Source organism: Aethina tumida, chromosome 5 (assembly GCF_024364675.1).
Source record: "Aethina tumida isolate Nest 87 chromosome 5, icAetTumi1.1, whole genome shotgun sequence".
Taxonomy (NCBI): domain Eukaryota; kingdom Metazoa; phylum Arthropoda; class Insecta; order Coleoptera; family Nitidulidae; genus Aethina; species Aethina tumida.
Window position 1 is genome coordinate 22,740,410 of NC_065439.1, and position 288,358 is coordinate 23,028,767.

The 288,358-nt window shown below is 31.3% G+C and overlaps 17 protein-coding genes and 7 non-coding genes across 39 annotated transcripts; 11 read left to right on the forward strand and 13 right to left on the reverse strand.

The window, feature by feature from the left end:
* Nucleotides 1–643: 643 nt before the first annotated feature.
* On the reverse strand, nucleotides 644–44,403 carry LOC109600502 (uncharacterized). Of its 6 annotated transcripts, XM_049967870.1 has the most exons (21): nucleotides 44,251–44,403; nucleotides 43,474–44,004; nucleotides 42,405–42,683; nucleotides 41,629–42,332; nucleotides 41,333–41,529; nucleotides 40,844–41,273; nucleotides 40,493–40,756; nucleotides 39,942–40,441; nucleotides 39,811–39,889; nucleotides 39,640–39,750; nucleotides 38,821–39,042; nucleotides 38,704–38,765; nucleotides 37,312–37,457; nucleotides 18,185–18,446; nucleotides 18,020–18,123; nucleotides 9,866–10,143; nucleotides 8,519–8,689; nucleotides 3,295–3,442; nucleotides 2,099–2,401; nucleotides 1,736–2,032; nucleotides 644–1,193 (listed from the first exon to the last, which is right to left on the reverse strand). In XM_049967870.1, the coding sequence occupies exons 1-20, from the start codon at nucleotides 44,288–44,290 to the stop codon at nucleotides 1,854–1,856; spliced, it is 5,010 nt and encodes a 1,669-aa protein (XP_049823827.1). In that variant the 5' UTR covers nucleotides 44,291–44,403; the 3' UTR covers nucleotides 644–1,193; nucleotides 1,736–1,853. The 6 variants fall into 6 exon arrangements, with proteins under 6 accessions (XP_049823827.1, XP_049823823.1, XP_049823824.1 ...); XM_049967866.1 differs by having other exon boundaries at nucleotides 41,629–42,683; XM_049967867.1 differs by having other exon boundaries at nucleotides 41,629–42,683; nucleotides 43,474–44,021; nucleotides 44,251–44,371.
* Trnaa-agc (transfer RNA alanine (anticodon AGC)) lies at nucleotides 32,193–32,265 on the forward strand. Its single transcript has one exon. It is a non-coding gene; the product is annotated as a tRNA-Ala (tRNA).
* On the forward strand, nucleotides 32,528–32,600 carry Trnaa-agc (transfer RNA alanine (anticodon AGC)). Its single transcript has one exon. It is a non-coding gene; the product is annotated as a tRNA-Ala (tRNA).
* Trnaa-agc (transfer RNA alanine (anticodon AGC)) lies at nucleotides 33,965–34,037 on the reverse strand. The gene has a single exon. It is a non-coding gene; the product is annotated as a tRNA-Ala (tRNA).
* Nucleotides 35,317–35,389, reverse strand: Trnaa-agc (transfer RNA alanine (anticodon AGC)). Its single transcript has one exon. It is a non-coding gene; the product is annotated as a tRNA-Ala (tRNA).
* On the reverse strand, nucleotides 42,767–42,839 carry Trnaa-agc (transfer RNA alanine (anticodon AGC)). Its single transcript has one exon. It is a non-coding gene; the product is annotated as a tRNA-Ala (tRNA).
* On the reverse strand, nucleotides 42,918–42,990 carry Trnaa-agc (transfer RNA alanine (anticodon AGC)). Its single transcript has one exon. It is a non-coding gene; the product is annotated as a tRNA-Ala (tRNA).
* Nucleotides 44,338–46,763, forward strand: LOC109600507 (uncharacterized WD repeat-containing protein alr2800). The gene is made up of 7 exons (XM_020016670.2): nucleotides 44,338–44,698; nucleotides 45,441–45,658; nucleotides 45,720–45,909; nucleotides 45,961–46,162; nucleotides 46,215–46,316; nucleotides 46,365–46,457; nucleotides 46,510–46,763. The coding sequence occupies exons 1-7, from the start codon at nucleotides 44,478–44,480 to the stop codon at nucleotides 46,678–46,680; spliced, it is 1,197 nt and encodes a 398-aa protein (XP_019872229.1). The 5' UTR covers nucleotides 44,338–44,477; the 3' UTR covers nucleotides 46,681–46,763.
* LOC109600505 (protein phosphatase Slingshot) lies at nucleotides 46,754–134,653 on the reverse strand. 5 transcript variants are annotated; one of them, XM_049967873.1, is made up of 9 exons: nucleotides 134,498–134,653; nucleotides 122,150–122,202; nucleotides 76,174–76,375; nucleotides 63,818–63,993; nucleotides 61,332–61,397; nucleotides 51,227–51,691; nucleotides 50,743–51,169; nucleotides 49,627–50,686; nucleotides 46,754–49,568 (listed from the first exon to the last, which is right to left on the reverse strand). In XM_049967873.1, exons 1-9 carry the CDS (start codon nucleotides 134,549–134,551, stop codon nucleotides 48,616–48,618), a joined length of 3,456 nt encoding a protein of 1,151 aa, XP_049823830.1. In that variant the 5' UTR covers nucleotides 134,552–134,653; the 3' UTR covers nucleotides 46,754–48,615. The 5 variants fall into 5 exon arrangements, with proteins under 5 accessions (XP_049823830.1, XP_049823829.1, XP_019872224.1 ...); XM_049967872.1 differs by lacking the exon at nucleotides 134,498–134,653 and adding an exon at nucleotides 133,642–134,030; XM_020016665.2 differs by lacking the exons at nucleotides 122,150–122,202; nucleotides 134,498–134,653 and adding an exon at nucleotides 81,560–81,796.
* Nucleotides 134,654–134,811: 158 nt separating this feature from the next.
* LOC109594495 (ribosome maturation protein SBDS) lies at nucleotides 134,812–135,697 on the forward strand. Its single transcript, XM_020009718.2, has 2 exons — nucleotides 134,812–134,970; nucleotides 135,033–135,697. Exons 1-2 carry the CDS (start codon nucleotides 134,840–134,842, stop codon nucleotides 135,658–135,660), a joined length of 759 nt encoding a protein of 252 aa, XP_019865277.1. The 5' UTR covers nucleotides 134,812–134,839; the 3' UTR covers nucleotides 135,661–135,697.
* Nucleotides 135,698–135,749: 52 nt separating this feature from the next.
* LOC109594493 (corrinoid adenosyltransferase MMAB-like) lies at nucleotides 135,750–137,046 on the reverse strand. The gene is made up of 5 exons (XM_020009716.2): nucleotides 136,894–137,046; nucleotides 136,675–136,833; nucleotides 136,414–136,624; nucleotides 136,134–136,360; nucleotides 135,750–135,986 (listed from the first exon to the last, which is right to left on the reverse strand). Exons 1-5 carry the CDS (start codon nucleotides 136,959–136,961, stop codon nucleotides 135,962–135,964), a joined length of 690 nt encoding a protein of 229 aa, XP_019865275.1. The 5' UTR covers nucleotides 136,962–137,046; the 3' UTR covers nucleotides 135,750–135,961.
* A 356-nt stretch (nucleotides 137,047–137,402) lies between these two features.
* On the forward strand, nucleotides 137,403–139,670 carry LOC109594488 (LYR motif-containing protein 9). 2 transcript variants are annotated; one of them, XM_020009709.2, is made up of 4 exons: nucleotides 137,565–137,612; nucleotides 137,664–137,756; nucleotides 137,816–138,801; nucleotides 138,852–139,670. In XM_020009709.2, the coding sequence occupies exons 3-4, from the start codon at nucleotides 137,836–137,838 to the stop codon at nucleotides 139,653–139,655; spliced, it is 1,770 nt and encodes a 589-aa protein (XP_019865268.2). In that variant the 5' UTR covers nucleotides 137,565–137,612; nucleotides 137,664–137,756; nucleotides 137,816–137,835; the 3' UTR covers nucleotides 139,656–139,670. The 2 variants fall into 2 exon arrangements, with proteins under 2 accessions (XP_049823160.1, XP_019865268.2); XM_049967203.1 differs by lacking the exon at nucleotides 138,852–139,670 and having other exon boundaries at nucleotides 137,403–137,612; nucleotides 137,816–137,979.
* A 668-nt stretch (nucleotides 139,671–140,338) lies between these two features.
* Nucleotides 140,339–142,062, reverse strand: LOC109594500 (60S ribosomal protein L23a). The gene is made up of 4 exons (XM_020009719.2): nucleotides 141,904–142,062; nucleotides 141,409–141,582; nucleotides 140,963–141,228; nucleotides 140,339–140,788 (listed from the first exon to the last, which is right to left on the reverse strand). The coding sequence occupies exons 1-4, from the start codon at nucleotides 141,938–141,940 to the stop codon at nucleotides 140,399–140,401; spliced, it is 867 nt and encodes a 288-aa protein (XP_019865278.1). The 5' UTR covers nucleotides 141,941–142,062; the 3' UTR covers nucleotides 140,339–140,398.
* Nucleotides 142,063–142,134: 72 nt separating this feature from the next.
* On the forward strand, nucleotides 142,135–144,340 carry LOC109594502 (ras-related protein Rab-36). Its single transcript, XM_020009725.2, has 6 exons — nucleotides 142,135–142,469; nucleotides 142,531–142,632; nucleotides 143,504–143,568; nucleotides 143,732–143,865; nucleotides 143,919–144,126; nucleotides 144,182–144,340. Exons 1-6 carry the CDS (start codon nucleotides 142,243–142,245, stop codon nucleotides 144,247–144,249), a joined length of 804 nt encoding a protein of 267 aa, XP_019865284.2. The 5' UTR covers nucleotides 142,135–142,242; the 3' UTR covers nucleotides 144,250–144,340.
* Nucleotides 144,341–144,516: 176 nt separating this feature from the next.
* On the forward strand, nucleotides 144,517–157,603 carry LOC109594501 (NADPH--cytochrome P450 reductase). Of its 4 annotated transcripts, none has more exons than XM_020009723.2 (8): nucleotides 144,517–144,678; nucleotides 152,440–152,627; nucleotides 152,979–153,171; nucleotides 153,762–153,911; nucleotides 155,495–155,619; nucleotides 155,674–155,862; nucleotides 155,922–156,986; nucleotides 157,043–157,603. In XM_020009723.2, exons 2-8 carry the CDS (start codon nucleotides 152,452–152,454, stop codon nucleotides 157,185–157,187), a joined length of 2,043 nt encoding a protein of 680 aa, XP_019865282.1. In that variant the 5' UTR covers nucleotides 144,517–144,678; nucleotides 152,440–152,451; the 3' UTR covers nucleotides 157,188–157,603. The 4 variants fall into 4 exon arrangements, with proteins under 4 accessions (XP_019865282.1, XP_019865281.1, XP_019865279.1 ...); XM_020009722.2 differs by lacking the exon at nucleotides 144,517–144,678 and adding an exon at nucleotides 149,962–150,093; XM_020009720.2 differs by lacking the exon at nucleotides 144,517–144,678 and adding an exon at nucleotides 151,554–151,711.
* A 176-nt stretch (nucleotides 157,604–157,779) lies between these two features.
* On the reverse strand, nucleotides 157,780–160,247 carry LOC109594503 (stress-induced-phosphoprotein 1). Its single transcript, XM_020009726.2, has 4 exons — nucleotides 160,092–160,247; nucleotides 159,682–160,014; nucleotides 158,462–159,233; nucleotides 157,780–158,403 (listed from the first exon to the last, which is right to left on the reverse strand). Exons 1-4 carry the CDS (start codon nucleotides 160,098–160,100, stop codon nucleotides 157,871–157,873), a joined length of 1,647 nt encoding a protein of 548 aa, XP_019865285.2. The 5' UTR covers nucleotides 160,101–160,247; the 3' UTR covers nucleotides 157,780–157,870.
* Nucleotides 160,248–160,519: 272 nt separating this feature from the next.
* Nucleotides 160,520–165,842, forward strand: LOC109594453 (uncharacterized). 3 transcript variants are annotated; one of them, XM_049967731.1, is made up of 10 exons: nucleotides 160,520–160,603; nucleotides 160,721–162,396; nucleotides 162,451–163,158; nucleotides 163,270–164,040; nucleotides 164,122–164,297; nucleotides 164,349–164,520; nucleotides 164,571–165,127; nucleotides 165,199–165,340; nucleotides 165,395–165,543; nucleotides 165,607–165,842. In XM_049967731.1, the coding sequence occupies exons 2-10, from the start codon at nucleotides 160,731–160,733 to the stop codon at nucleotides 165,676–165,678; spliced, it is 4,413 nt and encodes a 1,470-aa protein (XP_049823688.1). In that variant the 5' UTR covers nucleotides 160,520–160,603; nucleotides 160,721–160,730; the 3' UTR covers nucleotides 165,679–165,842. The 3 variants fall into 3 exon arrangements, 2 of the variants coding, with proteins under 2 accessions (XP_049823688.1, XP_049823687.1); XM_049967730.1 differs by lacking the exon at nucleotides 160,520–160,603 and having other exon boundaries at nucleotides 160,673–162,396; XR_007548143.1 differs by lacking the exons at nucleotides 160,520–160,603; nucleotides 165,607–165,842 and having other exon boundaries at nucleotides 160,673–162,396; nucleotides 165,183–165,340; nucleotides 165,395–165,535.
* Nucleotides 165,843–171,407: 5,565 nt separating this feature from the next.
* LOC109594484 (vacuolar protein sorting-associated protein 51 homolog) lies at nucleotides 171,408–174,329 on the reverse strand. Its single transcript, XM_020009706.2, has 10 exons — nucleotides 174,126–174,329; nucleotides 173,939–174,073; nucleotides 173,666–173,887; nucleotides 173,205–173,614; nucleotides 172,955–173,152; nucleotides 172,443–172,893; nucleotides 172,243–172,389; nucleotides 172,004–172,185; nucleotides 171,663–171,953; nucleotides 171,408–171,609 (listed from the first exon to the last, which is right to left on the reverse strand). Exons 1-10 carry the CDS (start codon nucleotides 174,204–174,206, stop codon nucleotides 171,501–171,503), a joined length of 2,226 nt encoding a protein of 741 aa, XP_019865265.1. The 5' UTR covers nucleotides 174,207–174,329; the 3' UTR covers nucleotides 171,408–171,500.
* Nucleotides 174,330–174,416: 87 nt separating this feature from the next.
* Nucleotides 174,417–178,527, forward strand: LOC109594514 (DNA-directed RNA polymerase II subunit RPB2). Its single transcript, XM_020009735.2, has 8 exons — nucleotides 174,417–174,509; nucleotides 174,571–175,648; nucleotides 175,737–175,856; nucleotides 175,912–176,413; nucleotides 176,470–176,928; nucleotides 176,985–177,446; nucleotides 177,505–177,723; nucleotides 177,781–178,527. Exons 1-8 carry the CDS (start codon nucleotides 174,491–174,493, stop codon nucleotides 178,447–178,449), a joined length of 3,528 nt encoding a protein of 1,175 aa, XP_019865294.1. The 5' UTR covers nucleotides 174,417–174,490; the 3' UTR covers nucleotides 178,450–178,527.
* Nucleotides 178,528–178,794: 267 nt separating this feature from the next.
* On the reverse strand, nucleotides 178,795–180,435 carry LOC109594469 (myosin regulatory light chain 2). The gene is made up of 3 exons (XM_020009688.2): nucleotides 180,278–180,435; nucleotides 179,292–179,728; nucleotides 178,795–179,229 (listed from the first exon to the last, which is right to left on the reverse strand). Exons 1-3 carry the CDS (start codon nucleotides 180,278–180,280, stop codon nucleotides 179,061–179,063), a joined length of 609 nt encoding a protein of 202 aa, XP_019865247.1. The 5' UTR covers nucleotides 180,281–180,435; the 3' UTR covers nucleotides 178,795–179,060.
* Nucleotides 180,436–183,700: 3,265 nt separating this feature from the next.
* Nucleotides 183,701–189,230, forward strand: LOC109594474 (uncharacterized). Its single transcript, XM_020009696.2, has 13 exons — nucleotides 183,701–183,914; nucleotides 184,774–185,680; nucleotides 185,734–186,002; nucleotides 186,052–186,226; nucleotides 186,286–186,622; nucleotides 186,678–186,940; nucleotides 186,994–187,423; nucleotides 187,484–187,606; nucleotides 187,658–187,744; nucleotides 187,798–187,932; nucleotides 187,989–188,263; nucleotides 188,319–188,602; nucleotides 189,052–189,230. The coding sequence occupies exons 1-13, from the start codon at nucleotides 183,869–183,871 to the stop codon at nucleotides 189,162–189,164; spliced, it is 3,444 nt and encodes a 1,147-aa protein (XP_019865255.2). The 5' UTR covers nucleotides 183,701–183,868; the 3' UTR covers nucleotides 189,165–189,230.
* Trnal-uaa (transfer RNA leucine (anticodon UAA)) lies at nucleotides 188,848–188,931 on the forward strand. Its single transcript has one exon. It is a non-coding gene; the product is annotated as a tRNA-Leu (tRNA).
* A 41-nt stretch (nucleotides 189,231–189,271) lies between the features above and the next one.
* LOC109594454 (pyridoxal phosphate homeostasis protein-like) lies at nucleotides 189,272–190,291 on the reverse strand. Its single transcript, XM_020009673.2, has 4 exons — nucleotides 190,187–190,291; nucleotides 189,777–190,134; nucleotides 189,476–189,717; nucleotides 189,272–189,415 (listed from the first exon to the last, which is right to left on the reverse strand). The coding sequence occupies exons 1-4, from the start codon at nucleotides 190,262–190,264 to the stop codon at nucleotides 189,347–189,349; spliced, it is 747 nt and encodes a 248-aa protein (XP_019865232.2). The 5' UTR covers nucleotides 190,265–190,291; the 3' UTR covers nucleotides 189,272–189,346.
* Nucleotides 190,292–190,904: 613 nt separating this feature from the next.
* LOC109594494 (pyridoxal phosphate homeostasis protein) lies at nucleotides 190,905–192,025 on the reverse strand. The gene is made up of 4 exons (XM_020009717.2): nucleotides 191,870–192,025; nucleotides 191,460–191,817; nucleotides 191,159–191,400; nucleotides 190,905–191,102 (listed from the first exon to the last, which is right to left on the reverse strand). Exons 1-4 carry the CDS (start codon nucleotides 191,957–191,959, stop codon nucleotides 191,034–191,036), a joined length of 759 nt encoding a protein of 252 aa, XP_019865276.1. The 5' UTR covers nucleotides 191,960–192,025; the 3' UTR covers nucleotides 190,905–191,033.
* Nucleotides 192,026–288,358: the final 96,333 nt, after the last annotated feature.

Below are 288,358 nucleotides of genomic sequence, written 5' to 3' on the forward strand. Positions count from 1 at the left end.
TTTAAACATTCGTTTTATGTCCAAATAGAGTTAGATTTTAACTTTATGTTCCTTTTTTTAATTATCACTCGTCGTGTTCACTCGTGCTATTAAATTAAATTATTTATTTCATACGGGTTACAGATGATCGTAAGTGATGATGACGCTGGAAGCTCCCGCAAAATTCCTCGTATAATTTCCAGATGGAATTAAGTTAGTTAACGGTATAGGCTGTATTCAAAATTCGCGTGTCTGTAATGTCCACTTTAAAAGAGACGATATATATGCGAATAAAATAATCTGCATTTAACATATTTTCCTATCTAACAGACCTTTTAACCTCATCGCGGACATACAAAGACAGTCGTTTCGCACACGGGCCCAGTTTTTTCGCATTCGACAATAGATTCTTATATAAACAATGCGTACCGTTAGATATGAAAGTTCGCGACGCCAAACATACATTCGGCCAGACGGGTTTATTTCTTTTATTGTGAATAAATGATGACCTCTAAGAAATTATATTGCAGTGAATTCAGTTCAGATAAGGCTTAATTCGTTTAATAAACCCAGTTTCTTGAATATAAAGATGTAATGATTAGGGACGAGACTTACCTTATTATATTTTTAATGTTTCGTGGGGAATTTAAAATAAAATACAATATTTGAACACAATTCATAATATATTTATTTATATACTTTATATATACAATAAATTCCTGAGCAAATAATTGCAGTTTTAACAATGATATTATTTAGTTAAAAATAAAATGTATAATACCTAAGTCAAAAATATACAAGTAAAACATTGCCAAGAACAATAATCAATGGCACAAGTGTAAAAAATAAGTAAATTAAGTACATATACTATATACTAAAATTGAAGCCCAAAGGGACCAAAGGTTATGCTAGAACGTCGTTAAATAAGTCCGGTATATATAAAAAAGTTAATTTGTCATAATTGTATACAAAAATGGCACAGTTGGTTTTTCCAAACTGCCGAGGGGAATAGACGGCACACAACCTGTTCACATATTTTTTTTTGTTGGTCTATATACTACTAATAGATAAAAATATATATTAAAATTGTGATGATTCAAACTTAAAAAGTTCGCTAAGGTAGTTTTAGTAGGTAATCATTACAAACTATAACAATTAAATTTGTGTTAGTTTTAAGTAAGTCTTGCCAAACAGTCAACAGCCTCGTCGGGAACCTGCAAAAACAAATGGTCATATATTTTTTCCATTTCAACGGCTCGTTTTGAAAATCAATAAGCAATCTGATTTCGCTTGTTAATTATCATAGTTGATTGATCCGATCCTAATTAGATCAGCCAGCAATAACCAAACATTGCTTCGTTAACAATAATTTAGCAATAAATAATAATCCGTCAGTTGTTCAGCCAAGTGTGAAACAGAACCTAACCTGCCTTAACACATTAATTATTAGGTAATATTAAACATGGTCCGATCAACAATATTTACATAATGTTTGTGGAGTGAAAGGCGGGCCGAGATCATCGAAAAGATTCATCAGATTAGGGAAATCAATATCGTCCGGTCAATCAAGTCACGCAGATTTTTATCTTTAGTTTCGACAACAATCCAATAGCATTTGACGGTATCATTAATTCTTCCCTTCTTCCATTTAATTAAGGGGTCACAATCGAGATACGAAAGCTTACAACAATACAGCTCGGAGTACATTTATTTTTATTAAATTTTGACATACACATTTCAAATATAAAGCACTTACCATTGTTACGTTGAAGGTGCGGCCAGCGACTGGCTGGTCCGCGTCCGCCCGACAAAACGGACGGACGGAGTGCGTGTTATAGGTGCTGGGCGCGCGCCCCCGTCGACGACCACCCCCCTCATCCGCCCAGCAAGCCGGCCCAATGGACAAAATCGGGCAGCTCCCGGACCGGGACGTCGCGAGCGTGCGCCTTCACGCGCAGATTCCGGTCGTCGGTGAGCAGGACGACCTCGCGTGACAGCTGGCGGGGCGCCGTCGCCCCGCTTTCGGCGCCCTCGACGTGTTGGCTACCGTCACCTGGCAATTCAATCGGGCATGTTTTAGTAAAGACGTTCGCCGTTTTGCGTTGATGGTGGTACAAACCTTCTCCGGTGGGCTGTTCCCTGTGATTTCGACACAAAGCCAGACAGGTGGCTAGGATTTTGTCGTCGTTGGTGAGGCCGCCGTCAAGTGTTGAATCGTCTTCGGTGGTGAAGGCCACGGAGGCCAGAATGGCTCCCTTCGTTGTCACGCACTTGACGCTTTGATGGCGGTTCTTTAGGAAGTCCAACGCTTTGCGTGCGGCTTCCGCCACTTTCAACACGTGCTGCGGGTCGGCGGGGCTCTTGCGGGTCGTTGGCATTGGGGATTTGCCACCCTTGGACAGACCCTCCAATTCGCTAAGAACTGGAATAAACGATTAATGCAGTAATTGTATGTTTGGAGAAGATGTCAAATTTTTCTGAGAAGCAGCAGTTTGGTCAACATTGTAAAATCGGGAATAACATGTGCACAGTTAATTTTCAATTAAGTGTTTTATCTTTGCACTTTACGACCGTGTAATTGTAACCTAGGAACCGCCTGCATCTCGGCCAAGACAATAGGCACTAATAAATTTTGAAACAAATTATTCACATTAAGCATGTGCAAAAGGACATTGACTTCTAGCAATGACATTGTTTATGACAATTAAGAATGTACCAAAATGTCTTAAATAATATAAGTTTGTGTTTAATAATAAAAAATGTAGTAAATAAGCTCCCTCTAGCAGGATTTATGTGGTCATTTTCTTTCGGTTCTTGACGAAATAAAAGCTTGCTTATATTGTCGATAAATTCTAATTCACAAAACGCACCCGTAAACGTTGATCGTTAATTTTAAGTTATTAGATCTCTCCCATGAAACCAAAAGATATATTTGCAGAAGACACCGAGGGAAATGTCCTCTCCTCGTCGCTATGGGGCATAATTTGTTTTACGATTTTCATTTTGGCGCCTAATGAGCAAGAAAATTTCAGCGAAATGTTTCCTTACAACTTACAATTATTCCATCAATTAAAAGACCTGAGTAAAGTTAAGGGTTGTTAATTGGATAACGGAACATTCATGAAATATCCTTCAGTGTAAATAATTTAAATAGTGCAATATGGTAATTCAGTTTAATGTGTGAACACAGGCGTACATATTTGTTTTAGTGATTTGTTCGACCACACCTTGTTCTCACAGTAAGTGACATTCCAGTCATTAGTGAACAAAAGATTTCGTGTAACTTTTGAAGTTAATTTTGGAGTTTGTACTCACCAACTATGGGCACCATGAGTGAGTAAGAATGTGACGAGGCAATAACTGAAATCATCGTCAGGTGATCCACGAAACAATTAGTGTCTGGGACCAGATATTTAGGTCGCACCTCCACGTGGACGCTGACCACAGATTGGCTTAAGATTTTCTGAAACAAAAATATAAATATTACTGCGTAACAAGCAACAAAAATACATACACCACTGAAAGCTTCATCATTTTGACGCTACTTCCTAATTAAGTTTCTACAACTTTTTAAATGACGCGTTTACATGTTTAAGAGAGGAAACCGAATGGGCGGATGTCAGTATATGAAATGGATTCAAGCGGAACTGCACTGGCCGTTTCTCCAGGAAATAAAAAAGCCGAGTGTGTTCATTATGAAATCCTCTAGATAATGACGCATTCAATTAAAAGTTATCCCGGCGAAGTTGGCATATAAAATTAAAAACAAGAAAACAAAATCAGTAACGAGCGCACGGTTAAAATAATAATCGCGCAATTAATCCGGCGAGTAAAAGGCGCAAAGATCACGGAGCTCGCGTGTAACGGTACCGATGCAGTGGAGCTGCCAAACGACGACACTCCGTCATCCCGTTTTATTTCTGGTCGCGGGACGCATGCCGCGCTCTATTCCGCGGTTTTCTTATGCGCCAATCCAGGTGAATTACGAGCGACGACCAATCATTTACATCACAATGCATGGGTCATTTAGGGCGCCGCACCATCTTGTCATGTCAGGAGGCCGTTAAAACGTTTAAAGCGACCACAAAGCGATTATTGTCGCATGGGGAGCACCGTTTCGTGTGCTAACAGATGTCGGGCTTAAGTGAACAGGAATGCGGACACTCCCACACACCTCGCTTCTCAAATGGGAATCGTTTCCATCCTGGAATGTGTCTCTTTGAAAACGATTTGACGAAAACCTTTTTACAAATGTGACTTATAACGCCAATAAATTTCATTGTGTGCACTCTTGATTTATCTGAACCTAGAAACACACTCTGATCTGTGGCATGCAAACAAGTGTTTCACATAATACCCTGAGAACATGTGTGGGTGTCGGCATATCACATAGCTCTTTGCATTTTTTCGAAGCAACTTGGCCGCGTACATTCAATGCACCCATTGTTTATCTCCTGAGAGAAACAATTATCGTCTGGATGCCCGTTGGCCCATACGAATTGTGCGTCACTGGGTTACAGCTGTAACTGTAAACCGGCTCGGGTCGATTACATATGCAAAAGGCGACGAAAAATTTACAAGCGCACACTATTACAACAATGCTTAATTTATTTTTGTTTCGTGACTTTTTGTAAAATTTTCAATAAATTGTATTGATGTACATAATGGGGTGGAGGAGGCAGTCAATTTATTTCGTTACGTGGCTGAGCTATTTATTATGCAACATGCTGAAATTTGTTATAGTTATATTGATTTTACATTTAGAACTGACAATTTTAAGCTGTGTTGCCTTGCATAATCGTGAAATATTTCACAACCCAGACTGTATAAATGATGAGGCTTTTGTTACAGTCTGGCATTTTGCATTATTTATGTGATTAAATAGATTCTAATATTATAATTTAATGTCAACGTTGGGGTAGTAAATTTATACTAGTAATAGGTAATGCAGTGACATTTCCTGCATAATTTGTTGTTCGCTGATATTTTTGGTAAGTATGTTTAAGAATATGCTATTAAAAGTTAACTATGTCAGATAGAATTTGCCCAAGGAAACATAACGTATCCAACCATCCTGCCTTACTATTTATCGCGAAGTTAATTGCTGAAACATCACTTGCAGCCTTTTAAATTATAACCCATAATTTACAAATAGACAAATTGACGTAATGCTTGTTATTAAATATTAAATAAATGCTAGGAATATCCATAAAAGGTAAGCATCTACCAGAAGACGGCCTATAAAATTTCTTATGGGTTTCAAATTGACACTTTTACCCAACCATTTCCTGTGCCGCAGCACTGTTTAGGCATTTTAAAGACGGCTTCGTTAACGGTTATAACATATTAATTGATTTTAATCATCATAAAACTGCCATCCGAATTTTACGAGAAAATATAGGCGACTACCACAGCCCCGATATTAATGCATACGAACGAGAATTCTCACGAGTTGCCCCTTAGCCGAATCCGCAGTCTCTATGGGAATTGGGTTAGTACAATGGATGTGCCACTCTTAAAACACGGCCGTTGAGAATATGTGCCTCTCCGTCGCGAAAAAACGCCACACCCAGCAACGCTAATGCGAAATATCATTTCGTGTTGCCGTGATTATCTTTTGCCAATGGTTATTGCCGTCCAATAAAACAACACTGACTATTATTGATACAGAAGACTTTATTTTCTGATTATAAACTATCTCTCTAGGGTATTATAGTGTGGTACCATTGGTGCCATATTCGAAGCCTAAAAATCGTACTCTTCGGCCATAAATTGGATACGCAGGAGATACCTGTAATTTTTACAAATTAGTTACTCGCCTCAAATTGTTATGTAAGCCACACGCGGGCTTTTAGCTCAGTTTTTTGGGTCAGCCTGCATAAGAGTTCAAGGTCTGCGTGTGATTGCCGTTGTGTGTGTTTCGGCTTCGAAATTCCTATTATTTCTTCTAATTACACGCCGCATTATCCACCGTACCGGTTGACTTTGATTAACAAACGGCCTTTAGGTACGCAATCGTTGTTTATTTATCCGAATGTATCGCAAAAAAACGATGCGATGATGAAAACGGTCACCGTTATACTCATTATGGGGGACCATCACGATGACATGACTTTTTGACCACCACTACATCTACGTTTTGAGTTTATGTGTTTACGAAATGCATGTGTAATTAACCCACACGACAATAAATGATGCACAGATTGTGGGATTGGATCTGCATTAGTTTTCCCTTTTGTTTCATTTTTACTAATATCCTTGTTCTAACGGAGTAGCAACATTCTCACAATGAATGGAATTAACCCTAAATTACAATAATTAATAGACAATGGACCAACTAATCAGTAATTAGTCGTTAGAAAACCCGTACGAAGTAGTGTTATCTTTGCTTGTTAGGTAAATGGAAATGTGCTAATGTTGGTCATCTTAAATACCATAAAATTGAAAAGAGCTAATACCGTCGTTTTTGTTAAATAGATTTTCACACTCAGTTACTTCACAATCTTTCGAAGACATCAGAAAATCCCATAAAAAATGGTGGGCTAATAATATTGAGCAAAATGTGATGAACTTTACAGCCGATCGCACATCAGAATCTCGACGATACACATCGAGCCCCGGGGTTATTAATGACTAGAATTTTTTTTCGCACAACCCGCCCATCGTGAACCTGACTCGCAGCGGCAAGTGTCCGTGGCCATCGTCGTCGATTTGTGTCACACGAGGAAGTATCGCACACATACACACACACACACACACACACATACACGTTCCACCTCCCACGCTTTCCCACGGCCCTGTGCCTCCGACACACCGTCGCTCTTGGCGACCCGCGACACCCAGATGCCCGCTCCTGCTTCGAATTTGGATTAATGCAACGTGGTGTTTTAATGGGGACTTGGCGGATTCAATATTGACGGCAACAAACCACTTACCATGAAAAGAAACGAAACTCGATCGCGTAGCCGACCGATAAGAGCAAACCAGTGTAAGCGCCCATTGATAATAAAAATTTAACCAGAAGCGATAAATTGAAAGACACAAATCCTATTAACAATTAGCCGGCAATTGTTTTGCCTAACGGTACCCGAAGAATCGACAATCGACGACCGTCTCGAGAAGTCCCATTTTTAGTCGTTCCACATACCGACGTTCGATGCTGAATGGGCCCTAATTAAGTCAGGATCACCTGTGTCCGCATATTGGTTCGATGACAGGTCGTGCGTGTTAATCCCAGGCCGCACAATCGCGCCCGACACACAACACCCGTGTGCCGATAGCGTCCAACAATCCTATAACCTGACCTTAACCCGAAAACATCTGAATCATGAATTTGACCGAGGGGGACGGTGTGGATCCGAAACGGAGTCGGATCGCAAAACGATCACGATCGGGGGTATCCAGGCGAAAGGCCGGGGGTCCGCGCCGACACGACCGACAAGCAACAGCGTCGATTCTGTGTTATTGTGCATTTGGAACCACGACTTTAATGGAACACAAAGCGTGTCGGTTGGTGCCCGATCTCGACGGTGTTCGTTTTCCAGGACAGATGGAAATGAGCCAATGGGGCCGATCATTTTTTTCCTTGCTCCGACTTGCCTTCGCAAATTGGAACTTCACGAGTGTAACGGGTCTATCACCGCGGTCCGTGCACATATTCGACGGAGTTGTCCAATTGAAAGAAACATTTTCTTGTGAGATACTTCATTTGTGCCCGTTCAACGTGTCGGAAAGTCGGAAAATGTGACTTTGTTTGCGTTGTCTCTTTCTTCAGGTGAATGTTTAAAATGACTTCTTGCAACGTTATTCAAATGATTAGCCAATATTATTGCTCGTACAAAGTATAATGTTTGTATGGTAATCAGCAGGACGCAAATATCACAATTAACGGTAATCAAAACATTACATAATGGGAGAAATCCAGTTTCCAGTTTAGAATCTGGTTGGGATGCAAGGGTCAAGGGAATCAAATAGTTTCGATTTTTTCGATCATCTACCGTTGGCCGTTTGCGCAGCGCAATTTTTAGCGATCGAAGCGTTCGCTACATTGTATACAAATTCCCGGAGAACCGTAAAACGACCGTTTGAAGAGGATTTAAATAAACGAAACGAACGTGCGAAAGCAATAAATAGACGAATGTTGGGAGCGACCGGCTCCTGTGACCACTGGCGAAGAAGAGGGCGTTTATATTATGTTGTAAATTTTACGGAGAATAATTGCACGCAAAACGGCTATAAGAAGTTTTATCGCGGGCAAAAATCGCGTTCATTACCGTAGGATGTGATAACACACACGCCTGATTTTCACACATACATTAAGCCACCGATGCTCGTCGGTGCTGCCGCTTGCTGCCGCTTCCAACAGCGACCCAACCAGGAAGAGGCCACAGCTTAAACATTTGTGCACACTTAAAACCTAATTAGTTAAACCGTGGGTGCGCGATCTTAATTAATGAAAATGCATATCCGCGTCATCAAACTATAATCTCTTCTAAAATCACCGTTTCGTTATATCTAAAGACGAATTTTTCGTGCCTACCTTAACTCTCTGCAGATGGGCGTCTTGTCTTCTGTTTTTCCTTTCCAATTCCACTTTTCTGCTGAGCAAATGTCTGATTTCGGGACCGGCGTCCGAGGAAATGTCTTCACTTAAGTCCTCCTCTTCTTCTTCACCACTGACACTCTCTAATAAAACGTCGTTGCGTGGATCCTGAAAAGAAAACAATGCTTATGAAATTACACATACAATTTCGGGATCGTATATCTTGATTTATACCGTATAATTCTTCATAACCGGGGTATAAATTTTGAATGTGCACCGAGCCCACATAATGCAATGTCGTAATCCATGGGAATTCGTATATTCCCAGTCACATTAAATTTTAATAATACCGAGCTTCAGGCTTTCAAGTTAATATTTAGGACCTACGGACTCGATATGCTGTGGAGACCATACGTAACATAATGGTCATTATTAGTAATTTTTTAAACTGTAAAATTTTTAGATAATAACTCTTTTATTTAATGTAAACTATTAAAGTAATATTAACTTTGTATTGTTGTTTTATACAGTATTATAAAAACTATACTTTAGATTATTCTTTTATAAATATTACATATAGGAATTTTAATTTTGAAAAGGTTTTTCTGTGTTATTTAACAATTTGTATAACATCCTTTTGTTTTATAATTTTCACCCATCTCCCTGACATAGACTCAACTATTTTCCAAATATCTAGTCTATATGCCTTCAAACTTCTTGAATTACTGTTATTAGTCCATTTAAATCTGTAAAACTTTTGTGTAGAATTTGGTTACAAAGGATTGTTGTTTTCTGTAGAGTCTGGAGATTGCAACGAGGAAGACAAAACATCGATGCTTTAGTCAGAATTAAATTAATTTGATCAATTGCATAGTAGAGAGAACAAACACAGAGACAACAGCTTATATTTTTAATATATTTTAATAAGTTGCTATAATTATGGTCACTACTGTATTGCATGCAATTAATAATCATTTTATTACTACTCAAAGTTTGAATAATAAACTATTTTAATTACAATAATTTATGTATTAATTTACTAGTTTTAATGTTTTTGTGAGTGTAAGAATTAAAAGCAGGACAAAGTAATTTTGAACTCTTGAAACATATTCTTAAAATAATATTTTTTTAACAATATTTTACTATTTTCCCTTTTATTCTAATTTATTTATTTATCATTTAATATACCTTTTGTTTATTAAAAATTATATTGTTGGATAGAGATATAAAAATATATATTAACAGATATTTAATTACTTATGAAACGTTTTTACTTATAAAATATACTATAAACTTATGTACCACACAATATAATATTTTTAAGCGAATTAAAAATTCCCTTACCAATTCCGGTGGGCTAGGGGGTGAGTCTCTGCTGTTGTTCGTGCAAACCACCGACACGTACTCCCTGAAACCGTCCTCGATCTCCAGTTTCAGGACGGGAGGTTCCAAGCCACATACAAACTCGGTGCCGAAGAACAGCAACTTCTCGACCCTAAGACTAAATTGAGCAAGTTCGATGTCCAGGTCCTTGGACGCGTAGGATGGTGTCGTGTCCTTGTACGTTAGGGGTGTGAAACCGCATAAAACGGCGTCCTCCGGCAGCTTCACTAATTCATATCCTGGAAGCAAAATAAATTTATTATCGCTACATTGGACACCTGTCGAAAAATTCATTATTAACAAATTGATGTGTTGTTTCCGGTGCGTGTACGTGCGCCAATACCACTCTGATCGCTGTCAATCACACATCACAATGCGCCAATTACGCAGTCAATATGAGAAAACAAAAAGCTGAAAAATGCCGTACTAAAGTGTGATTACATGAAAATATGTAAATTACAAGATACCCAATGTGTGCAGCAATTTTTTAACGTTCACGCCTTGATTATGTTTTCAAACAGTCGGTTTTCTCTCTAGCAAACGCGCATCGCTGTCAATTCTGATTTCATAATTGACTTAATCGCAGGTCGATTTGAGGTAGCGGGCATCATTTATAAATTATGATGTAACCTCACGTGTTGTGGATTATGTCGATGCACGAATATGTGCTCTATGCACAAAAGTAAACGGTGCCATCCAACAGGGTGGTCTTTCAATAATTGAGCACGGAGCAACTGCGGATTCCTGACATTAGAGTAACTGAACATTTTTAGTTCAAAAATTGGTAAAATTGATGGCATGGCCATAGTCTCAAAATATTTTATTTTTTTAATCTGTATTTCTAAATTTATTTGTGTTTTAATGGACAATAAATAATATTGTTGTTGTCTAAACAATAATTTAACACAATAATACTATGCTTTAGATGGAAATAACAGGCTATTTGTAAGAAATACTGCCAGCAATTATTAAGATATTCGAGTATCAAAGATGAAATTTTTGGTACTACCTTACATGCTCTTCGCAAAGAACCGTTAAAATCAATGACAATTACCGTAAGGACAAACCCGATATTAATGCACTGGATTCTCGTATCTCAACAGGAAAGGGGAATCAATCAATTACGTTAATAAATATTAATTGGTATGGCCGATAATTTTGAGGTGATTTATATTTCTTGCTTCGAAAATGATGTCGCATGTCTCGGTGAAAAACAAGAATTTAATCAGATAATTATACCCAACCATTGGGATATTGTGGTCTGGATTTTATTGTGCACCTACTTTACAAACAATTATTATTAAATAATTTCTACAGAGATAACTTTCGCTTTTCCAAATCTGCAGTTTCATTTACAAAAGATTAAAAATAAAGCTCAAAATTATGTAATTAACACATATGTAACATAATAGATCAGAAAGTGTAATTTCATATCTATTTGTGATCAATCAGCGGGATAATTCTTGCAGATTTTAAATAAATTAAAATTAACTGATTATAAAAAATTACGTTTCATAACAAATAACACCATTAATTTGGTATTGTGTGTTGGTAAATCGGTCACAAATGCAATGTTCTAGAATACTTAAATTGCCAAACATGTGTGTAACCAGTTAATTACAATAATATTGTAAGCAGAAGTCAGTTTCACAATTAATTGACTTTTGGATTATTCAAATATGTCTGCAATTTAAACAAAACATCTTCATTATCCATAATCGGTTATTAGTGGTTTTTTATAATGATCAGCACCTTTTATTAATCATTATAATTCTCCACAACCAGTTGATGGTACGACTTACTAATTATACATTAACTGAATAATTAAACCGAAAAGAATTGTAACGATTCACTCGTTTTCAAAAATCATTAAGTACGCCGTAATGGCGTTTAATTGTTGTAATAAATTGTGTGCTGCATTAAATGCAAGTCGATTTTTTACCGCGTGGACCAACTGTACATAATGCGTGGATTGGGCAAGGGAACCTATTAAACAGTTTTGATTTATTACAGATACCGGACCGCTACTGGATGCTGATTATGCAGTCAATTGTGCGCCGAGATTGCCTGCACCAGAAAAAAATATACAGTCAATTAAACGGGTAATGCCTCCGAAATAAAAGAAGTCGGTTCATTAAACGAATGTTCACTTTTTCATTTCTTGTTAATATTGCGTTCAATCAACACTACGTTGTGTTTATTGGCGTCCAGACGTAAATTAAGGTTTTAGGGGATGTACAAGTATTAACGAGAATTATTTAATCAATTAGGTAATGGGTCAATTAAGGGCAATTGTGAATATTCGTCGTTGAGATAAACACAAACAATTTTTTGTCGATGTTGTTGTTGTTGTTGCTGCTGAAAGCTTGATCATCGTCGTGGTAATTTGGAAAAAAAGGCACATACAAAATTGCACCCCGCCGATAATTCCACAACAGGTTGTTGCATGGGAATTCGTAGGAAACGGTGTTGTTTTTGTCGAGCGAGTTCAATCAAAAATGCAATTTGCACAGCACAGGCGAGATCGGGTCGAGCAGATGAGTAGGAGAGAACTGCTGACCGCACAAAGCGTTTTCGAGAAAATTATAGTTACGTGATACCGCGCATTTTTCCCATTCGGCCTCCGAACCGGCCACCAGTAGTAATTATACGGCGAAGGTGTTTTCTGCGAATCACAACGATAATTATAATTGATATCCATTCACGGCTGTTACACCAAATAATTTTTCACCGACACTTTTCCACAGGTTGGTGGCACAAACGGATTTTACCGGGAAGTCATACCGTGCATAATGACACCGTATTTGTAAATAATTCTGAATTATTAAAAAAATTGAAAATAATTAATACTTGTGGTATTTAATAAACCTGCGCATCCACCATTTATGACACACTGTATGAGGCATCATTATTCAGTTTAATAAAATTTTCAACATACACTATCGTTCATCTACAGAGCAACAAATTAAAAAACAATTTTATTAAAATAACAATTCTTTTTAATTTAAATTAATTTTATAATTATTAAGTGTCTAAGCTCTTCATACCTCCCTCTACATACGTGTATCTTTATTTACATAGTTTTTATATAACTTTTTATATCAAAAAGGGTTCATAAGTAAAGCAACCAAGCAAAAGATAAACGGCATAAAGGATCATTTCGTTTTCGTGACACTCCAGAGAATCATATTCTTCCATTTGCCAAAAATAACACGAGTTTAAAGTGTCACACATGTCTAGGTTAGTTAAAAATGGTTCCCTTCTAAAGGAGTAAGTATAATGTCTTGGCCAGCATAATGTCCAAACCTCAATTCAATTGAAAACTTTTGGGATGAAATTGATGGTTAATAAATACATAACGAAACAAACAATTATATTGTCGTATTGTTGTTATCAAACATACTACATAAGTGACAATATGACTATAGTTTATAGTATGCCCACAACTACTAATAACTAATATAAAAGAATTTATTTTGAAAAATTACGAGATTTTTTTAAACTTATAAAATCCGTAACAAATTTTGGAGCAGTGTACTTTGATTCACTTTGTTTAAAAATGTACAGGTCCGTTAGGTAAATTAATGCAGTCAAAAATAACGACACGCACTCGTGCGTAAAACATGTTTAAGGGAATTAAACTTGAAGCTAGAAAATTCGTCTAACCGACCGCCAAATATACTCGCATTAAAATCATATTAAAATCTAATTGGTCCTACGAAATTACAAGATCGTCAAGAAAACAAAAAATTATTTTTTGCCCATAATTATTAAACAAAATTAACAATAGTTAGAAATACAACCAAAACTAAATTAAAAATAAAATAAATATACAAGCTTTAACTTAAATATATTAAAATCTAAATTCTTTATTGGATATACAGTAGTGGTCATTATTATAGGAACTTTAAAATGTTTGGTCATAATTATTTTATTTAATGTAAACTTAATTTAATATTAATTCAGTGTAAGTATAAAGTATAAAACTTCTTATGTTTTAGTTTTGTTTCTGTAGAATGTTTAAACATAAGCAGAACCATAATTTTTTTATTTTAAATTTACCCCACCGTTCTGTGGTTGAGTGTATTATAAACAAGACAATCCACTAACTATATTCTCACAGTCCTTGAATTAATTTCAGCAAATTCTATTTCCCCCAGATTGGCTTTAATTTTAGTTGATGATAAGATTGGATCGTTTTTTGACATTTGAATTATCCAGTTATCGATTTTCTTTCAAGTTTTTTGAACTCATACAATTTTTTTTTCGTAACTAAGAGTTTCTCTAAATTTTTTATTAATACGGGAAACTATTGACTTATTTAGCCATAAATTCTTAGCTATCTTTTCTTGTTTCTCTCGATCTTGGTAATTATATTTTTTTAGTTTCACTTCGACAAATGATTAAATAATTATAAAACACAAAACATCTCTATGAAATAATCGATTTAAATTCACAAAGAGCAATGAAAGACCATAAATTAAAGTTTCTAAAATTATGTCCTTTGAAAAATAAAAAAGTACGAATAAAATTAGATTAACCAGTCACACAGTAGACACAACAATAACACAAAAAACAATATACATTATAAGGTCCTTACATCCAGCACAAGTAGATAGTACAACTCATTATTAATATATTTTAACAGTTGTTATGATTTTGAGCACATTATGGCTGTATAATTTTTATATTTGAAGTACCAACATTAGCAGAAAATTGTATATTTAATTAACAATAAAGTCATTAATTTTTTATTAAAATTTGCTTTAATAATTAATTATTAATGTAAATTGTTATAACAAAACTACAGTCACACATATTCGCAAACGTTATCCTAGTAACAATTAGGCCAAACAAGAAACGGATCATTGTTTGGCACATTAAACACCTGTTAGCAAGTTTGAAAAAAACATCGATACATAATAAAACAAAGCTCCTATAATCAATATTATCGTGATATTGTTTTTTTTTGCGCGTCACCGCTGGAAGTCCGAAATTTTTAATACTTATAATATGGTAATTTTGGGAGCGGGCTTTTGTGCACACCGCCCGATATCCGAAATTGATAATTTGTCGATGCCCCGCTATTATGACAGTAAGTTGATTTCGAGAAATCAATCACGGCATCGCCGTAAAAAAAAGAGCTGGAATCCATCACGTATCGCTTCTTAAATAAATAATAAGCGGAAAACACCACAGGTTCATAACAATATTAAATGCTAAACAGTCGTAATCTTATAAGTTGTGGGCGACAAACGGTACATCCGACTGAGTATTGAAGTGCGGGCATTATTAATAAACTATATTAATTTATCGACGATCTCACAATCGCAAATAATTTTAAGTTGTAAAGGAGTGATGTCGTAAATTCGCAAATCTTTATTAGCATAATATCTTGCTCCTAGCTGTTTAGCAATGAGTGCTGATAACTATGAAGACGTATGAACATTATGCAAATGATTGAAAAGTTAATTCGTATTAAAACAATCGATATTAATGTCATCCATAAATTTATTTACAAAAAAAACAACGCTTAAGTGTTTAGTCTTAAAAACACTCACTTGATGGCTCATAAAAATATTGTTGATGTGCGAGAGAACGCGTTTTACGTTTTTAAAGCTGTCGTCGTGCATCTTGTCGAAATGGCTAATTTCAGTTAATTATTCCTCAGATCCAATCCATCAATCATCGTGTTTCGACATCGACACGCGTGTTCGATCTAGTTGCAATTGATGCCATTACACGATTTAATGTGGCATGCACCTTCAACATAGCCGAAAAAAGAAATCAATTCAACGGACAACAAAAAAATTGGTGGACGCGGACGAATTTAGGAATTAATTACGCCATGCTAATGATCCATTTGGAGTTTTGCGCCGCAGATCGGGCAACTGTGTTTTTTCCCCGACGGGCATGTTATTTAACTAACTGTACAGTTATTGACTTCGATCCGGATAGATCTTCACATCATTATTTCGATGCACCTCCACGGCGGTAATTACCCATTTGTTTGTGTATTACGCCGCTAGTGCCCCCAAACAGGCTGACCCACTTCCATCAAAAGGTCAACTATGTCGCCAACGTATCATTTTTTTTTTTTCGAACGAAAATAATTTTATTCTAATTGTAAGTTAATTTTATGGTATTCTTCCACGGTAGAAGACCTGCGATGGGCGATGTCAATGTTCTTGTGAAAAAACGCAAAAACGACGTACTATTGAAATTTCGTTCCTCCACGTTATTTATAATACGAACTGCAAAAACAATAAAAGGTGTTAACCGTGAATAATTATTGTCAACTGTATAATTTCGCTTTTTACTGCCACAGTTAAATTACTAGTCGGCGTACCGTATCGGTTCAGATGTGCAAATGTTCTTTATTAGACAGCAAAAATATAGATATTACATTTTTTCCGAGAATTCGCAGGTTAACGTACTTTGATGAATCAATCACATTACCCAGTAACAATAATAAAATAACTTTAAGCATTTAACATTTGGGGGTTTAGTACGACGTTTTAATTGAATTAAAAAAGAAGGAGCACCGTGAATTTTACGGCGTTAAGGAACTGAGATCGTGCAGCTGATGCAGAAATCAATTCCTGCATTATAACAGCTTAAACGTCGGGGAGTCGTGTAATCAGTAATGCCATAAATCAACGGTCCCCGGCCGTATAACATATTTATATGAGTTACCTCTAGTCTAATTTATTTATATTTGCATTATGGGGACTCATAAACATAAAACTGCCTCATTAATATTTATTGTACGTGTAAAGTGCAATACAATCATAATCGTTGCAGGAAAAAATCATGTATGCAAGACTATAGAGATATGCATTTCGTTTCTAATTGCTATTAACAACAATATGTGTTTTATTGTTAATATAATCGTGATTTAAACCATTCGTATGCACAATCGCATTTCCGTACAATTTCTTCATGATTTCTATTCATCGTACTCGTATGCTGAAGTCATTATTATTATTACACATTACAATTACAATTCCGTAAAAGTAATTGCTTTTTATATTTTACTTCTAAATTTCTTAATTATTTTACCATGTAAAGTTATTAATTGCCACTTACAGTAGTGGTCATAATGTTGATACTATCTATAACGTTTGATTTTTTGGTTACTGTTCAATTAGTCAGTTTAATTTTATTTATTAAGAATACTTTTTTACTTTTTAGTGGACAAATTTATAATAATTTTTTATATTTTAGTCTTTTTTGCTATATGTGAATTTAAATCGATTACTTACTTTTTTTGCTTATTATAAATATTTATTTATTGGTCGAAGTGAAACTGTAAGAAACATTATAATTCAGCGTTATTAAGACTGAGAGAAACGTAAAGAGATGACTAAATAAGTCAATCATTTCCCGTGTTATTAAAAAATTTATGGAGAGGACCTTCCTATTAAAATTAAGGACTCATCTTTGGAGAGCATTTTTAAAGGTCAGTATCAATTTTTCAGTGTCAGAAGTTAAAGAAAATAGATAGATTTTCTTGGCCCACCCTAACGGACATGCTTCTTCTTAAGCTAATTTATGAAGAGGATATATATTACACGAGAATTTGCATCCATATATTGAAGAAACGATGGTCTTAATAAATGTATTTCAACATGAAAACGATCCCAAACACTAATCCAAAATTGTCACAAATTGTTAAAAAACCAAAGCATCAATGTTTTGATTTGCCCGTATCAATCTTGAGACATCAACGGAATAGAAAACTTGGAGAATTATATTTATAAACTAATTCGACATAGAAATGTTATAAATTTAGATGATGGCCCAAAATTATAAAACAAAAATCATATTATACATAATGTCAAATAAGACAGATTAAAAGATTAAAAATTCCTTTCAAAATTAATGTCTCTATATTTAGGTCCATTTCAATTAAAAAAAAATATATGTAATATTACAATAGTAAATTAATATTATTTTAAAAATACACATTAAATCAAAGACTAAATATACAACATTTTAAAAAGTTCCTGTAATAATGACCAACTACTGTATTTACTAATAAATGTATTGTTATTTGATAACCAAGTTGGAATAAAAAATTTTTGAAAATTGTTTAAATTTGACAGAACTTACCTTCTCGCTCTTCAGTGAGCAACATAAGCTCGGGGTTGGTGTCTTTAATTTGCTCAAACTGGTTCATCAGTTTGGCCAGTTTGTCCCAGCAATCGCCCATCGTCCTGCCACAAAAACAAAATAAATAAAGAAAACATCAAAAATAATTTGCGGCAATTATCTTACCCGACTTTAAAGTCTTGGGTCGACGGTGGAGGATTCCAGACAATCATATGGCTCAACATCCAGTCGCACCAGATCTTGATGGCCGGCAGCAGCGTGTTGACGTCTTGCGAAATGAGATGAATTTGACTGGCATTTGTCGACATGTGTTCGTCTATCAGGAAAACGCAACGTTCCAATATCAGATTGAACATCTGCAGTGACACGACCAAAGCCCTCTCCTGCAGTTCGGACCTGTAGCCCGCCTGGTTCTGGAGCTGGGGATCTGTAATGATTTATTAAAGCAATTAAAAACGGACAATTAGACGGGGCGGGTTCTTAATTGATTTTTCCTGATGCACTTTCGTAATGTCCGTTCCCTTTCAAACACATTCTCAGGGCCATTAAACCGAAAACCGCGAACACAAACATTATAACAGTACAACAGTGTTGCGGCTTATTATTTTCTACTGGTCGGCAGTGCATCTGACCAATTCGATAAACACTGGATGTAAACCGCAGCTCTATGTGATATCGCCCGCGGCTCATGCTACCGAAAAGTTATTACTTTTACTAAATTACCAAAAATTATTTCGCAATTAAATAAATGTCGATTTTTTCGGTAACTGTAAATCGTTGATGTTAATTTCCTGACCAATGCAACAGCTCAAGTCCTCCGTGAACGTGTACGTGTCGGGAATCTTAGAGCCTGGGTACTTTGTGAGAAATGCGTACGACTTATGTTGCAAGACAATTCATGGAAAGTAAAAGGGTACTGTGCAAGTGTCATTGCCAATTACTGGTACTGTTCTATTTCCTGTTGTCTGAAAGGAAGACTTGCGTTTCATAATGGCGTGTGAGTAAGCAACGAGCACAATTACTTCGTATTCCTCTTAAATAAGAACGACGTATGGCATTTACCATTAATTATCTTTATATATTGTGCGTTAATAATAATAATTTATGTTGTCTACTTGAATATGGATGAGTAATAAAATCACTAATTAAATTTCATCAATTTGTTTTTGCCGTTTTCTCATTCCCTCGCACGGAATATTTAAGACTGTATCGTTTTATGGAATAAATCCGTTACATAAATCATTTATTTATACGCGGAGGTGCATGGTGCATTATACTCGATCACGTTAAAAGTAAACATGGAAACCGAATACCTGTTCAACTGAAAGCAAAATTTATTTTGCCATTTAACACAAGACACTGAACGGAATCAAATATCCGTCTTGCATCTTGTTAAAAGAACAAATTGTGGACCAGTTTATTTAGAAGTTGAAGAGACAGCCCAATTTAAAGTTGCTCAACCATAAATCATGGTGTTGTGAGCACGATGCCAGAGAACATAATATCCTCGATGTACAAGTTGCACCGTGACAAGACAAAATATATGTTTGCACAACTAAAGTGATTTTTTACCCTGCTGAACAACGTATAATTTAAAATGAACAGATGGTAATATTTCAGGCGCGGTATAAGGAATCACTTGGTAATAGAACAAGTTTTCATCTTTTTCCCCGCTTGCTGTGGAAAATTTGCCTTAAATTTAATCGCACACAAAAAAGTAATCAAAAAGTGATTAATCCAACGATGAACATTTGTTTCTGTCGGTGGTGTCTAACTAATCAATCAATTTATATGCTTAAGTTAACGCATCGATGAACCGATATCGCAAGTCGAAATCTTAATTTGACTAAAGCTTATTAATTTTTTTCAATAAATATCAGCTACTGTGCGGCCAATTAACATACAAGCAACTATGTTGCTGATTTTTATCTGCCTGAAATTAGTAAAATTACGTTTATTAAACCGACCAAGCATTAATATGAATATGCCGCATAACGTACTTAAGTTTAAATATATTTAATGATGTGAAAACTATTTAATACTGATTAAAAACAAAAATTCCAAAGTAAGTAGGACGTTGGACATCAAGAACGACACCATTAGAGGCGTTCATTTAAATATCTAATACAAACGTGCATTTAATTCTTGCTTTTATTGTGGCAAAGCAGTCAACACCTAATTAAAATATATTAACGTTTTTTTTTTTTAAAAAATTCACACAACGTTTTAACCCAATAATCTTAATCCCCCTCTTAATTATTAAGAATTTTTTGTTTAGCATATCTGAACTATTAACGGTTTTGACGAATTATTTATATTAATATCTGTACTGCCTGTAAAAAAACGCAACACCCAGAACGCATATTTTTATAAAATTTGGTATACCTATTGAAATAATAAATGAATAAAATTTGAAGTCAATTGGAAAACGTATTGACGGATTTTTGTTTTCTTTTCTTCATTTCAAACAAGTGTTCCGGACCAAAGCTACAACAGAGCCACAAGCCCTTCGTCATAGATTATTGGCCACAAGAAACAGGATGAGTTCAATGGGGATTATATATAAGATCTTTTGGTCTACGGAGTTATCACCTTTTTTGGTCTTACCTCTAAGAGCAAGATAATGTCCGTTCACATATTGCCAGGAATATATTAAACTTCTGAGTCTTAATCAAAGAGGAAGTTCGACTCATTATAAACTTCTGATACTTTATGTTTTAAGATATTTGTTTCATATATTTAATTAATTATTATTTTCTTGTAGGTTAATATTTTTGAAACATAAATTGGAACAAATTAATTATATCTAGATGTTGCATTTTTTTGCTCAACGACAACGCAACATAAATATTACTAGCAACCCAACCACACTGTTCCCGTAATAAAATCCACGCGTTCTCACGTTCTTTTACACCTTAACCACCTTTGTTTTCTTAGAATTTTAGCAAAAATATTAAATATGCAAATATTGCCCATCGTCTGCAGACATTTTTGTAATTATTAGGAATTCTTCGTTTTATTAGATAACTGTCGTCGATTGTAACAGTACCTTTAGGATCCTGCAAATATTACACTGACCCGTATAAAACTCGTTTCGGGTATTGTTATTGTATTTATTCGTTTGTCTGGATACTTTAAATTCAGGCGTCTCTATTTTCCCACTGACAATTCTAATTTTGTCCAATTGCCAAATGTGGTGTATAGTCGACGAACGACATGGGTAGAACAATGGGGAGTTAATCGTGTGCAAGACTATTTATTTACCAGTCAAGAAATAACCAGATGCTTTTCATTAAGACCTCAGTAATTATTTCCGAGAATCCATTAGGATAGTCATTCTATTTCTTATTTTCAGCGGGACATTCTAAACGGAATTAATTTAAGCTCTGCAATAAAACAGATCTTACATCTGTGCGAATGCAAAAATTTTACTTATGAGAGCCCGTTTAGGCAATTTATATTCCATAAATAATCTGTTTATCATTTTTGTTCCATTCATTAACTAAATTGTTGAAAGCACAGAATTGCATCTTAAAGATAATTAAAGATATTTAAATAAATATTACATTGGCTCTGGATAACCTGGTTAGTTTTAATTATGTTTAAGTAGACAGACGGAGATAAAACTGAGTAATATTTACTTTAAAATCGTATTAGTGACAGACTTGTATTATAATTGACAATTAACAACGTTATTTAATTTGTAATAAATACAAATGGCGAGGAAGTGGATTTCACTTACAACCACCATATCTCGGTAACAAGTTTATAATTGAGAGCGTACTATCGTTACGAAGCCGCTTTTTGTCAACATCAATTAACGAACCCGTTGTTCTACCTAATTAATTTTTATACAAACTGTGTTATTAGTTCAGTTATTCGATAATTGAAGATTTTTACGAAATAAACGAATCGATTTACTGTTAACATGTTTAATCGCACACAGAAATCAGCTTCAATTAACGATTGTCATCTATGATTAGACTTGCGACAGTGATTAATTAAGGCAACATCTAGAAAAAGGAAATGACTGAAATAATAAAATATAAAACAGTGAAGTGCATCTCGTGCAGCGGTATCTACTCGAATCAAACAATTTTCCGAGATACGCCGTGTAAATTTGAGCAAACACTTGAATTCAGTCGATGGCTCATCGACACACACACACACACACACACACACACATAGAAGACATCGACATAAAGTGAACGAGAGAGGAGAAGAGGTAACTGAACTCGTATCCTCGTACCCCGAACAGTTCTTACATATGCACAGATTCGCCTGGCAAACAACCGTGATATTGCTGTTTTCTGTCTTAATATAATGTTGCACGTTCCACAGTCAGCGTTAAGAGCCTTTTTCTATGTACTTTCCGCGATGCGAAATGGCACTTTTGTGGATTACTTGCTACAACGGCCCCCCCGACCGTGCACAATATGTCGGTCGCAACACCCAGATGAGGGTAAATTGCGTTATGGCCGCTTATCATTACGGCGAATTCCTGCGGCCGACCGTGGAATTCACCATTCGGATGCGGTACCTTTATTTCTGGAAGGACCCGTGCAAGAAGAAAAACATCGTCAACCGATGACATTGACCCGCGTCCGCCCGATGAGCTGCCAAGGCGATGGACTGGAACGTTCATTGTTGGCGTTGCGGGGGGAAATCTGGGAGCAAGAACCACTAAAAACGCACTGTAGATGGTGGCTCAAAGGATACTCCTAGAATTATGTCGAAGTCCAATTTAGTGATGAAATAAATGAAAAGAAAACCAAGAAATCCAAGTAATTCTGGACTTGCTAACAGATTTAAAAGTGTTTAAGTAGAAAATCCGACAAGAAACTTCGAAACTACAATTTGTTGTTCATATCCTCAGGTAAAGTGAAGGGATGAAAGAATAATTAAGAAGAAAAAATGTCTGAATAATTATTCTCCACGGTGTGGCTTGGTGGTGTGGCGTGAGGTGCGCCTCTTCGGTTGTGTTTTTGCGTCGGTCGCGAGCGAGCCGGCTCGCTACCAGCGAGGGGAGGCGGCACACAAATAGCATAATGAGAGCAATGTGTAGAAACGACCTCGTAAAGGTACCTAACGAAGAGATCGGCCAATGTTCGGCCTTGGAACAGCCTTCAGCCAGCGGCGCCTCATTAGGGGGCGATGCCGAATGGACGGACGGACGGACGGGTGGGCAAAACGACGACAGCAAATACACACACACATATACGTACGTTCGGCGTTGCACACCGTTTTTAATCGATGCAAATTGAAGACGTTCAGGGAACTTGTACCATTCGCGATGGTTCTCTATTTTTACTGGTCCAGTCGGTTTCGTTTACGGAGATCGGTCGTGCTGTTAATTAGCCCGACCAACACATTCCAATTTAGCATTTTAAAAGATGATAGAAAAGGCTGGAACTTTACAACTCCACTGAATTATTATTAATCGGAATTGTTGAGGGAATTAACAAGCAAAAAATCGACGTGACTCGACGGAATGAAATATTTTTAATGCCCACTAAAAGAACGATTCTTTTCCTCGCCAAGAAGTATGCTAATACGAAAGAATTATTATTTTGTTTATCGTCCGTTCGAGGTGGATATCTCGAATCCATTCCATCGGCCGTTCTTGTTTTTGTTTCGTTTGGTACGCTCCAATTTATAAACGGATGTGATTCGACGCAGTAGATTTGCAAGAAACGGCAGCCCGTAATTGTCTACCACTATAATCACTATCAAAGTGTCGGGGAGGTAATTTGCTGTAATTTGCGGCAATTTTTTCGAACGCGACGTGTTTCTGCTTTCATTTCTTCGAAAAGGCACCACTTAATATGCGCACTCATTTCGCTTGACAAAAATTCCCGGGAAAAAAACCATCTGAAAGATCTGCTGGTGCTGTTGGATGGGCAACTTATTTTTTGTTCGTTTTAGGCATTAATCATATCTGGAGACACAAACGTATGACTTGAAAATTAAATCACATGACGTCCATATGTTGGTACAGTTATTGGAGTTAGTTAAGAAGGTTAACGTTCCTCACACATTTTCCATGTACTGTACTCGTGTTAAATTTTTCATCGTGAACACGTTACGGCTTTGAAAAGGACGGAGCCACTTGATTATTTAAATGAGGTGTTCCGAAAACCTTCGAAAACGTTTAACCCAAAGCCTAAATTGTTTGTCATGGGCATCAAGATAATCGTCCGAAATTCTAAGTCATTAAAACTTAATGAAAGCCAGGTAGCCGCCCCGAGCAAAAAAACCACCCCATGGACAAATAAAAAGACAAGAGGCGACCCATTTGTTTACATGCCGTTTTGAAAACAGACCAATTTCGAGGGAACGGGACGTTCGACATCTGACTGGTAATGGTTGTTGTTGATTTGGAAGTAACGCTGGAAAGATCGCGGCGACCACAACACCTCGCCGGGTGTGTTAACCTCAATCGGACAACCTTGACAAGGTTACGTGCGGACATACACCGTCGTTTCGTACCCCACCTTCCCCCCTGGGAGATGGTCACGCGGCGTCGGAGCCACTCGGTGGTACCGCGACGCTCTTACGTCACCTTGTCGGTGTTGTTGTCGAGGAAACTGCGGCGCAGAGTTGGCCGCGATGAAGAACGAACGTTTCTTTTTTTATTTCGCGGAATATTATGAGAATGTGACGGGTCCCAGACGTTCGACTTTGTGGAAAGAATTCCAGATCGACCGCAAAAAATTAAACCCTGCGGATGATGTTCAATTATCCGACGGCCTTGACGCGGTCAGCGAGGATTGTCTCCGCCTCTGCATGAAATTTTCGACTGGAGTCTTCTATTTGCCTCGGCTTTTTTTGCCTCCCTGTACTGTTATCTCCGTACAACGGACTCGGACACAAGTCGCATCGACTAGAAACCGCATTTTTTCACATTCACAAATTAAATCCGAACAAGTTTGAGAAGTGACATCAGTCCGGTAATCGTGAGCCGAGACCTTCTTCTTTATTCCGAAGTGCGTTTTAGTTTTAATTCACCGTTGACGATTCGTCACATCGTGGCCGTTTATGCAGATAAAAAAATCAATTTAGTTACGGCACGCAATAGATAATTAATCATCGGATGCATGGTGGGACACTACGGACGAATTTACTGTTACATATCGACCGCATCCACACAAACATATGCCCAGATGGCGGCGGCACAAAACGATTTTTGTTGGATTACAGATGGGATTAATTCAATTTTCGGTTTGCACATACACAAAACGAAATTCCTGATGGATGAAATTGGATGGGATTTCAGCTATGATGCATATTGTCGGAGCAACCGAAAACTCACAAATAATAATCAACTTCGAGTGAGATTGAGAGTGATTTCAATAGAAATTTTGATCAGCCAAATTCTAATACTTGGTACATAAATATTCATCTCTAAAATAACACAAAATTGAGTTTGGACTGTTTTATAAAAAATAAACTATCAAATTTGTTTCAATGACGGATCGAATGGTGCTTGACTGGTGTGTCAAGCCGTCTGCCTCATCAACAATACAATTTAAATTCGTCCACGAATGTGGCAACAGCATAAAATCCGAGGACATTCTTACGGCAAATCTGAACTGTACTTCTTATCGTTATCGCTTGTGTCGTCTACAACAGAAGCACATTTCCTAGTTAAAGACACCTGTCGACAATAATATGTTTTACGATTTTTGTCGGTGTTGTAATTGTAACCATGTCATAAAATACAACTGTTTTCCGTATAAAATGGCCGAATAAAACGATGATAAGTAATTAATTGTTGGGTTGATAGTTTTTTAAAAGAACGGCGTCGACTAAGCGGCTTGAATAATTGGCGAATGCGCCGGTAAACAATAATATTAAGTACCGCCATTACAACACTATCGTAAACGTGCAAAATTTCTGCACGACTACACAAAGGAACCAAATGCGGATGTAAACGTCCGTCTTCGCCTCAACAAATTATTACTCAGCCCATTGGCAAATTAACGTCCACTAAACATTAACAGAATAAATGCAGGCACGAACTATAAAATGTCTTAAGTATACTAGGTATTCACTGGTTAAAGTTAAATATCAATTTGCAGTAAAACTTATCTTATTACACGTCAATTTATTTATGACAGTCGAATAACAGTTACCTGCTCATTTCTGTGAGTAGTACCTATTATGAGGATTAGAATATTTGTAACTGGTACCGTAAGAAAGTAATTTTTTTTTTTAGTTCTATATACGAATTGTGTTTGTGTTAATTTGAGTCAAGAATTTAACCCAGATTCTCGCCTCGCTTATTAATTACTGTTTTGCATGGCACTTGAAAAGGATAAACGTTTAATTATACCCAAGGCGACAGCCAGAGGTACTAGGTGAACTCCGGACGCTATCGACGAACGCGAGCAACAAAAACAGACCGAAGACAAATAAACGAGAACGCAATCGGTTTCCCGTGTAAAAATTATAATAATTCTAAATATAGACCGGTGAGTAAGGTCAGTTCGTATCAATCACTCAATGATCTACTTAAATATTCTAAAAATAAAATTAGCATTCGTACGTAATGTATGCATGAGATCAATTTAACGGGCGACCAGTTTTGCACATAGGCTGTCGAGCGGTTTCCGAATCCGGACGACGAACGATGATACGTTTTATCACCGCAACCCAAGGAACCCATCCGGACGGATCGACTGAGGGAAATTTATTTACCTCGAAAATCGAACGTCCCAAAGGTCGTCGTCAGAATCGTGAAGTTTCACGTTTAAAGTTTAGCAACCGGCGACGGTATGCCACTGTAAAGCATCTACCGTAGTCCGACCGGTTTATGCAAATGTCTCGGGCACCGAGTATTTTATTTGCGTCCCATGGCGTCGAGGGTCACGCAACGCGCAGGTTTTTTCGCCTGCCCACTACACACGTAGGAAACTTAGGGAAAATGAACGTTTCTAAATTCGATTACCGGCTAGAAAGTTTTCAAAGTCTCGCCATAGGACTTGAAATATGAAATTTATGAATCATTCCATCGAGGTCCAATAATATCATTTCACTGTTTATCACAATATTATTTTTTATGTTTCATTCAAAAAATAAATTATATGTTAATGCATTAGAATTTTTGATATTTATGGCATTTTAATTCATGATTTGTTTAAGGAGATTAAGTAAATTCATAGAAATTCTCTTAAACGATGCATATATGGCATATACAGTAGTGGTACGAGAAACTTAAAATTAAACAAGATATTTCATAAATGATTTTCAATATTCTATACTTTTAACAGTGAGAATATAAATTCTACTAAGAATAGTAGAATTTATATTTTTTTATTGAATATTTTACTTACAGTTAGAAGAAAGAAATATTACAGTTAAGACTATCCGGATCTAGATATTGATGAGATAGCTAGAAACTTAAAATACTCCCAAAAATATGAAACAACATACTAAAAACACAATTAGAAAACGTCCTAACAAAAAAATCCTTTCACAAACAAATAAATTTCTTAATTGGGTTATATGTCAGTATGTCTGTCTAGTGAAACAATTAGAGATTGACTGAATCAAATTTTAGCAGTAACCAAAAAAGAATATTCGAACAAGTTTAGTGTTTGAACAAAAATATATAAATTCCTCCAAAATTTTAAGCGAAGAGTACTTTGAAATGAATCAAATTTCGAGAATAGAATCAGATGATAAACAATACGTCTTCCAACAAATGTTTGGACCCTAGATACAGTACTACAAACACTTTGAAACAGGGAGAAGGAAACGTTATGGTTTGAGGTACCTTATACTATAAAAATATCATGAAAGATATAATTGAATCATTCGCCAATTATAATTTATCAGTTACATGACGTATCATAACAATGATACGTCCAAAGTTGTTCAAAATTGGTTATATATAGATAGATAGATAATCCTGTTGAGAATTGTTTTAGAAATTCAAAAATGTAAAAATATACAGGGTATTCCATTCAAAAATTTGAAAATGAAACCATTTTCATTGAAACCGGAAGTGACCGAAAAGTTAAAAATATACGACAATCATCCTTTCTCCATATCATTTACCTATACCAGATCTCATTTTGACATACCGAGTGTACTACAAGTTATGCTTTGTCTAATGGATTCATTGACACCCGATATTTTTTAAAAGTTTGCTATTTCTGTGACGTCAAATTGATCATTTATTTTGTTTAATATTTAATTTAAGAAGAAATTATTTTAATTTAGGTACTAAATTGTATTTAGTTTTTGAAGGTTTTTCCTAATTAACATTAAATAGTAATGTGTGTTATTTCTCTGGTTTCTATTGTATAATGAAAAATATGTTTAATATGTGTAACTAAAGAAAGAAAATCTCGACCAAAATTTTTTTGACAAACGGCACTTGTAGTATAAGTTATTCTTTAAAAAACATTGAAGACAGGAAAGGAATATAATATTAATTCATGTCGTGATACTAATTCTATTTTATACTGTCATGTCACATTTTTAGATACGATCACCATTTTTCTAACAAAAATTACAGAGGATTATGAAAACAGAGTTCCTTCGCTCCGCCCCTGTGCAGATAAGGTCCTCCGTACGCGCGGGTATCTAAAATTATCGTATCTCCGGGTGAGCGCACAAGAAGAGGACAAACCTGCACGAAGAAAGAGTGGGCCGAAGTGAGGACGTATAAATAGAATCGCGGAAAGAAATGGACGAACGGATTCTATTTATAAAATACACACCGGACGGGGACGATTAACGCGGAATAAGAAGCCAGAAGGGTGAAACACATTCCACGGCATCGTCAAATGGAGTGTTGTTAGTTTAATTCGTATCATCCGTGCGTTTAAATGAGCAGTTATCACCTTCTGCATGCGTAACGCAAATGCGGGGTGTTTAATTGCCGTTGCCCCGGAATACGGAGAGCAAAACGTCGACGGTAATTATTGTCCGTCCCAGACGTTGATGAAACGATGAAACGGAGGACCCGGCGTGAGCGAGAGCGTGAGCGAGACCGCTAATTACCCTGCGAAACGTTGCCGGGGTTGAATCGCGGGCCCGTAAAAATTAAGGTCAACGCGGTGCATTGTGGTAAGGCTGCTAGAGACGACGGAATTATTACAACCCGAGAGGAGTGTCCGGCACAAGAGGCATCATTTTCTAATAACAGCATTGCAGTTTCGCAAGGGAATTTAATGAGCCGGTCATTACGTCTATTTCGACGTTTCCAAGCCGGCTTCAAATTGCAGCTTAATTCCGATACCAGTCGCTGAAATGATATTTTCTTGAATCTATACCGTATTTTATGTACAGTCTGCCTCCCACCAACTCAGTTGATTGTGCCTCGAGAACCCGCAATTGTTGGCTGATAAAACTCGGGGTCCTTAAGGCCACTCCCAGCATTGCAGATCGGATGAAGACAACACACGAAACCCGAATAAAAATTAACGAGTCGATTGTTGCGGCGCACCGCCCCCCCGAAAAGTGGTCCCATTCGAAAATCCCTCGCCTCTCGATTAATTTTTCGGCTACGGAACAATACAATTGAAATATTTCAGTTGCGATAAAATCGAAGCCATTGTGCCCCGATAGCCGGCCGCCCGATTAAATTTAATAACGTCCTCACGACTCGGCCGGCTCGGCGCTTAATTACAAGCTGCGTTTCGTTCACGTACCGGACCCTCTTCAATTTAGCCGCAGACACTGTGGGACTGCTCACTTTGTCGGGGTGATTGAGATGTTGGTTGGAGGTGTACTTGTGATTTACGCAAAAAGATGGTATTATGTTGTTTCGTAAGGATGGAAGAACAAGAGCAATTCAAACAAGCATTTTCACGGTTACGAACGCTCAAAGGAAAGAGGGAGGGCCGCAGTCTTTATTGTACGCTACCAATTAAACATGGTAAATTGTGCTGCCGTACTTTATTTATTGGTACATAAACCGTAGTAATAAAAATGAGTCCGTAGAAACGACTGAATTCCAAATCACAATAAACTTATGTTCAAAAAGTTAAAGATTGAATGAAAATTTAAAATGACTTTAATTGTACTTGTTTGTGGAGAGTGACTATTTTTTTTATTTTTTGTGAAATTGGAACCATAGAAAAAAAGTGCATTTCTTCAATTGAATATTACTTCCTATAATGTTTATTGTTCTATCTACTGTGTAACTGGTCAATCTAATTTTATTTTTTAAAAAGACTTCGTACTTTTTTTAAGCAGGATTCATATGTAAAGCAACCAAACCCCCATATATTCAATTTAGTTGATTTTATAGTTTATATCTGTGTCCGATATCATTTATCGATATAAATTAAACAACAAATTGTAGAAAAGTTGGTCTCTGTAGTAGAAAATCAGCAAAGAATCCCTTCATTTCGGCAAAAAATAGAGCAGCGAGACTACTAGAGAACATGTGAACTGGACAGATGGGCAATGGAAAACAATTTCTTTCCCATGAAAGTCGGCTCCAATTATTCAAATCTGATGGCATATAATGGATGAGAAGACCAATTAATATACCATTAATTAACCCCAAATATACTAAACCTACTGTGAAGCATGATGGAGGAGGCTTATGGTTTAGGGATCTTTTTCTACGTTTGGCAAGGGTCCGCTGATTAAGATGGACGGTATAATGGATCATTTCGTTTATCGTGACATTCTCCGACATCCGAAAATAATACGAGTTTAAGGTAGACCTTAAATACCTGTAATGTCTTGGCCAGCACAAAGCCCAAACCCCAATTCAATTGAAAACCTTTGAGATGCAATTGATCGGAAAATCCATGCAAATAGACTGTCAAATTTGATTGAACTCTACGAAGAAGTTCAAAATCGGTGAAAAGAAATACAAACGATTATATTGAACAGCTACAGAAATCAATTAAAAAAGGCGTTTAGAAGTTATCCATTAGGATATGCTACTAGATACCAAATAAAGGAAGGCTAAATGTGCCTATTGTTTTATTTTATAAAATTTTTAATATTTTTAAACACCTAATTAAACCCTTCAATAAACAATTATACTGCTGTACTGTTGTTCACAAATATATTTCATAACAATAAGACAAATGAAAGTTTTAAGTTCTATATGATGTGAACTTAATAAGTATCTTTCAACATGAAATCGATTCCAAACACAATACACACACGACTTATTTCTGATACATCATGAAGAACAAAAATTGTCGAATAATATTTGAGGCAATGGAAAGACCAGATTTTTGCAAGTTAACGCTACGTGCAATTTTTTTGCAAACGGCCAAAGAATAGAAAATAATCAGTCCTAATCTGCATAATCTATTTAAGAGAGTCGATAATGAAGCACAATGGAAAAAGTGATGGCTCGCGTTCCCGCTGCTCTTTTATATTCAAACGGCCTGGTATCTAGAAAACAGAACAAGGGAAAAAAATCGCGAGGAATTATTAGCACATATAAATTTTTTGCTTCACGGGGTTCGTGTGTATGTGTTGAGTGTATGCGGTTTAATTAAAGTTACATAATGATAAAAAAAATAGTTGAACGAGTTCATTGTTAAAGGTCGTCCACATCCGTGGAACAACAAAAGGTTCAATGTGCCTTTTATATATTTTATGTCTGACATTAAAATAATTAGAGGTGCTCATTTACGATGTTGTGTCTATAGAGCGCAATCTTATTGGGCTGCTCGTTTCAGCAGCACAATCGGCCTCAGGAATCGATAGATAACTAGAAACTGATAGCGCACAAGGATGCGTTCATATTTTCCGTTTTCAACCGCTTATTTTATCGAAATCGTCCGTAAACAAGATTTTATGGAACTGCATCGCAGTTTTATTAATTTCCAGTCGGACGGGTATTTAATTAATTTTGCAGTCCGGCTAATTTAATTTGGTTGCATTCGTACTTCCGTCATTAATACTGGAACTGTCGTATTAAGAAATTGTACAGTTACACAAGCCCATTTCAGATGCCGAAAACGATTTTAAATTTTGATAAGTCCCGTTGGGCCATTGCACTTCGTTAATTCAATAATTGATGTCCAGGAAATGTTCAGTATTTTTTATTGCCAGCAAGCATTTCAAGTTGTTAAGGCTGAGTGTTTTTTTTTTGTGTGGTAAAATCAGTTACGACTGCTCATTTTGATGTTTGTTTTCAAAGTATATGAACTGGATTTTTAATAGTCTTACTAGATTACATATCGGGGGCGTAGCTCAGATGGTAGAGCGCTCGCTTAGCATGCGAGAGGTACCGGGATCGATACCCGGCGCCTCCACAATTTTTTTAAAAATCTAAACTATAACCGACGTGGTTTTGTTTTAATCGCCTTAGAATATCAAATTAAATCTGATGATTATACAACTCAGAATATGCTAATTGTCAACTTTAAGGTGTGTCAGCAATTACAGTTTCGTAAGGAGCAATGACAAACATTTATTTCACTTGATATTGAAACGAGGTGGACAATTCATTGAACCAGTTTAAAATCTAGATCACTTTTCGGTCGATTTTTTTACCTTCAACTTTCTTGAGTATCAGGGGGCGTAGCTCAGATGGTAGAGCGCTCGCTTAGCATGCGAGAGGTACCGGGATCGATACCCGGCGCCTCCACTTCTTTTTTAAAATTTGAAAAAATCCACAATAAAAATGACTTTTGAACATATAATTAGTTAGGACGATCATAACATATTTTATACATAGTTTTGGTCATCTTTCTTAGCAATCATTCAGAATGATAACCCGGCGCCTCCACTGTTTTTTGTAATGCATTCAATGATTAATTAATATTTTACAATGTAAAAGTACTGTCAATTATTCATCACATACTTAACAAGAAATTTAACAATCAAAATCTAAAACCACCAGAATTATTACCGGCTAGACAAATCACTTTTAATTTGAGACGCCTTTAATAAACCAATAACTGATTATGGAAAACACACATTGTTGAATCATGGGAAACCCATTTCAGTTAAAATCGCAGGACATTGTTACCCGGAAATGTTCCTAGGAACACAATTAAAATTAAACAATATATAATTAGGAGACAGCAATCAAATTTTAACTTGCCATAGCGAACTGGCGTCTCTTAATTACATATTGTTCGAGTACAGTTCGCAAAAAGTTCCCTTACCGACACCCGTGGTAATTTGTTTCATTAAAAATGTTTAGAATAATTTTTTTTTCCTTCCCAACAATTAATTTACTGGTGGCTCTGACACGTCGAAACGACCCACACTCATCATTAAAAGGAATTGCGCATCATTAATCTACGACATTTCATCTAATACCCGTTACCAGAAGTCACCAGGAATTTTTTTGTACTATCGGTCGTAAAAGTTAATTTTGCTGTAAACAGTAAACTTTGGCTCAGAAACTGATGATCATTCACCATTTCTTGAACACAAAGTTTAGTACATTCAGTAGTGGTCATAATTATTAAAATATATTAAAAATATGAGCTCTAATACTTTAGTTGAATGTCAGTAGCTATAATGTTTATTGTCCTTTCTCTTATTGTTGTGAGATAAAAATCTACAGATAAAATATTTAAAGAAACTGGCCAAGTGGTCGCTACAAAAATTGACAAAAGTTGCTATAATAATAATGAAAATATAAAATAAATTGTAAAATAATGTATTTTATTTTGTTTATTAAAATAAGGTATTCACCGTTCATACATATGACCAAATTCAGCATGGTCATTTCGTTGTAACGGAAGCACTCCATATAACCCGGGGTTACCTCTTCATTAAGCAAAAAAGGCACGATTCCGCTTTATGGTTATCTAATCACAACAAATCGTCGACAGTATTTCGTTCAGGTTCTCGGATCTTATCGTCTCGACATTTGCAAACAATGCATGTAGTGGGTTCTTCAACCTATAAAGTAAACTTGGTTCGGACGTTTCCGTGAATTTTTGCCATTCAAATTAGGTGCAACAAAAATATGGGGGATGGTAAAACAAAAAAAATTGGAGGCGCCGGGTATCGATCCCGGTACCTCTCGCATGCTAAGCGAGCGCTCTACCATCTGAGCTACGCCCCCCGATACTGAAGAAAATTGCAGGTAAAAAAATCGACCGAAAAGTGATCTAGATTTTAAACTGGTTCAATGAATTGTTAGCCTCGTTTCAATGTCAAGTGAAATGTCTATCAATGAACCGTGGTAAACTGTATTTTCTGACACACCTTAAAGTTGCAAAATTTGCATAATTTGAATTTTATAATCATTAGAGTGACTCTGCAGTTAAAACGGCGATTAAAACGGAACGTATGATATTTAATGCAAATATCTATAATATAATAAGTAAAATAAAAGATGCATTATTACATTCAAGCGTCACATTCCTTAAAGTTTTTGATAATTAGACTTTTTAAAAAAGTTTAGAGGCACTTTTTTATTTTAATGATGTACTAATATTGACTCCTTAATCAAAATAGGTGGCTTTACAGACAATTTAGTTAAACCATCAAACTGTCCAAAAAGTTTGTTAAAAAAAATTAATACAGTCGAATAATAACTCGAACCATGATTTGCCACACAAAACATCAAGTATCAAGACTTAGACAGGTTATAAATGTGTATTTATCATATAAGTATGATTTAAGTTAGATATTACAAATATGTAATACATAATGCAATCAATATTGTCATTATTATGTATTATATTATGTAAAGCATTTATTTTAACACGAAAAGGTCAGTTACTTTTTTTACGAATTCCAGAATAGGTTTGTGAATATTTTCATACATACGTTTTCTCACACGAAACATAGTAGCGATATATAAACATTACCAATGTAAGGGTTGTCTAAGAAATTTAATTAGGAAAACCCTGAGTAAAACCATTTAGAATTTAAGATATTGTAATCATGTACAAAGTAAATTGTAGGAATTTCCGGAATTATTCTAATCCACCAATAATTCGTCTTAGAATTGCCGACAGAAAATGCCGTTCGGCCATAAGACAGGTATCATCAGAAAGGAAAAACCACGAGGAGTTTACCTGAGGCAGAAAAAATTCGACGTATCAAATGTTGTGCCAAATATTCAGTTCGAGTCAAAATATTCGAAAAACTGAAATTCGAGTTATCAAGTAAAAATTACACATAACATAATTTTCATCCTGGACGGCTTTGCCAACGAATTTGCTTCGAGTTATTGAAGTTCGACTCAACTTAAAAACTAGTGGGTTTACATATAGATGTCCAAAAATATACAGAATGTTCCATTGAAAATAACCGACAAATCAATACCTTTTTTACCAATGTCCAAAAACTTTTATTGAATAAATTTCTCTTTAAAAATTAAGTAAATAAAAATGTGGAGGCGCCGGGTATCGATCCCGGTACCTCTCGCATGCTAAGCGAGCGCTCTACCATCTGAGCTACGCCCCCCGTTATAAATCGAAAAATAATTGAAAAATTCGGCGAGTACACAATCTTATTACATAATTTTCTTGAATCTAAAATAATGCTAATAAGTTAACTAACCACTAACTAGGGGCACACAAAATAATATTCAATAAATATACAGAATAATTGTACCGCACATTAATTAAAATATATTTATGAACGTATTTAAATAATGGAATGGCCAGTAACCTGACCGCGGAAACGCCTTTTGACAGCTCGTACATGCATTATATCACCATTTTAATTTGACACTTGCCGTTGTTACTTGGTGAAGAGAAGTTCCACACAAAATGTTGCATAAGAGAACAAATCATCAACCTAATAATTAGTTAGTGAATAAGAATTATGACTGTGTTGATGGCTACCACCACATCCAGGTAATATAACAGAAGCCGCAACAGTTTTTAAGAAATTTAAGTATTATTGTATTGGTTAATAATTCACATCCATATCTCGTTCGAAAATGACGAAGAGTGAAAAATCAAACTTCATGTCGCCCCGGATTATACCTAAAAATTTTGGAGGATCATGTATGTAGCCACTGGACGACAAAATTTTCTGCTTGTAAGATTATACCAAATAAATCACGTGGGCAATTTGTTTGTCTCTCCAAAGACTCTAATTCAATTCGGTGTGTGCCGAAGGCACAGTTCTATCAATTTAAAACGCCTTGGTGTATATTTTACTCGTCCGTATGAAAAGAATTTTTCGATAAAAATACGAGCCAGATTTATAAGCGTAAAGTTACCATATTTAGGATGAATTATTGATCAATTATGAAATTCCCCAGTCATTGAAAGTTACTGTTGAAAGCGCCATCGAAAAAATGCGTTATTAGCTGCGGCCAATTTGCATACTTATAAACTGCGCACACCTCGGAGGCTCGGAATAATATTGCCGGCGATGAATGTAAATAATATGGAAAATTAATTATAACGCGACTATTTCAATTAAATTAGATTATAAAACGTAATTGATGTGCCCACGTTAATTATTATAATTTACTGCAACGGGCGACGCGCACATTCTCATCACTTTCATGAGTGTGTTTAACGTTGAAAGTGGTCTTCAAGAGTATCATGTAATTTAAAACTTAAATAAACCCGATACGTTAATACGTATTTAAACTTTTGTCAAGTTCTTTATATGAAATAAATAAGCCATTATTACTTTGTAATACGCATTCTTTTAAGTTGGACAGTATCTAAAATTTGCTTATAAAATTAAAAAATCCAAATTTTTATTCAGATTTTAAACGTGTTCTTCTCTGGAGAATATTCCCAGTTCAGAGAATTAGTTGTAGGCCCAAAAATTGGAAACAGTTGCCGAGAGGCAATTAATTCGCCTCATAAAATGGTAAGATTACCGCTGAAGTTATTGGCGATTATGAGCAGACATTTCCCACTTAGAGCGTCGTAAAGGCAAACTGGTCGCCTGTTAAATCGGCATATTAAGGGCTGCTGCGTACTTGATCGCCTGCTTTTAAACGTCCCTAATGTATGATGGAAGAGAATTCATATAATTTGCCAATATACCAGCGGTTATAAGTAACATTTACAATCTCTGAAATTTTACGAGGAACATTTCGGCAAATTTCTGGTGCACGATAAGTTTTTTTAATCAAAAACAAAATTACTGCTAATTAAGTTTAGGGACGCGGGAAATAAAACGGCAAATGGCCTATAAACAAAACAAAAAAGTGACAACTGACGCGTTTACCGCTCACATAAACAGACCCCGGAAGAAAACTGATTGTCCGGTTCAGTGATTAAACAATGGGCCACTCTGAATGATGAAATGGACTGAAAAACGCGGCAACTCAGTCGGAAGATTAATGTTGTTTTTAGAGTAGATTACGTTTAACTGATTAGAACGAGAGTAATAGAGTAATTAGAAAAACTCACCTTTAAGTTGTGTGCTTTCAATTGCGTACATGTTCAAAGCAAGAAGCTGCAACAGCCTGTTTGAGGGCATTGGGACGGGAGTGTGCTGCAAAAGCGCACGGAACTCTTTGAGCATTTGCAGGGCTGCTTCATGAAAAGTCTCCATTCTGAAACAGTACATAGGTTTAATAAATAATTAAGTCGCAGGATCAAACACATAATTTGCTCCAGTTCCCATAAAATTTTACACACGTACCGTTAGTCGAAACTATTGCTGATTTGCTTTATAAAACGTATGGCAATATTAATATTTTTATTAATGTAATGGCAACAGGAACGGTAGCATTTGTAATAAAACAACAACAACAACAGAACAGCGATATGAGCGGAACGTCTTAACCCACATACGATTCTCACACGACATTTGACCCATAGACAATGGATGTGCACAAAAACCGTCATCTTACCGCCGCAATAAACCATACCGAATCGAATTCGCGGCTATTCATATTAGGTCATGACTCACAGCTAATGGGCGCCTGAACTTAACATTTTCTCCGTTTCAATTTTACTGTGGCGCAGACTTGGACTGTGTAATTCTTTTCTAAATTACAGTGTCGTTGTTCATGTTGGCAAGGAATTGCAGATATAAAGGCCAGTAGGGTTACAGCACTCCCAGCTGTAAAAAGTTCGTAGCCGCAGGCCTAATAAGTTCCGCAGCCTTTAATCAAATTCAATTGCGCAGCTTAAATTTGAGTTAATGTGGTATGATCGTGCAGAACCATAATCAATCTGCGTAATGACATGCCCATTGGTGTGAATAAATATGCAAAAGTTGCGGAAATTTTAAGTGAACATCAATAATTTGAAGATGATGGTCTAGCAATTATTTTATTTACAACCTGTACAAACGAAGAACAGTATTTTCCACCTATGGCGCAACAACAAACTTTACTGCGTTTTGCAATGACTAAAGTCTCCATTAGTTGTAGGTTTTATCCGTTCGATGTTAGATTGATTCATCTGACTCGACGTAAAGACAGATTCCGTATGCTCATTTAGGATAATTAAATAGCCACTCGATGGACAATTATTCACGATTGCATTATATTTAAATTGATTGCTACGTTTAGCAAGAGCGCAAGAAGTGCTTGGGCTAATTTAACAACCATCGACCATCGCATTTGAATGACGTCAATGCTGCAAAAACCGTTGAAACAAAAAGATCGCTTAGATGCGTGGGATTGCAATACTTAAAAGCTTTTATGTGTCTTGTCTAAGAACGATAGCGAATATGCAATAAGCAAAAAGAAAATTATCTTCCTAATGTTTTGTGAAAATACACCAAACAAAACATGGTCACGCTACATAAAATATAATTTAGAATAGTCTAGTAAAGAAATTTTTACTTACCCAGTTTTTGTGATCAGTTTTCCTAATACATGCAGATATGTTATGACGAATCGCTTGTTTAACTGCAAATAACAACGTGTTGTATAATTTGTCAAGCTTTTGATAATAGTCAGTTACCTCAATTTGGCTGAGAGAAGCAAGATCTTCTTCTTCCGAATCTTTTGCGCCTTGTAGTTCTTGGGTGGTCCTGTGCACTCTTTTACCACCATCTGGCCTTATCCACGTCTCTTTTCTTAACGAACCGGACACGGTCGTTGTTTCTTCCGACTCCTTTTGCTTCATTTGTTGCCGGACTCTTTCCAAACGTTCTTCTAGACGTTTTTTCTCTCCTTGTTCATACTGCAGGCATTAAAATAGAACAAACATTTGTATAATTTATTAAAATGATAACATTTAAATAGGGAACAAGCTTATTGTTATCTCTTCCTTTGTAAAAACTCATATCTAACAAGCATTATCGTAAACACTATTTTTAAAAGAAAATTAATCATAAAATACTTTTTTTACAACTATCGTGAAATTTTTATTTTTAAATTACATTAGTCTACATCCACAGGCATGGTAACTAAAAAAAACTACTCAGTCTTAAATATATACAGCACAATAAATGCTAATGGGGTACATGCTCACAACAAAAAATTGGTATAATGTATTGTGAAACATGTTACAACATGCATATACGTACGCATATTTGATGTAGATACTGTTTTATTTTAATAAGCAGCATTGAAATGTGAATATACTTTAAATATTTATGTGTGAATATCCTGTACAAAGTGGTATGATATAGCAAAAAATATGTGATGCAAATATGTTAATATTTTTTAAGCATATAAAAATATAATCTTTTAACATAATGAAATATATTTTTAAATAAATCTTGCCACTTTGTAATACGAAGCGTGAAGTAACATCAAATAAAACAAATTCTCTCACCTTTTTTCTAATCTCATAAAACAGGACCTCCAAATTTTCTTTAGCTGAGGGCACTGGATTCGACGACATTAAACTCCTCATATAAAAATACACCGCGTCTAATTTTCGTCTCTGTAATTGTTTTGTTATTATTTTTAATTAATCGTAATGAATTTGACAAAAACGACTTACCGAATATACAGCTAACAAAGCCAGTTGGTTATATGGCTTCCCGTTTTTCGGATTGATTTCGTGAGATTTAATGTACCATCTGCAAAACACATATATTATATCATTGAAAATAAGTGTCTTGAAATACGTACTGTCTACATTTTCCATAGTTGGCTGTTTCGTTAACTTGCTCCCTATATCGTCCTAAATCGCCAAGAAATATGAAAATTTTTTGGGCGGAATTTAACGCCAAACCAACATATCCAAGACTTTTCTTCTGTTCTTGGTTGACACCCAAATAATTGGATAACTGGAATTTGTTGGACTCTTGTAGTAGTTCAATTAAACCTTCAAAGTATTTGTTGCCTTCTTCGATTAGGTACAAAAGGAACCCTTTGTAATGCTCCTTGTTGTTAGGATCGTCGGCAACAGCTTTTCTGGTTACCTCAATAATGTTATAGTACAGTATTTTCCAGAGGTGTTGTTCCACATTCTCTGTTTCACAAAACTTGAGATCTTTACAAAGTAAGAAGCTTAAAGCATCTTTTAGGAACTGTCTCAGTCTCTCTACAGCATCCCATTCTATCAAAACATGACCTTTGTTGATTATCATTTGAAGTTCTAAGTCTGCGTGTTTAATATCTCGAATCACCTAATAACAATCACATTTTAAGAATATTATTTTTCATTTAGTTAACCTTACCTCTGGATAATGGCAAGACTTATGTTCACTACGATTCTCATCATACCAGTTTGGTCGAACGTTACCCAACTGATCAGTAGTCACCATTTGAGGCGGAGCTACTTCACTATTTTCGGAAAAGCCAGGAACTGCCACCCTTGTGCTCTGTGACTTGACAATAATTGGTTTACTGGGGTTGTTGTGATCGAACAGACTTTTTTGATGCTGAAGTTTTCTATTCTCCGGGTATTTGGGCTTTTCCGTGACCGGTGATGGTAGAATAACCTTTAAATTCAACGATTCAATTGAGCAAAACTAAAACTATAAACAATTCTAAAGAGCACTTAATTTAAAAAAAGCTTTAATACTTACTGGCTTTGGAGCATCCTGTTTCTGAGGCAACACAATGACTCCCGCTTTCCTGAAGTCAAGACGCATTTCTTCCCGCTCGAAAGAACCCGTGCTTCTCGCCTCGTCCTTCGCAGATGTCCCTTCATGAGGTCCCATCTCCCTTTCGGAGTTCCTCCTCATCTCCTCACGCCAATTTCCGGTCGAAGAACCTCCCCGATCTCGGCTGGTTTCAGGGCTGAGGGCTTTCGAACCACGTCTTGGGAATCGTTCGTGACTGTGTTCCCGATGATCCTTTGAACTGCGCCGATTTCGCGGTGCACGTGATCCTTCGTGAGGTATTTTAAACATGTCACCGGGTCGACTGTCCACGCTGTTTATGGAGTCGTTGCGTTGACGGAACGTGCGTCCGCCACTTCGATCTCTGTCGCCGCCTCTATGTCTGCTGCCACTCCTGAATTCAATTCAGTGATATTGTCGGTGTGCTGAGCTATAATAGTTTTAATAGTTTACCTGTGTTTGCTTCTTTTGCCGTTTCTACGTTTTGACTTTTTATCAGGAGGAGGAGAAATTGTAGAGACTGGAATGCTGGGTGGCATTGATTTAGTGCTGATCTCCATTAGGCTTGCCATTGAGGAACTTCTTGTTAGAGCATCGCTCAATCCCTCTTGTTCTAATCGGTCGTTCAATTCGACTTCTTCACTCCAATCCTTCATGCATTATTGGAAAATTAGTAAACATTAAACGTAATTTGATAAAAGCGCAAAAAATTTTAGGTTTTAAGAAATTATCAAAAAAGTATGACTTACCAGTGTTGATGTAATAGGTCCCAGAGGAATCAGAATGGGTTTTATTTCTTCTGATGATTCGGGACTCACGGGCGATAACAGAGAATCCATATTGTCATTAAACTTCGATGAGCTTCTGATATTTTCTTCATAATTTCTATTGTTGGGATATGAATATGTGTCGTCTCTACTATCCCTTCTCATATCTTGATTTCGGATAGTGTCACCTTTGCAATCGTCTCTCCTATTGTAGGTTCTTCTGTCGGGTTTTCTGGATTTGTCGAAGTTTCTGTTGCCAGGTTCTCTTCTGTCTCGTCTGTTGTCTGGGTTTCTCCGGTCGTGATTTCTCCTGTCTTGATCTCTTCTGTTGTCCCTTTTAGAGTCATAATCCCATCTTTCTTCTGATGATCTACTCCAATCAGGTTTGAGTCGTTCCGATATTCCTGTATTACGTTTCCTATCGTCGTAATTGTAGTTTCTATCCGAATAACTTCTATAATCGTCGTTTCTGTGGTAATTGACAGGAGTTTGAGGCCTGCTATTGTCTCTTCTGTTAGGTGGAGGAGTGGGAGGTCTTGAATTACAAGGGCTTCTCGTATTATCTGGTGTAATTGATCTGTACATGTCGCCAGGATGATTGAGGTGTGAATCTTGATGTCGTGCCCTACCCCTTCCTCTGTTTGGCAAGGTGTGATAACCAGAATTGGTCTGATTTGGGTGTCCCCCTGACATTGAATAATTATTCATTGGATGATAACTGGGATTCTTTAAATAATTATTGCCATGACTTGAACTACCTTGAAATGTTAAGCTGGTACCATCCCAGTTCTCTTCTACTGGTGGCGTTTGACTGTTTTGTTTTTCTTCCAGGAACTTCTTTTGGAATCTGGGGGGCAAGTTTGAGATGTTATTTTTCGTATGTCTCTTGTCCATTTCCATGCCGATTGTGCTGTGTCGACGACCACTTGGTGGTTTTGATTGCAATTTCTCGTTCTTGTTTCGAGGGTTTGGTGGTAAAGTAGGATCGACACTTCTAGTGTCCCTTTGGCGAGGCCAAGGGCCCCCGTTAGATATGCCTGTAAGACCCAATAAAAGAACGCAATGAAGATTGGCATGTATTAATTTTGGTTTCATTCTACAAAAACAAGTCAAAAAAGTTTGGAGGCGCCGGGTATCGATCCCGGTACCTCTCGCATGCTAAGCGAGCGCTCTACCATCTGAGCTACGCCCCCTGATACACGTAAACAAAATAGTGAAAGTCCGGTAACTATTTTAAAATCTTAAATTGAAATTTAAGAAAAAATTAGATTTGGAGGCGCCGGGTATCGATCCCGGTACCTCTCGCATGCTAAGCGAGCGCTCTACCATCTGAGCTACGCCCCCTGATACTAAGAAAATTGACAGTGAAAAAATCGACCGAAATGTGATCTAGATTTAGAACTGGTTTACATGAATACAGAGTATTGTTTCAATGACAAATAGGACAATAGACATTAGTTTATTATTTAATATTTAACAAACAAAAACTATTTTTTTTTATGATTATATACTACAATGTCATCATACCCATAATTCATCATACTCACAAACACATTAATGACAAAATAAAAAGCAACTCAATTTATTATAAAAATATTATTTAGATATAAATTCAATATAACTTGAATCTTAAGTACTAATTACATACAAACTTCCCATTTGTACTAATGTTACAGTGTTCGCTTTACTCTAACAGATAAGTAATGAACTTGATGATAACTGGAAATTGATACCCAGTTTAATCTGGTAATTCCCCTGATTATAAATTTCTAATATTTATAAATTTATTATTTAAAAATTTATTGTATATATATTTAAAAAACTCACCTCTTGGTTCAGATCCTTGCCTAACTTGCCTGTTGATGTTGCCAGGCTTGTCTCTCCACTCATCTTGATTATCAAAATTCTCCTTCCTTCTATTAGAATACCTCTTGGACCTGTGATTCCCAAACCGATCATAAGCCTCACTCTGGTTCTGTGTATTCCTATCAGATTCTTGTGCTGCCATTTCTCTGCTCTCTCTGGCTTGAGCAACTGGCTTGGGCACATACAATGGTTGTTCAGGTTTTTTTGATTTTTTTGGTGTGTCTTTGTTAAGACTCATGTCACCAAATCTAGAGGAGCACTGATCCATCTCATTAACTTTGTCCCTCAGTGATGAACCTTCACTTCTCTCTCTCAATTCGTCGTTAGAAGCATAAGATTTGGAGGAGTAATGCCTTGAGTTGATTATAATATTTGATTCTAGTTCTTGGTCTTCAGTGCCTATGTTTGACTTTCTCAATGGTCCACTACCTGGTCTGTAAAGTGCCTGTTGTGGTTTCCCGCGGTTCATACTCCTCCTTTGAACAGTTGAGTCTAAAATGGACGGCAGTCTGTCAGTAAAGAAACATAATATGAAGAACTAATTACTGTATTTGTTTATAAACATTGATCCCAACACCTTGAATTTTGTAGGTTATGTCGATAAATGTGCTTTGGCGTTTAATGATATGATATGAATTTCATGGCTAAAACGGTAATGCGCGCAATACAGCTTTGGTTAAAAATAAAAAATATTTGATATAAAATATGAAATCGTTGCAAATAGATGGTTACACCTACCAGAACTTAGCTCTTTTTTATGTTCATTGGTGTCCGCCATGACATTATTGTAACTTTTTGAAAGAAAATAAAATGTAAAACAAAAATTTCTAGTGAAATGTCACATTGAACGATTGTAAACTACGAAATTAAAATTATAAGTGACCGTTTTCAAGATTACGTATTGGCACGACGGATTCTGAAATTCGTATTCCGGACAGCGGGAAATTCGAATACACCGTGATACAATGAAACCCCAAGAAATCAGTCCCAAATTGATTATTAGACAATCTGCTGCGGGTCCGATGACACTTGAACCGAAAACAATCAACAAAGCTAAAAGTGAAACTATGGAAGTACCCCCAGATATGGCCAAGACAGATAATATGGAAGAGGCTGCACCGCCTAAATCCAAGGAAAAAGAAATGGTTTTGCACATTGATGGCAAACTCATTTGTCTCTCTCAAATGTAAGTGGTATTATATATACTTAAATGTTAAGGATTTGGAGAGATAGTTTTATGTTTTATTTCCGTTCTTATTGCAGTCTTTCTCAATCAAATATTAAGGATACATGTTGAAACTTGATAAAATATTCCACCGGTTAGTGATAAAATCATCAATGTGATAGACTAAACATTTACCAGTCATTTTATTTATATGGTATCTGAACAAATGGGACATTGCACTCATATTTATGAGTCTGTGTAATATGGGTTGCAGATATGTACTCAATAAGAACAAAGAATAATTTATTCTAATCAAGAATAAATCTTATAGTCAAAGAATAGAATACTATTCTTATAACATAAATTAACAGGACTTATAATAGTATTATCTCACAATTGATACTTACTTCAAGTATGATATACATAGTATTTGTATGATTATTAATTATTTAATATGTACTTTGTACATACCTTTACTATAATTCACTTTATAAATATACAAATTGAGTTGCTTTATATGATTATTTAAAGTATACACCTTGTGTGAAATTTTGAAAAATTAAAAAAAATTAATTAGTAGTTTTAGATAGCCTTCACTTTCAAAAGTAACATACTAAAATTTGAAATGAATTTCTCAAATAATTTTTGAGTTACAACCTTCTAAAGAGTAACCGTTTAAGATGAAATAAATTCAATTAATTGGTAATGTTGATCAGTTTAAAGTAGAATAAAAGCTACTAACACGTATATTTAATTTCTATAGAATAGCTCAAAGAGAAGTGTTATGTGTTTGCTACTCGGAAGATTTCGAATACCTTGCGGGGGGTTACACCGACGGTGTAATAAGAATGTTCCGTTCAGATAACGCCGAACTCGTCAAAAAACTGGAAGATACGGACGTAATAAGAGCGCCCACAACAAGTATGAGGCACAGACCCCTGTCAAAAAATTATCCCATTATGAATACGATAACCAGCACATGTAATTGTAACTTAAATCGTTGTTAGTTCAATTGTTTAAAACAAGTTATTACTTTAGATAGATACAAATGGTTGTGTAAAATGTTGGAACTACAATACCGAGCAATGTATTTATACAATAAGGGAAAAGAGACAAACCTTTGGCATCACTTATCACCCAAGACTTCCGAAATTTATGACTTATGGAGACGATGCGAATATCTTCATGTACGATGAAGAAACTAGAATTCAAGAAAGGATCTTAACCAGAAGGTGACTCTTTATTTCTCTTGAATAAATTTACGAAACATCTCTTCATTTTAGTGACAGTCCAGCCTTACACGATGGCCATACGTCTCGTGTCTATGCTGGTTGTTTTAATCCGAGGTCAAATCACGAATTTTGTTCGGGAGGTTGGGATAATGTGGTGCATTTTTGGGATCTCCGCCAACCCCACGCTTTGAGGCACCTTTCAGGTATTCACATATGCGGCGAAGGCATAGATATCAATCAAAAGGGAACTGAAGTAAACTGTGTAATATTTAAATTGGTATATGTTGTACCGCATTCGTTTTCAGCTTGTAACATGCGCCTTTCAAAAAGAGAAAAGCATGCAGCTTTGGGATTATCCTACGGGTAAACTAATTATTACACTGGAGCCAGATCTTAACAACAGCAAAGTATGAATATACTCTGTTTTAATTAAGTTTAAAATAACTCCATTTTAGTTATATTGTGGAAAATTTGTGGGAAGAGATTGGTTTATTACTGGAGGGGCTGATCCCGCCCTATTACGAATTTTGGATACACAATCATATACTGTGAGTTGCGATTTAATAACTGAACTCATTTAATAAATCATTTCCTAAGCAGTCCAGAGCAGTGATAACAAACCTACCAACGGCAGTGTATGCAGTGGATCTTGGTCCTGCCATAAAACTTAAACGTAATCCACTGGAACGACAAGTAAAACAAGATCTCTTTGGTTTTCCCAGATTTGCCGTTGCAGCAGGGAAGGGCCTTTACCAATTTGAGCCGATTTAATTTTTGAATGTTTTAACACCTTTTGGTACTTTGTATATTTTTTGAAGATTTTGTAATGGGAGTGAAATGACAGTTTCAAACAATCGTTTCTTTATTATTTCTTAAACATAGGAGAACAGTTTTCCATTTAAGCAAATACATCATAATTTACATCTATTGTACAAAAATTACTATCACACAAATACACACAAAAGCAAAAAGACAGCATGTTAACGTAATTGTATGTACTATTCTAACATGATCTTATAAAAAGACTATCCAAGAGTCTGCATACATTGTACAAGTAACGTACACGATTGCAAACATGTATATAAATAGACTGAATCTTTAGGGAATAAGAAACAATTTTCATAACACAACAATTAAAAATATAAAAGAAACAAAAAGTAAGCATAAACATTTGATTTTCTCTCGCACTATTTACTTAAACGTATTATACTTTTGCCTTAGTTAACTCGAATGAGATCGGTGGGTTAAGCATTATATGAAAATTGGTTCTTAAATAACGTCAACTCTTTTATGAGTGTCTTGGGCTGCAGTAACTGTTTTTTCATTCCTCAACGACACACAGACTAGATTTAGTAACAGCCGAATCTATTCAATTAAGATTTACGCGACTTGCTTCGACAGAAAGACCGTGATGGAAGCCGAAGTCAATTCCAACGATTTTATTTGTATTGATTTTTGTATTGCATTGATATACTTCGTTAGAACTGACTTTGAAGTGATGGTTTGTTGACATGTTGAAAAAGGAGACATAGGTTGAACAAATAATCTCTCCAGCACACATTTTATAGATTATTGTTTTTATGGTCCACAGATCAACATTTGGCAGTAGGAGCAAGATACTATGAACCAAGTATACTTGACATGTGTTAACTCTAATTTAAGTTACTAATTGTAAGATACCACTGCACATTTTTGCTGGTGATTGAAAATATTTACATGTCAAGTAATTTGCTCAGGCTAATTTTGTATAATGAAACTCTAAGTTGTCATTAAAAACTGGCTGTTTTTAATAAGAAATTAGAGTTATTTGGAGATACCATGAACCAATATACGAAATGGAAAATTTATAACTCGTAACAAGATCAAAAAATACATTTTGCGTATGTACAAAAGCCGAATTTAACTTTATTCTTAAATTTACTTTGCACTATTTCTCAGTTTAGGCATGAAGCCAATCCTTCATATTTACACACATCAGCAACAGAGAGATTCTATACACTTCTAAATATATCTAACTTCCATAATAGTATTACATTTCTTTTATTGGCTTTTATTAAATTTTGTGCAATTTTAACAAATTTGTTCAATCATAAAAATGTAATACTAATACGAAATACTTGTCATTTTTTCAACAGTTATTATTTAATTTATGAGCATTCATATAATAGAGCAGTTTATTTGATTTTTGTGTCACATATGTATTTTTATATAAAACAATAAATAAAAGATGAAAATGAAATATTTCTAAAAATGTTATTAACGAAAAGATTGACTGAAGTTAAATTATTACTAAATTAAAAAAACTTATCCTCTGTAGTTTACTCCAGTCAAATCAAAAGGTGTGTTATGAAAGTTATAGGGAAAATAATTTTATTATTGTCAGATCTGAGTGGAGTAAAATAATAAAAAATACGTATGCGGGACAAGGCCAATAAGTGTAGATTTCCTCTAATATAAATTAACGCAATAGCGTTAGTTAGGTAACTTGGAATTAGACAAATGAGTTAAAATCATGCACTGTAGTTAATAATGGTTTATTAATGTATTTAATTTTATTTTGGTAATGTCGTATAGAAAAAAAAATAGGCAGCACAATTAATATTTGTAATTATTTAATGTCACTTTACAAACGTAAGAGGAGGTCTAACTCATGGACTTGCGCCGTTTAGTATAAGGAAGTCACAGCCTTAGAATGTAATTTGAGCATTACATGGTGTTGTAAACGGGATTGTTGTGTCTGGGTTTGATGCTTAGTCGGGCTAATGGATGGCTTTTGCCGTACTGTTGTTGCTTCTTTGCTGCAGCGCTAGCTATCACAGTCGCCGCCACCACGTACTTGGGAGAAGCATTCCTTACGGCGGGAATCGGTGGCCTTTTGTATTCACCGTCGTTGATGGCTTTGTTCAAGTTGGATATAAGCGGTGTTTTGCTCTGCGCACTCCTTTCGCCACCTATATCGGTGCATGAGTAACGAGCGTTTCGATTCTGGCTGCCGAACACTTTTCCTTTTTGTCGAAGATTCACCGTTGGCTCCTCTTTATTCTCGAAGTAGCCAATCAGGTGTTTAAAATTTAAATCTTCATCCGACCTTTCTTTCGCATCCTTGGTCTGGATCACAGGACTTGTTGGTAAACTATTCACGCGGTTCTTTGTTTTCACGGAATCGCTGATCACCGTCGTCGTGTCGGCATTCCCGACGCTGTTCACATCGATGTTTGTGCTCGATTTTGCTTCGAATTCTTTCTTCAAGTTGCGCACTTTTCCTGACGAATTTTCTAGAAGATCGTCACTTTTTCGCGTTTGAATTTTCGCGTCTTTGTGCAGGTTTTCCAGGAATGTTCGATGCTGTCTGACGGAAGAGCACTGGGCCGTGCTGACCACAGAACTGGACGCGTCCCTCGACATTTTTCCCATGCCGGACACGTTGGACGCGGATCGCGACAACGAACATTCCTGAGATACGAGTTCCATGGAGGACGGTTCGGGCGCACTGATTGACAGTCGGCTATTGTCCGTGTGCTGTAGTTGCTGCTTGTTGTGCTCGTCGCTGCCGCTTGGTATGTCGATCTTATCGGATATGGCACTGGAAACAGTCCGGTCTTCACAGGTGTTTGATACGAACACCGGGTTAATGGCTTCCGCCGGAGCTCTTTCCTTATCTGAAACAACCATTTGAATTATTTTTTGGTCTTTTATACGGGTCTGAATCCAATTTACCTCTATCATTAACGTGATGCGTGCGATTCCTCATGTCATAGGAGCCCCAGCTACTGTTACGCGAAAGATGCGTTCTGGTATCGCCCGAGCCCCACGAGCTCTGCCTGCTGAGCACGTCGGAATTTTCGCTCTGATAACTCAACACCACGGCGCTGTCGTACGAACCCCAGGAGTTTTGACGCGACGGACACTCTCTGACACCGGCGGCCGACAGTTCCGGCACCGAAGACGGTAACACGGACATTGACATTCGCTGTTGACGTTTCTCCTCCCGTTCGAACGCCCTATCCACTTGGTTTGAAAAGACGTCTCCATCTCGACGCAGGCCGGCGGCTTTGTGCCGTATGACGGTCTGCTGTTCAGGAACTTTGTTAATACTACTACTATCGCTTAAGGTCACAGCACTTGTCCATAACGTTGTACCGTTCTGACTACTTTCACACACACTATCACAGGCGTCACTTGTACTGTCACTGGGGCTCTTATTGTCTTCTGGCAGCGGGGTGCATCCCTCCCCCGGGTCCCACGTCTCCTTTATCGCTGACACTCCCTTCAACTGGACGTTGGGCTCGTTACAACCGTTTGTGTCCGTTTGCTGGTTACCGTTCTTCGACAGATTCAATATCAGCTTCTTTTTGACGTCCGATCGTTTGTCCATGGCGTGAACCCGCTCTCGGACCGACGCCGTCATTTGGCTCTGATCATGATGGCCGGGTAAATGAACTATTTGGTTCGGGGAAACGCTATAGGATTCCCCGTTATCACAGGGCATTAACACGTGACGCGGGAAGGCACCGTTCGACACCTTCCCATCAGTCTGTTGGCTCTTAACCGACTCCTTCGATGAGGATTTCTGGCTGAGATTTTCTAGAGATAAGAAAACTGGAGATGACTTTGTGCCACGCAACAGCTCGTCTGTGGCGAGGTTATCTGGTGACCAGGACTTGGGCCTCTCTCCGAACTGTTTCAGATCCTCGCCCGTTGTCTGCATGTTGAATGACTTCGACAGTGCCTCGACGGAAACGGTCGGTTCGGTTCCTAGCACAGCTTGAGGAGAGATCTAAATATAAATAGTAATTAGTTAAATGTTAATTCATAGAAAAAATCAAAAGTTACCTTGTCAGTCTTAGTGCAAACTGCGGGCGACTTCAAATTGGTCTCCGACTTAGAGCGCAGCAGCTTCTCTTTGTTCTTCATGGCATCTAGCATGCCCTGATACGTCTCCAACTGTATCAAGAAGCTGCTGTTGGGCTTAATGCAGGTACGCTTCTCCTTCACGTGCTCAAACGCCTTGCCGAAGTCCCAATTGTAAGCCTTCATGGCGTAAGCAATCACCACAGACGCCGACCGACTGACGCCCATCTTGCAGTGCACCAACACCTTGGAACCGTTCTCCTTTGCTTTGGTGATGTACTTATAGGTGTCGTCCCAATGCTTAAGCAAGTCAGTTTTTTCGTCGTCGTAGACTCGAACGTTTAAGTAGTCGAATGTGCCCGGGAAAAAGTTGTCAATTTCCCTGGTCACGTTCAAAATGTGGCCAACCCTGCAAGGGAAAACGAGCGTAAATGATTGAACGGCGATCACCGTTTAGTAAACTTACCCATTCTTTTGCAATTCCTCGTAATTGGAAGCGTTCCACTCAGATCCGAGATAGACATGATCAAAAATCTCCGTGGGTGCATCCATCTGTCCCAAAATGACCAACATTTCCTGATCGATGAAGCTCTTGTACTCCCCGAGATCCATATCCAACTCTTCCTCAAGTCGCGTACGGATCACCTTGCTGGTCACTTCATCGAGATCCACCGACATCATGATCTCCTTGAGCGTGGTCCTGATGTAGCTTTCGGTCTCTTCGCGAGCCGTTGGTTTGGTCCGGATGGAGTCGGGCGAGGGCGGCCGCTTCGATTCGAGATTGTCCATGGCGTGCCACTCGTTGAGGCAGGAACGGTCCGACTCTATGCGCCGCTCGTAGTAGTCGGCCCAACCGTGCGTCATGCCGCCCTGAAAGTAGTTCTGCTCGCGCGCTTTGGCGCTCACTTTGTGCAACGTTTGCAATGCGGACCTAGAAGCAAATGGTCAATATTAATAAGATTTCATGTGTGCCACACAAAGTAAAACATGGAAAAGGCAAAAACTTTGAACTATAACTGATTGGAAGAAGGTAATTATAGATAAACAATCTGCAATGGAATTTTATATTTTTAAATTTACCATATGAACATAAAAAACCTTTTTCATAAATGTTTAAAAATGAAATAAGGTGTATTTATGTTATGTACTCGTTTAGTATTTACTTGTTACCGGTTTTTAGTAAATAAAAGTAGCTGACATTTAGATAATAATTTCTAGGTGTAGCATTCGCATAATGTCATTCTGTAAATATCCATGTGATCACTCATTGAATAGATTTTAGACAATTAAAAAAGTTGTAAATTACATATTCAGTTGTATAATTTACACGTTGTTTCTGTCGTGGTTGTATTGATGGTGTAATTACTTGACAATTACGTTACCTTCAGCGGTGAGAGGTATTTGACTTTTTATCAAAACTTGTTGTGATATCTAATATAATGGATTTTCTCAGACTAATACTAATTACATATTTCTAAATATTAACAATAATTTTGTGAATGAAACTAATTATACCAGAAGTTTACAGTCACACAGGATTCTATTTGTTGAAATGATTAACGTTAATACGATTATTTGGAATCGATAATACACTTTAATTTTGCACTTAATAAGACACATTAATAATGCAGCAGACATCAATAAACCACAGAAGAATACAAAGCGGTTTCTAATCGCTGGACAATGTTCATAAATATGAATTAAACCCATTAAGTGCTGTTAGGCTTGTAACAATGGCACAATTGCCATTTTAGATTGAGGATTATTCTACAACGTTGCAGAAATCCAAAGGTGAGTCTTTGAAGATTAACTTTCATTAACACATGATATGAGACAAGCTGGCTAGTATACTTAAGTCATATTTACTGAAAAAAAAATCGGATTTGCTCACTCCAAGGTTAACGAGATCACCTTATTTATTTATTTATAAACCACTCTTTGTATTATTATATTACGATCTACGAACAAAGTCAGTTTTATTGGCTATAATATATTAAAAAATTAAAAAGCAAAATAAATTTTTATAAACTAGTTTTGGGGATGGCCACACTTTTAAGATTAAGATTAATATAAAACTAAGTATTACTTCATTATTAAACTATTTATTGCACTACACAGATTTATAATGATCCGAAAGATTTCACCTTTTACATATACCATATTTAGAAGAAACCCAAGGTTGAACTGACAACCAATGTATTTCCTAAAAGTCTAAACTACTCATAATATACGTTAAAGAATTTATATAAAAAAACAGTGATGTAACGCTTTGAGCAGGGTTCAACTGGGCATTTTGGGGGAATGGTTTATCTCAGTTCTCATTTGAATATCTAATTGTGCAGAACTACATATGGATTGAGTTGGTGTTTCTCCATTTGGGTTATGCCGGGAATGCTTTAATTGATTTGTGTGGTAATTAAACCGGTGTGATCACGGCTATTTATTTCAATTTGTTACTCGATTTGTTAATCTAAAATTGAATAAAAAGTTTATTTCTATTAGGGTGGATCACCATTAAATGAGAACAGTCCCGTTCTAAGGAGATAAACAGAAACTAATGAACTTCCTACACAACTTTCATAATGTCAAATTGTTTTTTATCGGATTGTTGAAGAAAAAGTTGGGAAAGTGAAAATGATGAATTATGAAGATGAAGTCATCGGTATTCCGGATGCCATATTTTAATGATAGAGTGGTTTCTTATACATAAAAAATAAAATTTATATTTAATTTAAGGACTAGACGATTTGAAAACAATAATAATGATTATGTCTAGTCCAAATATTTTGATTGTGTTACTACCAAGCATTCCCAGAAAATGAAGACTACCCAATAATAAGCAATGATGACGCTTCAAAAAAAGTTCTCATTGTTCTTGGGAGGTACCTTTCAGTATCCCAAAAGGTAGAATGTCGTATGATACTGCATTTTCTGTTAACAACCATTATCACTTGGAAATCAGTTCAACAACCAGAGAACGGACACAAGTAAATTAGTAGTAGATAATCCCAAGCACTAGCACTGTTTTTCCGCACGTCGAAAAACACAATACAGTGACAGTCGGATTCACTGCAGCAACTCTAAGTAACCGATCGCAGCCAGTCGATTGGACCGAGGAGCATTAGAAGACATAATCGTCGTCGTCGAACTAATCGAATCGATGGTTCAAGAGAGACTGGCGAGCGCGTGGTTCCGCACACAGTCATTGAAGGTGCCGAACATGGCCATAGAGCCGGGCACCGAGCGCAAATATCGTGGTACGACCTCCTCGCAACACCAACACACGGTCCGCGGCCGGGCCGGTTAGCCGCGCTCCTAACCATATAAAATCTGTACCGATAAATCGGCGGTACGTTTGTGGATGTGGCCGCTACCAATTAGGACTGGCTGGTTTCTCAAAGGCTTTCACGGACGTGGATCTCGGGGGATTGGAAGAAATGTTGGCAGGTTCACCGTCAGACGCAGGAAGTACTCGGTTTATAAGAGGACACCTTGGAACTGTAATTGCTGTACGGTACCACAGTCGAAATAATAAGATGGATACTTCAAATCCAATTTCAAGCTTCTTACATCAACAGCTTGTTGTTGCTATTGAAGTTGTTTTCACAATGACGAGCCATACTAAATCAGATATGTTGGTTTTATTAATAACAAGTGTCGATTGAAGGAAACGACACAATACCATAAGAACAGACAATGAAGACACGAGTATATGTAGATATGTCTGTCATAATAGGAACCAACTATTCAAAACAAATCCACTAGACGTTTAGGAATGATAACATTGATGTTGTTCTCCATACAGAAACGTATTTTTAGGAAAATCTCCGCCACGCCACTGATTTACAATTAATAAAACCATATTACCGCGATCGTGTTGTTACAATTAATAAAAATTTGACTGTATTTCTACGAAACATAACTTTCAATTTTACAATAACTTACACCCACAACATCATTATTATTTGAAATAATTTATGTGGGAGGCGGCATAAATCCTGTCTCCCTTTAAAATAAGTCCATGTTTACGGTATTATTTTGCAAAATCCCATTATGATTTAACACAACATACTTTTAGATCCATTTTAGTTGGTATTTTCTTCGTGAGTCACAGGCCGCAATTTATTACCAATTCGAGAAAGTCATTGAACTAAATTATTAACCATAAACGCACCAACTATTCTAAATTCACACAAAAACAAACAATTATTTATTAATCTAATTAAAGATTTACTTTTACCTATTGGCACAAATGTGTTGTTAAACCTGTTCGTTCAATTATTTCTTTAGTAGGTCGCGAAGCACATTTCTGAATGACCAACATAGAATTTGCCCAACAGATTAAATACTTCCTCGAGTGGTTTCGGACCTGTTTCAAGTGCGTCTGCCGCTATGGTAAAAAGCACTTGGCTATACATTTGCTTAAACAATTTGAAATGCAATGTTTGAAGTGTTGCGCAATGCTCGCGAACGCATACGCCAGATGTGCTCTTATGGTTTGCATAATCCGTATGGGTTTTGACACCGATTAATGGGAGTACACCCCGTGAATGCGATATCTTTCACAATTTTTACGTCCCATTCGTACGCCTCCCGTTTTGGGTTTTGTTTTGCACGCAGAAAACTGTTATTTGAACTTGTCTCAAGGACGTGATTTGTGTATTTTTTATTTAATAAAGTGGTTGCGTTTTAGCTATTTAATTCCGATGGGATTGAAGTGGAAGTTGAATTAGAGTTGGACGTTTCGAGTGGGAAGCTTATTCTAACGATTACGGAAAGATTGTCAACATCAAAGACGGCGAACCGATGAGTTCAATATGGAATAACTACGTTTGATATCTGGTTTTCTTTAAACAAATCTAACGTTATATCGTACGTGGGTCGCACATTGTAGATAACTGCTTAAGGATATTTAAGATTTTAATTACCGTTTCGTGTATCTGACCATATCATTGGCGATATAATTATCTGTTTGTTAAAAAGGAATGACAATTGTGTTATAAAAACTGTTTGTTTACGTTTGCCTGGATTGGAGCTTAAGTATTTTATATTTCTTTCAATACGTATGTGTTCAGTAGTGGTTATTATTATAACAACTTGTTGAGGTATATTAAAAATATCGGCTTGTACTACTTGAATTGGTGCCAGTACCCAAAGTTTTTCTACAATTCACTTTATTCTTTAAAACATTACGTACTTTTTGTTTTACAATGACAAAATTAGATAAACACTTTGTTACACAATGCTTGCATTCTTCTGGCGTAGGTTCTCTTAGACTGATTTATGTACAACATATATTGAAGAAATGATGCTTTTAATAAATGTGCTCCAATATAAAAACGACCCTGAACAAAAATTCAAAATTTCCAGACATCAATCCTATAGAAAATATGAGGATCACGTTTATAATCAAATTCGATATAAAAATGTTACAAATTAAATTTAAAAAATTATTAAAATCAGTACTCATTGAGATTCGAATACGAATATCTTCTAAATGGGTGAAGTAATCCATTAACCATAAGAGACTTTTTTGTAGAGCGTTTAATTTTCTACTCATCTTTGGAGAGCATTTTTAAAGGATTTTTTCAGATTGTATGCATTTTATAGAATAAGAATATAAGCTTTTATTATACTGTATAGCAAATACAATAAAAAATTATTATTACTTTAAAAGTTCACATTAAATTAAAGGCATTTTAAAACCTTGCTATAATAAACGACCACCACTGTAGGTGCCGTCTCGACGGACTATAAACGCGTCTAATTACCGTTTGGACAATCAGGTCAACCAGTTTATCTGTTTTGGTCGCGCTTCCCATGTTTAGCAATACACCAATCACCCACTTTATCATTTTGCTATCGCGTCGACTAGAAAGTGTCTACTGAAAAAAATTAAGAGGCGCGAGATGAATAGATCTCGTCTAATAAGTAACAGGTGTGTAAGCAAGTGAAGATCAAAAATGTAAATCAGATTCAAGGATGGGTCTTTTATACTACTAATTTATACTTAACATTAATATTTTAGTAATTGAGTTATTAACCATACCAGAATATATATGACTCACATTCGACCCACATAAAATAAGTTTGTACTGCATTTTAGTGTCGTAATGGTCGCATCAAAATATCGGACAAAATAAAGAATATAATAGCTTGGTATGAAATAACAAATGAGAGGAGTAATTATAGTATTCCAAAAATTATTAAATCGTATAATATACAGGTATATTTTTTTATTAATAAATATGCAAAGTTTGATAACACAGAAGAAGAGGTACGTCCAAACTCGACTTCCCTCCGCTGCTGCAAACCAACGGAACGGCGACACTGTTAATTGGCGGACGAGACGAGAAAAACGTTCCCGATAATTGCGTTTCTGGAAGCCGCGACGGCGTGGGATAAACCGTTTTTTCTGGCAACAGGCGCCGGTCCTTTCCGTGCAGGTTGTTTGGTTCTATTAATTTTTTTCCTCGCACAAATTCCAACTTGACAATTTCAAGGTTCTGTTATACAAACAGTACCACCGTTCTAGTATTATTTTAAGATTGGAATTCGTAAATGTAGGATAAACCAGTTGATCCATATAAATTTAATGTTTGGCCCACTAATTAAAGTTGTTTATGTTTGGGGTTCAAATAATGATATTTGCTGGTTTGTAAAAAATTAATTGGCAGAAATTGATATGATTATTAATGAGATTCATGAACACCTTGATCGACGGTGCGAGGAAGGCGAAATGTGCGGTAGCAGGACGAGATCCATATTTGGATGACAGTTTGCCGTACTCGGTACCACTCGATGCGGTACCCTCCTCCGCTACGAAGCAACGGAATAGGAACCTGTAGCACGGTTAATTGGCGGATAAGAAAAAATATTGCGATAATTGCGCCACTGGAGGTCGACTTGTCGTGGGACAGATCATTGACAGATGATGGTACATGAATTTTGAAAGATTTGTTAATGAAGAAAACAAAATACCACTGATTAAATCAAAGTGAACGTAGTAATTCTGTTGATGGGAGGTAACATTAACAATAAATTGCATCCAAGAAGAGACTTACTCTCGTTTTAAGTACAAACAACATACACACCATCGAAGGTTAATTTAATTAAACTGTCTTAATTGAAAATCCACATGTTCTGCATCCGATTAATTTCGCTTTCAACACGCCCTGATAACGTACCGCCGCATTTGTGAGAGCATGCTGATTGAGAAACGAGTTCTGTTAAGTCTGGACTCGGTAGACGGTCCATATCGGGAGATAGAGCCGTTGTTCTCACGGCCCGTTGCAAAAAAATCTTTCGGCGGACATAGGGGGCGCAGGCACGCAACCAGATAACTAGATAACCGATGGGCGCATGCCTCCTAAACTTGCATCGTTCACCCCTGGACATTTGCATAATTCCGCCAAATAATTGCATAATTCATTGTACGCTCTTCTAAAAATGGTTGGAGTTCAACTGTAAACAAACTCATAACAATTGACGGGAGGATTTCCCCGCCAGACGTCGGGTACCCTTAAATGGTCGCGGCTGACGTCTCGGCGTCTTTTTATAGACGCCCGAAACGCGTCGCCGTCATTCAGCGTCGTTCGGCCGCTTTATAAGCCGTTGTCGTTGCGCGTCGCTCTATTATTAGAACAGCGCGTGTTGAAGGTTGCTCATCGGGAAAAACGGCTTCCGTAAATTGACGGAGTCCGCGAGGAATGTTTGAATGTTTTCACGGGGAGATGTCACGCAAATTCCAATTGGTCTTAAAATATCTCAATTTTGTTGTAGTGATTCTTCGTCAACAAATTGCAAATTGGTACTGATGCCTTATTGATTTTGATCATGTTTGATCAATAACTTCCTTTCACCCCTTTTCCAAAACGACTTTTCGAGCAAATAAAGGCATGCAAACAAACTGAATGTAGGTTATTAGCCAGACATAAATAAAATGGGATTAAGACATCTAGTCGTACGGTCAGGACTTTAAGCGGCACACGTCCTAGACAACAAACATCATATACGAACGAACGAACGACACAAACACCGACATGACCATGTCTGGTGAGGAGGCATAACCTTCTCGACACCAAAAAAAGATCGGTATTGCGCCTTTGCGTTTCTCCTAATAAGCCCACCGCGATCGACGAGACTGGGGCATTGAAATCTTGCGGAAACGCAATGAAATCAACCGTCGACACAGCATTTTTCCTCGCACCCAAAACGGGGGGCAAGTACCGTGAAATTTTTGTGAAATTTTTGTTTTTCGATTTGTGAATCGTCGTCTGAATGAAATCGAAGGAGAGACCGTACGAAGGTTGTTCGCCATATAAGGACGAGATCGGTCTGGAAACAATCGCCACGTTAACGGTACAACCGTAAAGGATGCGCATAATAAACGCGACGATTCGTTTCAATTCCGTTGCACTGCGGCTAAAAACGACCAGTCTGAATGATTTAACTCAATGAAATGCGCTGAGAAAGAAAACTGTACGCCTTAATGAAATAATTCATCTCAATTTTTTAGTGCTTATTATTTTAATTTTTGTTTTAATGACAATGTTATACGTATATGGTATAATTAATACTATTATTTGATTATAATACGCGCATCCGCCATTTTTCAAAAGTACGTTGAAGAAATTTATTTAACATAACTATTTATAAAAATATATTCCACAGAAAAATTTATATTATACCAATATAAAAAAATAAATCAATTATAAGATAAAAAATAAACTATTTTATTCTATATTCCATATACTAAATTATTATCACAAAATTTATAATCGTCTATACTCCATTCAAATCAGGTATGGAGTAACTAACTAAATTTAGACAGGGGACCATTCAGTCGTAAAGAGGATGGTGCCATTCCGTTTACAAATTTATCTAAATTATTAATATTATTTATTTAAAAGTACAGTTATAATACCAATTATAATTTTCATTTCAATAATATAACATTATTGAATTTAAAAGAGTATTTTTTAATATTTTTAGCAAATTTGAAAGTAACAAATATTTACAAAGATCATCAATTAAGCTAGACGTCGTATCGGGTTTTTTTCCAAATTTTGCATGCAGTATTTAATTAAATAGAACGTTGTTTTTAACTTTTTAATAAGACACCATTTTTATTGAATCAAATTGTCATAATTGTATATTTGAAACTAAATATTATATTTGAAAAATAAATAATTATAATATAAAAAACAAATTTTATTTTATTCTATATTATACATACTACCTTATTATTACAAAAGTAATAACTAGCTATAGTCTATTCAAACCAGGTACGGAGTAACTAATCATATTCTATTGCATAAGCACGTGATCGTAGATATCTGATGGGTAACATTTTTAACAGACGTTATTACTGTTAATTATTTATAGTACTGTAGAAATCAATTATAATGTTCATTTTTATATTAAACTATTGAGTCTAGAAGATTATTTTGTAACATTTGACTAAAAATTTTATTTGGAATTTTTTACTTTTAAATCCGGACATTTCGACAATTACGTGTCCTGTGCGAGAATATTGTTTACTTCACTCCGTACCTTGTATGAATACACTATAACAAATTTGATAGAAACAAAAATTTACAAAGGTGATACAGTAAGCTAGATGTCATATCAGGTATTAAATATGGTGTCAAATGAGACACTATTTATATTGAATTATTGAATTGTCATAATATTTTTAAATATTTTATTTAGAATGCCTATTTTGAGTAAACAATACTTAACAGTGCTTAAATAGATAAAATTTTCTGTTTCAATTAGTATAAAAATATATAATAAAATACATAAAATACGATAAACATAGAAAATCGATTATATTATTCTTAATACTTGACCAAAAAATACTTTTAGATATTATTTATCGCAAACCCTTAATATTGAATAAAATTATCATAAATTAGATGAACAATTGGTAAATGGTATCTCTATATTACACAAACATTTTATATTATGATGGGGAAAGTTTAATTAAGTAATTGTCTTTTTTAATGAGTAAATTATATTATAAAAGATTAAATAAAACATATTAAACATAAAAATCCGACTATTTTAATGTTATTTACTAATTTATATTTTATATATATTAAAAAGTAAATTATTATATTATATTCATCAAATTTATTGGAAAATTTATAACTATCTATTTAGTAAATTTGTTGTTAAAAGGTCGAATTAATTGAAATATATCATTCTACAATCCCAAATTAAATAAACTGAACTCAAAAAAGATATTTCTAAGATTTTCCGACTAGACAAGATAAACAAAAATATTTTATTAAGGAAACTAAAAGACAAAAAGTAACGAGGTTTATTTACTTAAGTTAATTTTTTTGTGACTGTCGAATATTTTTATAAACATAATTTAATGTGTAATTTTGACTATTTTGCCTAGTGAAGCTTTTATAAAATAGAAACTAGGAGCAATTTTTTGAAGCAAGAAAGTATCCATTAATTTAAACCACAACAATTGAACAAACCAAAATGAAAATTAAATGAAGAATTCCACAACAGGTTGTGTTCAAAATAAATAAATAAATAAATGGACTACTTACCACATCGCTTGTACGGATACTGGTTTGAATATGTGGTGGCGATCTCCGACTGTGACGCTGAAGCCCCTGCGAACAGAAAAAATAAACTAAAATCAGCCCCCGTTTTAACATTGAGACCGGCAAAATCGCACCGGTGCCGGACAAGGTGACGGGTTACCCGCGAAAAATCAATTGGCGCTGAGGCCAGACTGTATGGCGGCCGTGTGCGTACGGCGCGCGGCCTTGCCGCTAGTTTTTCGATATTTCGAATTCGAACCCGGTTTTGGATTGGCCAATTTGGTGGAATGTCGAAAGTGTGGGTGGGGGGTAAGTCACGGTTTCGGATCGGTTAAATGTTAAGGCTATGGGAAAGGAAGATGATGTTTCGAACGGTCGCCGGTGGAACAAGGTAATAATTATTGTCGTCAATTTTACATAAAACGCTTTTCAGTTGATGCATAATTAAGGTTTAGCATTTTCTATGTTCAAATGTAATTTTGGTGAAGGTTTTTGACATTTTGTTGCGTAAACAAATAATAATTGACGAAATATTTGATCTGGATTTACACTACAAAGACCTTTGAAAGAGAAAAAAAGTAAACAACGTCGCACTTGAAGTAACGCATCTTTTGCGCAACTAACATTTACGGGTGCAATGGCAATAAACATTAGTTTTAATTGTTCTTTGGGCGGAACAATAACAAAGTACCATCGGATTGTCGGTATGTAGAACGTGACTGATTTATGACGTTCAAAACGATTAATCAATCGCGACATTTGTACTAGATGCTGTTCGTTGACACTGGTTAAGTTTTTCGTGCGTCGTAGACCGATATTGTAAACAGACCGATGATATACACCAGTACTGATAAGTACCATAATTTACCACACAACTTCCATCCAAGTAGACTATACTTTTCAGTAAACAGTACGGTAGCGTACGGCTTTAGATTAAGGTTGAAGAAAACATGTGTCTAACACCTGGTAAAAAGTCTACAAGGAATTTAAAACATATGGGTGAATGGTGTTTTGTATGAATATTCAAAACAATAAATATTACATGTAAAACTTATTGTTACAATAAGTTTTTACAATGGTACCATATATGTTTGACCTTAATTTTTATACTCATTATACATCCTTCTTTTGAGTAATTGCGAATTATATTTCAGAGCTTGTGCAAGAAAGCACGTGAAAGCCGCAGCAATTTATTGGTTCATATATTTAATCTTGAAAAGTATAATTACGTCCTATACAACATTTTTAATTAATAAAATAACAACCAATAAAAATTACTATTTGCAAAGTAAAAACAATGGAAAGTTTATATTTTATTCATTTGTAGGTTTTAATTGCAGATTTGCAAATCATAAAACTACGAAGTTACTGTCGGAAATTCATATTTGTAAATTTATAACTAATTTATATGGAGGTTTAATATTTATTTTGTTATTAAAATTATTAAAACGTGTATCAAAGTATAATGTGATTTATTATTGTGCATAAAAATTATGACAAGTGTAAAATAGGAACAATAGAAAGTATATTTTATTCACTTGCATTTTTAATTAATACATCTAAAATTGTAAAATAATAGCTTTGTATGTAAATTAGTTAACCATTATCATTTTTCACTACAAAATCGAATTTAAAACGAATGAAGTTTTAACTCAAACATCAAAATTTAATGAAAAAAATTAACAATAATAAGATAAACGATTATATAATTAAAAATTATAATTTTAAAAATTGATGGATAATGTATTACTTAGTTTTTTTCGGTTTTTATGCCTTTAGCAATTTAAAGACGTATGACTTTTAATCCAGTAACTTCGTGAGCTTTAGGATTCAAAATTGCTGTGAAGTGTGTGTACATCAGTTCCGGGCCAATGATTGAAAATACATTTGAAATAAATAAATGTTTAGAGGCAGTGATGTGCCTTTTGGATATCGGAATAAAAGGAGTTAAGCCAACGAGCTACCTCGAAAGAGGGTCGATCATCTCTAAGAAGCCCAACAAGAAGAGGAAGGTGAATTATATGGACCTGGAATAGCTGATATTTATCTATTGATAAAAATGAAATCAATCATTTTATCTTTAAAGGCCTTTTTGTCGAAACTATGTTTGTCAAATTTGCTGCAATCATAACACGAATACAAATCATCCGATCCTATCTTCAAACTTTGACATCTGATATCTTCTAAATGGTAAGAGTTGTAAAAAAATTGTAAGATACCTTTTTTGTTTTGGATACCTTTTGGATTTTGCCCTATGGCACTCAATAAAAAAATGAAAATCTGATATGAGGAAGCCCTTCCTAGTCAAATTAAGAGCTCATCTTTGGGGAGCATTTTTTAAAGGTATCTAGGAACCAATTTTTCAGTGTTTTGATATTATATTTGTGACAATATGCCATTGGTATTTTGATTTTAGAAATAATTCAAATTATCCTCTCCAAAAGTGTATTTGATTTGATTTATACGAAAATAAAAGTTGAAAGTCTTACCCATCTCCATCCAGTGTGATCCTGGTGTTGGCCAAAACCCTGAGCACCAGACCCACCGTGGTCTTTTCGTTGCAATCGATGCCCAACAGACATGACTCTTCGCCCCGACTCTCCGACCTCGACACCACCACCAGATACCTGGTCCTGGAGGGATGCACGCTCTCCAGTTTAACAGCCTGCAATTAAAAAAGAAATTATTTGAATTGTGTACCCTCGATCGGTTCAAAAGGAAAACGTCTTCGCCTCGTTATTCCGTGCCAACGAACACAATGGCGCAAATTATCTATTTCAAGAAAACCATTGTGACGAACGCGGCGACGAGACGAGAAACGTATTCCGGGTAATGGTTGCCTTCCGTTGAAAATGCAAATTAGTAATAAAAATGAGAGTGACATCCATGAGGCTCATTAAATATGCATGCACCATTACCATAATGCGCCATTGTGAACGGTCGCAATATATGTGTTATATGGAAATCGGTAATAATTGGTTAATAGTAAAAGTGGTCGACAACAACGTTGCTCCGAGAAATAATTACGGTTCGTTCAACCTGACGACGCCAGTGTACGAAATCGATCTGTATTGGTTTGTGCGGTAAACAAATATTGATTTGTATTCAACGCAAACGGTGGGCGACAGGATATCCTAAATTGGACTAACAGATTGAATCAACAAGTATTTTCTTTGGATGTTTCGGATGGGAAACCGACAAACACCACATTTTCCAGTCAAAATTTCGATGTTGCAATCCCATTAACTAAGATATATATGTGTCTATTAATTGGATTATTTATCAATCATTATTTAATTTAACGTTAACACTTTGTTAATACCTTTTTCGTATAATTTTGGTCCATCTTCGTGACACAGACTCGACCTTTTCCGATTATAAGACAAGTTCCTTCAAACTTCTTGAATTGCTATGAAATTTGTAAAATTTGTATGTCGAATTCGCTTCTAAAACATGATCTCCCATGTTTTCTATAAGGTTGATGTCTGGAAATTGGGACGTGAACGGAGGGTCACAGGATATCTTAAATTGGACCAACAAATTGAACATGTTTTGGATGTTTCGAATGGAAAAGCGACAAACACCACATTCTTCAATCAAAATTTCGATGTTGGAATCTTGTTGACCAATATATGCGTCTATTAATTAGGTTTTTTCCCAATAATAACGAACGCAATTTACGTGTAACCCAGATTCTGGCCGATTATGGGAAACCGCAGATTTAAAATTGAGTTTAACGGTGCGTGTTTTGCAACGCACAACTCGAATCATTACGACAGAACGCAGTAAAAGTATCTCGTTAAGACACATAATTCGGCATCAATAAAAACACGAGGTGCTTACGAACAATCATCTCCGAAACTGGTTAAGTTTTAATCCCATTTGACAATGTCGAAATGTTACGTTGAACAGTTAGGTTTAAACTGTTCAATGACATTTTTAGATTGTAACATCTGGGAAGTAACTGATTTAAATACCTATTTCAATAAATAAAGCCATTAGGCAGACATTTCTATTATGGGACATTCTTTTATAATTATTAGTGTCGGTTATTTGGTTAATATCCGTTTTATAGAATTCAATTAATGCTAAGTAGTTACAGAAAATGGGCTTGTTCTGTACCATTAAACGATTGGTCATAAAAATGGTTATGGGTACTTTCACAAGTGTTGATGTATTAATGGGTAAAACACGAAAAAAAAGTCATGCAAGTACCGTACCCTCCTTGTGTGTTTTTACCGGCATTAAACCAACAATTTGCATGTTAACTTAACACCGGCACACATGAAGTGGGTCATCCTTTGTTCGAGGATGCATTCGCAGATAATTCCGTTGGCCAATCAATGACGAGGTGTGAAAATGGCAAGCCCGGAGATTTATTGCAGCCGTCATTATTTTATAAATTCGAATGGTACCATCCGTTAGGCTCGAACCCGTTGACGAAGTGTGACACACTAATTGATTGATTAACACACGGTAGTGCATTGTGTCTTGAAACGAAAGGATTTTGAATTATCAACGGCTAACCTTGCGGTGCAGCAGACCGTTCAGCCGGTGAAAACAAGCCAAGACGTCAGCACGATAAATCAACCCCCGCGAACGGTTTTCATTAAAACTCCATTAACATTTGACGTCACCTTTCCCCTTCGGTTGAAAGTATTCGTGCGCCTTTTCGCAACCCGTGTTAATCTAACGTTTCATACTTTAATTACAACCTGTTACCTGTCTCGTAATAAGATAGCCCTGACATTACTACACAACCATAATATTAGCTCGCACCGATAAGAATCTCGAGTTCGCAGCGTGGATTTACAAATAATTACACAATGAACCATTTAAAGGTTTTGTATCTGTGTCCTGCAGACAGACAATTAGCGAGTTACGTTTGTTGTGACATTACTCTGAAGATCAGGTTGTGCTGCAGTGTACAACGTAGGCTAATTGATCATCACTTTTAAAACACGATGGGTCGTTTCGGATGCTCGGCGTGTAAATATGGTACCTACACTATTGTCACGTTCGTCATATCGACATTAATATGCAGAACTGGAGACCGTCGTGCGTTATCAGTGAAAGTGTTGGCCATGCAGCCGTTGAACACGTGAAGATATGTTTCCCCTAGTCAGGTAGTTGATTGTGATCCAAAGAATATTTTTACATACTTTTTTTTAGTGGAAAACACGTAAACTAATTTACAGCCCGGGAACGTATCAACAAGAGAATCAACTAAAAAAAATATTACCTGGAAGACCCCCTGTACCCTCATTTTTTGTTTCAAATTCAATTAACGACAAATCACAACCTGTTCTTTGATAACCACTCCTTTAAACTAAATCAAATTATTAAATTGAGATGGCAGTGAAGGTATACAGTAGTACCACTATTGTGGTAACTTTTTAAAATGTTTGTAACCATTCTTATTTAATGTTAATTAATTTACAAAATGTTACATACATTTTTCTGTATTAAGATGGACATTTTATTTTGAAAGGGATATTTAATTATTAAATTTACTCATTAGGTTGGACACTGAAAGATAAGTTTCGCACTTAGTTTTAATAGGAAGGTTCTTCTCATCTTAGTTTCTCATTTTTTCTTCAGTTTCATACGGCAAAATCCATATCTCGTCATTACTTGATCGTACAGAAAATTTTTATTTACATTTTTTGTAGATGATTGAACGCTCTATCTATCTATCTTACAATTTTTCCATAACTCATACCGATTAGAATATATTGGAGGTCAAAATTTGAAGAATTTAATAAAAATTTCTTTTTCAGTTCTAAATTTTATAATTCATAGATATATAAATTTTATAAAATGCCCTAATATACATCTTTATAGGAAATGAAAAGCTCTATAAAAAAGATCTCCTGGTTTATCGATTACTTTAACCATTTAAACGATATTTGCATTTAAAATTCCAATGCGTACTGATTTTAATAGTTTTTTAGTAAATATTTTAAATTAATTCACTTAAATTCACTTTTTTGGTAACGCTGAATTATAATTTTTCACACAGTTTCACTTCGGCCAATGATTAAATTCACAGAGAGCAATAAAAGACCATAAAGTAAAAAGTTGTTACAATTTTGTCTATTGAGAAATAAAAAAGTACACAATTTTTTAAAGAATAAAATTAGATTGACCTGTTGCAGAGTACACATCAGTAACATTATCATAAATTCAGTACAGTTCAATTAAACGGTCCCTTCTGGTCATGTGTTTATATTTCGATGAAACTGGAATTTTTGGAATAATCCAAAGTTTTCTAATTTCTTATTCGATTATCTAAAACCACACAGTTCTGTGACGTCCAAGTTCTCATCATGTTTGGGGCTTTTCCGTTCGGCCGAAACCCGGACGTAAAAGCAACGATATAAATTACGGAAAACCTGTAGAAATGCTATTATCAAGGTGTGCTTGTGCATTATAATGATCGGCTGCGGGATGAATGGAAAGTTGTTTCAGATATTTTATTGTGACAGATAGTGTCTGCTTATGCATGCGCATAAATTTAGACAAAACAAAACGAATAATGTAGTATGCAAATGGAGACGTTCGAATGGCGCATTAAGGTTATGCCGCTCTCATACGTCCCAACACTATAATTTAATTTTATGACCGACCAAAGAGGAAACCGTGTTAAATAACCGACATTGTAATCGGTTATCAGCAATTAAAACTGTAGTAAAACTTGGTGGCGAAGATGAGATTTCTCATTGTAATCATTGGTGGTTTACGTAAGGTGGGTTGTAGGAAGCAGTGGACTCTTAATTTTAATTTAAGCGAAAGTGCATTTGATGGCCTGCAGACGACATAAATCACAAGTCAACCAAATTGATTTTTAATGTTCCCAGTTTTGGTCACATATGTGGATGATGGGTGTAATGAGTTTCTAATAGTTTTTTGTCCCAGTTACCCAGTAAGCCAGTTATTAAAGTGATACCTGAGGTTAGGCATTAAAATAAAATGGTTTTCTTTGAACCACGTTACAACAGTAATGGATGGCGTGAAACAAAAGTGCGGAAGGTATTACGTAGCACTTATTATATTATAGTTACCTTGATTGCGATAACAATAAAGAATTGTAAAAGACATGAGAGAGGATTATGGAAATAATTCCTGCAACAAATACAGGTTGTCGTGAGCCTTGCGATCCAACAACCATGTAATAATTTCATTTTATTACAATAGTGTTATAATTATTACGACACGAAAAGGAAAACGTTCGCTGTTTAACATCGAAAATTGCCACGTTTTTCTAACAACCGTATCTAAAAACGTCAGTCTCAAGGTTCCATCGGTACCAGTCTGGTTTTCGACAACCTCTTGCATAGCGATAAATTGCATTACTTCCAAAACAAATACAGCAAATTCTTTAGCCGGTGATGTCATTAGCTTTAACTGAAGATTATGCACGCCCATGGCCGATACGTAACATTTAATTAACCGACCGGCTGTTCACTCCGTCTCGCTTTTCCGTCGTCGATGATTTAAGATAGAAATTGAGACCTTTACCGGGCTCAAATGTCAGGGGTGCGAGTGTGAGAGAATCCAGGTCGTTGCTGCTCATCCTCGCCAAATGGAAACGCTAAAAATTTATTTCTGACATGGCTGATTTATTTGTTCGACATTTAATGAAATCGATACTTCGCGTATTGCAATTGCAAAATTATACTTGGGTTTGGTTACAGAAAAAGTTATATGTGCAGTAACCAGTTAGTCTACGGTAGTTTTATTTTTTTTCTATGTTCTAACGTTTTATATGGCGTAATTATCGTTTAATTGTTTGCTATTTATCATCGGACCAACCTATACTCGATTAAATAAATTATTATAATTAAATTTTTATAAAAAGTTGGTGATTTATTATCTTTCAGACAATCATATAGTTATGATAATTAGCCTTTATTAGAAAGATGTGTTTATTATAATATGCGCTTTTTAATTTTTAAAACGTGACATGCAAAATTTAAATTAGCTTATTCTGTGTTCATCGTTGGAAATAAATATATTAAATTAATTATATGCAAATGCATTTTTCACCTTATAATTTCTATTAAGCAATATAAAAATTAGCATTCACTGCAAATATCTAATCACGAACATGACCGTAAAATTTCAATAATGAAGTTAAGTTAAGTGAATTTTAATTATTCGAATGAACGAAATGATGATTAATTAAAAATATCCATTAACGCAAAACGTACATAAAAGAGGTTAATTGATTAGATAAGACTGATAATACTAATGCACACATCTCCCATTGATTAGGAGAAAACAAATTAACTGTAGGTTTTTATATACGTTTCCCCATACGATTGGTAAATTATTGACATTTTTTTTACAACAAGTAAAGCTGTTAAATCCGCACTTTCTAACTGGTAAAATTAACATATCCATAATCGAGGATGAGGTTAACACTTTAATTATGGATTATGCGAAATTAAAGTCCACATTTATTTATAGTCAATCCATCATTATGTCATAATTAGATTTTCACGTTGTAAACTAAATGCAATATTATCGATATTAAATAAAAAAGGATAGATATGAAAATACCGTATAACTTTTTTAATTTAAACACGATTTTAATGAATAATATCTCAAAGAATATCATGAAAACTAACTCCAGTTACTAACTTACATTTATGTATAAATAAGTAGTGTCATTAATTAACTTAATGTAACAGACAAAATTGAACTTGTGCGTTATGAGAATTAATGTAGAAAGACACTATGCATTTGATATTCAGAGATATGTTTGACATCTTAATTGAGAGACTTCATATTGAAAGATGTCAAATTGGATCTATTTGTTTTTTCTTCATAAAAAATTAGCTGTTTTTCCTGATTGTTAAAATATATAACGAAAACATTTATAAAGTACTTTATTTAAATATTATTCATTAATATTAGAACAACAAAAGTTGCGACCCACACTGGACAATTATTAATTATGTCATTATTAACTGTAATATATTAAAATAATTGGTACATCATGAATGTTGAACAAAAAACATAATGTGTGATAAAACTATAATTATTTGCATATTGGTTTTTAATAGTTAACATTAAACTGCCAATTTAAATGAAATTAAAATTATGTAATTAGCAATAAATATAAACATCTGTCATTTCATCCAAATTAGATCAGACGATTTTTGGCAGTTTCTGGTACTTTTTTACTACTACTTTTAACTTTACTTAATATGCAATTTTAACAATTTTATCAATTAATAAAAGTTATGTTAGTATTTCTTTTAATGATTTTTTGGTACATTTTTATGATTTATTACGTTGTAAATTATTGATTATTTTTTACAACATATAAAGCTGTTAGATCTACACTTTCTATCTGGTCAAATTAACACTTCTATAATTGAGGATAAAGTTAATATATTAATTTGAGATTATATGATCATAAAGTTCAATATACCCATATTTGTTTACAATTAATCTATAATTATGTCATAATTAGGTTTCAACGTTATAAACTAATTGCAAAAACATTAATAATTTTAATTAAAATTAAAAACATAATGTGTGAGATAAAAATCACAATACTCATATACAATATGATTGAAATATCTCTATAATATTACTAATATTATTTAGAAATTATGTCTTCTGAATATCTAAATGAATAATGTGATAAATATGTGAGAATTTCAGTTACTGACTGATAAATGAAGAATATCATTAATTAACAGATAAAATTGAACTTATGCCTCGCATTGGTACTACGAATTTAACTAATTATGAGGATTATTACGTTAAGACACTATTTATTTGATATTCTGAGATATATTTGACATCTTATTTCCTCGTTTACGTGACATATTAATAAAAATATTCCATATTGAAATATGCCAAATTGGAGACGTACCTATTTCTTTTATAAAATATATACCGATTTTTTTTTATTTTATTAAAATAGATATGCCAGTCAATTCCGAAAATAATCTTGGGCATGCATAAAGTTTTATATTATCTAGTTTTTAAGATAGAATTAGGAAATAAAGAAAAGTTATGGGCCATATTGTATTTTTATTAATTGTATGATATTAGGTCTAAATATTATATATTTATAAATCAAGTTGAAAATCATGGATATTCAACAAAGAACAGAAAATGACTTAAAAATATAATTAACAACATATTGGCAATTTGTAAGCAACATTAAGCAACAATTAATTCAATTAATTTGCTACAGAAAATTTAGTATATTTTTTATAATTTATCTTGTTGTTTAATTATTTAATTTTAATTCAAAAATCAATTATTTTTTTTTTTTTGAATAAATAATAATAATTAGTCTAAATAACAGAATAATAAACTTTTACTATTTTTCATATTATTTTAATTAATTTACCTCAGAAAATTTTATATATATATATATATATATATATATATTTATTATGTTGTTTAACAAGCCAATTTTTTTATTTTTAGAGAATTTTAATATAATATGTTTATAAACCAAGTTGAAAATTATAAATATTGAATAAAGAACAAGATTTGATATAAAATATAATTAACAACAAATTGGCACTTTTTAGCCAACATTAAACTGGCAATTTAGGACCAACTAAAATTATATAACAACCCAATAAATATACGAACATCTGTCATTTCGTCCGAATTAGGCACGGCGATTTGATACTTTGCATAGTGATTATCGAACCCAAAGCCGCATCAGTTACTTTCATTTAATTCGCCATATTCGGAAACAATTACACCGTTTATTCCGCTCACCCATCAAACGCCCGAAGATGCTGCTGCGTACGATTTTGAGTAAATTAACGTTGTTAAAAGGTGAGGCCGGAAACGTTTCGACCCATATAACAACAACTAATCGAACGAAATTAGTGGTTCCACTGCTACCTGTTTCATCTGCACGAAATAACAAAAATGGCAACCACTATTAGGAGTGCATTTTTTATATTTGGGCATACTGGCAAATGACAGCACCAAATGTTCTTATCTTCTTCATCTCAACATGTGCAAATCCCGGTGTGATCGGCCTTTATTTCAGACCGCATGCAGCATTTCGCAGTAAAATCGAAAGTGAAAACGTCTCGACCGAGCGATTCCTGTGTTTTTCTTTTTTCTCTCGTTTTTTGCAATGCGTAACAGGCATAAATCAGTGCGACCGTGTGTGTGTGTACGCGCCACAACCGGACCAGTTGTGTCGTTCGGCCATTTATCACTTTTTATGTTGCGCGAATGCCTTAATCAGACTGGCAAAAGACAGTTACGAATTGCCCCTTTCACTGTCATTAGAAATTCAATTTAATTGCAAGCGAACGCGAGTGACCGTGCAAAATGCACACCCGGACGACGCTCACGGGTCCAGAGCGGCGGCACCCCGCGGGAAAAATCGACGCGATACGGAAATTCACTTTTTGCGTAACGTTATGCAAGTACGTCCCGAGAGTAAAACAAAAATCGTTGTTTATAGGCGGAAACGGGCCGATTGATTTTGCTAATTCAATCTGTGTCGTTATTAATTATTAGTTGGACTGGAAACTCTTACTTTCGACGTTTATCGTTTCGTGTATGGAGTTGTTTTATAAATTGATTTGGGTTTTGTTTTTTAATCCAATTTTAAACGTTACAAACACATATAATCAAATTCTCTTTGTGTGAAATAATGTGGTTATGAAATTAGGATTGGGTTATGAATTTGGGATTATGTGAACATAAGTATTGAAGTTCAATATATCCATATTTGTTTATAATTAATCCATAATTATGTCATAATTAGGTTCCAACGTTATAAACTAATTGCAAAAACATATTAATAATTTTAATTAAAATTAAAAACATAATGTGTGAGATAAAAATGACAATACTCATATACAATGTGACTGAAATATCCCCATAACATTACTAATATTATTTAGAAATTATGTCTTCTGAACATCTAAATGAATAATGTGATAAATATTTGAGAATTTCAGTTACTGACTGATAAATGGAGAATATCATTAATGATCCCAGTGTAACAGATAAAATTGGACTTATGCCTCGTGTTGGTACTAAGACTGGAACTAATTATGAGGATTATTACGTTAAGACACTATTTATTTGAAATTCTGTGATATATTTGACATATTACTTCCTCGTTTACGTGACTTATTAATAAAAATATTCCATATTGAAAAATGCCAAATTGGATGACGTACCTATCTTTTTTTCGTATTATATAATATATTATAAATTGATTTGGGTTTTGTTTTTTAATATAATTTTAAACGTTACAAATACATATATTCAAATTCTCTTTGTGTGAAATAATGTGGTTATGAACAAATTGATTTTCCTCAGATTAAGCTACAATATTTCATTTGGGAGTTTTTATTGTAAAATTGTTGCAAAAATTATCTCATCAGAACAGAATAAATTATATTAAAAAATTTAATTGAATAAAAATTTATAAAATTATTAATATGTAATTTAATAATTTCATTTTATTGTGTAATCGTATTATTTTAAATAAAAACCATTTTGTACTAATTTTTAAATAATTTGTTAAGGAAATATTAAAATTAGAACGTTGTGGTTTATTTAAAGAATTTTCACAAAAGTTTTTATAATAGTAAATTGTTGCTATTTTTAACAACTTCTTTATGGTTTATTTTGTACTCAATTTAGACAATTTTACAATAAAACCATCAGTTTAGTTGCACTGTTAGTGGATTAGTAAATGTTTATTATTTTTCCTATTTGTATTTAACTAAATATAGAATATTTATTTATTTTGTCATATTTTGACTATTGTTTAAACTCTTAAAAATTTGATACGTTTAAATTATTATTTTCTAATTAAAAGACTTATCAACCAATAATTTTTCCATATTTTTTAACAACATTCTAATTAAAAATATCAAATTTGTACACAATTTAAATATGTTTTTTTTTTTTAATGTTTCAAATTATTAGACCCATATAATTTTATATTTATATATTATATAATACATATTTTAAGAAAGTAATAAATTTTTAATTACTTTTTAAATATTATTTATTGTTGTTTTTGATTTTATTATATTTATTACCATTTAGATTGAGAAGATAAACTTAAAAAAGATAAAATGAATGGTGTTATTTATAAAAAAAACTCTTTAACCTTGTTTATTTAAAATACCACACTTTACTTACACATATAAACATAGGATGCGAAGTAATTTTCCAAAAAATCTAAATTTAAATTTAATGTTGAATGCAGATAAAAATTCTTTTGGGATTGCTAAATTAAGTTCAACGCACTATTGTAAAAACACTCCGCAAAGTGGATGCATGAAAAACAAAATATCAATAAGTGAGTTTCCATAATATTATTAATACCTTGACCTTCGGACTTTCCAATATGGTAGAAATTGCGCAAATAATCGAAAACCACTTTTTTATTTTTACATTCTGGTTAATTTCCAACGTCAGTGTGTCGAAAAATACATCTATAAATTATTCCTCTCAGTATGTCGTTTTTTTAAATGTTTAAGGATATGCGCGAAATAAACTTAAACGAAAACAAAAAAGTAAACAATATTGCTCATCGATAATCAGAAACGTGACCGCTCGGAGATGTAATCTTGCCCATGCAATAAATTGTGACATTTAAAAATCACCAATCGCATTTTTATCTTGCAACAGCCTTGCACAACGCAACACATTTCGAATTGAACGCAAAACAATAAACGGTAATAGACCAACAAGCCAAGACAAAAATTGACCAAACTCTGCGGTCCATTAACTGCGAAAACCACAACAGACAAAAAAACACGACGCATGATTCGGCCGCAGTGAATTTTAAAAACCATAAATTTCGCGTCGCAAACTGAACTTTCCATTTACAGAGGGGACACGACAACGCTCGCGAATTATCAATTTAATTATGCGCATTGTTCGGGTCCATGTGGGTCACTCACACCGGTTATTTATTTATTTGTTTTTTGTGCTCTTTTACGTCCATCGCCGTTGACTCACCGCCCGGATTCGGAGTACACACGCCCGCGGGCGCAAATTTCACCGAGTTTTTTTTTTCTCTGCGAGACCAGTCGACTACCGATCCTGAAATTCTTGTCTCCCCCTCCCCACGATACTTATGGTCAGGTTTTTCAGGCGAAATGTGAATTCAGCAAAACTCGCATTTGTTATTAATATTTTGAAATAACAGATTACGAATAAATTTGACCATAATTCAGGGTGTTGACCACTGGATTAAAGTAAAATGACGAAATCACTTTCATTTAATCAGGGACGTCGATTACTGCTTTATAACGTTTGATTAATTCGTCAATTTATTTTGATAAATTACAACAGACGCGGGTTTGAAGGTCCCACATATAAAAACGTTGAGTTTAATGTGGTGGTCGACCGAAACTTCACACAAAATAAGTCAGAGTATCAGAACAATTAATTATATTATGCTTATAATAATTTTATATCTTAACAGAATAAGATAAAAAATAATTAACAGACACACCCATCAAATATAGACAAATTAAGTGTGAGAACGTCCCAATAGTAACACATTTAGATCATAGAAAACTATCAATTAACTTGGCCCAGGTACTAAGATAAACATCATCACTTCATTCTGAACAGTAAAAAACCCAGCTCTTTATCTCGAAACTGTCAGCCCATTACGTCATGGTAAACCCAACAATTGAATCTAACGTCCCCCTAAAAAATGTTTCCAACACCACAATCTGTACCCGTGTTCATATATACACGTTCAGACGTTTTATCAAGTAGGAAGTGTGATTGTGGCTTGTGTAGTGTCAGGGTCACACAAGCCAAAACAGCTCATCATCATCGTCACATAAAAACTCACCATTTTGAGCGTTTCCTGCGGTTCAAGGAGGTAGAACATGGACTGTAGGTGCTTCTGGATGTTGCTGCTGGTACCGGTTGTGCTGTTCGTTTGGCCGAAGCGGCTGCCGTTGATGTTGACCCCATTCGGGGCCTTTTGGGCCTCCGACGCGTCGGGAAGCACCAACGCGGTGCCCTTGCCCGCGAAGTAACATTCGCTGAGGCTGAAACGGAAAACGGTTAACGATTATTTATAGCCGACTGGTAAAGTGTCATAAATAAATGATACAAAAAGGCGGTTAATTAAACAGTTTTAAGTGAATTTGGACAAGTACCAAAATTTATTTGTACACGTATTAGCGGGGGAACACTTTAAAACGTTAATTTTTAATAACACTGCAAAAATAGCGACTTGGTTAATGTCTTAAAATACGTTTTTTTACCAAACTCTTAACCATCTCTTCTTGTGTCTCTCGGTCTTGGTCACGCTGAATTATATATTTTCTTACAAACCCGCTTCAACCAATGAGTAAATTTACAGAGTATATTAAAATTAATTAAATTAAATTAATGAACTTAGTTACTGATTGACTGACGCGTGCCTGCCCATGAACTTGTTTAATCAAGATTATTTTTTAACAGATTAAATTTCTGGTTTTTATTCATACATTGTGCCAAATAAAACATATTTATCTAATATTGCTCACTGGATTAATTGACCATTAAAAGCAATAATAAATTTAACACACCTTAATTTTTTTAAATTTAAAATTGTAAATAATTCTTCAGTAAATATAAAAATCATAAATCCGGTTATGGTGCTGTCCAAATATATGACAATAAAAAGATAATTTATAATAAACCAATCGTACCAAAAACGTGGCCATTTATTTAATTGACCTACTTTTTATATTTACATCGATATCTGTCGCGTATCGACCAGTCAAATTGATTTCCATACATGGCAAACCGATAATTTTCATCCAATTAAGAAAATATTAATAATGTATTAATAATTTCGTTTAATTTACATGTTAATTAGATCGCTTTTCGACCGGACTTATTTGGGGTGCGGGTCAACCGAACGGTTGATTTCTCATTATTGGAACACACCTTTAAACGACAAACGAAAAAAAGAGCACACCGCCATATTAAGAGAAATATCAAATTTCATCTGGTTCAATCACTGCGATGAAGGTATAAAATGTGTCTCCCGAGTGTAAATTAAAATTGTGTGTGTGTGGCTGAGAGATGAATTCAACCTTCATCAGCAATCATCTCGCTGATATAAATTTCATCAGTGTCGTCCACATTGCGTGCATCGAATTATTCAAATTAATATTGACACACGACCAGCCCGTTCTACGTCAGCTGTTCATTTAACGTTCCTTGGCGGCCGATGTTCAAAATAAAACGACGCGTCCGTCGAATTTCGAAATTACGCTTGGAAAAGTGGTTTATTATCAACAAATATACAAGGCTGTCTGCGATGTGTTTAAGCAAAGCTTTAAGTTCTCGGTAGTTTTCTCACGCACAAAAATAACTTCATGTCCTAAAACGGTGGTAAAAAATAACATTGGCGCGTTGACAAAGCTCGTACATAAATATACGCCTTAAATTTTGGTAGACAACATTTATGTTGAGCAAATAGGCTGTTCCAAAAAACTAACGCATCACCTGTAAGTGTTTCTTTTTAAGTACATTGTTCGTAGTAACTTTGAAACACCCTCATATATGACTAGGAGACCAGGTACTGCTCGACGCCCATCTTTAGCCGTTGATCAACCCTGAGCCCGGCTAAATTGTGCTAGAGAGCACCTCAATAGGGTAGAAACGGATTGGGAAATAGTTCTGTCTACAGACGAATCTAGATTTCGATTGAACACATGCGATAAACACTTTCGGTGTGTCTGATGGCCAAATGAAAGATATGCTCAATCTAACTTCATATATACCATCTTATTTGGTGGGGGCTCAATTGTGGTATGGGGAGGCATTTCTTAAAAAGGTACGTACCGACTTAGTGGCAATAAATTATGGGAAAATTAATGCTGAGCGTTAAATTTTGATCCTTCTAGAAGAATATGTCGGTCCAAATTTTTTACTAATGCAGGATAATGTTGTCCGAAATTATCTTGCTAACGTTGGGATTAATGCTATAACCTGGCCAGCTCGCAGTCCAGATTTTAACCCAATAGAACATATCTAAGACATTCTTGGGAGACGTTTAAGAGACCATCCCAACCGTTCGAATAACTTAGGAGGATACGGAACTTCTTTTACTCAAAATTTGGAAGAATTTGGGCCAAAATGAAATTCGAACCGAGATTTTGAGTATAAACAGAAGATGTGAGGCTGTCATTCGCAGTAGAGGTGGAAATACCCCCATATTATGTTCAAATTTTTATTTTTTATAAGCATCAAATTTTATTAATTTTATTTTTTTTTTTAGAAAAACAGTTTCTTAAAATTTTTTGTAACAATTTAAATAAATATACAAAGAGTGTATACGTTTATTTTTCCAGTTTTCCGAAAATAATAAAAATAAATTATTATTGGTGTATAGATAAAATGCATTTTGAACGCAATAAATTTGTGGGCAACGGTAATAAAATTAATATAAACGGTAAATTGTGTCCAGGACTATCAGAACGTGGTATTTTCAAGTAATTTGTTGAGATAAAACTAATATAATTATTACGAGTTTTTGCCGTATCAGACCTTGCAGGAAGTAATTTAGATAATCGATCAATGTTGCAATGGAAAATTTAAAGTAAACCGTAACAGTAACCTTTTTACGAAACGAACACAACATTAAATCGTATTTGTATTAAGATAACATCGGTCCGAACAACAATCGCGGTGGATGTTAATAACATTGTACATAAACAATGTGAATCTATCTGGAACAGTTGTTTATAAAGCGAGTGAGTCAGGTAGAAAAACTAATTCGACGTTGCTCTCTGTATATTGCACTAGAAATTTTAAGAATTGCCAGCAAGCAAACGGATTATGATTTTGTCGGATGGGACAAGTTCAAAACAACCGTCGGAGACAGGTTAAATGAACCTGGTTCGTAAAACTTAACGTGGTTATAAAAAAACATAGAAAATGTTTGTTGTACAAACAATAACGAGGAAAACCTTGACGCGTTCACACATTTACACCGTCACCCAGCGGTGCGGTGAAACCGAAATTATTTTTGGATACGCTTAGGTTTATTTATTTGTTAATAATATGACTCAGGTGTATTATCATTTCGTTTAATCAAAACGTTAAGTAAGAGAGATTAGAAATGATCTCTCAGAATTGATAAGATGAAAAATTTGATGAAAGTAACTATGAAATTAGATTTTAAACATTATCTTGATGAATATGAAAGGGGCTCTTAAGACATGCAACGTTGTTATAGTAACCCTAATCAACAAAATAATAATCAAAATATAATTTATTTACTAAATTTTGCCTAAAATTGACACTAAAATTTGCTGCTTATCTATCGTGCTTATCTTTAAATAATAAATTAAAGTTTGCCAAAATGTTGGATCATGAGAAATTACAATTACTTTATATATACAGTAGTGACCATTATTAGAGCAACTTTTTCAATGTTAAATATTTTAGCCATAACTCTTTTGTTTAATGTGAACTATTAAAATATTACTGTTATTTTATACTGTAATACAAAAACTGCAATATTCTTATTCTAGACAATGTTACATATATTTTTTTCTGAATTCAGCTGGACATAAATATAGCAAGTTTAATTTTGAAAGGAGTTTTTTATCATTTTTTAGGGCTTTTCATGTAGGTCTGGGGTTAAACGAAATCCACTAAACATCTTCTCATAGTTCTTGAACTAGTTGCAGCAAGTCCCATTTTACTCCAAGTTGTGACTGTTTTTTGACATTCGAATTATCCAGTTATCGATTTCCTTTCAAGTTTTTCGAACTTCGGACAAATTTTCTCAGTTTCTCTAAATGTTATAATAATAATGGAACGATTGACGTATTTAGCAGTAAACTCTTAGCTATATCTTCTTATTTCTCTCGATATTTGCAAAGCTGGAATATAATTTTTCTTACAGTCTCACTTCTACCAATGATTAAATAATTATAAAAAGCAAAGGAGCGCTATTAAATAATTAATTTATATTCTCAGAGAACAATGATAGACTATTTTGTCCATTTAAAAATAAAAAGTAAGCAAAAAAATTAAATTAGATTGACCAGTTGTGTAGTAGGCACAACAATAACAGAAAAAACAATGAACATTAGGTACATAATTTAAAGTGGTACTGCTTATATTCTCAATATATTTTAATAAGTTGCTATAATTATGACCACTACTGTATTTTCCCACTACTGTACAGGGACCACTAAATTGATTATATTTGTCTATTTCGAGTATTTCCAGACTAAACAGAGAAAAACTACCTTAAGTACTCAAAGTTTAATTTTTTTTAAAACGTGTAAATGTTTAATTTTGTTGAAAATCGTAAATAAAACAAATAAAATTAATCAGATATCAGAAGTGATAAGATAATTCACACCCAAGAAATCTCACTTTGATAATTAAATTAAATTATACCCATAATAAAATAAATATTGCATTTGTAGTGCCTAATTTTGCTTTATTAGAAAGTTAATAATTGCTAAGAACTAAATAAGTAATCAAATTTCAACTGTTTTACCACTCAAGTCAACCAGTTTGGGACACCCTGTACATGGGAATATTTGCCCGCAAGTGTATGCTTCTATTGATATTTGTCCATTATCTGAACGTATTGGTTCAAACCCTCTGTATTACTTTTTATAGCAAATTAAAATTGATAAAATCGATGAATAATATCTCCTAAAATCTAATGTTTATTTGCGATAATTTTTTCATATAGTATATACAAAAAATGATACATGAGTATTTATTTAGTATTACTATTTATCAAAACCATCACTTATCAAATAATCTATTAACTAATATTTTTATTAAATGGACAGATTTTTGTAAATATTTAATAAAATGCCAATTCGTTTAGACATTATTAGCTTGATTACTGATTTGTTAAAATTAATTAAGAGTCAGAAAAATTTGTTGCGATAAACTGTCGCAGAAAATGAAAATTAGTTACAACTTTAAAATTAAACATACATTTGCGACTTGTTTTTAAAATAGTATTAGCAAATTTATGATCGTGAAATTTAAAATAGCTTTTAATGCATCTGCAAAATTTATCACGAAATAAATCGGCATGGCAAAATTTCAAAATGCGGCGAGTACCAAAGCCGACGTTCAACGGTGGATCCACATAATACTCACTGACACATCTCTTTTCTAATGTAAATCACCATTAATACGGACAATCCGTCACTATCGAGTAATACTTGCGACAATAACAAAAACACACAGACCTGTCAACGGTGACAGCGAACTCGGAGCACACCGAGATGTAGCACGGGACCGTCAGGGCCGTATACATCGGACCAAAGGGGTAGCGGCACGGCACACCAAACAGTCCAGGCCGTCCGAACAAAAATTCTATCGAGAAAAAACGAACACGATACGATGAGGAGTTTTGATGCACGTAGTTGCGTGTGTGTATGTGTATGAGCGATGGGGAACCCGACCGCGGTCGCTCAGCGATGCAGCTGGCCAGCGCAACCGAGACGAATGAACTGAACTGCGGTCGGTACAGTACGGGCACGGTTGCCGCGTCAAGAACCGATGGGGTACCTGGCCTTACGGCCGAGCGGGGAAAGTCGGTTTTGCGGGGGACTGGGTCCCGGCTTAGGTGGTGGTTCGTTTGCTTTGGGGCACGGGACGTACCTGGGGTGTGCATGTTTCTTCGGAAAATTTGACTCATTAGTTTTGTCGTTCCATCAGTTCCATTAGTTATTGGAGAACAATAGTATGAGTTAGTTACTGAGCTTGACACAATCACATTTTCCACAGATAAGTCGAAGAATTTGTTGTTAAACTCGGGACATTTCTGGCTAGAAGAATGATTGTGTCATATTAACAATACATTTTATAACTGAATTTATGTAAACGAAAATGTGCATTATTCCAAAACTTATTGATTATCATAATAACAATAAATAGTATTCAAATTATTAATATTTAATAAGTATTGTATATTATAATAAAAATTTCTAATTACTAATTAAAGTTCAAAACGTCTCATAAATTATTTCATAAGTAATTTGGTGGTTATCGCGTAGAGATTGCATATTTAGTCCAAATCTAACAATTATTTTGTATATTCATGTATTAACAAGTAAAATAAATATTGATTACCATAAAAAATGATTCCAATAATATTAATGTTATGAATTAACTGTTGTTTAAACTAAACAATTAATACATAATAAGTAATGTAGATTGTAATAAGAACTGTTTGTAACTAAATAAATACAAAACATTTCATGAGTAATTTAGTCATTATCGAGTTAAAAATATATAAATTATGATTTAAGATTTATATTTAGTCCAAATCTGACAATAATACAATAAAAAAATTGACTACCATCAAAAGTGATTCCAATAATATTCATAAACTATTTCCAAACAATTAGTAAATAATGTAAATTCTAATAAAAACGGTTTGTGACTAAATAAAGTAGTAACACCTTTCCAACACAAAACATTTTATGAGTAACTTAGTCATTATCGAGTTAAAAATATATAAATTTTTATTTAAGATTCATGTTTAGTCCAAATTTGATAATTTATTTTGTATATTCATGTATCAACAAGTAAAATAAATATTGATTACCGTCAAAAATTATTACAATAATAGTAATAAACTATTTCTAAATAAAAACATTATTATTTTTATTTAGTATGTAAATAGTCATTTACTGTTAATATTTTTCCATCAACGTTGTGAAATATAATTTATCTCTTGTTTAGTTACGTTATTTTTTCTAAACCATAAACCTATTTAATTCTAATAATAAATAAATGAATAATATAATTAAACTTTGAATATAATTATAAACTGTTGAAAACTAATTTAGTATTGTCAAGTCTGAATTTTGAAGATATTCACAATAATAAATTAGTTAAATTGTACTGATTATAAAACAAAAACATTAAAAACAAATACATATTTATTTAAATTATAAAATAACATGTTTTTCGACCATGCTTTCAGCCATTACAATCTTCCAGTCGTAAATTTGACGAACAGTTACCCAACATCGATTCGGTGCTCATTTACGTATTTATATATTCATCACGAATTCGCATAATTATACGTAATTAATTTTTAAGAAGAACAACAGTAAAGCTGTTTAAAGTTAACGTCGAAACAATGAACACAAATCCCGTGAGCACCATTTAATTAACAGCAAAAACCGAAATTAGCTGCGGTACCGTTAAATTAACAGCCGAATATTCGTTCATTCAGAATGAACGTAGAGTACCCTTATCCCAGTTTCTGGGAGCCGCCTGCCGCATCGACAACAAGGCGAAACGCGACCGAGATCCACAGCCGGCACGGATGCTCCGCAACGGCCACCTGCAACCAACGAGCCTAAATTATTTCCATCTTGGATGGAAAAACTAGCCGGCTCGGAACCCATAAAGAGAGAGGAGGTTCCGTAACTGGTTCCCACAACGAAATGCCACCGATTCTGTGTGTGTGTGTGTGTGTGCGTGTGTATGTACGAGAGTACTACTACTAGGAACGAATTGAATTGTTATCGATCCACCGTCTTTGCTCTCGTCTGCGCACCGGTCCATTGTGTGTGCAGTTGGCCGGTACGACCCAATAACCGTTCGGGCACTTCTTCCTCGATTCGCCGGCTGTGGCGGTGCAAGATTCCTAATTTGAACACTTTCTGTTTCGGGTGGATTTTGTAACAATTTGTTTTCAGTACCAACTGGTTTCGTAATGCAACGAAATTAACCAGTTTTAACGGACGGCAAAATTTGTAGGTTCGTAGAAAAGTCAGGTTGAACGACATGGTTCGCCGCTTGTCACTGTCGCTTCAAACAAAAGTAATTCGTGTTGTGGTTTAATTAGGTTCGATGTTGTGATACTGGTACTGCGTTGGCACAAAATAGTTTTAATTGCGCACTTTTGTGCTCCGCACAACGGAAACCGCAAGAAACTAAACCAAAAACAAACTGTATGAAAAGATATAATAATTACTCAATAATAAGTGTGGAAACAAAGAAATGAAACCACGTAACTGTAAAAATTATTAAACAAAAAATAAAAATTGGACGAAGAATGAATAATTCTAGGTTATTTCAATTTGAATTTTATGGATCTTTTATTGAACCAGCTTTTTAGTATGTATAAAGTTTTTATTGTATTTTAAGCTCCAATCTAAAATTCATTCGAAAATTATTCCATACAGTAAAGTCACTTGGAGATAAGAATGTTCTTTATACTTGTTATGGTAATGTAACGTAATAAAATGAATGTGCTTTAATTTTTAATTTTAAGATTATGTTATATTAATTCGAATAATTTTTAAACTAGTTGTGTTTAAATTTGTATACTCAAGAAGCCTCGTTTATTACTTTGATCAGTTTTCTTCCTCTCTCTTGTATTGTAGTTTTTATTAAACCTGTTCCTTAAGACCTTGTTAAGAATGGTTTATCTTAAGTTTAACTACACAATATATGAGATTATGTTGTCAACTTTATTATAAACACAAATGTCTTTATATTAATTTGTTTCCCCAGACAAAATTTCAAATTCTTTCTTGTCTCTTCTCTGTATAATTGGTCCAAATTAAATTATCTAAAGACTAGCTTTGGATTTTGCTACAATTAAGTAATTTTAACTTCCCTAGAAACAATTCTTTAAATTATTTTTTTCCTTTTCCCTCTTCTATAGATTGTTCAATAACATAAGTATTTTCCTTAAGATAAACTTTGCTTAAGAGTACAAAATATAAGATTTTATATTTATAAAGTCTTTAATAAATTATATTAATTTAAGTCTAAATATTGACTTTGAATTTTGTTACAATTAAGTAATTTTAACAAATGGTTTCTACTTCTCCAGAAACAATTTCAATTCAAATTCTTTCTTTTCAACTCTTCTCCCCACAATGGAAACTTCAGTACTTTTACAAACGATTTTTTGAAAGCAACAAACGCGATGTAAAGACCACCGATTGCGATTGACATTTGCCCGGGTTATCGGCGATGCACCCACGCGGTGTCTCCTCGCACACGCATGACGCATAGTCATAGTCCGATGTTTCGCACACACGTGGGCGTCTTTCGTCCGCACCGCTTCACCAACGAAACGTCAGCGACCCAGACAACGGTGTTTTGGAACCATAGGATGTACGCTCCACTATCACTTTCCTACGGTGACAGTTTCCCTTGGAACAATCAGTAACACGAAAGTGGACAGTTTTTTTTGTGCAGCTGATGTGTGACATCAGACAATGAAATGGATTGCGGAATTGAATCGACATACCGTTAACGATGTGTGTTGCCGGATGGTACGAAAAATCCGACAGACAACACAAATCTCGCATTGTACGGGTTTCGCCAGCTAATTACCATTTCCTCCCCATGTGAGAAGCGGTAAACCTTAATTGCGTGAAATCCGTAGGCAAAGTCTTTAAAACAACATACCTTGCTGAACAATGGTAAAACAAAAGTAAACTATGCATTTGTACAAACAAGATAAAGTCAAACTTTGTTGTAATTTTCAACTAGTTTGATGCATGTGTGTGTGAGTTTTCTATTTGACACAACAGGATTACCAAGGGTATTAGTGTTAATCCGCTAATTCGTTTTCACTTTCTTCTACGTTGTGAAACATTAGAAAACTACCGAGGAAACCATTCAGTCATTTTTTGTCAAATTATCCGCATTGCGGAGCATTTCTTGCCACTAATGAAGAGTGCCATTTACGTACCATGTAACCATATGTTCAAAAAACTTCTAACAACACGTAAGCGTACATAATTTAAAACGTTGTTTGAAAATATTGCCAAATCAGTACCAATTAGTACATTTACAAGAAGTGTTACCTCAATTCGAATTCCATTGACCCACTATCAAATTCATTATCGGCAAAAAAAATCAATTACAAGCACAGCAATCACGGATTCCCAACGGCCATTTTGCATAACACCGTACCGAATAAAAAAGAAGCGGTACTCACACGACACCCTAACACTTGGTCTGACCCAGTAATCAAAAACTAACGTGACCTCAGGGATTTGATGGGAGTCGGGGATGGAATGTTTTGCTCTTCTGGGTTTTACTTTTACCGGCCGTGCATAATGAACCTGGACGGTGTAAAAAAGAATGCATGCAGCTGAAACAGTTAGATTCGCAGGTGAACGACCATTATCGGCGCAGGCAACGTTTGCCTCCTTGGTCGGATGGGTTTGCGCGTTTTTCAGAGGCGTACCGAATTTGCTCGCGGACAATACGACTGAGAAATTTGATGATTTTTTATAGCGACACAAGGTGACAATGTAGTAAAATGTTTGGAATTCAAGAGGCAAGATGGTGCGGAGGAATTTCCAATGTTTTGGAGCGTGTTGTGGTACTATTAGTTAGCATTGCAGAGGTTAAAACCATCAGTTGCTTATAATTAATTCATATGGCTGACTATTTTCTGTATTAATTTTGATTTGCCTCGCACACAAACAGGCAGTGAACTTATTTATGAGTTTAAGTACCCGAGAGTCGTGCATGTAGCAAACGTATTATTTCGTAATGGCCCAATAAGGAAGCTTAATTGAAGCAATGGAAATTTATAGGCGTTGATTTGCCAACAATGTATAATTTTAATGTTATGCTTATAGAAATCTACATGTCACTTACACGATCACATCAATCAAAGGTAATTCTATGTACTTGGACGATTTCGGGATGTGGATCTTTAACACCAACATCGGTACTATTCACTGGAACTAGGAGTACTGACTTACTATCAGTACGTACCTTTTATTTATAAATTGGCCAAAAAACACCTAGCCCAAATGCATATTATCAAAATATTAACGTTGGTGTTGTCACTGGAAATTTCGGACACATGGAAATGGAACGATATTTCCGCGTGATAGGCAATTTTAATTTCTACTTGCATTTTCTTAAGATAACGTCAAAATTGTAGATAACGGGAACGAAAAATTAGACGAGAAATACAGCTTTCGCTTATAATTATCTAGATACGTATCTATTTATACTTGATAAATATCAAGTAATAATTATTTATTGACAATTATATCAAGATCAATCAGAAATTTTTGTATTTCCTTGAAATTCGCCTAAAAACATTCCGAAATTGGAGTTTATCAAATCGAATCCCAAACCAAGTACAACAAGTTTGTTATTCAAAAATACATAAATTAAAAAAATAAAAATAATTTAAATTTTTGAAATATAAAATAAATAAAATTATTAAATTAAATTTATAAGTTTAAAAATTAACAAATTTATATAAAAAAATTAAAATAAATTTAATAAAATTTAAAATATAAGGTTAAAATTAAAAAAAAATAAACTAAAAAAATATTTATCAATCAAATTAAGAAAATAAAAATTATTAATTAAAATTTAGAAAATAAATAAAAAAAATGCTTGTAACTCCTAATACAAAAAAAAATGTGCATTTATTAAATTTAAAAATATAATTTTACCAATTAAATTTAAAAGAATGAAAATTATAATTAAGAATAATAATTTAATTATATTAAAATCAATTAAAAAAAAATAAGTAAAATTAAATTATTACATAATATTTAAAATATACAACTACAAAAAAATTTACAAATCAAATTAAAAATACATTATTTAATTATAAAATTATTTAATAATAATAACAAAGATTAGAGAAGCAATTGAAATCCATAAATTAATCAAAATAAAATAAAATTCCAATTTATAAAAGTTTAAGAATGTTTGAAAAACATATATATATAAAATAATAAATTTTCAAAAATATTTTTATTGTAACTAATTATTAATAATGTAATATGTCTGTCTTTTATAGGTTATGTACTGCTGATAATTGAAAAAGATTCATTGAATTAATTGTCGATTTCTCTATTTTTTAATTAAGTAAGTTCACAATACTGCTTTTGCACTTTTTTTTTTAAAATAATAAGATTTATTTAAATTCTTTTATTCTTATGACTTATGACGAAATATCTCTTTCAATAAGTAAAATACTAATTAGGCCTTCATTAAATAGTGATAATTATCTGTTTAATAATAATATAATTTTAATGTTTAATTATTTAATTATCCTTAAAATAAATAAAAAAGTACTTTCACCTGCACCTTTCTTATTAAAACTCGCACCTTTCTGTGACCACAAGAACTTACCTAGAAAAGAAAAACATCAAATTACTTCACGTTCACAAAAGTGTCTGAATAGTTCAAACATATTTAAAAGCACCAGCGGTAAAAATTTGAAAGGGCGTTTCTATCACCACTTCCCTATGCAAATATTGTTTCGTGCCGCGACGTTTGTGGACGTCGGTGGCGCCCGGCCCGATAAAATTTTAACGAGACGTGTCGCCGATGCCTCGCACTAATTTCGAGAGCATCTTCGCGACACGGGGTTGAAGTCGCCTCGCCGGGGTCGATAAACCCACTTCCCGGTCGGCCGTGCTGAAATTTTCATTCAACATCGCGACGTAACCGGAATTCAGAAGCGAGAGCTTCTTTGATTAAGGTTAGGGCGAATTATAGCCGGATATGAAATGTAAAATTCATAATTAGAATTTATCTTTCCTCATTTGCATGCCGATTTTATACGGGGCAATAAAACAATATTTAATGCGGCAGCTATAAATTGCAATCGCATGATTTACTTCCTAAGCACTCTCCTGCAAGTCGACGTTGTTATGTATTATATGACACAATCAATAATAAATAAATAAATTATATATGCCTACTACTTTTGCGTTGTTCCAGTAGGTGTTTAAGTTATTAACTTTTGCGTCTATAAATAATAAATCTAAATTGCACTCTCGTAAACGAGTACGAGGAGTTATGACAACGGTAATTTATTGGCTCAATAAACGTTCACGTTTTTCCATTTTTGCGGGAGTTGAATCACCGACAGAAATTCCCATACGTTAATTTTACAACGCGTATGTAAACACAAAAAGTATGAATATGTTCAATTTGCATTTGTAGTGTGTCGATAGCACTACAAGTGGCTTACTCACTAAATTTATGCCAAACGATAAGCTACAGACCTCCTGGCAAATACGGTTTATTAACCTATCCAACTAAAAAATTATAAAATTATGTGGTTGAAATATTAAGTTATAAATTTAAAAAAAAATGCTCAAATCTCAGCTTAAACAAAACTTTATTAATCAAAATAAGAGTCATTTGAGTCAATACATTTTTGCCAACGGGAAACAAGCTTTACCAGTGGAATAGAACTCCGGAGTTAGAAAAGCTAAAAGCGTTTTATGCATCACTTTGATTTTTCAAGCATTTATAGTGTAGAAAGTTGTCGAAATGTTTGAAAAAGTGGTAATCAGTTGGCGAAAGGTTTGGCGAGAATGACAGATGTGACTGACTTTCAATCTCCGCTCGTTCAGCTTCTGCACTTGTCTTGAAGGAAAATTTGTCCATTTCTGTTGACACATAGATCGTTTTTTAAGACTTTTAACTTTAAGAAAACGGTTTGTCACTACAGGGAATTTACAGTCTCAGTTAGAAAACGTAGAATGGCTTCGAATAAGTATTGAAACTATTCGACTTAGGGAAGATAATATGCAACCCCGTGTTCCTTCTCGAGGCCCGACCTTAACCGTGGATCATCGCAGAGTTCAGCTAAATTTTGACACAAGGCACGTAAATTGGATAGAAGCTGATTGGGAAAGTCATATTTACAGAGGAGTCTAATCAAATTTTTTGATAATGCAGGATAATACACAGCCAATGTTGTCCGAAATTATCTTGCTGACCTCGGGATTAAGGCTACAATCTGGCCTTAGTTCAATAGTACATATTTGGGACATCGATGAGAGACCTTTAAGGGAGAAATTTTACTATGAACAGAAGATGTGTACTTCGTATTAAAAAAAATTAACATTAAATTAGTTAATTTTTATTTTTTTTTAATATTTTTTGTAACAAATATAAATAAAAACCTGTTGTTAAATAAATATAAAAAGTGTGTATACGTTTAATTTTTCTATCGTCAAAAAATATTAATAGTAATCAAATATTGTTGGTTTGGTGAGTTAATTTTTTGGAACCGCGTAGATTAACGAAACGGAACGACAAAATGATTTATGTATTCAGTGCAGTTTCCAACAATCAATGCGGTTTCAGCGTTTTACACGCACAATGACTCTTAAAAACCAATCAAGTTTTGCGTCACCAGTTCCATCGTCGTAATGTTTGTTTGGAACGAAATAATTACAGTTTTTACCAATTGCGAAAAACACTAAAGTTTTACCGACTTTCCTTTGTTCAAACTGCAAATTATTTCCTTATTATTGCACGTTTTCTTTGAACAATACAAGTTTGGGAAACAAATACCACAACTTATTTAATGAATTTCGAAAGGCGCATTTCACTCATGCACACACAATACGTTCTAAATATAAACCCTCCCGCTGCTCTTGTAACGATCCGGCGTGCAAATATTTTCAAAAGGGCACGTTCCCCTGTTATCCAATTTGACACGGCAACATTTGCGGTCGCCGACATTTTTCCGCCGCCACGACAAATTTCCCAGATAAATTAAGCCCGCATCGATTTTTTTTTTCTGTCCCCGACGCCCGGCAAATTACCGACGCCAGTCGTCCGTCATGTGTGTGAGTCGGTCAACTCGCAGGGTGAACGGCCCCGAGGCTTTTCCTACAGCGGAAATCGACCCCTTTTGCCGATGAAATTGTCGCAGGGTGATCGTGGAAGGAAATTTTGCTCATTCTATGCTCGCAATGCTTACACAGATACGTGTTTTCTTAGAACTTCGAATGCTTGGAATTGTATCTTTGGTGATAAATAAAAGCAAGTACGCATTGATACTGGCAATAAATGCACGTTGTGGTCATTTACTATAAACAAACAACTAAAAAAATTGTTTATGATTTGGAATATATTTTGAAAATTAAAAAAATGACGCGGTAAACAGATAAAAATGATTTACACTACTTGTACTTGTTTACTTATTTCAAATTAATATTACTTGATATGACGTTTTATAATGGAAAAGTCCATACAGGGTGTTCCATAACAATTAAGTCAAATTTACTTTATTCAAACGTTCTTATGCGAATTTATTTTAGTTTATATTTTATTAATTATCAGATTATTAAAATTAAATTTCTGTCAACACTACTTGTCATATCAAATGACTAATCACAGAATTTTGTCTGAATACCTAAAACAAATTTAGCAATTTGTCAAAATAATTCTTTAAATAACAAATATCAAAATTAATTTATAATTAATTACAAATGAATTACAATTTAAAAAATCTCTATAAAATTATTTTTCCTCACTCTTTTACAATAATAAATTGAGAAAATATTTTCTAAATATTATAAATTCAAATTAAGTATTTTATTATGTTAACTTAAATTGCTTATTTTTAATTATAGTTATATTATAGCTTATATTTAAAATATTAAAAATTTAAATTAAATATTTTATTTTAAATTAAATTGCTTTTTTTAATTTATTAAGCTTAATATATCAAATATTATAAATTTTAATTAAATATTTATATATATTAGACTAGAACGAAAAATTACAATACTTATTGCTAGTTATAAATGAATACAGAAAAAAATTACCAAATTGTAGTAAATATTTGTTTGTGTAACGATACTACTCTGATTATAATAAACAATCAATTTTTTTAGTAAAAATCTATTTATTTAAATAAAATGCTTAATTTTAAGCAGTAAAATAACATTTATTTAATAAAATTTTTAGTTTTCAGCAGGTGACTTATGATGTGTAAAAAATATCAAAAACTTTTTCGGAGATAAATTATAGGAAATTGAATTCTCTACCAAAAATGTCATATAAAATTTTCTCATAAAGTTGATGATTGTGTCAGAAAATGAGAAAAATGTCAAAATTTTAAATCAATCCAACTTTAATGTTAAATAACTTTTGAAAAAATGAATATATCAAAAAATTGTAAGAGACATTTTTTGAAGAGCGTTAAATCTGTTTTGATCATTTTGAAATATTATTTCTAACGAGAGTTAAAAAATTTCAAAATCCAAGAATATCCCGTGTTATTTAAACGGGAAATTAAAATTTACGATGCGGCAACTCTTAATATTAATATTAAGAGCTGTAACTTTCACAGTATTTCTCTTCTTTTTACCATTTCCAACAAGATTTTCGATATAAATAAGAAAAAAAAAAAAATTGTCGATTTTTTTGAAACACTAATATATACATATATATATATATATATATATATATATATATATATATATATATATATATATATATATATATATATAAAATTTTACATTTTTTAAGGTTAATTTTTCTATTTTAATATTAATATAATTATTTTAATTAATATTTTATTTTATTTTATTTTTATTTACTTATTTTTGATTTTAAGCTTAATTTTAAACATGTATTTTTTTATTAAACTGCTTATTTTAAGGTTTAATTTTTCAAATATTTTATTATCTTTAATAAAAATGCTTAGTTTTGATTTTTAAGCTTAATTTTATATTTTTTTATTAAATTGTTTACGCTTAATATTTAAAATATTGTAAGCTAAATATATATATATATATATATATATATATATATATATATATATATTTAGCTTAGAATTTTTATATTTATATACATTTAAGCTTAATATTTAAAATATTATAAATTGAAATTAAATATTTTATTTTTAATAAATTTAAATTATTTTATTTTGTTAATTAATAATATTTAATAACAATATAAATTTCGTTATATTGTGACATTTTTGGCTATGCCTATATATTGAAACACTGTGCGCCTGCTTCTTGGACTTATTGTGTCTGTGTGTCAATAAAAGGTCCTTGAATTTGTCTTTGTCAGCATAATCCTCAATGACTTCAAAGCCTTTAAGAGCGTTAGTGAAGGGCACTCAACAACCCCGAAGAAACCAGACACAAACTTCCTTCTCAGCATTAATGCCAATTTCTACCCTCAGTTCGTGTTTGATACAACACACTCAACTAGTTCAAAATTAATAAGCCAAAATCATAAAGTAGATATTAATCCACATTTTCGAATTAATTTCAGCCAGTTTCATTAATAAACGGCCGCCGTTGTGACGTTAGTTTGTCCAATTTTAATGGGTTTCCTTTTGCAACGCGCAGCGGGAACTCCATATAGGGAGGGCCTCTAAACACGGTTTGAAACGTGCGAGAGAAAATTGCGTAGAGGCAATTTCTATCCGAGGAATTGTGTTAATTGGTTACCTGGAGATTACGCGGCTTATGTAATTCGGCGTTGCGCATTCTTGTTGGTACAATTTAAAGTGATGTCATGAAAGTTACTGCGGATGGTACAGGTGTTCTCTTGCCGACGATCGGACCGATTGATTTGGCGTGGAAGGAATAAGGAGGCTTCGTTTTCTCGCATCGAAAAAGAAAACGAACCGGACTCGACCGTTAGACGATCGACGGAGCGGATATTATAAGAAACCGATCATTTATGATTGTGCCTGTGTTATTAAAATTACATGCGGGTCGTTGTAATTGCAATGAGACTGTTGCAAACAAAACGACACGCAGGTACAGTTGAGTGGCGACATCGGTCTTATTAACTTTCCTACCGACGATTGACCGGCTATAATTTTATTCACATTTATACGATGAAAATGTACGTGTTAATTGGCTGTTAGTTACCGCGGCGAGTCGAAAAATAATAGTGTAGATTTCACTGCGGCTTTTTTACGTCAATAGTTGCTCGAGAAATATACAAAGTAGTCGAACGGTATAATGTATATTTAATGATCTAGAAAATTCAGCAGCAACTGGCAATTGATTTGTAAATAACGTACTATTTATGTACTTTATAAATCGAGTAAAAATAAGTACCTAATAAAAAGTGTACATGAAAAAAAAAAATCATTACAGAATAGATTATGTTAAATTAATATTAAAATTTAAACAAATTATGTTCCAGAATACACAAAATGAGGAGATTTTATCACAATTCCTTTCTTTTCTAAAAGTAACTGCTATTCATCAATGAAATAGTTATATAGAAATAGATCTCTGAAAAAAAGAATTCCTTTGCCAACATAAACTAAATTTTGCAAAGAAATCTTTTATATAATAACTTACAATCCAAAACTTTTGCTAATTGAATATTTTATGGAAATTATTAATTGTGAACATTTTAGATTTAAATATTTTTCACATATTTTGCAAAGTTTAAAATAATTTGTCAAAATAAATCTCTAAATATCAAATTCAAACTAATTCTTTTATATATATATATATATATATATATATATATATATATATATATATATATATATATATATATATATATATATATATATATATATATATATATATATATATATAATAAATTACAATATAACAAAAATTTGGCAGGTTGTTTTACTAAATTGAAAATATTTTGTCTGAAAACTTAAAACAAATTAAGAAAAATTTCTCAAAATACCTCTTTAACTAACAAATCTAATTTTATACTCATTATCAGACTTCATTTTTAATAAATCATAAATTATTTATAATATAAAAAATTTCTCCAAAAAATTTTGGTTTTACTAAATTAAGAAAATTTTTTCTGAATACTTAAACAAATTTAGAAAAATGTGTCAAAATAATTGTTTAAATAACAAGCCTAATTTTGTTCTCATATATCTGACTTAATTTTTAATTAATCACAAATTAATTACATTATAAAAAATTTCTCCAAAAAAATTCTGGGACGCCATTTTACTAAATTGAAAAAATTTTGTTTGAATACCTAATACAAATATAGAAAAATTTGTCAAAATAACCCTTTTAATAACAAATATAATTTTATGCTGACAGACATAATTTTTAATTAAATACAAATTAATTATAGTATAAAAATTTCTCCAAAAAAATTATGTCACACTATTTTACTAAATTGAGAAAAATTTTTCTGAATACATAAACAAATTTAGAAAAATGTGTCAAAATGATTCTTTAAATAACAAGCCTAATTTTATTCTTATATATCTGACTTAATTTTTAATTAATCACAAATTAATTGCATTATAAAAAATTTCTCCAAAAAAATTCTGGGACGACATTTTACTAAATTGAGAAAATTTTGTTTGAATGCCTAATACAAATATAGAAAAATTTGTCAAAATAACCCTTTTAATAACAAATATAATTTTAGGCTTACAGACATAATTTTTAATTAAATACAAATTAATTATAGTATAAAAATTTCTCCAAAAAAATTATGTCACGCTATTTTACTAAACTGAGAAAATTTTGTCTGAATACTTAAAACAAATTTAGAAAAAAATGTCAAAATAACTCTTAAATTACAAATCTAATTTTATTCTCATATATCAGACTTAATTTTTAATTAATCACAAATTAATTATACTATAAAAAATATCTCCAAAAAATTTTTTGCACGATATTTTACTCAAGTGAGAAAATTTTGCCTAAATTCTTTAAACAAGTTTCGAAAAATTTGTTAAAATAACTCTCTCTGTCTCTCTTAACATACTATATTAAAAATTATGATTTCAAAATTATCACAAGTGATTTAAAAAAGCTTTTTCCAGATTATCCTTTTTCAGATAAATTTTAAAATAGTTAGTCTGATGACTTTAATCAACATATCTTGTGAAGAATAATTTTTAATGTATCTTTTTAGCAACAAAATATTAACAAAATTTTTGATTTTGCTAAACAGTCGAACTTCAACAATTGGAACCATAATCAACCAAGAAGATTAGATATTATTATTATATTATTAAATAAAGTATTAGGTAAAGTATCATTGCCTATTTCGAATTATCAACAATTTGAGGAGTCGTTAATTTGTTTTGCTATGATTTCATAATATGGTTAAAAACACATTTTTGGTTTTCCACCATCGGTTATCTCCCAAACACTTTCGCCTTCTTGTTTTCACCGACCGTAGTTCCAAACAATTTGCCCCAGACTTACAATTAGCGGTTGTCAAACCCTTCAAGATTGACTTATTGCCTCGCTATTATCATTGTCGCTATTAATAGCCAGATAAACTAGTTCAGAACATCATTTACATATAGGTGCGCGTTCGGCGAAGTGCTCCTAAAATAGATTGCCTCTCATTTATAACCGCCCAGACCGGAACAAGGAATGTCGATGGCTTATTTTGACATTAATACAAGGGTGACGTCGTGATAAATGGGGTAAACAACGTCAACCGAGACCCAGATATGAAAAATGAACGGCTTATCCGTTGTTTGGGTTACAGATTTGTAAAAACATATGTACCAGGTCAGGGAAGAGGTTTCAGTTTCTCACGGAACAAACCTTGAATATTAATTAGATTTATTAATTCTCGTACATAATTTTCCGATAAATTATGGCCTGAGCATCGTTTCAATAGGCATCTGAAAATTACTATGATTAATACATCACAACACCTTGAAGATTGGCTGTGCCTCCAGCGTGCGCATATCTGGGTTAAAAGTGCAGGTCAAGCTACGTAGGTGTCAAACCTAATGATGTTTATGCATATTTACGCCGACAGTTCATTGAGTTTACAATGTCGACGTAGTTGATAAGAGATGAAATATGACTACATATCTGTTCATATGAAACTACTAATGTAAGCGACATGTGTCGATGCAGTGACATAAATAACTGCATTTCAGCTTTATAAGTGTGATTTAGTGGAGTGCTGAGCATGTTTTTTGGTCCAAGCTAATGTGGTGTTCTAAAATATTTGTCGAGTTCAATTTGTGCCAAGGCAACAAATATATGTAATATGTATTTACTATCCATAAATTTCAGCAAATAAAAAGTACAAATATGTTTCTATGTCATCAGACAAAATCCAATAATCCAGACCATTATCGTATCAGAATGTCACTGGGATAATTGTCAATCTATTCAATTAGTAGCCTATACCTTATCACTCGAACGAAACCATTACATTCTCTCGATTTAACTACCGTACAACATATTTTTCAACCTGCATTGTAGAATCTAATGGCAGTCATAAAGTGGCTATGGTAATTTATGCAGATTGCGACCGTAAACACGTGAATTTGCATATCTAACTGCTACACTAAAGTTACAAATTCATTAAACTATTTTGTTGTAAACTCGTCAGGCATTTTTATCTGTGCCTGTATTAAAAACGGATTCCATATTTTTATTTTAACATTAACAGGCTTCTGTGTTAAGCATGTAATAATGATTTATTACGATAAATACACTTTGTTTAATGTGTTTTCGTACCTTGAGGTGCACGTAAAGATTGCCCAATTTCTAATTTACATTTCAACAGTGTCATTGAATGGAAACATTGATTGTACTTACAAATAGTTTGTTTTATTGGAAGACATAAAGTTGACTTTAATTTGATAATCCAAACTATTAAAAAAGTCTTGACGTAAAATAACTATTTGTTGTTTGATAGAATATAAATAAAGGCTCCATTTTATTTGAATTAAAAACATAATACATATATAAAGATTGACCAATTTTAAATTATCATTCAATGTCACAATAACATTGGATATATACATGAATTTGAATAAAAATAAGCTATTATTAACTTTAATGTCTCTGAAAAAGAAAATAAAATATTTTTCTTCATATATTGTTTTACTGCTACTGCATCAAATGTTTTAAAATTTTAAGGATATATTTGTGTATAAATAATTGATATACAGCGAAATTTTCAAATGGAAAAATTTAATTATAACCGAGTTATTCGCTATCTACGTCTAAGTCAGTAAATAAAAAAGGTCCCCCTCTGCTACAGTGATTGCAATCTTCACCGTGACTGAATTCAACAAAAGAGACATATGTACTATTAAACAATAAGATATTTTCTATACCTTTACCCACAATTGTGAAAAAAAAAATTGAAATTTAACAAAACGTCAGAATTTAAAAAAAAAAAAAAAAAAAACATGTCGAATTTCACTCGAAAAATTGATGATTTAGTTAAGCAATTGAAAAATTGTAGGGTCATTATACAGAGAGGTTTTTTTAAGATTTTTTGTAATAATTCAATTTTAAATAAACATACAAAAAGTTAACAATTATCTAGTTATGTTTCTATGAAAAATCAAAAATGTAACGTCATTTCAAAATTCGATTTAAAACCATTAATTTTTAATTTAGTTTAATAAAAAAATAAACATTTAATACACTTTATTTGATGAATAATATTATGATTCTTATATTACAAAATTAATTTAACGAAGCTATTAAATTAATTTAGTAAAAGAAAAAAGTTTACACTTTACTAAAAAATATGATAATAAATAATTTTGTCAATTAAAAATTCAAAAACTTTATTAAAAACTATGTATTTCAAATTTCGAATGATAATTGTATAAAAATACTTAATACTTTTTAATGAATTACTAAAATATTTTTCAATTAAAATAAAAAATTTAAATATAATAATATTCTAAAAATAAAACAATAATGATAAATGTATATTATAGACTAAATTAAATTAGTTAATTCAATTAATATGACAAATTAATTTAATCATTAAAATTTGTCAATTTTTATTCATAAAATTTAAAATTACGCATAACAAATTAGAAATAACCAATTAAATTAAAAAAGTAAAACAAAATGATTATTAATACACAAAATTTTAAAAAAATCTGTTAAATTAAAAAAGTTAAAAATGAGCAATTGATTATTAAATAAAAAATTAAAATAATCAGTTAAATTAAAAATTTATATTTAAAATATTTATTTTAAATATACAAAAATTAAAAAAAAATGAAATTTATCAAAAATATCAGAATTTAAAAAAAAACATGTCGAATTTCGCTCGAAAAATTGATTATTTCCTGCCTAAATTACATTATTTAAGCAATCGAAAAACTGTAGGGTCATTATACAGAGAAGTTTTTTTAAGATTTTTTGTAATAATTAATGTTTATTTTTAAATAAACATACAAAGAGTTATCAATTGTCTAGTTATGTTCCTATAAAAAATCAAAATTGCAACGTCTTTTACAAAAAAATGCTTTTCTAAGAACATATTTTTAAAAAATTTACATTTCACTTTCAAAATTTGATTTAAAACCATTAATTTTTAATTTAGTTTAATAAATAAATAAATAAACATTTAACACACTTTATTTGAACATATACATATATAAATAAAAAACTTCTCATTATTTGTTTTATTTGAATCTTTAGAAAGCTGCAACGAAGTGGTACTTGGCTATATAAATGCCTTGAGTTAGAAGGATGCATAAAGATTGCCCAATTACAAACTGTACAGACATTGAATAGTTTACTATCTATAAATGACGCAATTCAATACAACGTTATTATTCCATACAAATAAATAATGTTCCTTCCATTAAACAAAGTCCTTATTATGTTATATATTTGTTTAAATAAATGAAAGGTGTGTCTTTCTTATCAATCGTACTCACTCATAACAGACCAGCGTACCGAGCACGTAGTTCATGTCGTCACGGAATCATGTCAGCGGAATAACATGAACACGTACGCCAGGAACAATGTTCCAGCGTCTCAACGCACCGTTCTCACTGCAGCATCAGCCAGAAAAAGTTCAGACGAAACGAAGGCAACATTCGCACCCGACCGCCGATCGCAAACAAACCCCTTTTTCCCGCATCCCCAATGTCGGAATACGGCAGTGACGCATTTCCGCCGTCGATACAGAGGAGATTTTCCGGGACAAGGTTAGCGACGCGGGATGCTGGGCTACACGTGCATGAACCCCGAACTTTTCCGACTGGGGTGGCGGGGCGGCTTTTCGGACGGACCTTGGCCCCGTTTTGGGCTTCGTGCACGGTGCGCACGTGTGCATGCTGGGGCCCAATAATGGAGGTCTTAAGGTAGGATCAAAGGTACGTATGTGTGTGTGTGTGTCAGTTGGATGAGTTTAATGGAGCACCCACCGGAGATGTATTGTGTTTAATCTTGAGCATTACTTTTGTCGAGACGACCGTGAAAGCGTTCCAGCATTTTATGGAGTGGCTACATTGTATGTTTCTATTTTAGTTTAAGACTGAATAAAAAAATTCTCTTCTCTGTGTCCTTATCCCTTAAGACCATTGAAATGTACATAAAGATTTATAAAATGACACAATAGAAAATAAATATGCAAATAACTAATTCTACTTTTTAAAAATTCAAAAATTTTGTATTATTTTGAACTATGCGTTTAGAATACTACACTCCATTCAAACTAGGTACGGAGTGACCTAACCAAATTCAGTTGCGTGATTACATGATGGACAACATGTTTCTTGTTGTTCAGTTAGGAAGGGTTGACACAAGTTGATACCTACATCATATTTAAACCTTTCCAGGGTATCATTCAGACATAAAGAGTATCGTGGGGTTCCGTTTAAATAGTTATTTAATTTAATGCTCATTTATTGAGTCCAGGAGAATTCTTTTTTCAAATATTTGACAAAAAATATTATTAGATATGTTTTGTTTTAAATATGGCCCATATAATAATCACAAATAATTTAATTGAATTAAATAAATTTTAAAAATTGTACAAAAAATCTTATACAAACTGTAAATTAACATTTTTCTTAATTAAAAATTCCAAAAATTTGTTAGAAAAGTACATATTTTAATAAACTATTAAAATAAAAAAATATATACTTAATACTATAATATATTATAAAAAATCAAATAACATAATTAGATATTCCAATTTTATTATTTTTTGCATTTCTAAACATTGTTCGCAGTAAAAATAAAGTATTTAATAATATTATTATCCTTATATTACAAAATTAATTTAACGAAGCTATTAAATTAATTTAGTAAAAGAAAAAAGTTTACACTTTTTTAAAAATATAATAATAAATAATTTTGTCAATTAAAAATTCAGAAACTTTATTAAAAACTATGTATTTCAAATTTCGAATGATAATTGTTTAAAAATACTTTTTAATGAATTACTAAAATATTTTTCAATTAAAAAAAAAGATTTAAATATAATAATATTCTAAAAATAAAACAATAATGAGATAACTAAATATACATTATAGAATAAATTACATTAGTTAATTCAATTAATATGATAAATTAGTTTAATCATTAAAATTTGTCAATTTTATTCCTAAAATTATTAATATACAAAATTTAAAAAAAAAAAAAAACAAATAAAAAAATCTATAAAATTAAAAAAAATAAGTTAATTAATTAGATAAAAATAAAATTATTAATTCAATAATGATGAAATTTAAGGCTAAAAAGTAAAATAATTAATTTAATTTAACAAAATTTGAAAAATTAAGCTCGAAAAATTAAAATTTATCGAACAAATTAAAAAAGTTAAAATAATAAAATTATTTTAAATTCATAACAGTTAGAAAATTACGCATAAAATATTTTTCAGTTAAAACAAAAAATTTAAATATAATAATATTCTAAAAATAAAACAATAATGATATAGCTAAATGTATATTATAGTATAAATTAAATTAGTTAATTCAATTAATATGATAAATTAATTTAATCATTAAAATTTGTCATAAAATTTAAAACATTACACATAACAAATTAGAAATAACCAATTAAATTAAAAGAAGTAAATCAAAATGATTATTAATACACAAAATTTTAAAAAAATCTGTTAAATTAAAAAAATTAAGTTAAAAATGAGCAATTGAATTGATTATTAAATATTTATTTTAAATATACAAAAATTAAAAAAAAAATTGTGTAAAATTATCAATTAAATTAAAATAAACTATATTAATTTAAATCTATAATATTATATAATTAATTAATAATATATAAAAAATAAAATTATTAACTTACAAATTATAAAATTTAATACAAAAATAATTAAATATAACAAATTATGTATCTTTTTCATTTTGGTTAAAGTAAAGTGAAAATATATCGAAGTTATCCATCCATTATTTGTAATTTTTTTTATTTTATTTTCAGGAAATTTTAAATGTGACTGCTATCTATAAAATATAGTAAATATAAGAAAAATCAAATTTTAAATTAATTCAATTTAGTCTAAAGTTTAAATATTTTCAGATATAAAATAAAAATAAAACAAACAATACCATCAAATTTTCAATAAATTATGCAACAATTTCAACTTTCCGCATTGGTTCCTCAATTGACACTTTCCTGCACTGTGTCCACAATTTTACGTAACATTTTTCAATAATTACGCATTTGTTATTTGGCAATACAGTTAATTACTATATTGTAACGGCATTTCAAATTTAAAACTGTTACGAATGATCACACGCAATTCCATTTCACTTTCTTATCGTCGATTTGCAGTTTGATTTCGTTGACACTTCAGTAAGTTCGAAATAAGAAAGGAGATATTTGTAGATAGGCATGACGGGGTCATTTTTTAAAACTTTAAATGTAACTAGGCCTTAACTAGATTAGATCTGTTTCCGGATTATTTTTCTAACCACTAACAATTGACTTAGAGGAAAGCACGATTTTGTGTAATTGACATACCTTTTCTCTTATGTTAAACAAATGTAAAAAACGTACCTGTAACAAACAAAATTAAATATTAACATTTATTCACTTGATTAAATAATTTTTAGATTAATTTACGATTTTTGAAACATACATTAAGTTGATTAGATCGGTTCAAAAACCCGTTTCCATAATACACGTATCAATCCAGCTAAATTGGCCATCGTACTGCACTAATATCACCGGAAGGCATCAAATGCGCAACGCCAGGCATTAAATGGATGCAAATTTCGATCGGCTCTTAAAAACTCGGTTACAACCTGGAATTCCAGTGTTTAAGGGCAATGTGTATGCTAATGCAGGCGCACAGTCCGTATTAACGATGGCCGTTTCGAAATAATGGTTATTTCGGTGGCACCCGTGCAAACTGGGTTATTTCAGCGACGCAAGGTATAATCGCATTTTTGCCGCATAGTGCCGGGGTGACTCACACTAATAAGCACGGACGAGTCGTCCCGAGATTACTAATAAATAATTGAGTAATAAATACCCGAAATAAATTCTTTCTCATGACAAAATAAACCGTTGCCTCTAATTAGCCCGGCATTCCGAGACCATGAAAAATAATTAGAAATTCAATTTCAGTTGGTTTACCCGCCATAATATATCGGTGATAAATTTGTTTTAACGAGTACCAGTTGTGTAATTACGGGACTTAGTGCCGGTGTCCCCGGTGCGTTGTAACGTTGTATATTGATTTTCACAAAGGGACGACCTGTTGAGCGAACCGAAGCGGGATGATGGATGCATCTGAAAGGACCCCGGTGCACCCGGTACAATAAAATCCATTATTTATGGGGGTTAGTTAAGGCAATGAATATCAAATATTGAATGTATAATTTCTTTTATGAGTTTAATATTGAAAAAAAATTATTCAAAAAGTATCCATTCTTATTTTTTAATATTAACATACATTAATATATGTTATACAGTGAAACCCAATTAAATTTAAAAAAATGATATCAAATCAAAAATCAAAGAAATTAAAAATAACTAATTGAATATAAAAAAAATTATAAAAAAGTTAATTTAAATGTACAAGATTTAAAATATAAAGTTTGAAAACTTAAAATAAATAAATTTAATTTTAAAATATTGACTTAAAAATTAAAAATAAATTAAATTAAAATTAATTTAAATCTAAATTGAATAAATAAGATTAATAATTTACATTTATATAATTATAATAATAATAATAAATAATTGAAATTAAAAAATAATAATTAAAAATTTTAATGTAATTTTATAAAAATTTTTATTTCGAAAAACTTAAAATAACAAAAATAAATTAAATTAAAATTAATTTAAATCTGTAAAATTTAAAATATTATATTAAAAAAGGAAAATAAAATCATTAATTTACATTTATAAAATTTAAGATTAAAGAAATTAAAAATAACAAATTAAATTAAAAAATAAAAAAGAATATTAATTTAAATTTAAATACTTTTTTTAATTTAAAAATTTAAGCATAAAAATTAAATTTAAAAGAATATATTAATTTAAAAAATATTAATAAAACTTTTAATTTAAGTTTATAAAATTAAAAATATTAAACTTGAAAAACAAATTTAATTATAAAATTTGAAATTGTTAATTTAAATTTATAAAATTAAAAAAACTGAAATTAACAAATTAAAATAAAATTAATTTAAATATATATTATTGAATTAAAAAATAAAACTATTAATTTACATTTATAAAATTTAATATAAAAAATTAAAAATAACAAATTAGATATAATAAATAATAATAAAATAAAATAATTAATTTAAATTTAACACATTAAATTAAAAAATATAAGAAAAATAAAAAAAATTATAATTTTAAATTTAAAACAATTACTAAATTCTCATTCTCATTTTTATAGGCAAGGATTGATAACGATGTGCAATAGTGAATTTTTGGATAAAAAATATAATTGGCGATACAATTGGCGATATGTATGTAATGAAATAAAACATTGATTTCAATTAAATCATTATGAAGTTTTTAATTAATGCATAATCTATAATTAGAAAGTAGTCGCTTAGTGTGAAAAACAAAAAATAATATGTAAGATTCATAATGCATTATCCATTAGTACAAGAAAACTAATTACAATCATGTATTGAATCGAGATGAACAATCAATCAATAACGACTCATTATTTTGTAATAACGCTGAAATATAATGAGAGTAATTAGTAGAATTTTTCCTGCAAACATATTTCGAATTGTTAAAATCCCAAACAAATTAATATTCGTTTAAGATAACATATTTGTATAGCGAATTCCTTTGGAAAGATTTGTAATTCACGATCCATTAGCACAGGAAAACTAATTACAATCGAATGCATTAGATCGAGATGAAATTTATCGGGACAATCAATATTAACGATTCGTTATATTCCAATCGCACTGAAGTATAATAAGGGCAATTAATAGAAGTTTTCCTACAATACATATTTTGAATTGTTAGTACCTTAAAGAAATTAACATTCATTTGATATTTGTACAGTGAATTCCTTCATAATTTACCATCTATTAGTACGAGAAAACTAATAACTTTGGATCGAGATGAAATTTATCGATACTATCAATATCAACTACTAGTTATTTTGTAATAAGACTAAAATATATGGAGAGTAATTAATAAAATTAAATTCTGAGCAACTTTTTTGAATTCTTAAATCATTATACAAATTTACATTTGTTTTGAGGTGACTTGTTTGCGCAACAAATTCCAGAGGAAATTTATAATACGACATTCCAAAAATATTTAATTAAGGATTTTGATAAATGCATTTTACTGTACGTAATTTCCATTTGATAAGGGGATTAACATCATTTAGATGTCTCATTTTTTTAAAACGCTAATTTTTTAACATTCCAAGAATATAATTAATTTGGATAAACCAAAATTTTATTTTTCATATAAGTTTGGATGTTTGGAGTTAATAATTATAGTCATTACTGTATATCTATTTGATATTCTTTAGTAGGAAAAAGGTAGACAGACCTCCCAGGGACACCGCTTTTGAAATACTTGAGTATAAAATATCCGATTAAAATAAAACATTGTACAATTTTAATTTAATTCAATTTTAATACAATAAATTCAAAATCAAACAGTGACTTCCTCATTCAGGTCATGAGACAGCTTGTATATTAAAATAAAAATCACATTAAATTGAATATTATACACCGCATTTTTTGTCCAACACCGTCGTTCCATTTCCAACAATACATTACAAAATTAATTACGGACTCAATTATAAATAATATTGTCGCGCTCCGTTAGCCAGAAACGTACCGAACGAACACAATTGAATCCACGGCCGTTCCGTACGTGCAGAACAATACGCAGCCGTTGTGCATTCAATCATTTTATTTATTTTATTGGGACCTTGACCGCACACCGTCGTCGCCCGATATGCAAATCCGCGATCCGCAGGTGAAAGTGTGCGGTACGCCGGTGAAAGTACCCGGGGTTATTATTTTTCGGTCGTCGCGACACGCGAAAATGGTCCAAGTTCAAAAGGGCGCGTGTCGACTCGAGATAACCGTCGTCGTAGTCTACCACAGAAATGCGATTTTCTATTTGACAAAACCGGATGTAACAATTAATGATTCGATAAACCATTAAATTGTTCCAAACAAACATATTTTGCAGATTATTATTAATTGTTATTGTGCATTGTTTCTGTCGTTTCCCCGACCGGGCACAATTTGTGGCCTTTGCAAATGCAAATTTTATGGTGGTTTAAATATTAATAAATCGATAACACACTGTTCTTAATGGCTAATAACAGTTTATAAACAAACATCGTTATCTAACAAGGAACATGAATATAGACCGATCCCTTTTCTTATGGCACATTTATTATCGTGTAAATAAATCGAATTGTAAACAAAGTGAATATATAAGAAAATTTAATATATTGGTGAAGGACGATGTAAGAAGCTATCTATTGTTTGTGTTTTAAAAATCTGAGCAATGAAGTACCCAAATGTACTTTGAACAATGAGACACAGCTTTCTAAAGCACTAAATGACTCTACTATGGCGAGAAATTTGTTAAAATATTTAAATTATTCGCAATGTTATATTATTATTTGTTGTTTACCGCCTAATCTAATCTTCATGTCAAATTAATTAAGAAAATAAGAAACTTTATTCACACAGTAACATAGAAATAAATTTAGAAAAAAGGACATGTCGTGTTTTAATTATTTTTTTTTTAGTTTTAAGTTTCGTGTAGTCACCATCAAATTTTTATTAGAAGTATGTTAAATCATAAAAAGAAATCGATTTTTAATTTTTTTCAATGTGACGTACCGTTTTATAAAATTCCAGAAGTTCATAATTTCATCGAAAATTAAATGAGGAATAATTTCATATTTTTATAGTTATCGTAACATGGTTAAAAATCAAAATTAAGAATATAAACTCGTTTTTTTAAGGTTTTTATTAACAGATATAGCTCTTACTTTTTCTATTTAGATCAATCGATTCAAAAGGTGCTGAAAATAACAATTTTTACTGATTTTCAGTATTTTTTGATTTATTCAGAAACGGTAACAGATAAAGATATAAGATATACATGATGGGTCATTCGAAAGTTCATAAAATGTGTATTTTTCGTTGGACTTTTTTTTCAATTGTAAAGTTTGAAAATATGTACTTACGGACAAAATGTCACGTTGTTTGATCTAAAATCAAAACTTAATTTTGCTGTAATTAAATTTGGTTTTGATAACCAATATTTTTATAAAAAATCAATTTTTTTATCTTAAAAATCCGCTTTTGTGAATTTTCCTCATTAAATAGAAACTTAATTCAACTATGGTATTATATGAAAAACCCTGTATATTTGATAAATTTAAGGAATTGTAATTAAGTTGTTAAAAAAGTCACAAAAAACGAAATCCCCAATTCCATAGTGGCCCATTCTACTCTCCATTAGCCGTAAAACCACCACAAACAATACCGAAGCACATTTTCAGACAGTTAAAGCACATTTATCGCCTCGGAACATTATTTTATCACGCAGTGAATAGAAGCAACTTTCAGTGAAGCGGGAGATAATGGACAAAAACACTACGGTACGAATAAGCACTCAACAATGCGGTTTTAGTTATTGCCCAGGTTCTCAAAATAGGAAATAAAGTTTCGACGTGAGACCGGAACAAAAAGAGTATTAAAAAAAGTGCCAAGCTCTCGTTTCCCTATTGTGTTGCATAACGAGAAAAACACAAACGTGGAACGTGGCGAGAACGCGGAGGAGAAATGATCATTACCACTCGCAGCTAATAAGTAAGACGGAATAAATGCACTTTTGACACAATTCCCACCCGACGGAGATACGATCGATGAACAATCGCTTACGCAACGCGGTCATAATGAAGAAATAATGGAAAGGGCACGTTTTTCCATCGCGTCAGCTCACATGGGTGAAATCGGCGGCGACGTTTGAATTTTAATTGCTTTATTATTTTCACCAGACGTTAAAAATTATGTGCATTTCCTCGCTTTTGTCTTGCAAATTTTACTCTTAACGATCGGATTTCGAAAACGAATGATGCAACGCGAAGATAAAACAAAGAATAAATTGTTAATGGGCGCCGAAGTGAAATTTGTTTATTGCAAAAACACAAATCGGTTCCGCGAATATGATCCCGATACAGATAAAAATCTGGCCTTTATGGCTCTCGAGGGAGTGTTTCGGCAGTAATGTTTGAAACAATGGTCCGGCGGATAAACAATCTTCCGACCGTTTACATTCCGTGTATCGGTGTGGCCCATCGCGGAGCCGAAAAATATTTATAAGCCATAAAGCTGGCTCTTTACACGGCCCAAGCTCCGTTTTAATAAATAATGTCGAACTTCGATAACCATTGTTTGCCACAAAAAAAAACATCAAGTTATCAAGACTTCGAATAATTAATTTAAAATACATACTTACGTACTAGATAATACAAAATTTATTGCTAAAATGCAATAGGTGGTAAGTATCATCGGAAACGAAAAACCTCGAGGAGTTTATCAGAGGCAGGAGAAATTTGACTTGTCGAAGGATTGTGCCAAATATTTAGTTCAAATTATCAAGATATTCGAGTAATCAAAGTTATCTATTAAAAATTACACATAATTTTCACTCAGGAGACCAGAGTGCTTCGAGTTATCAATTTATTAAAAATTCATGTTATCGAAGTTAGACTGTATTTATAAATATTTTGCTCCAAGAAATCAACGTATCGCACCAATAATAATTGATTATTATTAATAATTTCAGAAAATGCAAAAAAATAAACGTATACACTCCTTGCATAGTTATTTGAAAATAGGATTTTATTTATAATTGTTACAAAAAATCTCAAAAAACACTGTTTTTTTTTTAAATTAAAAATTAACAAAATTTGATGTTATTTATTTTTTTTATTATTAACAGCATCAATCACTTAAGGGTTATTAGCGAATATATGTAGTTTTACATTATATCTCATTATATATTTAAATATCTTTTAGGTATTTTATTAGGTTAGTGACTGACAATTTGTCCTCAAAAATTTCTTGGATAGTGTTGGGTATGTCCGTTCTTTCTTCTCGAAATTGTTCACATTGGGTCAGGTGCAATATTTGTTCTATCTTCTTAATTAACGTTATCTTGAGAGGAGTCGCTATCAATGTCAGTTAATGTTTCTCCTTCTATTTGCCTATTTATTTTCTTTTTTAGTTTGGTAATACTTGTTTTTATTTTTCTGTCAGTTAGATGTGGATATATTTGGTTTAACATGTCCAGTAGGTATTCGGTGCTATTTGTATATTGTTTAGAACAGCTTAGGGGGTCCGTTGAACCTTTAACATTTTCAAGAAAATCTAGAATTTGCTTGTAATTTAAAATTAATTTTCCTTTACCTATGAAGATTTTCGCAGGATCAAACATTTTCTCCAGTTGGCTTTCTTTCTTTGGCTTTTTATTTATTGTTTGGGGTTTAATAAATGGGATTTGAGAACCTTCATTGTTGTGAGGTGATTCTTGAATAGGAGGGGTAAGTATTGAGTCAATTGATCTTTTTCATTTTGGTGTCTCTGTGGACATGTCTGTATTGGGTGAATTAGTGGCAGCTATTGGGGCCTCTTCAACTTTGCTATCTTTGGAGTTATTTGTGGAGGTTATTGATTTAATGTTTGCTGATTTTCTGTTTCTGGTTCTGTTGTTTCCATTTGTGTGTTTTTATTCGGAATTGTCTGAATTTGATGTTGATAAACTTAAAAACTTGAGCTTAATATGGGGTCCTTCTTTTTAAAAGCCATATACGAGATTGTTTCAAAGTTAATACAGACAATGCACTATTTACTTAAACAGAAAAATTGATTTACAAAATTATAGGTGGCGCATTAATTTCTTGGAGCATTGTAGGTATATTATTCACAGTGTCGGGGCATTAAACAAGTGCATGATTTGCACGAGGCAAAAAGTTCCCGGCAGTAAAACGTCGGGTGGTTTTTCCATTCCGCGTCGTCGAAAATTATTAACATATCCGCTCTTTCGTATCAATTAGATGCAGCGTAAAAGGGCAATAAATTTACTTTACGATGTCGCGGTCGAAAATAAAAAGAGCGTTGCCGTCACGTCGGTGCTCCCCCACGGTGAATTGTCAGTAGCAAATGTAAATAAGTAGTTTTATGGACGATAAAATTCCTCTCTCTTGCCCGGACCGTCGTAGAAAAAAACATGTGATATTTCATACGATATTCATGGCAATCATAACGTTTGAAATAATTAGATCGTTACGCAAAACAAGTATCGTGTTGCATCGTAAACACCGGGACTTGCGAATTGACAACTGAAATTCATTTGTATGCCGTCCCACGCTCGATGCAAAAGGACCTAGCGGAATTCAAAGATAACAAAAAAAGGACAACGCCAATCTCGACTAGCCGTTTAACATGAGACGTTTTAATAATGCCCATAACAAGAACCTAACTGCACACAGCAATCTAAAATCGGATCTATATTAATTGGTTTGCGGTGTGTAATTCATCTCATAAATTATTTATTGTTGCAAGTCGATTTATATGGCAAATATTAAATTTGTATCGATTTATCTTTGAAATATTTTATTAAAACAACGAATCATTTTTATTTATATTAATTTTTATATAACTTTGTGATTAACATTGATTAAAAAATTATCAAGGCTAAAAATGGATCATTTTCTTTATCGTGACATAATGGAGAATCATATACTTTCATGTGCCGAATATAATATGAGTTTAAGGCAGTCCTTCCAGTACGATAACGAACCGAAACACACATCACAAGTTAGTTAGAATGGCTCCCTTCACAAGAAGTACGTGTTATGTCTTGGCCAGCACAAAACCAAGACCTCAATCCAATTGAAAACTATAGGGACTGTCAAATTTGAATGAACTCTACTAAGTTCAAAATCATTGAAAAGAAATATCGAACGATTATTTTATAGTTGCTCTGCTTTTGACCTTTAAATTTTTTCATTTGTTAATAAATAACTAACTAAACTCACTAATAAACAATTTTGTTGTCATATTGTTAATATCAAACTTACTGCATAACTAACAATAAATAATATGGATGTTTAATCGTACACTTTTATCAAGATAAAGTTGCTATTTTATTTATTATGACTTTTGTAGAGATAATACAAAAACCGTCCATTTAATAGACAGGCACAACAAATTTCCAACCATGCCGATTTGGTTACATCGTTAAAAGAGTAGTTAAAAAGTCATTAGACTCGTAATTGCACAGTAAAAATCCAAAACACCGGTGAAGATTCATTTTAGATTAAAACAAATGTGTGTTACTGAACCATTCCATAAAAATTCCACAGTTTAGTCGACAAACTATCATGAATTATCGCAAAACTTACTGAAGGTCTTTACAAATGACAAACACTACTTGTAGTGAAAAAAAATTAACACAACAATTTAACCTGTAATATTTTGTGAATTCAAAAGGGACACAAATTTAAAAAATATAGTTTCATAGAAGATAATATATGTTATTCTTAGAATCGTTTTTGTTATTGTCACAATTAAAGTGTTACACACAAAATATACCAATGGTCGTTGAGTTGAAGTCATATCCATTTTTAAAACCAATCTCGGAGTAACGGTCGAATAAATTACGTGTTGTACGGTTTAAAACTCGTATAATTAATGGATATTTTGCCGCAGTTTAGTCAAAGTTGCCGTTTGAAGAAGCTCATTTAACTAACAGAGTATCCCTTGTAGTAACTCGAATTAATGACCGATTCCGAAACGGTGTAACAGTTCACCGTCAATTTGTATGTTAGAACTAAAAAGCAACATTTTCGCTTTAATTAAAACGAAAGGGTATGATTTACTGACGATTCACTAATAATCCAATGTCTTAAGCAAAGAAGTTTCTCTTGCTGTCTCAACAACAGAAAAACCACCACGGCAGATAAAATTACAATCATTACAGTTGGAGGCATAATGACACACGGCTTAGAACAATACTTGTTTCTCAATACGTATGATTTTGATCCGGTTGTTGGAAAACAATCCGGCAACAGATAATAATGGATGTGTGCTTAAACTTTGACGAAACCCAAATAAGTTTTCTCACAATTAGCAATTTCAGACACCATTATTTTGCACTAACCATAAACGTGGTATAACCCACATTCGAATTATATAAGATTACGTCAGTTCATTGTCTAATACAGATAATTAGAACAAGACCGTTTAGAAATTCGTAAGCTTTTGTTCCGACACTTGGCCTTCGCTATTTAATAGAATTAAGTCGGTTTATTGTTGTTTAAAATTTGTAATATATTTAGGTTACCGTAAATTTATAGCATAAGTTTTGCAAATTGAGTTTGAGGTTACGAAAACCTTTATCTGTCGATTATTATGTTTCAGTCAAACACTATCAAAAGGAATAAAATTATGATATTTTTATTATTGATTTTTATTGTCTAAATAAGCTGTTTAACTTAGCAATCAAAATATAAATACAAACATCTAACCTAAATATGCAATATTTGTTAGTAAATTGTGGAATTTTTTTAGTAATGTAATTCAAATATTTACAAACGTATTTTCGTTTGGTAAACCACAATGGTAATCAAGTTAAAACATAAAATTTAACTCAAATCTATAAAACTTATCAAGTTTTGAATTAATATAAACTTTTCAAATATTTGATTTTCAATTTATTAAATTAATTATCTAGAAGTCTTCTATAATGTTCTTATGTCTTACAATCATATAAGCAAATAAATTAGTCTAAATTAGATCATTACAAAGATCACTATTATTAAAGCCATTTTAGTCATTAGTTAAATAATAAACTTCCTAATTAAAGGTATGCATCATTAGCTAGCACTCAGTTATCTAACAAATTCGGAAATTATCTAACATATTTACATACTTCGAGTTAATGGAGCGATATTAAAAGTGTTAATAAAGGTTTTCGAGTAAATAAAAAACAGGTCATTTTATTTATTCAATTTATTTTTAAGAATAACACACTTTAAAAACTCAATAAAGTAATTAACACGAGTATTTTATAAATTATTTTCTAACTTTATACAAATTTTCATCATGTAACACAACGTCCTGGTCCTTTGTAACCAGAAATACACATTTCAAAATTGTTATTCCAAACGAACTATTTAAAATAATTTATTACACCACCATCAGACAAACAGACAATCCAAGCGGCATCAACAATTTACACATGAAACACATCCAAAACCCGATTTTCGAGATTGTCCAAATACATAAGCCACATTAGATAATAAATAAACGTCAGGAGAATCGAGAACAGATATTCCCAGCGTCGATATATTTCGTGACCCCCTCGCAAAAGAACCGCTACACACATGCATTGTTTTGACTCCCATCGCGGCTCCGATCGCGTCAAAAACGTAATTATTCGGCACAATAATTGGAGCACACTTCCTGCAACCTTTGGACGAAAACTAAACATTTTCGATGTTCATTTAAAACGGTTAACTTAGCTTTAATAAAAGGCGATGTTACGATGTGTTATTTTTCATGAAAAAAGTTTTGTTTGTTATTGTTTTTTTTTATTATTTTTAATTATTTAGAAATTTTTTGCTTTTTAAAATATTCATTTTTATGTTTTTTCCAATTTTATTTATTTTCACATATTTAGTACGGCATTATTTTTTTAAAATTAAATTTGAAGGAAACTTACTTTTTTACATTTTTTTTTTAATATTAAAATTTGAAATTAAATCAAATTAAAAAATATCGGATAAATTTTTAAAATAAATAAAAACTATAAATTTTTCAAAAGATTTTAGAGAAAATTGTTACTTTTTTATTATTATATACATTTTTCAATTTTCAGCTATAATAAATATTTTTTTATTTCTATTAATTTTGAAAAATATTTTGTATAATAATTGATACTATAAAAATTCTCATATATACATTTTTCAATTTTCAGCTATAATAAATATTTTTTTTATTTCTATTAATTTTGAAAAATATTTTGTATAATAATTGATACTATAAAAATTCTCATATTCTTTTTATTTTTTTAATTAACATATTTTTTATAATTATAAATATTCTTAATTTTAACTATATGTATTTTATAATTTAAATTATTTAATTTTTTGTGTAAATTAAACATTTTATTTTTTTATTTTAATTAAATATTTCATTATTTTTTATAGTGTGTTTCACGAAAAATGAAGAGCAATTACAATACTTATTGCTAGTTATAAGTGAATATTGAAAAAAATTGCCAAATTGTAGTAAAAGTCTGTGAGTGTAACGATATATACTACTTTGTTTATAATAAACAATCAATTTGTTTAGTAAAAATCTATTTATTTAAATAAAATGCTTAATTTTAAGCAGTAAAATAACATTTATTTAATAAAATTTTTAGTTTTCAGCAGGCAACTTATGATCTGTAAAAAATATCAAAAACTTTTTCGGAGATAAATTATAGGAAATTAAATTCTCTGCAAAAAATGTCATATAAAATTTTCCCATAAAGTTGATGGTTGCGTCAGAAAATGAGAAAAATGTCAAAATTTTAAATCAATCCAAATTTATTGTTAAATAACTTTTGAAAAAATGAATATATCAAAAAACTGTAAGAGACATTTTTTGTAGAGCGTTAAATTTTCTATAAAAATCTGTTTTGATCATTTTGAAATATTATCTCTAACGAGAGTTAAAAAATTTCAAAATCTAAGAGAACACCGTTCCCGTGTTATTTAAACGGGAAATTAAAATTTATGATTCACAGTATTTTTTTTACCATTACCCACAAGATTTTCGATATAAATAAGAACAAAAAATTGTCGATTTATTTGAAACAGTCTATATATATATATATCAAAATTTTTAAATTTAAATTAAATTTATTTAATTTAAATTCATTATTTTAGGATTAAACAAATATTTGGTACATTTTTTTTTTCACTTTTACGTAATTTTACAGATTTCACTTTACAGAAATTTTGGTTTTTATTAACTTCCTGCAAGATTTCCTGAAAGTTACTTTATAAAAGTAATTTCTGAGCAAGTACTGATCGACAAATTCAATTAAATTCTTCTTAACCATTATACTGGATACTTTAATTCCACTTTAATTAAAGTCATAATCGGGTGTCCGATTTAACGAAACAATGGGTCGTGCGGTCCGTTCGAAAGGAACCTTGGACGTTAACGATCGCCCGGACATAATTGCAACGTGTAAGCGGTTCTCAACCCTGACTCGAAATCGCCAATGCCACAACCATTGGATGCTGGGTTCTGGCATCCTCGATTGTTCGTCTTATTTTTTTATTGGCCAGCTCGGATGGCAATTAGCGTGAAGAAATCGCAGGATTTTATTCGAATTTAATGATAGCCGCGTATTCTTCTGCAGTTCAAGGATGTTTTTTTATATTGTGTTTCTGGATCTATCTTGATTGATCTGTTGATTGTTGCCGTAAGTTGGGTTACTACTGTAAATAGCGAAACGCCAGTTCATTAACATTATGTAAATAAACTGCTTAGAATATTAATCTTAAAATTAGACGAGACATTTAACCCCGAATCATCTGACACACAAAACGAACGTGAAACCGACGTTCGGAAGTATTTATTGGACAGAACACGCGAATTTAAATGCAATCTATGGCCGGGGACTGTCTTCTTATTCAGTTTACGTAGTTCTTGTGACATGTTCAGTGACCTAGACACACGATCCCACCGTTGATTTATTTACGGAACCGTAGAAATTCGCTCCGTTGAGTCACTCTCGGTGGGTTTATTTTCATTTCATGCGCCGCGGTCCGACGAGACGTCAGAAAATCAACCCCGCCAAATGGAAAGTCGTGGTTTTTACTTATTTCACTGTTTTTTATTTTTTTAATTTAATATTCAAATCGATTGCGAGACGGTGCACAGAACAAGGCTTTTACGTCGCGCACGATTTTGTTTTGGGGACGCACTTTTACGGTTTTAGATAACCCATATATTTTACGGGATGGCAGTATTGAATGTCTCGTGCAGGTTTTATGCTAAAGTGGTTTCCGAGCAGAGAAATTCGATGCCGGGGGAAAATCGAAACGTATTCTCAAGGTGTTTGTCAAGTCAAGACTATTTTATGCAGCGATGACACATCAACCAATTCTAACATAAATGCATAATTTACATTTATTTCCTTTATTTTTGTTTCGTTAGAAATTAATATATATATATATATATATATATATATATATATGTTAGCTTACGTCATCACCTTCACCGATGGACCGATGCGACGTGCTCACATCTATTTAGACTAGTTTTGTTTTATAAGCAAATCTGAAGTATTTGTTTACATTTAATAATCGGGGCAGTTCTTAAGAAAGAACCAGGCAGTCAAGCTTTAGATGTCGAGGGTTAAACTACGTTTGTTGTAATAAAGCGTATTATTGTGAATTTAGTGTTTTAATCAAAATAAAAAGACAGATTAACAGTCGTTAATCTATCATATATATATATATAATTAAATTTTTCATAGTTTTTTTAACGTTAAATAATAATTATTTATTTATTTTAATTTAAATCAAATATTTTATTATTTTTAATAATAATAATTTAAATTGATTTAAATAATATTAAATTAAATATTTTATTATTTTTATTAGTATTAATTATAATTATTTTTTTCACCACTTCTATATCTGAGTATTGAAAATAGACTGATCACTATAGTTGATTCAGATTTCTTAAATATATTAAATTTAATATCTAACAGCATATGACATTCACACTGCATACACAGCAAATACAATAAATAACTCTATTTAAACAGGTTTGAACAATAGAAATATATATCTTAAAATTTATTATTCATAATAAATATTGTTTCATTAAACATTATCCATTAATAACAAATTGTTACTTCATCTTCAATGATAAACAAGTAACATTTCAATTAAAAATCGCACGAATGGATATAACAATGTAAACATATTATTAAGTATTATTAAGATAAAATTACCAATAATACGTCCTCATTTTAGTAAATAACAAATTGAACTAATTAAAACTTAAATAGAATGGAATTAATTTTCTTATAGTATAAACAGGTTCTATTTTATATTACATATTTATGTTACTTTAATAAAATTACAAATAATTTTTAAAAAGTTTAATTTTTAATTAATTAAACTGGTAATAAAGATAATAAATTAATTTCCTTAAACATATATTTTATAATTTATTAATAGATTTTTATTAGATTTTTTAAAATAGCTGTATTTTTTACTTATCAATACAATTTTACTATTTTTTTAATATATTTTTTTTTTTTCATTTATTTTTATTTATAGCATTATTTACATTTGTTTTAATATTTCTGAATTTGTACAATACAGCTAGAAGTTAAATTTAAAAATTCATAAATATTTAAAAAAAAAAAAATAAAAAAAGATTAAATAATAATAAATAGAATATTGTAATTCCAAATGAAGTAAATAAATAATATACATCGAGTTTCTTGAATTATAAAGTTGGAAAATTTTACACAGATTAAAAAACCCATAGTTCCGAATCAATGATAATTATGAGTGAACCTTCTGCATTTTAATTTGAAAAAGAAAACAAAATTACTAATTGTTAGTTTAATTAAAACCCTAACTCTGTTACTTTATGGGTCAATTAACTAATTAACCTTTTCATTTATTAACACCGTCTGGCCTTTTTATATCCATTGATATTTCCACAACTATTAATAGAAACCGGGGGATGATTTAATAATACAGGTGAAAACGACAACCTTATTTGCGTCGCCCAGTCTGGACTATTTTTATCCTTTTATCGAACTACCAACACTTTCCATTTCGCGCCTTAAAGCGAGTGGAAATCATTTCGTTGTTTTTGCACGATGCGTTTTGATCTTCACTTTCGCGTCTTAATTATTAATCGTTTCGCATTGAGTGTGCAATTTAGCTTCAAGAAAACCTGAAAATTATGTATCAATTAAGTCCGGTTTCTAATAAATTAACGAGAAGTTTTCTGAACCGCGTCTAATATAACGCCGCTTATTGAAAATCTGTCGGATTTATCCGGCTTTTCTGTTTGCGTGAACTCGACAGCAACAATCGTATTTCTAGTGTTTGTCTTAACACCATCAATACACATCATTATTAGAGCGTACACAGTTTGTTTGTTGTTCTATACGAATTCGTACGTCTTTCTTGATTAGCTGATTGACCAGTTTCACTGCATGACAAACTGGAACGCGGATTTTATCATTGTTTACTCGAATAATTACTAGCAATTACATTTTCGATGTGATGACTAATGTGTGCCAATTTCACACCGTTTTTAATACTCTAATGGCGCATATTCGTTCGAACATCCGTTTGCATTCTGTACTATTCAGGATGTGATGTGTTCGACAAGTCAACAGGAAGAGTGGTGTGCACTTACGTCTCTATTAACCCACATTTCGAGAAAGAGGAATAAATGAAACGGTAAACGTGTGCAATAAAAGACCAAATTACGTAGTAATTTGTACGATTCACTGGCGAATTTGTTCGCTCAGTTTTCCACTCTCGAATACAGTTCCAATTTCCCCCAAAGTTGCTCGTTCATTTCGTCGATGGAAGATTTTCGTGTGTTAAGCAAGAAGACGGCAATTTTTTTTTTTTTTTTTAATTTTATTTCGTTTTGTTCAAACCAGTCACGTATTGGACGTTGCTCGTTCCACATGAGGCGCCTGAGAAAAAGTCGGACGTTCATTTTCCCATAGGCCACGTTCATTCATCGATTTCTGCCGCGGTGGATTTTTATGTGTGTCGGTCGTGAATGCTAATTTAGAAGTTGATCGGTAATGATGCTATGGGCGATTAAAATCGTTCGTAATGTATTTTTTATGTACCAAAAAAACTTTTGTGGGCTTGAAATGAAATTATAGTTTATGGCCATTTATATTTAATGATGGATTATTACTCTCAAATTTCTTTTATTCATTGATTTCTTAATAAATCAAACGAAATTATATAAAATTATGTTTTATTAACCCATCATTTATTTATTCTACTTATTAATAAAAAATGAACAAAATAAATTACTATATTTATTAACTTTCTTGATATACAAAAAATATTTTGTTTAATATACTGCATGAAGACTGACAAAATTTGTGAAAAAATAATATTTATAGATAACCACAAAACTTGTCAAATTCATATAGAAGGAAGAAACATTATTTAATTAAATTAGTTAATTATCTAATTATATTTTTATGTTTAATTTATGTTTTGATACCGGTTTTAGGTAGTACCAAATAATTATCAAAATTTGCATATTAAAACAATAAATTATAGTTCCAAATTAGAATTCTAAAAATCTGATATTTAAAATAAATATTAAATCAATATTAAAGTTTGATAATTTTTTCGAATTAACAATATCGGAGGAGAATTATCATAATTTGTATATTCTGACAACATAATTCCAAATCAAATTTCTGAAAAATCCGATACTTATAATGAATATTAAATAAATGAATAATGATAAACAATAATGAATTAATACGATTTTAATACTGGAGAAGTATCATTATTTGTATGATCAAAAATAAAGTTGCAAATCAGAATTCTAAAAAATCTGATATTTTATAAATATTAGATAATTATCTAAATTTGATAATTTTCTAAATTAAATCACTTCAACATAATATTAATACCGGAAAATTATCATACTTTGTATGTTCAAAAATTATAGTCCCAAATCAGAATTCTAAAAAGTATGATATTTTTAATAAATATCAGATAATTATCAAAAAATGACAATTTTCTGAATTAAATTCCTTTAACATGATATTAATACACGCGAATTATCATAATTCGTATATTAAAAAAATATAGTCTCAAATCAGAATTCTAAAGAATACGATATTTTTTAATAAATATCTGATAATGATGATTAATTTTCCGAATTAATATAATATAATACTAATACCATAGAATTATCATAATTTGTATATTCAAAATGATAAATCAGTATCCTAAAAATTAAGAAATGTATAATAAATATCAGATAATCATCAAAATTTAATAATTTTCAATTAACATGATAATACCGGAGAATTATCACAATTTGTATATTCAAAAAATATAGTCTCAAATCAGAATTCTAAAAAGTACAATTTTGATATTAAGAATCAAATTATCATAATTTTTCAAATTAAGTTATGTTTTAAAAACTAATAACAGCGAATTATCATAATTTGAATATTCAAAATATAGTTCCAAATAGAATCCTAATTTATAAGATATTAAGTAATATCGGAGAATTATCATAATTGTATAATATTTTAAAAAAATATACATAAATTTATATACGTATATATTAAATAATAGATTTTCTTATCATTAGAGGCCTAATTTGAAACCATTAAAATTTGTTAATTATCAATTCCTGTTATGTACAATAATCAAAAACTGATATATTCATACATTCATATAGTCAAGTTTAGAATAATAGTTTATTGTTCATTTAAAGGACTGATTATAATAGTAATAAAGAAATTGTAATAATGTTCTAAGTACATTATATTTTATCTTAAAATCATTAACTGTTTAATTCAAACAAAATAATGGTTTTGAAAATACATATGGCTTAAACAGATAATGAAGCTTTTATCAGTATCAAAGTGCGTATGCGAGTGATTTTCGACTGCGATACAGACACGCATCCTTTGAGAGAGGGCATAATTGGATTTCCATAACACGAAACTAGCACTATCGGTCGCTGATGCCTGCAGAGATACGGGAGCATCCCCGCGGACGTTTTCGGCCCATGCATAATGCCCATTGTAAATTCTCGTCCGGGGGTGAATGCACTTAGAATACTCCCCTTCCATGGGGAAGATGTGCGGGGGTTGTGCTGATTAATGGCCATGTAATTTGTACGATCATGATTTAGGAGTGGTTTTAAAGTCGACGGGGTTAATGGAGATGTATATGTGTTCCGGGTTGTTTTCCAGCAAGGGAGAACTTTCTAGTGTAATCCTTTAAATTATTTTTGAATATGCACTTTCACTGTCATTAAACGTACTTGTGTAATATTTCGATAATTCGGTAATTATTAAATAAAATTTCAACGAAAGTTTTTTTGAAGTAAGACAGAATCGGGCACAATACAAAAATAATTTTGTTCCAGGTGTTAACCGGAGGCCCATTATATCCGACTCACGACCTCCAGTGTGATATGTTTCAAAACAGCATTAAAAATCATATTAAATAACACTTCGACGCGTTACTTTCTAATCTGCAACGAGCTTTCGACAACAATAACGGCCGTACACAAAATCCAATAAAGTACCAAGATTAGGCTGTTTGTCTGGCGATAAATTTATATTGGACGCCCCATAAAAACTAAATTACTTTACTTTCTAAGATGTTACGAGAGGATTAATAATTTGTAATGAACACTTCCTGTGCAGGATGACTAAACATAGAAATTTACACGCCAGCTTTATCATAACACGAAATTACAACTATCAACAGTTAATTATTCTCCGCAGATGACCGTTTAAGTAAACGGTTTTCATGTAAACTATTAATTTTTAACGTAAAAATTTACGAAATTTAAATCGCCGTTTATTCCGCTAATTAAAATTTGTTTGTCTATGCGACTAATTTTTAATTGCCGGTGTGATCGTCTCGTTTCCGGCAATAAACGCTTCACGCTCAGCCAAACTCGACAAGATTTGGGCTCCCATTAATGGAGGCACACGCGTAAAAAGCAATCACCACCGACCGTGTAGAAATAAATTTCTTATAGACGAAAGCTTCGCTCTTACCTTTTGGGATTTCTGTTGCTGTCGGTGTCATCTTGTGTGTTGCTTATTTCATCCTGGAAAAAAACCGTGAAATTAAATTTTGTAATCCCAGACTTTAATTGAAACTGTGAATTTTAATCAAATAATCCAGTTATTTGTTTTTTTTTTGTTGTAAATCAGAGTTTAATTATTTATTACATGTTGTCACAAAATATCAATGAGTTCATATTTACTCTAAATATATTTAGTTAAAAGATCATAAGTATTATTTTCTTAATGAATAACTTATTACAAACCAAAAAAAGTCTCAATATTAAACTTTTTATCATGAAATCACTTAAGTAAATAATACAATCAACATTTTACATTTAATCTAAAATATTTTATCTAAAGTATGCTGTAACATTATTATAATTATAATAACAAGCAATTAAAATTTTGGGAAAGGCTTTCTGAAAATTAAAGTTGTATATTAAGTCCACTACTCGAAATACTTACATAGTGTCACAAAATATTAATGAGTTTATTTTTACTCCAAATATATTTAGTTTAAAGTTCATGAATATTATTTTCTTAATGAGTAACTTGTGTCAATATTAAACTTTTTATCATGAAATTACATATGTAAATAATGCAACAATCAATATTTTACATGTAATCTAAAAAATGTTATCTAAAGTGTCATATTATTATAAATTTATTTACAATATTATATGATATTAATCCCAGAAAATTATTTTTTAAGATTTTTCTCGATGATTTTCAAAAATTGATTTATATATATATAGGGTAAATTTAGTATAAACATCTTATATCTTATTATCTTTAGACCCCTGATTTAATATTCCAATTATTGGTATTTTTGATTGTAAGACTGTGAAGTTTAATTAATCATCTATTTGAAATGTTGCTAGTAACAATAAGCAATTGAAATTTTTGATAAAGCTTTCTCAAAATTAAAGTTATATTTGATTATTGGTTTCACTCACTATTTTTTTATTCATTTAATATACAATTATTAAACAAAATTGCAGAAAAACCCAATTGTTTAAAATACTTTACATGACATATTCAGAATCAATTTAAGAAATCGTTATTTTATAAATCAAGTTGTTACAAAGGAAAACAACATTCCTCAATTAGCAACCTAGTTCAAATGTAAGTATGTGGACGATCATCCACAATTGGGGATCAGCGTGACACGGTTTTTTATCTCGCCAGACATTTTCTCCGACATCGCATTTCCATGTAATGCAGCCGCCAATTACAGTATAGAAATCACCGGCGAGAAAATCTGCGCGTTGCATAAACAACGCCGTCGTGGCCGTCGTCGTCGCCGCCGCCGCCGCGATGGAAATTAGAACCAGGGCTTTCTCGCAGTGCGTGAAACGTTCGACCCGATCCGCATCCATATATGGAGATGGCCTGTGTCGGTCGGCCGAAAGACGTGCACGGTGGGAGATCCCGCACCGGCGATAATTGCAATGGCAAATTGAGATCGCACCGTCGATAATTAGATGATTGCCTTGCCTCTTAACATGACCGAGATCGAGAAATGCTGCGGCGTTTAGTGAACTTCATCCCTCCGTGCAACGTTTCCATGAGTCACCCGGGGCATGCCCGCTTCTTCTTGTTGATTCATTACGGCACTTTCGTTTTTTTTTTTTTTTTTTTGTTTTTCGCATCGACGAACAGTAAGTTAATTCGATAAAAAGACCATTAAAGTGGATGTTTATTCAGTTCATGGAAGGTCTAACAGATACGAGAACCGGTCGCAATCATATATCTTTGGAGGCTAGCAAATTCCCCGATTGCTCATAGGTGTAGTCATCTTGAAAAAGTTGCAGTGCACATTTTACGAATAATGGCGACTGAAACTGAATATTTGCGATTGCTGGCGTTTCTGCCTTTTTATTCATTTTTTATTATTTTGCCGGTTAAAGGAGCGGAATTGTGCGTTCAGATGCGAAATTTCCGAGAACGGGTTCTGCTCCGAAGATGCAAAACAAAGAACACGACATTCTTCATGCATCGCCAAGTTCAAAAATGCGTGTCCAAAGGCTCTAGATGTGAAGGTCCGTGCATCGCTCTTATTCACCACAATTCCTGTAATACTGGATTTACAGAAAAAAAATAATATGCATATTGTGTTTAATGAGTGGCATTGATCTTCAAACAAGTCGGAGGAGACTACATTAGTTCAAGCTGGATGGAGACGAATCTATTAACGAAGTGGCTTTGAATTCAAATTGCAGAAAAGTTTTGCAAGACTTTCTGCCTAGAGGGGCTTATTAATCTTAATAAATTTTCTGTGAGTTATAACTTTGAGTAAAGAAAAGTCAGGGGGGACTACATTAGTTCTAGCTGGATGGAGACAAATCTATTAGTGATGTAATGTCTTAGATTTTAATACATTGCTGAAAACTTTTTCAATATTTTCTGCTTACAAAATTTTATAAATCTTTAAACGTTCTTGATCAATTTTCTCTGACTCATAACTCTGAATGGCTGGGATTTTAGAGTCTACATTAATTTAAACAGGATGGAGTGATTTATCAATCAGGCGCTTTCTGAAAAAGAGGAAGGTGAATTATATTGCAATAGCAGATTAGCTCTAAATATAATATTTATTTATTCATAAGAATGAAATCAATGAATTTATCTTTAAACGTGTTCTTTTCGAAACTACATGTTTCAAATTTGCTGCAGTTGTTAACTCGAATACAAATCATCCGATTGCTTAAATTTTGTTCTGCTTATTATATAATTTTTTTCATTTGAAAATTTCACTGTATATTTATTATTTATACACAAATATATCCTTCAAATTTTAAAACATTTGATGCTGTAGTTTTCATTAAAAATTCCAAATATCACCTATTTTTTAGGCCTTCAGACTAGGTGTGACCCTTAATGATTCAGAGAGTTGGGTTTAAAGGATTTATAGAAAAGTTCTGGAATATTTTTGCTTAGAAGAATTAATCCAAGTTTGAACATTCTAAATAAATTTTAACCAAGATGGTCTACAATAATTCAAGCTAAAACCTTTTCTGCTTAGAAAACTTTATCTCTAAGGCATAACTTTGAGGGAGTTTAATCTCTATTAACAAGTAGAAATAATTGGTAAGCCCTTTTGCATAGAAAAGTTCATTGATCTTTCAATATTCTAAACCAATTTTCTCTGAGTCACAATAATATTACCAACAATAATTGTATGCCTCCAATTTTTCTAACGAAAGGTTAACTTTCACTAAACAATTCCAATTACAAACAATAAAGCTAATCCCCATTTTCTATTAAACGACAGCCAACAATCATAATCTTAACGACACCATGTGATGTTTTTTAGAAGTTGATACGTTCAATAAAACAACAAACGATTCGTGCAACATATGGTGCTTGCACAACCGAATCGCAATCATTTCTGAAGAAAAACCTCCAGAGAATCGTCCACGTATCTCTAACGCGCCCAACACGACTGCCTTTTGTCAGATGCACTCGCAATAAGATACATCATTGCACACAAACTAAACTTTGAGCCATCAACTGCACGAAGACAAACACGAACGCATTCAAAGATCTTTAACATTGAGATAAATATCCTAAAAATATTAATGAAAAACTCAAATAACTTTTGCTGTGTTTATGCACTTAATTGTTTAATTATATTTGTAGTTCACAAAACTCATTAAAGTCTGTGGATGTAAAAAGTAAAACTCATTACCAACCTCTCATAAAAATGTGTTAAAAATATACTGTAAGACACAGTAAATTTCAACTAATTTTATGTTGAAAACCAGACTTTCTTGTACGTACACACATGAACGAAATAAAAATTGTTTGACAAACGACATTAACATCAACCAATTAGTCACACTAACATCGCAAATTACCATAAAATTGTTTAAATAAACACTTGGTGTATATAAAGAATCGATGCCACAACCTGTCGTGGTACAATCGAATGGGCAAAATTTACAGTTACAGCGGCAGTTTTGTTTAAATTTCGGTACACGTGCAAACATAATTTATTCGAATAATATTTAAATAATGCGAATTTTACGGTCGGCTGTTTTCCATCTGAAACTGGCCCGGTTATTTTTAGTCCGATTTTAAAACACCGACACGTGCTAAAAAATCACAGTCATCCAAAACTCGTCGATTGGAAACAATTTATTAATGTATTGATGAAAACTTATATGTTTGAATCCTGTCGAGAACAATTAGAGATCAATGTATACAAGGCAACTTTCTCCCATCGACTTCCCTTCATCCTGTCATTCGTCGTTGTGTTACCGTTGATTATAAACGAGACAATGTGATTCAATCAAGTCATTAGTGAAACCATGCACCACTTTGACATTTATCGTGTCTCGCTGCAAAATGCAAAAACACTGGCTCATTGTTGGACGCAATCAACAGAAAAAGTAAAAAGCCACTCAGGAAAACTGAAAGTGGTCCAGATAGTGGGTTTATCAAGAGAAACTGTACGATGAATAATGTTAATGTATGTGTCCGTCAAAAATGTTGTAATTACATCACGTGCAATAAAAGCAATAAGAACACGTATATTTAAATTAATGCAATTATTATCATATAATTAATATGCGAATAAAACTTAACATGTAATTTGATTGCATTTTTCTATCTAATTAACAATCCACGTCCGATTAAAACCATATAAATGAATTTAAAACAGGAAACTATAGGTTTGGTATGTGACGAACATAAATTATTCATTCGAACATTGTTTTCAATAATTAATAGCGTTTTTATGGAATTTATTTACATGCCCAGCCAATGTTTAATGAATATAGATAGGCTATTATACGATTGAAATTTTATTTAGTTTTTGATTAAAGCCCTTGATAACCACTAACTGGAATGATAAATATTTTAAACATAACTCTTTAATGTGAACTGTTAAATATTATAAAATGCCCAATATATACAACGCCTTACAAAAAAGGTCTCTTGTGCTTCATCGACTAATCATCTTCTCACAATTCTTGAACTAATTGGATTGATTTTCGACATTCGAATTATCGATTTTTTCTCAGGCTCATTTTTTCGTAGCTACAACTTAGCCAGTTTATTTAAATTTTTTAATAATATGGAAAAGGATTGACTTATTTATCCATAATCTCTTAGCTTTTTGTTTCTTGATTGTTTTAAATTGACAGAGAGCAATGGATGGGAATAATGCAAAAAGTTGCTACAATTTTCTCCATTGAAAAATAAAAAAGGAGGCAATTTTTGAAAAAATAATATTAGATTGATCAGTTGAAACAGCAATAACAGAAAAAACAATAAACATTATAGGTACTGGCATCTAATTCATGTAATACAGCTCAAGTTGACATAATTATAGCCAGTACTGAATGTACTTTATAATCTATGTAACGCACTGAACAATAAAAATATACATGTCACATAAACAATATGTACTGGGAAGTAATAACAGAGAACAATTCAAAGAAATAAAATAAGTACCACTAGCTAATCATTGTATCAGATAATGAACCCATCAACGATGTCAGTCATGGAAGATTAACCGCATTTGCATATCAAGTCAATCGATCAGGGAGCTTCTTGATAGAAAAACGAATGTTTTATACGTCAATCTTTCCTTTTTATCCCATAGTCCGCAATAAATCTATGTCGTTTAAACGTTGCCTGTTGACAAACAAAATGGATTCAACCAAGATCGGCCTCGTGGTGATTTATTCATTTCACCATCCGTTCCAAATTGATATTGCTCCTCCACAAACATCAATAAAGATCCGAAAATTGGTATCCCATTGACCCATCTTGCGCACATTTTTCAATAATAATAAATTTCAACATGGCATGAAGCAAATTATAACTCCGACATGTGAAAGCAATCATAAAAATATGCCCGAGGGACAACGTGTAATTTCATAATTTGTCCCTGATTCGCAAATTCGCAATGCGCCTCGAGCTACTGTTTTTCAGTTGCCAATAATATCTGATGATGATTGTTTCGATATTGCGCAGGACATTCTCATGGCTGATACGTCGAGTTGCGAAACACGAGCATAAAAACAACGGATAAATATCCAGCAGTTTCGTTACCGTATCGCCTGGATGTTATCGCCAAGTGTTCATCGTTTTTCCTCTCGATCTGCTTTATTTGCGATTTCCCGGGCAATTTGCCTCGGCATCGGGAATTGCACAACATTCGTCACAATTACGTTCGAAACACTGGGGGGAACAACCATTTCTCACGAAATCGAATCGCACATAACGCCGATTTACCGCAGGAAATTTTCGTTGTTAGATCGATTTGCCAGTTACAAAAATAATCACGAGCAGGATCGTTGACATTTTGCAGTACTTATTAAGGCAAGGCCGTTGACGTGCTTGATTTTTTTTTTATTTGACAATCGACATGCACAGATTCGTTACTATTTATGGTGTTGTTTTTTAAAACTTGCGTTCTGAACTCGGGGGGAATCGGTCCAAAGGACACGAGATAAATGTAAAATACGGTACTTTAATCGCTTTATAATTGAACGTTTCGCACTTTCCTTCGACAGCCCCACATAACCAAGACGCACATACATCACCGATTATTAACTTTTACTCTGGGAGACTCTTAATTAATTTTCAGTTTCTATGCCAACATTTAGAGGTTGCCGAGTTCAGTTCAGGGCAATTTCCGTTTGACGACTTTCGTCGGCTGCCGCAAGATCTAATAATAGACAATCGAGAGATGGCCGTATTCATGGAGCTGTTATTATTAAACAATTAGAAGAAACCATCGGGCATTTATTCAATTACAAAGCGATTAGCGGGCGAACCGCGGACGGATTCCTGGCGAAGAAACTGCAATTTTCGTTTCCAGCATCTGTCGCATTGTGTGTGATGGATTCTGACAGACATGTGGAAAATTCATCGTTAATAGGAAATTGTTGATCTCGGATAACTGTAACGTTTTGTGTCGTTTTCGATTTTTTTTAATTGTTTCTTAGATATCAGTATGGGTTAAAAAATTCTGATGATGAATGACTGCTTCAAGAAATAGAAATGGCATTAAATAAATATTACTGTGCAATATATCATTTTCTAGAAAATTAAAATAATTGATGTTTTCATACTATAAAAGTAAAGCTAATGAGTTAATGGAATTCAAAAAATGTAACTCAAAGATTCAAACAACTGTAATTTGTTGTATTTAATTGTTGATCTCGAATAATTCTGATATATAATTGTTAGTATGGATTAAAATATAGAAGAAATGTTCCAAGAAATTAACAAACTTATCAATTTTCTATTTAAGTAGATAGTCCATATGAATTTTAACAAATGTGTAAACGTTGATACAAGATGTTTAGTTTTTTTATTATTTGAAATATACCGATTCTTATATACAAGTACAACCAGGTTAAACTATCGCCACAGAGTGTTGTTTCGTTAGAAATCATTTATCATTAACATTTCTTTTTAATTTTCGTTTATTGTCAATATGGAACATAAAAAATCTATAAATTCAACTGGTGATGAGTGTGCCCAAGAGGTTCTTTTAGTGGAAGAAGGTTGGAGTTACCGAGGAATAACTGAAAGGTTTGGTGTATCCCACAATCCATTTCCCGAACGATACAACGGTAGATGGAGACTAGTGACTATACTAGGAGACCAGGTCAGGGTAGAAATCGTACTACAACTCCTGCTTAAGATACTTTTTTGAGATTTTTAACTTTAAGACAACGATTTGTGACAAGAAATTTTTTCAGTTTTACAGTATATCTTTCTTATTCTGTCTTTGTTTAAATATTCTATTTTAGAGAATAAAACCTTAAAATATATTTGTGAATATTAACATAATGCCAATAAAATCATTTTCATAGATGAGGCTCTGTCTCACCTGCCTCATTTGAGTATCCGCCACTGATTAAGTGATTAGTGATTAGTCAGTAGGATTCAATCAATTTTTAGAGGCTAACAAATGTTTCAAGATTGAATTTGATTAAACTCAAATTTGTCTATGTACATAAAGTGGAAGAACTTTTACAGAGTATACAATAAGAGTATTAATATATTATATAACATAATAAAGCTACATGAGGATAAAGAAAATGCCGAAAATGGTTTTAGTAAGGAAATTATTGTCGTGTCATCTAGTTTAATGAAGCACATTTTAGATATTATAACAACATACAATTAACGTTAAGTGAAACGATCCCCGTTCCTTTTCTGAACAAAAAAACTATTGACTCGGTTAAGTTCATCCAAGTTACTTTCAAAAACACCACGAACATCCCCATCCAAGCAAAAAGGAGCAAAAAAACGCAATTTCAAACGAAAGCTCAAAGAAGTGTTTATCGTGCGAATAACGTTAACGTTTTATCGGATGAAAAGCAGTGTCCTGAACCCTTTCAAGGGCCGCCAGTCGCACGACCGCCGCCGACAACAAAAACCCCGTCAAGTGCGTCGCTCCGTCCGGTTGTTACCCCCTGGTGTTGGTAGCGCTTCGGGGTTGTTGACTACGGGGCCACGCTTTTCAAGAATCGATATATCGCCGCCCGCGTAACGCCCGCCTGTGCCCGTGCATCGTTTGGCACGGGGGAAACGGCGTGTATTGTTGGTTACAATGGTGATCGAACGGCCACGCACCGATTTACGGTGGGAAACGGGAATTGAATTGGTTTTTTTTTTTGGTTTTTATGGGTTTGTGGGTGAATGTCGGCTCACAACTGATACGACTCTTTGTTGTTTTCAAGTTTCCTTAACAGCTTTTTAATAAAAATATCTCAATGACAACGGGGAATTTGCACTGCTTCCTGTTCACGAAAAAAAACTGGTTGGACTTTTCAGATTTTCCCAATTCGAAGAAGACAAAGGAATGCATCCGTCCTTTGTGTGCGATTTTAGAGCATTGACACGGGCTTGAACGGCAAAAATGGACAAAGAGGAACGGCAGTGAAAGCACAGGTGTACATGTCCATCTGGTGTGTGAGTGTGCCCTTGATGGGATATTTTAAACTCCGCAACCGTCCCAGATGCAAACGTCATCCCGAGTGGCGGGTCGTTAAACTCAAAACAAATAAATGCACCGATTTTACTATATACCGGACCAAGCAAAAGACGCAGGGCAGAAAATTGTTGATTGTCGCATCCTTTCCGTGTTTGTTTATTAAGTTAAAAGTTTATCTCGTCGGGTTTATTAATGTAGGTGCAGAAGTCGCGGACATAATTAATGTGCCACGGGAGTTGAATGTACACGTGGGTCCCTTAATTGGTCATTAAAACGTTGTAAAGAGCGACTATGCTTTAGCATTCATTTGAGACGATGCTCCCGCCGATGTGGGTGGTGAACTGCACTCACACACACAATCGGTGTTAAAATGTTATGCCTTTGATCAAAGTTAAACTAAAAAACTGACTTTTTGTTAGCTTTCGCGTTGGCTTTCATTATTTATTGGCATTATCCGAGGCAAATGACCACCGGACGACACTTTTTCGATTTTTAAACTTATAAGCCGGATATTATGAAAGTGGTAATTGCTTATGTAACATTTTTGCATCGAATGCGCCAACGGAAATCGTTAAATAAATCCTGCGCTGGAACTAATGCGGTAATGTTCCAACCATTAAAAAAACTCCCCTAACAGCTTGCACTAATTAGTTTTGTTTATTAATTTATTTTTGCCAATAAATTAACATGTGTTGGAAACGTAAGTGTGTCGAAATCGACGTCAATATGTTATTGTCTCACTTATGAAATTTTATTTAATGTCACACACCACGCCTGCAATCATATCTAACTGTTCACCGGTTCAGATGTTCCACCGCTAATTGATGTGTGTGTGGGAAATTTTAAAAACATAGTCTATTGTCCCAAAATGTGGGTAAAAAGTAACGTGTGTGTTGGGATAATGAGGGGCCATCGGGCGATTAGTGTGCCATTAATTTGGACATCGCGTGTCGGAACCAATCTTTGGAATGATGTCAGTGTATTTTCAGGTTGCTTTGTTTGGTTTTGTGCGTTTTCATGTCGAGTCGCAGACAAACAATGGCATGGACGATGCTGATTTGCATTTATGTCAATATAACAGGAACGAGCAACAGATTAATAAAAGGATAACAGTCAACATAGGCAAAAGTTCTATCGACATGTAAACTTTATGACATTACACATGTGTCCCAAATTATCTTTATATATAATTAAATATTGAATTTGACATTCTTTAGACATTTAATTTAAATACCAACTATACATCATATCTCTAGTTGTTCGGGTTTATTGGTCGACGTTTGTTGGACATAAATAATAAATAAATTAAGATTCCCCCACAGATTAAAATTTATATTGAAACAACTATATATACATATAAATTTCATTGTGACTTTGTGATTATAAAATATTACAATTTATACATTTTTATATATTTACTAGCAACATAGACAAAAGTTGCTCAATTGTACAGAGGTCAGTTTTATTTAAAATATATGGGAAAAGATTCCTCGTCAGATTAAAATTTATATTTAAACAACAAAACTCACAATATTCAGACATTATCTCTTAAATATATAAATTTCATTGTGACTTTGATATTATAAAATATTACAATGTAATTAAAACAAATTGGAAAATATTTGAATTTATTAATCCATTTTAGCAAAGTAATTTTATTACCAACTTTTGGAATCTTTAATAGAGGTTAAATAAAAATTGTAATACCAACGAAAAGTTGTATGTAAAATTTAATTTCTTGAAAAATTCTAAATACTGATGTATTTTATGTTTTCGGACATAAACTCATGACTATTGTTAGCAAATTTGCTAATACAAACTTGAACTCATTAAACCAATTTTATTAATTTGAATAAAGAGACCTTCAAGTCTAATAATAAAAAGTTTCTGATTAATTTCATTGTACCAAAATTAAGAATCTCCTTTTAGGAAGTCGCCCACAACATTTCCAGGCAGTACGATCAGAAGCCTACTGAATATAAATACACGATGGTGCAATACTGAAACTTCGATGAAGGAACGCAGCTAGGAATTCAATGAAAACGGCAAGAAATGAACTTTGCATTAACAGTTTCATATCAGGGACGAGAAAGGTGAGTTCTCCATTCAGGGAACCAGTCCTATTGACTGCACATAACAGCATTTGACTGTTTAATGCCGTCAATCGAAATCAATTGAATTTCAAATCGCACTCCTGCTAGGTCTGACGCAGGTTCGGACCGGAGCTTTTATAAAACCGGTTCAACATTTATTCTGTTGAGCGGTTATTCAGGCCGTTCGATTGGTTTTTTGTGTTTGCCGGCTTCCTCATACCGCCGAATTGGGATATTCACTTCCCCATTGTTGCAAAGGCTGTCCGGACGTTTTATTTTATTTTTATTGGGGTGTTAAAATAACAATTGCGACACCGGGCATGCTTTACAGGTGCCAACTAGGAAAATAAACATCTAATCATAGATCGGCAGGATTGAATTCAAGACATAACACTGATCGGAACAGTATCGGGGGGTCTTACTTCCAGCTTTATGATCTGCAAGTTTCGCAGCCGAATCCTGGGCGGCTTGGTCTTGGTCTCGTTCCAGTTGTTGCCGTTCCCTTCCCGGTTACCATTCCTGCTTTCGTTCTGGCATAAAATGCTGTTCCAGTTTGGGGGGTTCTGAGTGGTCAGCGGCGGCAAAATGTACAACATCGTCGCACCGTCAAAAACCAACGCACAGTTTCAACCCGCCGAACAGTCCAAATGCACTCTACATGTTCGAACCGGACGCGTTCGTGTCAACAATTTTCGCCGCAACTTTGATTGCAACAAAGCACGAGGAATCCGGGTGGGCAGAGCAACAAAAACACCCTCCCACCAAGAAACACGGTTTCAAACTGGCTCGGAGCGCGAGTGCATCGGATGTGAACGTCCAATACCGCCAACTGCACGGAGTCGAAAGCACCGTTAACGTTATTTTTATGCCATATATGGAATATGCGGGTCAAAATAAAACATTTTTTTCGTGGTCCAAGCTACAGAAATTCTTATCAGTCACTTTGTCAACAATAAATAATAAAACTTTATCAATTAACTTACATTTTTCTATCACAAGATTGTTATTTTTTTAATTAAAGTAATATTAGCATTAATTCAATAGACTGTAATACTAAACGTTTACCCAGAGTACTTGTGCACTTAATGCAACATTCATTAAGGTAATTAAATTCGATCCAATTAGAAAATTGTCTGACAATCGGAACACTGGGAGGCAACATAAACGTTCACCACGAACGCCACAACGACTTTATTAAATTGTTATTCATAATTCTACTCAAAACAACAGCGAATTATAAACAAAGAGGGTTAAAAACAACAATAAGATATGACTTACGTTTGTTGGTGAATTATTGGTGGTGGGACTCCGTTGCACGGTCACTAAAGCCATTTTACCGCACCGGCAGTAGTCTGGAGACAAAAATGTACAAAAAGCACTGGTTGAATTTCACGTTTTCACAGCATACCTCTACATTGTTTTTGACAATAGATAACAAACGTCAAAACTACGGGCCATGTTCAATACTCGAGACCAATCAAAACAATTTTATTCATTTACACATCATTTTCCACCAATCACAGGCGCCGAACTAACAATGAATTGACACTCACAGCGACATCTGTTAATGATTGACCAATATAAACATAACCAACAATATCGTTTGACGAATTTGTTAACATGTCGAAGATTTTTACACCGACGAACCAAATTCGTCTGACGAATGTGGCCATAGTGAGGATCAAAAAAGGTGGCAAGAGGTTCGAGATCGCCTGTTACAGAAATAAAGTTGTGTCATGGAGAAATCAGGTGTAAGTAGAGCATTGAAGTTGCACAATTAGAAGGAAACGGCATCAAATTAATTTTATTGCAGGGAGAAGGACATAGACGAAGTATTGCAAACACACACAGTATTTACCAACGTTTCCAAAGGCCAGGTTGCTAAAAAGGAAGATTTAATCAAAGCATTTGGAAAGGATGACCAAACTGAAATATGCAAGGATATATTGGCCAAAGGAGAGCTTCAAGTCAGTGACAAGGAACGACAGAGCCAGTTGGATCAACTTTATAAGGATATTGCCACAACAGTTGCAGATAAATGCTTAAATCCTGAACTAAAACGACCTTATCCAGTTACAATAATTGAAAAGGCAATGAAAGATGTTCATTTCTCAGTTAAACCCAATCAGTCAGCAAAGCAGCAGGCACTGCATGTTATTAAGTTGTTGAAGGAATCAATTCCTATTGAAAGGGCAAAGATGAGGTTAAAAGTTAATTTTAAAGGCAAAGAGGCTAAAAAAATAAAGGAAAAACTGATTAAAATGGAAAGTGTTGAGGTTGAAAGTGAGGACAGGATGGAAGATCAAATTACAATGGTTCTATTAGTAGATCCTGGGCTCTTTAAGGACATTGATCAGCTTTTAAAAACAGAAACTAAAGGCACAGCTTTTCTAGAAGTTATGTCATACAAGGAGATGATCCTTGGAGAAGAATATTTATAAATACTTTATGAACTTATTAAATTTTTTATATTCGTTACTGATTTGCTTTATTTTCTTTGGATTACTGAGAAAAAATTAAAACAGAGGTGTATAATTAAACTTATATATTTTTAAAAAATTATAAGACATAACAATCGTTAATTTAATATCGGAACTTTGTCATCACTATAACCCATTTTTCAGTCCTACGCGAATTAAACCATCTGACAAAATTCGTTACATTTAGTTTGGCAGTCTCTGGTTAAAAAATTTTCATACATATGTACAATTATCTATGTAATCTTCACAAATGCTGAACACACTAATTCTGTTCAACTGACATAATCCTAAAAACATTTAACGTATACAACAGATCTTTATATATTCTAATTGTTATTCAAAAAATATCTACTTTGGCTGAAGCAGGTGGAGTAATTAAAATATATATAAAAAAATATGAATAAAACAAATAAATATTGAAAGTCAATATTTACTGTTCTTGTATCTTCTCATCAGGTTTAGGTATATAAATTGACTCAGCCCGTTTATCATGCTTAGCTGCAATTCTTGACACTGTAAATAAAAAGTCTGACAGTCGGTTCAAATAGATCTGTGCCTCTTTATCCACAGTTCCTTCCTGTACAAATGGCCATATTGCGCGTTCGGTTTTTCTGCAAATAGCTCTTGCAAAATGTAATGATGCACTTGCCACACCTCCACCCTACAAACAAGAAACTTTACAATGTAATAATTTACACTATTGTTAATACATACAGGAATGATGTATTGTTCAGGTGGTGGTAATTGTTTTGAATACTCTCTAATCCAGTCTTCCAGTTCTTTGGTGTATACATCAGGTATTGGCTTTTTGGTTTTATCACCTGATCTGGATATTGCCGTGCTAATATCAATAATAATGGTTTGTATCCTTTTTAATTTGTCAGTGTATTCTTGTTCAGATTCTGTAGCATGTTCCCTTGCCACTCTGTAAATGATATATTTTTTATGATGAATAGAAGAGATTAAATATCTTACCCTATTGAACTTAATAGTTCTTCAGTGGCCCCAATAGCTTTAAAAACATTGTGATTTTTCGGTAATTTTTCACCTGTCAACGTTTTAGACATACCATTGTCCCCTTCCCTGCTAAATGTTTCTGTGGGTACATTAATTTTTGAAGCTCCTCCAGGGGGGCTGAAATTAGTAAAAATATTTTTAATTTGATGTCAGTTACTTTTAAAAATGATGACAAACCTTGTTTTTTTACTATAATTACATAATTGATTTATCTGTCTCGGATTCCAGAAGCGTCTAAATGCCATTATTAATAATATAAAAATGATAAAACCCGACTAGGTTAGAAAGACAATTTATTTTGACAGATGGTAGACAGTGATAAGAACACAAATTCGGAAAATCCAAAGATTGATGGAAGGGCATGTGACGTAATATTTTCCGCGCGCATCTCAAAAATCTATAATTTTTTCTTAATTTAAAATACTAACAAATACTTTAGTGCAGGCCTCAATATTACAATTAGGTGCAAAATTGTCTTTGAAACGACAAACAAAACCATATATTTGTATATTTTAATTAACTTTTGATTTATTTATAAGATTCTAAATTTAGAAACAAAGAAATCTGTTTTCTGTGCTCTACAACATAGGTCTCCCAACTATCTGCAACCCGCAGTGTTTCTAATAGAACAAATCTAATATATAATTTAGAAGGCACTAAAATATATTTTATTTAATATAAAATATTAAATCGCAAAATATATAAATTTCAATATCACAACAAATAACCTAAATAAATTAGGCATGGTTGTGTTTAGAAAAATTTCGACTCAAATTGCAACATTTTGCAACAAACCAAATAATGATTCGCCAAAATCATTATACAAGTATTTAATACGTGCATGTAAAAAACTACCTGACGGTCCCAAAAAGCATTATCAATTTATGGTCAAGCAGGTTGTTTGGTAACAAATACTGAAGACTGTTGTTTCATATTATATTTTCCAGAGTTTCAAGCAGCACGTGAACGAAAGCGATCCTGAAAGAATTAAACAAATAATTCAAAGGTCTTATGAAGATGCTGACTGGATCTTAAAAAAGGTAAATTCATTTTAAATTTCACTCAAAGTAAACTTTATAACAACTTTGATATGTTTTAGTACCTTAAAAAGTAGTAAACATGCAACAGATTCCTTTAGCACAGTGTTCTACACAGTTAGATATAAATAAATTTTGGGAAGTTTTACTAATTTACCACAACAGGCCCCATTTAGTGAATCGTAAACTTCTAGCTGCTTCGCAAGTTTTATTCTGTGAATTAATTATAGACACAAAAGGTGTAAGCAGGGTGAAAGATTTATTTACAAGACCTGCATTGATATATGAAATTAGAAAATTAAAAGAATTAAGCAAACATTCAATTACTACTGATTTAATAAAGAATATTGTAGAATGCTATGATAAAAATGTGCAAATCATTGAAAAAGATTTGTCACATTTTAAGTCTGCCACCACAGGAATTTTTATATCCATTCGAATATTATTGCCAAGAGGTAATATTCCTGAAAAATGTGTGGAGGTTGTAATACTGGACAAAGATAACAGATGTGCAACTTTTTTATGTGCCTCAGAATTTAATTCATCAAATGTTCCAATTCCAGTATTTCCATATGATATTGAATTAACCACATCATGTAATCTAAGATTGCTAGTCAATGAGATTGAGGATGCTGACACAAGTTCAGCAGAGTGGTTATGCAATAAACTCTTTACAAAGTTGTTAAAATGGTCTCAGAATGAACAATCTGAAACTACATCTGTTTCTTTATCATTAGTGTCATCAGATGATTATTGTTCACTGTATGCCGACTTAAAGAACAAATATGGTAAAGATTTGGTTAAAAGGTGGTCAACAAAAGCCACAACTAGTCCCCAGAAATTTGTATTTGAGGATATAGCTATAGCAGCTTATTTAATTTGTATTTGGAGGAAGTACAGTGAAAAACAAAACATTGATTTTGTTGACTGTGGTTGTGGCAATGGGTTGCTGGTTTATATACTTAATGCTGAAGGGTATAGAGGGATAGGACTGGATCTAAGAAGGAGACCCACATGGGATCTTTATCCAAGTGATATTGGCTTGAAGGTACAAATTTTATATTATGTATTTTTAATTCTAAGTTTGTTGTCTTTTAGGAGGAAATTGTTACCCCAGATTCCTTGTTCCCAACATCTACATGGATAATAGGAAATCATTCAGATGAACTAACTCCATGGATCCCAGTAATTGCTTTAAAAAGTTCGTCAAAAACCAATTATTTTCTTCTTCCTTGCTGTTCCTATGACTTCAGTGGTAAAAAATACATACGACAAAACGCAAGGGTTAGTGCATATTCTGATTATATGGACTATGTACAACAGATTAGTGAAATATGTGGATTTTCTACCAAAATAGACAAACTTAGAATACCTTCAACAAAGAGAACTTGTTTCATTGGATTGCAAAGAGAGTATAAGGACAATGAGTATCAAAATGTTCTGGATAGAGTAGATGCTTTTCTTGAAACTAAATTGTCTCAACATACTTTCCAACATAGAATTGAGACAAATATTCCTAGGAATTGTACTCAATTAGATAAAGGATTTATTAATAAAATTATACAAGTTTCTGTAAATAAAATTCTGTCTAGAGAACAATACATAAATAAAGAAAATGAGGACAAATGGAATAAAGGTACTGGAGTAAGTTTATCAGATTTATCCAAAGAACTGGCTATTGAAGACAAGAAGAAACTTAAAAATGAATGTGGTGGTTTACAAACTTTAATCAGAAATCACAGGTACATTTTTGAAATGAAAGATGATGAAGTATGTCTTAGACTTCCTTATGCTCTTAAGGACACTGAAATGTATAAAACTAAACCATGTTGGTTTTATATAAATCATCCAGATGGTTGTATACATGAATCCCAAAATTGTGCTTATAATCATTGTAAATAAATAGTTATCAATGCGTTTTACTTATTAAATATATTTTGTAGGTTAAGTTTCAATAACAAATATAAGTAATATATTATCATATACTTTTTTTAGTATATATGTAAATAATAAATAGTAAATAATTAAACCTGGCAGTTTTGGAATTAGAAATTAATTGTCATTTATTTTTTGTATTGTAGTTTATTAAGTATAAGATTATTTAGTAGTACGTCCAACTTAAATTTAAAGATAATATGTTTCAATTAATTATATTTTATGAAGAAAAAAAAATAATAATAAATTTGACCAAATTAAATTGATATTCTGATTGTTCTTGGTAAATAAATTATTAGAACTGTTGATTTTGATATAATCTGAAGTTAATGAATAAACAAGATACTGATAAGACGTGTTGTATTGATATTTAACAAAAAGTCGTAATAAATATTAAACCCTTAGCTATATAAAATAACTGTAAAGTTCTTTATTATTTTTTAATAGACATGACCATTCGAATTGTTCATTAAAAGTTATCTAATAAATTTTCTCAAGTATTTTTCTGTAAATTAAAATTTGATGATCAGGTAAGAAATGAGAATAATTCATATTTGTGATGTGTAAATTACTAACGTTTGTATATTTTTGTATCAAAATTTAGTGCTCTTGGAAATGAAAATACGTCATTTTTATTAAAACTAAATATATTTATCTCCAACCTTTTATTCATACGTCAAAATGTACAAAAACAAAATTGAAGACACAGCTTATATGATTCCAATTTTGTTGGCAACATCCAGCGCGTCATAGTCTCTCGCGAGTCGGACGTAAGCCTTCTTTTTGCCATCAGGCCTGATCAATGTGTTCACTTTGGCTACATTGATGTCATACAGCTTCTTTACTGCAGCCCTAATGTGGTGTTTGTTGGCTCTTGTGTGAACCAAGAATACTAAAGTATTGTTGTCCTCAATTTTCTTCATGGCTGCTTCAGTTGTCAAGGGGAACTTGATGATGTTGTAAGCATCCATACGGCTCCTGGTTGGAACAGATTTCCTGGGGTATTTTGGGTTCCTTGGGGGCCTGAGGGTCTTGGGGCGGTGGAAGTGCACGGAATTGCGGATTTTCCTTGTGCTGGTTCCATTTGGGCCTTTGATAATCTAAATAAATGAAATCTTTATTAAATATTCACTCAATTAATAGCATAACATATTAAATAGAAAACAATCAGAAATGTGTTAAATGTTTCTTTTCATAAGTCTCTCAAAGAGATTCCCACACTAAAAATCATCATAAAGAGAACAACAGCCCATTAAAATCAATTAAAAACTTACCTTCTTTTGGAATTTCAAAGCCTTAGCAACTGGGGCAGAAGCAACCTTCTTACCAACACCCTTTTGTTGTTTAACTGGAACTTGCCTTTTGGGCTTGGACAAAAGTGGCTTGGGAGGTACTTTAGCTTTACCGGCAACCTTGGCTGCTGGCTTCTTGGCTGCAGCACCCTTTGCTGCTGGTTTGGCAGCACCCTTAGCTGCTGGTTTGGCAGAGGGCTTGGCGGCACCCTTGGCTGGTTGCTTAGCCTTAGCTGGGGCAGCTTTGCCTAAAAAATTACGTTTCAATTAACATCTGTTAACAGTTAATGCACAATCCATCACTTAAATTTTTTGTCAGTACTGTGTTTATTGATCCTTTTCATTATTTTTCAAAGAGATTCCCACACCATTAGATCATCATTCTGATTAAAAAACTATAATTAATAATAAATGAAATTAGACTTTACCTGCAGCCTTGGCGGCAGCGGGTTTGGGTGCTGGAGTTTTGGAGGTGGCTTTTTTGCTGTCGCCTCCGGCCTTAGCGGCTGCCTTGGGGGCAGGCGCGGGGGTCTTGGATGAGGAAGAAGCAGCAGTGGTGGAAGCCGAAGCTGCTGGCTTCTTCTTTTCTTCCTTCTTTGCTGCTGCAAAAATAATGCATGTTCAGTAACATAACCTAAATAATTGCCTTGTCAACATTTAATTATTAAGTGATAATTATTTTAGTGCCCACAATCGTTCGTAATGATGCAAGAAATAGTTAGAAAACCACAAAATGTGACTGTATTTATAACACATGGAACAACTTTTGACGGCTACACCGCGTGGCCGTAATACAGTCTTGTTTTTGTAAGTTCGAATCGGATTTAAACGGACAAAAACCGCACAATTCCATTGATTAATGTTTCAACAATGATTTGTTGTTAGTTTCTAGTTAACAAAACCATATAAACATCAATACATACCGGGTTTATCCGCTGACTTTGGCTTCGGTGGTGCCATTTTCAGAAAGAACTACAGTAAAAGGAAGTTAACCTAACTGTGGCAACCGGAATTACCTTTCGTTTTTGACTAGCGCAGTACCGCGGCGCGCGAAATTCAAAAAAATGCGTTCTTAATTGTATGTTTGAAATTTGTAATCGATAAAAAACTTATAGGAAATCATTTACGGACTAATATCAAATAATAATGACATATACTTCACATAAAAATAGAAACTATAGGTGTCAAAAACTCAAAACACAAACAAAAGCTTTAGGTTCGAATACAAACAAACATTTACGTACACCTGCATTCAATCAAAAATGTCTAATGTTAAAAAAATGATTGGTGAAGCAGCGGAAGATAGAATAATTGATACGTTAACGCAGCCCTTTACCCTGCGTGCGACGCCTTACCCAAGTGACAATTTTAGCGAAATAACACAAAAATTTTGTCGTATAGAAGACAGCGTGATTTCAAATTTGATTAACATATGTAAAGTCATTGTGATTGGAGATGTTTCTGTAGGTAAAACAAGTATTATAAACAGGTAATTTCTATTATATTATTTTTTAAATGTATACAAATTTGTTTTTTTTTTTTTGTTACAGGTTTTGTCAAAAAATATTTGACTGGAACTATAAGAGCACAATTGGAGTTGATTTTGAAGTTGAAAGATTTGATATATTGAAAATACCTTTCAATTTGCAAATGTATGTATTTAAGATATTCTAAAAATATGAGCTGTAGTACTAGAATTGGATGCTAGTACCTAGGTTTACTGTTTTTTTTCTGGTACTGTGAATTTAATTTAATTCTTAAAAAAATTGGATCCTTTTTAATTTTTCAATGGACACAATTACAGCAACTTTTTACTTTATAATCTTTCATTGGTCTCCGTGAATTTAAATCGACTATTTATTAGTGGCCCTTTGCTTATTATAATTATTTAATCATTGGTCGAATTGAAATTGTAAGAAAAATTATAATTCAGCCATACTAAGACAGGGAAAAGCAAAAAGAGATGGCTAAGAGTTTGTCTTAATAATTCTTGTATTAAAGAAATAGAGAAACTGGTAGGCATGAAAAAATTTGTTTGAATTCAAAAAACTGATAAAATTGATAAACTGGATAATACGAATGTCAAAAAACAATCAAATCTTATCGTCAACTTGGAAGAAATAGGGCTCACATTAATTCAAGGTATGTGAGAAGGTGGTTAGTGAATGGGGTTTCGTTTGACTCCAGATATACAAAAAAAAAACCTAGTTTTTAGTAAAAATATGAAAGTTCAAATTTATAAAACAAAAAGGATATTATACAAAATGTTAATGTTAAATTAAGTAAGACAGATTTAATCATTAAAAACCCATTCAAAATTAAAGATGCTATATTTATGTCCAGGTCAATTTAAAAAAATATATATATATATCTATTTTATAGAATAAATATATAATAGTTTTTATAACATTTACATTGAATAAAAGTTGCGGCTAAAATAGATTGCTATAATAATGACCAATACTGCAAATAATAATTATATTATAATTTTACATTTATTATTCTTATTATGAATTTTTTTAGATGGGACACAGCTGGTCAAGAAAGATTTAAATGCATAGCACAGTCTTATTATAGAGGTAGCCATGGTATGTACATTTTAATAAAACTTTAGACATCTTTATACTTAAAAATGTTCAGATAATTTTTCACATATTTTAGACTTTTTTTTCTAAAATGAAAAATAATAAAAATCTGTATAAAATATATATAATTTATTACAACAATGTTTATTATCCTATTATTTTACAGCGGTCGTACTGGTGTTTGATTTAACGGACTTAAGTACCTTGCAACACACAAAAACTTGGTTATCCGAAGCCCTAGAGGCTTGCTCAAGTACGTCGCCTTTTATATTCCTTGTAGGAACAAAAAGCGACCTAATAGTATGCATTAATTCCTCCAAAATATTAATATGTAATAAGTAGTGAGTTTTTAGGGAAAGTTCGCTTATAAACATCTTGAACTATCAGCGATCAAAATGGCAAATTCACTAAAGGCGGAGTACTGGAGCGTTTCTTCCAAGACTGGAAAGAACATAAATAATTTATTCTTCCGGATAGCCGGTCTTACTTTTGACAAGACAATTCAAAAAGAAGGTAGTAGGCCTAGTATTAGTAAGCAAATTGGATCTTCCGACGTTATATGTAAGAATTCAAGAATTCTTTAAACCTACAACATATATTAAACATTCATTTTCAGCCTTCAAGAGAAGTCAAATGGCCAAGGCAAACAAAGAGAAAAGCTGTAGCGGCTTAAAATGCCAGTAAATTCTCCACCGGTGATAATAATGGACTTTATTTTTTTTACAATATATTTATGAACATGGAAAAACCTAGTAAATGATTTATAAATAATAAACCAGTTTTTTTTATTTATGCAACCCATGTTCCAAAAATCAATGGAACCACCTAACCTCAAAGCTGGATGGGTTTTAAACTTGGTTCGCCTTGAAATTATGTTGTCCACATCACAAGCCGTTGGTTCTGCGTTTACATCTCCCGCAGATGATGTCTCATGAGTCGGACAGGTTGTCTGTGGTTTTTCAATTAACGCTCCCGTAATTTCTAGTTTAGTGCTTGGGTTCGGAGGTTCGGTTCGCACGCGAAAACCTCGGCAACAATTCAGTTGCGTTGTAGCGTTGCCGTGATAAGTGTATACCCAGTGTTTTGTTAACAATTTTATACGGGGTGTTCGAGGTAAGTTTTGATGACTTGGCGGACGTCCGGCGTTTGAATTTACCGCAAAATTTCAACAATGTTGGCCGTACAACGTTAACAAATTAAACTAAATTGTTATCGGCTAAAACAACATACTGTTAACATTAATCAATCAACCTGTACACAGATGATGTGTTACATAGTTGCCAAATAGATGTTTTAGAGTACAAGGTTACGTAATTCATTGGCCTTCTGCTTTCGTCTCCACTTTGCGCATTGAACATATGGACACGTGCAATGCGTACAAGTGAAATCTAAACAGTCTGAAGTTCAGACGCTCAATCACGTATTGTCTTACGACTGTAAAAAGTGAAAAGTCATCTGGTTTGCGTCTTGTTGACCGGAGAACCTGTTTTGCCCAAAAATTTCGTTGTTTTTAAACCGTTTTCGTCGTTTATTTTGTTTTGTCTGGGTCGTGGGGTTTATCAACCCGATTGTAATTATTTTTTTTTAAGTAGAAACAATTAGATAATTAAAATAATACAAAAATAATTGCGACTCATATTTTGGAATTTTCAATTTAAACTAATTGTTTTATCGATGGAATATTTAAATTTATTCATTAATTACACACCAAGTTCGGGAATTACTTACTAGCTCTGTACCTTGTAAAATAATAAAATTTTTATCTTCAACAACGTTTAACCATTAATTTAGCAAATTACATTGATTTACTTTTCTGTTCGTTTCATTTTTCTCTTTGCGGTTCACCTTGGCACTTATTTTTGTCGCAAATTATCCTCACGTTATTCTCAGTATTGCAATTACGTAGAATTACTTTTTTTCCAGAATATTAGTGAATTTAACCAGCTAACTCAATTGTATTTAGCAATTAAAATGTTTCCAAAATTTACTTAAATGTGATAGTTTTGAGTACGTGACAAAAGCATTTACAGACCAAATGGAAATTTCAATAAAATTACCATACAATAAATAGTTATAAAGGAAATCAGGAATTTACAATTTGACGTCGATATGAACGAATAATTATATGTAAAACATTGAAGACGTTCCAACTTCATTTTCTGCTTTTTCCTGTCCTGAATTCTCAACATTCGTCCTGTGTAAAAACAGGTTGGATTTTGAGAATACAGAAACTATTAATATATCAAATTGGGCTTGAATAAATGAACAAACGTACACGTGTCTAAGAAAATAATGTGCAGGTATAAAAGTTGATAATTTGCACGTATTAGATACTTCAAATGGGTAATTGTACCTTCTTATGACGGTATTGACAACGAGTTTCTGTATCAATAAACATGAAAATGTACGCTCCTTCTTGATAATTTTAGATAATTATTATTATGTTGTTTTCTAAGAATACATTCCATCTAGTCAATCGATAATAAAATTACCTTAATTAAAGGGCACACCTAGTGTGAAATTTTGAAATATTTGAAAAAAAAAATAGTCCATACCAAAATAACTATCTCAAATAGGTTTTGAGTTACAACCTTCTAAAGAGTTGCCCTTCAACAGTTAAAAACTTACGTTTACTTCGAGGCTTCCCAATAATATTGTTGGGGCCGTAATTATAAAATTATTTGAATTGATCCAACTCTTGGGTATTGCATTATCCAGTTTGTTTCGATTTTCTATGCAATTATCTATTAATGATAAAATGTAAAAAATGAGATTTTTAATCAAGCAAGTCATACATTAATTTTGGACCTATGATTGAAAATCTATCTGAAATAAATAGACGTTTACTGTCTGTGATGTGCCTTTTAGGTTGGCTAATTAAGCCAACGAGCGCCTCGAAAGAGGGTCGATCATCTCGATGAAGAGCTACAACAGCCCAACAGGAGCTTTTTGAAGAAGAAGAAGAAGGTGAATTATGGGGATAAAAATAGCAGATTATTTGTAAATGTGATATAACATTTAAATCAATCATTTTATCTTTAAATCCATTTTTCAAATTGGGTGCAGTTGTAACTCGGAAGACAAATTATCCGATCGGTTACATTTTTCTGCATATTTTGTATATGTTTCTCTGCACAGTGACCCTCCAGTTTTTTGATTGTTTAAAAAATGTAATTTTGGCAGCCCAAATTTTTGGGCAAAATTTGACACAAATTTCAATTTTTTTTCACAATCGTGGAAAAGGGCATAGACAAGACAAGACTTCTAGTTTAATAATTTGTATCACTCCATCAGTGGAGGACCTTTTTTATTTAGTAACTTGGGAGATAGCGAATAACTCGCCTAAAATTAAATTTGAATATTTCACTATGTATTCATTTTTACACACAAATACATCCTCCAAATTTTAAACGTTTGATGCAATAGTTTTCTTTAAAAAAATCTAAAAAATTACCTTTTTCAGATGTACCTCTTAAAATTGTGAAAACATTCCCTCTTCGTGATTAAAATTGTTTAATTTATGGGGTCGAACTTCAACATTTACGTACACGTACTTAAGAAAGTAATGTGCCGCTATAAAAGTTGATAATTTGCACGTATTTGATACTTCGAGTAGGTAATTGTATCTTATGACGACTCTTATGACGGTGTTCACAACGAGTCTTCGTGTCAAGAAACATGAAAATGTACGCTCTTCTCTTGATAATTTTAGGTAATTATTATTTTAGCGGCACAATCAATAAAAAATTACCTTGTTTTTCGGATAAACAACCAATGTTGTGTCATTGCCAACAATGTAACAAGTATTTCATTAACTGTCCGGAAACATTTCCAGATGTTAATACACATATTTAGTTAATTCAGTTCCTATTCACCGACAAAGGTATTTATTCAAGTTGAAGGATAATTACTGTTTTGATTACACGTCACTACATATAATGCAAAAATATATGATAGTGGCGGCTGATTACATTATTGTTACAATAAAATAAACAAAAACAAGTGAATATTATTATTATTAATTATTTCTGCCAGGTATTAGTGGAAAATATCAATGTTCCACTTGTGTACACTTTATTACTAATTTTAGTACTGGGACTGGTACATACAAGGTTTTTCTTGATGTTAATAAAATTCCTGGTAGTTAAATATTGCACAACGATTTACTGAGAATATTTGCGGGAGGTTAATGTCTTCAGTGTCATCCAGAAGTTGTATAAGTATTTCAGTGACACTGGTTTTAGATACTTTCTTTAGACGAACATTATTTAACGACCTTTAGACAAACAAATATGAGTTTCAATGAAATTCAAGTTATTACAAGTAACAATAAGTTTTTATGTAATCGATATCGATGGGCACGTATTATTTAAAAATGCATAAGTCGACAAATAATCATGTACTAAACGAATAGTATTACATATTTTATTAGGCAAACTGATAAATGATCGTTTTATTTATTTACTGTTATAATTTAATAAAAATTCTCCTTCTAGTAAATATGCATGTATTCCTGACGTACAATTTTGAGTTCAAATGAGGAAAAAAATCAATTTATTTATATTCCTCGAACGCACTTTACCTCATGTCACGGCCATGAAACTATATGCATTTCCTGTAAACTGTTATCTAATTCAAATTGACTAACATACGTTAATTATTGGGATAATTGTTGCTTTTTTAAGATACTCCAGACGTCTTTCAAATTATAAAATTACGTTAACATCAAATTCGAAGGACACTTTTTATATAACCTTCAGTTTGATTCGGTGGGCATCTCCTTTTGTGCACTTGTGAGTCACAATGACTGAGCTAGATATTCTACATTTCATATGATGATGTTTTTAACTGCGGTGGCAAAATAAATTGATAATCGGCTTGTTTTCGAGAATGATGAGCCTAATAACGTCATGATAACATGGTAAATACTGTCTAGTAACTATGTGAATTAATTTATTGTATTTGAACAGTTTTTGAAGAGCGATTTAAAATTGTGCATTATTTTTTAGATACAATTGTTTCCATTTTGACAATTTTTTGTAAATGATCGAGTTTATAAAGGATAAGTTTCATTATCTGATTTTATGTTTATTTAAATAATTTATCATTAATCAGATGCGATAGTAACAGGATTTACCGTGTTTGCTAATTCATATCAGTTGTTATAATAATTGTACAACATATTTTTTTTTATTTAATGTGAACTGTTAAAATAATATTAATCTTCTGTTTCTGTTATTTTATACAGTATTATAATAACTACACTATACTTATTTCTGAATTGAGCTAGACATAAATATGGCTGCTTTTTTAATGATTTAATCTGTGCTATTAAATTTAACATTTTGTATAATATCTTTTTTGCTTATAATTCTGGTCCATTTTCGTGGCATAGACCATTTTTCGAATATTCTACAGGTCTATTCCTTCAGGCTTCTTGATTGCTGTAATGAGTTAATTTAAATTGGTAAACATGATCCTCTACGTTTTCTATAGGGTTGATGTCTGGAGATTGGTGCAGGCAAGACAAAACATCGATGCTTTGGTCTTTAAAACGATCCTTCATAATTTTGTATTTGTGTTTGGGATCATATATTGAAACACATTAAGAGCATCATGTCTTAAATATATGAAAGCAAATTGATTTTTAATATATCCCTATACATAAATCAGTCTGAGGGGATCTACGACAGAAGAATTAAAGTATCCCCATAATATAATTGAACCTTCACCATGTTTCACTGTGGATATAATAAACTTCTTGTATCATTTTGTCCTTGTAAGATGTTTAACATATGTAAAACCATTTTTATAAATTAAATTTAGACTTGTCACTAAAAACTACTCCCACAGTTCTGTGGTCCAGAAGATGTAATCCTTTTCTTGTAGGTCTGGCCTCAAACTAACCATCTTCTCACAGTCCTTGAACTACTTTCAACAAGTCCCATTCCTTCCAGGTTGGCTTTAATTTTAGTTGACGATAAGATTGGATTGTTTTTTGACATTCGAATTATCCAGCCAACCCAATTTTTTTAAAGCACAAAATTAAATTGACCTGTTTCATAGTAGGCAAAATAACAACAGAAAAAACAATAAACATAATAGGTACTGGCATCCAATTAAAGCAATACAGCTCATATTATTAATATATTTTAATACGTTACTATAATTATTGCAATTACTGTAAATAAAAAAGGCGATATTGACTCAATTACTTCGATTCGTCGAATCCCTTTCTCTCCACGTTCTTGCAAACCAGCTTTCCGTAGCTGACCCGAATCGGCTGCCCAAAAACTGCGTTTTTATAATTGGCACGATTAATTTTCCGTTGTTGGACGTTACATGCGTCATTTGGTTAATATTTATAACTGTGTTTGCGAACAATTCGACGTCCACTTTAAACAAGTCCCTCAGAGCACAAGGGTTCTTTGCTTTGGGTATCGGGAACAAAAGATATTTTAACTGAGTGTATAACGTTAAAAAATGTTTGTTTCGATCAGGAATTCCATTTGGATACCCGTTTTTATGGTGAGTTGTTTAAGTGTTAAGTAATTATTGATGAAAAAAATATTCAATTAGTATATTTTGTTGTAATTATTAAAGAAAGTTCAAGAATGTTGTGTCCATTATAGGTATTTATTTTTGTGGCATGGAGATGATTACACATTAATAATTTAGGCCAGGATGGCATTATTTGCGTTTTATTATTGGGTGGTGGAGTCAAATAATCCTATAAATTTGATATTACATTATTAATAGTACCTCATTGTTTCGCGTAAAACTTATTTTTCGACAATAAAATTAAACACTATAATTTTGAAAACGTGGCAAACATTGCGTGGATACTAAATTCTCAATTATTATACAAACACAATATAATTAGCAAACCAAAAATTAAAAATATCAAAAACAATACTAAAACAAGCAATTATCATCGTAGGTTTCATAATTGCACAAACCACTCTTGTAGCAGTTGCAAAACTATTGTTGATAATTCTTATCTGTACTAATTTTCTTTTATCATCACAAAACCTTTCTTTCGAAGGTTTTAAATTCTGCGTTAAAAATTTACAGTTAACAATTTGCCTTGAAAAAATGTTTCCGATGGTTTTTCATTTATGTATTGTTTAATTAATTTTTTTTTGCATGCGTAATCTGCCATTGCAGTTGCGACCTTTTTTGACCCGTTTTATGTATTCATGGATTAATTAGTTAAATGACGTTCCACTAATTATTATTTGTGCAAACGACATTGAATGTTATGTTTATAATTTTAAATATATTTCAAAATTTTTATATAAAAAGTTGTCAAAAAATAAGTATATTTTTTATTATAAATTATATTCGGTAAATCCAATTTTAATTATACTGTGGAATTAAATTAATTATAAATAAGGTTTTGTGTATTTTTCCATTACAGGTTAATATTTGTTTGTTGCAAAACAACCTTAAGTAGTATAATAATTATAATAAGAGAATATATTTATTAAATTTTAATTCCTATGAGTGAAGTATATATTATGGTTATTAAAAATAATTTAGTTCTGCTTATGAATACACCTATATTAATATAAATTTAAACAAACAATATTTTTCGATGACTAATCATTATCTTAAACAACTATTTTAAAAATACCGAGTAATACCTAAAACATGAAGAATAGAAATCAGTACTATTTTAATTGGTAGTACATAAACGGTTTAATATATTTTGTTTGTTTACGATCAAATTTCTTGAATTGATTTCAAAATTAAGACAATATTTACAATTTACAAAATAAAGCAACAGTTTTCTTTAAATCAAAATGGACATTTTCATTACTATCAGTCACAAATAAATATTTACTAATATTCAGCAGTCAACAAGATTATTAAGTCTGAGAAAACTTAATCGGTGAAGTTGACGTGACTGTTCGTAAATGCAAAAACACCGATCATTCCGCGTTATGTTGTTGCACATTGTACGTCACAGCCTCGAGGCTTATTAAAATTGTGAACGCCTAGTTGGTCTTCACTTCACTTGTAACGTTGGACGACGAAGTGCTTAAGGAAATAGAAAATTAAATTGTTATTTATTAGTGGGTGATCAGTTTTTATAAAGATGTTGGGTTTAGAAAATTTTTCTGTTTGGATATCTGTTCTAGTTGTGAGTATTTGTATATATTTTAAATTTTATTGAATCACAATTTTGATTTTTTGTGAATAATAATATTCAATTAAATTATAATTTAATAAATATTTACTGTACAATTTTATTGAATTAATTCATTTAATAATTGGAAATTGCCTAAAAATTCTATTCGTATGTCAAATTTAATTAATTTTTGCCTGACCTTATTCAGTTCTCGTTCAATTATTCATTAAGGAATTCACTTCATTAAATTTGCAATTTTTATTGATTTCAATAAAAATCACATTAAAAAAGTTTCTCATTACATATTTATAATCACTAAAATTTTAATACATATTTATATTTATTGGTTTTAATAAAAATCACATAAAAAATGTTCCCAGTGCATATTAATAATCACTAAAAATTAATTACATATTCACAGTGACGACGGATTATTTTTCATGAAATCATATCAGAGATAACAGTTTTATATTACTAGTGAATTTAGTACCATTCAAAACCATATGATCGTCGGTTCATAGTTCAGTAGCGCTCTGACTGGTGCGCGATTAAGTAGTAAAATTTCTGTAATTTTTATTTTATCAAAACTAGTAAGTTATTTTGGGAATATTTACTATCAATTCATCGACGATATTTCATGAACTGCTGAACAAGTTTCAGTGCTAGATTATGAAAAATTAAATTAGTGGAAATTTTGGAACTTTTAAATCACTACATTAATAATTATTACTTTGTTATAGTTTGGTAACACAATGGACGAATCCGAAGCATCTGTGGGTACCCAGCAAATTCCCCAAGTGTCAGAGTCGCTGATCAGTCCACTCGATATATTTCTGGTGGTGGTGCTAATTGGCGTTGGATACTGGTTGATCCAAAGGAAAAAAGGCAAGGAAGCACTGGCCGCCAATGGAAGATCATATTCCATACAGTAAGTCCTTCATTTTAATTGGATTAAAACATATTTTATATTTCGTTTATGTGGGTCACGGTTTCGGATAACTCGAAATTTATTTAAATGTTTTATTTTTACAAAAAAAAACAAATTTACGTTTCACTTATTAAAATTTTGATGCTTTTTATTCGTTTTGCAATCTTTCAAGTGTTCTATAAAAATTACCTTGCTATCTGAAATTTTTATAAATGTTATCTATATTGTCTTCTTATCCCCACATTTACAATAATATGTCAATTTGATGACGCATCGTCTGGAATGAAAATATTTATTTTAAATTTGAATATTTAAAAAATATTTTTGTAACATTATTGTTGTTTATTTCAGACCCACATCTATTGGACTTCAAACGACCAGTGACAATTCCTTCATCAAGAAATTGAAAAGCTCCGGAAGGAGCTTGGTAGTCTTTTATGGCAGTCAAACTGGCACAGGCGAAGAATTCGCCGGTCGTTTGGCCAAAGAGGGTGTTAGATACAGGATGAAGGGTATGGTGGCCGATCCTGAGGAATGTGATATGGTAAGTTTTCATTTCTTATCCCTAATTGAAATTCAGATGGAGTTTTTTCTAATTTGTTTATAAATTACTGAAAACCCATTCAAATAAATAAGTTTAAAAATAAGGATTATATAATATTGTCAAAATTGTTTAAGGATAAAGAGTTATCTACTGTTATTGTGTAAAAAATGTTTGGGCAAGAAAGTACAATCATTAAAAGTTCACTTACTATCTTTCTACTGAATTTTAGTATAAACAAACATTAATATCTAAGCATAAATTTTAATAATCATCATTATGACTGAGCGTTTCGATTAATCTAGTGTTGTATATAACTTGACAACATATTATGTACTTTTGATTCTGGAATTCCTTTATACAATAATATTACCTCAACTAGACCTCTTTGTTATTCTGTTATTGTTTTCAATTTTACAATATCAAGTTTATATTTATTTGCAATGTATTTTTTTTTTGATGAGGCATTACAGACATCTGCTGATTGTACAGCCGTTGCTGAGTTATAAAGTACATTAGGATACAAAAATAATTATCCTATAAGATTTTTATTGTCAATAATCCGTTAATTAAACCCTTTAATTTTTATTCAGGAAGAGCTGGTGAATTTGAAATCCATCCCCAATTCCCTGGCCGTATTCTGCCTGGCAACTTACGGCGAAGGCGATCCCACCGATAATGCCATGGAGTTCTACGAATGGCTGCAAAACGGTGACGCCGATCTCACCGGATTGAACTATGCCGTGAGTTTTGTTAATTTATTTGTTGTTCCCGCAGTCAATGTCACGTGCGATCTGCCGCACACGCTTCTCTGGTTATACACGTGTAGGCAGTGTGCAAACGATCGAGATTAATGCGTTGCGATTTGTTTTTTCGGGATGTCAAATTTGTTTGTTGTTGTTCTAGCGGTTCTTAATGCCGAAGGCTAAATTTAGTTTCCATTTTTGTCATGGGATGTTCCTTTATGGACTTTTCCTGGCGATTTAACAACAAATTATGCTAATACCTTTTTTACTTATAAGTATTAGATTAATTAATATTTATGAAATAACAAAACTTGCATTTACTATTAATCAAGTCTCAAAATTATTATATTAATTTATGTAATGGTTCTATTTATATTCAAAAAAACACCATAGATATTGTAGAATTATCTTATCTGGAGTAAGTACAAACACGCACTTGCTTTTAGATAGCAAATTGTCCATTTTCAAACAGAAAACAATATTAAAAAATTATTATTACCCAAAAAAATAATATTTGTTTAACTAATGATAGGTATTAAGGTAATATTTTTTTAATGCAAAGCCAAATAATTCCTGCAATTTAATTAAAAAAATTACATAACATTACAATTAAAAAACGCATTAAGCTTTAAAACCGATATCTGCAAAATACCGCAGAAAGTTCATTAGCAATTCGAAAAAGTCTTAAAATTCACGTACAAATCAAGAATTACTGACGTTTAGAATATTCTCAATGTCAGTCAAAGTTCAATGTCGTTAACCGCTGAACACAACAATTTAAATAGACACTTAATGGGGAGATTTTATCTAATATCCCTTTTCTAATATTAGCCAAATGGCTGAACAGAAATTATCTATTAAAATGTCATTGGCAATATATTGGTATTGTAATGACACTTTAATAATAGAAACATTAAAATTTTATAGCAATATAAAATTAATTTCACGTGATTTTAATTAAATTTTCGTTGAATTTGCCTACGTGACCAAAATAACGTTCATTTTTTTAATATTCAAGCAAAATTCATTACCGCTAATGTTTAAGTTGATAATACAAATTATAACTTGTAAGGTACATGTTGCTTAGCAAGTTCAGATACAACACATGTAACGTCCATCCAATAAAGTGTAAATAAGGTTCGTGTAAAAAATATTTAATTGCAACATTCAAGCACCTTAAGAATTGTCATCAGATAAATTACATTAGATGTGAATAATAATTGGGAATTAATAGAAAGCGTCAACATTGAATGTACAATTTTAGTTAACTATATATAAAAGAATTTCATGGTCGCAAATGCAGATATATTTCCTTTAAGTCACCAATTTCAGAAACTGTAACAAATTAAACTTTGAACACCTATATAATGTGCATGCCGTTATCATAATGAATAATTTACAGTAATTAAATACCATTGGAATTTTAAATTGGGATTGACGAACTTGTAAATGTGTCCTTACATGGAAATTTTAAATACTTATGTTTGTAGAATTTATAGATATAAGTGTAGTTTATATCGTAATATGTGCAAATAAATTTAATTAGAGGTTCTCATTATGTTTAATTAATTATTTTACAGGTGTTTGGTCTTGGTAACAAAACTTACGAACATTACAACCAAGTTGCAATTTATGTCGACAAGCGTCTGGAGGAACTCGGTGCTACCAGAGTGTATGAATTGGGACTCGGAGATGATGACGCCAAGTAAGTTACACAACTCATACTTTAAACATAACATTAAACACCTTTTCCCAACAGCATTGAAGACGATTTTATCACATGGAAAGACAAATTCTGGCCAGTCGTTTGCGAGCACTTCGGCATTGAATCCACCGGTGAAGACATCAGTATTAGGCAATATTCGTTGCAAGAATTCACCGAGGATGTACCCGATCGAGTGTATACTGGTGAAATGGCCAGGCTCCATTCACTCAAAAACCAGAGACCGTAAGTGCAAATGTGCACATTTTACGAACATTATTTTAACTGACTTGATTTCTTCACAGTCCATTCGACGCCAAAAATCCATTCATGTCAAGAATTAAGGTCAACAAGGAATTACATAAACCCACTTCTGACCGTTCCTGCATGCATATTGAATTTGACATTGAAGGATCCAAGATGCGTTACGATTCTGGCGATCACTTGGCTGTCTACCCCATCAACAACCTCGAGTTGGTCGAGAAAATCGGCAAGCTTTGCAACAAAGATTTGGACACAATCTTTACTTTGATTAACACCGACGAAGAATCCAGCAAGAAACATCCATTCCCTTGTCCTTGTTCATACAGGACCGCCCTTACCCATTACTTGGACATTACCATGAATCCCAGAACTCACGTTCTTAAAGAATTATCCGAGTACTGTTCCGACCCTGCTGAAAAGGAAAAACTGAAGCTGATGGCCGGAACTACTCCTGAAGGCAAAGCTCTCTACCAACAATGGATTATCTCTGACAACCGTAACATCGTCCACATTTTGGAGGATCTTCCTTCCTGTAAACCTGCTCTTGATCATCTTTGTGAACTTTTGCCCCGCCTTCAACCACGTTACTATTCTATCTCATCCTCCCCCAAATTGTACCCCAACACTGTGCATATCACTGCTGTAAAAGTCGAATACAAAACCCCCACAAATCGCATAAATAAGGGAGTCGCAACCACTTGGTTAGCTGAGAAACTGCCCAAGGAGGACGATTACCCTACTGTACCAATCTTCATCAGAAAATCTCAATTTAGATTGCCCACTAAACCACAAACGCCAATTATTATGATTGGACCTGGAACTGGACTGGCTCCATTCAGAGGATTTATTCAAGAGAGAAACGTTAGCAAAGGAGAAGGTAAACCTGTTGGAGAAACCGTTTTGTATTTCGGCTGCCGCAAGAAGTCCGAAGATTTCTTGTACGAGGATGAACTAGTCGAATACGAAAAGAGCGGACTGCTTAAGTTGCATTTGGCATTCTCCAGAGATCAGAAGGAAAAGGTATACGTCTATCACTTGCTGGAGAAAGAAGCCGAAGAAGTCTGGAGGATTATTGGAGAAAATAACGGTCATCTGTACATTTGCGGGTAAGTTATTGAAAAGGCAAAGTTATTAAAAGTTAAATAACAATATTTTTTTACAGTGACGCTAAAAACATGGCCGCAGATGTCCGTAACGTTATTTTGAAGATCCTTCAAGAGAAAGGACAGATGACTGAACAGAAGGCCCAAGAGTATCTGAAGAAAATGGAAACGCAAAAACGTCTATCAGCGGATGTGTGGAGTTAATGGATTCGTTTTATAGAGATTTTATTTATTTAGAGTAAAGAATTATTTAAGGATGAGTGCTACCAATGAGTCGCAGTGCCGGATTGTATTTTTTTAAAATAACTTTTTAATACAAGACTTTACTTAAGTGGACCAGTGTTGACTTGACAAATTACAGCTGATTGATGGTGCCTATTTTGTACATATTTTTTAGAATTTAATCATTCCTATTGTTTATAACTATTTTTTATAATTAAATGGATGGGTTACACATGTTGCTTGTTATAAAAAATATATATTACAAATTTATATATACAATTCGCGTAAAAAAAGAAGGATCTATTTTTACTATTGTATTATAGTCCCAATATTGAAAGCACACTTTTTTGTGTCCATATTTTTATGTAAAATAAATTATTGATTATATAAATTATCAATGGATGCCTCTCATTTATTACCTTTTCAATTACTAGATAAACAACTAATTAGTTATAATGAAGTAAAAAATATTGCTATTTATAAATCAAATAACACTGATGAATATATTACATTTAATTACTTGGATGTCAGATTTTTTGTACTGGATGGAATAAATTCATGAAATAAAAGACAATTTTGTTAAACAGAAGCCTTTAGTTTATTATAAACCACTAATAAAAAATGAATAGAGTGGAGTAACTATAAATACAAAAGAATTAATTAACCTAATGAATAGCAATAAGACCAGACTCTAGTAGTTTTTGTATCTTAGCGGCGATGTCTGGATTTTTAAGATGGTCTTGTAGTGCTCTGGGATCATTTTGCATCTGCTCCAAGATAAGCCTCATCGCCGGATCTCTCAAGATAGATTGTACCTCCGGATCGTTCATTGCTCTCTGTCTTATTTTCTCTGGATCACCTCCAGCATTTGAATTTTCAATGGTACATGCTCTGTATCCTTGTAAAGCTTCTGCATTGTTTGGATCAATCTCCAGGGCTTTTTGGAATGCGGAAATTGCTTTGCTGGACTGTTGCATACCCTGAAGAATATGACCTTTTCTGACCCAGCCCTTAATAAATGTAGGTTCCAATTCTACACATTTGTCACAGTCTTTAAGACCTAGATCGAAGGCAGCTAATTTGGTGTAGCACGCCGCTCTGTTACTGTAGAGTTTGGCGTCATCTGGATTTCGTTTAATTGCTTCTGTGTAATGCTTAACGGCAGTGGCGTAGTCTCCTTTCTTGAAATATTCGTTTCCTGCAAAAAAATAAAATATTTAATATAATATACATGTCAGGGTTATTGAAGAACTTACCAATTTCCTTTTCTTTAGCAGCTAATTCTGGATTGATATAAGCCTTTTTCTCTTCTTCCTTGATAATTTTCTCAACATCAGACAATAAGGTTTTAATTTCAGGTGTTCTGTGTTCCGATAGCGATTTTTCGTAATAAGTTTTAGCAGTAGTGTAATTTTTCATTTTCTTATAGGCATTACCAATTCTCATTAACGATTTAGCTATCAATTTAAAATCAGCACGGTTTTCCCTTCCAATTTCTATGCCCTTCTCACATTCCTGGATACATTTTTCATACTCTTTCTGTTCAAAATATACGGCAGCTAAGTTATTGTAAAAAGTAATATCAGTAGGATCATGTTCAATGGCCTGTTTGTAATGTTTAATAGCACTATCAAATTCCTTCTTCTTGTAAAACGAGTTACCCAATTCCTTTGCCTCCTTAGCTTTCTTCTTGTTTTCAGGCAGTTCTGGCTCTGGTTCCTTTTTGGGCTCCGGCTTCGGTTCCGGTTTTTTTGGAGGGGGTGGAGTGTAAACCGGCTCTGAGGTGTCCATCGGTTCGTCCTGACCGTCAAGGCCCAGCAACACACTTAGAGTGGTCAACACTCTGGGGTCTTGAAGCTGTTGGCCCATCAGGCTCGGATTTTCCTGAAGTTGGCTCAACAGAACCAAGTAGCTGGGATCGTCGAAGTAGGCTTTGGTGCGTGGATCGTTGCGCAACTTGGGAATTACGTCCGGTCCCTTAAATGGATTGGGGAACTGGTTCGTGGATCGAGCCTTTTGCATCCGCACCTGAAGTAGGCAATGACAATTTGAGTTATTTAAATAAAAAATTTATTTTGAAAATAATTAATATACATATATATATAACATATAAAAAGTAAACATCATATGGTGAAAATAAAACGTGTATATTTGCCAAAAATTAAATTACTCTATTTACATAATGAAATTGTAATTTTCTTGTAAATCACCATATAATTATTATTCTATTAATTTTTGGGGCTGTTTTTTATATTGATATTTGTAAAAGCTTATAATATTCATTTTTGCTTTAAGCAGTTTTTAAATAATAACCAATTTTAACTGTAATTAATAAAATCTCCAGGTTGTGATTCATAGTTTTGTTAAATCACGCTGATTTTGTTGTTAAATGTTGAAATCAATGTAAACAAATGTCATAGGTAACAAAGTTATTATTAAGCAAAACATCGGTTACCATCAAAATGTCAAAACATACCTCATTCAAACCATCCTTCAATTGTTGGTTGTTAGGATCAACTGTTAATCCTTTCTCATAAGTCTCAATTGCCTCATCATGCCTTCCCAGATAAGCAAGGGCTGTGCCTTTTCTAGAATATCCTTTGGACCAGTCAGGCTTAACTTCGATCGCCTTTTCCGCATCTTTAAGCGCTAAATCGTACTTGTTAGCTTTCGCATAAGCAGCAGACCTGTTTGAATACAAAACGTGGTTCTTGCCATCTAAATTGATAGCCTCTGTGTAGTATTTTATGGCCTCATCGAGTTTGTTCTCAGAAAGAGCGGCGTTTCCTTTATCTTTCAATGCGGCGACCTAGGATAACAATGCGGTTAATTTAGTTTTGTTGTTTTAGATTATACGCCGGCATACAACGAAACGGGAGCACTTACCTCTGCCATTATTGTTAGTGAATTGTTTATGTCAACGGTGGTGTATCAACGACTACACTGGTGCCTTGACTTTAAGATATTGGAAATGTGCGGCTTACGTTCCAGAAAGTTCTTGTCCCTTCTACACTCGGCCTGTCAAAGAGTTGCCTGTTTTGTCAATAGATGGGGCTTTCGAGTGTGTTCCGTAAATTTTAATTAATACAAAAATGAATTACTGCACGTTATTTTATTTATAGGCATGCCTCTTACATGAAGTTTCGTTAATTTTTTAATTGCAAATAAAGCCACTGTATTTAACGTTTTGTTTAGTCTAAAATACACAAAGAATTGAACAAGTTTTCTGAACACTGATGGCTTGACGCAAGCGTCTATAGGTTAGTTTGACAGTTATTAATTTAAATTTTTTTAAATATAACGTAAACATTTTTAACTTTTATTATATTTATACTTTTTATATTATATGTTTATATTTTATATTTACAAGAAATACGAAATCAATTCATTGATGAAAGGTTGGTTATATTAAACAACAGTTATGAACTTTTACAAAAGTTCTTTATTTACAAATTTGAAATGTGTTGTCAAAATTCCAGTGTAAACTAATTCAAACTCCAATTTGTCCGTTTTAGAATATGCCAAATGGAACCCAAAAACGAAAATGTAGACGCGGACACAAGTAGTGATAAAGTTCTGGACTATTATCGAAAATATTCCCAAAATAAAAATTTACCCAAATATTTTTCTGGCACGTCTGTTTCCTACATACCGGAAATCGTGCCCAAAGAACAAGATGCGCCTGAGACAAGTCAAGCAGATGATAAAGCAACAGAACAATGTGAAGTTGATGAACAAGACAAAAACATTTCCAGAGCAAGTAGTGCAATGTCTATGAAAAAATTAGAGTGGGACAATGGCGCTGACATTGGTTACAAAAACGCTCAGGAATCAGTTCACAGAAGTCACTCCTTGCCTGATATCAAAATAACTGACACAGACAACAGCAAAGAACTTCCAAATGTACAAGTCGTAGTAATCAATTATGATGATGAGAATGACTCAGATGTGCCTATACAAATTAATATTGAAAGTTCAAGTTCTGACACAACTCCTCAAGACAGCCCCAAACCTAGTGTCCAGTCCAGTTCTACATCACAATGTGGTAACAAGCCCAGCTATAATTCCAGCACTACTTCCAGTGAACCTGCCAATTTATCAAAACCAAATTCAGAGAGAAGCACATCAAGTGATCAAATTAAAGCTTTTGCTTCAGATTTGTCTTACTTAAAGGGTAAAATAGGTTTGCCTGATGCTCACTCAACACCAGTTTATCCTGATGAACCAAAGATTCAGCCAGAGATAAAACCCACACCAGCCAGACGAGATGTTACAAAGAAAAAAACAAGGAAATTAAGTGAACACATTGGAGAAGAGCAACAAGCAAATCCCAACCCACCCCCAAGTGACAAAACAGGTGTAACAAAAAAAGTGTTAGAGGACAGAGTTGTAAGTTTATCAATTACCAAGCCTATTGTTATTAATTGTGAATCAAAATCAAGCAAAATTCAACATAAGAAAGTGCAAGCTGTTACAAAGACTTTCACAACTGGTATACAAACTGATTCATTATCTAAACAAGGAAAGGTTATTTTGATTAGTAGTAGATCTGGGAGCCCTAAGAATCAAGATGTGATTGAATTAATTCAAAACAGTAGTGATAAAACTAAATCATCAAACATAACAGATTCTGAAGTAATAGTTTCCAATTGTGACAGTTTTGAATATCTTAAAGCAAACCAGAAACAATATACACAAGCTGTAGCTCAACCTCATGTAGATGCCAGTGTTTATATGACTCCAAAAATTTCAATGCCAAAAGAAAACATTGTGAAAGATGATAATAAACTAAAAAGACATGAAACAAAACCGGATCTCAGTAATTGCAAGGCAGAGACTGATTCCCACAGAGAATCATTACAAGAATGCCCTTTAGGTAAGGCAATTTCCGCCAGTATTGTAGACGTAAACCTTCAAAAAAACTTTGATTTGTTACAAAGACTTGTCAAGTCCAAGAAATATGATGCAGCCACCAAAAGACATTATGTTAAAAAAATAATGAACAAAATAATTGAGCTGAATTGCCTTGATGAAAGTGGCAGTACCAGTTCTGAACTGTTCAAACCCAAAAAGGGCGCCGAGCAAATTGTCCCACCCGCCCCAAAATTGCAGTCCAGCACGGAAAGTTCCGATCCGAAAGTGCAAAGAAGCAGTTTACAAAACAATGTTCCGTGGTTTCCTGCACAACCAAGTAAGGATTGTTTTTATTGTTGTTGCAAACTAAATTAAAATCACTTTTTCTCAGGCAAAAAACTGTCCCCCAGAAAAAAACATATGGAAATACGGACGTTCAATCAAGAAATACCTCCATGTTCAGCAAGCAGTGGCAAGGAAAAGAATTCGTCGTCAAAAGATGATTCCTGCAGCCAGCCAGAAATAATACCGATACATGAGCAGCGCAAAAAGCACAACCGTTTCACCTTAACCAACAATGAGCTGTACATCAATCACGATTCCCTAATTCCGGAAAACAGTCAAGGAGAGTCACCCTCAGACGTTGCCTTGAAAACGCCTCTGAGTGATTCAGGCGAAGTAGACGAAGGGAAATTGCAATCGTCGTCCGAAAAATTTTACAACAATTGGCGGGAGGACAAAACTACTTCCGAAAAACTGATGGAGCACAGATTACGACAGTCGAACGGCGATTATCTGAATACGTTCGCCAAAGTGGAGCGACAGAATCAATTAAGATGGATCAGCAATGAGATTTGCCATTTGAAGAAGCTTAAGTATTTATTAGAGGCGCCCAAGGATAAAACGGAGAAAATTTTACCAATTAAACAGACTCACGTGTATTCCTTGCAGAAAGCAAATGAACCTGGCAAAAGGAAATATGTTATTGAAACTGACTTCAGATCAGTAGGAATCGCTGACATTGATTTTGAACTTGATGGACAAGTTTATTCAGTTGAAAATGGCAATGGAGGAGATTCAAATGGAAACAGGCTTAGAGGTAATATTTTGATATTTTGTTGCTTTGTTTAATTTATGTCCACTTTCTGTTTGAAATATATGTATAAATAAAACAATATTTTTTATTATATCACGAAGTACAATTTTTCAGGTAATATTGAAGTAACATCCGATCGTAGCACGACAAATATCCGTGTGAGTACCCGCTGCAAAGTCTGCAAACAAAAATGCTGTTTGTGTGATAAACCTCGCTACAAAACTAAAGGTTGCGGTTCGTGCTCGTGCGTCAACTGCGGCAAATCTCCATGCGTCTGTATCGATCTCACCGGTCTCAAATCTCCTGATGAGGGCGTAAAATGGTCGGCTACTGCCCAGCCACCTTTTGGAGGGTCTGCTACTGCGCAACCTCAATTTGGGGGCTCACCTACTGCGCAGCCATCCTCTGCAATATCACCCAGTATGCAGGTAATTTATGGAGGTTCTTCTCAGCCACGTCTTCGAGCATCTTCCACTATGCATCCACATTTCGGAGGATCTGGTACTGTACAGCCATCATCTGGTGGATTGCCTAGTACGCAGGTACTTTTAGGGGAATCGGCTACAGCGCAGCCACCTTTTGGTGGATCTTCTACTGCACAGCCACCTTTTGAGGGATCAGCTACTTCACAAGCAAGTCTTGGAAAATCAGTTACTGCGCAGCCACTTTATGAAGGCTCGGCTACTGCGCAGCCCCCTTTCGGAAGATCGGCTACTACGCAGCCGTCTTTTGCAGGGCCATCATCGTCAAGTAAAATACGCACGTCGGATCAAAAGAATCTGGATCAGGATGAAATGTTGTGCGAGATGTGCGGGGAGTTTACTACTTGTGTCAACTGCAGCTGTGTCAATAGTGAGGAGTCGGTTGAAACCGACAATGGGTTAGGTATGTTAATTAACTACCAGTTTTATATATTATATTATATTAACTCATTCTTCTAATGAACTATTATTAATTTTTTTGAAGGATTCGCCAGTGCTGCAGAGGGATCGTCTCCAGCTTCACTGGATAGAATAGACAGATTAGTACAAGCATCGTCCGATGTCAGCTCAAAGAGAACGCAGACTGTTCCATATCGAAAGTATGATGATTCACGAACTGAATTTACCCAAACTGACGGAAAAATTCATGCACCCAGCAAAGTAATTGTTCAGTGTGCTTGTGTAAATTTAGATCTAACAAATGTATTTTAGGTCATGTGTACCCAGACCAGTGTACGTCAGTCGTCCACCGAATGGAAGAAAAAACTGGAATCAAAATCTGAAGTAAAGAGTGTAAACAATTTACTATATCCGATAGATTCCTATCCGGAAATGCTTGAAGCCAATTCCGATGACCGAGATGTGACGGCAAACACTGGCAACGGTAAAAATATTCGTTTAGTAGACATTCGAATTCACAGTTTAAATTTACAGACGTTTCTGACACACTAAAGACGTCGACATCATCAGCGTGTGCATGTTGCAAGCGCAACATCCACGAGCGTAACTTCACCAACAGACGAAGCTCCCTGTCGCTTTGCGCACAGTGTTTCAAGTATCATCCGTGCGGCTTTATGGCCGGCGAGGAGCACAGGTGCAGGTGTTTCTTCGCTGTGAAAACGGAGATGCTCAGACAGCTGGAGAAAACAATCGACGACATGACTTGGTGCAAGTGCAGAAAGCCGGACTCGAACGACTTTTCGGAGCACTGCAACTACTGTCAGAAAAAGCTGCGCAAAACGACGAAAACTAAAAACGGCATTGCGTACAGCGTACGGTTGGAGGACGGCACGCCTCCCAAAGAAAATCGAGACAGGTCACGGAGTACGGTTAATGCGAGGATGCAGGAGATCAAGATTAAGGCTGACGGCAGCCCCGCCTCAGAGAAAATAGTTAAGGACAGGGTGAACAAGAACAGGAAGGACGTTGAGGAAAGCGATGTCGCCACCGATGACACGAACGGTAGTAAAACTGCGTATTACACACTTCAGGTACGGAAGGTTTTCAGCTCGACTTAATTTTTGGTATAAAAATTTGTTTTATTAGGCGCGACGTGTTTCAGGAATACCTCCAGCTAAACCGCCCCGATTTTATTGACGCGGCCGATTCGAGACGTCAGGTTCTATTGAACAATCGGACCGAAAGGGAAAAACACACGGAGGAAATGAAGCTGCGATTCTTGACGGAGAATCGTATTCCAATAAGTGAGTTCACATCACATTGTCAATTGAGACGTTTGTTTAAAATTGTGATTTTAGAGAAAAACAGGTTGTTCACAGCGAAAGAGATGAAGGAAATTACCAAAAGACATTACCAAAAATTACCGGAAGTACAAAATAAATTGTCAAATCAAAGACGACAGCGACTGAATCTCGCCACTAGATTAATAACTGATACCTTTAACAAGGTAAAATTCACAACGTTTTAGTAACATCAAATGAGTTTAATTAACAATTTATTTAAATTTTAGAAGATTCAAAGAAATACCTTGAGGGGCAGGCGAGATTTTCCGTTGGACGTGAACATTGTTAACTTATTGTAAGTGAGCCAGATCTTCCGATTTACGATTAAATGATGTATCGTTTGTCTAATTGCGATTAATAGTTTTTGTAATTTACATATTTTTATATAAGAAAATTTTTTAATATTAATTTTAATAAATTTATAAAAAAAATCAATAAAATTATTATTATATATTGGATCGATTGATCTATACCTAAGTATACTCGTCTTAAAACGATTGTTTACGACATAAACATTTACAAGGACAAGTTATAATTGTTCACAATTGTGTCATTGGACAATTGAATCAGCTAGTTATAAATTTGTTTAAATACACGGAATGTATATAAAAATAGTTGAGTGAAAATAAAACAGTTCGTGGATTTAATTTGGATAGGTCAAGTTTAAATATTAATTAAAATTTATTTATTATTATATAACGGTAAGATTTCTAACAAATGGAATTATATAAGAATATAAATTTACATTATTACAATATAATAATAATAATAATATAACACAAAACAAAACTAATATATTAATTCATATTATTTAATATTTAATAACAAAGAAACACACATTTTTATTATTTTTTATTTAAAAATTAATTTTTTGAATATTTTGAGAAATCAATATTTTAATAATATATTATGATTTAATTTGGATAGGACAAGTTAAAATAGATATAAAAAAATGTTATTCAAATTTATTTATTATTATATAATAGTAAAGATTTCGGTTTTATCTGTGCTGGAAATATTGCTAAAGAGTAACAAAAAATATTTCAATTTTTAATTTTATTAGAATATAAATTAATTATTACAATATAAAATACAAAATAACATAATAACAAAATTAAAATATTAATAAAATTATTTAATATTAATAAAGAAGCACAAACAGTTTTATTATTTTTTATTTAAAAATTAACTTACATTTTTGCATATCTTGAGAAATCAAATATTTGAATAATACATTATGATGCGTTGACATATCTGTTCCCATTGATAAGCACTTGAGCAGCAGGAGGTCTTAAGTACTCCTGCGGCACTAGTACTTAGTAACAGGGCAGTTTAAAATCCTGAAAATCATAAATAAAAATAACAAAATTTATATAAATAATTAAATTAACAATATAATTCAGTAGTTAATCAATGATTATTGAGAATTGTTTACAATAAATTAATAAAACTAGAAAAATAACATAATAACAAAATTAGAACCAAATTATTTATGATGAAAGCAGTGTTCATAATTATTCAATAAAATTGTATAACGTGTATAATTTAGGAGGGGGGAACGACCAGTCATCAGAGTTGCCTCTCAATCGAAATTCCCGATTCCCAACACACCAATCCATCTATTTTTAGTGCTCCAGAATGACTCAATTTGGCAAAATCTAAACAACAATTGACAATAAACGATTTAAATTTCGCTTATTAATAAATTGTGAGAATCCAGTGTGCACATATCTTACCTCCCAATTCCCGAAGTCCGGCGCTAATAAATGTGTACCTTTGGTTGAACTTGTCCCAGTAATTCAAGCATTTCTCATTCGGTAGCGGTTCGTGAGAGGTTAAGTGAATCGACCCTATCTAATTAAGCGTCTGCCGAGTTTTAATTGGGTTCGCGTTTAGTGTTAAAATATGCCAACGACGAATGACCAATAAAAATTCTTACGAAAAACCAATTTTTTCTCTTAATTAATTAATATACGCAACGACAAATTAAAATAATACATTTTTGTGGCCTCTCGATTGATGATTTTGATTTCTGAGGCTTGTGAGTCAGAAATCGTTAATCACAATGCTATCATTTAGAATATATTACGATAACATTGACAATAATACTGGTCGTAAAATATTGCATAATATTATTAATACTATCTGCTGATTTAAGAACAAATCATCAAATGGAAATTTAAATCTCATCGTTGTGAATTATTTTTACTGCTTAATCTTATTTATAAATATTTTTTAAAGTTTATAACTTACATATTGCACACTGTTGATGGGAATTGATTCACAAATAAAGCACAACAACAAACACGCTTTGTCCCAACATTTCATAATTGAAACTTTAAGGAATTGGTCCGAAGTGCACCATCTGCTTCTGATTCACAGTCACAGTCTCATCTGTTAACTACTCTTTAATCGTGCATACTCTCGACATCAAAAAGTTAAAACCAAATTAACTAATTAACAACTGGGGGGAGGGGGTTATTATAAATTACAACTATGGGGGTTAACACCCTAATGACACGTATCACGTCATACGGGCATTTCGGAAAAAAGGAAACACCAGATGAGGGTCCAGTTATGGGCGTGATGTGAATTTAGATCATTACAAGTAGTAAATTGATATTTTTGAATAAATTTGTGACAAGATAAGTGCATATGTACTATGTAATATTAATAATTTGTATTTAAAAATGCCCTTATCACATGCAAAATATTTATATTTAAAATTGACCGTTATAAGAGATAAAATGAAAAAATCTAATATCTGTTTAATATTATAAGCATTAATAATTACAAGAGATTAATAAAATATTAACCACTATTTATATTTATCATTTTAATCTAAGTCCAAATTGTTGTATATAATTTAGTTTGAAGTTATATTCTACATTTAATATTTTATCAACATAATTATTAATTCTATATATAAACACTTCAAGTCAATAATTTGTTTAAATTAAATTCTGTGGCATTTTTAAAGTTACCATGAAGATAAAATTATAATTAGTACAACATTAATAAACTAGTACATACTAGCTAAGTGTTAGCTGTTTTTTTTGTAAATGGGTCCCTTTCATTCAATCTGAAATAGAATTACATAAAACAATAACCTTCACTTTTACATACCACAATAAAGCTGGGAAAACCCTTCAGTTTTTGGTTAATCCAAGTTTCCACTGGTCGGAACATTTTACCTATCTCACTTCGATACACGATAATGCACAACTAACGTTAAAGAAAATATTCTTGGGTCCTCGTAATCAAAGTGGGGGTCGTAGGTCACCGATAACTCCCAACATCTACAAAAGATATTCATGTCACAGTTCGACTCAACAGACTTTTTATCTGGAAATTTTATTTTAAATTTGACAATTAAGTTATTTTTACCGCGATAACGAAGCCGGTGGGGATGGTGTTGTTGTTCGAATTTCAAATTGAATGGCTTCGGACGGACGATGTTTCGATTGGTCCCCTCGTTGGAGGAACGTCATTATGTGTTGATAAGGAACAAACCCTAATACAACTTGGCAAACCGCATCGAATTTATCTTTGTTAATGCATTCTTAAATGTTTGCGAAATGAATGGTTGTTTTGAAGGTAATTTGATATTAGAACGAAATGTTTGCTTGTTGTTATCGGAGTTGGGTACTCATCGATTTGGTGGTTCGTTAGATTATTTAATATACGACAATAATAATTTATTCGTTACTAAATTTTTAAATAAAATTGCTTTATTATAATTAAAGAAACTCACCGCAAACTTCATAGAAACACTTCAAACAAGAATTTAAAGTTTGTTTTCAGTTAAGGCCCTTTAATAAAAGGCGTATCATTCAAAGTGTTTTAGAAAAAACGTCCACATAAGTTTTTCCTCAAACACAAGCAACAATAGTCTGGTTTACAGCTCGTCAGAAGCACAACAGGATATTATTCATTGGTCTGCGGTCAGATAACGCGAAAGTGTTGAAGAATGTAATATGACAATTTCACACTCAATCCAATAATTTCGCAAAGAAAACCACCTCACACATTTCGAAAACGTTAGAGACGCAAAAATATTGAATGCAGAAGTCACGTGACGTTAATTTTCAAATGTTTAATCTTTCAAGCGATGCAACAATACCTGTTCGTTCCCGCATGAGTTAAATCATCCAGTTAGGCGTGTGTAAGCCGGTTTTGATTTTCGGATGGGACGATACGTAAAATGACACATACGCACTGCACGCGAGATCACAGAGAACTGTCGGTTAATAAGGATCAATTGGGCTTATATGTGAAGCCCACATCCCTGTGTTAATTTAAGTTAAATTAAGAGATTATTTCCTTTGTGCAAGTTATTATTCTATTGTTGGCTGCATTTGTGTGGCTCGACACCACTACACCAATAACGCTGCCATTTACTATATATAAGAAATCACCTCTGCTTATATAACTTTTGCAAACTTATAAATAAATAAATTGTCCGGTTTAATTCTATGATTGCGATGGCCGGTTAACTAGCTTCTATCTAGCCGGCGATGACGAGATGTAACATTTTGTTTAGTAGCGTCGCTAGTTCTTCAGTTTTGTTGATTGGCCTTTGGCGGGGGTACCAGACCATTTGTCATCATCATGTAAATCATGACGTGTGGGCCCTTGAATTTTAGCATTTTTGGCAATTAATAATTTAATCATCAGTAGACAACTTCATAATTACTATTTAAAATTTATCTGAGTAGATTCAGACTGTTGGATGAGATTTGAAACAATAAATTTATTATTATATATAAATAATTTATATAAATGTGTTCATCTAACTAGTGTAAACTTATTTAAGCCAGGGTTAATATGTATTTATGCTTAAAACCATTTATTGGAATCTTGTATTATTTATATTATTAGAATTAAGTTGATTTACCTTCATGCGTTGGAAATCATCTTTAATAATCATTAATTGACAAATTAGCGACCATAAAACTCATGAAACACTGGCAATCAATTGAATTTTAAAGAATTAGTAATATATTGAATTACTTTTAAATAAAATTGTTACCATCCATTAAACTCAAAATAGAGCATAAAAACAGAAGCTAAAGAGGATTAACTCAAAAAAGTCTTTAACTGGTCAAGCAAAAGATTATTCAATATTCCCATCGTGCCTCGAGAGAATACTTAACGTCCACACTAATCAAAGAATTAAATTGGACAATTTAGTTATTTATAAGTTTGCAAATGTTATATAAGACAAATCATCCACTTTAAGTACAAGTAAAACTGAAATATTTATATTACACAATTATATATATATATGTCAATACTTCTAAAATATTTTTTAATAATAATAATAGTCTTGAGTAAAATTATAGTTAGTTATTTATTTGGGTGCATTCTAATGTTGTTGTCGTCTAAGAAAATTAACAAGTTTGTCGTATTTTAAAGTTCAGTAACTGAGCCACGTCGTCCCACAAAATTTATTTAGAGATGAGATCCATATCTAAAAAATTCACCGTTTAAAGTTGTGGGGTGTCAGATTGGTCGGTTTTAATTCGACTTCCTCATTTGTGCCGTTTCCTGTGCGTCTTATTAAAGATCCCGCATTTCTAGGCGTTGTTCTTTTTCTTTATACGTTTACACAGAATCGGTCTCATACGTGCGCCCGTCACATCAATGGTTGGACAACTTAACATAATTCAATTAAGCCAAGTTAATGCGCTGCCCAGTTGAATGCGGTGAGCCAAGAATGAACGGCAATGAATGAACAAACAACGGTCTCTGACACGTAACAATGAAAGAATCACAGTCCCACGGGCAGACATCAGACTTGTGTCTCTCGGGTATACACGCACACACGTTTTCTAAATTGATCGTGGATACGGGTCCACACAAAATAAACACAATATTGGAAATCAGTATTATACATACATTTCATAAATATTTGATTGTTACATGTATTTGCACCATTGTTATTGATTAGGAATTATATTAAATTATTTTATTCATAACTAAAACAATAGTTTAATGGGTTATAGTACATTACAATAAAACAAGCTTTATGGTTAAAACATTTATTATTACAATAAGCAATAAAAAATTACAGCTAATAAATAAATAAATCTGTCTATATCACATTAATTTAAAAAAACTACCCCCTTTCACAAATAATGTCAACAACACTTGGTTCCATTAATACTGGCTCTAGACATCTGTGAACTGCTGAACCCAATATTTCATCCAATAGGAAATGAACCAAGCTGAAAAATGAGTAATTAAACTGGTGTCAACAATTTACAATAATTTCATTTACTTTTCATCAGAAACAAATCGCCATAAATATAATTGAAGGTAATGCGTGTCCACTTGTATCTGTTGCAACCCATATTTACTAAACGTCTTCAGTCTCACGCATTCCATGAACGTTTTCAGACTTATTTTTATTATTCCCGTTAAAATCGACACCTTATCGAAATCAACGGTGGAGAAAATCTCAATTCTTTCGCTAAATAATTTGTGCATATTTGAAACCAAAGTGGAATCCAAATGACTGGGTGTATAACTCGACCAGTTGGATCTGAATTGGTGTCTGGATACTGAAATACTAAATAAAAAATGTTTTTAAATTGGTTTTGGTTGTTTTTATTTCTGTACCTGTGAGTTTTTCTACTGGAATCACTGCTGTGTTCTGTAGTAGTTCCTTGATCATCATATAACAGAGCAACAGTGGCATCAATTGCAGAAATGTCTTCCACAACTCTTTTCATAACTGCCCTAACAGTCCTTGGTTCAATTGTGTGTAACCAATCTCTAGTCTCAACACTTTTTCTTAACATCTAAAAAAATTAGATTAATTAATTAAATTGTTAGACATAAAATGTGTTATGAACTACTTGTGAACAATTTAAACCCTGCAATCTGACGTAATAATTTAATAGTTCTTGGGCTGACAACTGCATGGTTTTATTAATTTCAGCCTCAGTAGTTAAGGTGAGAGCTTGCTTCTGATTTATTTGGAATAATTCGTCGGTTTGACCTAACTGTAATTAATACATTTTATACAATGTATTACATGACAATTTAAAAGTTTTACCAAGAAGTGCACACTTCCATTTCCAAAATCAAGACACAGTTTAGATAATAGTAGTATTAAAGTTGGGGGAGATTTAGAGTCTATTGTGCCTGGTGAGCAGAAGCCTCTCGCCGTGGCGGTCAAATGGTGCATAAAACACACTATCAAACCCTCTCTAACATTGTCCACACAAAAACTGTCTCTAAATTGAGGTTTTTGTGCAAATGTCAGCTCTGGTTGCAAAAAGACTACAAGGTCCTGCAACACCCCTTTAATTTTTTCAACTATGGTGAGTATCAGCGACGTTAAAATGTCGTTCAAGTTCTTTGATGAATCATCTTGACTTATAAGTTTTGGAGTACTTAAGTTTTGTCGAAATTTAGTTAAAATATCGGCGAATTGCATTTTTAAAATCTGTAAATGGGCTTTGCATTGTTTACGTCCTGCATTGATAACTATATCTGTAGCAGTTCTGAAACGAATTATATTAAATAAATTAATAAAACGTTGAAATTTTTAGTGATTGCACTTACGACGTAAAATCGATGTCTTTGCAAAGCTTGTTACTTTCTATTCTTCTATAGAAACGATCTAGTGCTTGGACTAGAACACTAGTATCTCCTACATCCTGTTCTGAATCCACTTTACTTTGTACCAATTCAAAGTATTTTTGCATATTTTGTTTTACAAATGTGTTTAATTCAATTGCTCCAAAATTTTCAAAGATTTCACTGCATAATTCACAATAAATTAATAGAAATGATGTACATAATTTTATATTACCTATTGACGACGTTTTCTGAGTTTACACTTCTATTTAAAAACATGTCATGAAAAGAGGCAACAACTAAGCAAAGATCACTTAAGAATCCTGTGCAACCTAAATCAACAAATTCAATTATATCTCTCTGTTCACTCTGATCTTTAAGCATGACCAACTGCACACTGAGTCTTTTCTCAGCACAGGTAAGAAATTCAGAACACAATTCTTTTGCTGGTTCATCCAGCTGCAGGAGAAGATCTACAGATTCTGCCAATTCCCTGGCGGTGGCCTGTGGGTTGGAGAATTGTTTTCTCAATTCAACTTTCAATTCAGTCAAAATTGATTCACAATCTGTTTTAATCCCCTGAAGTGAAGGTAAGTCACCATATTGTTGTAATACTCTTTGGGCATGTAGATAATCTTGGGTGGCCTAAAACAATACTCTGTAATGAAAAGTTGAATGTTAATTTGTATATTGTACTTGTATGTAATTTTTCTCCTCCATTCTACTTTTTAATGTGGCTGGAAGTTTAAATAAAAACTGTAGCCTTTGTAACAGTGAGTGTACACCTGATAATTTTGATATCTTCTCCCTACTGTCATGTAAAGTTGAGTTAATTTGATCTGAAAATGATGTTATGGAAGCCATATTAGAGGCTAGCAAATCCATTTCAGTCTCCATTTTCTTAAAATCATTTTTCATCTAAAATTATAATTAGTTAGCTGGATATTGGTATATGTTCAGCTTTAGAACCTTTTTAATTGTGTCAGTGGCTGATATAAACTTGTTGTAATTTTCATAGACCAAAGTTTGCATGTCAGAATGTAAGGTTTGGGTGTCTTTTACAATTTCACTTTCATGGTCCATTATCTGTTTCAAATTATATTCCTAAAATTGAAATTTTAAGTCAAATTGTTTAAAACTTTGACCAGCATTATACCTTAAATAGCTTTTCCAGATACATGTTGGAATTAAAATTGGACCCGTTTATGTCCAAGGGATTACCTTTTTTCTCAGCCATTTCAAAATATTTATTTTTACCCTGTACGCTTCCAAAAAATATTGTTTGTTATTAAAATTTTTGACGTTTATATTTTTATAAGGTTAAGTGAGTTGTCAATTTTGAAGTGTGCCATCTGACGTACAATATTTCGTTATTGTAATCTTAGTAAATATTTCTATATTTTAAGCGGTGTTTTGTTACGGTGTAGATGGCGCCAAAACCACTTAGCTTTTCTGTGTACGAAAAGAGGTTGTGTTTGTTAAACGGTGTTGATTTTTTTGAAATACCGCAAGTAAATAAAAATGTATGACCAGGAAGAGGGTGAGTAACCTTATTTAATCATGTCAGCAATTTAATTGCTGAATAATTTGTACCTTTTTAGAACAATATGAAGAGGACGATTCCGAGGAAATTAGTTCAGAACTATGGCAAGAAGCTTGCTGGATCGTTATTAACGCATATTTCGACGAAAAAGGCCTTGTACGGCAACAACTTGACAGTTTTGATGAATTCATTCAGATGTCTGTACAGAGAATTGTGGAGGATTCACCTCAGATTGATTTAGTGGCAGAGGCACAGCACACTTCTGGAGAATTAGAGAACCCACCCAGATATTTGTTAAAGTTTGAACAGATTTATTTATCCAAACCAACCCATTGGGAAAAAGATGGTGCACCCTCACCTATGATGCCTAATGAAGCAAGATTGCGTAATCTCACATATTCAGCTCCTTTGTATGTTGATATCACCAAGACAATTGTAAAAGAAAATGAAGACCCAATTGAGACACAACATCAAAAAACGTTTATTGGGAAAATTCCCATTATGTTAAGGTCTACTTATTGTTTACTCAGTGGTCTAACAGATCGTGATTTAACAGAATTGAATGAGTGCCCTTTGGATCCAGGGGGCTATTTTATTATTAACGGATCAGAGAAAGTACTTATTGCCCAGGAAAAAATGGCAACTAACACTGTATATGTATTCTCAATGAAAGATGGAAAGTATGCATACAAGTCTGAAATTCGATCATGTCTGGAACACAGTTCCAGACCCACATCCACCCTGTGGGTAAATATGATGGCTAGAGGTGGTCAGGCTGTGAAGAAAGCTGCAATTGGTCAAAGAATCATTGCTATTTTACCATATATTAAACAAGAAATCCCTATTATGATTGTATTCAGAGCTTTGGGTTTTGTGGCTGATCGTGATATTCTAGAACATATCATTTATGACTTTGATGATCCAGAGATGATGGAAATGGTCAAGCCCTCACTAGATGAGGCTTTTGTTATCCAAGAACAGGGTGTAGCTTTGAACTTTATTGGTTCAAGAGGTGCTAGGCCTGGTGTTACCAGAGAAAAGAGAGTGAAATATGCCAGAGAAATTTTACAGAAGGAAATGTTGCCACATGTCGGCGTTTCTGATTTTTGTGAAACAAAGAAAGCTTATTTCTTGGGGTAAGTGATTAAATCGTTATTTAAAAATATTAACAGGTGGCCATGATTCATATTTTGTATTGAAAAAATAATGTAAATAATTTTTCAGCTACATGGTACACAGGTTACTTCTCGCCGCCCTAGGTCGTCGAGAACTGGACGACAGAGATCACTACGGCAACAAACGTCTGGATTTAGCTGGTCCATTATTGGCTTTTCTATTCAGAGGGTAAAAATATAAATAATCAGACTTTAACTTTCTTATTAATAACAATTAATTACAGATTGTTCAAAAATTTGATGAAAGAAGTCCGTATCTACGCTCAAAAGTTCATCGATCGTGGAAAAGATTTCAATCTAGACCTGGCCATCAAAACGAAGCTGATCACAGACGGCCTGCGTTACTCTTTGGCCACTGGAAACTGGGGCGACCAGAAGAAGGCTCATCAAGCCAGAGCTGGAGTGTCTCAAGTATTGAACAGATTGACATTCGCCTCAACTTTGTCTCATTTGAGGCGTGTAAACTCCCCGATTGGTCGTGACGGCAAACTGGCCAAACCCCGTCAATTGCACAACACCCTGTGGGGTATGATTTGCCCGGCCGAAACACCAGAAGGTGCCGCCGTAGGTCTGGTAAAGAACCTTGCTCTTATGGCCTACATTTCGGTCGGATCCCAGCCATCGCCTATATTGGAGTTCTTGGAGGAGTGGTCCATGGAAAATCTGGAAGAAATTGCCCCCTCCGCAATCGCTAACGCTACAAAGATTTTCGTCAATGGATGCTGGGTTAGTTTGGTTTAAAGTTCAAATTGAATGAAGGCTGACAAAACTTTTTTTTATAGGTCGGAATCCACAGAGATCCAGAACAGTTGACGGCCACTCTAAGAAAATTGCGTCGTCAGATGGACATCATTGTGTCAGAAGTATCTATGATTCGAGACATCCGTGATAGAGAAATCAGAATTTATACAGACGCAGGTCGTATTTGCAGACCTTTGCTCATTGTTGAAAATGGTGGTTTGCTGTTGAAAAAAGAACACATAGATATGTTAAAGGAAAGAGAATACAATAACTATGGGTGGCAAGTATTGGTAGCGTCCGGAGTCGTCGAGTACATCGACACCCTGGAAGAAGAGACTGTGATGATCGCCATGTCTCCCGATGATTTGAGGCAGGAGAAAGAGTACGCATACTGTACCACATACACTCATTGCGAAATTCATCCCGCCATGATTTTGGGCGTGTGCGCCTCTATCATTCCATTCCCCGACCACAACCAAAGTCCCAGGAACACTTATCAAGTATGTTTCTTCACTTTGAAACATAATAGAATTTTACTGATTGGTACTGATTTCAGAGTGCTATGGGTAAGCAAGCTATGGGAGTGTACATTACGAACTTCCACGTGCGGATGGACACCCTGGCCCACGTGTTGTATTACCCCCACAAACCCCTGGTCACAACCAGATCCATGGAGTACTTGCGGTTCAGAGAGTTGCCTGCGGGCATTAACAGTATTGTAGCTATTGCCTGTTACACAGGGTACAACCAAGAAGATTCAGTCATCTTGAACGCCTCCGCTGTCGAGCGAGGCTTCTTCAGATCCGTGTTTTACCGTTCCTACAAAGATGCTGAGTCCAAACGTATTGGTGACCAGGAGGAGCAGTTTGAGAAGCCAACAAGACAGACATGTCAAGGCATGAGAAACGCGCTTTATGACAAATTGGACGACGATGGTATTATCTCGCCAGGTATTCGTGTATCAGGTGATGATGTGGTTATTGGAAAGACCATGACTCTGCCTGAGAACGATGATGAGGTAATAATTTTATTATTACGCAAGTCTTACATTCTGATTCATTTTTTTTTGTCTTTAGTTGGATGGTACAACAAAGAAATTCACAAAACGTGACGCATCTACGTTCTTGCGTAACAGTGAAACTGGCGTCGTTGATCAGGTAATGTTGACGCTGAATTCAGAAGGCTACAAGTTCTGCAAGATCCGTGTAAGATCAGTAAGAATACCACAAATTGGTGACAAATTCGCTTCTCGTCACGGACAAAAGGGTACATGTGGAATTCAATACAGACAAGAGGTATAATCCATAAGAAATACAATTACAGTCCATTAAGTAACAATAACTTCTTTACAGGATATGATTTTCTCATGCGAAGGCATCACCCCCGACATTATCATTAACCCCCACGCTATCCCATCTCGTATGACAATCGGTCACTTGATCGAGTGCATCCAAGGGAAAGTATCTTCGAACAAGGGCGAAATCGGTGACGCCACACCCTTTAACGACGCTGTAAACGTACAGAAAATCTCAACACTTTTACAAGAATACGGCTATCAACTGAGAGGCAACGAAGTAATGTACAACGGTCATACAGGCAGGAAATTGAACGCCCAAATTTTCTTGGGACCCACCTATTACCAGCGTTTGAAGCACATGGTGGACGACAAAATCCACTCTAGGGCCCGTGGCCCGGTGCAAATTCTCGTAAGACAACCTATGGAAGGTCGTGCCAGAGATGGAGGTCTTCGTTTTGGTGAGATGGAACGTGATTGTCAAATATCACACGGAGCCGCTCAATTTTTAAGAGAAAGGCTGTTCGAAGTTTCCGACCCGTATAGGATACACGTGTGTAATTTCTGCGGTTTAATTGCGATAGCCAATTTAAGGAACAATACATTCGAATGTAAGGGATGCAAGAACAAGACGCAAATATCGCAGGTCAAGTTGCCGTATGCGGCGAAATTGCTCTTCCAAGAGCTAATGTCCATGAACATCGCACCCAGGTTGATGGTTTTGTAAGTGGTGTTGTCAAGAGGAGGCTATTTTTTCATAGTTTTATGTAATGAAATAAAATTATTAATAAAGTTTTTATGAGAATTGGTAGTCATTTACTAAACCTTTATGTTTATTTGAGTAATAACTCAAATTATTATTACTGTGTATTCTTGCTTCACAATTTCTTTGCTTATGTAAATAAATAAAATAATAGGAATTAATTCACGGTTGATTAGTTTATTTTAAATAAATTATTTGGCAAAGGATGAAGATAATAAAAAAAATTGGTTTACATAATTTTATTGGAACAATTAATTAAAAAATAAGTAAGTCATCAACAAAAACGTGAAAATAAAACACAACATAATATAAAATTAATGATTTTATTTTGCGTGTCCCTTGGTGGTGTTCGGGACACGCGACACGTTTTCCAATCTGAATACACATTATACACTTTTATAAGACGTTTGAGTTCAAGTGGAATCTTTGTTCACTCATAGTGGCTGTATGAACCACGAACGATTATAATGATGAATAAAGTTGCAGTTTGGATGGATTATGACCCGTGAGTCATAAGACTAGATGAGATTTGAATGAGATGATATTCATTTATTGATGAGGGTGTCGTCGGGTGTTTAGGCGGCTTCACCTTCACCTTCACCTTCTTCTTGGGCGGCGGTGAGGAGGGTGATCAAGGCTTGGGTGTCGATCCTGCCGTTGTCATCAATTTCCATGGCGTCGAAGGCATCATCGACTTCTTTGGCGGTGAACTTGTCTCCCCAGGTCATCAGAGCATGTCTGAACCTATTAAAATCATTCATATAATTAAATACAATCCAAACTATTAGACTGATTGATAGACTTACCTTTCACTGTCAATGGTACCACCCTCGTCAAAGGACCTGAAAGCAGCGATGACGACCTCATCATCATCAGTACCGCCGGAGTCAGCCATGCGGGTACCGAAGAGACCCAAGAGTTGGGTGAAGTTGATTGGTCCAGGGGCTTCGTTGAGCATCTCATCGAGTTCTTTCTCGTTGGAGAGCTTGCCAACGGCATCGAAGGTGGCCCTAAGATCGGGTTTGGAAATGATGCCGTCTTTGTCGTGGTCCATAAGTTGGAAACCTTCCTTGAACTCAGCTACTTGAGCCTGGGAGAACATGGAGAAGACATTGGAGCCAGAACGCTTAGCCCTCTTGGAGGAGCTTTTGCTGGAGCTTCTGGTCTCGGCGGCTGGAGCGGCAGCTGGGGCATCGCCAGACTCTTCCTTCTTCTTCTTCTTAACCTTCTTTTCTTTATCCGCCTAACAATAAATTTAAATTAATTATTCACATAAACATTCATTCATTTCATTAATTAAGTTTTTTCTAAGTCGTTACTATTAACTATTTTACTATTGCAACATAATTGTGATGATATGGGTTGGGGAAACAAAGTTAAAGCATAATTCAAAAATAGTAATAGGTCAACGATGTATTTTTGGTGCCCTGCCAAAAAAAGATGTGTACCGGCCGACTTATATAAATAGATTCTGGTAATCATGTTACACTGAACTGCTTAAAATAGATTGCTAAAATATATAACTCAAATACATTAATTTTCTATTTTGTTTATTTATCACTATTTTTGTTGTTAATCCAAGGATTAAAATTTATGGACAACCACACTTAAATATTGAAATTAAATTTATTTATTCACAAGTCCTATTGCACTAAAAATAAAACGAAACAATTACTCTTAAATGGAATAATATTTTCACATGTTATCACATCGTATCACTATCACCACACTTTACACATGTTTTATCAACATTTTAACTACATAGCCCCCAAAGTAAGTGTACGATACTCACCATTTTGTCGTATGATGTTCAAATCTCCAATAAACACCCTCGACTGATTTTTGTTGAGCGCCTGACGCTCTTATATAAGTTCGGCGTCGTCTCTGGACCGACGCTCAGCGCCGCTGGCCTTTGTGCACACCTTAAATGGCGTCTACCTAGAATAGAAAATCGGACTTCTCTTGCCGATACTGAAATACTATAGTGGAACTCTGATAATCAGGCCGCACGTTGAACTTCATGAAAAATTAAATAATAAAATACCTTACATTAAAATTTGTCGTATACATTTAATTTCAAACTGGTAATAAATATCCAAATTGTGTTTATGTAAAGTAATTTCAAATTAATAATTGATATTTATAAGTCTTAAGTACCTTCTTTGTTATATTAATATGTAACAATTGAAATTAATTGTAAATTGTACATTTTCTACAAATTAAAACGATTTTATAAATATTTTTGAATTTTATGTAATGCATTCAACCTTGACATAAAATATTGCATAAGAATTCAATACCACATTAATATAAATAATAATAAAACAAAAATAATTGTTACTGTTAATTAAAACATTTTTATTGTGAAATACTAAGAAACTTAAGCATGTAAAATAAAATTAATTTAATTTAAATATTAAATCTCAGAGTTTTTAAAAATTTATAATGTATTTTCTTTTAATTATATGAATCTTTTTATTAATTAATTTGAAGAATTCAGCATAGCATATATAAAAACCAATTTTATACCGTTTTTCTTGAGTAAATTAATATTTAAGGATATTCTACGCTGTTTTTTTTTTTTATTTTTGAATTAGGCGTATTTTATACCTTTGCCATTAAGTTCTAAAATTGGTACCTATAAATAAAAGCATATTTGTGGTGTATTTATGTGTCTAGTGGATCGGAAACGCCTTCGACAATTTAATCAATGTTCGACAGTCCATCACTGTGTGGTATTTGGGCTTCAAATCCAAAACGACACTAAAAATAGGCGATTCTCACGAGCGTCCAAAACGAGCAGGACATTCATTTGGGAAGCTATTTTTAGTGGTCAATAACCTAGTATATGTTCATATTTCATTGTGCTCAGTTCATTAGAAAACTATCTTTGACAATGGAGGTATCTTTGAAAGAAATGACGATAAAATGGTACGAAGCTTACTAAGCAACTTTGTTTTTATGCTGTTTTGCCTTAAAAAAATCTCCAAAGTGAATGCTTATGTATATTAGGTACAATTTAGCATAATCTGTTATTTTATTAGCTATTTCAATGAAACAAATTTGCAAATTCGTAATTTTAGATAAATTTTAAAAGGTTAATTTTACTCGTAAAATATTGAAAGTAAAAATAAGTTATTCAGCCCCACTCAATTCTAAAAAGTTCGAGGTGCTTAACATTACAATTATACATTTTATAAATACTTTTTGCTTATTCGTTGATTTCACTTTACTTACGAATAATTATGAAAATTACTAAATTAATTTATTATTACACATTCAATAATTGATATCAAAAAAAAATCGATTTTACTGTGTAACACAATTCTAAAACGTTTACAGTAACCGCTTTACATTTATTCAAAATATTCCGTGAGTAACATTATGATTCACAATATTTATAGGATACAGTTATTTTTAGAATGCCTTTCGTAATACAACAACCGAAGGCTCATTTCGCATTAGTTTGCATTCCCCGTTTCTTATAAAAATTTTACAACTATTCCCACAGGGGAAATAAATCAATTTGACTCTCACAATCAAAGAACCATTGTGAGCAAATCTAAATACGTTTTGACTGGCATTATTCCACCGTTTATGTTAAATCTTAATCCAGTCGTTATGTGGAAACAGGCCAGAACTTGCACATCAACACAGGATGCACTTTTGCGGCACACACACGATGGTTACATTGTTAGCGGCATGTTTAACAGAAATATTTGTGGAAGCTTAATTCTACCCTCGGAAGGCCCTCGAGCGAACTAATTGCCATTGAATCTTTCTAAATTTTCACAAAAGTACGCATTAATTCAGGTAGTTGGGTCAGATCCGTAACGACTGAAAAAATTTCTTGTGAATTTTGAATAGTGTTGGCATGTGTTTTTATAGAAGGTTTGGAATATAGTTCATGTGAGACTAATCTTTTGTTGAATGCCATCTCAATTTACACTTTTGATTTTAACGATAAGTGTTTAGTAAAGGAATCAAATAAGAGTATCAAATTTTGACCATCAATATAGTATTCCGTTAATTTTAAAGATTCAAAAACACTTAAGTCGTTACATAAAAATTCCCATTAAATTCACTTTTTATTCTGCATTGTTTGGAATGCGGCTACGCCAAAGCCAAAAGTTGCCTCATCATTTATGAGTAAAAATTGAGCGTTCACGGTCAGTGATCCTGAAATCGAGTTGTTTTCCCAAACGAGTATCCCACGCATTGTTCAATTCAATAAAGTTTCGAAAGCATTTTGCAATTGTTACCATTAATATATTTTAGACCTTATAATGTTTATTTGTTGAAGGAAATATAGAGGGGACTTTCATCTTTGAATATAGTAAACTTATAATTTTTCTATTGGATTTTAAAATTCAAAAAGTGAATAAAAGTAATAAAAAATTATACAAAAGGTTGTGTATTAATAAATAATACATTTTTATCTAAAATTCTGACAGTATTTTATTTATAAAAAATTAAATATATAAGTTATTCCCGAAAATTTGGCATTCACTTGTTTTTCCAGAAGAGAATACTAAATTATAAAAACTTTCTTCAAACATCAGAACTAAAATATCTCAAAAACCACGTGTTAATCAAAATTAATCAAGAGTATTTCTTTCTTCCAAATTGTGTAAATAATATGTAGAATTTTCAGTTAAGTGGCTTAGAAAATAGGTCGAGAAAAAGAGGGGAACCTCCCAGAATCTAGGCTAATGTATGATTGTGGAAAAAATTTATAATTTTGAATTTTAAGATAATTTAGACGTGTTTTACCTCCCTCAAAATTTTGACCATCTATTTTTAGAAACATCTTATATATTAGAATATTAGAATAAGTTTTGCAATTCTGAAATAAATGGCTTAAAATTCTAATACAGAACATTTGAATATTTCACTCAAATCCCGAACCCCAGTCAAAAGGTTAAAATCCGAAAATCACGATTTATGGCCGGCACAAATGCGTAATTAAACAAACAATAGTCTCATCACTGACCATCGGACAATGAAAGAGACAAAATTGTCCGAAAAACCGGCCATCAAGGCAACCCAAAATGCCACACCTGGCCGACATGAGTTCGGCACTGGCCTTGCGTTTGTGCGGCTCATGAATGACTGGCGGACCAGGTACGACGAAGAAAAGGTAGCAAGGCATTGTCTGAATCGCTGTTGGCGAATTCCCGCTTTCTATACACACAACACAACACAGAGACAGAAACCACCGTGCCGAGAACGGACGCATTCCGTTCCAAAGAAAACGTGTGCGATAGAAATCCGGAACGGAAAGTTGTGAACCGCAAGATGTGACACGCTAGTGATATTTTTTTATTATTACTTGTTGTTGATGTATTAGATTTAATTATTGTGCACCGATACCAAAAAGAAAATGATCTTGTTCAAGTGTGTTCTAGTTTGTGCGCTGCTGTTTCTAGGTAAGATTTTTATTGACCATATTGTGATACTATAAATTAGTCTGTTGCGTATTCCGTTTAATTTTTAAATGTCAGTGTACTTATTATTCGTTGCTAAATACGACTTCTAACAGTTAATTATTTAAATGCCGTCTTTAAAGGTTGTGGGGAAATATTGTGAACAGTAGGCGGATGTAGTTGATATAATCGGAATAATCAAGGATATAATATAAACTCTGCGATTTCTTGCTGAAAGAAATGAGCAAATTTGTTACAATTATTGGTAGTGAAATAACTTTCACTTCATTATTGGACTAGTAATTAAATGTTCATTAAAGGTGTGGCGATTTTAACGCTCGGTCTAGAAAATTCGTTTAATATTTATAAGTATAAAAAAGTTTGACTAATAATGAAATTGTTACCATATATAGTACCATATTATTGGATGCTTCCACTGCGTTTAAAGGGTACTAACTTTTCAGGTTTTAATTTGTCCATTCATCTTCATTAGCTTTATTTTAATTCACAGTTGTAAAAGGCTTGTAAACAAGGCAGTACGTACCTGTATGATTATTTGTTTTAACATTTAGCATTTCTTTTTTTGCGTTTCTGATTTGACCTCATTTTTGCAGAAATTATTTTCATAAATTAATTTTTCACGAATGTATATCACAAATTGCAACCAACTATTTATTATCTAGATTTATATAATTTTATTACTTAAAATTTGTCTATTAATAAACAGTCAATAATTACACATCAAAACACTCTCAGTGAAACGTAGACTATAGCCAAAAACAATAGTTTATTTACTTAATACAATAATAAAGAATAACAAAAAAATAACAATGGATTACTACAGAGGTACACTTGCTTTCAGGCGCACAATCGACTACCTCTATAGAATTAAGGAGTTACATTTCTGGCGAAGGCCTGCACGGCACAATCACCTTCACAAAGATCAAAGAACAAGTACTAATCTCGACGGATTTGAATACCACCCTCCAATTCCCCGAACAAGTATGGTCGTGGTACGTAACCGAGTTCCCGGTGGATTATACCCTATTGGAAGAAAGGTGTCATCCCAGAATTCTCGGAAAAAAACTGGTGAATTTGGATGATATCTTCGGTTACTTGGTACTACCGGATAATCAAACCGCCGAGTATTTGACCAACGAACTGAAAATAAGCGGACCTAGTGGTGTTTACGGAAAGTCGTTGTTGCTGGAGAACAAGGAAACTGGAAGGACGATCTGCGCTTCCATATCCGTGACTGACAAAACCAAAGAGAAAATTGCTGTTGCCCGATTTAATACGCCGGTTTTCGGGAATGTTTATTTCAGATGGTTCTCGACGAGAGACAACCACAGCGACATGGTTATCAGTACTGATTTGTACCACGTTCAGAATAAAGAAAAATATGAAAAGTCCTTGGAGGTAACTGAACACTTTTGGAAAATCTACGTCACTGACATCCTGGAATCGGACAGTGACAAACCAGAAAACAGAAATAATTGTAACTTCTTGCAATTGGTGTTTGATCCTGCCAACGCTGGACAAGGCAAAGCCATTGGTGATATTGATTCAAGACTGGGAAAAGTTAAAATTTCCACGAATTATAACAGAAATAAATACAAGACTTTATTTAGAGATACTGAACTTAATTTATTACCCAGCGATTTAAATGGGCCACAAAGGAGATTATACTTGGTAATTTTTGAAAGGAAACATCCTGATACATTCTTGGCTTGTGCCAAAATCCGATACGAACATCCAGTAAACGCAAAGTAAGTTATAGGCATAAAATAATTATAGAAAGTACATTAACAATTCCTTCCAGAGTTATTATACAGTCTGGGGGTATTAAAGGGGAAGTGAGGATGACTCAACACAGTAAATTCGAGCCAACGTTTCTCAATTTTAATTTATCCACGTCTAAAGGGGACATTGAAACGAAGCTAGTTTATGGCGTTACTGTGGCAGGTTACAAAATTCACGAGTTACCTACAAAGCCAGCAAAAACAGTAGGGCAGAATGAAAATGCTTGTTTAACAACCAAGTATGTGTACAATCCCAATAAATATGAAATTGGAAATTCTCCTCCAAATGGTAAGAAAATCAATAACCTTAAAAACAACTTGTATAACTGTGTTTTAAGGTTTTGGTACTCAGGATCAATATGCAGTTGGTGACCTATCAGGAAAACTGTTAAACAGGAACAATGAAACGTTGTCAGTAGAAGGAAGCCAAGAATTAACTGGAGATTACTGGGACGTTTTCTTACCTTTGCAAGGACCTCATTCAGTCATACATAGATCATTAGTGATTTATAAGTACGAAAATCAAAACCATTATAACAAATAAATATTAATAAAACATTTCACTATTTTAGAAACACTCAATATCCAATGTCTGGCCTAATGGCAGAACCATGGATATGCGGAGGCATCCATCTATATGAACCCAATTTCATTTATCAAAAGCAAATTTTCACTGCTCAAGTATTATTCCGCTATCCCACAGTTGGCCGTATGGTTATGAGGCAAGTTAAAGATGAACCGTGGTTAGATACTACCATTATGATAGAGTATTTGGTACATGCTGATGGTGCTCAGTTAAATAATTCTGCTGATCATCGCTGGGCCATTCATGAGTTACCACCAGGCAAAGACTTTTACAATTGGACCGCCAGGTGTGTTAGTGCCGGACAAGTCTTCAACCCTTACAACGTAAGTTAATTTTGTATTTAAAATGTAAAATAAACCTTTGCCATTGCTTTTATAGATTGACTTTGATAACAAATCTACGGAATCACTGACTAGGTGTAACTTGAATCAAGTTGGATTGTGCAGGTTGGGTGACCTGTCAACCAGACACGGAACTTTAGAAATTGCAGGCAAAATTGCCGACAGTGATAGAATATCTAGAAAGTTTTGGACTGATACGTTTCTGCCACTCACTGGTCCACATACCGTAGTGGGTAAATCTCTCGTCCTCTATGATGACCATGGACCAAAAGCAAGAGGAGAAAGATTAGCATGTTCAATGTAAGTTTCAATATAATTAACAACATAACAAGTACATTTCTATTTAAATTTAGAATCGGAGGAGTATATAGAAGGAAAGCTGTTGTTAAAGACTGGTTTCCAAATGGATACGATTTAACCGTAAAAGGGAAAATAGAATTCTTCCAACAGACCGAATATGATATAACGAATGTGGAAGTCAGTTTAGAAGGTTTGAACGACATGAGTGGCTATCACATACATGTTGTACCAGTAGAAGAAATTCTACAGTTCCCTTGCGAAGAGACAACCTTGTATAATCACTGGAATCCTCTGAATGTTGATCCAACCTCATCACCTAGAAGTTATCTAGGAACGCCTGATCAGTACGAAATGGGCGATCTCAGTGGTAAATTTGGGTCCTTAGATAATCACACAATCTATAAAACATTCTACAATGACAGTATGTTACCTCTATTTGGACCTAGAAGTATATTAGGTCGATCCGTCGTAATACACAAGAAGGTACCTTAATAATTAAATTAATTACATGGAGTATATTAATTTTCTTTGATATGTTGTTAGGATACAAGCCGAGCAGCTTGTTCTACAATAGAACGTGGTTACAGCCCGTCAGAAGCTAGAGAACTTAGGGCGATTGCTTCCTTCCATCATCCATCTGGATACGCCTATGGATATATGAAAATGGTAAACAGTTTAGTTATTTTGTGTTACAAGGTTTAAAATAATTTTTTACAGAGGCAACTCATCTACAGTGATGGAAGTAGTAGTGATACTAGCATAGAAGTCAAACTGAGATATCCTGGCAAAAATGACAGAAATATTGTAAGCATTACAAGTCATATATTTGAATCTTTCATTAACAAATTAATTTGTAGACAAGGAATCACAATTGGGCAATTTACGTAAATCCAGTAGGTGTTGATGCTGCCGTTAAAACTACAGCTACCAGATGTGTGGCTGGTGGATACATCTGGAACCCTTTCTTTACCCAGCTTGCGGATCCCTTAAATGTAATCTGCAGTTACTTGTTTTAAATATGTTATTTTAATTTAATTTATTTTTTTAGCATGATCTTTACAGACAAGAGTGTGGACCGGAAAATCCCCTTCGTTGCCACGTTGGTGATTTGTCAGCTCGTTTGGGTACAATAGATATTGGTGTCAGGAGGAAGGTCTTTACAGATTCTAATTTCCCACTTGAAGGCGATGTTACAGCCATTGGAAGATCTATAGTAATTTTAGGTCCAAATGGAGGTGGTGAAAGATACGCTTGTGCAAATATTGAACCTGATTATGATATAATCAAATATGCAAATATTGAAAAACCCCCTAGATTTGTGGTGTAAGAAATAGTGTTTTCATTGAGTTTTAAATAATTCCATGTTGCATTTTTCTAGGGCTCAGTTTATTGATGACGTACGTGAAGTGATGGGTATTCCAGAATGGTTCTTAACTGTTGACACAAGAAAAACGAAAACTCTTCACCAAGATGCTTGTGTTCAACTTTTATTGCATTTCAAGGGACCGATAGCGAATAAGTTAGAACAAGATTTCAGTAGATTGATCTCAATAGGGCGATTAGAAGCTCCTAGTTTATACATTCCAGGGTACTTCAACCCTAAGAGGAAAGCAAAGCTTCCTTATAAACAGTGCGGTGTCAGGGATCCCAACGATAAATCTAGTAAGTGGTAAAACATAATTTTATAATAAACTTTAAATAATATGAACACAACTACAAATGTTTGTAGTCATCCATTTAAATTAAATGTAATAAAAATAATACTAAGACAAATTGAAGTAGAATTTTTTGTTGATGAGAATAAGAATTAAAAAATATTTAATTATTATATTACTATTTCATAATACTGTGCAAATTTGTGCAATTTAATTCATGTAAATAGTGTATATTCTCATATTCGTCCATAAGTCAGGTTGGCCGAGCGGTCTAAGGCGCCAGATTTAAGCTCTGGTTCTCGAAAGGGAGCGTGGGTTCGAACCCCACACCTGACAAACTTTTTTTTATATTCAAAATTATTTTTTGGATAGTATGTTATTAATTATGTATTATGAGACCATAATTAAAAAATGTACTTGTTTCTAATTGTTAATAATATGTTTAATTATTTCTAGGCAAGAAAAAAAAAGGATTTTTCTTTGGACTGACTTCATCAAATGGAAATATGATTATTCCTAGCATTGTTTCAATTATTTTAATACATGTAAGTTATTTATTTTTTACGTAAGATAAACATTTATTTAAGTTAATGTGTATATATGTATGTAAAATAAATTAAATTCTGTACTATAAATTGTGTTTCCATTTCTTACGATAAACTTTAATTCGTGTCAGTTCTTTTGAAATTATTTATTAATCACATTGTTAATAAATTAACAATAAAAATATATCACATCAATTTTGTAATTGTTAGTTTATTTGAGGCCTTTCACCAAATATACTTGTACCAACTCTCACATTGGTGCTTCCCATTTCAATCTGAAACAATGCAATATGAAGTAAATATTTAGTACCACGAATCCTTTAAAATTTACATACAGCTTGCTCGTAGTCACTAGACATGCCCATTGAGAGATTGATATTTTTCCAATCTAAACTAAGAGTTTTACACAAATTATCTCTGCATTTTAATAAGGTGATAAAATCAGGATTTGGTCCATCCTTTGGATCATAGCCATATTTGCCAATAGTCATTAGCCCATGTAATTGCAAATTGGGACAATCATCCAAAATGTACTTTGCCAGGTTACAAACTTCTTTTGGTTCAATTCCACTTTTTTCTAACAGAGAAACGTTTTTATTGTTTAAATTACATACTAATTATATATAATAATCTTACCTGCCTCTCCGCTAGTGTTAACTTGGATAAATATTTTGAGTTTAGTATCAGGTGATCCAAATTTGGGCCAACTCTCATTTATCTGAGCAGCAAGCTTTTGTGAATGAACAGTTTCAATCATATGCAAATTGGGCACACACAAGATTTTGTTGACTTTGTTGGACTGCAAATGGCCAATGAAGTGCCACTTAATGTCCTTACATTTCTCCAAGATAACAGGATTGTTGGCCTTTTCTATCAGTTCTTGCACATAGTTTTCTCCAAAGTGTCTTTGACCTTCTTTATAGGCTTCTAATATGTAATCAACGGATTTGAATTTGCTTGCAGCTACCAGTAGAGGGGTAACATTTTGCAATTCCTATATTTACTGATTTTTAATAAAGGGTTGGAAGGATGAGTTGGTTACTTACGGGTCTCCTGCGTTGACAAGCTTGTTCAATTTTGTTTAAAACTACCCCTAGGGCTTGTCTAACGTCGTTTTCCGACATTATTTTTAATACAACCTGGCTGGTCTGTTTCACAAATACGTTTAAAGTATTTGCTTTTCCATAGACTACAATAGGAACAAATTAAGATTAAAGCAAAGATATTAAAGTGATAAATTTATTTACAGGTTTCTTAAATGATATAACTGTAAGTACATTGAAATTACATATAGAACTAGTTGCAACATCACTGATCGTCTAATTTGTCTAAATTTAAAGCGGTCTTCAATACCCATGGAGGACATAAAAAGTACTAAATTTTGTGCATCTAGAAATTTCATCAGAATAAAAATTGCTAATTTCTTATTAAATAAATTATATTTTTTATATTTTTACGAGGTACTTACTCTCATCATTTTTACATACTTTTTTCATTACATAAGCTTATAAAAGTAATCTCTAGTTCTTATGAAGTGAAGTTTCTTTAGAAATAGAAACTATGTAGATTATTTAATGAAACAATGTCAACTGATTATTATTGCTTTTTATGCTACTAATATTCAGTAAATTTAGAAAATTAGGAGTATCAATTATTTTATTGAACAATTATATAATATTTAATTATTTTTGTTTTAATTTGTCAAATAATGTCAACATTTTGTGGCTTTATAACATAATTTTATTAAAATATGTATAGAAATCATTAGACATGAATCTAGCTTTTATTTATCACAATTTTCTTAAAAAACTACATCATATGTAAATATCCCATTAGGTGTTTCTACATATTTTGTTAACAATAAAAATATAACAGATCAATTTTGTTTAATTCTTAGTTCTTTTGAGGCCTTGTACCAAATATACTTGAACCAACTCTCACATTGGTACTTCCCATTTCAATCTGAAATAATACAATATGAAGTATTTAGTGTCAAAAATCCTTTAAAATATACATACAGCTTGCTCATAATCATCAGACATGCCCATGGAAAGATTGACATTTTTTCTTTCCACACTGAGTGTTTTACACAAATCATCTTTGCATTTTATTAAGCTGATAAAGTCAGGATTGGGTCCATCCTTTGGATCATAGCCAAATTTGCCAATAGTCATTAGCCCATGTAATTGTAAATTTGGACATTCATCCAAAATGTACTTTGCCAGGTTACAAACTTCTTTTGGTTCAATTCCACTTTTTTCTAACAGAGAAATGCTTTTAATGTTTAAATTATACACTAATTATGAGTAATAATTTTACCTTCCTCTCCACTAGTGTTAACTTGGATGAATATTTTGAGTTTAGTATCAGGTGCTCCATAGTTGGGCCAACTCTTATTTATCTGAGTAGCCAGCTTTTGTGAATCAACAGTTTCAATCATGTGTAAATTGGGCAGACACAAGATTTTGTTGACTTTGTTTGATTGTAAATGACCTATGAAATGCCACTTAATGTCCTTACATTTTTCCAAGATAGCAGGATTGTTAGCCTTTTCTATCAGTTCTTGCACATAGTTTTCTCCAAAGTGTCTTTGACCTTCCTCATAGGCCTCTAATATGCACTCAACAGGCTTGAGTTTGCTTACAGCCACCAGTTGAGGGGTCACATCTTGCAATTCCTACAAATATTGATAGTAAATAAGTAGCTGGAAGAATATTTTGGTTACTTACGGGGTTTCTTCGTTGACAAGCTTGCTCAATTTTGTTCAAAACTACTCGCAGAGCTTGTCTAATTTCATTTTCCGACATTCTTTTTAACATAACCTGACTGGTCTATTCCGCAAATACGATTAAGTTTTTCATAGACTACAATAGGAGAGATAAATAGAAGATATTAAAAAGATAAATGCAGATTTCTTAAGTGATGAAAGTATAAGTACGACTTTAAAATTATAGATAGAACTATTTGGAACATCATGGGTTGCCTAAGATTAGATTATTTTTAATACAAATTTCTGCCTTAGATAACTTTTAAGACTTTTTTGAAAATACTAAATTAGTATTTTTCGCGGCTTAATTTAGTTAGATTATGTCCAAATAAATCTATATTTTTCTTATTTACAGAATATTGATATTAAAAAATTAAACCAGTGGCTTCAAAAAGTTGTAAAGTATATCTATTGTCTAATAGATGGAGCCGTTGGTAAAACATGTAAAATTTTATATATCATTGACAGATGTCGCCCTATTTTCTATTTTATATAAGTGGCAAATAAATTAAAGCCATTAGATTATAGATTCACAGATATAGTTTTTTATTTCAATTTATGCAATATTAATTATCCAATTAATAAAATACTGATATCAATCAATAGACCTGTCAGTACTTATATTTATTTGTTAATTATGAATCTGAAAAAATGGATCAAATTACTTCAAGATCAGATATGATATTATGAAAGAAATTAGAAAAATAAATTAATTAAATATAGAAATATATTAATGAATTTATTACTTTACTGAAGTACAATTGTTTTTTGAAATCCAATTTTCAGTAGACAATAAAATCAAAATATTATTTTTGATTCCAAGACTTAAAATAGTTAATGACTTAGAGAGTAATATTTCTATTTAATTTCACATCATGATTATGTGATAAAACTATTCCCGTTTGGACTTTTGCCTGAACGAAGAACGGAATTTCAATATCAAACGTCTCACGAATCTCTCGTTAATGCGCGCATCATTAATCCAAGATGTGGCATTGTAAAAAGATCGATTACATGGGAGTGACGTTTGAAAAATATTATGCAACAATCGTTGCCACAGAAGTACCAACCATTAACTTAATGATTTGTTCACAACATTATCAATTATTATAATCGCATTAAAACACTTAATAAACTATTAGATGCGAGCGAGCTAGAAATAAATCTTTTGTAAATGATATTTACTCTTGACATTAGATACGGAATGTTAGTATTTTATTGGTGCATTAGTATTTATTTAATTAACCTCGTTAATTGTAATTGTTAGTTAAAATCGAGTAAATGTGTTTAAAAATTCAGATAACGAAGGGTGAAATAAAGATGAACGAAGAGAGAAGAGCGCAATAAAATTCCTTGACATTTAATATTAATTCCGTCAATAAATTAAGTCGAACGTCTTGGGTTCCAATTTATTCGTGTTGGACCCTCAACATAATATACAAATTTAATGTAAATATGGTAATTAGATTTCGAATAAAGTATTAATTTTCGTCTTGTAAGTTTTAATTAAGTTTAAAATTTATAGCTCATAAAATCCGCTAATTGTTAAGGTGTAAATTGGTTTACGTTACTTCCCTCCTGCGTTAACACAAGACGGTGAAGGTACGACTTTACAAAACAGTTAACAATTTGCGGGATGTAGGTTAATTAATAGTGCATTGGTGGTACAAAATTGTGAGGAAAATTGCCTTACTTGCCAGCACATAAAACCATAATTGGTACCTTTCATATTCATATTTTAGTACTGTGTTAACAAAATAATGCCCAACCTTTCATAAGCAACGTGATAATTTTTATATAGGAAGAGCAAGACGGTGAATAAATTCAACATGCCTTTTTTGGATAAATTGCCATTGTGGCCTTGTCGAACGAACCCCGAAAACGAAACTGCAACGAGATAATTGATGTCCGTGAGTGTATTATTATAGAAATCAAATGAAATGCGCCCATTAACCATCAAATAAATTTATATTTCACAAGCGATTAATTCCAAACCATACAATATAACAGCATAATGGCAGTGTATTATCCACCCTATTATAGGGTAAGGGCTGCATTGTGTCGCTAAGTTGCCTATAATTGTTAACAACCGATGACTCTTCATGCACCGTTGAACACGCTTAAAATACCCATCAATCTTGTACCACGATTTCATTTCTGTCCCTGGCCATTCTAAACAGCCATCTGATCCGGTAATTTCATCGTGGTATGTTTACAGGACTGAACTACCTCAATTTAATGTAACAGCCAGCGAGAGAATGAGTTGCCTTTGAAGCGGCAGGGATCATTGAAATTAGTTTATTATTATTTGGTTAAGTGGATTGTTTTCCGATGCGAGTACCGGGTGTCGTTTACGATGGACCCATTTCTGCTCAGTGAAAGAACACAATTGTTCAACTGTGTTTGGGTTCATTATTTTCTGATACCGTTTTAATACACATTCACGTTTAAGAGGAAAATGTTCCTATTTATGCACTACATACATAATGAATAGTTTAGAAAATTGGGATAATTATATTTGCTGATAATGTTTTGATGGACATTTATATTTAAGAACAATTTTCTTTCTATGCATTACACTTTATAAATAGTTTGAAGAACTGGGATAAATACATTTGCTGATAACACCATAATGAACATTTATATTTAAGAAGAAATTGTTCCTCTTTATGCGCCTCAATTGGATTAGAAAATTTTAGAAAATTGGGGTGACTGTATTTGCTCACCAAATTAGTTATTACTTTGATGAACGTTTATATTTAAGAAAAAACTGTTTTTCTTCATGCACTATATTTAATGAATATTTTGAAACATTGACATAAACATATTAGTTGATTAAAATATTTTTTAATGGTCATTAATATTTAAGAAGAGAGTGTTTCTTTTTACACTCAATTCTTTATAAATAATTTAAGGAATTAGGATAAATACATTTGCTGATAACACATTAATGAACATTTATTTATATTTAGGAAGAAAATGTTCCTCTTTATGCTCTCCAATTAATGAATATTTTAGAAAATTGGGATGAATATGCTTGCTGATTAAATTGTTATTTTGATGAGCGTTTATATTTAAGAGGAAAATCTTTTGCACTACATTTAATTAATATTTTGTAAAGTTAGTATAAATATATTAGTTGATTAAATTCTTTTTAGTGATCATTAATATTTAAGAATAAAGTGTGTGTATTATATCCTAGTCTTTATAAATAGTTTGAGGAATTGGGAAAAATACATTTGCTGATAACACATTAATGAACACTTAAATTTAAAAAGAAAATTCACTACAATTATTTTAGAAAAATGTATGCTTGTTAAATTATTTATGATAAACACTTACATTTAAGGATCTTCCTTTTATGTAGTAAGAAAATTGCTATAAATATATTTGTTGATAAAATATGAATAAACATTTATATTTAAAAAGAAAATTTTCCTCTTGATGCACTACATTTAATAAGTAGTTTCTAAAATTGGTATAAATACACTTATGTTTATTTTATTACTGACTCATAACAAAAATTGTTTCAGGCTCTTCCCTACTTAAGGGTAAGTACTTGACGATAATTTTTGTAAACATGTGCTCTCTGGGAAAACACGTGCCACACTTTTACGTTTCTTTTATCGCCCACCCATAAATCCGGATATGAAAAATACATGTGTCTAAATTAATAAAACGCGCCTTTTAGTAGGTACGTTGATGCACGATAATCGCTTCCCATAAAACTATCATTATTGAATATGAGTAGCACATGTCACATCCACCCGGTTCGATTATAATTAAACGGCGTGTTTTCGGGATGATGCCGCATTGTCATCGCCCGCCTTAAGTGGTTTATTTTAATCAAATTGTGTGCACTTAAAGTGAAAAGCCGTCATCTTTTTTTAATTTTGCGTGTAAATATACAATCAACGTTCTATTTTCAGGGCGCGTTAAAATAAATGGGAAACGATTTCTTTGATTATATTTTTCTGTGGCTGATAATACGATGACTGGTTAATTTTGTGAAAACAATTTTTTTTTATTGTTTCGAAATGTTTTGGGGTTTCTGTTGTACATTTTGGCGTGACCCTTGCCCCATTATAAAATTCCATGATGCAATGTAAATAACATGTTACATTACCAAATGTGCAATAATTACCCAAATTAAGATACTATTTTGTAAATATTTACTGATAAATTAAATTTATCCACTAATTACGTTAATTTGTATTAATCAGGAACGTCGTTCTGTAAATACGAGTAGATAAACAAAAATTTTTAATTAATGAAGGGTCAAAATGTTAACGGCAATAATACTTAGGAGTAATTAATAATAAATAAACAAATTACATATACAAAAATATTAACTATGTAACAAGGAAGTGAATTTGATAACTTCTAATAGTCGATAACCTAATATTGAGAATAATTACGTATATTTAAAAATATTTTCCATTAATATAATATCAACAGTTTATGAACTGTCTGACAATTATCAAGCAAATTTATTTTTAGTTTTAATTATGTTATTTTATATATTTTTTTACAATTTCCATTCTAATAACTTTTCAATCATTCAAAATATTGTTATAAAATCCGATTTATGAGAAAAGGGTTATAGTGAAATAATTACTTTTGACAATCAATAAGTGTGTGAACATTTCTTTATTTTTTATACTCTTACTTATTTAATTGCAATTAAAACTAAAATATGTTTATTTTTAGAGATATTGTACAAAATTATTCAGTAATGATAATAAATAATTTACTAATAAAATTTATAAAAAATTAGATTATATGTGTATTAATTATACTCAATTTTTCATATGATAAAAGCAATTTATAAAAACTAGATAATTTTAAATAGTTTACATTCATTAAAGATGAAAACAATTTAGAGGATCCACTTTTAAATTTGTTTTTATAAATAAATTTTGTAATACTATCTTGGCAAAAATTATATTTAATTGGAATTAAAAGTTTTTTAAAATATTAGATAAAATTTATCTTTATTTATTGTATTGTATAAAATTATTTATTATTAATAAAAAATATAGCAATAATATAATTTTTTTATGTATTTACGCCCCATTTTTCAATTTTAGACAGTTTTTTATATATCAAACAATCTAAATATATTTTTAACCACTCTTAAATTTTTTAAAACTTTCAAAACAGCATTTACAACCAATAAATATGTAATTTTTTTCTAGTTTTTTATTAAAAATTTTGGCAAAATTATATAATATAATAAATAAAGTTGTATAAAATTTATTTGTAATTATAGAGATATTGTACGAAATTATTTATTATTAATAATAACAAGTTGTAATGTAATAAATGTTTTTTATTTTTTTGTTCAAATTTTGGCAAAAATTGTTAGTTATTTTTTTTTAATAACAATAAACAGCACATTAATTAGATATAGAGCAACGTCAGTTATGAAAAATACTATATTATTATTTTATTTTAAATTAACAATTAGTAACAAAAAAAACTGCCGATTTTATTATCATTTATTATAATCTCATAACTTATTGACTTATTATCTGGAAACGTGTTAAAAATGTAGAGTCATTTAAAATTGGATAAGCGTGTTGTAAAACAGAAGTGAACTCTCCAGTCTGTGTGGCCCTAATTTATCTCTAAACCAGGCCGTTACAGTTTCTTCACGCAGATAACCGCGTCCATTCATTCACTGATTAGCCGTTACCAAATCCAGAAATTATTATTAATCTCATTGGGGTTAAGCTCGTTAACACAATCGGCCAGACACATTTAATGTGTTGTTGGCGTATTTCGCTTCAGTTGGCAATAACTTCGGGATTGTCACACGCCAAAAGGAACCAATTACATGCGCGTTTGATGGTTAACAGACAGGGAGTTCGATATCAATCCCGAGAACCGAAAACCATATTAAGGCATAAATCAATTTGCGTTGCCCCGACGCGAAACACGATATCTATCCCGGTCAGCGTTTAAGACCTTTGGCCCACACACTTCGGTTGACAGCGCCAAAACACGGTTCGTTCACGAAAATTTCGCATTAATGGGCCGTATCATTCCTTTTTGCCAGCAATCCATGCGGAAACCATAAAATTGCTCGCTGAAAAATGATTTGGTTAGTCAACTTTTAACAGATCAGTTAAATTAGTAAAGACAAGCAAGATTTCTTGTATAATTATTTTTCTTTTTTTTTTCATTTATCAATATAATATATGATAGAGTAACAATAATAGTCATCTACAATCTATAAATTTATATGTTTGTTTTTTTTTTTTCAGATAAATGACGTTCCTATAACTTGCTCAAAAGCTTTAGACAAAATGAATTTTTAAATTAATAGTTTTTTGATAAATTTACTTATATTATTAAATTAATTATCAATAATTATTATTAATTATATTGTTTATAATTGCCATTCCTTTAGTAAAGTAAAGTTTATTAACAAGTTTTTTAGTAAATGAAAAATAATTGATTGTATGTGACATACTTTGAATGAGTGAGAACCTAACATTGAAGTTGTTTCAGCTGTTTTTTTAGTACAATTTGCTCAAAAGCTTTTTATAAGATAATAAACTTTTTTTGATAAATTTTGTTATATTATTAAATTGACTATCAATATTAATGTTTATAGTTGACAATATTAGACTATAGGAATAGTAAAATAAAATTTATTAATTTAAGTTTTTCAGTAAATGAAAAATAATTGATTGCGTATGGTATGTGACTTACCTTATATGAGTGAGAAGCTAACATTGGAGTTGTTTCAGCTGTTTTTTCAGTAAATATATAAATTTATGTGTTTACTTTCTTTTCATACCATCCTATAACATGCTCAAAAGCTCTTTAGACAAAATTAGTTTTTAATTTGTTTCCTTTTTTTATAAATTTTTTGTTATAATATTTATTTGTTAACTAGATTTTGGGTACATGAAAAGAAACTGATTATACATGATATGTGACATACCTTTCCTCGAATGTAAAGGTAATATTAGAGTTGCATCAGCAGTTTTAAATTAATTTTTGTAATTGTCTTTCTTAGAAGAAAATAAAAAGTCGTTTGTGGCCTACGTAATTCAATATGAGGCAATGTATAAGGTTCATTATCAAATTAAACAAGTACGCTATCCACATAAATTTAAGGCGTCTCAGACGCACAACAGTTTTCATTTATAATTGGACAAATTAATATTAATCGTCGTATTAAGTATTCTATTTCAGTTCCTTTAGTGACAACTTAATTGTACAAATTTATTTCGTGAGGCGAAGCCTATAATCAAGATCGATAAATTTCGAGCGTGAACCGCCTGAAAACGATACCGAAAGAATTTTTCTTGGGCGTCCTCCTCGGACGCGTGGGCGTGAAAATTAAAAGAATTTTCGCCAAGATAAATCATTGTTAACACGTTCTGCGTTTTAGCGGGTTTTTTCGGGTATTTTTTTCAATGCCATGTGCCGCCGCGTTCTTTTTTTGTCGAGTATACGGAAACACAACATCTGCTCATCTGGCTCATTCATTCGGGCGATAAATTATGCAGTACTTTCGAGGTGCCAGGGATGTGTTAAAAATCTTAAGCTACTCGTCGGTGCGATAAGATTTGATAAACATAAGTGGATTGTGTGAGGTCCGAAGTTTGTCTGTTTTTGTAAAAAACCGACCGTGCAATTAATTTTGGAAATTGATATTTATTGATAAATTTTTATTTTGTTATTTTCGTCTGTTTTGGAACTTGTCTCGTAATAAATCAACAGCTAATAAGCTGATGTTCACATATTGAAATATAATTTTGTGGATTTTGTGGTATTAAAAGGACGGACGAAAACCTCAATTTCATTCACAAACATCACGAACCGATCGAATTACATCCTAAATTGTGCGACTAATGTGTTGTAAAATGTTAATCCTGAGTAATGGGCAGTTCCCAGTAAAGATTTGTCTTGAATAATCGTCTAAACGTTTCTATCACAGGAAATGCAGATTCCAGACTATTTTAAATCAATGTGTTCAAAAATCTAAAAAATAATAATTTTTTTTTATTGTTAATAAATTATACAAACGAATTTGTCATAAATTAATAAAACTTCCAAATGTTAAATGAGAAGTTGTACCTTATCTACTGTATAGTCCAGATATTTCTCCAAACAACTGTTATTTATTTTGGTCATTGGCCTGAATTTGCTCATAGAAAAATTTCTATTCTAAATAAAATAAAATTTCTTTGCTAAATAAAGTTATTTTAAATAATGTAACTATGTATAATTTATAAATATTCAGTTTATAACCTAATTTTAACTATAAATATTAAACAAAATTCTTACGAATTAGATTATAAATAAATCAATCAGCAGTGACATTGTTTATCTGGTTTATCTTTGTTTCGTTCACAAATAATAATTGTTTATTATATACATAAAAAAATTAAATATTATAATTTTTAGAATAATTAAAAAATTGTTCAAAAGAATGTCTAAAATTCATTAAAAACGTGAGAAATTCCATACGATCAAAATCCATACGTAAAATCCATACGATCATTTTCCATACGATTAAAATTAATACGATCAAAATCCATACGATCATTTTCCATACTTTCCCATAATGATCCATACGATCAATTTCCATACAATTAAAATGTATAGAATTAAATCTATACAATTAAATTCATACTGATTCACTTAATAACTTTATGGATTTTTATTTTTTTACTACTATTAATTTCCTGAAAAATCATTAAAAAAATTTTCTAAAATAATAGTAGCCTAAGTTACTCCTTACATCAGCTTCCTGCCAATTAAAATCCCGTCAAAATCGGTTCAGCCATTTCAGAGATTAGCCGGAACAAACAGACAGACAGACAGTAAGACAAAAATTGTAAAAAATGTTATTTTGGTGTATGTACCGTATTTATATTCATATGCATGCAGTAAAAAACGGTTATTTCAATATTACAAACAGACACTCCAATTTTATTTATATGTATAGATAAAATAATATCAAAAATATTTTAATATCTTAATATTTTTGAATAATTAATTTACAATTAATTATTAAAATTATAATTTTAAGTCATTTTTACTTAACAATATTCTAGATTTATCATTTAAAATTTTATTTATTAAAATTACATTTTATAGGAATACTAATATAAATTAAACACTTGAAGTTAATAAACCAATAGATTATTAAAAATATATAGAAATGATCAATAATTAGGGTTGAAAAAATTAACGTTACGTCATTGAATAGAGGTTTTCTGGATTGGCCCGAATAATAAAGATTATCTTCAATAAAACCGTCGCGGGGGTGGGAGTGCGGTCGAACGTGGGGGTTAAGGCGGCGGCGGAACCTAAGGGACCGGCAGACTGCATAAGAAGTCGGATATACAAGCTCACCCTCTGTTTATGGAGGGAAATTGGAGCACTTTGCGCTAAGTGGAAAACGCTCTTTAATAATCCCGCTAAATTTATCTTTAGCACAGCATTCTGTGAGGAGTTAATTTAAATTTTGTTTGGAAAAGTCGCCATGAATTTTAATCGACTTACGGTTATTTCACCATTACTTTAATTAATTTTAGTCTGCGTCCCGTTCCATTTCGCATCGTAACGTAAACACTCTTTACCAAATGCATTAGTATCCTATTTGATGCGTTTACTCGAAAATTGTAAATAATTTGAAGCAACAGCCATTAATCTGACGATTAATGACAGATTTTAATGTTTGCCCAGCCGTTATTTTCATTCATTTTTGTTTATGTTCAATAAGTTTATGAAAACATTCATGGCGCTTGAAAATAGAGTATCATTTATTTAATATTCCATCAAAATATTTCAGTTGTATTTCATTTTTATCAAAATGTTTACATTTTATTTATTGAATCGCGTTTAATTTCGGATCCTTCCATTAAATACGTGACAATTGTTGATATTGCCATATTTTTATTATCAATTCGTTTTTCCAATTACAATAAAAATAATGTAATTGTAATAAAGGCCGACAATAAAATTAAATTGCCATTTGTTTTAAATTTAATTTTGCGATTTTAAGAAAAAAATTGCTCATTTTAATTGGCAATCAATCAACGCATTCACCAATTTTCATAACAATAATAATTATCAAATTATTAAAATTAATTTATTATTTTAATGAACTATTTTCATTACTAGTGAAGTTGTATAATTATTTTATTAAGTTAAAAAATAATAATAAAAATTGAAGGAATACTATACATATTTTGCTTTATTTCTAGATATTCCCTATTTTACATATTCATTCTTAGTAAAAATATTCTTATTTACAATGTTAGCTTGAAAGTAATTTAGTCGTTTATTTAATAATAATAATAAATATTATAGAAATTGTTGGTACATATTTTATTTTGCATGATTTATCTATTCATTATTAACAAAAATATAATTTTATTCTAATAGGTAGAAAATTTGAAAAAATATATTATTTGTTTAAAACGAAGTAAATTTTTTCTTCTATTTTTTAATTTTATTTTAATTTATATTCATTACTAGAAAAACTATAAATATATTCAATAATAAGTTGTTTTATGTTAAGGAATAGAATAATAAAAATTAAAGTAGTACTTAACATGTACTCAGTCATTTAATTTTCATAAAAAAATAATAATTAATATTATAGGAGCACTTTGTACATATTCTATTTTGACTGATTTATTTATTCATTATGAACCAAAATAAAATATTTTTCTTTTGAAAAATATTAATTAATATTAAAAGAGTACTTGATACATATTTTGTTTATTATTAGCAAAAATAAAATTTTATTTTAATAATATGTATAGACTATAAAAAAATATATTTTATTTGTTTAAAACGGAGTATTAAACAGTATTCGAATATTTTGTTTTATATTTCAATTTTACTTAACATATCCGTTTCTAGAAAATATAAAATTTATTTTTAATATTACATAAAAAATAGAATTTCTTGTGATACATTTTATTATATTTTCTAATTTATATTTGAGAAAAAAAAAACAATAAAAATAAAAGAATAATTTATTTTATTTTCATAAGACTATAAATTTGGATACTCTATCATACAATTTGGTTATCTAATTAAGTTTTTTACTAAATTTTTATTATTATGTTTAATAAAATAAAGGCATTAATGTATTAGAATTGGAAAAATATTCAATAAATTATAAATTTTGACAGTAATTACATAGAAATAAAATTACCCGTAGATGGTCTTGTTTCAAAATGTACTAAATCTTCCCGAGCTGATTACGTTTCTGCATCGGGGTCGAACCTGGCCACAGTCGTTTTCCATTCAGCATAGGGCACAGTTTTGCAGTCACGCCGGGTCGTAAACTATCCAATGTGGCAATGTAATCTCAAAAGCCCACTACAATTTCGCAGATTTAGCGCCAGATCGATCGTCATTTGGGGCTAAGGGGCCATTTTAAAAAGCTGAAAGCGTACTTTGTGCTGTTCAGCCGTTTACTGCACAACGCCCGGGGGACGGCCAATAAAATCATAGCTTTCCCGTGGTCTGATGTTTTCGGGGTATCTGGATTGTGGTGCGGGAGCGACATGCCGAATTTATAAATCGGGGGGCCAGGCTGGAAAACTTGCGCAAGTGATAAGCATAAAAAGACGCCCCATTAGATTTAATAGCGGGGGTTCGTAGCTACTTTCCGCGAGGCAGTTTTTTTAATCGAGTGTCTTCGACAGCGTTCTCGTCGTAAACGCTAATGGGCGTAGGATTTGGGGCGGACAAAACAGAAACATAAAGAAATTAGTCTTTTCATAGGAAATTTATGTTAATGTTAGCATTAGATGTTAGTATTCACTAAAACAAATACTTGGTATAATGTTCTTGTTTTTTTAAGTATTAACTTTTATCTTTTTTCAATAATTTGTACATTTTTGAGGAAACTAATAATTAATAATAACATTCAAATAATTTGTATATTAGAGTATAATATTGAAATATTGTTTATGTATGTATAACACAACAATATAAAGAATATTTTTTAATTGCTGTCCCAGTTATTCATTAAAAAATGGAATAATACCCAAATCGCACTGATCCATTAAAAACGGTGATAAATCTGTCAAAAATATATCAAAGTTAACTCCGAACGGAAAAAATCAGAGATCACAATCGGCTAATGGAAATTTTCCTTTGGGACCACGGTCCAAAACTCGCGTTATTAACTTATAACGAGGACGGTCGAATTTAATGAGGTTTTTATGCAGGGCAATGACAGTCTTTTGTTACATTAATGAGTTTAGGGCTGTCAATTGTCCTGGGCATTGTTCGCATCGCGTTCTTTTGTCCTACTCGTATGCGACACCCCATCTAACAATAAGTAGCGCGACGACGGCGTCGCCCCTATCCGATCGGACTATAAGGACGACGTTCGCTCGTCGCCCGGATAATGGGTAGGTCCTTGGGGTGTTTAGATGAAAATGCACGTCGGTTCCGGAGCTAGCACACACACATACACACGTGTATTTCGTATATGTGTGTGTGTGCCGTTTTTGATGGCCGACATTCACTGCTACAATGAGACTGCGGTAATTTTACACCTATAAAAGTCGCGGCTGGTGCTTGATTTAATCGGGGGCTATTCTCAACGGTGGTGTTCGTTAATGGTTTGAAATGGGACGCCTTTTAATTCCGCTCCGGGTTAATTTTTACATTGAAATGTTAATGTCGCATTCTATAATAGAAGTAATTTGTTTTTACAATGTATAATATAAATCTACATATGCATACATAATTTATTTTATTTTTTGAGAAGAAATAAAATGTAACTGTATTATTAGGTTATGGGAATGAACAGATTAGTATTTATTACTTTTAAGTTTAAATAGTTCAAGTTTCATATATGTAAAATATATATTATATTACATACTAAAATTTTTACATAATAATTTTAACTAATACAGATAATATAATTTGTTAAATTGTACCTATTACATTTTACTTTACTATTAGGGGGCAACAAATTAATTACAAAACTTTTTCTTCAAAATTAATAATAATTTTTTAAAAGTTCACTTAATTAAACAATAAAAAATTGTTGAGCTAATTTAATAATTTTGTATACTACAATAACTATCACTTTATAATTTTATTGTCATTCTATTCTTAACCTCTTTAAAATGAGTTAATAAACATTACATTGATTAATTTTATTGAATTCTTCTAAATTAATTTACAATTATTGAAAATATTTTTAAAATTTAATATAATGTAACTATATACATTTTATTATATTCTTAAAATATTTAATATATTTCTTCTATGTAAAAAAATTTTATAAAGGTTAATTAGATTAAAAAATAGAAATTTAAAAATATTTCCAAAAATTAGTGTAATATCTTCTTAAAATGTATAATATCATTTTTTTTTAATAAAAAAATTGTTGAATTCTTAAACATTTTTGTCTATTATTAAATGTATTAAAAACCTTTTGAACATTTGTTTGATTTTAAAAAAGGTAATTTTATGGTAATTAAAAAATAAAAAATCATGACCTAATTTAAAATCCTTCATTGACACATTAAAATAAAAAATGACATCGTTTACAATTTTATTAATTTTAAAAAACTTTAATGTTTAGTGTAATAATTTTTTATATTTTTTTTATTATCTTCTTAAAATTTTTAAATGATTTATTCTATGTAAGAATAATTTGATGAGTACGTAATCTATTTCTGACTACTATTATTACTAACAAATTTATAAAAAATCTTTATCAAATTGTTAATTTTATGATTTGATTAAAATATATTTACAATTCATTAATTTTTATTAATTTTATTGATCCCTTTCTAACTTTAAATCTCTTTATAATTATTGAAAATAGTTTTAAAATTAGTGCAATATTTTATCTAAATTTTATATCTATTTTAAATCTTCTTAAAATGTTTAATTTTTTTAATTTTTACTATATAATAAAAATTTACAGAATATTCTAAAAATTAACGTTGTCACAATTCAATAATTGTCACAAAATAAATTATCTAATATAGTAATTAGTGGAAGTGACCGTTGACACTAAAAAATTAAAAGTTATTTAAGCAATTTATCAATCATTTGTATAATTCATTAACTGTCACATTAAAATTTAAAAACGACAACATTTATAAAGTTATTAGTTTTGGAAATCATTAACTTAAATTATGTCTTGCAGTTTGATTTCTTGTGTTATTCAGCTTGTACATAATTTTTCGTTAATCTAATCTCCCTCATAATACATTAATTTTTATCATATTTATTGCCACAATTTTACTTGACCTCTCTAAGCAACAAATGTTAACATCTTTCCACTCATGTTTCGGCGGTTGTCATTGATAAGAACGCCCTAATTTATTTACTACGTCAAATTTACTGCATCGTTCGATAAACATGATTTAAATTCTGAAATGATGTACCCGAGACAGATAAACCAACGAAATTTATTCCGACCAATTTAATAATGTCAACCTTTGTAATAAATTTACTTGGGATAATGAAAATGAACATAATATTTCAAAATTAATATGTTATTATAAGTTTAATCTGTTTATTGATATCATTAAACTGTTTGTTCTATTAGGAAATGATAATTAAATTTGCCTCGGAAACTGATAACATAATACACACTATTCTGCCTGTTAGATTAGTTTGCATAAAGTAAATTGATTACTCACAGTAAAATGTCAGGTGGGGCTTAAATTGATTATTAAATCGTTTTGCCCTTGTTGGTTGGTTATATTAATTTATAATTAGGTAATCAAATTTAGACCGATTCGTACTTTGAACTAGGTAATTTATTTGATAATATTAAAAAACATTTGTACCAGCGTTACAAAACAGATTTGTTTATGTTCGTTTCATTGCAAAAGTATTAACGCAGATAACACGAAAATTTGTACGTGCATCGTAAAAATATGGGCAAACTTTAGAGCAAATCTGATACGCCATAAATCATGTTTTATCGTTTTTCCAGCCCCCCGTTTTTCTTGAGCGACAACATAATTTGAATGGGCCAAATTTGGCGGAAGGGATAACGCGCAAAAACGTCGCATATAAAATGAAATATCATCGCATTTGACTGCGAACAAATGACACGGATAAAAAATGACGTCTGCAAACCAAACACCGGCTCTGGGGAAATATATTTTCTTATATGGTTCCCATTTCCCGTACCGTCTGCATTTATTATTTGTCAATCGAAATTGAGGTCCCCGAATATAAAATAAAACGATGTTCGAACGCCCGCTATACTTTATGCGAACTTTATTGGGAACCCCATCAATTCGGATTTCTTAGCTGTAATTCTATACTCAGCCGCGCGAAGGGGATGCTGGTGCTTGAGATGGGCAATAAACACGTTCCACCCCATTATACGCCGGCACCGTAAATTACACATACGACCACTAAAAATATCAAACAATGAAAGTTCTATAAAACAATATGACGTTGTCTTTAAAATTTTTGTTATGTATATTTTATTGGAAAGTTTATATTAGTGATGGAAACTGTCGAATAAAAACCGTTGAATTGATTGTCAACTATAAGGATTATTTATTTGCACACTAAAATAGTAAAAAATATTTCACTTTAATACGTTTTTGTTGTCCCTTATTTTTCATTATTTGAGAAATATAAAAGTATAAATATCACATTAAGATAAACAAGCACATATTTAAATAATTCAAATGCAAATACTTCGATAGTTGAGCATATTCACAAAATAATTATTTCAATAACTAATAAAAATTTATTCAATAGTTCTATTTATTTTACAATTATTCGATAGACTAAATCAATTCTGTAGTTGAAAGTGTTCATTAATTTTTATTCAGGTGTTACATTATTCAATACATATACAAAATTAATAATTATTCGAATGATATCATTCAACAGTTGCTTGTGTTACTTAATAATTATTAAAAATACTATAAAAACTTTATTGACAAAATTAGTAACTAACAGAACTATTTGAACGAATATGTTCATATGAATGAGTTCAATCGATAGTTGAATGTGTTTATTTAACAATTTATTCGATAGTGTGAATTCATTTGTTAGCTAGAAGTATTTATTAAGTAATTATTCAATAACTGGGATCACTCAATATATTTTCAGACATTTTAAAATGTGTATTAAAAAAATTAGAAGTGAAACTATAAATAGTAAATAACTATTATCGAAAATTAGTATCTGACAGAACTATCCGAATATCTTTATTAATGAATATATTGGAGAGTTGCAATAATTATTTAATAATGATTTGATAATCTGAATTCATTTGTTAGCTGGGAGAATTTATTAAATAATTCTTCCATTTTTTTAGTCTGTTAGATAAATTAGTATTGGAATGAATTTAATGTGTGTTTGTGTGTTTATATAGATGATTAATCGATAATTAGAATTATTTTATTATATTATACATTTCAAAAACATCTGCACAACACAGAAAAGTTGTATTAATAAAATAGAGTGGATATGTTTATTTAATAATTATTTGAAAGTGCGAATCAATTGGCTAGTCAAAAGTATTCATTAAATAATTAATCAACAGCTAGAATCATTGGATACATCTATAAAAACTGTTTATTGAAAAAAGAGTAACGAATAAACTATTCTCATTAACTTGTTAGTTAATTGAGTTATTATTTATTCGGTAATTCCCATCCTTAGTTCACATTAATATTTCCATAAAACGAAACAGCACCAATACACGAAATTGGCGTATAAGTGCTAGAGGCACTCCATTAATTTGTTGCCCTTGTTATCGCCACCGCCCCCATGGGGGTAATGCACATCATGTCGTAGCCCCACCAGAAAATTGCACGATAGTTATGAAGTTAATCGATTTTATCAGCTACATCATATTTCCATCCACCCCCTTCTTTGTTCGACTAACTCAGTTCTTTATTTTGGGGGAGGGGTTGTTGACAAATGCTGGTTAATTGGTAATTGGCGTTTAATCTTGATTTTAAATCGACGAACGTCGTCGCATATGGTGCAGTTATACGTATGAATGATAATGTTTGTTTAATGAGCGTTTTATTTTAATAGGACTTTTGTGTTTGATTTATCTTTGATCGAAAATTTAAGCATAATATTTGAACAGATCCGTACGTTAAGCGGGTGAACGGTGATGGGAGACGGGATTTATTACAATTAAAACACAATTTCAATACAATTACAGATTAACCGGTATTGAAAACTTGTTTTTAGATGATAACTTCCTAGATAAAGGAATAGATATTCTATTAACATGGAAGTAATTTTTTCATTGGGCTTAATTCGTCTCTGGATCTGGACGTGTATTTTTATTCGGATCTCACTAATAAACTGTCATCCAATTAATTAAAATGCGAACAAATGTCCCGACAAAGGACGACAACTCTCGAATTGTGTCGTTACAGGACCGACCGCCGATTGATATCTAAATAAACTAAATGGCTTGACCAAATTAAAATGTTATTTCGAGCAAAAGAATTATTATTATTGGACATCGGATTCCACGTCGGCTAACTAACCGAAGGGTTAAGGAATTTATTTAGGCGAGAGGGATGCTCGTTATTGATTTTTAAATTAATTGAAAGGATTTTAATGATTTTAAAAGGAAATTTACATTTTATTTACTAGGGTGTTTTTAACAATTAATAATTATTTTTTTAATTGGATTTAAATATCATTAAAAAGGTATGATGGGGGTAATATCGTATTATTATTAGTTATTTTTATTATTTTGAAATCTAATGAATACTAATTAATATTTTACAAATAAAATATGTTATAAATGTTAAATACATGTAATAGTTCTTGAAAACTGAAAATATGATATATTGTTTTTTATATTTTACATACTAAACTTTGATAATAATTCTACTAATTATACAATTTTTCAGTATTAAAAATATAATTTATTGATATAATTTATTTAAACGCTTAAATTTTAATTAACATGATTATAATTATGTCAAAAACAAATTATATCAGGATCAAATGGAATAAAACGATGACGAAATAATTTAAGTATTAGTTATCTACTTCTTGTTAAATAAATATTACCAAAAATTACTTTATTTTATCTTATATTTATCTTAATGACATTTTTAATTGGAGATATTATAGTATTTAATTAATTTGTTTAATATTTATTTTAACTAGAAATAAATGCAAAAATTTTTGATAAGTGAATATCATAATAAACCCTTTAATTTTGATGGTCTTTAATTATTTAAAAATTACTTATATGGTTATTTTAATTAATATTATTTTCATCCTTTCTAAGCTTCATATATTTTAATAAATAAGTAATGCATTTATGTATAAATAAATAAGTTTTACTATACTTGGTATCTAATTAGAAATTAATAAATTTTTTAAACTGTTATAACAAGACTTTTTATTTACGTTATTCTTAATAAATATTAATAAGAAGGGAATAACTTTGAATTAATAAAAAATATAAAGAAAATTTCTTATTTAATTAAATATCAAACGAATATTTTTTACTCAGTAAATTGTTAATAAGTAAAGAAAGAATGAACTTGGGATAGGATATTCAGCTTCGGATATTTTGGTTAATGAGTAAAATTGTAAAGAAGGAAATATCTTGTTAAATTCTTCAAATATATAAGACAACTAATAAATGTAATTAAGTAAAATGCATTTAAAGTAATAGTAATAGTATAGTAGTAATAGCAGTACTATTGTCTTCTTCGGGTCTTCTTTGAATTACTAAGGTATTTTAATTCAGGATCAACTGTTATTTAAATTTATATAATTCATAACGAATATTTAATACATTTTTTTTAAAAATAAATGAGTAAAAAAAGGAATTACTTGTATTTAAGTAAGGACAAAAACTATTGTAACATCTATTTTAAATAATAATGTTTAGCACACTCAGTTTTATACACTTTGTTAATGAATAAATATGTAAAAGAAGGTAATAACTTATAACCACAAGCACTGCAGACGACTCTAGTGAATGCCATAATAATTCAGCCGAAAGCATCCGAAGTATACTAACGTGGTGTGAAACTGTAAACAACCGGGCGATAAAACAAATATTTCCGTCCCTTTTTGCGGTCATTAAAAATTATGAGTATGTTAAGAAGGCTGAAAAATCTAACATATGCCCATTAGACGGCTAATTAACGTCAAAACCGCGTCTCGGGTGATTTCTTTGTTGTCGATCCGGACGAGTTACGTTGACAAAACAAAGGACGCTGAAAACCTCAGAACCCGAACCGAAACTGTTTTGATTGATACAAAACAGACGACAGCGTTGTATATATATATTTATATAAATAAGCAAAAAAAAATATGTGAAACGTGAACGTCGCATCCCAGTAACAAATGCCGCCGGAATCTGAAATTTTATTTCGTTTTTGTCGGTCCGCGATCTTGTTCGCCCCCGTTTTTTTCGTCGTTTTTGCGTCGCCTCATCGCTATTGTATTCAGGCGGTTTTCAGGAATTATAAACGCCCGGCATTTAGGATTCCGCTGTTATGTCGGATTTTTACAAAATAGCTAGCGGGGAATTTCTCACGCGGCCCCGTTGATAACATTATTTTGGTCGCGCCCGCCATCGGCACTCATTACCGACTCCGTTCGCCGCGACTCAATTAGAAAGAAAAACTGAAAGGTACGGGCGAGGGTTGAAGCGTACGAAGACGTTTCGCAAATTTTATGCATACGTCACACGCACGTTTATTTCCTTTTTTAACAACGTGTTTACTTCTAATTAACTTAACAAGGTTCATCGTTTCTTTCAGCATGTTTTCCTTAGAAGTTTTACATTATGTTCGCCACGGATTTACACGTACTATTACAGAGACGATGCAAATAAAAAAATCTTAACAACGTTATTTACTAATTGCGATTAGTCGGTTTGTTAACAACAATTGTTGGGAAATTAGTCGGTGCTATCATAACTGCCATCTAACGAAGTTTAATTATATAAATTATTTATCTACAACAGTCATTCAGGTAATCAATGTTTCAGAAATTTAATTTGCATAACTGAATTTTTAATAGAGGTAGTTTTAATTTATTTTTTAAATCGTCCATCACGTGTGCTAAATATTCATTTAGATTTATTTAAATTTGTTCGTTAATCAATCAATCTTATTTTGAATAATATTATTAGTTATTAAGATATTCAATGCGGTTAATTATGGCTTCTGGATTGGTGGTTTTGCAAATGGTTGGACGTCTTATGTTATTTGTTTTAAAGTTCATCGGTTGTATCAATTAATTTACCAGTAAAACTACATTTGCGTACAAAAAATAATAAAATTTTATTGGAAACATTTGAAGTTATTAATTATAATTATTTCAATAACAATTTTGTTTAAAAAAACTCGTAAATTCGTTCTTTTCATAAAGAAGATATTGATAAAAACAACCATTCAATAGGTTAGATTTCCATCCCATAAATTATGAAGTATAAGCCAACTTAACATAAATCATAATAATTGTATTATTTTCATTTTATTTGAAAATATTTATAGGAAATCTTTATTAAATATAAATAATAATACTAAATATAAGTAGAACCGAATTGTTATAATTATAATGATTAATTATAACTTAATCTAACTTAACATAACCTAACCAAATTTAACGCAAGATAACATAACATAACATAAAGAGTTAATTTTATTTTTTTTAAGAATTTACATTAAAATGAAAGAAGAAATTTCAAAAAATCTTATAATTATGATAATTTATAATAATGCAACTTAAATCATAATAATTGTTTTAGTTTCATAAATTAAGATAAAATGAGGAATAAATTTTAATTTAATTGTATGAAAATTATTTTTGATAAATAAATACTGATGAATATATTGAAATTAAAGAAGAAATTTTACAAATTCGCATAATAATTTCATTTTATTACACCCTAACAAAACCTAAACTAACTTAACTTAACCTAAGTTAAATTATAAAAATTTCACTCAAATTTTTAATTTTTATTTTAAATATATTTACAAGAGAGTTCATAAATTCTTATTATTATTATGATTTATTATTTTATCTAAATTAATTTTATTTTTTTTTAAAGAATATATTTATATAAAAGATCTTTTTAATAAATGAACTCTCCTATATTAAAATAAAAGAAGAAATTTAAAAAATTCTTATAATTATAATGATTTATTATAACCTAACATAACTTAAACTAAGTTAATCCAAACCTAACTTTAATTATAATAATTATTTTACACAAAAATGAAAAAAAGAGCAAATTTTCATAAATTCTTATAATAATTGTTATTTATTATTGTATTTTAAGAAAGTTATTTTTAATAAATAAACGATCCTAGCAGGTTGTTTTTTAAACTCCTCTAAATTAAAATTAATTTTGATATAGAGGTGTTTAAATCAATATTTAATAAGAATACTGAAAAATCAAACCAAATTATTTATATTTTGTCCATAAATTCTGATAAAGAACAAATTTTAATTTCTTATGAATATCATAATAAGAAAAAAGATATTTTTTATAAATAAATATATTAAAATTGAAAATATTCATAATATTTATTATGATTTGGTATAATCTATCGTAACCTAAATCATAATAATTATCTTATATTACTTTATTATTTTTTAATATTATTTATAAAAATATTCTTTTTAATAGATGAATACTCATAGATTAAGTAGAAATTACCAAAAATCTTGTTTCTATTTTTATTCCATATATTTTTTTAAATTTATAAACTCTCTTGTAATAAAATTTTCTCTAATTATTATAATTCATAATAACCTAACCCAACTTAACCTAAACTAACTAAATTTTTGAATATAATATTTTTTTAATAAATAAACTTTCTTACATTAAAAGTTGTTATAATTATTATGATCAACTTAATATAACATAACCTAAAACATAATAATTATAATTTTCTCAAATTAAGATAAAATAAGGATTTTAATTTTTTTATTAATATCTCAGTAAGAAAGTGTTTTTATAAATATTCTCCCCTATATTAAAATTCAATAAAAAAATTTTACAACTTTGTAAAATTATTATAACTTAACATAACGTAAATAAACTTTAAATAACCTAACTTAAATCATTATATTACTTTCACAATTTAAAATAAAACAAGGAACTTTTTAATTTTTCTCATGAAGAATTCATAAATTCTTATGATTATTAAATTTTTACTAATAAATAAATTATACTTTTTATTGAATGAATGAATTTTGTAAATTTTTCCACTGAAATCCTTCTGTTTTATTTCAAGAATAATTATAGAAAATTCTAAAAAAATATTTATTTTAAAATCTCTTTTGGATTTGGCGAAAACCCCAAACACTCCGAAGTCCGGACAATGAATTTCGATAATCACCCCCTGGAAGAACTCCATCTGAACGGACGTCGGAAAATTAAGGAGCGCGCCACGAATATAAAATAAATTGAACACATCTTCCGCAATCCATTCATTAGGATCTAATGTCGGCCGCACGAGTTTTGTCTCCGTCCAATGGGTCGTCGCGCGGGGGGTGGCCGTCCCGCTGCCGCTTCCACGCTAATCCGCTGCCACCGCACCATGTTTACCCGCTCCACGTTGCTATCGATTACGGGGGTGGGGGGCGCGGTTGCCCCGGCGACGGCGTTGCCCGGCGACCGCAACGCAGCATCGCGGGACGTGGAGCGGCGACGGCGGCGGCGCCGCATATAATTAGACCGTGCCGATGCCGATCATTGCGTAATTAATTGAGTTGTTAAAATTTAATTTGCATTCGCGTTAAATACGCGCCGAGCCTTTTTTCACCCGCTAAGTGACGGACCGGGATCAGTTTTTTAATTGGTTGCGGTGGTTATTTTATGAATTTCTCCGATATCTTCGTAATTAATTTGTTTTCGATTTTTTTAATTGGCGTATTCGGCGAAAATTACATTAATTTATATAATGCACGTTCCAACTCCAATTATTTTCATGAAACTGAATGGTGAATTGAAACTTAATTATCGAAGGATGCGAACAAAAGTATTTGTTTGTTAGAATGTTTTTCTAACTGTGTACTATAATTATAGTTAATAATGCTTAACGATTTTTATTTATTAATGGATAGAAATTATTTAAAATATGATTGATAGTAAAAATCAAACTTGACATTAAAATAAATTAAAACTCACATTGATTAATTTTAAAAGTGACAATCTGACAAAATAAAACATTTTTTTAGACAAAATGATTATTGCAATTATTTTAGCTATTCTTTAAACAAAATTATATAGAAAGAAATATTATATTATATTAAATAAACCCATTTAATACTGATTTATTATTGTGGAGGAATCATTTGTATATAATGTTAATAATAATAGTTTAACGTTCATTGGTGAAAATTTACCTTTAATTTTAATACATTCATTTATTAAAAAAATCTTTTTAATATGATATTCATAAGAACTTAAAATTTGCTGTTTATTAATTTTAATTAATCAATCAATACTTTTATCTAATTTATGGAAAAACTATGATTAATTTGGTTGTTTTTATCAGTATTCTTATTATGAAAAAATAAAAACGATTTTATGAAGATTCTTCTGTCATTTTAAGAGTTCAAAAAACGAACTTTTATGCTAATAACAAAATTAATAAATAAGTATATATAATTATAAGAACTTGTAAACTGTTTTTAAGTTACGAAAAATAATTATTATGATTTAGATTTCATTGGTTGGTTTAGTTTAGTTAGAGTAAATTAATTATGTATAATGTATTATGAATTTGGAAAATTTCTTGTATGTATGTGTTTTTCTTTTTTTGACTTTTAATAGGAAAAACTTGTGATATTTATTTTACAATTTTATTATAAGAGAGTTTATTTATTAAAAACAATTTCTTATTAAGATATAATAGTAAATATTACTAATTATAAGAATTTATGAACTTTTTTATAAATATATTAAAAAAATAATAATAAAAATTTGCTACTTTTTTAATTTATGAAAGTAAAATAATTATTTTAATTTAAGTTTATGTTATGTTATAATAAATTATAATAATATATCATATGAATTTATGAATTTTTTTCTTTATTTTGGATATAGGAGAGTTTATTTGTTAAAAATAACTTTCTTATTATGATTTATGTTAGGTTAGATTTGTTTTAATTTAGTTTAATTAGGTTAGGTTATATAATATATACATATATAAATAATATAATATATAATTATAAATATATTTTTATTTATGAAATTTCTTCTTTATTTTCAATATAGGAGAATTTATTTGTTAAAAAGAAGAATAAATATAATTAACATGGAATAACACATGGAATAAATATTTAGAATTTTATATGAATTAAATTAAATTATTAAATTTTAATATTTTATTATTTTATTTTTTATAGTTTATGTTTCAAAAATAATTTATTTTATTATTATAATATTATATATTAAAAAAGAATTAATTAACTAATTTAGCCATTTTTAAATTTATAATTTATATTTTAGTTTTATCTCATTTTATTTGAAAACTCTATTTTTCTTTATTTAATTTTGATTTTTTTGTAAATTAATTTTGACTTTTTCCCATTTTAAAGTTGAAATTAACCAAATTGTTATAATTATTATGACTCCTTATAATCTAACTTAACATTACCCAACATAACCTAATAAAATCTAACGCAACATAACCTAAATCATAACAATTATTTTATTCTTTTTTTAAGAATATATTTATAAGATTTTATTCTAATAAATAATTTTTAATATATTAAAATGAAAGAAATTTTAAATTATTGTCTTGATGTAATTTTTGTATAAGGAAGAAAAGCTTCATTAAATTTTTTCCTTAAATATTTGATGTATCTTAATGTGTTAGTGTATCATGAAGGAATATGAAAAAATGTTTCCTGAATTAATAAAGTAGGCGCAGTTTTTGATTTTTTGAAATTTATTGCCATCGGAAATGTATATTTTACCTCTAACAATTGTAAATAAGGAATTTTTCCAAAAATGTAATTAAGGAAATTTATGGGAACTATGTTAATATATTAGAAATTTTGTGTTAAATCTATGATGTAGACAATATTTAAGGAAATTATTTACAAAAGAACCCTCCACCTTGTCTAATCCGTAATTGGGGAGGAAATATTAAAGGTAGGAATCAATGTAGCCTGCCAAACATAATTTCATGTAAGTAAACCTAACCACAACATAATTTAACACAGTCCAAATGGCTATAAAATTAGTAATTTTTTAAATTGTTTCGGAAAATCCTCTTTTATGGTAAAAAGAAGTGTGTCGAAGCTGCCCAGAATGAAGATGTGACCCCGTACGCGGACGCGGCGTGAGTAACGGCGTCGCCGACCTTATCTGAAATTGGCGTTGGCCAAAATTGGCGGCGAAAGTGTCACGCTTAAGCAGCGGCGGCGTCGGAGTAACGAGGGACGCGCGAAGTTTTCGTCGTTTTGTACGCGACCGCCATTTTGTCGTCGCCGTTTTCGGTTTCTATATGTGTACACATATATATGTGTCTGTGTGTGTGAGCAACGAACGGCCGTGCGTCACAGTCAAAGCACCAGATTTTCTGTCAATCTGCCCGGCGAACGGCGAACACATAAATCCGCCGTCGCCGCCGAATCGGATAAAAAGGAATTTATTCCGCGTCTCGGCGAGAAGCGGCGTGTCGGTCTGCACCAGAATGTAGCTGCGAGGCCCGGAATTCCAGGCCGGTTTCAGGGCCCCGGCCATGAGGAAGTGGTTGTCACAGTCTGGACGCTGAAAATGGCATTAGCAGAGCGTTTTACGTTTTTATTTAAAACTAGAAGATGTGATGTGGCCAAAAAGGTCGGACGGAAAAAACGGGCGAGGTGCCGCTGACATTTGTTTTTACGCGATCTTCGCTTGTTTTCGGAATCGTATACCGCTTGTCTCGATCTACCTTTTGTTGTTGGTGTCATCAATTGTTTTACGCAGGTGTCTTGATATGTATCTAATTTATAGTTGCCAGCGTTTCGGCTATAACTCACCGGTGTCATAATAGTGTGCCCGGTTTTTTCGTGGCCCACTGATTTCTATCTGCCACCTCTTTTCGACGTAAGAACCACGAATAATGAGCTACACGACTATTACAGTAGCTCTAACAATGACCATCTAAATGTCATCCATTATACCAGCTCCAACATCATCTTGAGCCGTTAAAATTTCGAAGTAGGCGCACATAAAAAAAATGATGCACCGTTAACGAACAAATTGTTCTTAGAAATGGCATAGCCATTATCATTTATACATTTCGTTTATTTTTTTTATTTAGTTACTGTGTGTGCCAGCCAACATATCATTATTCGTATAAAATGGCCGGCGTTCCGCCAGCGAAATAAAACGATATCGCGTAAATAATACACTCGATGCCCGTGCGGAAATTATTTTAGAAGCGTGTTTGATCAGCTGCCTTTGTTGATCGACAATTTGCCTGCATTAAATTGATAGCTTCAATTAAGATTATGTTCGGTAAATGGCGGAATATCAGCTCAACTTGTTACGGTAAACATATATTATATCTATCATTATTGTACCATAGATACTGGTACAGTATTGGCGTAAACGTTTTGAAAAAATTTATAATTATTCGTTTCCTTAATAAACGTAATGTTTGTCCATTGATTTTAAAGCAAGATTATCAATTGGAATGTTACATTTATAAAAAAATTGTCTGACTTTGGAACAAGTTGTATTAAGATACTAATTTATACTTTTCTTTATATTAATGGTGTTTCTAAACTTATTTTGGATGACATCCTTCTGTGCTAAATTACATCACATACCAAGATTTATTAACTTAAAACATTGAACTTAAACATTAATAATAAAATTATTGTAATCCATCAATTAAATTTTTATTTTTCTAGTTACATGATGTAAATATTTATATATTTTAATAGTTATTGTAGTTTTTTATGGAAAACTGCCGACTTGCTACTTCCCAAGATGCGATCAAGCTCTTCGATTTTGATTTCTGTCAAACTAAATGGCCACTATGGAGATTACTTATTATAAAAACTCTATTCCTTGTGAAGTTTTAGTAAATTAACTCAATTAGGGGTTTTTAAAATATCTAATATAATTAAATATATTCTTCAGTTAATAAAACTATACCTAAATATTTTCATTTTCCTTCATACTTTTATAGTTAATTGAACCATCAATTTGGGAAAAAATCTGTTTGAGAAACACTAGATATAATAGTCTTATTGGATTAAAAATTATCACTGTTTTATTAATATTTTATAATTGATCTACTACAATATTGAAAAACTGATGATTATGATATTGATTAATTTATAATAATCATAATTAACATATTGTAGGAAGTTCTGAAATTTATTTAATTTTAATTTTATTCAACTTTATTTCAGTATTAATTGATTGAACTATAATTTTTAAATATTTTAAACATTTTATTTTATTATAAGATCTCTCTTATCATTTTTAATTTATATTTGTTATAATTTAAATTTATGAGAATTAATGAGAATGAAGAATGAAAAATAATTAATAAAATAATAGCAGAGAATTTGTAATTTTGTTTAAAACAATTCAATACTAAATTTTACATTAAGTTTTAGTATATCAATTCAATTCATCGTTCAGTTGCTTCTGTCACTATTTTAAATAAGTCAGTAAAATTTATCGCCGAATATTTTCATTTATCTTTATGATATTGTAGTCTATCAAACCATTTTGGAGAACAAACTTTTCTGAGAAATATTATATATAATTCTTGAGATGTTAAATTATTTATCTTTATTTTTTAATTGACTGAACTTTTTAATCACTTTAATTCATTTTAAACTTATCTTGAAATTATTGATATTGAATTTCTTTTACATAATTTTTCATAATAATTAATATACTATTGTTATTTGGAAATTATTAAAAAACTAGAGAAGTTTGTGAAAGTCTTATCTTAGATCTTCTTTATTACCAGAAATACTTACAAAAATTTAAAAAATATATTGTAGAAATTCATTTATAGATGTCATATAACATATGGCATGGCGCACCTTTCCTTAACCTAACTAGAATGACAATAATTCAATGGTCTATGGTAAGTAGAAAGTATTGTAAATTCATACACTTTTGTCAAAATTAAATTAATATAATTTTATTATATACCACCTGGCCTGACTTGCCTAGATTTTGATTATGGGTGTAGGATAAAAGTATGTTTATAAATTGATTCACACATTACACAAAGAAACATTTTATCAAATGAATGAAACTTACCATTATTGGCATTTCTCTCGTTTAAGCAGAAAGTGAAATTTAATAATAATTATTATTAAAAACATTTTAAATAAGAAGCTAAGTAAAATTATATTTTACACATTGTGTGAGTGTCGGTTGAAAACTTTAATTATTTTTTATGTCTCCGATAAAAAAGAGTCATTAAGACAGAAACTTTCAGCAATTTTTTTGGTCATTCCAATAAATATTTTTGAAAACATTTTTAAACTTTATGGAGCGGTTAAATTAATAACCGTAGCGGCTAATATATAACTGTTACATTTTTTTTGTAAAATGTTGAACATAGAAGAAATAAAATTCTCCCTTTTGATATTTTTTTTTTGCTTTTGTTGAGCCAAGTTGAAGTTTATATTTTTCAATTTCTTTTGTGTGACGCTAAGCCGCCTAGCGGCTATCTTAGAAACTAAAAATTTTTCAATAAATAGTTTTTGAAGTATTATCAATTACCTTCATGATTTAGCCATCCAGTATACTGAATTTCTGTTCAAAAGACCTTAAAAAATCGCCAGTGAACTTTTTAAACAAATCACTAATGAAAATAGATTATGGCCGACACGAACGAAATTAAAATTCCTGCCGATTAGCGTCGTCAAAATCCCCCGTCATCTGTTATTATTAGGCAAAAATGAAAACGAACGGAGCCGAGAGTGTTGTTATTATTATTAACCAGCAAACATAAACAGCGTTGCGATTGGAACGTTTTGAATCGGACGGCCACCACAATTAATTAACAATCCGCATGTTGTAAATTAAGCAATTAATTTATATTCATAAATTAATTAATCATCGACGGGCTCGTTTTTTTCTTTCGTTAAATAAAATGTGTCGAGATAATGACGACCCGTTTCAAAGCTCGGCAGACTCCCTGGTACCTGGAAAAGTGGTCCGTGAATGCAATATCAATCTCGAAACGTTGAAAACCGTCGTTTAGGTTCTCAAATAATATTAATTAATTTTGAACGGCGCATAATGGGAATTTATTATTCAATGGGGCCGTGGATTTTAATGGTGATTGTTCGGGTGTCGGGCAGATAATTAAATTATGATTTAAATGTTACATTAATACAGTAATTTTTCGGACCTGGCCGATAGTGTTGTACGGTTCCAGCGAACGTATCTCGGTTACAGACTGTTTGGTACCTGAATTGACAGATTTATTGGTGCACAAATCACATTAAAATGCCAACAAACTTCTGATCTAGATAGAGTTTCAAAAATCCTAAATAGGGAGATGTTAGGGTGACACCTAATTTTTTTTTTGTTTCTTGGAAGATACGCATGCACTTGCATCGACGATTTACAGTTATTTCTATGAACATTTTTGGAAGTTTTGATTGAAATCTTTATTGTAAAAATAAGGTAATTTAAGATGTCGTTGGAATTCTATACATATTTGATTTTAATCTTAATCTACACGAGTTGTAAGTAACTTTGTATTTACAATTTTATTTGCACGTCTGGATATTATAATAAAATACTAAAATACAGAATTCATTTTAAATTATAATAATTAATGAGATGGGTATGTACTGAATTAAAAAGTCACAAAATATTTGTATTTGAAATTTTTTCTCCACAGATTTTTTTGTATTTTTGTTATTATGTATAAAAATTTAATTAAGTTAGATGATATTTCCTTGTAGTTTTTTTTAAATCTGAATCTATAAAGTTTCGATGATTAAAACTATTAAAGTATACAATACAGATTATTCAGAATTACTAAAATATAATTTAGAAATCAATTTAACCATTTCTTATAATAGTTATAAGTATTTTTTTATATTTAAAATTTGGTTCATATTTTGAATTAATAAAATATGTTTAAAATGGATCCTTACATTTTTAAGTTGTACAGAGTAGATACTGAATTGAAAAGTCACAAATTTGAATTGAAATTATTTCTTGTCAGATTTTTTGTATATTTATTATTATATATAAAAATTGAATTAGGTGATAATTTCCTGGTAGTTTTTTTAATTATCTATATGAATCTGTAAAGTTTCAATAATAGAATCTATTAAACTGAAATTCAGTACAGAATATTTAGAATACATTAAAAACCAATTTATTCATTTTTATAAGAGTTATCAGTAATTTTTTGTATTTAAAATTTGGTTTACGTTTGAAATTAATAAACAATATTTCAAAAATGTTTAAAACTGATCCTTACATTTTATAAATTGTAAAGAGTAGATAAGGAATTAAAAAGTTACAAAATATTTTTATTTAAAATTTTTTCTAGTCAGATTTTTTATATTTTTATTATTATATACAAAAATTTAATTGAATTAGTTAATATTTTCTTGTAGTTTTCTTTAAACTATAAAGTTTCGACGATTAAAACTAAATTTACTAAAGAGTAATTTAGAAATTATTTATTTCATTACTTACTTTTAAATCTTAGGTAAATAATTATTTGAAAAAGAAATATTTTATTTAAAATAATATAATAAAGTAGTATAGATTTATTTTTTATTTTGATTCTACCACTGAAAATAAACATAAACAGGAAACATCTTTATAACATGTTAAATTAGTTTCTATTTATGTTATTCCAATGAAGTTGTTAATATTTATAAGATATTATTATACGGGATTGTTGATAGATAATAAAGATATTAAATTTTTTATGAATATATTATGTGAAAAATATTTATATATAATTTTTTAATTAATATTAAATTGAAGTTACTAAATAAAAATTATTGTTAAACACTTAAAATAGATATATGTGAAATACAATTTAAAACAATCCCTTATGTAAATAAATACGTTCAATGTCAAAAATGCCGCATAATTTGTATTAACATTGGATTTTATAGTTGCCATAAGCCATAAATCGTATTTAAATATGTGCTTATTCCGTTCCTGCTTCAGATATGTGGACATCATTAACTCGTTAATACCCGATATAGTAAAATAACCAATTACCGTCAAACAGGCAAAGGACGGGACTTAAAAAATTGCGTCGAACATACAAAACACCGCGTAAATTGCGAAAATATAATTTTATGTGTCTTTTTAGCATAAGCATTTTAAGAATTTCGGAATGTTTGAAGCGAATAGATAAAATCGGCAGACGAATATAATCTACATACCGCCAGTCTTATATGGCTTTATTATGTCGAAACAAAACCAAATGAAAAAGAAAAAAAGGAACGTATATATGCCGAGATATCAACTAATAAAACCTCAAATTAAGAAGAAAAGACAAAACGAACAGAATTCCTGATACGGTGACCACTTAATCACGGTAACGTTTAAGTTAAATGGTGAGTTTTTTTCCCAGAACAACGTGTAATCTGATATCTGTTTGAGTCGGGCTGTTAAGGTTAAAATTAATGTTTATGCCCAACCTGCACTGTCCATCTTGGCCATAGAGCCACGGCCTTTATCAAGATGTTTACTTGTTTAATGGGCCCCGTTGCGTTTCATTTGTTTCGACCGTTCTAAAGCTCACCTTAATTTATTAATCCCTAATTGCTGGCCACGTAATTTAATCAAATTCTAATATTACACTATGCACACAGTGGGGGGAGGACAACAGTTTTTCCTCGGTGCCGTGTTTTAATGCCGTTGCCGTTTCCTCCTTGTCCGATCGCGATTGTGCACGTATGAATTAATTTCGTTTGCACGGAACACGTTTTGTCCAGTGTTTTTGACCGGCGGGGGAACTTTTTCAATTATCAATTTTAGGGAGGCGGCAAAAAACTTCGGCGTCGCACAGTTGGATGGCCTTGGTGAAAAGGGGCTAAAAGTTCAACAATTGAAATTAAAAATAACATATAAATTTGGGAGATGTACAGTAGTGGATATTAATATAGCAACTTCCTAAAATCTTAAATATTGACTTTTCATTTAATGTGAACTTTTAAAATAATATTAATTTTCTATTGTTGTTTTATACAGTATTATAAAAAATATTATATTCTAAAATTTCTGTATTAAGTTGGACATAAATATAGCAACTTTAATTTGGAAAAGAATTTAAATGATTAACAGTTTGTAAAACATATTTTTTGTTTCATAATTTTGGCAAATCTCCGTAGCATAGAATCGCATTAAAATTATTGTTATCTCGTTATATAGACAGGGTAATTATTTAAAAGCCAAATAAAAATATCATGATTCTATGTCGTCTAAAGACACACATTAATTGTGGTGACAAACCGATGGTTCCATCCCACAGTGCGTCGTCGCGATTTGAATTTCGCCAAGAGACGTTGTCTCGTTCCTCGATCTCGCATCACCGCTGCCCCGCAGTCTCTCCGGGGTAGAACAATGTTCTATTAGTGTGACGAAATTTATACAATTTTAAATACCGTTTCTCGAAACCGATTGAATACCATTTACAGCTCGGCAACAAAAAGCCGCCCGATCGGTTACAAATTCGCCACGAAATTATGAATGATTCAAAGGTCCAGGAGTTTTCGGATGTGGACGGCCGCGTCTGCATCACCGTCCACATCCATCAGCGAAACGTCTCGTTGTAGTTTCGTGAGAAAACCCGTGTTTCTGCCCGTATAATAATGACGGCGGCTCACCGAAAAACAGCACGTGGTTTGTTTATAACATTCACATGGCCCCAAGTAAGAGATCTCCATTTTGATCCGTATCGACTGACACGCATAACTATCTTTACTCTTTTATTGTTGAACCGTTTCGGTAATGATGCGTTTTAGTCCGAGTGATAACGTGTACTATTCGTGCTCGGGAGGATCAATTAGGCTTGTTCTGGTTTATGGTTGTTGTATTGTCTAGTTTTCGGTTGAAAAAATTCGGGTTTTAGTGTAAACTTTATCGAGGTTTTATCTATTCACAAATAAAACAAAATGGGCTTGAACTATTAACTTTTATTTGGAACAAGCTGTTTATTACACTTCTATAACCAAAAAAAATTTGATTATAAAAATTTTATGTGAAAATTATTGTCAAATTTCTTGTGAAAGCAAAATTGGAAGAATGAAGTATGAGCAGTAAATACTAATGAGCCATACTTTCGAAATTTCTTGAGTGCATTAATTGCTACAATTACGAGTGGTAGCCTTAAAGAAGTATATATACATACAGCATATATATAAATATAATGATGTATCGAAAAACGTAAAAATTTACTAAAAACATAAAAAAATTATTAAAATCTCAAAAATTCGTTAAAAACGTAAAGTGACCTAATTCCATACGATCATTTTCCATACGATTAAAATCCGTACGATCATTTTTCATACGATGAAAATCCGTACGATCAAATATAGTATGATCATTTTCCATACGATCATTTTCCATACGATCATTTTCCGTACGATCATTATCCATACGATCTAAATCCATACGATTATTAAAATAATTAATTTAAATAACGTTGAAAACGTATATTTTTATATAATTATAAGAAAACATTTTCTTAATATTTAACTTACAAATTTTGTTGCACTAAATTGTTTTTAATATTATTGTTGTCTTACACTTTTTAAAATAGTAACATATTTTTTTTATTATTTACATTTATTTTTTTGTTTTTTTTTTTGTATTTGATTTTTATACAAATTTATACATTTAAACTTATAATTAAAAAAGAGCAAATATTTAAACAATAATAAAATTTCTGCTAATATTCAAATAATAACTACTTTAAAAAGATTTTTTCTTTATTTACATTGAAAAGGGTTTTTTATTGTATTTTTAATATTTCATTATTAGTAATTTTTAGATGTAGAAATTTATAAAAAGAAGTAATTTAAAATTAAAATTTATTTATAGAGTTTTTTAGTTTAAAATCAAGTTAAAAATGTCCTGAAAAATTCATTTAAAATTACAATTTAATTATAATATAAAAAGTTTTTTAATTGTAAAAAATATATTTTAATATATTATTTTATTAATTATTTTACATATTTTTATTAATTAAAAGATTTTATCAATTAGACAACTAAAATCCTATATAAATTGCTGTTATATTTTTGTTGTCAAATAATTTTATTTTAAAAACTAAAATATTTTTCAATTATTACATTTAATGAATTTTAATATTTTTTTATATATTTATAAAATTTTGGTGACATTATTTAAAACTAAAATTATTTTTAAGTGTCTAAATTATTTTGCAAAAAAAATTAAATTAAAAATTAATTCGAAATTTAAAATCTAGTTAAAATAATGATGTCAAAATATTTGTTTTTTATGTGATTATAAAATATGTATATAATTTACATAGTTTTATTATAAAATGATATTAACGTTTAATTAATATATTTTTTAAAATTAAACTGTTGCTTATATTCAAATAGTATAGATTTTTATAGATATAATATATAATAATAACAATAATAAATTTAATTTTGAAATATGTAATTTAAAGCTAAAATTGATCCTTAATTTAAATATTTTTTCTGAATATATAAAACGTTATATCTATAAAGAACATCTTATTAAAAATGTATTAACTAAAAATATTAATGTAAAAAACTTTTAAAACATAACACTTTATTATTTAATAATATAAAAACTTTTGTAATATTTAATTTGTATATTTAAATATAAAAGGAAATCTAACAATAATTAATTTATGATTCATATTTATAATTATAAAGAGTAATTTTTAATATTGTATTTCGACAATAAAAATAATTCTATGAAATTAATAGTAAAAGTTTTATAAAAAATTATTTAATTTTTGAATCATTAATGATAATTAATAATTTTCGAAAAATGTTATTTATGTAATTTTTTGATATTAAAAATTATTATTTTTTTATTACCAGTAAACTCATTAATTTAATCTTGTACAATATTTCTTCTTAAGTTTCAAAAACTTTAAACACAAAATATATTTAAAAAAATCTAAGTATTCACGTATTTTGAAAATGGTTCAATAACTTTTATACTCATTCAACGTTAACTAACCAGAATTTTGAAAACACACGTGCACCCGATTAACATAATTCAACACGAAACGAAACGAGTCGAAAAATAAAATTGGCCGGAGAAAATGTTGTCTATACGTCGCCTGGCATAAACAACAGGGGGAAAATAACTCAGTTTGGTCCTGTAAAATAAATGGAAGCTAATAAAGGCTTCCAAACTAGATTACACTAAACGGATTATCGTGGGGCTAATAGCCTAGAACAATTACTTAAATAATAGCAACCCACTGGAAAATGGCTACCGGATCTTATTTCCTCGGGGGCAAATCGCTGGTAAACATTCAACCCTCGCTGCGAGAGAACGTTCCTCGCCTCGGTGCCCCGCATCGAAACGAACTCACAGTCTAGCCGTGCGCTTAGCGGGGATTAATAAAGGGGTCGGTAACGATGTGTTTAACGAAGACTTAGAATGTGAGGGGCGGTTTTTGCCGTTTGGATTTATGGCGCGACCGTCGAGTAACGAGCGTCGCTGCGGAATGGATACGAGCAACTTGATATTATGGAGGGTAATTTTCTAAAGGGACAATTTAGACGCTTGCCGTTAAATTATGACACGTTCCGGTTACTGTTTATCGTGCGGTTGGCTGGTGATAACATCTATTTTTATAATTTTCTTATTTACAATTTAAATTAAGTTGCCGGCTTTATGCGAGCTTCTTGGAAAAATTGCCGGGATGGTGTTGGAGGCGATGGGGGAACATCAAGAATTCCGCATTTGGAAACTTGCACTACAGGACGTTTTAGAAAGGTCTATGATAAATGTTTAATTATTGTTTGTGTACTTGCAAGATGAGCGTATTGAAATATGATTATGTTCCTCCAGAGATATCATCGTCTTCATGAGCTCTAACTTACAAAAAGGATTAAGAGCTTGACAATACTAAATTAAGTTTCCAACGCACAATATCCAATATTTCCGTGGACATCCTTGAATACAAATGGAATTGCAATAAACTGGACACAATACAATCAGATACAATAAAATGTTTTCCCATTAATGGGCACCAATACCATAATTACTTAATTAAACGTAGGCTATTAATCACAAATAACCTACTTCCAAGGTTCGACACTTAGGAAAAATCGCTAATAAAAAGGTTTTGGTGTTGCGTTTTCACGCCAATCTCTCCATAACAGGCGCAACTCATTTTAATAGTTAACATTTATCATCCAGTGTTTTATAAATTGTTTGTAATGGATATCTTTCGTAAACAATTCGTTGAATACTCTGCTAATTATAAATAATTAGACGTCATAATTTAGTTTGAATTGCAATATGATACACGGCTTGAATCAATCATTAGAAAAACCACACGAGTCCATGATTTTATTGCAAATGATGAGGAAATAACGAGATTACGCCCTTAATTACCATACTTTAATAAATGTTAAGGTGTAAATAAATTGGCTAAAATATCATAAACAATTATTGAGCGTAATGTTGGTTGTTGCACTGACAAAACGCATGAATTTATGCATCCGAAGCCGAACTTGTTCTCAAGGGTATTAACAAACCATTTAAAGTGATGATTTATGGTCGAGTTTAAAGCGAAAAATGTTTGGCATTGTGTCACTTGCTAATAGGTAATATACTCCCGCCTCCAGGCCAAATTTTGGTTTGACCAACAAAAAGTCATTTAATGCTTGTCCATTTGTACCTACATCATAAATTACACCTTTGCCGTTTTCAATTTGTGCGGTTGTTAAAGGTCTCTTTGCTTCTTCTAGTAATTATTGATTTGGTCATTTTTATTATTTGAATAAATACTCTAAAAACCTTGGAGGATCTTCAAGAGCTACGGAAGTACTGTTAAATTATATAATGTCATTTGAAATATCTCTATATGGAAGAAGCTAGAAATGTATGGATTCCTATGAAATTCATTTTGATTTTATTTGAATCTCTACAGATTTCATGGTGTGAACAATTTACCAATGTATAAATATTGGTGCGATGACTCCCTTTAACAAGTAATCATGGATCAGATTTGTATATCCGATTCGTAGTATGTCCAAAAATTTATTGATGACGATGCTCATGGTTTTACTGAAGCTTTAGATAACGCCAGTTTATCAGATGACACCAGTTTATATATTGAATCTGGTAGATATGTCTGTATGCCATACTTTTATGTGTTATAAAAAAAATAGCATCTCAATTTAGAGATTGTAAGTGTTAATTAGCGAAGACTTAGATTATGTTTTCTTTAGTGTTGTTTCCTTAGTGAATATTTGAAACAACCGGAAAAGTAGCCGTTTTCAATTTGTACGATTGTTAAAGATGTTCAATCTTCTAACGCTTCTTCTAATAATTATTGAATTACACATATTTATTATTTAAACAAATGCCGTGGAAGAAGCTTCAATTATCTCCCAGGATTTCTATGAGATTTCACTTGATATTATTTGAATCTCTGTTTATTTCATATTATTGATGACGATGTTTGTGCATTGCCTTTTATGGTTTTACTGAAGGTTCAGATAACACCAATTTGTATGTTTATTATTGTTGCTATTTTTCAGTTATTAGTTGTTGATAGATAAGTCATTATGCCATATTTTCCTGTGTCCTGTGAAGAAATAGCATGTCAATTTAGAGATTGTAAGTGTAAATTAAACCATGTTCTTTTTGCTGTTGTCTCCATGGTGAAGATGTGAAACAACCGGAGAAGCACCCGTTTGGCCTAAGACGACACTCTTAAGTGTTGAGTCACGAGATGGAAATTAGGACTGGACAATTAACGTCTACATCAATAAAATGAGCGAAACATGTAAATAAACGCAGCCATTAAGTTGGCAAAGGCCCGTTAGAGGTGGGAAAGTGTAACATGCGACAATAAAAATTGTATTAGGTCCGGGCGCAATAAAAACTGGTAATTTCGTGTCAGTTTCACACAGTTGTCAAACGGAGAGAGAAGGTGGAGCGCGACCCGGTAATGATGATGACATTATTGTTGATGCGCTCACACAATGCCGTACCATTTTCGTTCACGTCGAGATGGGTCTATAACCTGAACCGTGGGGTGCACCGGTAAATTTTCGAATGCTAAGACTTCTGGGAAGTTGCAAATTGTGGGCTTGAACCAACAACACACACCTACTGAACGGAACGTAAATTATTTTTCGACGCTGACGCAGTGGCGTACTTTTCTTCCGATGCCATATAATTAGATTTTGTAATTTTGATGGTGTAATCGTTTTAATAAATCAGTGTTAATGTATTGACAGCTTCGAATTATAATTGCGGTCTAAATCATTCAAAATATTCATGTGACAGATAAGAAAACACTAAAGGCTATCATTAAATAAAATCAATGAACAAAACAACATTTCATCTGTACTATCTCAATTATGCGAGCGGATTTTAATATGAGCAGTTAAAATATACATTCCGTAATTACCGTTTTAAAGCGAAGCAATAATTCTTCGAGTTAATGACTAATTTACAAAGGAATTAACGATGATAGAGATTACGTTAATAGATAGGATCCTATTTACAATAGAATGAAAACATTTACCAACACAAAACACATTATTTAATTTTATTACCAATAACCGTAACCGAAGCCTAATAAATAATAAAAACCCGACTAATAGTTATTAAAAAAAAATACTTGTAAAGTGGCCTGAGCCTAATAAGCGTTTCAGTGGAAACTTCTAAATAGTTGTTTATTATAGGACCATTAAAAACCTCATATATTACGGCCTGCTTATAACTATTATAGACTCGGTTTTCTGGCTATTAAAATTATGTTAAAATATGTTCAACGGAACGCCCCGCTATAAATCAATCGGTCCTCTTGGCCTCAACAAGCGCCACAATGGAACAATTCCCCTGGGAACACCCCTGCACCTTTTCGAAAGTGTGCACGGTGCTGTTGTGATAACACGTTCTTTCAAATCTGTAAGGGAGAAACTTTAATTAACTGTATCTGACTGATCTATGAATTATGGTCATTTAAATTAAAAAGTATCATTTATTTGAATTATTTGTTTTAAAATTTTATTCATTACAACAAACTTTTTAAATGTATTTTTTGTTATCTTCGAATTAACAGTTTTAATGTAATAATCAAAGGTCAAAATTCTCTGTTGTTCTCTGTTTCTAATTTAAATTAAAATATTTATTAAGGAAACTATAATATAAGACACGTTTCTAAATTTATTTCTCGCCTGATATTCTACATTTATGATGAAACATATTTGAATGTTTTTAAAGCTCTTAACGATATTTCTATGTAATGATAAATTACAAAACTTAATTTAATATATAAAATAATAAAAAACTTAATCTGAAATTTCAAAGAGGAAGATTATAAAAATATTTTATTGTTTTAATTTTAAGAGAAAACCTACTGTATAGTTTTAAAAGCTGTAAAATATTACATATATTTTTATTGGTAAATTATTCATTTTTTCTTGTTGTTAATAGTGGCCACAACAATATTTACCTATCATATTAAAAATTAAAACAATAAAAAATATACAAATAATACATATTAATTTTAAAAGCTGTAATAATATTTAAAGATTTTATTTTTTATTATTATATTATATTAATTAAAAAAACAAAAGCAGACAAAAAATTTAAATTTCCAATGAGAAGATTAAAAATTATCTAAAAATTTTATTATTATGACAAAAGCCGCAAAAAAAAAAAATAAAAATTCTAAACGTACAACTTAAAAATTATTTTAGTTTTATATATTAATTTTATTGTAAAACTCAATATTTAGTCTTAAAAGCTGAGAATGGCTACATATATGTATTTAATAATATTTAACGATTTTATCTTTTTTTACTATATTAATCAATAAAAAAGCAAAACAAAAACAGACAAAAAAATTAAATTTCCAATGAGAGGATTAAAAAATATCTGTAGATTTTATTATTATATTAATAAATAAATAAATAAAAAAAATAAAAGTCATCAATAAAAAAAATTATAAACAGACGACTTAAAAATTATTTTAGTTTTATATATTAATTTTACTGTAAAATTGACTATTTAATTTTAGATGTGTATATTAATCAATTAAAAAACAAAAAAAAAAAAACAAAAGTAGACAAAAAATTTTAATTTAAATAATATAATCAAAAATATCTGAAGAATTAATTAATAAATATTATATTAATACATAAATTGAAAAAAGAAACAAAAGCTTACAAAGCTTCAATTTCTTACACGTCTATTTAAGGGTAGATTATTGGTTTTGCTTTCCAAAAGTGGCAAAAATATTTATTTATAATATTATGAAATATTAAACGATTTCATTTATTTATTAATATAATAAATAATGTGATAAATATACAGTTTTCAAAAAAATTGTAAATATATTTCTTTAAGAGTAATTTATTTATAATATTACAAAATATTTCACCATTATTTATTTACTATAGAAATAATTTCCAAAAGAAAATTGAATAATTATTTTAGTAATGCGTATTAATTTTATAATACAGTTTTAAAAAGTTGTAAATGTCTACATATCTTATATATAATAGTAAATTTTAGTATTGTCTTTATAATATTTAGAGATGTTTATTTATTGTATTAATTAATAAAATAATCTAAAGAACACAACATCGACAAAGAATTGAAATTGATTACCGTTTAAGATATTTATTTATAATATTAAAAAATATTTTAAAAAGTACTGACTTTTAATATTGATAAATAAAATAATCAAAAGAGCATAAAAAATTGAGATATTCAATAAGAAAGTTTATTTGAAATTTTAAGGACTGTAAACGTCTACATTTATCTCTTTAATGGTAAATTATTGGATTGTCTTTAACATTAATAAATAATGCAGATCATTAACTGGTTTCTCTGCGTGTGTGTTGGGAATGAGACCCAGTAAAATATTGCCTAGCACTCAAATAGGAACAAAATCCCAACCACCATATACAACCGAGATATTTCCCTCGGTCACAAATTAAATCGAATTGTGTGAGTGTGTGTGTGTGTGTGTGTGTTCGGCGGGTACGCTATTACATAAGTTTTGCATTCCTGCAAGCGCACTCCTGCGACTCGGTACAATTCCATCCGATCCCATTGGTTCGGGCAGCGCCATCGCCCGTCTACCTCCTACGACAATTGATAAGGATAATGGTTGCCATTGGTGAATTATCCTGCACAAAAGTCTGCACACGACATTGATGGCAAAGTAACATTGCCGGCGAGATTCCTGACAACACAAAGGAACAGATGTGTGTGTGTGTTGCGAAACGGCGAATGCATTCCAGAATGGGAGGGAAACACTACGATTTAGATTCCGTCCAATTTTCTCAGGCCTACTGCTCACAACAAATTGTTATTCAAAAATTATGTTACGATAGAATTTCTTAAAAAATTTCGTTAATTTATTTAAATTGGACTAACGAAAATTTTAATTATGGCCAAAAATATTTTGATGAGCTAATTATGCCCGGCTACCTGGAAACATTCGCCAAAAACCGTATTTTCTCGAGGCGAATTAAATTATTCAGAGAAACAAAGTGGGAAAGTAGCGTGAAACGTAAATTAGACACCTCAATCATAATTATCATCAACGCAGCGACAATTTAGGTATAAACAACGAATTTGGAATAAAAAATATGTAAGTTGTGTGTCATTAAAATATTTTAGTTGATATAATTACTGTTAAACTCGGACACCAGTATTTTTTATGGTTATGGTGTGACAAAATTAAAAATTTATTCCATTCCCAGGCAATTAATTAAATAAAAACGCTAGTTTACACTATTTATTAACATAATGTACGAAATTACATGTGAATTTTACTATTTAGCGTCACAACTTAAATGCCACCTCCTACATGCATTTTTAACGGACATGGAATGCATAATGAAATTTAAAGCGTAGCATTGTTTATTGCGTTGCGTTGTAAGCTGTTTGTCAAATTAAAATGTCCAATGTAATGGCAATGTCTACTTATATCCTGCCATTTACCAACATGCATGTTAATGAATAACCAAAATAAATCATTATTGTTTACTTACAGAATATTTAAAATTGTTGAATGCAGTTTCTTTTAATATTTAAATCACATATTCCGTAATGTGTTTTATTAAGTATAAATACAAATTATTATGTTTTTTATTATTATATTATTTGTGATGATTATAACAACTTATATTTCCAGCAAAAAAGTAAAAACTGTAACTGTAAATTGAATATACAATATAGAAAATCTACAATATAACCATAAAAAATTTAAAATATTTCCAATAATTGATTAACAATCTAGGTTTTTCAGAAATTCTAAAAAGTATTTCATATTATTAATTAATATTTATTTCAATAACCATAAATATATATATAGATATATAAAATTATTAAAAATATGTGTTTATCAAAATGTAACAGAAATAGTTAATCTACATCTAAATTGACATTGGTTAGAAATTATTAATTCATCTGATCTAACGAAATCATCATACTAAATTTATTCTTGTCACAAATGAAATTTTTATGATAAAAATATAAATTAATAAATTTATTATATTATAAAACATATCAAATAATAATAATTTAATAATAATAATATATTTATATTTGTACTAACAAATAAATATTATTGGTTATGAAATATTAAATTGTACTTTAACATATTCAAAATTATATATTTTACGTATATGTATTTTTTTATAATTAATAATTCAGGTTGTTCAAAAATTCTAAATAATTGTTATACATACTTTTAATTAATATTTATTATAATATTTATAAGATTACAAACGTCACAAAGATTAGAAATTTTAAAAATAAATAGAATTGCAACCCTAAATTTTTTTGTCGTCAAAAGTAAAATTACAAATAAGGAATTAATTATAATATTAATACGTCTATAATGGTACCAATAAATAAATGTCATTGGTTATAAAATCATTTATATTTCAAATTATTCAAAATTATATATTATATATTTTTTTTATAAATTTACTAATTATTAATTAATAATACAGTTTTTTCCTATATATGGTATATATTTTTATATATTTATTTCAATATTTATTAATTTTTAAATATTTTATGGAATATTTATATTAAAATAAAATTAACAATTTTTTAATTTTAATAATTAATAATGTAATGCTAATTTTTTTGTATTATTCTTTTTGTTAAAAATTGTTTCAATAATAATTAATTTATAAAATTACAAGTAAAATACAAATTAATAAATTTACTATGAAGATATCTCAAAAATGCATTTACAATGGTACTAACAAATAAATATTATGAAATATTAATTTATGTTCAAAATTAAATTAACAATTTCTTAATTTTAATAATTAATAATCCAAATTTTTCAAATAAGATTATAAAGTACTTCATTTATTAATTTCAGAGGAATATAAAATCACAACATGAATATTTTACTGTAAAAAAAAGAAATTTTAAATAAAGAAGTTAAAAAAATGTCAAATTATGTGTTTGTTTACAGTGTGAAATAATAATGTAGAAATTATGTAGTTTAATTTTGTCAGAAAAGCTTTTTACTAATAAATAATAGTTAAATACAAGTTATAAAATTGTGAAAAAAGTAGTATTTGTCGATTTTCCAAGAATATAGAATGAAATCTTTTGTGTTTAATTTAGTTTATTATGAAATTTTATAGTCTTAAAAAATTACATTTTAAATTTTTTGTGGTCGTTGTTTCTTTCTCTGTACGATAATTGAACAGGATGATTTGTACAATTCATTAAGTTTTATTAGTGTTAACCGAATTCTTTTATATTTTTTATGTTCGAAAATGACACTTAATAACATTTTTTTAATGAGAACTATAAATACTCATTTTTCTTTATCATATTTCTTTATCTTAACTCGCATAATATATATTATAAGTACAAAGACAAATATAAAGTCGAGGAAACGCAGATCTGCCATAAATCAAAAAACAGCAACAACCCATCATTTTTTAAACATACCCACTCGCACACACGACCATTGATCACCCTCAATACCCCGTTTAATTGCCCTATTAATTACAAGAGCGTGCAGCTGGCGGTACCGTCAAATTAATTCGCGGCGATTGTGCCACAAATTGTTCGATGTTTTATTTATTAAATTACTGCAAACGAAGTGGATTAGTCTCAATCGCCAGTTGAATAATCGAAGTGGCAATCAATCTGTATCGTCCGCACTAGCGGGAGAATAAATACATGGCGAGCTGGTGCGTGGTATAATTCAAATATGTTCCGAGTCACAGGCCGTCACTAATTAGGACGATGCGAAAAATTAGCGACGGCGCCTTTTGATTAGTGTTGTACGTCCAGTGCTGTTTGATATTCCGCTGCACGGTTCATTAATGCCATTTTTCTAACGTGACTGCATACGGAACGGATACGCGACTTCCCCGTGAATAAATTAGTTTTTTTTATGTTTATTTTCATAATAACTTGAACGTTGCGTTAGAAATGCGACGATAAAACACAAAACTGTTGAACAGTTCTTCGCCAAATATGTGGGCCATAGTCGAAAATTTATTCCGACGTTTCTACGAAACGATGAGCAACCGAAATTGTTTCTCAACGCCCGAACATTTACTACATTCCTGCTAGATTTCTTTATTGTTCAGAATTTGGTAATTGGTACTTGGCGTTATTATTAGCAGTACAGTTACGAAAAAATATTTGCGACCGGGTGTCTTACAAGATGTTTCAAACTCGTTTCACCGAATAATTTCACACGAGACACTAAACGGATCGTTTTTGGGGACAAATGGGAGGTGCAACATCCGAATAAATGTCGACAATAAAAACGTAACCGACACGAACACATCTTTTTGCATTTATTATCCCATTTTTTTTGTTTTATTCTTTGTAACAAATTTACCACATTTTCGTAAGACAATAATATAACTGATTTTTTTTTCGGGCTGGTTATACCAGTTTGGTGGAATATCATTATTAATAACGCCGGAATGTGCAGGTCTTACCTGATTGTTATCATTCCTTTAGATTTTCTAAGAATGTTATTATTATGGCATAATAAAGCTATATTACAAGGTGGATGCGTGTGGATGGGCCACGTGGGCCGTTACGCGGGTCCGCCACAAATTTTTTAGTGCCAGGAAAAAAGGTCAGATCAACTATAAAAAGAAGCAATTTATTTTGTTAACACAATACATTTTTTTGTATAAACAAAAGAAATATTCGTAGACGAGAATCTTTAAACGAATTCAGCAGGATAACGTTTTTTATATCGTCAGCGTTTTACTAATGACAAGCATAAAAATTTTATACTTTTCTCACGCATAGACAACTCTTAAAAAAACCATAAACTTTATCTAATTAAAGTGTGACAAACGGCGATAAAGTTCCCGAAAATAAAAACATCAATTCCTTGTGGGTTTTTATGGTGCTCACCATAATCTGTTAATATTTATTTTTATTTGTTTTTAATACCTTTGAATAATTCATGCGGACGTAAAAAGCAACATCTATAAAATTATAAAAAGGGTTTTATTTGTATTAATTAGTGATTATATACTTGTTTTATGTTAAGAAAGATACTTCATAACCAATAAATCATTATAATTAATAATTTTATTTACTAGGAATAAGTCACTTGCTCATTTCCTGGTTATTAATAGTACAAATTGACAGCCAAACAGATAATCTCAATTATATGGTATTTTAATTGCATTTACAGATGATTGCACATAATTTAAATTTTGACTTATTTATTAATATTAAATTGCTTAATTTAGTGATGATAAAAATGTATTCAGTTTATGAATAAATTAAAAAATTGTAAAATGAAAAAATAAGTAATTAAAATTGCTTATTAATTTAAAAATATATAATAATGCGTTAATAAGCTTTGTACAATTTTCATTATTTAGAAATTAACCATCACCTATAATTTTTTAAACAATTTTTCTATTTAAGTAAATAGTAGATTGTTTGTATTAACTGTCAAACACCTTCGTATATAACTTTTAAAAAGTGTGCAAACGTTCTGTTATATGTACATGTTTAGTTTCTTTGTTGTCTGGCCAGCTCGCAGTCCAGACCTTAACCCTATAGAACATATCTGGGATATTCGTGGGAGACGTTTGAGGAACCATCCTAACCTTTATAATAATTTAGAGGAAATTTGGGAGAATTTGGACCAAAATAAAATTTCAACCCAAATTTTGTGTATGAACAGATGTGAGGCTGTCATTTTAATTTTTTATAAACATCAAATTTTGTTAATTTTTAATTTTACAATTACAGTTAAAAGCCTATTTTTAATTTAATATACAAAGAATGTGTTTTTTTCTCGTTTTCAGAATATATTAATAATAATCAATTATTATTGGTGTGGTGTCTTAATTTGTTGGAACAGTGTACAGTGTGGGATATTTCTACAATTTAATTATAATTCATAATATATAACCCAACTGAAAGAGTTTAATTGTTTAGACACATTGATTTTTATGGATAAGCATAAAAGATAAACAAATCTAAACCGACTCAAAGCACCCCGTAGTGACTACAGCACATACAAAATTCAAAAAAACAAAATGATTTCCTCACACCCGAATCGAACGATCAGAAATCTGATCCGAAACAACCCCGTCCCGCAATATAAATTTCCCAGAGCCGTAATTCTTTTTTACGCCGACCGATTTGAGGAGACCGACACTTAATGTTTTGATATAGGATCCAATATCGCATAAACTTCCGCCGCCCCCTTTTGTAAACTTTTGCACCGGGCAATGTGTCGCCGTAAACAAGCCCCCGATATAAACCAAACAAAATAATCGTTGATGCGATATTGTCACCGGGGGGGAGCGCAAGCGAGCCCCTCGGCCGCCCCCGACTGAAATCGCGACGCTGGAAGACGCCGAAAGTCCCCGGCGCACGGTCGCACAAGAACTTATTTTTCGGGTAGTTCTATAAAATGGATATAACCATCTGTATTAATTAATTTTTTTGTTTTCTGCAAGTGACGAGATTATTTTCTTACAAAAATTGAAATAATATTATTTTCATGAAGGATTACGTTATCTACTAAATTTTGAAAATAATTTTACATTTTAATAATTTATAATAATATGCAGATGTATGTTTTTAAGATTTTAAGAGGAAATATAATTGTTGCTTTAGATTTAAAAGCATTAAGCGTTACTCCTGTCAAAAATATATATCTAATTTGTTTTAATTAGTCTGAATGGAGAGATTATATTCTTACAAAAAATGAAACAATTTTATCTTTTGCAACTCCATTTGGGAAATAATGTTACATATTAATAAATTAAAAACAAATTTAAATGAAATAACGTAAGAGGCATATTTTTTGTCCATCACATCTCGAATTCGGAACGGGGGTGCGGCGGACCCACCCGTAACGCGGCACATTCGCGACGAAAAAAGGGGGATGCGAACGAACGTTTTCTTATTTTATTCCTCCCAAAACAATAGTTCGCGCAAAATCGAACCGTATAAATTGAATGCATCGGCGAAACGAGCGGCCCGGGAGCGATTCCCTATTGTCGGAAACAACAGAAGGCGAAACAAAACACGGCGACAATTATTTTCAATCGGCCATACTCTTTTTTTTCCGGGGGGCACCGGCGAAAAGATCGAGTTTCCCATTTTCCATCCGGTCGGAACGACGCCCCCGGGCGGATTTTACGCCTTTAAAATAAATCTATACAGTTTTAATGCCGTTTTCAATTTGTTTTTATTGGATATTTCGGCGGATTGTGTGAAACGAGACGGTCGTTCGTGGTTCGCGGCCCCCGCCGATTGAAATAATCTATTTTTTTTTTTTTTGGTGAAAGTGAAAGCCATTTTTTCGGCGCCCCGAAGAACATAATGTGTTGGAAATCATAGTTTGTATAACAAATGTGTTTGAACGTCCATTACAAAAGGTATTACAGTATGGGGAGTTTGGCGTAAAATAAATTATACATGAAGGCAATTAAATGTAAAACGTATGGCTAATATAAATTTAAATTTACACGCCAATCTGAGTGGTATTTTGTTTTATGGCCTATTAATACCATCTCCTTTACGTGTTTATGAGTCAACCGAGGTGAATCTCGACGAGTATAAGGTATTGTGGTGAAATGGCAATTTATTTCGGTTTTAATTGAAAAATATTTTAGAAAGTATTCTTTTAATTTGTACTTCAAAAATGACAAGAATCTGACGATGTTCATAAATAATGTAAAAAGTCTGAGTTTAAGGTGGAACGGCTCTTAAATGATTAAGCTGTTGAGGTTTACGCATCCTTAAATACGCCATAAAATTAACAGTCTCCAAGATAACAAAATATCTGTTAATTAGTATGCATTTATTTATACGACACATCTTCATGTGCATTACTGACATTTCTTCTTAATCATTACAGATTTTATAGATTTAAGAAAATGCGGTTTCACATAAGATCTTTTATAAACAAGGTTTAATTGACTTAAGATAAAACAACTAAAAGTTTATTATCAAGTAGTAATTAATGATATTAACTTAATTTTATTACTATTAAACATTACAATTATATTACTATGTTACCAATACAAGTCAATAAACATAAAAAATATAAAAGTTATTATCTTGTAGTAACCTTGTAGTGTGTGTGTGTGTGTGTGTGGCAAATAAAATTGTTGTCATCAATAATAATAATAATGAAAATTATACAAAAATTTTGTATTCACATACAATTTCATATTATTTTTAATATGGTTAAGAAATGTCAAAAATTTTATAATTACACAGTGTGGCCCATTTAAGATAAACACTCGTCTAACATCATTTCTTTCTTTATGATTCGATTATTATGCATAATATCTCAAAATATAGACTAAAAAATTCTATATACGTCGTTGTTTGAAATTAATACATACCATGTTTCAAAAAAAGGTATTGCGTATAAATAAGTATGGAACATAATTAATAATCATATTTTCATTTTTGTTTGTGGAGTAAAGTTGGTAAGAGACAAAACTGAATTTGTATCTCTCATACTGTTACCAATCAATGTGGCAAATAAAATTGTTCTGAATAGTAAAATATTGAAAAATATACAAAAATTTTATATTCATATACAGCTTCATTACTTTTAATATGATTAAGAAATATTAAATATTTTATATTTATACAGTGTGGCAAATTTAAATTGAAGATATTTTTAAAACATTTTTATGATTCGATTTTTATAAATTATATTCCAAAAGGTAGACAATAAAAAAAATTATACACGTTTTCTATATCACTCTGACAATGATCCAATATATCTTTTTTATTGTCAAAAAATGAGTAAAATTGCCATTTTTAATATAAAAATTAAATTATGTAGTGAATTTTATTAATTTTCCTTTTCGTTTTGATATATACCATATTTCATAAAAAAGTATTGTATATCAATAAGCCCGTAACATAATTAATAAATATATTTGTGTAATACAATTACATCTTCTAATCAACCAAACTATGTTTAATACATTTATTGTCACAACAAGTTTAATATTTTTTAAAATATCTCTAAATTATAGTGCAATTGATAAATTCAAAAATAAATTGTATTTGTACCTCTTATTATTAATAATTAAACTAATTAGGAAAATTGAGCATTTAATCATTACTAAAAATATTATTTTTAGTAAGTTAGTTTAGTCAGTTTAGTTGGCTATGGGTGACTCCTCAACACAAGAATTCTCCAAAATGATAAACTAAGATAAATGGTATAAGAGGCAGCTATCAGAAAATTTAGAGAGAGTTTTTAGTTATCGCTTGTAAGTAATATTAATTAAATAAATTATTAATTAAATAAAGTAATTTATTATATTTGATTATAACATTTGACACAAAATTAAATATGTTAAATAAATTATTAATTAATTAGGAAGTTGTTTATTTAGAAGGTAATACGGATGTAACCATTAACCGGTTTACAATAATTTAAAATTAATTCACACAGTTTACAATTACTAATGTGTAATTATTACTAAATAATATATTTGTTATGGGTATTATTGGATTAATTAATAAGAAGGTTTTTTTTTCATGAAACAACAAAGATAATGAAGCAATCCCGGAATATATCGCCATAATAAACATATTAAAAATAATTAATTACGCGCAATTATTTCTATAATTAAGTGGACTTACACACAAGATTATCATAATTAAGTTAAAATATGTGTAATGTTATGTTACCAGATTACAGGGCCATAAAACGGCGTGTAGGCATAAGAAGGCATTAAAAAGGTTCCATATCTTAAAACAACACGTCGTTTAATAACAACAAAAGTGAGGATAGTTAGTTTTGATGGTCGTCAGACCCAGCTTTATGTAAATTAGCTGAACGTCGAGCTCGAACCTCATTCGGGTCTTCGTGGAATGGATTTTTGGAATTTTTCAAAACAGGTACGAACGTAAGAACATCTGTTTTTAAAACGAGCCAACTTGACAATTTAATAAAATAGTCATTATTTTTTTTTATTAAGTAACTTCACGTTGAGTTTTTTCGTTTTTTAATATTTATTTAATTAACCCAAAACCCAACACTTTTGTTACCGTCATTTGAATATTTACGCCGTTAATACAAATCACATAGATTTAACGTTTTGTGTATAATAAAAAAGACCTTAAATCCGGTCCGCGGGACATTCTTAAGAAATTTTCGTTTAATTTTCGGTTCGTATCTGATGCAGATCGGTTTTTTCGTGCGCATAAAATCCGTAATTAAATGTGTTAGCGTCCGTTTTTCGTTCCGTCTTGCGTAATTATTATGAAATTAATTGTTTATTATTATTTTAATGGTGGACTTTTGTTCAACAGATGTTCCAGTGATAATTCCATATTTACGGCGATTTAAGTAGCACGAATATTTAACGCCCGGGGGGAAATGAAACTTACTAACAAGGTGATTTGTCGAAACATGTTATTGTTTTTGTGGGAATATTATATTTAAATTTTAAAAAAAAAACATTTTTGTTTTTTACACTTTTGTATTAAACAGTAAGTAAATTTTATTCGGAAGCTTTTTTATGAGCTTTTTACTTATCCTGTTTATTTTTTTCCTACCTCGTATTTAAAACAATTTTTTTAAGTTTTTAATTTAAAAATTGAGAATTCAAGTCTTATATTCGGTGTAAATTTAACATCAGCAACAAAAGCAGCACCTCACATTCACAATACCTTTGGAGATGATGCTAATTTTGGATTGAAGATGAATAACATCAAAGTTGTCCTGAAACGAAGAAATTAAGCAATATCTTGAGAAAAATTCTCTTGCAACAAATTTAGAAATATCTTGAGCAAAATTTTCTTGTAATAAACTTAGAAATAAGTCAGTTATTAAACTGAAAAAAATCAATCATTAAAAATAGGTTTCATGCAATGAACTTCATCAAATAGTTGGATATATGGCTTCCATAAGATGGACAACATTTATGATCGAACTCGACGAAGAAATTGAGCAATATCTTGACCAAATTTCTCTTCCAACAAATTTAGAAATAAGTGTTATTAAAGTGAGAAAAATTAAAAAAAGACTTCATGCAATGAACTTCATCAAATAGTTGGATAAATGTAACTATTATTTATTTTTGCCATTGTCCCATTTTTTATCTAATAAACGGTTTAATTTTCAAGAGGTTCTTCAGTATCAAGAACCTTGTCAATAAGTTGTTGATTATTATGGGTATTGTTTCATTGAATAAAAGTTTATATTAAGAAGAGCTAAGCTATTTTAAACTTATATTTTAGAAATTTAAAACTATTTTTGCATATTTATTCAATTCCTCTTCTTATTGTTGTTGTTTTTTTGTAATTTTGGTGGAGGAGCTCAACGTCCATTAGTATTTAATAACAGAAGCAATTATTTACGTTAGAGTCTCGTGTTGCTAAATAATAGGAAAATAATAATCAACAGGTCGTTTTTTTTTTCATTACTTCTTCCCGTTTCTCGTAACATAATCAAACCCGGTTGTTAGGTGTTAATAACAGATCAAAGTTTCATGAATAATATTAATCCACTACATTTACACCCATGTACTTACAGTTAATTGCAGTTTTGCACTTAATACCATACATTAAGGTGACACTTGAAAAATTAGTGCCGAAGTAAGAGCGAAACGCGACTGACGGAAGATGTTACGAAATTTACATAAACGATTTGCACTAATTTGCCTGGAAATGTTAACGGTTTTCGTAACCGCATTTATTTTTCGTGATTGAATGAGGCGAAATGATGTTAAAGTAATTGTGGACCACGCCCCAGAAATTTCTGTTTATTAACGAGGAAAACAATTATTATTGGGTTGGTCAGACGAACACTTCTGTTATAATTAATTCGGTAGATCTAAATATTTTCTTAAGTTTCACTCGCAAATATTACCTTAATGTTTCGTTTATTAATCATCTCAATATATCTATGTTAAACAAAAACTTTAAATTATAAGATTTTAAAAAAGAAACAACATTCCGGAAATTATAAATTAATATATAATTTTTTTAAAGTAGTAAACTAGTAAATATGAATAAATTATAAAATAAAAATATACAATTTAATAAATATTAAAAATAAACAAAAAAAATATCAACTGGATACAATAAAAAAATATTTCCTATAAATAAATTTATATGAATATATAAAAATAATTATAAAATTTTATAATAATTTCAATACAAAACACAATTATAATTTAATTCATAATTTATGTAAAAACAACTTTGCTTAATTAAAGTTAATTGTATATAATTGTTAATTTAATAATAATTGAAATTAGAAAACAAAAACATTGTATTAAATAAAATTGATATTTATTAAATTGAATTAATAATAATTAATTTTTATAAATTATTTGAAAAATAACTCAATTAAAGTTAATTGTACATATTTAGGTAATAATTTAATAATTATTAAAATTTATATAACAAATATTAAATTAAATAAAATTAAAATTTTTAAAATAATTTATTATTACAATCACCATTAATTAAAGTTATTAAATTCTTTATTTTATAATTAAAAGAATATTTTAAGTGGTACAAAATTGTAATTGATATATATTTTTTTAAATTGATTGCAATATCTATTTGATTACATTTTGTGTTTAAAATATTATTTTATTATCAAATTGCAACAAAATACTTTTGCTTTTTTAATTTACAATTTAATTAACAAATTTAAAAGGAAAAAGGAAAAGGAAATTAAATAATAAATAAAATTGAATTAATGATGATTTAAAAACTCGATATTTAAAGTAATTTAATGTTACATTTCATTATAAAATAAAATTAAAATAATACCTCATGAAAAATAATTTTAAGTAATAAATTTGTATTCGATTCAAATTATAAATTAATTTATAATTGTTTATAATAATATATATGTTATTATTGTTAAATAATAATAAAAATTGTTCGTTCATATTCATTTTTATAAAATATTCAGAATAATTAAATTAAATAAATTTATATTTTTAAGTATATAAAATTACAGTATTTAAAACAATTTATTATCAAACTTATTGCCACATTAAGCATAATTTTAAGTGACACAAAATTGTAACTTAGCAATTTTATCCCAAACTGATACTAAACTGCATTTGTTGCTATTTTTATGGTCAATGCAGTAAATAAAGTTATAAATAAATTAATAAGATTATTACAATATATTATATTTTTTGCACCTATCTAAAATGATTATTATACTATTGGTATATTTAAATATTTAAAATTTTTAAATATACCAAAATAATTTATTACTACTATTTAAAAGATAATAATAAAAAATAAAATACTGCCACAATGAAGGATAATTTCAAATGACATAAAATTGTAATTTGATAATTTAAAAAAAACTGATAGAAAAATGTATTTGTTGCCATATTTATGTTATATACATATATTTTTATAAATAAAGTTTTGTATTAAAAATTGTTAAAATATTATTATTTGCAATTAAATTTGTAATTGGTTTAAATTATAAATTAATTAGTAATTAATTATTATAATATATATAACAATGAAAAGTGATAATTATATTATTAGGAGAAGAAAATTGTCACTGCATTAAAATATTAATGTCTATAAAATATTCTGAATAATAAATTTAAAAAAAATTTAACTGTATTTTTTGCTTTTTTATGGTCAATACAATTCAAACACAATAAGTATATTTTTATTACCTTAATCAAAATTTATACTTAAAATTGTTAAATTATTAATACTTGAATCAAATTTCTATTTGATTTATATTATAAATACGATAGATATTTGTTATAACTATGAAAAATGATAATTATATTATTATCGTTAGTAGAAAATTATTAAAATTTTTTACTTGTAATAAAAAATTAATGTTAAATTTTGTAATTCAATAAAATTTTCTTTTTATCTATTTAAAACCTACATTATTATTAAGAATATAAATGGTTCTATAAGTATAAGATATTCACTCGTTAATTCGACTTCTGTACTGCCATTCGATTATCGATTTTTTTTAATAGTACATCGGAATTAGGGAAAGATGTTCTCGTCCAAATATTTTGAAACAAACCCAAGACAATCGTGACAAGATCTTAATATCTGCTGTTAATTAAGAGATTACACCGATCAGACCCACGGACCATTTGACATCTGCACAGTCCGTGGAGATATTCTACCTGCTCTCACGGCCTCGACTAAAAGATTACACACTAACTACACGCTATCTTGTTAAAAGAATGGGATTAAATTAGGTAACATCTGCTTTGTGTGCAAGAGGGAAAATAATATACCTGACGCCCCATAAAATTGTGGAGTTGGTTTGTTTTATTGGTCTTTAAGCTAATTAATTTGTAGCAATTAGTGGTCGGCGGCTTCGGTCCGGGTCGCCGGACTACAACAGTGGATGGGGAGTTACGTTGGTTAGGAAATAAATAAAAGGGTGCGTCGAAATTGGTGTTTGAAAATTTTGATTATAGGTTCACGTGGAGGGTTCAAGGAATTAATGGCACAGCGTAGCTGCGGTACCGTGGTACCCGTTTCCCTTTTGCGCCGCCGTCGTTAGCGTTGGACTGACACTAATTGTCGGTGGACGATTGCCAGGGAATTTGCGCAATAAATTCCGTTTAACGATTTTCGAAAGCGCTGCAAACACACTGAATAATTTAATTAAAAAAATAAAAACAATATAAAAAAAGCAATTGGTCGTACCATTAGTGGCGTATAAATATTTGCCAGATAATTATAATCAATTATTCGCGATCGCGGCCAATAAAACAGGCGAAGAAATCGTTTTCAGCAGGACCTGCCTACCTAAAAGCGGGGCCATAAACAAGGGACGGATCGGTGCGAGAAGTGTAACGTTCATTTGTTCGTGTCGAAACAGAACACAACACACAACACAAACGAAACAGAAAAAACACGAAAAGCATCCGAACATGGGCTTTCGTCGTTCATGAATCATTGGCATTCCGTTCGGTGTTTATCTCTTTTTCAACGCCACCTAATTCCATCTTTTTTCGACGACGCACCCTTGTCTCAAATCTCCAAGTGCATTTTCTCAATTTTATGAGAATGTTTAAGCAGTTTAATGATGTACGTGTGACCATAAACATTTTTAGAAATTTTAAAAATTTAAAGACTTTTTGGTTTAAGATGTCTTTCAGAAAAACTAAGTTACATTTAAAAAGAAAAATATTTTAAAATGTATATTTTAAAAATTATATCCAAAAAATCGAAATATTAAAAACCTCTAAAAATTTAAAAATTCTTAGTATTATTGCTAAATTATTATTATTATATTACTAAAAAAATTGTTAAAAATTTTAAAATTTCAGCAAATATTCAAAATTCCTTATCAATTTAAGAATAATAAAAATGAATTTAACAAATAATAGAGGCAAAAATAGTAATAAATACAAATTAAAAAAAATCTTAAAACAAAAACTGAAGAACAATTAATAACAAAAATGTTAAAAGTAAAATTAAAACAAATATATAAGTTAAAATAATATAATATAATAATAATAACATTCTAATTATGTATTTTTAATTTAATGCTAAAAAAACAAAATATATGTTACAAAAGAATAATATAAGCTTTTTAAAAAACATTAAAATTGTTAACTTAAAAAAGCATTGAAAAAAAGCAGTAAAATATTGAAAAGTTAAAAAAAATACTTGTCAAAACACATATATCAAAACATAATACTCAAAAATATGAATTTTGTTTACAATTTTTAAAAAAATTGTAAAGTTTAGTAGTACAATTTGAGAATATTAATAATATTAATAATATATATATATATATATATATATATATATATATATATATATATATATATATATATGTAATAATTGATATGCAGAAATCAAAATTATTAAATTAATAAGAATATTTTAGTTAGTTAATATTTTCTAAAGTGAATTTAAAAAGTATAAATAACTTTTAAAAATTCAGTTCTTTAATATAAATTTAAAAAATATATTTGTGCCGAAAATGTCTAGAAAATTATAATTTATAATAAATTTAAAAATTTGAGACTAATATTTACACATTTGAAAATTTAAAAAACATAAGCTGTTTATGTAAAGAGTATGATAAAGATAAAATACATAAACATAACATTTATTTCAATTTATTTTTATTTAAAAATATCTAAAAAATAATTATTAACACAAAAATACAAATTAAAATGAAAAAGTTTATAATTAAAAAAAGGGAAAGTAGTCAGTTTTATATTTTTGAATTATTCTAATAGTATATTTAATTGAGATAAATAAAATTAAAATAATTTAAAAATATAAAACTCAAAACGTTTAAATATTTCAACTTATATTAAAAATATATATTTATGCTGAAAATAATTGAAAAATAAAAAATATATTAAAAACATTGTAATTTGAAATAAATTCAATATTTGGAGACTTAAATGTACAGACACCTGAAAATATTTATAGAATTCTTAAACAGAACATTCACATAAAAAAATATATATATTATAAATTGAAAAATCCATATTAAATTAAAAAATTTGTAATTCAAAAAATTAAAATCACTAATATAATATAAAAATAATTAAAAAAACTCAAAACAAATTATAAAAAAAAATTAAAATTGTAAATACATGTAACCTATACAGCCCGAGATTAAAATAATTTAAATATGGGTTCTAGGAAATTTTATTTTTCGTCAGTGTGCGCCCGCCGGTCGATAAATTATCTAGAGCCAATACGGCCGGTTGAATTATTGTTTTTTTACCTCATTAAATAAATTTTCGAGCTCTATAGGTGTTTCGGGTCCCGTGAAAATGGTAAAAATAAAGCGGGTATTTATTTTGTGCCGATGAATATATTTGGAATATATCAACTTGTTTGTTGTAATAAACGTTTCGATAAATTACACGGCTGTCGTCTGGCTGCATGTAGATTTTGGTTGGCCATTAGCACGCCTTTTAACTAGAACGAATTTTTAAACTCCGCTTTAATTATGGGATGCACGCTGTATTTCATCCACCTTAATAACCCATAAATCCAACGCTTTCGATGGTTCTTTATCGCCTCCGTTTTTTTCATCATCACCACCACTCACAGTAACCGAAACTGCGTTTCATTAATTTGGTCCTCTTAATTTCATAAATAATGCTTAAAGGATCATTAGGACATCAACCTCTCTTCTTATCATCGGTGCATCTTCGAGACTCCAACTTGTTCTTCAATAAGCAATTCACGTTCAGAAGACGAAGATTCAACGCATAATGACCGCAGACACATAGAAACTATTAAATTTATTCATAAAAGTTGAGATGATGTCATAGATGCAACGGAGACATTTTTCCGCAAAATCAGTGGTCATTTGTGTGCCAGACCGAGTACGCGAGACAGTCTGTGCCTGGTGGGTGGTTTCTAAAACGCCACACGACCGACGGTGTTATTCAACCTGATTGATATTCATTCGATAAAAAGCGAAGGTATTCCGGGAAAGTGCGTTTACTGCTGGGAAAAGGTGTCTGATGCGTGTGCACAGACGAATTATCGTCTACCACTCGACACTTGCATTTCAATTGCACGTTTTAATGCCTCGCACTTTTTAATAGTTCCTTGTAATATTCATTTAATATCCGGCGATCGGACGGAATCTCAATGAGAACTCCAACAGTTTCGCCGAGCCGCCGGCCAGATAATGTGCAGCGCGTTCCAGGAACTCTTGCAGACACATACTAAAACTGTGATGTCATAATAAAACATGCAGTTATGCGTGTAGAGTTAGTTGTGCGTCGCAAACGCCTCCGAGGTTCGGTCAGCTTCCAATCTTCGATCGAGATGCGGATGACTTACGGTTTTAATGCGGTCTATTGACAAGATCTAAAGGGGAAGACAATCAAATTTGTTAATGTCTTCCTGTGTTGAACACGTATCATTTCAATGACTTGTAACAAAGGTTCATAATGAGAGAAACGTCACAAGATAATAGTAAGATGTCGAAAAATAAAGATTGTTGGTAGATTTGAAATTTGTATCGATGGTAGCCGATAAACCGCAGGTATTCTTGTAATTCACTTAACTTTTAGCGTTTGGCCGATTCCGTTGTCATGTTTTCCTGGGAAAATTGAAAACTTAGAACTATTTTAATCGCCTTAGTGCTACTTACGGTGGCCAACGAGTCACCAAAACCGGGGGATTATGTAAATGTCGTATCCAGGGTGGATGATACCTAAGCTTAACGACTGCATTATTAGTTTACCGCCTTCTAAATACCAGAGACTTACCCATATCTATTGTTGAATTTATTAGATTGTATTTGTGTCGGAGGAGTTAATATCTGATTAACATAATTTGACAAAAACTAATATGTTTATTAAGTCTAAACACATGTTGGGTTTATCTCATCTTACAGTATTAAACCAATAGTTGAGCTTTTGTACAAGTTAATCCTATTTTTTAATTTATAATTGGAACAATGTGGATGTCTTAACTATTTAGATATGAGAAAAATACAATAATTTGAACACAAAATATATTCGTTAAATTTAAAATTTAAAAGAATAATATTTATTATAAAAAAATTGAATAATCCCTATTAAATCTAAATATTTGTTAATAACTGATTAACATAATTAATAATAGAAAACAAAAAACTAATATATTTATCAAGTGTAAACTCATGATGGATGTTACAGAATTTAACCAAAAGTTGAGCTTTTGTACACATTAATCTAATCTTTTAATTTATATTTTGTAATAATGTGGATGTTGTAAGAGTTTTTAAATATTACAAAAACACAATTTGTATTTAAAAGAGATGAAATTACTTTTTAAAATGTATATGCCATTCTATTGAAGAAGTAATTGAAAAATTTGTTTATTAAATATTAATACATATATGTAATAATGTGGATGTTGTAAGAGTTTTTAAACATTACAAATATATAAAAAATTGAACACAATTTGTATTTAAAAGAGTTGAAATGACATTTTAAAATGTAAGTGTGAATCTATTCCTTAAATTTAAAATTTAAAGAATAGTTTTGTCTATAAATAAATGGAATAATGTGGATGTTGTAAGAGTTTTTAAACATTACAAATATATAAAAAATTGAACACAATTTGTATTTAAAAGAGTTGAAATGACATTTTAAAATGTAAGTGTGAATCTATTCCTTAAATTTAAAATTTAAAGAATAGTTTTGTCTATAAATAAATGGAATAATGTGGATGTTGTAAGAGTTTTTAAACATTACAAATATATAAAAAATTGAACACAATTTGTATTTAAAAGAGTTGAAATGACATTTTAAAATGTGTCAATCTATTCCTTAAATTTAAAATTTAAAGAATAGTTTTGTCTATAAAAAAAAAAATTAAAAATTTGTTTATTAAATATAAATACATACTTAACATAATTAATAATAAAAAACAAAAACTAATATATTCATTAAGTCTAAACTCATGATGGATTTGACTCATCTTACAAAATTTAACCAAAAGTTGAGCTTTTGTACAACTGATTTAATTTTTTAATTTGTAGTTGTAATAATATAGATGTTGTAAGAGGTTTTAAATATCACAAAAATACAATAATTTGAATACAAATTGCATTTATAAGAGCTGAAATTAATATTTATGATATATGTTATTTCTTAATTTTCCTCTTCTTTTTGCTTCTGATGACAGAAAAATTAAAGTTGGGTGAAAACGAATCAATTCAATAAAATTAAATATGTGAAATCCAAAAAAGGAGCAAAATTAAATAAATTTACTATTGATTTTTAAAAGTTTTGAAAGTTGGAAATTCTTTATATTTGATATATATCACTAATCAATATAGAGATTTGAAAATATATTGAAATAAGTTAAACAAAGATATTAGTAATAATTTTATGAACATTTTACTATACCATTTGGAAAATCCTTTTTCTTCACTGAGGGTATTTAGGAAAGGCTTAAACTGCTACTTTTTGTGTTTGCGGATAAATTATAATCATATTTACTAATCCGGTGTTTGACTTCTGGTAATTTTGTAAACCCTTGTAATGCCATTTCGTTTTCATGTTCCAATCATAATTTATGATGGTAATGCAATTAGAAAATACCTACAAAGGGTTGCGGCATTTTGGTGGTTCCAAACTGTGAAGTCTTCTAATATTTAACCTCACCTTGGCTAGGACGGCTATATTTTTCGTTATTTTTGGTTCAAACTGTACCTCCTTCAAAATTGACCCTGAAAGACTTAACTTTTTTAATTAAATTTCAGTTTTTCAAGATAGTTGTCATAAGCTGTGTGTTATCTGCCCATTGTCGGATTTTTTAACCCTCTTTTCGAGCCTCCCCCAAATTACATAATTGTGCCTCTTCCACTGACTGCACTTTTGTATTATACCATAAGAAGACGGACACTTGCTTAAACGGACCAAATCATCCATAGAACTCCTAGACGGATTATTCGCTGTTCTTTTGCGGGTGGTCCCGAAGCGTCAAAGCTTTCAAACAAATTCTGGCACCTGGATCAATTCAAAAAAATTGCTTTTTCGAAAAGGTATAATAATATCAGTAAATTAATCTCCGGGAATGCATTTAAAGTCAAGTGGAATTTTCGAATTGAGGCCGGGGGATTTGTAAATATTTGTTTAACCACTTCGGACCAATCTATTGTAGCGGTTCACGCTTGATGCTTCCGATTTGTATGGGATGAATGGACACTTACAAAATCTTTTTGGCTTTTTCGATTTCGACAATGGACGTTCCAATAATGCAGAATGAGCATATTTGACTACTGACTCGTAAAGGTATGCCGAAATTTGACTTCTGATTGTCCGTAATGTGTCGTGGATGCGTGTGAAAATTACCCCTGGAGGTTTGCTTCAGTACCAACTGAAATTTTGCAAATCCTTTACTGTAAATATGGTGTTTATGTTAATTTTGCTGTTGGGGCTGTAATAAATTACTGAAAAATAATAATTTACACAGACCTAAAATGGAGTCAAGCTGAAATTGACTCAAAAGGGAACAATAGTTGTATTGTTGAAAACATTTCTGGTAATAATTTTAAGTGTGACCATAAACCAGGTGTTAACGTAGCTTCTTGGGCGCCATTAAAGGTTAATACATTTCACAGATCCATTTGCCTTTTTTAACATAATAAAAATCCAGTTGCTCCATTAATTTCGAGTACCATTATGTTGCAATTTTATGTCTCATTTGTTTCGTCATTTATATTCATGATAATGACAATAACCAATTTTTTCGTAATTTAAAATCACTTTTTAAAATGTATGTCTTATTCCATTCCTTAAATTTAAAGGAATAGTTTTTATTATAAAAAAAAATGAAAAATCTATTTATTAAATCTATTCATATTAATAACTAATTAACACAATTAATAATAAAAAAACAAAAACTAATCCTATTTCATAATGTGGATGTTGTAGGTTTTTATTGTAGATATTACAAAAATACAATAATTTGAACTCAATTTGAATTTAAAAGAGTTGAAATTATTTTTTAAAATATTTTTGTTATTCTTTAAATTAAAATTAAAAAGTTTTTATTATAAATAAATTTAAAAATCTATTTAAACTATTATTTAAATGTTAATAATTGATTAACATAATTAATAATAAAAAACAAAAACTAATATGTTTATTAGTATATCTTACAGAATTTAATGAAAAGTTGAGTTAATCTTTTTTTTTAATTTATAATTGTAATAAGATAGATGTTGTAAGAGTTTTTAAATATTACATAAATACAAAAATTTGAACACAAATAGTATTTAAAAGAGATGAAATTACTTTTCAAAATGTATGCGTCATAATTAAATTTAATAAAATTTAAAGAATAATTTTGTTTATAAAAAAATGAGAAATATGTTAATGTGTATATTTGATTATAATAGTTAATAAAATAAATATAAATATATAATAGTTAAAAAAGTTGAGTTTTTGTACAAGTTAATCATATTTTTTAATTCATAATGTGGATGTTGTAAAAGTTTTTAGATATTACAAAAATACAATAATTTGAACAAGGTAATTCATTTAAAATGCATTTTACAGTTGGAGTATCATTGTGATGCAATTTTATGTCTCATTTGTTTCATCATTGAAGAACCAATTTTTAGTCTAATTTTTGCAATTTCTAATTGTTTTCAAAGCAAATACTTCGGATTCCTTGACACTTTTTAAATAAATCTTTATCAAACTCAACAATTATTGTCTAACAAACGATAGCATTTGTTGATCTGTTTAGTGGGGACATCTTATCTATCTTAAACACAATTGAACATTATCAAGCATCTGAAATACATTAGAACCTTGTTGAAGACAACGCAGACAATAAAGCCGAACAACAAAAATGACGAACGGACAACACAAAACCCAAAACAATTGTCACATTGTTGAAAACCATTTCTGACAATTAATTTTTAAGTGGCACCCACCGTCGACAAAAGGCACAGATGCAACATCTTACGCGTCATTAAAACCAAATATATTTCGCATTTCCCAAGTGGACATCTAGCGCCTCCTTCTGCACAATGAGACGGCCAATTGGTCGCACCAGAAGGCACAATGCGCCGCTATTAATTCAATTCAATAAGTTTACAAACCATAAAATATCATCGCACAATTGTTGGTGCGATTTTAGATTACTCGAAACCGGGCAATTCATCTTCGGCTTTTACCTGATCCGGACAGCGTGCCACAAAGGGTGCTGGCTAAGGTGACAAAAGAATGGCGAACGGTGAGCGTGAACTAAGGTTAACAAATGAAAAATTACACACCCGGCCGTTAACCGCTGAGCGGCGAAATTCTATTTACAAAATAAATATTATTCTTTAATTATCCTCTATGCCATGTTATTACTGAGCGATAAACTTACTTTTGGGCTACATTTGCGGATATTACTTCTCATAACTTCCAGCTATAACCCGTATCAAAATATCGGAAGGGATATCGGTTTTTGATACGGCTTTTTTGTGCGACAGGAGGGCGAGATCGTTAAGATGTTTCACCCTCGAGGAACTAACAATTTATGAAGGAGCAGATGGGAGAGAAATTTAATAATATGGTCCAACTTCTTGAACAAACACAATAACCAGACTACGAATTTTGAAAATACATCCAAGAGCTGACACATTTAAAATCAACTTAACGCTCCTGCCCTCTACGTATATGGCGAAATTGGCTGTTTTACCGTGCAATAAAGTCCCGTTCACTCCTTTAATGACCGTCGCAAAAAAATCTAGAAGGAGTAGAAAGATGTAACGGATGTAGGAAGAACGAGGCGAGTATATTTGGATCGCGACGTCGTAAAGCATCTTCGTCTAGACGCGTGGAGCTTTCAGAACGAACCTTCCTCCACGCCTCTAAGGTCATTATCTACAAAATAATAAAAATGGGCATATCGTTAAACATAAAACGTTACAAATTACAGCGAGGTACCTAGCGGACATGAATAACTCATGAGAATCGCAGAATGTACAGTGCATGCATACAAACAGGTACAGGAAAGATACTTCATAACGTGACACGGCCGTAAACAACTGGCGAGGGTGGCTAATTTATTGTTATTGGCACCATTGTTAACTATTTCCACCAACTGCATACTGATACGGACCCCACAGGAGCCGGGGGGACGCTAATTCGTCTGTGCTCATCAAAACGTTTCCGGAATCTTGAATCGAAACGCAAATCGACATGGGCTAGGTGTTGATTGGTTCTGCCATCTTTGATTTGGCCCGAAGCGAAGCAACGAAGGGCACCAATATCCAGTATCCGATTCCTTTCAGTAACATTGTCACTGATTGAGAATTATGGTGATATCAAACTCAATTTACGAGCCGTTACAATTTTTTTCAAAAACTAAAACCGTTCCATGGCGTTAATGAACCTCATTAAGGTGCACTTTATTTTTCTTAGCTCCGGAGCTGGAAATCGTTTTTCAAATTGTATTTGTTTAATGCCTCACTTAACCGGTTAGACTGTGAGAATGTCGGGAGGCTATAAATTACTGAGGGCACATTCTGAGAATATTTTTTGAATTATTATGGTAATGTAAAAGGCGTACACTGTTTGAAAATGTAAATTGACAGAGAGAGAAGAAATCGTGGTCGCTTCGGGCGCTGGAGGAAGACAGAAGACCAGTTTATTACCTGCATCTCCGGCCAACCAATTATGCGGTGTCTTTTTTGACAGCTTTAATGTTAATAGACATAAGAATACCTTGTTAATATGTAATAGGCTTTGTCCAACGTGAAGTTTGTTAAATGAAATATTTAGAGGTTTTATTTACTGAAACTTATTCAGATTATTAATTAGTTATTTTACGGATTTGCTTTATGCGCCATAACTCTTCCCGGAGTCACGTTTTCAACACGTACGTCAACGGTATGAATATATTGGCCATATAGATCTTTACGTCATTCACGACACAACTTTTTAATGAATTACTGGAAGATCGTTTAATTTAACGTGTACCAGACATAAACGTTCTTAATTGGCTGCTTTAATAAATGTTTCTATTCTTAATTGCTATTTACGGTTCTTACTGGAGGTGAAGAGTTGTCTTCATTGAGTTTCATTCATCATCCCTCTCTTCTCTCGTCACCTTCACCTTCGAGGTCTTTAACCAGACCTAGCAGTGATCTTTAGATTCTTTGGAGATGATTTGGAACTGAACTGTCGTCCCTCCGGTCAAACTAGAAAACCATCGAAAACCCCGAGCATTTCAAAGAGTCATCTACATTCATCAAAATCCGCCGAGACCCTCGAGCCGAGCCACCATCCATAATAAAAAGTCAAAGTCGTCCGGGGTTCCGAAAGCGGGCTGCCTCGAATACAATTTGCCTTCATTAACGTTTCTTATTTGTTTCACGTTTGCCTTTTCTCTCTTTCTCTCTCACCATCTCACGACGGTCGATTGGAACTTAATTAATTTGATTTGTTGGCGAGTGAAGATTGATGCGCGCGATACTTCACCGTTTAATTGGTCATTGACGAATCTCGAGGTGCGGCGTGGTAATCGGGACGGGTCCGTAATTGCTTTTTGAACGTTTGTTTATGGAAATATTGTTCTTTAATTAGCTCAATTAGCGCCATGGCGAAACATGAATGGACTTGGTGCTGGGAGCCGTTCAAAGGTGGAAGTTCCGAAGTCGAATTGAAATGGTTTTTAAGCCCTGCGTCAACGAAAACAGTTTTCGTGTTCGTTTTGGATTAATCCAATCTTATAAGACGGATGGCGGGTCGGGGTTGTAATTTAAGAGAAGCAATTTTGTCACCTGGTGAATTTATGTAGACCGCGTTCGTAAACACCGGCGCACAATATCTCATAAAAAGGTGGCGTTCATAAAGACATCAGAACCCCGAGCAACGGTGGATAAAGAGAAAACACGCGAGGCGAGGAGGATAAAGAAAAAAAAATTCCAGAGAGCAGCAGCAACCCAGACGGTCCCGTGAGAGATGTATTATGTAGATCCGCAACAGGGGGTCAAACCATGAATAAATAAACGCGTGAATTTTACACAATTAACAAGTAAAATAAACAAAAAACGCTATTAATTTCCCGGCAAACAACCAATCAAGGAGGCATTTGACAGGCGCGATCGTGCCTTTTTTTCTACCCAAGACACACTTGATTGATGTGGTAACTGATTGTTGGGCTTATTAACTTGTTAAACAAGTGAGCGTTACAAAAAAAAGGAACACGTCGATTCATCATTGTTGGTTAACAAATGAAGGCTCATCTATTGTTGATTAACAATCGGCTACTTAACAACAATTCAATAAACCGTATTGCTGCCCATTACTTTTAATCACCCAGGTATTTAACAGTATTCACATTAATTTTTAATTAGAAATAATGGTGGCTTAATTGAATTTGTGGTCTGAACTGGACACCAATATTTACCCATTTACCTTTCGAACCGTCCATTACAACTCATATTCAATTAAAAGTTCATTTTAATTGACAAGTTTAAGAATGGAGACTAATTACTGTGAAATTGGCTTTTAAAATCACACCACCTTTGACGTCATCTACGTAATCTCGACCAGTTTAACCAAACAGAACGGTTATGAGCATTCAGTGTTTGAGCATCACCTCGAATAATTGATACGAGATGAACGTTATGAGATGGTGGTGCGAAACAATCAAAATAAATGATAAGTAATTCCCAGCGTGATCCCAGTCGAATTGAATTCACTCACAATCGATCAGCCATTCAAAACACATTCAAATAATAACGTAAATCCGTGGAGCCGTTCGTACGCTGACTTAAATTTATGGTTCTTTTAATGCATGGATTTTTGCTTCGGTTGATCCTTACGACATAAAGTTTATGTCGAAAATAGGGGGACGTAAAGAAATTAATTGTTTCGACCCACCAATTTTTAATATATTTCCTGCTGATTTCTAAAATATCCAATATTCAGTAATTGATGAATATTCAGATAAGCTTATCAACTTTTCTCAATGCTTAATAGAAGTCAATCTTCTTCTTAGTAACTAACAAGAAACCTTAAGGAGAGTCGAAATTTATTGAATAAATTTAAGTATCTTTTTTAAATATTTACTTGTTTCTTAATCAGCTCAATCAGTTTTTTGATCAAGTATATGTGATTTCTTGAATAGGAAGAGTTAGAAAGATAAAACCTGATTTTTGTGCACCACGTTCCGAGGAACCACATGAAAAAATGCTTCCGATTGAACATTAATTATTTGCATACTTAAAACATTGTGGCTGTGTACGTTGACTAATCGCTCAGATTAATTATTCAAATTGCAAATTAGTTATATAAGCAATAAATTAATCAGTACAGTTATAATGTAATCTGTTAATGAGCATATTGTCAGACCGTTCGACGCAACTGATTTACGCACGAACGTTGTTGCTTCTGGTTTGAACTTGGGCAATCAACTTTCCAGTAATTATTTTTCGTCGACCTCCGACCTCCGTTTGACTTGTTATTTTAAAATGGCACGGCGGAGAGATACCGTACGATCACTTCATGATCTGATCTTGCGTACCGAAATGTTTTTTTTTTATTCCAAAACAAAATTGAGTGTACACATCTGAAATGAAGGTTGTGATTTATTAAGAATAAATTACCGAAGGTATTTTTTTCAGTATTCCGTAGGTGATGAAACTGGTTATAATAGAATTATATTCGAGATTTAAATGCAAATGAACGCACCAAAGGCACTGTGATTTATGCATTTGGGAAGTGTAAACTGTTGCCTTTGAATGAACGTGGTCAAATTTACAGTGCACCTTAATAACGCCATATTTTCCTCACCTGTTTGGGGTACGTGTCCAAACTAAACATTTACATACGGGCACTGATTTAATGAAGATCGTTTCTAAGCATTGTGCCTATTAGCACCGGGTCATAAATTAACACGCTCGTATTTTTTGGAAGCGATTCGAATGGGTGAAACAATGGGTTTTTAGAGGTGGTTATTGGTCGTAGATTAGGTTTTTGAGTGGAATATGGATGTGTTGAATTTAAATTGGAATTAGGCGCGTGTATTAATGTTTTTCGATGTTTTTATGTAGAAAACTAAAACATTCTAAGAACCTTAAGTTAGCATCTGATCAGGTTTTTGATTTTAATATTTCTTCTTTTTCTATTCTATGTTTTCTTCTATTCCTCTGTGACAAAACATTTTTGTTATTGAGTTGTAATGATTATTATGATGATATTTTTTTCTTTTAATATTGGTTATATGCTTATTTCTTTGAATTTTTTTTCAGTACGTGTTATTATTATTATTATTATTATTATTATTATTATTATTATTATTATTATTATTATCCCTCTTTGTTATTCTTTTTTGTTAAAAGGTTTATGCTTATTTCTATTATTGAGATTAATATTGTTTTTATACATATTAAATTTCATTATTGGTTTCTGTAATCTTGGTTTATTTATTTCCTGAGTATGTAATTCATTAATTGTGAAAGATCCTTAAAAGAGTCATAATTAAATATTAACAATAATTATTTAAATTCTTCTTTATTTACGATAGTAAATTGTCCAATTCAATTTAGTTAGCTTATAGCTACGTTATGTTATTAATTTAACTTAGATTATATTATGTTAGTTGAGGTTGATTAATAATAATAATTGTACAATTCCAAAATGGAACAAATATACTTAAAAATGTAAATTAAAGAATTATTTAAAATATAGTACAATTAAGTTTATAGTTTAACAAAAGGTAAAAACTACTGTAGTTTGGGATATGTTAGGTTAATTTAGATTAGATTTGGATAGCTTAACGTAAATTAGGTTGTTCTTAGGTTACGTCAGAGTAGGTTATGTTAAACTAGATTATGTTAAGTCTAATCAAAGAATTACTTAAAAAAGTACAATACAGAATTCTAGAAAATACAGTGTTCTTTTTCTATTCTATGTTTTCTTCTATTCCTCTGTGACAAAACATTTTTGTTATTGAGTATTATTATTATTATTATTATTTAATTTTCTATTGTATTTCTTATTTTTGATATGCTGGTTCTTTTTTGTTCTTCTTTCTTAAAGGTTAATGCTTTTTTCTATTATCGAGATTAATATTGTTTTTATACGTATTAAATTTCATTATTGGTTTCTCTAATCTTGGTTTATTTATTTCCTGAGTATGTAATTCATTAATTGTTTTTGCATTGTTATTAACATTTTATTTATGCTATTTCTTGTTTATGCTTGTTCTTTTTTTAAAATTAATTGAGTTTTTACATTTTCATACTTCTTTGGGTGCCAAATTTTAGTTTATAAGTTATAAATAGTTTTTAAAAATAAACAGTTTTATAATTTGTTATTAAAAATGTTTTTATTTATTCAGTGCTTTTAACACCAAATGAAGTATCATGATGATAAAATTAAAAATATACTAATAACAGATCATTATTTGTTGGTCATGTTTGTTTATAATAATATGTTATACAGATATATTTTCTGAAGAGAGATTAAGGAGAGATAAATGAACAGATAATAGACATATAAATATCATTCACCATTTTTAAATTATATATTTTAAGTAGTAATAAGGAGCAAAGTAAATCATTCCCTTATAAAAGAGTGTGCACGCCCCCGGGGGGAATTACAATGTTAAGTAGGCACGGGAATAATGAAACCATCAGACATATACATCACAATCAAAACGGAATGGCGCGACCATAATGGAACGCATTCATATGAATATTGTTGGGAAGTCGGTGGAAACGGCGTGCAACAATGACACGGAACGGATTTCGAAAATTAATTTCCAACGTTCAGGTGCCGCCGCATGCGACTACGTGGGTGTACAGATAAATAGCCGAGATAAGGGGGCCCGTCGCCCCCCTTTACGTGCCCGCCTCCCCCCTTCGGACGAACGGGTGAAATATCGCGCCCCGCGTGCGAGACACAGACGAATCCCAATCCCCGCGGCCGTGTGCGCACCCGGGCACCCATTAATAGGGGGTTAATCTGTCATACCACGGTTGCTCCGGAGGGGGGATTAAAATTTTATTTTTTTCTGTGACACAAAGAGTAATGCTGGGTTTAATTATCGAGTGTGTGTGTGTAGGTCAAGAAACTCGAAACGATCAAATCTTTATTACCTCTCAACAAATATTTATAATCTTCGCCATTGATGGTTTTTATTTTGCCGGTCCATAATTTATCGTTTCTCCTTACATAACAATAAACCATTAATCGACGGAACTGAAAAAAAAACTTTCCCGGTCCCGATCAAAAATAAAAATTCTATTATGATCATATGTTTTAATTCGATTACGATCGGAATTTATTGGCGTTTTAATTTTAATTTTATTGGACATTCGACAGCCATCATAAAAATATAAATTGATTTGAAGTCTGCTTCCAGTGACCGGATAGGCGTACCGGGAGACAGTGGCGTGGGATTCGAAGTGAATTTACAACGAAACTAAGCGGGCAAATTTGTTGGTTTTGTTACGATTGTTGCAAAGTGATTTTAATACCCCGATAAATTAATACACGAAGAGCAAGAAACTGGTTCGATCTACTCTCAATTGAAATCTTAAAGTTAGGTTAACCCACACCAACCTAACCTAATTATTTTCAGGCACCAGACACCAATCAAACCGTGGAACCGTCTCCCTCCTTTGTCCACTTAAAACGACATCCAATTTAAATTTAAAAACATTTTTCCAACGACAAATCATTAAATTAATACACAATTTTAAATTAATCGGGTCGTAATTCAATGAGGCATTATGAGCTGGGTGACGGTCGCCCAATATAGTCCGCGTTTGGTAATTCAGGCTCGGTTGTTATGGTGATTGAGATTTAGATTTATAGGTTCGACCTAAACTGGGCTTTGATTACGGCGAAACGGCCGATCGAAACGCACGTCTTATTCCCATCGGGGTGTATATTTTTAGATTGTATATATGTGTGTGTGTGGAAAATTAATTTGCAACGGATTATGTTTCAGTTTCAGGAGTCACACAAAATGAATTATTGTTTTGTTTTGTTTTGGTTTGGTTTTTATTTATTTATGTCAATTTTGTCTTTCTTCGGTAGAACTATGTTATGTTTTCTTAGGTTATGTTAGATCTAACCAAGGTTACATTGCTATAAAAGTGTGTTTAAAAATTACCCAATTCTGTAAAAAAATTAGTATTAAATTCCATTAATCTAGGTTATATTAGGTTAAACTGTAAGATTTTCTTCAGTTAAGCTTCAATAATTTATCCAATTAGATAAATATAAATTTAGATAAATATTACTATAAACAATTTAAATACTTATTTAATTAAATTAATAGTTTAATTAAGAAGAAAAATATAAATTTTGTTTGGGTTACGTCTGATTAAGTTGGTATTTGGTTAGGCTAAGCTAGATTAAGTAGTTAGCTTACTGTTGCTTAGTCGGACTTGGTTATGTTAGGTTAGGTGTAAACAGGGAACTTATAAAAAATTGTTTAAAATTATCCATAATTTTAAAAATGAACCAAACGTATTTTTTATAAGTAAAACATGTCCCAAATTAAGTGAAACATCCTTAAAATAGTCAAAATCAAATATTACAAGAATTATTTAAGTTCTCCTTTAATTAATTAATAATTAAAGTTAACATTTCCACCAGTTACCAAATGTTACATTACGTTAAGTTAGATAATTTAGTTTAGGTTAAACAAGATTATATTAGGTTAGGTTTTAGTAACGACGAATTGTTTAAAAAATATAAAATTCTAGAACATAGCAGCATTGTTTACAGTGCCCAATTTAAATGAAAGATCCTCACAGTTAAAAATAACAATATTTATTTAAATCCTTCTTTATTTACGATAGTAAATTATCCAAATCAAAAATATTATACATAGCTTAAGTTATGTTAGATTATATTTAGTTAGCTAGAGCTAGGTTATGTTATTAATTTAACTTAGATTAAGTTATGTTAGTTGAGGTTGATTAAAAATAATAATTATACAATTCCAGAAAATAACAGTGCCATTTACAAATTTAAAAAAATGGAACAAATATACTTAAAACTGTAAATTAAAGAATTATTTAAAATATAGTACAATTAAGTTTATAGTTTAATAAATGGGATAAAACTATTGTAATTTGGGTTATGTTAGGTTAATTTAGATTAGATTTGGATAGCTTAACGTAAATTATGTTGTTTCTAGGTTACGTCAGATTAGGTTATATTAAACTAGATTAGATTATCTAATCAAAGAATTACTTAAAAAAAGAGCAATACAGAATTCTAGAAAATACAGTGTTGTTAAAAAATTTAATAAAACGTGTTATTATTATTATTATTATTTAATTTTCTATTGTATTTCTTATTTTTGATATGCTGGTTCTTTTTTGTTTTTGGTTGAATTCTTTGTTCTAAAAAATTGAATAAAATGTGTTATTATTATTATTATTTAATTTTCTATTGTATTTCTTATTTTTGATATGCTGGTTCTTTTTTGTTTTTGGTTAAATTCTTTATGCTTTTTTCCTGCTTTGTTCTTCTTTCTTGTTAAAAAGTTTATGCTGTTTTCTATTATATGCTTAAAACTGTAAATTAAAGAATTATTTAAAATATAGTGCAATTAAGTTTATAGTTTAACAAATGGTATAAAAACTAATGTAGTTTGGGCTATGTTAGGTTAATTTAGATAACTTAAATTATATTGTTCTTAGGTTACGTCAGATTAGGTTATGTTAAACTAGATTAGGTTGTCTAATCAAAGAATTACATAAAAAGTACAATACAGAATTCTAGAAAATACAGTGTTGTTAAAAAATTGAATAAAACAAGAATCAAACTCGAATATTATAATAATTATGTATAGTCGTTTTAGTTGCTGAGGCTGTTGGACGAACGGACTGGCGTCCTGTCAGGGTACTGTTTATGGATACTTACACAAGTATAAATAAAATAGTGATCAGCACCGGGGAAAAAATGACTTTCGTAATTTAGCACGTCACAACGTTTTCGGTTTGATGGCATATAATTTCGGCTTGCAACATACACATACACATGTACTGATTGTAGAGCAGAGCGCGGGCAGAAAAGTGTTTCATTGAATTTCGTTCGGTAACACACAATTTAGTGCGGGCCAGGTACCAATTCGCTCGGGTACTTAAAACGTATAATGCGTCGATTAGCGGTAATAAAAACGGCAGTAGATTGAATCCGCCCGTCCTTATGATTTAAAATTGCGGGGTGTAAATGGCCGGTTGAGTTCTGCGAAGAAGCAAACACTGTGTTCCCGTGTATTTATGTTTCGTAATGATAGGCTGCCCACGGTCTGATATATTGGACAGGTTAACTTTCTAGTTTATGCCCAACACCAAGCGCACCATTGTTAGCACAACACTTTACAGGCCTCTGGCCACGATTGCATCTCTTACTCATTAATAATTACCGGTCAAATTGATATTTATATTTTGCCAGACTACCCTTGCGCTATCTCCCACCTTCATCTTAATAACAATTATAAATCTCAATGCGAATGTTAAGATCGCGCTGCTGCCTCCATACCTCCACTGTCTCTTCCCTTTTATTTACTGCCACCATATGTTTCACTTTTGCGAACGTTAAAACACAGGCAATTTTTAAATTATACCTATCGTTAACATTTTTTGCATCGAGGTTTTCAATTTATGTCACCTAACTTTTTCATAAACCGACAAACTTAGATGATATATAAATAATTGTTTTTAAAGAGTCTAAAAATGATTTAACTATCATCATATCAATTTACTATCAATTCTAAAAATTAAAATATTTTTTAGTTGATTAATTTTAATAATATATTTAATTATGTAAATAACAAAAGGTTGTAAAATTTGCTTTAATTTACCAAAAGATGAGTTATAACTATAACTTTTCAAAAAATTATCTTAAAAATTAAATCAATTAGATTAGAAATCAATTGTATTAGAAATTAATAAGTTTGTTACAATTTCAAGAACAATGTGATTTCATGTTTTTTATCATTTTTAAAATCTGCCTGATTAGAGGTTAAAATAATATTAAAAATTAGTTTGCACATATTTTTTAATAAAAATTAATAATTATCAATTTGATTTCAAGAAGAATTTGAATTTATATCTTCTTTCATTTTTACAATCACTATAATTAGGGGTAATTTAAAAAATTTGAAAAATTATTCAAATGTGAATTTAGGTTTAAAGATTTTCTATTAAATCAAAATGTCCTCTATTCATCTATAACATATTTTTTTAATATAAATTTATTCAATTTTTGACACAATTTCAAGATGAATTTGAAATTGTCTCTTTCCATTTTCATAAACTGCATGATTAGGGGGTAATTTAAAAAAATAGTGTTGTGTATTTGAAAAATTTGAAAAAATATTCAAATGTGAAGCTAGATTTAAAGCTTTTCTAAAAAATCAAAAAATTAACCTGAACATTTGTCTAATTAGAAGACAATTTAAAAAAATTTAATGTTGTTAATATCAAAAATCTGACAAATGATTCAAATGTGAATTTAGGTTTAAAGATTTTCGATTAAATCAAAATGTCGTCTATTCATCTATAACATATTTTTTTAATATAAATATATTCAATTTTTGTCACAATTTCAAGAAGAATTTGAATTTGTCTCTTTCCATTTTCATAAACTGCATGATTAGGGGGTAATTTAAAAAAAATAGTGTTGTGTATTGGAAAAATTTGAAAAATTATTCAAATGTGAAGTTAGATTTAAAGCTTTTCTAAAAAATCAAAAAATTGACTTGAACATTTGTCTAATTAGAGAACAATTTAAAAAATTTAAAGTTGACAATTTCAAAAAACTGAAAATTGGTTCAAATATGAATTTAGGTTTGAAGATTTCCCAGTAAATCAAATTAAAATTAGAACATATTTTTTATAATAAAAATTAATAATTTTCCTTTATTATGAAATTAATAATACATTAATAATCATCAATGTCAAAAATATATAAATTATATTATTGGTATTATTTGATGAAATATCGAGGCATACAGTCCAAGGTGCAGTGGGATCATTTTTCAATTTGAATGGGTTCCCGGCCCCGTAAAAATTAAGATATTTGTCAATTTTGAAAACATATCGTTTCAAGACGAGGGTATTTATGCGTCCCAAAAGCAATTTTATTCAAATTTCCACCGGACCCATTGTGCCCGTAATGTGGCCATTTGCTACGGCCACTTTCGAGAGTCAAGCGGGCACACTTATTCGGTCCATTGTGTCCCGAAGATGCATAAAACCCAGTTTATTCCTAACAAAAAAAAAAAAATAAAGAAAAGAAAGAAATACACAACAACGTGACAAAGTCAGCTGCGAGAATAATTGAATTACACGGACAATACCATCGACAGTCACTTATTTTCCCATTTGCTTTTCACCGGCCGCCTTCTTGATCTTTATTTGTTAACTACATGCTTATTAACTGATCGGTAGGTGGTTGTTTTGTTCCGCATTGACACATTCGAGTGGCGACTTTTTTTCTTGCTCCCTTGTGTTCCCGGAACGGGCATCAGAATGAAGTCATGTTCTCGGTGCATTGTCAAAAGTCGTTCGGGCTCTTTGCTTGACCGCATGACGTCTTTTCGTGGCAGCTCATTTCGTTACCTGCGAATTTCACAATGTTCTGAATGAAGTGCTTCAAAGATGGTTAATATTAATTACTGCATGTCATTGTTTCGGCTGGGGATGCACCGGAATTCCGGTGGGTCTGCAAAGTACGGCCGATTTAGCTAATTTGCTTTCCAAAAATTATAAAATTTTTATTTTTGCTTAGGATCACATTCACTGGATCACAGAACAGTGGGGACGATTAGTTTTTAGTGATAAGTCTAAATTTAATTTATAGAAAAATGATGGATATTAAACATCCTACAAGAACCAAACTACACAAAAAGTTTGTTCTCCCTACAGTGAAGTATGTAATGGGGATGCTTCAATTCTTTTGGCGTAGACCTTCTGAGACTAATTTAGGCACTGGGATATATTTAACAACAATTTGCTTCCATATATAGAAGAAATGATTACATTAAATTTGTTTTAACATGTGTGATGGTTTGGTTAAAAGACCAAATCATCGATGTTTTGTCTTGCCCATCTCCATATACAGACATCCTATAAAAAACATGGGGCATAATGTTTATAATCAAGTTTCACATAAAAAGTTTACAAATTGAATTAATCACAAAAATTCAAGAAGCTGAAAGAATATAGATTTGTCGCATATATTTTAAAATGCTGTTAAAATGCATATTATACATAAGTTTTAATATTAAATTAAATAATACAGATTTAATCATTAAAAATCTCTCTGAAAATTAAAGTAATTAAAGTATGTCCAGCTCATTACTGAAAAATATTTGTAACATTTTATAGAACCAGAATATAGTAGTTTTTATAAAACTGTAAAAAACAACAAAAGTTAATTAATGTTATTTTAGCAGTTCACATTGAAGATTTGTGACTAAAATATTTAACATTGTTCCACAGTGATGTTATTCCACTATTCAATTGGGTCTGAATTTTTTTTAGAATCATTCAGACATCCAAGATGGTACAAAGTCAGCAGAGTACTCTTATTTGTTCTTGTTCTTAATAATGATGCTACATTCTCATCACCTCTAAAAACTCTGCAATTTCCACCATCTTCTAGTATTTTAGACCCTTTGGTGTCACCTTTGTCAATTTCTATAATCTTGCTCATAAATTGCTTGAATTAAATTTGATTACGATCTGGTACGACTTCAGTTTCGGCCACCCCATGAATTAGCTACCAAAAATATAAAATTCCTGACTCGAACAACATTTAAAATACCATACCCTCCAGTAGGACGTACAGTAATTTGAAACAATAAATGAACGAAGGATGCATTCGTAATTCCCCTCAAGTTTCTTATGTATCTCAGCTTGATATCAACATCCGGAATAAATTTTTGGTACTTTTAACACTTTATTGTCATGTTACAATGAAGATAAATAAAATTGATAAGTACGTGATTCCGGTGACAAATTAAAAGGACTCTTTTCCAAGAAACAATACGATTCGATGATAACGTTTATAACTTGCCTACAAGGTTGGTTTTAAAACGATAAACATAAACGGTGAGTGAATAATGTAATATGATATGAAAAAACAATGGCGACTCAAATAATACTTTTATGTCGCAAAATTATTTTCAATCAATAGCTATTCAATTACCTCGACATAATTTACAGAAGTTAATTCAAAAACCATTGTTAACATTCCTCGATTATTCATTTGCAAAAATTTATCGGGACTTAAAATATTTTGATTTCGCCTGTCAGCTTAGAAATTAATAAAAAATGATTTATTGATTGTTTATACGCGTTCAAACGGAGATAACTCAATAAATCAATTTTATCATCTATTTTAGACACACATTGTAGAACAATTTGAAATATTCATAAGACGGATTGCCTAAAGCGAAGCAAGCGCCTCTCATTGAAGTACTAAATTAGACCGTGCGTCGTGCTGTTTATTTTAAATAATTCACTTAAAACGCCGTCCCAATTATTGTAATTCGATATAAATGCCACGATGAAATGGAACTTTTCACTCGTGTATTTTTGTCCAACCCTTGTATACGAATTAAAATTCCACAGTACCCGTTTAAACTGGCCGGTTATTATCGTATCACGTATTCCTGGTTCTTTGGAATTAAAGTCATAAATTATTATCTAACTTGGTGTCCAATTAAATGTCTAAACATGTACGAATAATAGTCCATCAAAATTATACTTCCTTAATTGTTCATTAATATGAACGAAGGTAAATGAATGTATTAATTGTGTATTTCTTCATAACTGTCATATTTATTCATTTGATTTGTACGTGACGCACGGAGAACATTTCAGATTCAACATTCCATTTATTCTCTACGTACGAGCGTTTGGTAGCCTGTTTAAATATTAATGTTGGGCTTGTCAATTAAAGGGAAATATTTTTGATTGTCTTTTTTAGATTTTGTTTTTATTTCGATTGTACCAATGATGATTTATTGAGGGATTTTTTTTATTTTATTACTGGACGGAGACAAGCTAAAGAGATTGTACATGCAGGATAACTAAAGTTGGTTAAATATTAACAAAGGCCTTCGTCAAATAATAATGTATATAATTTATATAAAAAACGGTTTTAATATTATAATATTACAATTTAAAATATATAAAGTCATTAATTTTTACATTTTAATGTCAAATCAAATATTAAATATCTATTTTCTATGCAAATGTATATATTTAATTTTTGGTCTAAATAAAACTATTTGACATACAAATATTTCACAAAGTATTCTTAAAATAAATAAAAGAATATATCTTAATTTTAATAATTAACTTTTGTGTGTGGATGAAACTTTAGAAATTTGAAAATTAAATTTGATTATTTTAAAGAATCACCAACATAATTTAAATGCAGTGTTTAATATTTTTTTTTAAATATAAATCTATTATTAAAATAATAAGTCAATTAAATTTTAATGACAATGAAATTGTCGATAAATATTTATATTCAAAAATATTTTACAGTTTTCGGAATGTAAGAAATTTGTAACTTTTTTTGCAATTTATAATTAATTGTGCAGTTAATTTTGAATATTATATTTTAGGATTTAAATTAAACTTATTAATTTTTTACAAATTAAAAAACATAATTTAATAAAAAATGTTAAATATAAAAATATTTGATAAGGTTAATTTTAAAAAATACTACTTTTAAAAAATTCAAAATTTTAGTTTGAAAACTAAATTTAAATAATAATAATAATAATAATAATTTAAAAGCTGTTTTTAATAATTTATTTGAATGAAAATCTATTATTAAAATAATAAATAAATTAAATTATAAACACAATGAAATTGTTGATAAATATATACACAAAAATATTTTGGAATGTAAGAAACTTATATTTTAATATTTAACTTAAGCTTATAATTTTTTTACAAATTAAAAAACTTAGTTCTTAATTTAAAAAAATAAGTTTTGTGTGTGGGTGAACTTTTAGAAATTTGAAAATCTATGTATTTTTTAAAAGAATTACCAACATAATTAAAAATTAAAAAACACAATTAATTGTGTAATTAATTTAGAATATTATATTTTAATATTTAGCTTAAACTTTTTTACAAATTAAAAAATAACTAAATTAAAAAAATGTGTAATATAAAAATATTTCATTTTCTTAAAATAAATAAAAAAGTATATCTTAATTTTAATAATTAACTTTGGGGTGTGTGTGAAATTTAATTTTTTTAAAGAATAATCAACATAAATTAAATGAAGTTTTTAATATATTTTTTTGAATATGTTTTCCTGGTAAATAAATTATATTATAATCACAGTAAAATTATTTTAATAAAATTAAAAAACATTTAAATATAATAGAGTATTTAATATAAAAATATTTCATAAGTTAAATGGAAAGTAAATATATAATTCACATTTTTAAAAGTTAACTATTGTTGATAAATATTTATTTTAAAGTAATAATTTTAGAAGTAATTAACTTAAAAAATATCTAGCTTAATCTGTATTAACTTTTAACAAATTAAATATGCCTAAATTAAATAAAACTAATATTTAAATTAAAAACATTCCGTGACGTATTCATTAAGTAAACGGAAAATGAGTTAGGAATTCAAATAATCCACTTACGTACATAAAAGCCTAAAAAACAATTTCATAATTTTCGTGTAATTTTAAATTGGATAAACGCTCGAAATTTTAATTAAGCAAATTTCTCACCGAAAATTAATTAACTCGCTTAACTTAATTAACATTTTTTATATTTTATTACGGCAAAAAATCGACGTTGAAAACGAAAATTAATATTTGGCGCCCGAGTCGGTCCGCGATGCACATTAATTCACAGACAACGAACTGGGATTTCTTAATTAGCGAGGAATTTTGACATAATTTTGTCATAATAATAACGAATTTATTAAAGCCAAACACTGTTATTAACACGATTATAATTGCGTCCAGGCAAGCGGATGGCTTGTTGTTTTTTTTTCCTTTTCTTAAGGATGGACTAAAGCGTCTCGTTATTCCCGATGGTACCTATGTACTAAGTAAGTACGTACGTACGAAGGTACGGCCATAAAGAATAGATATCGAGGTGTTGCAGAAATCTGCTCGCCGTTGGAATTAAGTGGGTAAATATTGAATATGTTGACATTAATTGAACGTAAACGAAGCAATATTACGAGCTGGTCTATATTTCCAACGGGGATTAATGCAAATATGCGCTAAGGACCGAATCAATTCAGCAATAAACATAGATAAGCCGCAGGGGGTTTTCGCTGCTCGCCCAATAAAATATCGATAATTAACACTAAAATAAATTAAGTGCTTATTAGGAGAACACATTGTATTTCAGCAATTAACCAGCTGTTGGCGCACTTAGTCGAGTTTTAGCATATAAATAACCCGATGCGTTGTTAAAAAGTTTAATTCTCGACAATGATTTAATGTTATGGACGGTGGAACTGGTTCTCTTAAATATTAAATGGATATTATTTTATAATGTTGGAGCAGTGTTTATTTTTCGAGTTGGCCACGGCCACGGACCGGCTCCGCATCGCTGTAACTCACATCCTTCGAACAGAAGTGGCGCAGGAATTGTAAAATATGTCCGCTCTTGTTTGCTCCCATCTTGATTCTTTATGACTTATTTCAATTCCGACGGTTTTAACGAGCCTCCAATATCGGCCGCATCACACACCATTACAACACAATATTTATACACAGGCCATACGTTTCGATGTCGTGCCATTATTTTTAATTTCCTTTTTAAATTGTTTTAATGGTTCGATGTTCATTTTATTTTGTCTGACGTACGGTTTTACCTATTCGCGTACGCTGTGCAAAAACGCGTGGGACGATGCTGAAATGTTAATCTATTGTGTGTAGTTACGAGTTTATTATAAATATCGTACTTATGTATTATGCTAGTTCCTGCAATTCTCAAATCATCACGTACTGGCTCTATTATTGGATTTTATAGGACAGATGTGATATTACACTCACGTGCAACTAGTAATAAATTGAAATGCTATCGAAACTTATTACAATTCATTTTGCTACGATAGGTGTACCATATATATTTCTTAAGAGATAAGTCGTTTTTCCTAAATTATAAATTATAAATTATAAATTATAAATTATAAATTATAAATTATAAATTATAAATTATAAATTATAAATTATAAATTATAAATTATAAATTATAAATTATAAATTATAAATTATAAATTATAAATTATAAATTATAAATTATAAATTATAAATTATAAATTATAAATTATAAATTATAAATTATAAATTATAAATTATAAATTATAAATTATAAATTATAAATTATAAATTATAAATTATAAATTATAAATTATAAATTATAAATTATAAATTATAAATTATAAATTATAAATTATAAATTATAAATTATAAATTATAAATTATAAATTATAAATTATAAATTATAAATTATAAATTATAAATTATAAATTATAAATTATAAATTATAAATTATAAATTATAAATTATAAATTATAAATTATAAATTATAAATTATAAATTATAAATTATAAATTATAAATTATAAATTATAAATTATAAATTATAAATTATAAATTATAAATTATAAATTATAAATTATAAATTATAAATTATAAATTATAAATTATAAATTATAAATTATAAATTATAAATTATAAATTATAAATTATAAATTATAAATTATAAATTATAAATTATAAATTATAAATTATAAATTATAAATTATAAATTATAAATTATAAATTATAAATTATAAATTATAAATTATAAATTATAAATTATAAATTATAAATTATAAATTATAAATTATAAATTATAAATTATAAATTATAAATTATAAATTATAAATTATAAATTATAAATTATAAATTATAAATTATAAATTATAAATTATAAATTATAAATTATAAATTATAAATTATAAATTATAAATTATAAATTATAAATTATAAATTATAAATTATAAATTATAAATTATAAATTATAAATTATAAATTATAAATTGTAAATTATGTGGTAGCCTTAAAGAAATATATATACATACAGTATATATATAAATATAACGATGTTACGAAAAACATAAAAATTTACTAAAAACGTAAAAAACCACTAAAATCTCAAAAATTATTAAAAACATGTGAAATTACTAAAAACGTAAAGTGACCTAATTCCATACGATTAAAATCCATACGATCATTTTCCATACGATCAAAATCCACATGATCATTTCCCATACGATCAAAATCCATACGATCCTTTTCCATACGATCAAAATCCATACGATCATTTTCCATATGATCAAAATCCATACGATCATTTTCCATACGATCAAAATCCATACGATCATTTTCCATACGATCAAAATCCATACGATCATTTTCCATAGGATCGAAATCCATACGATCAAATTTCATACGATCAATTTCCATACAATTAAAATCTATAGAATTAAAATCCATACGATTAATTCATACTGATTAAATTACGTAGTTTCACTTTAATAACTTTTTATTTGATTTTTATTTTTTTACTAATACTAATTTCCTGAAAAGTCATTAAAAAAGTAAAAATAAATAATTCTAATTCTTCCTGGAAGCGACTTCGTCCGGGAGGCGCCCGACGTGACGGCCCAGTGGTGGCATACGCGTGTGCTGCGCGTGGTACTGGACAGTACTTGGACATTGTAACCTTACTTTATTTTTCTAAAATAAAAGAATTTTTATAAAATAAAAATGACCTAGTTACTCCTTATTACATTAGCTACCTACAACAAAAGTCCTCTCAAAATCGGTCCAGCCATTTCAGAGGGTGGCCGTAACAAACAGACAGACACAGAGACAAAAATTGTAAAAAATGTTATTTTGATGTATGTACCGTATTTAAACGTAAAACGGTTACTTCAATATTACAAACAGATACTCCAATTTTATTTATGTGTATAGATTAGAGAAAAATCAGTTATTTAAAATTATTTGTTTAAAAAAAGAAATGTTGAGCATTTTCTATTTATTTTTGTATAAATCTTTCTAAAAAATATTTAGTTATTTCTGAAAATTGAATTAACATTTTTATTTCACATAAATATGTATATTTTTTCAAATTAGCACTAGTCTTAAATATTGCTTACAAACGGCAATAATAAAAAAAATACCACCATCCAACGTGCCACACACAGTCGCTAAACAGATTTCGAATTTCACGGCCCGTCCGACCCCCGAAATTAATTTCTCGTCCGTGCCTCATTGTTTTTTCGCACGGTGTGGACCATGAAATTTCCAGCGTTCCCAAACGGCTAGACGAGGTGTCCGGTGCGGCACACGGTGAACGATTATAATCCCGCGCAACGGTGATTTATCGTTCACCCGGACGATACCCGGATCGGGGGCATTTATTTCGCGACGGCTCAATCGTTGCGGTGCCACCGGACCACTTTCTCACGGACCCCGAAACCGTCTTCGGGTAACAAAATTATGCACAGGGTGTCTCAAATTAGTAGATTTTCGATGACTAAAAATTTCATTGTTTTTTTTTTATTCAATAATTTTATATTCATTAATTTATTATTAATATAATATACATTTTTGGAAAATTTGTCATTTTCATGTAAAATTCTATGGTTCTCACGTGAAATGAAAAAAAAAAAAAAATCAATTGAATTGATGTTGTCTCGAAATACTGAAGAGACATTTTTTGTTCATAAAAGTGCTTATAAAAGTTTTTCTCGTCTGTAAAAAAATAAATAAGTATATAATTAAAAAATGTTTTGGATTTATGGGGACGAAACCAAAACGATGTGGGTTCCTGTCATTCACTACGTCGTTTTGTTGCTCGTTTTGCAAAAGGCGACGATGACAGAACCTTATTTACATACTTAGACCAATTAATTAATAATCTATAATCTTTCACCTTGAGCGATTGCAAATTTGAATCAACATGAATAAATCGTTTCGATTTCTGAAAATTGATGGCCCGATAAACGCATGATAACTTGAAATCAACGATTCAATGCTAGATTTATGGAGGCATAATTCCTGTCGGGAATCCAAATCGTCCGGCTATTCAAACTTTAATTTCCAGTTAAATTAGTTGAACATACACTTTGCATAATAAACCGATAAGCTCTGGTACTTCGGCGGCAATTTTAACCACGAATTGCAGAAATGTAATTAAATTGTTGTAAAGCTCGGATCACTCGATAATTGATTGAATTCAGTGATTACATGTTCTGGTTTTAATGCGATTTACAACGGACAATTAAATTTCACCAGTTAAAAGTCTTAACATTTATCAAACATTAATAATTATTAATAACTACACGACTGTGATTAGGACGAGAAACTTCCAACAACAAGTAAATTAATAATCACGTGTAAAGATGAATGTGTTACAGGAGAAAGTCGTTTCATTCATTGTTCTGTCATTGATTGAAATCGAAACAAAAATTTATTACTTAAAAATGGTTGTGAATAAATTGAAATTTATGGTAATCAAAGGATTATTTTTAGTGACGAAGTAACTAATTATTAATTAAGCACAAGGAAATAATAAATTTTTCTGTCATATTGCTTGTAATTATTTAAATCATATAGACACATTTAAATATTTATATCAGGGTACGTAGGAATAAATTAATAAACCTCTATGTACGATACGTACGTATCGTAAATCATCATTAATTTACATTTCGCCTCATTATTATTACGGGGTCATATTTTTACGGTATTCGAAAAAACATTTTTATAATTGACCAAGATTTATTGGCCTCGAATAAGAAATATCGGCAAAAAATTAATTATCCGCTTTATTACAAACTGCTTTGGCATGCATTACAATACATTATTTTCAAACACAAAGTTTTCCTTGTAATGTTACCGCATATGATTATTCATGAAACGTGTTAAAATTATATTGTTGAACTAGTCTAGGTTGTGTCAAATTGTTACAAGCATTTCCAGATCAGAAAAAAACTGACCTTAGTGTACAGTGCTCAATTTCTCTTTAATTCTTCAATGAAACAAACTCTATTTTGATATCTCTGAATATTTCTGAAATGTCTACGAAGTTTAACATTTAGCTGATTTTCAATTAATCATTAAGAATTTGTTTGTTAAATATTGGATTTGGTAGTTTTCATAGATTAGCCAAATATAGCGAAGTTGTATCTGTGCAAAATTTAGTCTCGTGGATTGATTTTGAAGCAGGATAAGGCGCATCATATCGTGTGTTCTTTGAAAAGAGGTAATATATCCAATGACTCAATCAAATTTTTGGGTATGACACTGAATAGCAAACTGTCTTGGGACAAACATGTTGACCAGGTATGTGGGAGCCTAACTATTTCTAAAACGAAGAGTTTTTATGAATTGAAAGGGTTTTTTGTTGTTTGTCACTCTTTGATAGTATCTGTTATTAAATATTCATTGCTGAGTTGTTGATACTCTTAACATTTGAAGAGTATACTTTCCATTCAGGTTTGAAATACACTAAAGATCTTGAAGTCCAAATTAAGAGACTATTAATTATTCTATGTGTGTATATTTACCAGTACTATTCTCAAATATTACACTTAGTAGCTTTTATAATCAGCTATGACCAGCCAACTTTATTTTCTATGCGTGTAACACTTCTTGTTGAGTTGAGTATTTAATATAGATGATACACTACTATATGTAGTACTTAGATGCATTTTATGTGTGAAATATACTGAGAACTTAAAACCCAATTTAAGAAACATAATCTTTTAACTGTTTCATCTACGTACCTATTACAAGTACTTAGTTTACATGAAAGGTAAATTTAATCAATATGTAGCATGGTCAGTATAATAGTCATGGTCCTAGAAGATTATAAGTAATCACGTCATGGTTCAGTTTTTTAACAAACTTAGTACTCAAACAAAGAATTGTAAAGAACTAGCTTTATATCAATACTTTTTAAATTTTTAGTGAGCAAGGGGTACTACAATATCAATGAATTTTCAATTATTATCTATGTTATTTAGAGTATAAGTGTCTTTTATCTGTTTATTAATATATTTTAACCATTGAAAATTTATTTCAAAATTAATAATTATGTCACAATTCTTGAATAGATGTGTATCAAAGTTGTCTTTCAAAAACACAAATAGGCAACAACAACATCTTAGTTTGACATAATTTTATATTATAAATTGTATATTTTTTAAAAACTTGACTAATTTCCAATATTTTAAAGGCAAATTCTACAGTAACAGAATAAATTTAGATTTTTAATTTAGAGTTTAGATGCTAGACCATCCAAAAATGAATTTAAAGTATAGTTAACATTTCTTAATCATTCATAATTTATTTTAACATTTCAATTTTTGTGTGGGAGAGTGTATCTCAAATTATGCCAAAAACTAACGTTATTTTGAGATAATTTATTACATTACAAATTATATATTTTTTGAAAACTCGGTTTTTTATTAAATATTCTAACGATAAATGCTACTTTAATAATTTGGTCTGTATTTGACAAAAGTATTGTTATCATATCTTATCAATTGATAATTTATTTCAAAATTAGCAGTTATCACAATTTTTACCTAAATATATAAATATAAAATTTGTTGTTTAAAAACATAAATAGGCAACATTATTACATCTAAATCTATCAAAAATATCGTTATATCTTAGAGATAATTATTATAAATTATATATTTCTGGAAAACTTAATCTTTTTTTCAACATTTTAAAGGAAAATTTAACTATTAATAAATAAATATTGATATATTTAAAAAAAAATTAAGATGACGAACATGATATTGAACAAAAGCTTTATTAACATATGTTAATCATTGATCATTTGTTCCAAAATAAATAATTATCCCACAATGCTTGATTGGGTATAAATAAACAATTAGGTTTATAAAAACATATATTGTCAATATTAACTAAAATGTTAAAATTTACTAAAAATATAGTTAACATCTTAGTTTGAGATAATTTATTTATTAAAAATTATATATTTTAGGAAACTTTTTCAACATTTTAAAAGCAAATTCAATTATAAATAAATAAATTTCGGGATATTTAATATTCTTGTGTATCTACTATTATTAAGCTCCCAAACATGATATTTGACAAAAATGTTATTAACATATCTTAACCATTGGTATTGAATATTAAAATTATAAAATTTGGTTTGTAAGGACATAAAGAGACAACAATATTAATTATCTCAAAATTTACAATCGATATATCTTTTAGAAATTTTTTTAGTTTATTAAAAAAATAAAATCTGGCTTCATAGATATTTCAGAAAAAGTCAGAGATTCATATATGACTTGCACTCAGTTAGTCTTCCTCAGATCGGTTTAGAAACGTTTAGATGTTTTGTCCTGGAAATTTGCACGTCCCTGACAGATCGTCGACACGTACCAATAAAATCCTAATTCGCGTTGTCTACTAGTGCGAAAAAAAAAACAGTTGGATTTTATTCGTCGATTTAATTCGTTCGCAGTACATTACGGGTCTTGTTAAGGGGCCCCGGATTCTTTTTGCACATTCAGCGAGCGTTTACAACAACCGTGGGTTTGTTAAATAGTACGACGGCAATTTGTTCAAATAAACCGTACATGGCATCGAAAAGATATCGATAATGAATGGAAAACGTTGAATAAATGTATCAGATGGATGTTACAGATTACGCGATCGCGATGCCGTATGTCCATTTGAAAAAGGAAATTTGTACCGAGTCTTGTTTTTAACGTTCACTTATCTGTAATAGGCACTAAAGTGATGATCTTTGATTTGATACTGCGCTTTTTTAACGTTCGTTACATGTAAGGACTCCATTATTAAGTACAATGTCTCGGATGTCTAATTGTTTATTTATAAATTGGTTTGAGTTGCTTACGTTACACGTATCGTTCACCTTAATAGGGTTGAATAGGTGATTATTAAAACAGTTGTTAAAAACGTTCATTTCTGTACCCCATTATGATTTCATTAAAATAATTTATATGAGGGTCTTAATATTACAACCAATTAGTAATGATGTATCGTTCAAGCGTATGTATTACAAATTACCCTCATAACAATCAAACTTTTAATTGATTCCTACATTTTAATATTTCAATTATTACTCGAGATAGCAATCACACTTGTTACTGTCAAGTTGTATTTTACACATATTATGGACCCGATTAATTTTAATTACACACATGGTTTCATTATTAAATACGAAAAAATTGAGTTTTATAATTAGCCAGAGAGATAATTAAATGGAAAAACATGATTTATATGTAATAGGTTTCGATAGTTGCCACGAGATTATTTTAGATTTGCGCAAATTTGTAATGATTCTATCGTTTTTCTAGTTGCTGTGTTTGGATTAAAACATTCTGGAATAGGAACTGATGATTGTCGGTGATAAATAATAATTGGATCGTGACCACGAAGACCTCCTTCCCTTGTATCAGTTCAACAAATCGAGATTTAAAAAGTGTGAAATCATCTAACTGTTTTCAAAACTCAAAAACCATTCGTTACAATTGGGACAAAAGAGTAAGAAAAATGAGAATTATTGTTTGGATGAGGCTAATTGAAAATTAATGTTTATAATCTGCGTAATTTTAATTTTTTTCCTATTCATTGCGAAATAAAATGGAAAACAGAACAATCAGTTTAATAATCGTGCGATTAAATTAAAATAAATTTATAATGGGTGGTGGGCGTATTTTGCAATTTGCAAATATAATTGCCGCGCATGCATATCTAGAGGAGAATTCCCATTATTTCTTAAAGGGCAATTAAGTCCGGACGATAAGGAAATTGATTGTGCTTTTCGAACAATAGAAACTTTAATCGTCGCAGTTTTATTTATGAATTTCTGCAACTGTTCCCCATCGTCGCCAATTACAGGCGGTAATTAAATTTTAAGCGAGTTTTAATCGTTTCCACTTTTTTATTGATGGCGTTTAATCAATTCGTTGTGGATATTGTTTGTTCTAGGATATATGTATATGTTTTTCGAAGCGGAGCGTCAAATAGGATTTTGTGTAAATAATTTGTATTGAACATACTTTATTGTTTTTTAGAACAATATAATATAAAAGAAATAACGAAACACTAATTTTTTGTTTTCATAAATTATTAAATTTAAATAATTTGTTGTTATTTTAAATACTTTATTGTAGAAAAAACTTTAATGTTTATACTTATCGATATTCACTTTCAAAACATGAGTTTTAATTAAAAAATTAAACGAATCAAAATTTGACATTTTTTTCAGTTTTAACTTATTCAGTCTGGATATGAATAAAAAAGTTACAAAGATGTTTCAATCTTAAATTATCTAATTGACGGGAGTAACAAAATAACTATATTTATTTACAGAAAAAAAATACTCTACTACTCATTTTGTTATTACTTTAACGTAGATAATTAGTTATTACGTGAATAAAATGTTTCTGTAACAATAATTAAATATTTTACCTTCTTTCCTTTATCAGATCCTTAATTGTCCTTTATCCTACATTATTTTGATCCTTTTTTTTTCTTTGATTATAGCCACCAAATTTTTATCCATATATAAACCAATTACTTAGCTAAAAAACTAATAAAATGAATAGATAAGGTACTAGAAATATTAGTTCCTACTTGGATAAAACGTTTCTGTAGCAATGAATAAATATTTTACCTTATTTCCTTTTATAGATCCTTAATAGTCCTTCATCCTACATTATTTTCTTTCTTTTTTCTCTTTAGTTATGTTCATCAAATATTTATCCAAATATAAACCAATTACTTAGCTAAAAGAAGTAACAAAATGAATGGGTAAGGTACTATATTTATTAGTTCCTTCTTAGATAAAAAGTTTATGTTGCAATAAACAAATTTAGTACTCATTTTGTTACTTCTTTATAAAATTTTTATTTGTATATAAACCTATTATTTAGCTAAAATAAGTACCAAATGAATAGATAAAGTACTAAATTTTTTGTTCCTAATTAAAAAGAAAGTTCCTGGTGCAGTAAACAAATGTAGTTGTCTCATTTTGTCAGTCCTTTAAGCTACACATTCAGTTCCTATTTGGATAAAATGTTTCTGTAGCAATAAATAATTATTGTACTATATCCACCAGATCTGTAACAGTTCTTTATCCTACATTATTTTCTTCCTTTTTCTCTTTGGTTATTGTCATGAAATTTTTATCTTGTTTCGTATCTACTCATATTGTTTCTATAAAAAGTTTATCGTTTAACAGTTTATTTTGTTACTTTTTAGTTTTTTAATTAGGTACTACTTACGTACTCATTTTGTTACTACTTTTAGTTTACTAGTACCTAATTGTTGATTTTCATTGTTTTTCTTATAATGATTTAAAATAAATTAAATATTAATCTTTCAAGTGGACGAATTTTTTTGTATACCCAAACATCAATCCAAAACATCATCTCAAACTTCATATCTTGTCAATTTGGTTTGAGTAACTCGGTTTTGAAACCGGTTTAAGCAAATTTTCAGCTCGGTTAACTCTATTAAATTAAATTCTGTGTTGGCCCATTTAACATGACTTTGAATCATTCTGAGATAGTTACCCATAAAAAAATCCCAAACTGACTTATAGTTGATTATTCATAGATGCGTCACGACAATTTGTAAAACTCATTATTTCTACAATAATTTGTCGCAATTAATTGCTGTTTTCAGAAAAGTGACGCTTTTTTACGTGGTGTTCCAAATACCATTCTATTACTCACAAATTAATGGTGATTGTATTATTATATGTACGTGTAAAAATTTCAATTTACTTTTTCACATAATTACACAGGCGTGAAAAACGGTGCTAATTAAATCCCGATAGCGGAGCAATGAATCACAATGAGCAATCGCAAAAATATTCGGTGAAATTGTAAAACATACGTAGTACGCAGTGAAACCACGTTATTTCCTTAAACAAACGGAGGCGGTTCCGACATCCATCAATGGCACTCAGAATGGGCATTGCATCGATTCGTGCATCGATACGAAACCGCTGAATTAATTATTTAATTAACACTCGGCGAGATGGGTTGGCATGCGTTATAATTAATCACTTACATCCAACAATAAATCCATAAGCGTCCCGTCCCCAACAACAACAACAATAATAAACAAGTTAAATATTACGGCCGCAATCTGAATCCGAATCTAAATTATACAATGAAGCCATTGTTGATAAAAAAAAGGAATGATCGTTTGTCGAGATTGTGATCGAAAAACTAGTAGTGGTATTAAAAGAATTATATCAGATACGAACAATTGTTCCAGCACGTCAATTCCGGACATATGATTGGAACAATTACAAGTCAGGTATTAATTTAACGTAACAGCAACATGGTATGGTTTAAATAAATTTCAATATTATATTAATAATTAATTATGTTTCATGCTTACGCACACATGGATTTTTTGCATAAGATTAATTACATCCGGGCAAAACTTCTGCTAAGCGATTGTTGATGTTGGTCATTGGGAAAAAATAATGGTCGATCGCAGGGCCGAAACTTCACATAAAGCATCGTAGACCGGGGCCCGTGTATGTAAAGCTGGGTGTAATATTTTGTTGTGCCCCCCGTCGATCGGTGTGAAGTGATAATATAGTTTTTACTGCATCCTCCAACATACTGGGTGTGGCGGACCGTTGTGCGACCATTAAAATATTTAATTTCGATTTAATCGAAATTTTACATCAATAAAAAACGCATAAATATTTTTGATATATGTGGGTACAACACAAGAATGGTCGTCTGATGTATTTTATGAATACACTTAACTTCCAGTGATCGTTATGAACGTATAAAGGCACCTTTTCTATTACCAATTTATAAAGATGTTTATTATGACAACTACCATTCAGATTATCCAAATACACGTATGTATATCGTTGGATATATATGTCTCTATTATTTTCTAGTCACACAAGTCCTGAACAATTTATATACCGTTCCATTACTTTCCAGATACAATATAAATTACTGAACATGCAAAGCATGTAGCACTCTCAACCTCCATTAACTTACAATATTTTATTTATTATTCAGCTTTTACTGCAACGCATAACTTTAACGTCAATGTTGTATTAAAATATGTAATGCCCTGCAATTTTGTATCATTCTTCCACTATTGTGAAGAAGATATTGGTTTAAATTACCAACCATTAAACAACGTTTAGGCTCACAATAATACTTTTAAATTTTAAAAGCTACGCTAGCTTTAGTTACATAATTACTTCTTGGATTCAAAAGGTCCTGTTGCAATAAATTTTATGTACACATTTCGATGTTAGGTAGTGAGATTCAACAAAATGCAGCAAAAATGTTCCTATTGTATTAAATATATACATGTGGTATCATATATATTATTTTGTTTCTTATTTTAGTTAGATAATTTAATTGTACTTGAATGAAAAATGTATTTAATATAATGTTTAGTACCTTAGCTTACAGTACTTTTTAGTAAAATCGTTAATTCTTTGATACAAAAGTTCCTGTTACAATAAATGTAGTACCTTATTATCTATCAATTTTGTTATTTCTTTTATCTGAGTAATTGGTTTATATAAAGATACAATTTCATGGCCGTAATTAAAGAGAAAAAAGAAGGAAATGGTGTAGGATGAAGAACTATTAAGTATCTGGTAAAGAAGATAAGGTACAATATTTATTTATTGCAAGAGAATTTTTTTACCCAAGTCATCATTTTGTTACATCTTTTAGCTAAGTCATTGATTTATACATAGATAAAAATTTCATGGACATAACCAAAGAGAAAAAGGAAGGAAATGGTGTAGAAAGAAGGATTATTGAGGGTCTGATAAAGGACATAAGGTACAATATTTGTTTATTGCTACAGAAACTTTTTATCCAAGTAGAAGCTAATTATCTAGCTTAAAGAAGTAACAAAATTGGTAGATAAAGTACTATTTTTATTTATTGCAACAAAATCATTTTACTCAAGTAATTACATCTTTTAGCTAAGTAATTAGTTTATATATGGATTATATGGCCACAATCAAAGAGAAAAAGAAAATAATGTAGGATAAAGAACTATTAAGGATCTGGTAAAGGATATAAGGTAAAATATTTATTTATTGCAACAGAATCCAAAATAGGAACTAATTATCTATCTTAAAGTAACAAAATGAGTAGATAAAGTACTATATTTATCTATTTTAACACAAACTTTTTACTCATGTAGAAACTAGTAAATAGTAACATATCTTGTCTAATCATTTTGCTACTTCGTTTAGTTAAGTAATTGATTTATATATAGATATATAAATTGCATGGCCATAAGCAAAGTGAATAAGGAAGGAAATTGTGTAAAATGAAGGACTATTGAGGGTCTGGTAAAGGCCATAAGATACAATATTTATTTGTCGCTGCAGAAACATTTTATACAAGTAGGAACAAATTATCTAGCTTAAACAAGAATCAAAATGAGTAGATAAAGTACTCATTTGAGTAATTACTAATGAACTAGTTAAAACTTCTTAAATAGAAGAGTAGTACTACAATATATCGAATATAAAAATTTAAATTCATTCTGGTTAATAGTAATTAAAGTTCTGGTTGATTTTAAATAAGCACAACTCGAATTAATGCTGGCTGATCTGTACCGTACTACTGCGCATCTGAGAGGCGTTCTCAGGCAGTATCAGGCCCAACTTGGCTAACCCCTGACAATCCAATACTTCTGTAGTCGATGTATAAGGACATAATCGATTAAATAAAGCAAAGACAATCGATGTGGACGCGAATGTGTGATGGGCGCGTCGTTTTCCAACTTGCCGGGTGAGTTATGGAAACCGTGGCCGTGTGTTACAAAGGGAACTGGTCTAGGTGGAAAAGAAAAGGCGACCGGGCCGTACGCGCAAAGGTATTGTGTGTTCGCCCACGCACAGGCATTCCCTTGGCCATAGCCTCCGTGGTGATTTTAACAAGCAATATCTCCGCGTTATATTCGTCTCGTCTTATTTATAATTCTCCTGCCACGTACTGATGAAGATGTCTAGTGAGCAGGTTACCATAGCGACAGCTGTTTGAAACCCAGCGGGCGTTCGTTATGCCGGGTACCCGCTGGGCCCGACGGTCCTTACCTCGGCGTCCTCCTGGCGGAGTGCGCGTGCGCCCGAAGGACCCCGCGCATGAATTTTGATAAGGATAACGTCGACGAATTAGGCGCTGCACCGACGATCTGCTTAACATATTTCCAACTCAATTATCGGACCGACTTTGACTCAATTATAACTCGCTTTAGTGTCCCGTACTTAACATATTCTGACTGGGAGATAATTATTCTACTGGCTGGATGTTTATCATATATGGGGGACGGGTCGTGCCTGTTTTACATTCGGATCGCACTCCGCACGGTTTTTTGCTCGCAGCCTGTGACGGAATTATTAATCTTTGGAGATCTGTTCGGCCACAAAGTGCCCACTTTGCTTTTCGATCATGCATGTTTGATGGTGCCCGTAATTTATGGCTTTGTCGCAGGGGGGACCAATTAACTTTCAGGTGTCCAAATGATTTAGTTAGATAAGTCTTGGCCATACACATATTTTTATTTATTATGATATATTTAACTAAATGTCTAATAAAAAAACTAGAAATTACATGTAAATTATGCATAAATTTACAATTATTTCTTGTATATTTAATTATGGTCTATCCCATTCCAGGTCCATTCTGATGACGCTTATATATTGTGGACATTTTTGTTTTTATAGAATTTATAGATGTTTCCCATTAACTTATTAACTATTCAAAATTAAGTACCAACGAAGCTGCTCTGGACCTTTTAAAATTTGGTTACAACATGCTTTTATTATTATTATTACTTTTCGATAAAATTTTTAAGATGTAAATATTATCCAAAATTTTTTGGTTTTAGACTCAGATGATATGAATATAAAATTTTTGGAACCTTAACATAATTAGACAAAAGTCACCATAATCTTAATTTATTTTAATTAAATTTAATTGATAGATTTTAGCTTAAAAAAGCTTTGATAATCTAAATTTATTAAGCTTGATTTTTAAATTTGATTTGTTATCCTTTACATTTTATATTTTTAAATTGTAAACCAAACAAAACAACAATTTGGTAAATTTCTTTTCCTATTTTAAAATTTCTTTTAAATTTTTTAATTTTAATTGGTAATTTCAAATTTTATAAACTTATTTTATTTTTTAATTATTATAAATTTAAATTGATAATTTATTATTTTTTTATTTAATTTAGTTGATAATATTTTTTTAAGTATTATAAATCTAAATTAATAATTTTATTATTATTTTTTTATAATTTGGTTGATTAATTTTTTGAGCTTATTTTTTTAAAATTTATAAATTAAAATTGAAAACCGTCGTGATATATCCTGCACAGTGATGATACGAGAAGCCTTTAGTTTAAAACAGCACTCCACATTTAATATTAATTAATTACAAACAATAAACATAACCCCTGTTAGCTCGATACTTAGTAAATTTTAAAATTCGTACTTTTAATTTTTTAAAATTTTAAATGATAATTTTAGTTAATTTTAAATTTGATTGGTAAATTTTAATTTTAAAATTTTATAAATTTAAATTATTAATTTTATTCATCTTTTTTTTTACTTTTTTAATTCAATTTTAATATTTTTTATTTATAAACAATACATATAATCCCTTTTAGCTCGATTTCCAGAATTTTTTAAGGTTAAAATTTTAAATTTACAATTATAATTTTAAATTAGTTTAAATTTGAAATAAATTTTTATTTTTTATTATTATTTTGTTTTTAATTTGATTGATTTGTTTTAATTTTCTTATGTAGTTGATAAATTTAATTTTTTTAAACTTAATTTTTTATATGTTAAAAAATGTATTATCTTTCCTATTTGTCTGTTATTTTTATTTTTTTAAGCTTATTTTTTTAAATTTTATAAATGTAAATTAATAATATTATTTTTTAATATATTCGTTTATTTTAATCTTAATTTTTTAAACCTGGACCATTTTTACAAGTTTGGAAAGAAGAAATAGAAAATACTTCGACAGGACCAAATCAGGTGAATTCAATGTTCAATTTTTTAGTTTGTAACACAATAAATTCGAATAATATTCGTCGTTGGTGGTTTATCCTTTTTGGAGATGCTCAATGGAAATTATTCCATCCATGTACGTTCCAAAAAAAACTGACACCATCACCTTTCCAGAACTTTTTCTGTACAATTGTCAGAAAATGAGGCACCCATCTTTCTC

Bases quoted from the DNA above. Each gene is read 5' to 3' on its own strand.
- LOC109594495 (XM_020009718.2), top strand. From the start codon at position 134,840: ATGTCGAAGATTTTTACACCGACGAACCAAATTCGTCTGACGAATGTG. The intron at 134,971-135,032 runs GTAAGTAGAGCA...ATTTTATTGCAG, and splicing joins GTGTCATGGAGAAATCAGGT to GGAGAAGGACATAGACGAAG.
- LOC109594500 (XM_020009719.2), bottom strand. From the start codon at position 141,940: ATGGCACCACCGAAGCCAAAGTCAGCGGATAAACCCG. The intron at 141,229-141,408 runs GTAAAGTCTAAT...GTAATTTTTTAG, and splicing joins CGCTGCCGCCAAGGCTGCAG to GCAAAGCTGCCCCAGCTAAG. The intron at 140,789-140,962 runs GTAAGTTTTTAA...TCATTTATTTAG, and splicing joins CTTTGAAATTCCAAAAGAAG to ATTATCAAAGGCCCAAATGG.
- LOC109594494 (XM_020009717.2), bottom strand. From the start codon at position 191,959: ATGTTAAAAAGAATGTCGGAAAATGAAATTAGACAAGCTCTGCGAGTA. The intron at 191,818-191,869 runs GTAAGTAACCAA...CAATATTTGTAG, and splicing joins CTTGTCAACGAAGAAACCCC to GAATTGCAAGATGTGACCCC. The intron at 191,401-191,459 runs GTAAAATTATTA...TTTCTCTGTTAG, and splicing joins TAACACTAGTGGAGAGGAAG to AAAAAAGTGGAATTGAACCA.
- LOC109594488 (XM_020009709.2), top strand. From the start codon at position 137,836: ATGCAACAGATTCCTTTAGCACAGTGTTCTACACAGTTAGATATAAAT. The intron at 138,802-138,851 runs GTACAAATTTTA...GTTGTCTTTTAG, and splicing joins CAAGTGATATTGGCTTGAAG to GAGGAAATTGTTACCCCAGA.
- LOC109594501 (XM_020009722.2), top strand. From the start codon at position 150,049: ATGTTTGTTTCGATCAGGAATTCCATTTGGATACCCGTTTTTATG. The intron at 150,094-152,439 runs GTGAGTTGTTTA...ACTTTGTTATAG, and splicing joins TTTGGATACCCGTTTTTATG to TTTGGTAACACAATGGACGA. The intron at 153,912-155,494 runs GTGAGTTTTGTT...ATTATTTTACAG, and splicing joins TCACCGGATTGAACTATGCC to GTGTTTGGTCTTGGTAACAA.
- LOC109594454 (XM_020009673.2), bottom strand. From the start codon at position 190,264: ATGTCGGAAAACGACGTTAGACAAGCCCTAGGGGTAGTTTTAAACAAA. The intron at 190,135-190,186 runs GTAAGTAACCAA...CAGTAAATATAG, and splicing joins CTTGTCAACGCAGGAGACCC to GAATTGCAAAATGTTACCCC. The intron at 189,416-189,475 runs GTATGTAAATTT...GCATTGTTTCAG, and splicing joins CTAGTGACTACGAGCAAGCT to ATTGAAATGGGAAGCACCAA.
- LOC109594474 (XM_020009696.2), top strand. From the start codon at position 183,869: ATGATCTTGTTCAAGTGTGTTCTAGTTTGTGCGCTGCTGTTTCTAG. The intron at 183,915-184,773 runs GTAAGATTTTTA...ACTTGCTTTCAG, and splicing joins TTGTGCGCTGCTGTTTCTAG to GCGCACAATCGACTACCTCT. The intron at 186,623-186,677 runs GTAAGTTAATTT...TTGCTTTTATAG, and splicing joins AAGTCTTCAACCCTTACAAC to ATTGACTTTGATAACAAATC.
- LOC109594453 (XM_049967731.1), top strand. From the start codon at position 160,731: ATGGAACCCAAAAACGAAAATGTAGACGCGGACACAAGTAGTGATAAA. The intron at 164,298-164,348 runs GTAATTGTTCAG...AATGTATTTTAG, and splicing joins AAATTCATGCACCCAGCAAA to GTCATGTGTACCCAGACCAG. The intron at 165,128-165,198 runs GTACGGAAGGTT...GACGTGTTTCAG, and splicing joins CTGCGTATTACACACTTCAG to GAATACCTCCAGCTAAACCG.
- LOC109594514 (XM_020009735.2), top strand. The intron at 175,649-175,736 runs GTAAGTGATTAA...ATAATTTTTCAG, and splicing joins AAGAAAGCTTATTTCTTGGG to CTACATGGTACACAGGTTAC. The intron at 176,414-176,469 runs GTTAGTTTGGTT...TTTTTTTTATAG, and splicing joins TTTTCGTCAATGGATGCTGG to GTCGGAATCCACAGAGATCC.
- LOC109594484 (XM_020009706.2), bottom strand. From the start codon at position 174,206: ATGGCTGAGAAAAAAGGTAATCCCTTGGACATAAACGGGTCCAATTTT. The intron at 173,888-173,938 runs GTTCTAAAGCTG...TTATAATTTTAG, and splicing joins CCACTGACACAATTAAAAAG to ATGAAAAATGATTTTAAGAA. The intron at 172,186-172,242 runs GTAGTTCATAAC...TAATTTTTTTAG, and splicing joins AGGGTTTAAATTGTTCACAA to ATGTTAAGAAAAAGTGTTGA.
- LOC109600502 (XM_049967866.1), bottom strand. From the start codon at position 44,290: ATGGCGGACACCAATGAACATAAAAAAGAGCTAAGTTCTG. The intron at 41,274-41,332 runs GTAAACTATTAA...AATTGAATTCAG, and splicing joins GGCAAAAGAAGCAAACACAG to GAGTGGCAGCAGACATAGAG. The intron at 39,043-39,639 runs GTGAGAGAATTT...TAATGCCTGCAG, and splicing joins TTTATGAGATTAGAAAAAAG to TATGAACAAGGAGAGAAAAA.
- LOC109594493 (XM_020009716.2), bottom strand. From the start codon at position 136,961: ATGGCATTTAGACGCTTCTGGAATCCGAGACAGATAAATCAATTATGT. The intron at 136,625-136,674 runs GTAAGATATTTA...TATCATTTACAG, and splicing joins GAACTATTAAGTTCAATAGG to AGTGGCAAGGGAACATGCTA. The intron at 136,361-136,413 runs GTATGTATTAAC...TCTTGTTTGTAG, and splicing joins CTGAACAATACATCATTCCT to GGTGGAGGTGTGGCAAGTGC.
- LOC109594503 (XM_020009726.2), bottom strand. The intron at 159,234-159,681 runs GTATGTTTTGAC...TGCCTACTTCAG, and splicing joins TGAAGGATGGTTTGAATGAG to GTGCGGATGCAAAAGGCTCG. The intron at 158,404-158,461 runs GTAAGTTCTTCA...ATTTTTTTGCAG, and splicing joins TGCTAAAGAAAAGGAAATTG to GAAACGAATATTTCAAGAAA.
- LOC109600507 (XM_020016670.2), top strand. From the start codon at position 44,478: ATGAAACCCCAAGAAATCAGTCCCAAATTGATTATTAGACAATCTGCT. The intron at 45,659-45,719 runs GTAATTGTAACT...TACTTTAGATAG, and splicing joins GAATACGATAACCAGCACAT to ATACAAATGGTTGTGTAAAA. The intron at 46,458-46,509 runs GTGAGTTGCGAT...TTTCCTAAGCAG, and splicing joins TGGATACACAATCATATACT to TCCAGAGCAGTGATAACAAA.
- LOC109600505 (XM_049967872.1), bottom strand. From the start codon at position 133,815: ATGTTGTACATTTTGCCGCCGCTGACCACTCAGAACCCCCCAAACTGG. The intron at 76,376-122,149 runs GTAAGAGCGAAG...TTTCCGTTTCAG, and splicing joins AGCAACAGAAATCCCAAAAG to CCTCAGCGAATGTTACTTCG. The intron at 51,170-51,226 runs GTAAGTTTACTA...TTTCCCTTGCAG, and splicing joins GAGGAATTGCAAAAGAATGG to GGTTGGCCACATTTTGAACG.
- LOC109594502 (XM_020009725.2), top strand. From the start codon at position 142,243: ATGTCTAATGTTAAAAAAATGATTGGTGAAGCAGCGGAAGATAGAATA. The intron at 142,470-142,530 runs GTAATTTCTATT...TTTTTGTTACAG, and splicing joins AAAACAAGTATTATAAACAG to GTTTTGTCAAAAAATATTTG. The intron at 142,633-143,503 runs GTATGTATTTAA...GAATTTTTTTAG, and splicing joins ATACCTTTCAATTTGCAAAT to ATGGGACACAGCTGGTCAAG.
- LOC109594469 (XM_020009688.2), bottom strand. The intron at 179,230-179,291 runs GTAAGTCTATCA...TGATTTTAATAG, and splicing joins GGTACCATTGACAGTGAAAG to GTTCAGACATGCTCTGATGA.